Source organism: Gossypium hirsutum, chromosome D10 (genome assembly GCF_007990345.1).
Source record: "Gossypium hirsutum isolate 1008001.06 chromosome D10, Gossypium_hirsutum_v2.1, whole genome shotgun sequence".
Taxonomy (NCBI): domain Eukaryota; kingdom Viridiplantae; phylum Streptophyta; class Magnoliopsida; order Malvales; family Malvaceae; genus Gossypium; species Gossypium hirsutum.
In genome coordinates, this window is record NC_053446.1 from 63,304,425 (window position 1) to 63,544,971 (window position 240,547).

General features: G+C 31.3%; 21 protein-coding genes, 4 long non-coding RNA genes, 5 other non-coding genes and 4 pseudogenes across 41 annotated transcripts; 20 read left to right on the forward strand and 14 right to left on the reverse strand.

The window, feature by feature from the left end:
- Nucleotides 1-8,695: 8,695 nt before the first annotated feature.
- Nucleotides 8,696-9,526, forward strand: LOC107938177 (21 kDa seed protein-like; annotated as a pseudogene).
- Nucleotides 9,527-11,736: 2,210 nt separating this feature from the next.
- Nucleotides 11,737-12,676, forward strand: LOC107936458 (21 kDa seed protein). The gene has a single exon (XM_016869183.2). It carries the CDS (start codon nt 11,798-11,800, stop codon nt 12,470-12,472), a length of 675 nt encoding a protein of 224 aa, XP_016724672.2. The 5' UTR covers nt 11,737-11,797; the 3' UTR covers nt 12,473-12,676.
- Nucleotides 12,677-22,836: 10,160 nt separating this feature from the next.
- Nucleotides 22,837-23,777, forward strand: LOC107938175 (21 kDa seed protein). The gene has a single exon (XM_016871261.2). The coding sequence runs from the start codon at nt 22,902-22,904 to the stop codon at nt 23,574-23,576; it is 675 nt and encodes a 224-aa protein (XP_016726750.2). The 5' UTR covers nt 22,837-22,901; the 3' UTR covers nt 23,577-23,777.
- Nucleotides 23,778-25,163: 1,386 nt separating this feature from the next.
- LOC107938173 (21 kDa seed protein) lies at nt 25,164-26,094 on the forward strand. Its single transcript, XM_016871258.2, has one exon. It carries the CDS (start codon nt 25,246-25,248, stop codon nt 25,918-25,920), a length of 675 nt encoding a protein of 224 aa, XP_016726747.1. The 5' UTR covers nt 25,164-25,245; the 3' UTR covers nt 25,921-26,094.
- A 5,065-nt stretch (nt 26,095-31,159) lies between these two features.
- On the forward strand, nt 31,160-35,083 carry LOC107938199 (anaphase-promoting complex subunit 8). Its single transcript, XM_016871283.2, has 4 exons — nt 31,160-31,398; nt 31,738-32,044; nt 33,297-34,547; nt 34,639-35,083. Exons 1-4 carry the CDS (start codon nt 31,313-31,315, stop codon nt 34,726-34,728), a joined length of 1,734 nt encoding a protein of 577 aa, XP_016726772.1. The 5' UTR covers nt 31,160-31,312; the 3' UTR covers nt 34,729-35,083.
- A 4,425-nt stretch (nt 35,084-39,508) lies between these two features.
- On the forward strand, nt 39,509-41,149 carry LOC107938184 (uncharacterized). Its single transcript, XR_001694844.2, has 2 exons — nt 39,509-40,044; nt 40,327-41,149. It is a non-coding gene; the product is annotated as an uncharacterized lncRNA (long non-coding RNA).
- Nucleotides 40,651-41,529, reverse strand: LOC107938181 (uncharacterized). Its single transcript, XM_016871265.2, has 2 exons — nt 41,284-41,529; nt 40,651-40,964 (listed from the first exon to the last, which is right to left on the reverse strand). Exons 1-2 carry the CDS (start codon nt 41,435-41,437, stop codon nt 40,684-40,686), a joined length of 435 nt encoding a protein of 144 aa, XP_016726754.1. The 5' UTR covers nt 41,438-41,529; the 3' UTR covers nt 40,651-40,683.
- Nucleotides 41,530-50,634: 9,105 nt separating this feature from the next.
- On the reverse strand, nt 50,635-52,676 carry LOC107938187 (WAT1-related protein At5g13670). Its single transcript, XM_016871270.2, has 7 exons — nt 52,262-52,676; nt 52,105-52,167; nt 51,913-52,029; nt 51,592-51,838; nt 51,357-51,518; nt 51,130-51,278; nt 50,635-51,036 (listed from the first exon to the last, which is right to left on the reverse strand). The coding sequence occupies exons 1-7, from the start codon at nt 52,453-52,455 to the stop codon at nt 50,793-50,795; spliced, it is 1,176 nt and encodes a 391-aa protein (XP_016726759.2). The 5' UTR covers nt 52,456-52,676; the 3' UTR covers nt 50,635-50,792.
- Nucleotides 52,677-58,206: 5,530 nt separating this feature from the next.
- Nucleotides 58,207-64,442, reverse strand: LOC107938195 (2-oxoglutarate dehydrogenase, mitochondrial-like; annotated as a pseudogene).
- Nucleotides 64,443-65,540: 1,098 nt separating this feature from the next.
- LOC107938202 (ras-related protein RABE1c) lies at nt 65,541-69,146 on the reverse strand. 2 transcript variants are annotated; one of them, XM_016871288.2, is made up of 9 exons: nt 69,008-69,146; nt 68,781-68,858; nt 67,600-67,672; nt 67,045-67,145; nt 66,870-66,935; nt 66,549-66,646; nt 66,264-66,326; nt 66,089-66,181; nt 65,541-65,943 (listed from the first exon to the last, which is right to left on the reverse strand). In XM_016871288.2, exons 1-9 carry the CDS (start codon nt 69,033-69,035, stop codon nt 65,860-65,862), a joined length of 684 nt encoding a protein of 227 aa, XP_016726777.1. In that variant the 5' UTR covers nt 69,036-69,146; the 3' UTR covers nt 65,541-65,859. The 2 variants fall into 2 exon arrangements, with proteins under 2 accessions (XP_016726777.1, XP_016726778.1); XM_016871289.2 differs by having other exon boundaries at nt 68,781-68,916; nt 69,008-69,021.
- A 2,721-nt stretch (nt 69,147-71,867) lies between these two features.
- On the reverse strand, nt 71,868-73,889 carry LOC107938191 (uncharacterized). The gene has a single exon (XM_016871276.1). It carries the CDS (start codon nt 73,887-73,889, stop codon nt 71,868-71,870), a length of 2,022 nt encoding a protein of 673 aa, XP_016726765.1.
- A 3,496-nt stretch (nt 73,890-77,385) lies between these two features.
- On the reverse strand, nt 77,386-78,210 carry LOC121222564 (uncharacterized). The gene is made up of 2 exons (XR_005919867.1): nt 78,068-78,210; nt 77,386-77,789 (listed from the first exon to the last, which is right to left on the reverse strand). It is a non-coding gene; the product is annotated as an uncharacterized lncRNA (long non-coding RNA).
- Nucleotides 78,211-90,497: 12,287 nt separating this feature from the next.
- Nucleotides 90,498-96,164, forward strand: LOC121222115 (uncharacterized). The gene is made up of 6 exons (XM_041102027.1): nt 90,498-90,582; nt 91,734-91,791; nt 92,665-92,783; nt 93,094-93,182; nt 95,725-95,913; nt 96,036-96,164. The coding sequence occupies exons 1-6, from the start codon at nt 90,498-90,500 to the stop codon at nt 96,162-96,164; spliced, it is 669 nt and encodes a 222-aa protein (XP_040957961.1).
- Nucleotides 96,165-96,988: 824 nt separating this feature from the next.
- Nucleotides 96,989-98,200, forward strand: LOC121222565 (uncharacterized). Its single transcript, XR_005919868.1, has 3 exons — nt 96,989-97,113; nt 97,389-97,448; nt 97,966-98,200. It is a non-coding gene; the product is annotated as an uncharacterized lncRNA (long non-coding RNA).
- A 1,356-nt stretch (nt 98,201-99,556) lies between these two features.
- On the forward strand, nt 99,557-102,131 carry LOC107938194 (zinc finger protein GIS2-like; annotated as a pseudogene).
- A 5,924-nt stretch (nt 102,132-108,055) lies between these two features.
- LOC107938198 (uncharacterized) lies at nt 108,056-127,888 on the forward strand. 6 transcript variants are annotated; one of them, XM_041103573.1, is made up of 19 exons: nt 108,056-108,466; nt 109,776-109,855; nt 110,427-110,477; nt 110,964-111,488; nt 111,675-111,932; nt 112,739-112,804; nt 113,218-113,397; nt 113,987-114,038; nt 114,158-114,442; nt 114,558-114,668; nt 115,993-116,184; nt 116,616-116,891; nt 117,218-117,841; nt 118,678-119,183; nt 119,281-119,341; nt 119,497-119,565; nt 120,100-120,541; nt 120,624-120,724; nt 127,386-127,888. In XM_041103573.1, exons 1-17 carry the CDS (start codon nt 108,221-108,223, stop codon nt 120,172-120,174), a joined length of 3,657 nt encoding a protein of 1,218 aa, XP_040959507.1. In that variant the 5' UTR covers nt 108,056-108,220; the 3' UTR covers nt 120,175-120,541; nt 120,624-120,724; nt 127,386-127,888. The 6 variants fall into 6 exon arrangements, with proteins under 6 accessions (XP_040959507.1, XP_040959508.1, XP_040959510.1 ...); XM_041103574.1 differs by having other exon boundaries at nt 120,633-120,724; XM_041103576.1 differs by lacking the exon at nt 127,386-127,888 and having other exon boundaries at nt 111,675-111,723; nt 111,832-111,932; nt 120,624-120,939.
- A 1,566-nt stretch (nt 127,889-129,454) lies between these two features.
- Nucleotides 129,455-135,798, forward strand: LOC107938197 (elongator complex protein 1). Of its 2 annotated transcripts, XM_041103578.1 has the most exons (7): nt 129,467-129,767; nt 130,305-130,638; nt 130,823-133,892; nt 134,025-134,123; nt 134,215-134,533; nt 135,503-135,529; nt 135,567-135,798. In XM_041103578.1, exons 1-5 carry the CDS (start codon nt 129,609-129,611, stop codon nt 134,528-134,530), a joined length of 3,978 nt encoding a protein of 1,325 aa, XP_040959512.1. In that variant the 5' UTR covers nt 129,467-129,608; the 3' UTR covers nt 134,531-134,533; nt 135,503-135,529; nt 135,567-135,798. The 2 variants fall into 2 exon arrangements, with proteins under 2 accessions (XP_016726769.2, XP_040959512.1); XM_016871280.2 differs by having other exon boundaries at nt 129,455-129,767; nt 135,503-135,798.
- A 489-nt stretch (nt 135,799-136,287) lies between these two features.
- Nucleotides 136,288-136,359, reverse strand: TRNAC-GCA (transfer RNA cysteine (anticodon GCA)). The gene has a single exon. It is a non-coding gene; the product is annotated as a tRNA-Cys (tRNA).
- An 870-nt stretch (nt 136,360-137,229) lies between these two features.
- Nucleotides 137,230-142,217, forward strand: LOC107938201 (methionine--tRNA ligase, chloroplastic/mitochondrial). The gene is made up of 12 exons (XM_016871287.2): nt 137,230-137,732; nt 138,521-138,664; nt 138,762-138,911; nt 138,986-139,153; nt 139,240-139,364; nt 139,519-139,612; nt 139,728-139,826; nt 140,454-140,634; nt 140,713-140,828; nt 141,281-141,436; nt 141,613-141,741; nt 141,825-142,217. Exons 1-12 carry the CDS (start codon nt 137,436-137,438, stop codon nt 141,996-141,998), a joined length of 1,833 nt encoding a protein of 610 aa, XP_016726776.1. The 5' UTR covers nt 137,230-137,435; the 3' UTR covers nt 141,999-142,217.
- Nucleotides 142,218-142,842: 625 nt separating this feature from the next.
- LOC107938200 (UDP-glucuronic acid decarboxylase 6) lies at nt 142,843-145,484 on the reverse strand. 3 transcript variants are annotated; one of them, XM_016871286.2, is made up of 12 exons: nt 145,300-145,484; nt 144,886-144,979; nt 144,669-144,755; nt 144,495-144,582; nt 144,313-144,404; nt 144,159-144,223; nt 143,997-144,085; nt 143,824-143,901; nt 143,640-143,733; nt 143,497-143,563; nt 143,303-143,407; nt 142,843-143,218 (listed from the first exon to the last, which is right to left on the reverse strand). In XM_016871286.2, exons 2-12 carry the CDS (start codon nt 144,964-144,966, stop codon nt 143,033-143,035), a joined length of 1,032 nt encoding a protein of 343 aa, XP_016726775.2. In that variant the 5' UTR covers nt 144,967-144,979; nt 145,300-145,484; the 3' UTR covers nt 142,843-143,032. The 3 variants fall into 3 exon arrangements, with proteins under 3 accessions (XP_016726775.2, XP_040959513.1, XP_016726773.2); XM_041103579.1 differs by lacking the exon at nt 145,300-145,484 and adding an exon at nt 145,137-145,194; XM_016871284.2 differs by lacking the exon at nt 145,300-145,484 and having other exon boundaries at nt 144,886-145,041.
- Nucleotides 145,485-149,931: 4,447 nt separating this feature from the next.
- Nucleotides 149,932-150,003, forward strand: TRNAH-GUG (transfer RNA histidin (anticodon GUG)). Its single transcript has one exon. It is a non-coding gene; the product is annotated as a tRNA-His (tRNA).
- Nucleotides 150,004-150,268: 265 nt separating this feature from the next.
- Nucleotides 150,269-150,340, forward strand: TRNAH-GUG (transfer RNA histidin (anticodon GUG)). Its single transcript has one exon. It is a non-coding gene; the product is annotated as a tRNA-His (tRNA).
- A 103-nt stretch (nt 150,341-150,443) lies between these two features.
- On the forward strand, nt 150,444-153,007 carry LOC107938186 (dolichyl-diphosphooligosaccharide--protein glycosyltransferase subunit 4A). Its single transcript, XM_016871269.2, has 2 exons — nt 150,444-150,599; nt 152,745-153,007. The coding sequence occupies exon 2, from the start codon at nt 152,745-152,747 to the stop codon at nt 152,856-152,858; it is 114 nt and encodes a 37-aa protein (XP_016726758.1). The 5' UTR covers nt 150,444-150,599; the 3' UTR covers nt 152,859-153,007.
- Nucleotides 151,000-151,072, forward strand: TRNAR-CCG (transfer RNA arginine (anticodon CCG)). The gene has a single exon. It is a non-coding gene; the product is annotated as a tRNA-Arg (tRNA).
- Nucleotides 153,008-155,191: 2,184 nt separating the features above from the next.
- Nucleotides 155,192-156,397, reverse strand: LOC107938179 (CASP-like protein 4C1). Its single transcript, XM_016871263.2, has 3 exons — nt 155,947-156,397; nt 155,637-155,772; nt 155,192-155,547 (listed from the first exon to the last, which is right to left on the reverse strand). The coding sequence occupies exons 1-3, from the start codon at nt 156,174-156,176 to the stop codon at nt 155,326-155,328; spliced, it is 588 nt and encodes a 195-aa protein (XP_016726752.1). The 5' UTR covers nt 156,177-156,397; the 3' UTR covers nt 155,192-155,325.
- A 5,072-nt stretch (nt 156,398-161,469) lies between these two features.
- TRNAP-AGG (transfer RNA proline (anticodon AGG)) lies at nt 161,470-161,541 on the reverse strand. Its single transcript has one exon. It is a non-coding gene; the product is annotated as a tRNA-Pro (tRNA).
- Nucleotides 161,542-164,448: 2,907 nt separating this feature from the next.
- LOC121222566 (uncharacterized) lies at nt 164,449-165,577 on the forward strand. The gene is made up of 3 exons (XM_041103580.1): nt 164,449-164,713; nt 164,797-164,855; nt 165,167-165,577. Exons 1-3 carry the CDS (start codon nt 164,536-164,538, stop codon nt 165,254-165,256), a joined length of 327 nt encoding a protein of 108 aa, XP_040959514.1. The 5' UTR covers nt 164,449-164,535; the 3' UTR covers nt 165,257-165,577.
- Nucleotides 165,578-168,084: 2,507 nt separating this feature from the next.
- LOC107938193 (8-hydroxygeraniol oxidoreductase-like) lies at nt 168,085-176,759 on the reverse strand (annotated as a pseudogene).
- A 13,977-nt stretch (nt 176,760-190,736) lies between these two features.
- LOC107938185 (heat shock cognate 70 kDa protein 2) lies at nt 190,737-193,425 on the forward strand. Its single transcript, XM_016871268.2, has 2 exons — nt 190,737-191,046; nt 191,499-193,425. The coding sequence occupies exons 1-2, from the start codon at nt 190,833-190,835 to the stop codon at nt 193,241-193,243; spliced, it is 1,959 nt and encodes a 652-aa protein (XP_016726757.2). The 5' UTR covers nt 190,737-190,832; the 3' UTR covers nt 193,244-193,425.
- Nucleotides 193,426-194,615: 1,190 nt separating this feature from the next.
- Nucleotides 194,616-195,140, forward strand: LOC107938196 (RING-H2 finger protein ATL52). Its single transcript, XM_016871279.2, has one exon. It carries the CDS (start codon nt 194,616-194,618, stop codon nt 195,138-195,140), a length of 525 nt encoding a protein of 174 aa, XP_016726768.2.
- Nucleotides 195,141-203,692: 8,552 nt separating this feature from the next.
- LOC107938180 (uncharacterized) lies at nt 203,693-205,015 on the forward strand. Its single transcript, XM_016871264.2, has one exon. The coding sequence runs from the start codon at nt 203,962-203,964 to the stop codon at nt 204,739-204,741; it is 780 nt and encodes a 259-aa protein (XP_016726753.1). The 5' UTR covers nt 203,693-203,961; the 3' UTR covers nt 204,742-205,015.
- A 2,151-nt stretch (nt 205,016-207,166) lies between these two features.
- Nucleotides 207,167-210,511, reverse strand: LOC107938172 (geranylgeranyl transferase type-1 subunit beta). 2 transcript variants are annotated; one of them, XM_016871257.2, is made up of 11 exons: nt 210,191-210,511; nt 209,714-209,789; nt 209,540-209,598; nt 209,315-209,454; nt 208,969-209,024; nt 208,799-208,875; nt 208,647-208,692; nt 208,175-208,299; nt 207,881-207,948; nt 207,717-207,804; nt 207,167-207,431 (listed from the first exon to the last, which is right to left on the reverse strand). In XM_016871257.2, the coding sequence occupies exons 1-11, from the start codon at nt 210,431-210,433 to the stop codon at nt 207,279-207,281; spliced, it is 1,131 nt and encodes a 376-aa protein (XP_016726746.1). In that variant the 5' UTR covers nt 210,434-210,511; the 3' UTR covers nt 207,167-207,278. The 2 variants fall into 2 exon arrangements, with proteins under 2 accessions (XP_016726746.1, XP_040959515.1); XM_041103581.1 differs by having other exon boundaries at nt 207,717-207,793; nt 210,191-210,500.
- Nucleotides 210,512-213,768: 3,257 nt separating this feature from the next.
- Nucleotides 213,769-215,213, reverse strand: LOC107938190 (uncharacterized). 2 transcript variants are annotated; one of them, XR_001694845.2, is made up of 3 exons: nt 214,638-215,213; nt 214,386-214,539; nt 213,769-214,088 (listed from the first exon to the last, which is right to left on the reverse strand). It is a non-coding gene; the product is annotated as an uncharacterized lncRNA (long non-coding RNA). The 2 variants fall into 2 exon arrangements; XR_005919869.1 differs by having other exon boundaries at nt 213,769-214,250; nt 214,638-215,159.
- An 8,238-nt stretch (nt 215,214-223,451) lies between these two features.
- LOC121222567 (NAC domain-containing protein 83) lies at nt 223,452-224,500 on the reverse strand. Its single transcript, XM_041103582.1, has 2 exons — nt 223,730-224,500; nt 223,452-223,588 (listed from the first exon to the last, which is right to left on the reverse strand). Exons 1-2 carry the CDS (start codon nt 224,459-224,461, stop codon nt 223,505-223,507), a joined length of 816 nt encoding a protein of 271 aa, XP_040959516.1. The 5' UTR covers nt 224,462-224,500; the 3' UTR covers nt 223,452-223,504.
- Between the last annotated feature and the right edge of the window lie 16,047 nt (nt 224,501-240,547).

Genomic DNA, 240,547 nt, shown 5'->3' on the forward strand with positions numbered 1-240,547 from the left:
TGTAAAACACTTGTAATCTTCATCTTGTTATAGTGAAATTTCTTTTCGCCTCTGCCCGTGGACGTAGGCATTAAAGCCGAACCACGTAAATCCTTGTGTTCACTTTATTTTTCGTTCCGGTCAATTTACTTGTAGTCATATCGGAGTTCTCGAAACGATCCTTTCCGCAACAAATTGGTATCAGAGCGTAGTTGAAGGAGTGATAATATTTTCTGAATTGCCCTGTGACTGCAGCTTTGTCTGATCTTTCACATCAGGAAGAAAATATTATCATTCATTCAAAGGTTCCAAATTATGGCTACAAGTGTTTCATCGACTAAGTATGATGTCGAGAAATTTACCGGGAAAAAATAGTTTCAGTTTATGGCGCATCAAGATGCGGGCAGTGCTGGTTCAACAAGGATTGCTAAAGCATTGTCTGGTAAAGATAAATTACCAAGCACGCTTTCGGAAGAGCAAAAGGATGACATGCTAGAAAGAGCACATAGTGCTATTCTGCTATGTCTAGGAGATGAAGTGCTACGAGAAGTAGCGGATGAGAAAACCGCGTCCGGTTTGTGGCTCCGGTTAGAGAGCAAGTACATGACGAAGTCATTGACGAACCGGCTCTACCTCAAGCAAAGACTCTATGCCCTGAAGATGGAGGAAGGTACACCTGTTTCCCAGCACCTGGATAAATTCAATTCCATTATCATGGATTTGAATAATATCGATAACAAAATCGATGATGAGGACCAAGCAATAATTGTTTTGTGTTCTTTGCCTCCCTCGTATGAGAATTTTGTTGATACAATGATGTACGGTCGTGATGACCTGACTCTAGAGGAGGTGAAAAATGCCTTAAGTTCCAGTGAGTTGAGGAAGAAAATCACTGGTAAGGTGGTCGAAAACAATGAAGGCGAAGGCTTGGTTGCTCGAGGAAGATCCAAGGCAAAGGGTGGAAGTTCAAGTAAAGCCATCCTAGATCGCAGTCCAAGAAGAGAATACAATGCTACTACTGTAAGAAGTACGGGCACATGAAGGTAGATTGTCCGAAAAGGAAGGAGAAATCAGAATCACAGGAGCAACAAAATGATCGTGCGAATGTAGCTGATGCAGATTCTTCAAGTGATGCCGAGATCGTTCTTGCAGTATCCGACTCTTACGCTGGTGGGAGATGGATTCTTGATACGGGAGCTACATTTCATATAAGTACTTCGAAAGATGCATTCTCAACATACGAGAAGCATTCTGGTTCAGTACTAATGGGAAATGACCACGCATGTCAAGTCATGGGGATTGGCACAGTTCGTATAAAGATGTTTGACGGTATTGTTAGAACTCTAACTGATGTTCGGCACATTCCAGAAATGAAGAAAAATTTGATCTCTTTGAGTACGTTGGACAAGAAAGGCTTTCGGTACTCTGCTGAAGGTGGAGTTCTCAAGGTATTCTCGGGTGCTTTGACTGTGATACGTGGTAATTTGGAGCGGGGCCTTTACTTCCTCGATGGTTCCTCGGTTACAGGTGTTGCGGGAGTGTCATCATCAGATGATCTAGATTCTGACACCACGAAGTTATGGCATATGCGGCTCGGGCATATGAGCGAGAGAGGCTTATCGGTGCTAAGCAAACGAGGATTATTGTCTGGGCAGTGTACAGGAAAGTTGAATTTCTGTGAGCACTGCGTCTTCGGTAAGCAGACTCGGGTAAAGTTCAGCACTGGGATTCACAAGACAAAAGGCACAGTGGATTACTTCCATTCTGACCTTTGGGGGCCTTCTCCGACAATTTCTAAAGGTGGTTACAGATATCTGCTTACCTTTATCGATGATTACTCGAGAAAGGTTTGGGTGTATTTTCTGAAGAGCAAGTATGAGGTTCTCATCAACTTCAAGCAATTTAAAGCTTTGATCGAAAATCAAACAGGAAAGAAGATCAAGCGATTCCGGACGGATAATGGCTTGGAGTTTTGCTCAGGTGAATTCAATGAGTTCTGCAAAAATGAAGGAATAGTGAGACACCGCACTGTTCGTCGAACACCACAACAAAATGGAGTTGCAGAACGCATGAATAGAACTCTCTTGGAGCGAGCTCGTTGCATGCGATCAAATGCTGGGCTCGGTGAAGAATTTTGGGCTGAAGCTGTTAATACTGCTTGTTATTTGGTTAACAGATCTCCGTCAACAGCTATTGAGCTGAAGACTCCTGAGGAAGTATGGTCTGGTTCTCCTGCTGATTACTCTGGTTTAAGAGTGTTTGGCTGCCCTGCGTATGCTCATGTAAATGAGGGAAAACTCAAACCGAGGGCGAAGAAATGCATATTTCTTGGATACGGCCAAGGGGTGAAAGGATACAGGTTGTGGTGTCCTGATCCGGTTTCGTCCAAGTTCATCATCAGCAGAGATGTGACTTTTGATGAGTCATCCATGCTTCGATCCACCACAAATTCCCGGGAAAAGGAGGAGTCAGATAGAATGGGAGATCACGGTGTTGAGAAGCAGGTGGAGTGTCAGGTGGACGCTCCAATTCCTACGGAAGGTACTTCAGTCCAGGATGATCAAGTTGAGGTGCAAGATTCCGATGAAGATGAGTCACCTCAAGAAAAACCATATAGCATTGCCACTGGAAGAACGAAGAGACAAATCAAACCAAATCCGCGTTACGCTAATCTGGTGTCTTTCGCGCTCAGTGTGGCGGAGTCCATTGGTATAGAACCTTCCAGTTATAATGAGGCTGTCACGTGTGATGAGTCGGCACAGTGGGCAATTGCTATGAGTGAGGAGATAGAATCTCTTCACAAGAACCATACTTGGGAGTTGGTTAAGCCGCCAAGTAACCAGAAGATAGTTGGTTGCAAATGGGTCTTCAAGAAAAAGGAAGGCATCCTAGGGGTTGAAGCAACTAGATTCAAGGCACGATTGGTTGCTAAAGGCTTCACTCAGAAAGAGGGGATTGACTACAATGAAGTTTTCTCCCCAGTCGTAAAGCATTCTTCCATTCGTGTATTACTTGCCATGGTGGCCAAGTCTGATCTAGAACTTGAGCAGCTTGACGTAAAAACGGCGTTCTTGCATGGTGAGCTCGAGGAAACAATCTACATGCGTCAACCAGAGGGTTTTACAGTTCCTGGTAAAGAAGACCATGTCTGTCTATTAAAGAAGTCTTTATATGGATTGAAACAATCCCCAAGGCAGTGGTACAAGCGGTTTGATAGCTTCATGATTCAGCATGGTTACACAAGATGTGACTATGATGCTTGTGTCTATCATCGGAAGCTCTCAGATGGTTCGCACATTTATTTGTTGCTGTATGTTGATGACATGTTAATTGCTTCCAAAAACATGTCGGAAATCAACAAGTTAAAGTCGCAGTTGAGTGGTGAGTTCGAGATGAAGGATCTGGGTGCTGCCAAGAAAATTTTGGGCATGGATATTCACAGAGATCGCAAGGCGGGCAAGCTTCGTGTGTCGCAGAAGAACTACATTGAAAAGGTTCTTCAACGCTTCGGCATGGATAAAGCGAAAACTGTGAGTACTCCGTTGGCACCACATTTCAAACTCTCTGCAGAGTTGTCACCACAATCTGATGAAGAAAAGCAGCAAATGTCTCACATTCCATACTCGAGTGCAGTTGGAAGCGTGATGTATGCAATGGTTTGCACTCGTCCAGACATTTCACATGCAGTTAGTGTGGTCAGCAGATACATGAGTTGTCCTGGCAAGGAACACTGGCAGGCCGTGAAATGGATTCTCAGGTACTTGAGAGGTTCTGCAGATTTATGCTTGGTATATGATCAGAGTGACTGCACTAGCAGTGTCACGGGCTATGTGGACTCTGATTATGCTGGAGATCTGGACAAAAGAAGATCTCTGACGGGTTATGTTTTCACTTATTCTGGAGGAGCCATTAGTTGGAAAGCTGTGTTACAGTCTACCGTAGCCTTATCTACGACTGAGGCGGAATATATGGCGTTAGCAGAAGCAGTGAAAGAAGCATTGTGGATGAAAGGTCTAGTAAGCAGTTTGGGTTTACAACAGGATTTCACTGTTGTATTTTGCGATAGCCAGAGTGCCATACATCTGACTAAAAATCAGATGTTTCATGAACGGACCAAACACATTGATGTCAGATATCATTTTGTTCGGGAACATGTTACGCAAGGTGACATTGTTATCAGCAAGGTTGCTACCGAGAAGAATCCTGCAGATATGTTAACTAAGGTGATCCCTGCATATAAGTTCAAGCATTGCTTGGACTTGATAGGTATTCGGGATTGATTAGCGCCAGAGAGGCGTTTGGAAGAGGTGATCCAGTTCGAGGAATTCACTATGATGTTCAGCTTGGTAAATTTCAAGCCAAGGTGGAGATTTGTTAAGAAATGGCTTAAAATTGGTAGTGGATTGTTGTTGTTGGTAGTGGGTTGTTGGTGGTAGTGGATTAGTGGATGGTTGTTGGTGTCCATTTTCAACCACAAATCTTTGCCAAAGTTTTGGACAATTATGTCCTTGAACTCTCTTATAAATAGAGAGGTTCATTAGCCATATTAATCATCCCAAACCAAGAGAGAGCAAAGCTTGTTCTTTGAAAGCTAGGATTTTAGCTTTCGGGTTTTCTATAGGGGTTGAGAGTTGTGAGGTTCTCGGGTTGTGTCTTGAGTGTAAAACACTTGTAATCTTCATCTTGTTATAGTGAAATTTCTTTTCGCCTCTGCCCGTGGACGTAGGCATTAAAGCCGAACCACGTAAATCCTTGTGTTCACTTTATTTTTCGTTCCGGTCAATTTACTTGTAGTCATATCGGAGTTCTCGAAACGATCCTTTCCGCAACACTTACAAGGTTTGTCTCTCAGAGTCCTCCTCTTTGTACTCTTTTCAGCTTAATGAATAAACTGTTTACTTATTTACTTCTTTTGTTGCCATTGATTCTAGTAGCATTCGACTCATTAACTTGGATACATTACCTTGTAATTAACCAAAAAGTTATGTGTATATATATAAAGAGTGTGTGAGAGAAAAAATAGAATACCAAGTACCAAGTGAAAAATGTTAATACTAGGATTATTCAAAGCGATTTCAATGAACAGAAATGGAATAGTCGTCGGGTGGTTAGGGCATTTTATCTTTAGAGATAAAGAAGGTTAGTTCATGTTCGGAGTTTGTGGCTACTCCTTCAATAATATCGTTTTTAAAGTTTAAACTTGTATCACATTTTAAACACGTAATGTATCTTACCATTACATCCAACAATATTAACCATTTACTCTATTGTATTGTATTGTATTCTATTATTAATTAATGATTATGATATGTATTAAGTTTAAGATGAATTTTCTCAGTAATATATATCAATGGAATCAAATATTTGTATTTAAAGTTTTAACTCCACATTAACTTTTTCTTTATTTTGTCCGTTTGCTGGCGATGATTAGGAGATTAATGGTTGGTATTTGTGGTTAGTAGCTTATAACTCAATAGTGAACTCGAGGGTTGATAGTAGCCCGACTCCACTTAAATAAAAAATTTTACATTTAAATCTCTTTATAATTTATAAAATTTTAAATTAATAATAAAAAAATTATATTTTAACTCCCTAAAATTAATAAAAATGATAAAAATGTAGAAGTAAATTTATACAATTAATGATAATAATGATAAGAAGTTGTTTCCTGTCACATGGAAATTTATGGCATCGTCCATTTGGTTTTATATTTGTCCATTTGCTTGGTTAAGAGTTGAAAGACAAACTATAATTAAGTATACAAAACCAAACGAATTTCAAGGGTTTTCTCTTCAATTATTGTCGAATTTAGCTAATTATTAGTAATTTTTATTATTTAATTATAAAAATTATAAAATAGTGACTTAATTATAAGAATTATAAAATAGTGACTTAATTATAAAAATATATATAAAATAGCCATCTAATTATTTAATTTTTTTTCTTTTTTATCATCACCGGATTAATGGTGGTAATTTTTATAATTGACATAATAGTAACTTTAACCATTAATAATTATATATTATGTCAATTTAGTCTTGATTCTAAAAAATTTAACCTTTGACATTTACACATATATAATTTGACATTTTTATAATTTTATTTTTTTACTAAAAATAAATCATGAAAATAATAAAATATGCATAAAAATAAAAATACAGCTACCGAGTATATGTCTTAATGTAGATTTATAACAATTATCTTTTCATAAAGATATTTTATTATAAAATATATAATAAGCACTTCCCTGTAACAAATAAAATTGTAGTAAACAAATGAAATTATTATAAAGAAGAATTTTCTATTTTCATAATAATAATAATAATAAAAGAAAAGAAAAAAGTGGTTCTATTAATTCACCTCACATTTGAAATGTGTTATATGTAATAATATTAATGTCTTTATCAATTTTGGTGGTTCATCCTTTCCCATCTCTATAAACACTACACCAGAACAGGTTTTTAGCGGCGTTTTTTAGGCCTTTAGCGACGCTTTTTAACGCCACTAAATCTATTTCCGGCACTTACAAAAAAAAGCCGCTAAAGATCATGTTCTTTAGCGGCGCTTAGGAAAAAAACGCCGCAAAAGATCATGTTCTTTAGCGGCGCTTAGAAAAAAACGCCGTAAAAAATCATGTTCTTTAGCGGCGCTTAGAAAAAAACGCCGCTAAAGATCATGTTCTTTAACGGCGCTTAAGAAAACGCCGCTAAAGATCGTGTTCTTTAGAGGCGCTTTGGAAGAAAACACCTCTAAAAGTAATGTTCTATAGCGGCGCTTGTTCAAAAACGCCGCTAAAAGTAGTGTTCTTTAGCGGCGCTTGTTTCACAAACGCCACTGTTTTGGTATGACTTTTAGCGGCGCTTTTTTAAAAAATGTCACTAATTTTGGGATTTTTTTAAAATAAAATTTTCTGTTTTTTTCAGCCCTCCTGCAACAACAAATCAAAAGCAACCAGATCTAAACTAACCAAAAACAATAAATTTATATAATATTTCAAATTAAATGAATAAAATAATATTAATTGATATAAATAAAAGTGAATTTCAGACTTTTCTTTACAAAAACGTTAAAAGTATTTATGCAACATACACTATGACGGCGGAAGTTGCGACTGCTGAAACATCTTCATCATAATCTGAAGCTGCTGTTGAAGTTCGTCGTACTTTTTGCTCTACTTTGCTTCTCTCGATGCCGCATCTTTTTGAAGCCGTAGCTGTAGTTCTTCACATTTCTTTTGAACCTCTGCTTCTATCGCTGCTTCTCTCGCTACGGCATCTGCTTCCCTCACTGCTGCCTCTGATTTAAGTTGTTGCTGAAGTTCTTCATATTTCCTTTGAACCTCAAATGTGGTCGCTTGCATCTGAGTCATCTAGTCTTTTAACCTCTGAACTTCAGCTTGAGACTGACTCCCCGAAGCCATGTATTGGTGCGAGCTGGATCCAAAATATTGGGTTGGGCTGATAAAAGATCCTTGAAATCGAACCCGACCATACTTTTCAGGACCCAAAACTTTAGTAATAATCCGGTTATCAATGTCTTCAAGATGAACAGAACTATCACTAGAAGCAATCGTTTCGTACTTTGTCTTTTTTTCCTTCAGTTTTTCCTAATAAATAAATCACATAGTTAGGAACGCAATATATAGTAAAAAAAACAAATGCAATATAACAATAGTCGCATTACAAGCAATGAATTAAACCATTAGAAAATAAACACTATAAATAACTAAAACAAGTGAAATCGTATTAAGTAAACGTACCATAATTTCACCAGCTTCAGGAGTCATAGCAGATCCATCTTTCTTCTTATGTGTAATTTCAAAAAGTTGAAGGCGTCCAACTTTTTGATCGGACGACCGTTCCTACAACACTCTTTTTTAAGTTTTTATTGGGGGATATTTGCTTGATGTAAGTGAGATATTTTGGAGAGAGTGATTTGTAATAATTTAGGTTCAATATTGAAGTTGCAAATAACTATAAGGTAATGGTAATTTAGACTTTAGTCAATAGTTAATCAAGACGAATTGTAAATAAAAATTATTTTTTAAGCGAAACTCTACAGAATAAAACTAGTGAACTCAAACTACTGAACTCAAACTACGCTAACAAATATTACATATTATCTTTCCTTACTTTACTTGTTGCTTTACCTTATTTTAAAATTGTTTTGTCATAAATGTATTATGTTTGAACCTTTCCGATCGAAATAAAAAAAAATGAGATTGAAATTGTGATAAAGCTAAAAAAAGGTTACAACAAATATGATTAATATTATTTTTATATATACTTAATAAAAGTTAAAAAGGGAATTACATTTATTGAATATTATTTTATTTAATAAAATATAATTACTATATTTTATATAAAATTTAAATATTTTATTGTTTGTTAGTTAAATTTTTTTTTTATTTTCTTTATGAATAAAATTAATTTTCCTAAAATTTGAGATAAAAAATGTTATATAGAAAATTAAATTAGTAAAAAAAATCAATTCTAAAATAAACTTAACTATTATAATAAAATAGTTTTATATAAAAAAAAGAAATTATAGAAAAGACTTATTGAATATATTTCCTATTTTCGACATTCATAAAAAAAAAGTGGTCCTATTAATTTACCTCACATTTGAAATGTGTTATATGTAATAATATTAATATCTTTATCAATTTTGGAGGTTCATCCTTTCCCATCTCTATAAATTTGCATGCAGAACTAAAGCAACACATATCAACACAATCTGTATAACCATGAAAACCACAACAGCTTCGGTGTTTCTTCTTTTCATCATCTTCTCAATCACACCATTGTCCTTTTCGTTTGGTGTGGCCAACACTTCAAACGCTCCTGTGCTCGACAGTGATGGCAACGAGCTCCGCACAGGCACCCCATACTTCGTTGTGTCGTCGATATGGGGTGCTGGTGGTGGGGGGCTTCCCTAGGCATGCCTAGAGGAAAGCCATGCCCGGAAGTCGTTGCTCAAAGAGGATCTGGTGACGATGGTATTCCGGTGATATTTTCTAATTCGGACTCCAACGATGGCGTTGTTCGCCTATCCTCTGACATAAACATAGAGTTCATTCCCCTCAGACCCAGATTTTGCCAAACAACAACGGTGTGGAAGGTCGATGATTACGACCACTCAGCCGGAAAATGGTGGGTGATAACCGATGGGGTTAAAGGGAACCCAGGTGCCAACACTTTGACCAGTTGGTTTAGAATAGAGAAGGCGAGTCATCTTGATTACACATTTAAGTACTGCCCCGCAGTATGTGGAACATGCCCGGCTTTATGCAACAAAATTGCGAGAGACTTAGATGGAGAAATGATGCGTTTGGCTCTCTCCACTGACCATGGATGGCCATTTTTCTTTAAGAAACTTCAAACATCAGCCATGCAGATTGAACAAGTTGTTCATAATTAGATTGAAAGCAATCATTATGCATGAACTAGTAGTTACTATACAATATTAGCTTCAAGTAAATAATGCTGAGAGAACTGATTGTTAAGATTGCCTTGTTTGAAGCAGAAGCATGCATATATATATGCTTGCCTACAAGGTTTGTCTCTCAGAATCCTCTTTGTACTCTTTTCAGCTTAATATATAAACTGTCTACTTATTTACTTCTTTTATTAATGTCATTGATTCTAGTAGTATTAGACTCATTAACTTGGATACATTGTCTTGTAATTAACCCAAAAATTATATATATATCAAAAAAAAAAAAAGAGAGTGAGAGAGGAAAATAGACTACCAAGTAACAAGCGAAAAATGGTAATACTAGGGTTATTTAGAGTGGTTTCAATGCACAACCGGGGTTATTTAGAGTGGTTTCAATGCACAACCGGAATGAATTGTTACCTTATCTTTAGAGTCAAAGAAGGGTTCGTGACTAGTCTTTCAACAATACTATTTTCAAGGTTCAAACCTGCATTATCCTTTAAATACGTAATGTATTTTATCATTACGCTCAATATTATTAGTGATTTACTTTATTCTATTCTTAATTAATAATTATGATATATATAAAGTTTAAGATGGATTTTCTTATTTATGTATATCAATTAAATCAAATATTTGTATTTAAAGTTTTAACCCAACATTAACTTTTTTTTTTTAAATTTCTTCGTTTGTTGGTGGTGATTAGGAGATTGATGGCCGGTCTTTGTGATTGGTAGCTTTTAACACAATGGCGAAGCTAAGGAGGCTTTAAATGTTTAAATGAATATTTTTTTCAATTGAAATTTCTTTATAATTTATAAAATTTTAAATTAATAATGATAAAATTACATTTTAATTTTTTAAAAATGATAAAAACGTGGAAGCACATTTGTACGATTAATAATAATGATAATATTTTTCCTACCACATGGAAGTTTATGGAAACACCATTGGGTTTTATATTTATGTTTTATTCGACACTCTTATAAGTTTTACTGGGGAGATTTGTTTGATTGTAAGTGAGGTATTTTGCGGAGAGTGATTTATAATAATTTAAAATTAATATTGGGGTTACAAATAACTATGAGAGTAAAGTAGTTTAGACTTTAGCTAATAATTGATCAAGATGGATTGTAGAATAAAATCATTTTCGAAGCAAAATTTTATAAAATTAGTAAATCTGAATTATTCTATAATATTGATATTATCTTTCTTCACTTTAGTCCTTGCTTCACCTTATCTCAAAATTATTCTATAATAATCTATTTTGTCTCAACCTTTTCAACAGAATTTAAAATGAAACTATTTCTATGAAGTGCAAACCAAAAACTTTTTCACATACCAATAAATGGCAAGCAACCATACCGTGGTTCCAATGTCCCAACAATCATCTAAACATTTTTTTTTCTTTTTTAAATAATATGTAATAATTTATATACCATAAATGAATATTAATTAAAATAATATAAACAAAATACGACTCTTTAATATAATATGGATCCAAATTGTTTCATATTTGAAATCCAGTTTTTGATAATTTCACATTTCATATTTTATCTTAGAACAAAAAGAAAATTTGAACTTAATATTTGGACTATTGATCAATGGTGTTTATTATATTTCAAGACTATCAGATTAATCTGTCGATACTACTTATATGGTATGGTTTAAATGGGTGTGTGTGGATATAGAAATTTGAAATTCTATTGTATCAAAGAAATTTTTTTTAAAAATAAAATAAAAAGGAATTTGAAATTTAAAATTTGAGATCAAAATAAAAAAAATGAGACTTGTTATAAACCATAAGGCTCAAAAAAGGTTACAACAAATATGGTTAATATTATTTTTATATATACTTAATAAAAGTTTAAAATATCGAATTTGTAATATTATTTTTATTTAATAAAATATAATTAATATATTTTATATAAAATTTAAATATTTTATTGAAATATTATGTTAGGTAAATTTTATTAATTTTATTTTCTTTATAAATAAAATTAATTTTATTAAAATTTGAGATAAGATAATTAAATTAATAAAAGGTATACTTCATATTTTATAGTTATTATAAATAAAAAATTATTATAAAAATTAAAAAAAAAAGAATTCTACAACATAATGAAATATTTTTATTAAAAAAACAGAAATGATTGATGGAATATATTTCCAATTTTCGACGTTCATTAAAAAAAAAAGAGTGGTCCTAATAATTGATTTATTGGGGAAAAAAAAGTGGTCCTACTAATTTACCTCACATTTGAAATGTGTTATATGTAATAATATTAATATCTTTATCAATTTTGGAGGTTCATCCTTTCCCATCTCTATAAATTCGCATCGAGAAATAAAGCAATACATCAACGCAATCTGTATAACCATGAAAACCACAACAGCTTTAGTGTTTCTTCTTTTCATCATCTTCTCAGTCACACCATCATCTTTTTTGTTTGGTGTAGCCAACGCTACAAACGAACCTGTACTCGACATTGATGGCAACGAGGTTCAAACAGGCACCCCATATTACGTTGTGTCGTCCATATGGGGTGCTGGTGGTGGGGGGCTTGCCCTAGGCAGGCCTAGCGGAAACCCATGCCCGGAAGTCGTTGCTCAAAGACGATCCGGTGACGATGGTATTCCGGTGATATTTTCTAATTCGGACTCCAACGATGGCGTTGTTCGCCTATCCTCTGACATAAACATAGAGTTCATTCCCCTCAGACCCAAACTTTGCCGAACAACAACGGTGTGGAAGGTCGATGATTACGACCATTCAGCCGGAAAATGGTGGGTGATAACGGATGGGGTTAAAGGGAACCCAGGTGCCAACACTTTGACCAGTTGGTTTAGGATAGAGAAGGCGGGTGATCTTGATTACACATTTAAGTACTGCCCCGCAGTATGTGGAACATGCCCAGCTTTATGCAACAAAATTACGAGAGACTCAGATGGAGAAATGGTACGTTTGGCTCTCTCCACTGGCAATGGATGGCCATTTTACTTTAAGAAAGTTGGAAAATCAGCCATGGAGATTCAACAAGTTGCTCGTAATTAGATTGAAAGCAATCATTATGCATGAACTAGTAGGTACTACATAATATTAGCTTCAAGTAAATAATGCTGAGAGAACTTATTGTTAAGATTGCCTTGTTTGAAGCGGCAGCATGTATATATATATGCTTGCTTACAAGGTTAATTTGTCTCTCAGAGTCCTCTTTGTACTCTTTTCAGCTTAATGAATAAACTGTTTACTTATTTACTTCTTTTGTTGCCATTGATTCTAGTAGCATTCGACTCATTAACTTGGATACATTACCTTGTAATTAACCAAAAAGTTATGTATATATATATATCAAAACAAAACAAAAAAGAGAGTGAGAGAGGAAAATAGACTACCAAGTACCAAGTGAAAAATGGTAATACTAAATTTCCAGATATATGGCATTGTTTGTGTGTGACAAACACCAAGTATAAATAGGTGGAAGTATGACTACTTATCAAGAGTGGTATGGTTCAAAAACTACCCCTATCGAATTATTTCATCCTACTCATTCGTTATCGATAGGAAGAAGGATACTTCCAACAAGAAATATTTTGAAGGGTTAGTGTTGAGTTAGCTAAAAATCAAAGTTTATCAGAAGCTCGATCTAAAATTCGCCAAAAGGAGGATTATTCAAAGCGATTTCAATAGACAACGGGAATGGAATAGTATTTGAGTGGTTAGGGCACCTTATCTTTTGAGATAAAGAAGGGTTGGTCCATGTTTGCAGTTCGTGACTAATCCTTACAACAATGTCGTTTTCAAGGATTGAACATGTGTCATCCTTTGAACATGTAATGTGTCTTACAATTACACCTAACATTGTTGGTGATTTACTTTATTATATTCTTAATTAATAATTATGATATATAGTATGTTTAAGATGCATTTTCTTATTCATGTATATCAATTGAATCAAATATTTGTATTTAAAATTTTAACTCGACATATCGAAGGTCTGCTACTCTAGCACGTCTTTGGTCTGCTGCTCTAGCATGTTTTGGTTTTTTTAGGGTTTTTTTGGCTTATTTCTCTTTGTTCTAGCGATGACAGTTCTTGGGATAGAGTATTTCTTTTCAATCTGGTTGATTTTGATTCGTGGCAATGGAGGATGAATTGGCAGAGTTAACATTGGAAGATGAGGAATAGGAGATTTTGCAAGTACAGAAGGAAACTGATTCTGTGACAGTGGTTTAAGATCTTTGTCTGGTTGGATACTTTCTCACAACGAGTGTAATCCACTTTATGACAATGAGAAGCGCGATGGCGAATCTATGGCATCCTCTTAGAGGAGTTCAGATCTCTAATTTGGGGGATAAGAAATTATTTCAAATTTTTCATAAAATGGATATTGATAGGGTACTAAATGGGGATCCATGGACTTTCAATAATCATCTTTTGGTGATTCATTTTTTGGAGGATGGTGAGGATCCGATGAAGGTACCGCTAATCTATACGACTTTTAAGGTGCAAGTGCATGATTTACCCCCAGGGTTTTTTACTGAATCTATAGCAAAGAAGTTAGGCAATTTTAAGGGTAAGTTTTTTGGATCAATGGAAAAAGCTTGGGTAAGGGCCTCAGGAATTTCTTACATATACGGGTTTAGATGGATGTTAGATGCTCTTTGAAGCGAAAAAAGAAGATTATGTTTTCACTTGGCAAGTGTTCCTATGTCAACTTGATATACGAATGACTAACTCTATTCTATTTTGTCTATGGTTGTTTGGTAGACAATGACTCTTTCTGTCAAGTTAGAATGGCTAAAGGCTTAGAAGTTGTAGAGATGGGATGGTATCTGTCTCTAAAAGCCCAGTCTAGGAGAGCTACTACGATGAACAGTGTATGGCTGCGGGAGGAAGGTAAAGGTGAGATAAAGGGAAATACCATAGGACATTTTGATTTAGGGTAGGGATTGTGGAAGGATGGAAGGAAAGAATCTAGGATGCCCATAGATCTGTGTTGGGGTTAAATTTGGAGGGTGGTTTGAAGTTAGTGTCGGGTATGCAAGGGAACTCTTCAACGATACAAGATCATTCGAATATGGATCACGACTCAGAGGAATGCGCTATAGAAGGTAAAGATAGGAAAAAAAAGACCCAAAAAGGATAATGGAAATCATAGTGTTTCGATTGTGACAGATTCACTTGTGATTAGAGATGAGAGATTGTTGGGACGAACTCACAATTTTATCGGCAGCTGCCAAGGGGCAAGATGATCAGTCACAATAAAAATAATTAGTTGGAACATCCGTTGATTGGGGTGTCCACAGGCTATAAGAAGGCTTTGACATATGTTGAAGGTGTATAATCCCCAAGTGGTCTTCTTTATGGAGACAAAAATTAGTAATGTGCAAATAGAGAATGTGCATAGAAGGTGTGGATTTTTAAATGGTATTGATGTTTCGGCCGATGGTTCAAGAGGAGGTCATTTTCTAGCTTGGAAGGAAAATGTTAAAACGAATCTAATGAGTTATTCTAGTAGTCATGTAGATGTTGTATTTTAGAAGATTGATAATGGAGGTTTGCTGGCTTTTATGGGACATCAAATGCGTGTAGCAGAGACGATTCATGGAATTTGTTAAGAAATCTAGGACGCTCTCAAGCGTTCCCTTGGCTAGTGTGTGACAATTTTAATGAAATTATATACTCTTTTGAAAAGGTTGGGGTGCCAAGAGAGGAGAAGAGAATAGAGGTCTTTCGAGGAGTCTTATAGGAATGTTAGTTAATGGACATTGGATACTTTAGGGCTAGGTTTACCTGGGAAAGGGGAAACTTACCGAAAACGAATATGAGAGAGCGACTGGATAGAGGAGTGGCGAATGCCGAATGGATGAACATGTTTTCTAGTGCAGTGGTTTAGCATTTACCACATTCTTTTCCAGATCATTGTCCCCTTTTTAATCATACGGAGCAGGAGAGTAATAGGTTGAGGCAGAAAAGGTTTCAGTCCGAGGCATGGTGGGTGATGTAAGAATCTTTTGAGGAGGAGGTTAAACAAATATGTCAATCTACTTCGGGTGATATGTTGGCTAAGCTAGAAGGTGTGAGGAAGGGCTTAGTGAGATGGGCGGGTTTTGTTAGAAATAAAAGAGAGGGCCTTAAAAGGAATTTGACTAGAAAATTGGAGGAGATGATGGGAAAGGATAGAGATGATGAGAATATTGTTGAACTATCTTAAAATTCTCTTGTCATAACTTGAAGTTTGTGTCATTTAATATAAGAATACAATTAATGCGTGCAATAATGTTGGCAGGTATAATTATTGTTGTATCAAACAAAACAATCTCATGTATGACTTCAAATATAAAACAAAATAATAATTAATTCGAATAAAGGTAAACCCTAAGATACCAATCACTCCATTAATATTTCATTTTTGAACAAATATATTAAGTTGTAAATGATATCTTGGTGTAGTAATTAAACACCGACAATAAGCGTCACATGTTTATTACAACAGTTGCAAATGTAATTTTGTTAAATATTAGCCTCCATTTAGGCCAGTCAATATTAACATAACTTAAGTTACATACACACAACCCCAAAATTATAAAAGTCCTATTGTTAAATTGATTTGGTTCCTTTGACATAGGAAAGCCGAATTGCATAAACAATCAATGTATCCCCTATTTTATTCATGTTTATCACAATGTTTGAAGGAGTGCTCACTCTTTTAGGGTGTGTTTACCATTGAGGTTGAAAAGTATCATTAAACCCAAACAATTATTTCAAACCAAACATTAATTTTAAACTAGGATTTTAGGCCAACCCAAAACTTCTAGCTTTTACTTTTTGGAAAGGTGCTTTTCAATTAAAAACCTTTTTATTCCTCGTTAAACCTTCTACTTTATAACATAATGTCTAAAATGGAAATTTTATTTTTCTAAAAACACTTATAGACAACAATAATAATTACTATCAATTTTTTCAAAATCACTTTTCTACGGCACTGTTAAACTTAAATGATAATCTAGCCTTTTAACCACTCTTTTCTAACAGAGAGCTTATCTCTTAGCAATAGTTTGGGCAAACAAAAATAATGTATATATGAAAACGAATATTGAATTTGAATGTACAATCAATTTTCTGAATAATTAATTAAAAAGAATGTTTGAATTCAAAAATTTTAAAAATTTTGATAAAAAATGTGGAAGCGCAGACTTGTGTGATGAATAGTAATGATAATAATGATAGAAGCTGTTTCCTGGCACGAGGAACTTATGGAATTCGTCCATTTGGTTCTATATTAGCCCTGTTGCTTCCGTGTTTAAGAGTAAAACGACAAAATATTAAGTAGAAAACACCAAACGAATTGAACTATTTTCTTAAGATGGTGTCGGTAATGTATCTGTGGATACCCATTTGAATTTTTAAAAAACTGAAAAAATTAATTTATTTTTTAGATTGAATCAGCAGCAGGAAAATAAGAAAAAATACAACTTTGAGTTTGAGTTTGGAACTCTGAGATTTCGCTCGGTGATCTGAACGGTGAGGTGGTATGTTTAAATACGGAGAATAATATATATTCGACTAGCAACAATCTGATGGAGTGAAATAGGAACTGAAAAAAGGGTAATTTAAAGTTTTGGTCATTGTTTTAAAAGATTACCTTCAGTCATTATATTTTTCAGTTTTGGAATTCCAGTACTACTTAAATTGTAATTATTAAATCTATTTACTATAATGATATAAAATTTTTATGAATATTATGTGAAAATAAATAAACACTATTATTTTTTTTAAAGCACTTATTCATGGCACAAGGAACTTATGATGAATAGTAATGATAATAATGATAGAAGTTGTTTTTCTGGCACAAGGAACTTATGATGAATAGTAATGATAATAATGATAGAAGTTGTTTTCCTGGCACAAGCAACTTATGGGATTCGTCCATTTGGTTCTATATTTCTCCGCTTGCTTGAGCGTTTAAGAGTTAAAGGACAAATTATTAAGTAGAAAACACCAAACGAATTGGAAGGCTTTTGTCTTCTTCAATTGGTATGACCTATATTTCTTATTAAACTTCGTATTTTACATTCAATATCATCATCACAATCATTTTAATTTATTTTCATGAATAAGCTTTTATGTCTCATTTTAATTGAATCATTAAAAATTATTAATTGAATTTTTTTTAAATGGTACCGTTAATGTGTCAAGTGATATCAATTTAAATTTTTAAAAAAAGTTGTTTGAATTAATTTGATTTCGTTCGGTAATCCAAACAGTGAGATAGTGTGTTTAACTACGGGGAATAACATATATCCAACTGGTGACAATCTGGTGGAGCGAAACAGATATCGAAGAAAGAGTAGTTTAATGAATTTGGAGTCAACTTCTGGGAAATCTGAATTATAGAAGTGAACGAAGAGGAAATCTCTTCTTTGGTGCCGTAATCGACATAAACGGCCATTATGAATAACAACATCGATAATTATTGAGTACAATGATTAAAATTTTTAGTTAAAAAAAAAGGAATGGAAAGGAAAACAAAAAGAAAAACGTGGAAAGAAAGAAAGAAGAAGAAGAATTAATTAATAAATAAAAAGAGAATTGTGGGGGCGATGCTTTTGAACAAATCTTGATTTAAACTATATAAAGAAAATATGCGTCATATATATAATTAATTATGCACTTATACTTAATAAATTATATATTTAATGTCATATTTTCATATTCTCGGGAAGTGGTAATATACAAGTACTTGATTTGATTTATTTCTTGATTGTTTCGTGAATTTTATGTTTGTAACAATAGGGATAGAATTTCTTCAATTCCAATCGACTGGGCGTATTGTATCAATTTTTTTGAGTAATATACCTAGAAATACCCGTTAATTCTTTATAAACGCCGTTTCGAACACAACTAGTACACCCCAAAATAACAGTTACTCAAACATCTTTACTATTGACCATGAACCTCCTTTGAGTTTTTAATTCACCCAACTTTTCTATTTTCCAATCAAAAGCGAAGAAGAAAGGAATAAAAAAAAAAAAGAAAGAAATCAAAGTTGCTAACTCAAAACCAAATCCTGAAAATTTTGGTTGCAATCAATATAGCAAGTCAATATAAATTTATAGTAATAGCAAATAATAAGAATAAGTAATACAATGATTTCTAACTCTATTTAGAATCAAATTAGAGTATGGTATTTTCTTTAATCAATTAATTGAATTCAAAAAATTCAATTAAAATAAATTAAATTGTATAAATTTTATAATTTTAAATTATTATTTTTGTATTAATTTAAAAACAAAATAAATATTATATACAATAATTTAGTTGCAGCATGTCAGCTTGAAGTCTAAGACCTTATAACATATAAATTTAATAGATAATTAATAACTAAAAAATTAAATAGCAAAAGCATAATTGCGCCACTTCTCACCATTTTAATGTATGCAACTTATTATATATTTATATATATTATCATTTCATTTTAAATAATTTATTTTTTATATTAATTTTTATAAATTTAGGGATAAATCTTAAAATTATACATAAACTTTAATTTGGTGCAATATTTATACACATGATACTCTAATTGTGGTTCAAATACATACTTGAAACTTTAATTTTGATTTAATCATACACATTTAAATAAATAAATACATCAATTTATTTTTATATTGGGTAAATATAATTATTTATGTATGCAATATATAACATAAAATGATGTTATATCAATAATTGTGTTAATAATTTACAAGAATTGGATCAAATCAAAATTTCATGTATAAAATTGCACAAAATCAAAGTTCATGTATACAATTACACATTAAACCATAATTCATGTATAGTTTTAGTATTTATCCCATAATTTATTAAATAAACTTTTTACCTATATCATATATAGAGTTGTCTGTGAACCGAGCCAAGGAATGCCCGCTCGAAAAAATGAGAGGGTTTAAGAAAAAAAATACCCAAAAAAGGGGGCTTGGATAAAAAGACAAGGCCCGTTTAGAAAATGAACCGGGCCTTTGCTAAGGTTTTTTTTGTCCAAGCTCAATCCGACCCAAATTTTCAATAAAAAACCCTACTGTTTTTACCGCTATTTTCCCATATTTTGGTGTTGTTTTCTCACTTTTTGCCACTGGTTTACTATCATTTCACTATTATGTTACTACTATTTTTTGTTAATGTTTGGATATTGTATAACACTTGTTTTATTGTTAATTTTGTCATTATTTTAGAGGCATTTGTTTGTTATGTTGTACTTATCTTAGTTTTTATTTAAGTATAAAAAAATTTTAAAATTTATTTTTAATTTATTGGAAACATGTAATTTAATATTTGTAGTATATTTGGTGTATTATAATAAATATTTATTATTAAAATATTAATATTGAATATTTTCAATAATATGTGAAGAATATTATTTAAAATTATTTTTTAAAATTTATTATTAAATTAAAATTGAAATATTAAATAATTTATTAAAACAATTAATTATATTAATAATTAATTATATGACTAAATATAAACAATTAAATATGTATGTTTAATAATATTGAAAAATGTAATATTTTATATTAATATTTTAAATATTTTTAAAAATAAAAATAAAAGTTATTTTAATATAATAATATTAAGCTTGATTTAAATTAATTTTTATATAAAAATAAAATTACCTATAGATGAGCTCATTTTTAGAAAATGACTTACACTTTTCAAAAGGATAAGTCATTTTATAGGAAAAAGAGCTTATTTTACGTTGACCTGTAAGTCATTTTCCGTTGACCAAACTGTTTTCTGTAAAACAAACATAGGAAAATGCAGAAAATAGTTTCCGTAAAACTTTTTACATGTAAACAAACGGATCCTTAATTCAAGCTTATTCCAACATAACCCACTTCACTATTAGCATGACTCTCCCTTATACTAAGTTTAACCATTAACCCTTCTCATGATTTCTAACAAAAATTTTCAAGTTCTCGTTAATGGCAACTTGTATTAACTTCAACAATAAGAAATTCTAACTATGGGGTTGGTTGTATCAAGTTTCATAGTTTAAAAATCTATAAAAAAAATTATTGAGAAAATAATTTGTTTACCTTTGATGGCCTTGATGGAGAACAACTTGGTTTCTTCTTCTACTTAGTTTAAAGAATGCATGAAGAAGAAGAAGATTTCCCCTCTCCCACTGTTTTAAATATATATATAAATAACCTATTAATCAAGGTAATTAAGTCACTAATTAACCTTAATTAGCTATGATCTAATGGCCATAAACTTATCATGAGAAAATTAGTGGAAATGTGTGGCATTGATAATGGTTTGCCAATAATCAAACTTTGGGCATGGTAATATTGCAATCAGGTTTTTGGTTTAATTACACTTTTAAGTACTTGCTAAATTCTGTAATCAATTCCCACTAGGTGGGTCACTTGAACAATTGGGTCCATGTACTATAGTTACAACTTATCCAATTTAATCAATTAATGATTTAACTTTATAATTTCATTACAACACACAAACTCCTCCGGTAAATTCTCGAGCTTAGTATAAACACCAATTAGATATTAGAACTCATAACATATTTAGAGAATTTTGTGTTTACGTTTTGAGGGTTCTTTGATTTCGGGTTTTTGAGGTTTAGTTTTATCTCCATCTTTTGTACTCTTCGTTCTTTTGCCATTATAGTAAAATTATTTTTACCCGTGGTTTTTTATCCTCTTTGGAGGGGTTTTTCCACGTTAAATTTGTGTGTTCAATTTCTCAATTTATTCCGCTATTTTTGTTACTTGTTGCTTAATCGGGACGATCCCTAACATCAATTAAATCAAATATTTGTATTTAAAGTTTTAACCCAACGTTAACTTTTTTTTTATTTCTTCGTTTGTTGGTGGTGATTAGGAGATTGATGGCCGGTCTTTGTGGTTGGTAGCTTTTAACACAATGGCAAAGCCAAGGAGGCTTTAAATGTTTAAATGGAATTTTTTTCATTTAAGCTTATTTATAATTTATAAAATTTTAAATTAATAATGATAAAATTACATTTTAATCTTTTAAAATTAATAAAAATGTGGAAGCACATTTGTACGATTAATAATAATGATAAGATTTTTCCCACCACATGGAAATTTATGGAAACGCCATTGGGTTTTGTATTTATGTTTTATTTGACACTCTTTTAAGTTTTATTGGGGAGATTTGCTTGATTGTAAGTAAGCTATTTTGGAGAGAATGATTTGTAACAATTTAGATTCAATATTCGGGTTGCAAATAAATATGGAGTAAAGTAATTTAGGCTTTAGCTAATAGTTAATAAGGTAAATTGTAGAATAAAATCATATTCTAAATAAAACTTTATAAAATAAAATTAATGAATCCGAACTTCATTAACAAATATTTTAGGCATTGCTTCACCTTATCTCAAAATTGTTCTGTAATAATCTATTTTGTCTCGACCTTTTCAACAGAATTTAAAATGAAACTATTTCTGATAAGTGCAGACCAAAAACTCTTTCACGTACAAATAAATGGCAAGCGACCATACTGTGGGCCCAATGTCCCAACAATCATCTAAACTTTTTTTTTTAATAATATGTAATAATTTATATACCATAAATGAATATTAATTAAAATAATATAAACAAAATACGACTCTTTAATATAATATGGATCCAAATTGTTTCATATTTGAAATCCAGTTTTTCATAATTTCACATTTCATATTTTATCTTAGAACAAAAAAAAAATTGAACTTAATATTTGGCCTATTAATCAATGGTGGTTATTATATTTTAAGACTATCGAATTAATCTATCGACACTACTTGTATGGTATAATTTAAATGGGTGTGTGTGGGTATATAAATTTGAAATTCTATTGTATCAAAGAAAAATTTAGAAAAAAAAGAATTTGAAATTTAAAATAAAAAATGAGATTTGTGATAAACCATAAAGCTCAAAAAAAGTTACAACAAATATGGTTAATATTATTTATATATATACTTAATAAAAGTAAAAATATCGAAATTCCAATATTATTTTTATTTAATAAAATATAATTAATATATTTTATATAAAATTTAAATATTTTATTGAAATATTATGTTAGGTAAATTTATAAATAAAATTAATTTTACTAAAATTTGAGATAAGAGAATTAAATTAATAAAAGGCATATTTCATATTTTATAGTTATTATAAATAAAAAATCAATTCTACAACATAATGAAATATTTTTATTAAAAAAACCAGAAATGATTGATGGAATATATTTCCAATTTTCGACGTTCATAAAAAAAAAAAGAGAGTGGTCCTAATAATTTATTTATTGGAAAAAAAAAGTGGTCCTATTAATTTACCTCACATTTGAAATGTGTTATATGTAATAATAATAATATCTATATAAATTTTGGACGTTGATCCTTTCCCATCTCTATAAATTCGCATGGAGAACTAAAGCAACACATATCAACACAATTTATATAACCATGAAAACCACAACAGCTTCGGTGTTTCTTCTTTTCGTCATCTTCTCAGTCACACTATCATCCATTTTGTTTGGTGTAGCCAACGCTACAAACGACCCTGTGCTCGACATTGATGGCAACGAGGTTCAAACTGGCACCCCATACTACGTTGTGTCGTCGATATGGGGTGCTGGTGGTGGGGGGCTTGCCCTAGGTAGGCCTAGCGGAAACAAATGCCCGGAAGTCGTTACTCAAAGACGATCCGGTGACAATGGTATTCCGGTGATATTTTCTAATTCGGACTCCAACGATGGAGTTGTTCGCCAATCCTCTGACATAAACATAGAGTTCATTCCCCTCAGACCCAAACTTTGCCGAACAACAACGGTGTGGAAGGTCGATGATTACGACCATTCAGCCGGAAAATGGTGGGTGATAACCGATGGAGTTAAAGGGAACCCGGGTGCCAACACTTTGACCAGTTGGTTTAGAATAGAGAAGGTGTTTGATTTGAATTACAAATTTAAGTACTGCCCCACAGTATGTGGAACATGCCCAGCTTTATGCAACGAAATTGGGAAAGACTCAGATGGAGAAATGGTACGTTTTGCTCTCTCCACTGGCCCTGGATGGTCATTTTACTTTAAGAAAGTTGAAAAATCAGCCATGGAGATTGAACAAGTTGTTCATATTTAGAGTGAAAGCAATCATTCTGCATGAACTAGTAGTTATTATATAATATTAGCTTCAAGTAAATAATGCTGAGAGAACTGATTGTTAAGATTGCCTTGTTTGAAGCAGCAGCATGTATATATATGCTTGCTTACAAGGTTTGTCTCTCAGAGTCCTTCTCTTTGTACTCTTTTCAGCTTAATGAATAAACTCTTTACTTATTTACTTCTTTTGTTGCCATTGATTCTAGTATTAGACTCATTAACTTAGATACAATGACTTGGAATTAACCAAAAAGTTGTATATATATATATATAAAAAGAGTGTGAGGGAGGAAAATAGAATACCAAGTACCAAGTGGAAAATGTTAATACTAGGATTCAAAGGGATTTCACTGGACAACAGGAATGGAATAGTGGTTGGGTGGTTATGGCATTTTATCTTTAGAGATAAAAAAAGGTTGGTTCATGTTCGGAGCTTGTGGCTACTCCTTCAACAATGTTATTTTTAAAGTTTAAACTTGCGTCACCTTTTAAACACGTAATATATCTTACCATTACACTCAATAATATTAACTATTTACTCAATTGTATTCTATCCTATTATTAATTGATGATTGTTATATATATTAAGTTTAAGATGAATTTTCTTATTAATATATATCAATGGAATCAAATATTTGTATTTAAAGTTTTAACTCTACATTAACTTTTTTTTGTTCGTTTGCTGGCGGTGATTAGGAGACTAATGGTTGGTCTTTGTGGTTAGTAGCTTTTAACTCAATAGCAAACTCGAGGGTTGATAGGGGCAGACTTCACTTAAATGGAAATTTTTTTATTTAAATCTTTTTATAATTTTTAAATTTTTAAATAAATAATAAAATTACAATTTAACTCTCAAAATGGATAAAAATGTACAAGCAAATTTGAACAATTAATGATAATAATGACAAGAAGTTGTTTCCTGCCACATGGAAATTTATGGAATCGTCCATTTGGTTTTATTTGTCCATTTGCTTGAATGGTTAAGAGGAGAAAAACAAATTATAATTAAGTATACAAAACCAAACGAATTTCAAGGGTTTTCTCTTCAATTATTGTCGACTTTAGCTAATTATTAGTAATTTTTTTATTATTTAATTATAAAAAATTATAAAATAGTGACTTAACTGTAAAAAATATATATATAAAATAGTCATCTAATTATTTACTTTTTTTTATCATCACCTGATTAATGGTGGTAATTTTTATGCTTGACATAATAGTAACTTTAATCATTAATAATTATACATTATGTTAATTTAGTCTTGATTTTAAAAAATTTAACCCTCAATATTTACACATTGTGTAATTTAATATTTTTATTGTTTTGTTTTTCGTTGCTAAAAATAAATTATAAAAATGATAAAATATGCATAAAAATAATAATGCAGGCACCGATTATGTGTTATTATAGATTTATAACAATTATCTTTTTATAAAAATATTTTATTATAAATATATAATAAGCACTTCTCTGTAACAAACGGAATTATTATCAAGAAGGTTTAATGTATTTTTCAATTTTCTATTTTCATAATAATAATAATAAAAGAAAAGAAAAAAGTGGTTCAATTAATTTATCCTTTCCCATCTCTATAAATTGACATGGAGATCTAAAGCAACACATACCAACACAATTGATCTGTATAACCATGAAAACCACAAAAGCTTCAGTGTTTCTTCTTTTCATCATCTTCTCAGTCACACCATCATCCTTTTTGTTTGGTGTGGCCAACGCTACAAATGAACCTGTGCTCGACACTGATGGCAACGAAGTCCAAACAGGCACCGAATACTACGTTGTGTCGGCGATATGGGGTGCTGGTGGTGGTGGGCTTGCCCTAGGCAGGCCAAGCGGAAACCCATGCCCGGAAGTCGTTGCTCAAAGACGATCTGGTGACGACGGTATACCGGTGATATTTTCTAGTTCGGACTCCGACGATGGAGTTGTTCGCCTATCCTCTGACATAAACATAGAGTTTGTTCCGCTCAGACCCAGACTTTGCCGAACAACAACGGTGTGGAAGGTCGATGATTACGACCATTCAGCCGGAAAATGGTGGGTGATAACCGATGGGGTTAAAGGGAACCCGGGTGCCGACACTTTGACCAGTTGGTTTAGAATAGAGAAGGGGGGTGTTCTTGGTTACAAATTTAAGTACTGCCCCGCAGTATGTGGAACATGCCCAGCTTTATGCAACGAAATTGGGAGAGACTCAGATGGAGATATGGTACGTTTGGCTCTCTCCACTGACAATGGATGGCCATTTATCTTTAAGAAAAAAGAAAGTTCACTTCGGGGGATTCAACAAGTTATTAGGACTTGATTGAAAGCAATCATTATGCATGACTATGGAATATGAGTTTCAAGTGTAAAAATTTCTGAGAGAGCTTAAACTTGTTTGAAGCAGCAGCATGTATATGCTTACTTACAGGGTTTGTCTCTCAGAGTTCTGCTTTGTACTCTTTTCAGCTTAATGAATAAACTCTTTACTTATTTACTTCTTTTGTTGCCATTGATTCTAGTATTAGACTCATTAGCTTGGATACATTGCCTTGTAATTAACAACAAAATTAGCCATAAAAAGAGGTAAGTGAAAATTTGTAATACTAGATCTCGAACATTGTTAGGAACATACTTGTGTGCATAGATAAGTAACATTATGCTCTTAAGAGGAGATACTGTTCTTACAAATGTCGAACATTTTTTTACTAAAAACTTATGGGATTTCAGAAGAATAAATGCATGTCTGCATGATTACAGGTGTCACCAAGTAAATGAAACAATCAAACGGTGGCTGCATGAAAATTGCAGAAAACCACTAAAACCACAAAAGAAAACCAAACAAACAATCGAAAGAAACCCATCGTTTTCTAAGGAAACCTCCGACAGAACCAGGAAAAATAAACAAATAGTAAACCAACAAGACATTTCAAAACTGAAAAACCAGCGGCCCCATCTCCCTGCCATCCTTCAACAGCATCACTACTGCCATCGTCTTGATCCCATAGATCATCAGCCCTCATAAATTACGATGGATCTTGTAGATACAAACCGTCGGAGTCCTTGATACTCATTTTTCCGACCCATTTCATCTTCATTTCAGAGTTCTTCTATCTTTTATACCCTCTGCTTCCACCCTTAGAGGCGCCTCCTCAATCCAAAACCTCGGCATTTATAGAAACATAGCATTATAAAATTAAAACGCGACATTTATAGAAACATACCATTAAAAAATTAAAAAATATATATTTTTTAAAAATACACAATTTCTAGAATTATGTATAATTTTTAGGATAATATGGTTTCAGCCCATTTCAACACAAGTCCTTCTAGATTGGTAAAAATATTCATGTCATAATTTTAAACACAATTGATGTATTAAATAACAATCCAAAATAATTAAGTATTGTCGAAAATTTTTTTAAAATCTAACTTTTTATTTTTTTGAAAACGAAAATGGGAGTCGCCACCAATTCTTTTTTATTAGGTATGATCGGATTACCTCTTAATTTGATCGTTTTAATAAAAGGCTTGATTTACTAAAACAATAATTTTTTGTCTGCAAAATCCAAAAAATGGGTTCAGGAGTCAGTTACATACGAAGAAGGATTAGCACCCTTGTTACGCCCAAAATTAGTACCTAATTGATTACTCGATGTCTTAGTGTCGAAAATTGAAGATTTGAAGAGAATTTAAAAGGCAATCCCTTTGTATTAAGATATTTTAATAGAAAAGTCTTTATTCCAAATTAATCGAGAAGAAGGATCATGCCCTGTGAGTTAGGACACAACACTTTTAGTTTTCGAAAACCAGAATAATCGTCGTTTTAATCTTTACTTAAATTTTGTTTTTTTTTTGTTATTTTAAATAGGATATTCGATTATTTCAGTTCTAGGAAAAGGTCATACTCTGTAAGTTATGAGCACGACTTCTTCGAATCCCAAAAATAATGAACATTACCTTGATTTTGAATATTTTATACGTTATATAAAATAGAGATAACCCCTTTTTTTTTTAAAACGATATATATATTTATAACAAAAACAAATGAAGATATTGTGATATAACACATGAAATGATGATAGTAAAATAAAACGAAATAGCCCTGTAGATAAAAATGGAAGGACGATATTGGGGTGATGAACAAGAAAATAAAATAAAATAAAATAAATATGTTGATAAATGATGATAGTAATGCAACTACAATAACAATGAGAATACAAATTTTATAATAATAATATCAATTTTGATAATAATGGTACTAATCATAGCATAGTCATTATTATATTAATAATATAAGTAAGTAAAATAATGATAATAACAAGAATAAAATAGAATAACATGTATAAATAAATGATATAGTAGATTAATAAAATAAAATGGCTATATGGGTAGGATATTAGAATGATAAAATATAAATAAATAAAGGTATAAATTAATAGGAATAACATAATCATAATAATAAAATAGATAAGATAACTTAAAACAAAAATAAACGGAAGATGCATGATTAAAAAGACATGACATGAAAATGCCAAAAATAATAAAAGGAATAATAAAATAACACAAAAAAATTAAAAAAAATGAGATAATAATGACAATATAACAAAATGTACAAATATAAACAATATAAATTTTAAAATAAAAAGCAAGGCAATAATAATAATAATAATAATAATTAATGGAAGGCCAAAATTGCAATAATAAATGGATAAATCAATAAGTAAATAATAAAAAATAAAAAAATTCCATGAAAAGGCTGAAATTAAATAAATAAAGGATTTAATTAAAATTTAAATAAAATTAGGGGTATAAACTGTAAATGATAAAAAAGACTAATAAGGATTAAAACGTAACGAGCTAAAAAGGATAGGGACCGAATAGGAAAATATCCCCTGTTCTTAAACTCACCGTTTCTCAGAAGGACCAAAATGAAACAAAACCAAAATTACGTGGTAAAAATTAAAAAGAAGAAAAGAAATAGGACTAGATTGCAATGCCAATAAAAATCGGAAGGACCGAAAGCATAAATAGACCCCTCAAGTTAAGAAACGCGTGGATCCTACGCAGTTCGGGTCGGGTCGTCGGGCTCCACTTCAAAACGACGTCGTTTTGGGGCGTTTGGAGCCACTTCAATTTGCTTAGTCTATATAAGTTTAAAAAAAATTCATTTCAACCTGTTCTGAAAAAAAATTCCTTTCTTTCTTTTTTCCTCTCAACTGTTCTTAGGGCCGGCCAAGGGAGCCACCATGCTCTACCGACAGCCACCGATCGCTGGCGACGGGCTCCACCATACCCGGTGGCCGAAATAAATTTATGATGAAATTTGCATAAAATAAGCAATAAATAATTAAATTAATTGAAAATTAATATTTTATTAAATTAAGGTTAATTTATGCATCTTTGATAATTTATAATAAAAATCATTAATTTTTTTTAAAGTTTGAAACTGATAAGTAGATAAGCAATTATCACTTAATAACATTATATTACCTTTTAAAGAATAGATTTAATATATCATTTGGTCCTGAATTTGCTAGCTTTTTCAAAGTGGTACTTGTGTCATTTTTTCATTCAATTTGATATTTGTATTTGACAAAGTTATATATTTTGGTACCTAAAGGTAACAGTCCTAACTTTTTAATACTTAATTCGAGGTTTTAGGGTTGATTTGGTTATAGTTAATTTCTAATATTATTAAGTTTGAATTTTTATGATTTTGTTAATAGAATAATTTTAAACTTAGTTGCGAATTGCGTTTAATTTATCAAATATATTTTGGTACCCAAAGGTAACAGTACTAACTTTTTTAATATTTAATTCGGGTTTTAAGGGGTTGATTTGATGAAAATTAGTTGCTAATATTATTAGCTAATTATGAATTTTCATCAAATTAACTCTAAAACCCGAACTAAATACTAAAAAGTTAACAATGTTACCTTCAGGTACCAAAATGTATAATTTTGTCAAATACAGATACCATATTGGAGCAAAAATTAACACAAGTACCACATAAGGGAAAAAAAGTGTCAAACTCAAATATCAAATTATGTATTAAGCCTAAAGAATATATGTTTAAATTTTGATTTTGTTTAAAATAATGCAAAATGAATAAAAAATAAATGTAAAATAAAAAATTCATAAATTAAAATTTATATTTATTAAATAGCTTAATTATATTTTGTAGTTAATTTTAATTAATACACTAAATAGATATACAACTTAAATTCAATACTTAATTTTCTAATATTTTATTTTTTAATTTATCAAACAACGCCTTACTTTTATAACTTAATTTTTATATTCCATTTTAACCCCAATTATTAATAAATTATTTTTTTTATATGAACTACCATCATTATCTAGTTCAATCTCATTTTTGTAATGACATTAAAAAATCAGTTAACACATAGCGTTAATCACAATATGTCTGATCAATCAGAATGTGCCATGTCACATTCAAATTTATTAAAATTATTTTTTAAAAATTAAAATTCAAAAATAAAAAATCTTAAGAAGTAAATATTTTTAAAAATATCTTTCCCTTCTTGATATTGTAATGGTAATAATAAAAAAGGATTATACAAGGTTTCCTTCCTGTCCCCTCGAAAATACAATGATCTCGGAGGTAATGCCATTAAAAACTCTATAAGACCCGTGAGATCCATCTTTCATCAAGTCCCATTTTTCTTATGACTACTTGGAGGTAACCTTGTTAATTGTTACAACACTTTGAGTGGCACAATCAGTGTTACCAATGTTTTTAAAATTTGATCAACGGTTTAATTGGTCAAATCACTAGTTCATCGGTTCATCTAGTTCGGTTAAAATTAATAAAAATTTAAAAAAAATTAAAATTTAAAAAAATCGACCAAATCAATACAATCGATTTTTAACCAGTTCAACCGGTTCAATGCCATTCTTCGGATTAGTACCCTAATCGGTTCTCAATTTGACTGGCCAATCCCGTTCGGTTCAAACATCATTAATTACAAACTTAACAACACTTCAAATTTAGGGTAAATTAACCATTCGTCATTAAATTAGGGGTAAGTTTTTGTTTCTATCACTTAACTAAGAAAATTTACAATTTGGTTATTGAACTATTTAAAAGTTTTTATTTAAGTCACTGAGTTGTTAAGTTTTTAAAAAAATTCCGCCAATGAGCTCTAAAAGGTGATTCAATGATTGGTATGGTAGATCAATACCCATCAACGAGTAAAAGAATATACCTTAGATCCAAGTCGATCTAATGGTCAGTGTCGATAATTGGAGAAAAAAACTGTTTGAATTTTGACTTGTAGATTTGTAATGTCTAAAGTTGTTTCATGAAAAAAATTAAACTGTAGAAGAGAAAGGTAAAGATAACTTACCCATAGTTTAGTAACAAATGGTGGAATTTCCCTACCATTTAAGAAGAAAGACCCATGAGATCCCCCGAGCAGCGCCATTGTTACAAAACAAAGAGTTTTATCTTTCGGCCCAATAATAACAGCGAGCTTCTCGTTTTGGGCTGTCAAAGCCCAATTGGAATAAATAATGGTTCTTTTTTTTCGAAATGCTGGGCGCGGATGGATCAAATCAGGCAAATTAAAAAACTACGATTTCTACTCTGAAATTTGTTTGGAGTGAGTGAGAGATGTTGAAGGCAGGGTGGCAGCTTCATCATTGTTATTAGCATTTCAATTCAGTCCCCAAATCTGTTTTTCCAAAAAATGAGTTCTAAAGAAAGTTGCAGAATCGAGCTCCGCACTGCTATTCGCCAACTCAGCGACCGTTGCCTTTACTCTGCTTCCAAATGGTAACCCTTCATAAAACCCTAAACCCACGCTACTCTCTCTTTGCTTTTTGATGAAGAAGAATAAGAAAGATTGAATTTTTTACTCTTTTACAATGAACCCATTTCTCTGAATCTCTTAGCATTTTAGGTCTTAGAAGATCTGTAGAACACTTTGGAAATGGTGCTTTATTTGGCTTCTTGAAGTAGAGCTGAACTTTTTTCTTTGGGAGTCCAATGCCTTAATCTGGGTTGCTAATTTTGGCTTTGCTTTTCCTTTCAATGTGCTTTTTTAATGATAAAGTTATGTTTTTTTATGCTGTCTTCTGGGAGCAATAAATCATTGGTTGGTTTGATTTACAGGGCAGCAGAACAGCTTGTCGGAATCGAGCAAGACCCAGCTAAGTTCACGCCTTCAAACACGAGATTTCAGCGTGGAAGCTCGAGTATACGCAGAAGGTTCCGCACCAATGAGATTACTTCCACACCTCCCACTGGTGTTGCCTATGTGTCCACTCCAGTGATGGAGGAAGATGAAGCCATACATGGCGACTTTTACCTTCTTGCCAAGTCATACTTTGATTGCCGAGAATATAGGAGAGCCGCTCATGTGCTTCGGGATCAAACTGGAAAGAAATCCGTGTTCTTGCGATGTTATGCTCTTTATCTGGTTTGTTCACTTCTCATTTCGCAGTCTTATAGTATTTTAAATGACTTGCTGTTCTTATGCTCCCTGGTTTTGATTGTGTAAAATTGAGTCTGATGATGTCACAGCTAGTTCAAATGTCAATTATTGTGTTCGGTATGCTTTAGTTGATCGCCTTTCTCTAGAGTAATAAGATTTGACAAACACCAGATTTAGTGAATGAATGCTTTGTTTGTACCTCTATAACCTATTATAACAGTGGAAGCTTGCTTGTGGAGGAGAATAAGTTGTGGTGATTAATTTTTCTTCATCGATGAAGAAGCTTATCCTTGCTTCAAAGTATGAAAATTGAGGTTTTGCAAGTATTTTATTTGGACAATTATGTTACCCTTTTTCCTTCTTTTTTTGGGCTTAATGGGGAAACATTGAGATTAGGTTGAGGAAGGAAATAACATTCGTCTTGTGTAAATATAGGTTCTCCTGGCCCCAATAAATTAAACTTATGCCATAATACCCTTTCATAATCTTTCTGTTGTCATTATCGGTTCATTCTTATTCCTTGATCAAAATGTTAGAAGTACATGCATGGATGAACAACTTAGGTGCTTCCTTTCTTACTTGATTAACGTATTAAAAATACAGTTTTGATACATCATAAGTAACCTATACCAAAATATTGCCATGTGGTTGGTAGAGTTGCTGCTGAAATTGAAAAATACCAAGCAAACTGATCAGAACCCAACCGAACTTAGTACTTGTAATGTCGTAATTACTTCTTTGAAGTTGATCTTAAGTTGGCATGTGGAGTTATTGTTGCTAGAAGGATGAAAATGGAAAGGGACCATGAGAAAGATTTTAGAAAACAACATTTAGGCTTGTTATTGTAATCTATGGAAATTTTTTTCGGGAAGAAAAAGGAAAAAAGTGTAAAGCCGGTATGAAATACAAAGGCTAAGACTGTATGTGCGTTTGTGGCTGAGGAATATTACAATAGGGATTTAGTTTTATCTCTTTGATTTTCTTACTTTTATCTTTTATTTTGATGTTTAAGTTTGTTGCCTGACAACTTCCCCTGGGATTCAAGACTAATCCAATGGGAGGAATCTTCTATCATCGATGCATAATCTAATATCGAAATATTTGTATCATATATCGTTAGCACTTAGCATTGAATAAAGTATACATTACTTATAGGCCTTCTATTTCTGATGCCAATGCTATGTGATTTCTTCAAACTATCTTATGTTTCTGTGCTTTACTATTTGTATCATCGAAGGCTGGAGAAAAACGGAAAGAAGAAGAAATGATAGAACTTGAAGGGCCCTTAGGTAAGAGTGACGCTGTTAACCGTGAATTGGTTTCTCTAGAGAGGGAGTTAGCAACTCTTTGCAAGAATAACACGATAGATCCTTTTGGGTTGTACTTGTACGGTCTTGTGCTTAAAGAGAAAGGTAATGAAAATCTTGCCCGCAAAGTTCTCGTGGAATCCGTGAATAGTTACCCTTGGAATTGGAGTGCCTGGTCGGAGTTACAATCATTATGCACTACAGTTGACATCTTGAACGGACTCAATCTCAGCAACCATTGGATGAAGGAGTTCTTTCTTGCTAGTATTTACCAAGAACTCAGGATGCATAATGAATCGTTGTCAAAATATGAAAATCTACAGGGTATGTTTACTTTTAGTAATTACATACAGGCTCAAATTGCGAAAGCCAGGTATAGTCTAAGGGAATTTGAACAAGTTGAAGTGATATTTGAAGACCTTTTAAGGAATGACCCGTATCGAGTAGAGGACATGGATACATATTCTAATGTGCTTTACACAAAGGAATGTTTTTCCGCCTTGAGTTATCTTGCTCATAGGGTCATTATGACTGATAAATACCGTCCTGAGTCTTGTTGCATTATTGGAAATTACTACAGTTTAAAGGGGCAGCATGAGAAGTCAGTCGTGTATTTTAGGAGGGCGCTCAAATTGAACAAAAACTATTTATCTGCTTGGACTTTAATGGGCCATGAGTATGTCGAGATGAAAAACACTCCTGCTGCAGTTGATGCCTATAGACGAGCTGTGGACATAAACCCTCGGGATTATCGAGCCTGGTATGGCTTAGGACAAGCATATGAGATGATGGGCATGCCCCATTATGCATTGCATTATTTTCGGAAATCTGTTTTCTTTCAGCCTATTGATTCTCGGTTATGGATTGCTATGGCTCAATGCTATGAATCTGAGCAGCTGCACATGCTCGAGGAAGCCATCAAATGTTACAAACGTGCCGCGAATTGTAATGACACAGAAGCAATCGCCCTGCATCGTCTAGCAATGTTACATAGAGAACTCGATCAACCTGAGGAGGCTGCATTCTATTATAAGAAGGATTTAGAAAGAATGGAAGCTGAAGAGAGAGAAGGACCTAATCTTGTCGAAGCGCTGATGTTTCTTGCTACGCACTGCAAAACACAGAAGAAATTTGAAGAAGCAGAAGTGTATTGTACCCGTCTTCTAGATTATACCGGCCCGGTGTGTTTCACCTTTATTTTTTCTGTTTCAAAATCATTTAGCCTTTTTTAACCAGTTTTACTTATTTTGTTCATCTCTATTGTGATTGTAGGAGAGGGAAACCGCCAAGAGTTTACTCCGAGGTATGAGAATAGCACAATCTGGTTTTCCTTCCATGGATGTCGAGCATTTTCATCCCTGATTTTTCTTGTTCATAACCAAAAACACCAGTGAAATCTTTGGGATATGCCATTTCTAGTTGGCTAGTTCTTGGTTAGTAGCACTCTAGATGGCCTGGTTTTACATGTTTGTATTACTTGGAAAAGAATCATTGTATACTTTTCTATTGTTGTGTTGTAACATAACAACTCAAAACATCAGAAAAAAAAAAGTGGAGCTAGAAGATGGTGATTTAAAAAAAAAAACAAATTTAATCAGGCCTGATAAAAATTCACCTCATTTGGTTTTATGAACTAGTAAATGTCAACTGTAGAGAAAGGCAGCCAGTGGCCATGAACATGATGCATCATTCATCATCTAATTTACATTTATTTTTATCTTTGCATTTTGATCTGTCATTCTAGAGCAGATTGGTTTTATGTTCCATTTCAATGTATCATTTTGAATTTATTGATATTTTTGAAATAAAAATTAATATACATATATAAAAATATGTACAAATATCAAATGAATTATATTTGTTATAGTTTTCTCACACATCATGATATATTATAATATAATGTCTAGAAAATATAATTAAATTATTTTTATACAAGTTTTTTATTTTGATTTTTAAAATTTTATAATTGTATTTATAATTTATTTTTTACATCATGGATTGATAACTAGAATAAAACCTAAAGAGCTCATGCATCATTTATATAATGTGAAATTTGAACTTAAGGTTTTAAAATTTTTGACCAGCAAAGCACTAATAGTAATGCTCTAACAGCATAGCGACTTGAACTTAAACTATACTTGAGACGGTGAATACTTTAATCATCAGATTAACACATGAGTTAAATATTATAGTGAAGGAAATGAGATATGGGTAAAAATTAATATGAAAATTTATCCTTAATAGTAACAACTATCTTATTCAAAGTTAAAACATCTTAATCATCCAGCCATTAAAAAAAATTGTTTTTCAATAAATATAGATATGATAGAAATAAATGTCAAGCTTTTTGTATCTCCTCTGCAGAGAAGATCAATTTACAGCAAAGATATTATAAAAATCAGTTTTGTTTATCCTACTTTTCTAACCGATGCATACATAGCCAAGGCAGAGCTGTGGCTATTGCTAAAATCAGACATATTGCGAATATGGTCACCAGCAATAATATTAGCACTTGGTGGAACCTGGCGTCTTTTCCTTTTCCAATATCCTTCTCCTCTGCCTTAGTCTTCGGAAAACACTTCCCACCCTATACCCAATCATTTTGAGAAGCGAATATTTAAGAGCAAACTTTGGAAGGAAGAAGAAATGAACCATTTAATAGTCCTGCATCATATTAGACAAGAAATAGAGTTCATGCATATGCACAGATGTGTCCAAGTCTAAATTTGCTCAAGCTAATACTCCATTTTGCATCTACCTGGGTGATATGTACAACTGTTGGATTAGTAATGGATTATGCTTGGACATTCTCAACCTCTTCAATGTGTTAAAATTTGACAATACAAATTTGTGACATTATATCAAATAAATCAAATAAACTTGAATCTGCAGAGCTTTTCGTGCTTTCTACATTCTAAAATAATATAAAAATATTATATTAATTGTTATGAATATTTTATTATTCAGTGAATGTCTAGTAAAATCAAGATAAATTTGATTTACTCTAGGACTCTAATAGTCATTAGAAGTAAAGTTTTATTTCATTTAAACTTCTTATATCTACAAATATAGATTTTAGAGACACTCTATAAATATCTCTATTGATCAATAAAATACGTATTCTCTTTTACTATCCTGTTTCTTATTTACTTCGAATACTCAATTTGAAATAACAGATAAACATATTCTTTTATACGATAGAAACACCCCATAAGCACACTACATAATATTCAAATCCTAAAGGAAAGGCAGTCAGAGAACCAAGAATTATGCAGACTTTGTAATATGGTAAATAAAGCAAGGTAAAGGCAGTAGGTTTGACATTCAAATCTCACACTTGTAAGTCAAAAAGAGATGACCCTAATCTAAAAGTTAGAAGACTAATCATGAACAGAAAAGAAAGAACGATCCACCCACTATTGGCCTGGTTAAATATGAATTGAAGAACAAACCCAATAATAGAAAGCTGAAGAAAAGCTCAGGTTTGCATGAAAGACGGCAAGGGCGGCCACTAGTTTTGCAATTTTATGTATGGTTATGGAGAAAGGGATAGTGGGGTGGGGGATTTCTATTTTATTTAATATTAATATAAAACTTATTTTTTTTTATATATTTCCTTGAATTTTTTAGAATTAGAATCAAATTAATATCATTTGTAAATTTTGAGAGTTAATTTTTTAGAATTATGACTAAATTGATATAATATACAAAAGTTGAATGCTAAATTTGTTATTATACTGGTATTTTAACTGCCACGTCAGCTTGCTGCTTGTGATTTTAACGGGAGTGACTAAAATGACCGAACTATGGAACGTGAATGCCTAAATTATAAACTTTTCATTTTTAGTACCTAAAATTAAATATTTATTTGTAAATTTATCCATAACATTTGATTAGTAGAACCGTTAAATTGATCCCACAAAATTGAATAGAAATGATAACCCTTTAAAAAATATTGTAGGTTTAGTTTGCTGATATCCACCGCCAACTTGTTAATTACTGAAATTTTATTTAAATTTTCATATTTTTAAACATTGATTTTGATTTCTTTCTCACCATTATATTTCTTAAAAATAACTTTCTCGAACCTCTTCTACTATTCTGTATAAAAAAATTTAATACTAAGTGAACCTCTCTAATAAAAAAAAAATATTCAGATAAAGTACAAAATCCAAATACTAGGAAGAAGCTTAGTACGTAGGAAAACAGGCAAGAGAAATGCAAGAAAAATTATCTAACAATTAAAAAAGTGCAGTAGTGAAGAAAGAAGCGTGGGACGATATGGTGTAAAAAATTTGAAAAGTCTTAATTTAATTTTAATTTAAAACTGTCACGTGTTACAAAATAATTGATAAAGAAAATTTTTAAATGATTGATTAGGCAGTGATCAATTTAGATAATGAACTATAGTTTAAGTAACATTTGTGACTAAAAAAAAATTTAAATACCAACTCGAGAAAAATGTATAATTTAGTAAAGGAACTCCTCTAAAATATAGTTTAACATTTGTGATTAATTTTTTTAAATAAAATAATAAGTAAAATAATTAAATAAAAATGAAATAAAATTTATACTTGTATATTTAAAAATGTAATTGAATTATTATATGGAATATATTAATAGACAATTTTTATGTCACCAAAATTTATACAATATATTAATATGAGTTGCCTAAACTAACAGCTTTGTGCATAAAATCATTTACGGCTCATGTTTTATTGGTAGCGTTTAATACACAATGCAAGTCTAAATTTTAAATATAATAATTCTTTAGTAATTTAAAATTTGAAATTATTTTATATCTAATTTAAATATAAAATTATTATTTATTAATGTAAAGGTCTCTCTTATTTTAATCAATAGTCGGGGATTTGATCCTCATCCTGAGCATGAAACAAATTTAAAATTCGTGATCAGTGTCGAAACCGTTTTTTTTTAAACAAAAATTTTAGTTGTCGACTTTAAAAACAAAACTGGAGTCGCCACCAATATGTTATTAAGGTGTGATCGGCCCACCTCAAAAATAATTTTGGTCTGCGAAATTTGAGAAAACAAGTTTGGGAGTCAGTTACGCACGAGGAAGGATTAGCACCCTCGTAACGCCCAAAATTGATACCAAAATGATTTTTTTAATGCCTTGGTGTCGAAAATTTGAAAAGATTTTAAAAGGAAACTTTTTATTTCATGAATGAATCAAAATAATAAGACATTCTTATTTCAAAAAAATAAAACACCACACCCAGTGAGTTAGGGCACAATGTTTTTAAATCTTCAAAATACCCGAATATTGCCTTTTGTTTTTGAAAATTCTTATTTCGAGAAGTCAAAATATCAGAACCAGTAAGTTAGGACCCAACATTTTGAATCCCCGAGAATAAGCTTCATTTGAAATTTGTAAATTTATTGCAAAACAAATACTTGGCTTTCTAAATTCATCGAAAAATAATCGCGATCCAGTAAGTTAAGGACACGATCTTTCACGAGAATCATGAATGCCAAATATTTTGGAATTTATAAAATAGGATGATTTTAATGCTTTAATGAAAACATATATTTTCTTTAAAAGCAAGATAAAATGTTAATATACAACATGATACACATATTTTAATTTAAATTATAAATGTGCATGTATTTACAAAATAAAATGTATAAGTTTATATATACATAGGTAAATCATGAAAATTTGTATACATATATATTCAAATACATATATACATGTATAATATGTATAAAATAAGGGAATATAGAACAATAAAAAAAATGTTTGCGATAAGTTAAGAATATAAAATATATATATTATAGAGGACGAATGTATTTTTTTTTTTAAAATATGGGAAATGTATGTATTTATAAAAATGAAAAAAGTATATTAAGAAATGATGAAGACGTATATATATGTATATAGAAATTAAGACATAAAATGAAAAAAAATATAAAATGCACGCAGGTATACATATACTACATAAAATGCATTATATGTATATATTATAAAAAAACTATGCGAGTAAAAAAACATGCATTATGTATTATATAAAAAAAATAATAATAATAATGATGTATGAAGATAGAAATAATGATAATAACAGTAATAGTAAATAATATAATAATAAATAATGGTATAAAAAAGAAGAAGAAAAAATATAGCTAAAAAGGGACTAAAGTGAACTTAAAAACAAAAAAAATAGGGTAAATTCGAAAATAAATAAAAAAAGGACGAGTTTGAACACGCGAACAGCCATGGGGGACTAAAATGGAAATTAATCCTACCCTCCAAAACGCTGTGTAGCGAGGGACCAAGATGAAACAGAAATAAAATTCGCAGCTAATTTAAAAAAAAACAAAAGGGGCTCGATTGAAGCACGTCGCAAAATGGAGGGGCTAAATGCGAAATTTTACCCCTCAGGCCAGGACGCGCGCATCCTCACCTCCGGGTCGGGTCACCGCGCGAGTCAAGGCCATCAAACGGCGCCGTTTTATCCTTCTTATTTAAACTAAATTTTAACAAATAAAACATTTATAACTAAAACAAACAAAAAAAACCCTTAATTCTTTTTCTTTTTCTCTGTTAGAGTTTCAAAACCCCAACCCCAGAAGCCGCCGCCAGTCCCTCGATCACCGCCGCGAGTTTCAGCGAGAACGACGCCTCACTCCGGCTCCGATTCGGGTAGATCGACGCAGGTGAGCACCCCTTTTCCTTTTGCTTTCGTTTAGTTTTAAAATAAAGAACAAAAATAAAAAAATAAGAAAAATCCCCGAAAATACCTTCAAAAATTCTTTTTCCTTTTGATTTAGTATTTTTTCCAATACAATCTTTGTTTCTCCTCTCACTTTTTTTACACTCCCCCCTTTTACAAAATATATGGCTTTATATATATAGCCCGAAAAAGAAACAAAATAAATCAAGTATAATATGTTTTTACTATTTTTTCTCTTTCGGATTCTTCGAATCCGTGTTTGCAGGTTCGTTGCGGAGAGCACGGCGCGCGTGGGGAGTCGGTCTCCGAGACGTGCTACGCTTGAGATTGCTGGAGGCGAGGACTCGCTGCGCGTGGGAGCGACGCTGCGGCGCCAAGCTTGCTGCACTAGGTTTTTTGTTTTTTTTCTACTGAAAATGTTATGGGCTGCTTGTTGGGCTTGTAAAAATTGGGCCTTAAATGGGTTTAGGCCTGTTATTACAAAAAAAACAGACTACCTACTTTGTTTTGTGTGGGCCCGGGCCAATTGGGCTTATTACAATCAGTATCACCCTTTACGAAAAATTAATTACTGAACTCGCCAGATACCTTGAAAAATAAAAATAAAAATAATCTCATAAATTCAGTCAATATAAGGTTTGTAACAGGTCAATTTTGACCTGGGTCTAAATACCCAAAACAAATGAAGATAGAGTCCAAATACATTGCCCAACAGACCTAAACCCACTACCCTAGGGCCCGATAAGCCCAAAAAGCTTAAAATTTTCAGAAATCCTAGGGTTCCCTCCCTTTTGCGCCGCAGCTGCCCCATGTGCGCCCTCAGCGCGCACCACGCCCGATGACGATGCCTCCACCCATGTTGCACCAAAATGGCAAAGTCTGCTGCTAATTGACTCCATAGACCTGCAAGCAGCATGAAAAAGAAATAGGAGCAGCATCAAAAGAGCAAAAGCAGTAAAAAAAAAGCTTTGGTGTTTCGGCTTTATAAGCTAGCAACCAAACGATGTAAAAGGGGGAATAAAAAAACCAATTGAAAAATACAAAAAAAATATTGATGAATCAATAAAAAATCAAAAATTTGAAGAAAATGTGTTCTTCTTTCCTCTTTTTCATTCGGTCTTTTGATTTATTTATTTCTTTTTCGTGTTTTTTAAGCATATATATATATATAAGATTATATATAAAATAAAGAAAAAAAGGAAAAGACGAGGAGAAACCTTACCTGCACTGTCGCCGGACCTAAATCGAAAAAAGGGGAGGTTGAGGACCTTCCTCTTCGATTTTAGGGATGGAAAACCCATATATTCGGGTTTATATCGAAACACGGGCAAAGGGGGTTTCCTCGCACCGAGTCGGTCTTTGGCCGCGGTGGCCATACGGCGAATCGCCGTTGAGGTTGCTGCTGGGGCTCGGAGGGCCGAAAGTGGGTGTCCCTTTTTTTATTTTTTGAAGCTGTTAAAGCGAAGCTAGGTTTTTTTTTAGTTTTTTAAAGACTTTCAAAACGGCGTCGTTTGAGGTAAGGCCTTCAGGTGTCAAAACGACACCGTTTAATGGCCTATACCCGCTCAATGAGCCAACCCAGGGAAGGATCCACGCGTTTTGTGCCATTGGGAAATTTGCGCATTCGGTCCCTCTTATTTTGTAGTGTTTTCAAATCAGATTTTATTTATTTTGAATATCAGCTTACATTTTTGTTTTTTTATTTCACTTAGATCCTGAACAATGCGCGGCGTTTTGGGGATGAGGAAATATTTCCAATCTGCTCCCATGTAATTCGCATATTGCACTTTAACCCCTCGTCTTGTTTATAATCCTATTCTTGTTAATTTAGATTCGATTGTGATTTAATCCTTTTTTAACATTTTTAATTAATTTATTAACTATTTTATTATTATTATTATTTTAGTGGTACATTCAGTCATGTTTTCATTATCTTATTATATATTATCATTTTGAATTTTACTTATATTATTATTATAATTTTGTAATGTGTTATACTTACTTATTTTTTATATACCTTATAATTTATATATACACACATACATTTTATAATATATATATACATAGACATGTACATATTTTTATAACTTATTTATATATATATGTATATATGCATGCTTATATTTCTTTATATATTTTATATTTTATACACACTTATGTATCTACATACATATGTTACTTTCATATATATATATACCTATATATATTCTTTATATTTTAAAATATACCCCCTTTTATATATATAGTTTTTATATTTTATGACTCGTAGATATATATACATTTTTCGTATATTTTACAGTTCATATATATATCCATACATATATTTTTTATACTTCATAATTTTAATACACATATACATATATTTTTATATTTTTATAATTTTGTTCATCTCTTTTATTTATTTATTTATTTGTGTTCTATTATTACTTTAAAAGAATATTTTAATTTTATTTGCTTATACTTGTTATTTTGCATGTTATTAATTTGCCCCTTTTTATTCATTTTTATTATTGTTGCTTGTATTATTTTTATACTATCGCATTCAATATTGCTTTGTACGCATATTAACCTAGTGTTTCATTTCTACTATTTCAAGTTAGATTAATTTATCTCGACGCATAAGTTTCGACTTTCAAATAAGCAAAATTTCATGTTTAGATTCGAGAGGATTGAGCCCTAACGTATTGGGTTCTAATTTTCTTCGTTGAATCTAAATAATCGAGAATGCTCTTTAATAAAAAAAACATAAAAAAACTCATTATCGGGAATTCAATACGTTGTGTCCTAACGCATTGGATATGACACATTGTTTTCTCGAGATGAGGATTTTTCTAAAAATAATAAAGGTAATATTCCATATTTGAGAAATTCGAGTGATTGTGCCCTAACTTACTGGGTTTCGATTTTTCTCCTTTAACCCAAATAATCGAATATCCTTTTGAAATTAAAATGTATGAGTTTTGAAAATTAAAAGATAATCTTGTTCTCGAGGGTTTAAAATGTTGTGTCCTAACGTACTAGATGTGACATTTTATTACTCTGAGACAAGAAGGTCTTTAGCATCCACCTCGATTTATCCAAGCATCGTTTATAAATTTAACATTAATAAAAAGGGAGGATCGCATTTTTTTAGATTCTTTATGGATTTTCGACTTTCGACTTTAAGACATTAATTAATCAACCAGGTACCAATTTTGGGTGTTACGAGTGTACTAATCCTTCCTCATACGTAACCGACTCCCGAACCCATTTTTTGGATTTTGTAGACCAAAAATTATCGCTTTTAATAAATTTAAACATTTATTAAAATGATTAAATGAGGTGATCCGATCACACCTAAATAAAAAAGATTGGTGGCGACTCCCACTTTTGTTTTCATTTTTCAAAACCCAAGTCGACCCTGTTTTCACAAAAAATGGTGTCAACAAGGTTTTCATCCAATATAGATATAATGGAATTTGATATGATTTTGCTTTATTATAATACGACTAATTAATGAAAAATTGAGACTACTTCGAGATTAAGAGCATTTCCCTTATTTTGTAATTTTTTATTCTTAATTTAAATTAATAATATTTTTTTTGTTGGTACAAATTAATAATACATTATTGATCGAAGGAAAAACAATAAGAAATAATTATTTATCTTATAAAATCAGAAAGGATTAGTAATTCCAACAAATTTTTAATAAATAAATTCGTTATAATCTATATCCGACCAATGTAATTTAACAATTAATTTAATGTTTTGTTTGAAAATTTAGATTTAGATTTAGATTTTAATTATAATATAAATGATAAAAATGAAATGCATATATTTATTTGGAAATCAAAGTTGTTTTGTTATTATTATAAATTTAGGGTAGGAGAAAAAAGAAAAACGAAATGGAGAAGAAGAGTTGGAAAAAAATTGATTTAAATTGTTTAAAAAGAAAAAGTATAAGGATCGAAGTGTAATTTGATTTAAAATTTTCGTAACATGACACATCAGTTTATTGTTACATTGTTAATAGCAATTAATGACATAGTGATCAAAATATAACAAATCGATAATGTTAGTGATTATATTATAACTTTTTAAAGTTCTATAACAACCCAAAAATTGGTGGTGCCAGAAACGGTGGTTTCGGAATTGTATTTTCGATGATAGAGTCAATAAATATTATTTATTAATATTTATGAGGTTATTATATATGAAGTTTGGTCTAATAATTTTGGTTATTTGAGAAGTTAGATAAGGTACAACTGTATCGGTTATAAAATCAATAATTTTAGAAATTGAGATATCGGGACCTCATTTTCATAAATCGGACTCATAAATATTAAAAGTGAATTGAATTTCAATCGGGTAATTTATCGAAATAATATTTAATTAAGGTATAGAGACTATATATCGTAAAAGTTTCGTGTGATTTGTTAAGGAATCCTTAATTGCACTTTTGTGAAGCACTTATTAGGCATATATTATAGTGGACGGTAACATGTGTTAATTGTTATAAAGTTATAATAATTAATTAATGAAATAAAACATAAATTATAATATAATAAAGACAGTGGAAACATAAAAAAATTTCATTCATCCATTTCTTCTTGAACAAATCGAAACCAAAAAGGGGGGAAAGAAACTTCAACGCACGGCCATGGTTGTAAGTTTGAAGCTTCAATTTGACTTGGATTCATCAAAAAAGAAATAAAAATAAAAAAATTTACAGTTTGTATTTTTATAACTTGAGCCTTTTCAATTGCTGCATTCATGAACTATGCTACATAGTAATAATATAAGGTAAACTGGAAATGATAGGACAAGCTAGATTGAACCGATTCGAATTAGTTGTTTGTGATAAGAATTAAATTGAATAGATTTAAAAATATGATATATTGTTATAATTGTGCAGTTGAGTTAAATTAGTGATGAATTATGCTGTCACATGTGTGATCTAATGATTAGTCGATGAAATTATATTGTAAATCTGAGGAATTGAGTATAAATGAAATTGAAACAAGGGTGGATAGTTGATATTAGTTTATAAGCTCGGAATTATGGATTTGGTATTGTACGATTTAATCAATTCAATTGAGATAGGGAAAAATGTATATGCTGCAACTATGATAACTCCACAAGTAGAATTTAGTACATGACACATGTTGTTTTAATTTTTTTAATATTCCTTTTAAAAAATTAGTCCCTAAAATGGCAAATTTTATTTATAATCTCTTTAAAAATTATGGAATACTATGGTTTTTTTTTCTCAATCATCAATATTCATTAATAGAAGCAATCAAACAAAGTTCACAAATCAGGGCTTAGCCATCCCCACATACAAAAGAACGAATTACGATCAGCCCTTGAGTTGGCGAGAGCATCAGCCCAACAATTCAGGCTTTTCGGAGCATACACGAATTTAATTTTAGAAATCAAACAAATGAATTGATCAATATTCTTGAAAGTTTCAGCCAACTTCCATGGTCTAAGGGCCGAGTTAGAGCACCATGGCATAGCCAAAGCAGAATCCGACTCCACAATCATTTTTTTTTTTGTGCCCAACAAACTAGTCTTTACGAATGTTTCTAGAGCAATACAAGTAGCCATTAATTCTGCCTCAATTGGTTCAGAACTTGCAACAGGACCAGAAAAAAAATTGTTAATACGATACAATGATAAATTTATATTTTGATCTCCTTACATAAATCGATACCTTTTTATATTATTTTTCTTATCTTGGTACATAAACTTCTTTAGTCATAAGTAATACATAAATTACTATTTTTTTCTCACGTTGGTATCTCTGTTCATCAAATCGGTAAGTTTAATGATTTTAAAAGAAAATTAGAACATTGTTTGTATTGCCAAACATTATAAAAGAAGAAGAAAGGAAAACATAAAATAATAATAATAATAAAGAGCGAGAAATAATGTAAAAGAACAAAGGAAAAATAAAAGAATTAGTTTTTTTTTAAAGTTTATATGATGTAGTCGTAAACTATTATTGACTAAATTTTTTTATGGATAAAACATTGTAGTGTAAAATGGGTAAAAAAAAAATTTTGGCATCACTTACGACAACAAAAATTTAAAATTAGTGATTTGATTAATGGATATACCAAATTTTAAAAAAAAATTATCCCAATACCATTTATGACAAAAATATAATTGAAGTATCACATTTAACCTTCTAAATATATAATTTTAAGTTAAATTACAATTAATTATTTAAATTATTTTATTTTATATTTTCTTTATAATTCTCGAATCAACGTCTAAACCAATCAATTTAAATATATTATTTTAAAACTAAATTAATTAATACAAAAGTTTTTCTCTAAGATGGATTACCTAAAAAATTATTTAAATGTCTTTTATAATTTATCTTTTAAAAAATTGAAATAAATAGAAACACATTTTTGTAAAAAAATTTTATATCTTTCCTTTTTCTCTTTTCTTTATTTCCTCTTTCCTTCTTGGCCATCCAGCAAACCCTCCTATATAACAAAAGGGGGAAAAAAAGGCAGGCGTTGGCAGCTGAGGTAAGCACATCTCCATTGCTTTGCTACAATACAACTGTTTCTTACTTTTATATAATGTTGAAATTAGATTCCAATAATATCTGTTTTTTTCGACACAATATTTAGAATTATTCATAGTTCTTCCTCAACTCATAAATAGGAAAATAATACGCTTTAACGCGCTCGAACTCACATCCTCCTACATTAACAACAATACACACATACCAATCGAACTAATACTCGATCAACAAGTTTAAAACGTTTTTTAAAACTAAAATTCCTTTTTCTTTCATATCATCTTTATGCATACATTTTTAAATTTTTTATTCGAAAGTAACTTTTTTTTTCATATCTTTATGCATACATTTTTAATTTTTTTTATTTGAAAGCAACATTTCTTTGCTATTCTTTTATATCATCTTTATGTATACATTTAAAAGGAAAACGATATGCTGATAATTCCTACTCACAAACAATTGCCAGTTGTTGATTTTTTTTTTAATATCTTTAATTAAACTTACGATTTTTTAGGGTCTAGGATTTTAGTGTTTTGTATTTAGAGTTTTAGAATTTTATAAAAATATTAAATTAACTTTTAAATATGTTAAATTTAAAATAATAATACTAATATTATTATAATCCAAGGGCTTAGGATTGTCTGCCATTGAAGGGACTGTGAGAAAATTTCACATGAACAGTAAACTACACTTTGTGTCTTCCACCACCATTGCTACCAGCTCATGGAGGCTTCATTGGAGGGTTATATAGTCTTTGAGGGAGGCACAAAGGATTATTAGTTTTTCCTTTTACTAATATAATGAGTTTGATGGTTTTGGAAATCATCAAAATTATTTTTTTTATTTTTAAAAATAGATAACAGTAGATAAGAAAGTAAGGTCGATTTCATGGAGATTGAGATTGAATTAGATTGATCAATGTTTCAATATCTTGCAACCAAAATTTGTGGTAAGTAGAATCGTGCCCATAACTTGTGCAAACATGTGAAAATAAAGAAAAGATATTTAAAGTATAACGAAAATAAATAAATAGAATCAAAACACGATGAAACAAAATTTAAATGATAATTCGAAATAAGGAGAATAAACTAAATTAATAAAACCTTTAGCCTCAAACCACCAATCCTTCTTTAATGGTAAATTAATTGCTCGAACAACATCATAATTAACTCTTATCAAATAAATAACTTTAGGAGCAACTCCTATAATTTAATTCTTTGACAACCTTGTGAACGATAAGAACTCAACTCTCATTAACGATCTCAATTGCGCAGATCAATTTAATTAGACTGTTTGATCTCATGGCTTTACTCAGTTGAATCACACTAATTTATTCTTCAATAAAATAAGAAGGCAATTACGGATCGAATTATTTTTACCAATCGTTTATTATCCCAAACATTGAACAAGGGATCATTCTCAAAACAATCCCGAGAACGATATTACGTGATAATCTTATCTATTTAGAAATTGGAAAAAAATGAACAACAAAGTGAAAAGAGGACAAAATGTGATTTTTTTAACATTAATCTCATTATAAGTTCCTATCATATCTGCTCTTTTTGATAGGATGCCTAGAACTATCCGTAGCCCCTCTCTAACTTTTAAATAGGATGATGTGTTTCAATACACTCAAACCTACAGTCTCTTACACTGACAACAATATCGATACCAAAGAAAGAAAAATAATAATAAATACTCACAATTCAAACATCGAATTTCTATCCAACCTAATAAGATTAGAATTTAATCGCTTCTAATAATGGAGAATTAAAATAATAATAAACAGAAGCCTTTTATTGGAATTGAAAGTAAGGAAACAGAAATAAAGGTAGTCCAAAATCAAAAGCAAAGTCAAAAAAGAGAAGAAGAAAAAAGAAAACGAAAAAAAAAGGTAAAATGAAAAGCCAATTCCCCCTTCTTACGACTACTTTTTTTTAAAGGGAAAGTGTTATTTTACAACTATAATTCCACTTAAATAATTAGCAAATAAAAAAACAAAATAAAGATAAAAAAAAAAAAAAGAAATCTAATGTTTGATACAATCTCATCCCACAAGACATTCACTTTAACTTGTCTTATTCCAAAAAGAGTCCAAGCCATGCAAATACAAATCAATCTTTATGCGGCCACTTTTTATCTTTCAGGTTGTGCGACACAATATCTTGCTTTCAGAGTCCCAATTGCCCTGTAATTCAAAACTGATGCATGTAGTCCCTACACCAATACACATTTGCTTAGTGACAAACAATTCTAAATTAAGTAAAATTAGCATGGGTATTTGATCAATCGAGCTTTGGGTTTTTTTATTTGATCTGGGCACAAATGGAGGAATGGGTAGTTAAACCCTTTGTAGTGTTTGGTGAATGGAGGTTTACAAGAGCTTGTTGAGCTAAAACTTCCAAAACAAAAAATGCTAGGATGATTGGGAATGAGACATGCGGAATGACATATCTGATCATATTTGCTTAAAAATTACTCCCTTTGCCACATGTATCTATTTCTTGAATATGTATGTACTCTTAATTTATTTTCAATTTACTTTGTAAAAAATGATTTCTTATGCAATTTTATATTAATTGAAATATGCTACTTGACAAATTTATTCAGAGTGACATAATTATCACTAAGAATATAGTTTACAATTATATTAATACACTATTAATATTTATCAATTTTCACAAGGTTAATATTTGCGAATAAGGAACTTAAGAAATTTGTTTATTTAAATTTTCAAATATATTCACTAATTAATTCCCATAATGGATGTTTTAATTCCTTGGTATTAGTGTTTTATTTCAATAATTTCACCCAATAAAGACTAAAGTATGATAAACAAATAAATACATAACAATAAAATGTGTCATGCCCTTAATTGTTATTTTACACATATTAACTTTCAGCTACCGGTTAAGTTTTACCAAATACTTTTAAATAAAATAGTTAATAATAGAATCAATTGGTCAAATCAATTAATAGAATCAGTTGATCAAACCAGTCACTGCAATAAGCAATCAACTATCAACTATCAGCCAATTATCAAACAGAACTATGATATGCACACAGGTTTATAGTTGATATGACCAAAAATTTAACCTAAAATTTTATATCAATGTGTGAAAGTTGATACATTTTAAGTTAGGGTCAATTCTCATGCCTTTGATATGCCTATAACAAACTTTATCAACAGGAAACATAAAAACATAATTTTCATTATTTAATTTTGCCTGACGATGAATTGCACCTACGGAACAAATCATAAAATTATTATGATTGGAAATTATAAAAAGGTGATACGATTTGTTTCATTATATTTAAATTGTTCTTGATGAAAAGAAAGCATAAGAAATGAGGTATTGGTGGAAATTAAAATTTAAGTTTAAAATTTATTATTTATTTTAGTTATAAAGAAGAAAACTTTTGCTCCTTTTTCATGGTCAGAGTGGACACCTTTCATGAGAAAGAGAATCAATTATTGAAATCAAAATCAAAATTTAGCATTTAGTAATAATAAATCGGTCATGTGTTATTAACATTACAAAATATCCCAAACAAACTCACTTATGTTAACTACATTTGTATGGCCATATTTGCTCTGTAATATTATCATTATATATTCATTTTGGATCATGTGTAAATAAATTAATTTTATCGGTATCAACTGCATAAATTTATTAATCGATTATACTCTTTGATAAATATGTCGTTTTATGTGATGTGTTATGATATTTGTGTTGGTTTGCAAATAGACAATTTAGTTCTTAAATATTTATTGAACTTCAATTTAAAAATAAATTTAATATTTTTAATACTTTGCTTAAATCATAAAATCGAAATCTGATTTTTGAGACATCATATATCATTGAAGTAAAAGAGATGTTTATTTTCAACTGTTGTGCATGTATCTGTCTCTGTTATATCATTGAATCCCTTTATTATTTTCTTGATCATTTAGCACGGGAAGATACAGTGCTGGGATTATTTATTAATTGAAACCTGGAATATTCAATCCAAGTCTTAAGCTACAATCATTAGATTAGATTAGATTAGATGTTTATCTAAAATCTCTGCAATCGATTTTCATTTCATATTTAATTCAATTTTCATGTAGCAGAGGTTGATTTCTGATGTTCTTAAATTAAAAGCTGAAAAACTTCCTATCTATTCCTAACAGCTACTTCGATTAGATTTTAGGGTCTCATCCCTGATCATCATTCTATAGTGATAAACTTAGGATCTGGATTCTTTATATTCCCTTTAATTGTAGCCGTTTGCTGGCTGGATCGCGCCACCGGAATCAACTCAGGATCTGGATTCTCAATATGACCATTAATTATAACCATCTGTTGATCAGCTCGCACCACCATGATGTCCGGTGTCGATTGAGGTTGGTCCTTGCTCTTACCCCATAAGACTAGATACAGGCCAATTACAATAACAATGCTTCCTAGTACTCTGCAAAACAACAATACCATAGTTCCAAAAACCTTCAAAATTGCAAAGATTTTAATTGGATTTATAAATTTTAGAAGAGAGATTGATTCAAACCTTCCTAGATACATGTCTTCAGCCAAGAAAAAGGAGCCCAAAATTGCAACAATAACCATACTTAATGGATTAAAAGCACTCACAAAAACCGGTCCTCTTCTCTTCATTACTGACCCCATTGCATATAATGCGAAGGCAGTCACCAACCCCTGCACATACGTCAACTGTTACTCCCTGAAAACCCGTGTTCAGCGAATATGTACTCGAAAGTCGAAAGAATTTCTTACGCCATAGAGAGAAGCTATCAATTTGGAGTCGAAGCCAATGTGCCAGACTGAAGGGTTGCGCCATTCGACCGCAAATGCGAGAATGGTGCCTTCAAAGGTGCCCATGATGCATATAAGAGCAGTAAGGGAAAGCTTAGCTGGGTATGATTTTAGGATCCTTGCCTGTTAAAAGGGCCATTTAGCTTTTGATTATTGATTAATGTGAATACGAGAATAAATTTTAATGAGTTCTTACTTGTGAAATGACGAAACAAGCCCAACAGCAACAACCTGCAAGGAGCAAAAGAGCACCCATCACCATATCTTGTTTGTGAGCTCCACTTGCACCATGTTGACCCAAGTAGTGGTTCCTCCCTTTTGTCCATGGCAATTCTAGGATAGGGCCCTTGATGAGAGTCATTATCATCGCTCCTCCCACCGCCACCCCAGTCCCGGCTACCTTTGCTTGGCTACGAACTTTCCCGATCTCCACTCTCTCGAGCCTTACAAAATCATCGTCACGACAGTTCGTACAAGAAATAAAAAGAATCAAAACCAAGTAAGAGTAGGAAATTACTTGACGATGCAAGCCAACGCAAAAGTTAAGGCAGGTAGAATGTTGCACATGGCAGTTGTAAACGTTGCCGTCGTATACTTCATCCCGGTGTAAAAGAAGTTATGATCAAGCACCGGCCTATTAACAAGTATTCATCAAATGATTATTTGATTATAATGAAAACATTTAAAAAGGTGATGGATTCTACATTACTCGAGTAAGCTGATCAGCATTATCTTGATAAAGATATTGAATGTCATCTTCGGCCTCGTTTTCCTGCAAAAGAACCAAGCCATGATTCATAAAAACCGGCGACAAAAAGACCCGGGACTGCAAAATAACAAGCATAACAGAGGAAGGAAAGGGAGACCTTTCTAAAACAATGGCGAACGGCGTAATGATAACAGCGGCAACAGCCAACCGATAAGCTACCAATACATGTGGACTCATCCCTTGATTTAAAGCATATTTCGCGATAATCGACATCACGGCATAACTAGACTGCATTAAAATCATAGCCAAAAATGGTTTCCCATGGTTGAAAAGTTGAGTCCAGGACTCCATTGATTGTGTGTGTCTCTGTTTTGATATTTCTTTTCATTAAAGCTTTGCTGTTGTTGAACATATAAAACTAATGAAAAAATGGAACAGTCATGTGCGTTAGTGTAAATTACGTGGAGAGCATTCTTTACTTTTTTGCAGGTATATGAATCTATCAATCAACTCGACAAATGCCACTTTCTTTGTGACAAAAATGGATAACGTGAACTGTAAAAACATCCTTCAATATAGTACAAAAACAGTTTCATGCAACATCACCAACTTAAAACTTGCTAAAAGTGTCGGGTAATCATACTTTTGTCATGAATAAGAAATATTGCTTGGTGCTAGTTTGTTTATGTTGTTCCGAATTTTCATTTTCTAAAAAAACGTTTTGCTTGATACATATTTCGATTTTAATTTGAGCATAAACATGTAGACATGTATCATATCCAATTACGGATTTTGGTATTAAATTTAAAATTTTCGAAAAAATTGAGTTCAAAGTTTTTGGAAAGGTTGAAAATATATTTTTAAAATATTTATGAACTAATTAAATTAATATTCCAATTCCATCCATTTCATTTTTAACTTAAGACAGTGAGCCTTTTAATGCAACATATTTTGGGTTTCTAGTTATGGAAGCATGACTGCACTGCAAACAAATCACCTTGCAGTCATTTGCATCATTAAGTGTGTACGACAAATAAAAAAATTGTTGGTATTAATATTGTCATAAGTGTAAAAATATATGAATTAAAGTATATTTATTATCTTATTTAAAAGTTGGTCAAACACGGATTATAAATCGATCATTAAACCAACATTTCAATTGAATTTGACGTTTGTAAGTATTGTATCTAAAAGTGTATATTAAATTAAAATTAAATAATAAAAAATATAAAATACAAAATTTTCTTGTATTCTTTCCTCTCATAACCCTACGACACCAATAACAGAACCACCAAAAACAAAGACGATTGCCATGCTTCAAGGGCAACATATCCACAACACCCTCATGTATTCTCCTTTAATATATGTTATAGATTTTTTGCTTAGTAGAAACAACAAATCTAATCTTCTTTCTTTTTTGTTCTGTGTAGTTTGATGTTGTTGGTTTGTAGGTACTCCAATTGTTTGAATATAACTATAAGATCTGTGAATCTCTATCAAATATATCTATAATTATGTTACTAAATCAATAATATAAAAACAAGAATCAAATTTTGGTTTGTGAGCTTTTTCTCCAAGATGTAATTTTTTTCCTGGTGAATATAAACAAAACATAGAGTCTAAAATGACTTCAACTAATCCCCCTCGGAGAGGTTGTTCAAACAGAACTAAAATGTCCTCATTACTACGATGCACTTTTGCAAGAAGATTTACAACTTTATTTTCTTCTCTGGGAGCATGTTGGGTTCGTCATTGTGTCGTCCCATCCAGCAACTGATGTATTCATCTGACCAATACTGAATTCGAATCTCTTGCTTTGTTGTCTTGAATAATCTGAACTGCTTAAAAATAGATGTAATTTTGATTCAATAGATTGAAGCTTAAAAATACAAATAATGAAAAGTAATAATAAGTATATAAAAACCAATTAAGTATTGATTTAATGGTAAGATTTCTTCTAAATTTATTTCGGATAGTTAGCTAATTAATGACCAAAATTTGTGTAAGTAAATATAAGTATGCAACTAAGAAATGAACCGTGGAATTTGAATTTTAGGAAGCACATACAAGTAAATTTTTTATATGGGTTTGATAAGATATTCACTTAATTCAAAATTTTCAATAAAAAGTGTTAAATTGAATAATTAGGTAGATTAAGTCTCTTTACTTTTATTAAAAATTGAAATACTTATGGATTGAGTCTTATCTCGATTGGCATGGTTATTGTTGTTAATGCAGGAGAATGTGACTTCAAATGTATTGAAGCTCATTATTCTTCTATTTATGTGGATGGGGAGGGGATATGTGTAGTATTATATTTAATGAAATTAAATTTATGAAATAAGTAATTTTTAATAACAAAACAAATAATTTTATAATATAAATTCAGCACTTATATAATTTTGTACTAAAAATTCTATACTTAATTTTTCAATTTATCGAACAAAACCTTAAATCCCTTTAGGATAGAAAGTGGTGGTAAAAATACCATGGAGGCCACTGTACTAGAAGTCAGATTGCATGTTATCCCTTCTGCTCAAAAAATAGATAATTTTTTCTATACATTATATCAAAGAGCAAACTGGTCTTTCTATTAAAAAATCATTTCATTTCTACTATTAAAATCTTATATTTGTACATCAACATGAGGTATATGTGGCACGCTATATGTCGCTACCTAATTATTCCGTCAATCAAACAGTTTTTAATAATACAAATTGAAGAAAATTTTAACAGAAATAATCAATTTACTCTTTGATCTAACGCAGAGACACTAATCTACCCATTTTTCAAATAAAAAAAAGTAAAATACAATTTAACTTCTGAAACAGGAACCATCATAATACTTTTATGGAAAGTTATTAATTTTATAGACATAAAAATAAAAAACTTATGGCACACTTTTTTTCCTTTTTGAAAGAAACACTTTTTTCTTCCACTTTAGAGAAAAGGAAATCACAAATGAAAAAATTAGGGGTATTCAACCTTCATGATTGTCGTGGTGACATATCTATGTTTTCTCAATACTATGTTATAACAAATTATTGATTTCCACGTCTCCTTCCTGGACATTATGTTTTTTCATTTAATATCTTTTGGAAAAATAAAATTAAAATAGGAAAGGGTTAAGGGTTAAGGGTTAAAAAAAGCTTTTAATAAAAAATAAAATTTAATTATTGAGCCTAAAGAAAGTACACCATATTAAATCTTTTATGATAAAATAATAATAATTAGGCCCTTTCAGCAATTAGTTAAATTGCTAACGAAAATCGTTAGTTGACTGATTTAATCATTAATGGTGTTGATGTAATTGACGGTAACCATCAAGAGATGAAACATGGCATGCCACATCAATAATTTTTCTTAACTTTTTTTAAATGATAAAAAATAAAAATAATTAATAAAAATTACATCTGAATTGAATCTGGACCTAGACAACCAATTGTTCAGATTCATTTTAAATTATAAAACAAACAGAAAGGTTAAATGTAAGGTAAGGAGAGATAACACACAACGTTTGTTAATGCAGTTTAGACACAACAGTCTTACATCTGCAGAACCTCGCTCAGTGAATGATTTTATTCTACAATTGTCCGGATCACCTATTGGTTTAAGCCCACTCTACCCTTACACAAAGAAGTAATTATAGCCTACGTCTACCCTTACGCAAAGGAGAGATAACACGTAATGTTTGTTAATGCAATTCAGACACAATAGTCCTACATCTGCGAAGCCTCGCTCAATGACACTGATCCCAATTATCACAAATCGTTCACCCAAATACATCACAATACAAACAATAAACTCTTTAAGGAATACCTAAAAAAAGTGTCACAAAATAACCACAAGAAAATATAGCAAAGTTGTTGACAAAGATACTCCAAAACTGCTCTCTAAGTAATGCCACAAGAAGCCTATTTATAGGCTAATACAAGAGTCCATCCAAAAAAGTTTTGATAAGCTTTAAATTCCTATTTAAAAGTTGAAATTATCTTAAGTATTTATCAAATAAAAGTTTTCATAAATCAGTCTTCCAATTGCTCCAAAGCACTCTTAAAAGATAAAGTTAAAATAAACATTATTTTCACTTTAAAACTTCTCAATATGACCAGTTAAAGAGCTGAGGAGTTTTAGCCGAAAATCAACTGTTGTTTTGTCAAACATGTCACTCCTTAGTAGGCCAAAAAACCATCAAACATGTATAGGATGAAACAACTCATGACCCAAGTAGAAAATTTGTTCTCGTTCTAACAAAACATGAAACAAGCAAGTCAAAACCTCCCAACAAAAGCTATTTAAAATTATATTTTTAATTTTTAATTTTTTTTCATATTTGATTTTGTTATGTCAATACTTTTTTTTAATTTTTGTCATATCTTAAATTTTTAGAATTTTTAAATAATTATTTTCATGTCAATATTATATTTTTTTTATAATATTGTGTGTTATCTCCTAGTGACTACTATCAGCCATGTCAATACTATTAACAATCAAATTGATCAACTAACGATTTCCATTAACAAAAGGATCTATCTAATTGATTTTCTTATCATTAAGAACTCAATAGTGTGCATTTTTTTAAGGGCACAATTGAATTTTTAATTTTGTTTTACTAGGAAATAGTAAATAGAAGTATTTCAAACTATTAAGAGTTTTAATGAAATAATAAAAATAGTAAAAGTTTCAATAAATTTTGCCAACAATTTCTTGACCCAGTGATAAGAGTATTATGTTATAGACATGAGCATTATGTTGTTTCATAAGTGCTTGAATTTGATCTCAAGTAACCTCATTCCTAATTATATAAAAAAAAATCAAGGTTACCCAAAATCCGAGTAACAGTCATGCAAATAAAATAAAGTTGTTATTCCAAATTAATTCTTAAAATGGTATTCAATTTTATTGAAAGTATATCTTAAAATCACTTTTGAATTAATTAAATTACAAATTTCGTGTGATTCATTTTTAACTTAAAAGAGTTAGTCTTTTTCTGCATCAAATGTTCGGTTTCTAGTTATGAAAATATAAAAGGTTCTTCTCGTAAATAGAGGAAATGTTACAAACAAGTAGACGAAATAAATTGAAAGCAGATAGAGAGGAAGATAAGAGAAGATCCGATAACATTATGGGCATGTAATGGTTGGTAATGTGAAGAAAGACAAATTTCATTAAAGATAAACCTAAGAAAAGAAACACATCGAGAGAATTTTAAAGAGGGAACTTTGAGAGTTCAAAATGCTCAAAAAGTACCTTCAGAAAGACTTTTATTTATAGTTTCTGAAGAATGAGAGTTATAAAGCTAACATTTAATAGGAGTAATGAATGATATTTTTCAATTACAAAGACATGAATTTTTTTATTAATAAAGGTTTTAGTTAGAAACGGTGAATAGAGAATTTTTATTCATTATGTTTCCAAAAGAAGGGAGAAGCACTCAATGTTAAATGAAAATGTTAAAAGAAAACTTCTCTATTACCTCTATATCTGATCCACCAAGTCAAGCTCTCCGGAACATCTCAAGAATAAAGATAACTCAAGAACTCTGTCATATTCCGGAGTTACTTCCACTTCTTCTTCTTTGGTGAAGTAGTACCATGTAAAATATTTTTCGCAGAACATCTCTTGAATTGCAAGACAATGATTATTCCTGAACATAGGTTATTTTGATTTGTTTCAATCATGAGTTGTTCTCAACATAGAGGTTGTTCTGAACAAGAATTGTTCTATGGTAATGTTTTTTCTTGGAAGAGCTTGTTCTAAATAATGGTTTTCAAAAACACACAATTGTTCTAAATAGAAGTTATTCCAAACAACGGTCATTTTAAACTTAATTATTCTTGAAACATCATTATTCTAAACAAGAGATTTTCTAAACTTTAACTGTTCTCAACAAGAGTTATTCTCAAATAATACCTACAATGGATAACAGTTATTGAAGCCCTATTCTAAATAAAATTGTTTCAAACGTAACTATTCTTAAACAACGATTTCTCTAAACAACAACTATTTTAAAGAATAATTATTCTTTTAAAAGAACAACATTTCTCTTTGTTTCCAACTTAATGACACAATTTCTTAAAACAATAACGAAAATTAAATATCTATAGGAAACATGAGAGAAAATTTATTCACTATTGACAAATCGACCTGTCAACCACCTTGCAGTCATTTATTGTAAAACATAAACAAAAAAATTACATTTCAGACTCCTTGACACAAATTAACATAAATCAATAAATGTCAATACAACTATTGGATCTCAAATCAAATAATTTGAAAGGAAAAAAAAAATTCAAAACTTATGGGAAAACAAGAGAAGCAAAAGTTACCATATCTAGGATTGTTGAATTCTCACCTGAAATGAGGAATTAATTGTTATAATAATTAGATATTAACAGGCTTTGAATGAGCTGCTTTAGTAAGGATACTTGATTGGTTCAGATTGCATTGCATGGTTTATAATATCAGCCTGTTCATTTTGATGAATCTGCAATAAACCGGTGGCGGTGGCGGCAGATGGTAGTCTTCCGACGTATTTGATGTCTTCTGGGGATCCCCTATCTAAGTTCCTCATGGCAGTCCAAAGGCGAGGAGCAACGTGGGTATATGCACCCATGTTCATTGGCTCTTCTTGGCACCACACAATCTCAGCATCTGTTACAACAATGTTAACAGTTTCAAATTACTGAGAAATAACATTTTTCTACCTTACCCGGATTTCAAAGTCAGTAATAAATATAGGTTTGATAAGGGTATGTTAGATTTTTCTATTTCTTTTTTATATTATGAGTCTTTATAGTATCATGTCCTTATATCGGACCAGTCAATTTTGATTAGAACACGAAAATTTGATTTGATTAATCTAAACCCAAATTAATCTAAACTAATTTGATTGTAAAGAAAGTCAACAATTCAAACTCTTTCAAGTCTAACCCAAAATTGATGTAGACCTAAAACGATCAAAACTTTAAAAAAAAATCTAACTCAAAATAATCAAAATTGAAATAATCTGAACAAATAACTCAAAATAACTCGAGCTTAAAGTAATTAGAACTTAAAATAATCTAGACCCATAATGACCAAACTTGAAATACTCAAATAACCCAAATTACCAAAACCTGAAATGGATCAAATTGGAAACAATTAAAATTTGAAATGACTCGAACCGAAAAAAAAATAGTGGTTTTTTACCGGTAAAGCTACATTATTCGAATTCCGGAGTGAGTACTCAATTACCTATATGTGTCTAATAAGGGTATTTTGATTTTTCTTTTATGTATTTTTATTGTGCTTAGAAGATAATATTCTTATACTAGACCAATCAATTTTGATTCAAATATGAAAATTCGACTCCATCAACTTAAATCCAAGACAATTCAGTCATATTTTATCAAAAGTCAACAATTCGAATCAATCCAATTCAAACTTAAAAATAAAAAAATAATACTCAAACTTAAAATGATCAAAACTTAAATTGACTAGAACACGTAATGATCCAAACTCATAATGGTCTAACTTGAAACACTCGAACCTTAAACCTAAATAATCAAACCTTAAACCTTAAACCTAAATTGAAATCAATCATGCCTTAAACAACTAGAATCAGAAACTAACACAAATCAATTTTACCCAAAAATTTTAAAATTCAAATTGTGTCTATCCATGTTAACCCCTCCGACCCAATTGACAAGTCTTCCTTACATCCATACTCAAATATATGTCACACATTTATGTTAAATACATTATTTCAATCTTTTCTACTAATTAGACGATCATACATTCTCATATCTCATATCTATGTATCCAACTCAAAAATCAGACACCAACACTTAAAAGAATAAAGTGCCGAAGCAACACACCCATAAAAGGACTGATTGTCACATAAATTCACAGTACATACTTGGATAGCGCTTAAGCTCTCGTTGGATGAGATCAAAGGGGAAGGGACAAAGCTGTTCCACTCGACAAATCGCAATATCATCGGCCTTAAGCCTTTGACGCTCCTCATCAAGCTCATAATATATCTGAAAAAAAAAAACATACAAACATGAATAATAAACGACTTCTCAAATTCTTAATTAGATACAAGTTAATATGAAGAGTTAAAAACTGTTGTTACCTTTCCAGAACAAAGAACCAGTCGCCTAACACCTTTCTCGAGATCCGAATGGTTGCTTTGGTCCTTTATAAGACGTTTAAATCTGGTTCCTTGTTTGTCAAATCCTTCATGGCCTTGAACGTCATCGAATTCCGATAAGTTTGATTTGCAGTTCTTGTAACGGAGCAAGTTCTTAGGTGCCATTACAATCAATGGCTTACGGAATTCCCTGTGCATCTGGAAATGAAAAAAACTCTATTTATTATTATACTATGATGCTTGGATGCAGAGTAAAAATGCAATTTTTACTATTGCTCAGATATATATATATATATACTGAAATACTACTGTCTGATACATATTTGAGCAAGAATATGGGATATCATCTTGAGAAACATGGAGAAAATTGAATATGCTAATGTCAAACATATACTTGTATGCAAGGTTGACAATCGGATTTGAATATATCTAATCAAATTATGGTTTTGATTTCTATAGTACACTCAACTAGACTTTAATTTGATATACTTATTAATATTACACTTTATTCAAAATAATTAACACCATTAAAAAATTTCATTGCCGATTCATGTGGATTTTCTTTTAATTCGAAATTTGAAATTTCTTATATCATTTAAAAGTTCAAATGAATTTTTTAAAGGTATTGTTTGATTTATCTTAATAACATTAATAATAGACGGATGATTAAATTATATCAAATTAAAATATATAAATATATTTGGTTAAAAATATAGGACTAAGTTCAATATAGTACAAGGATTAAAATTAAAATTTGACCTTTAAGAAGAGTAAAGAAGAATGATCTAACTCACCTGTCGCCTTATAACATGGAAGTAATTTGCAGGAGTTGTAGTATTCACAACCTGCCAGTTGCATTTCTGTATTTGTTTTCGATGCGTTGCATCCATTTCTGGAATTTCGTAAGGATTCTCATCGCTCATCTGCCATTATCCATATCAAACATATATCCGTATTATTATATATATATTCAACATTACTCGAATCTGAATAACATAGATCCTTGAATCCAAACCTGTAAGAACCGTTCGAGCCTTGCGCTCGAATGTTCAGGGCCTTGGCCGTCATATCCATGAGGAAGCAGTACTACAAGCCCCGTTTGACGAAGCCACTTAGACTCTCCACTGCTTAGGAACTGATCAAATATAACTTGTGCACCATTAGAGAAATCACCAAATTGAGCCTCCCATAGAACAATGGCGTCTGGATTTTCCATTGAGTATCCCAGTTCAAACCCGAGAACACCGAATTCCGAAAGCGAGCTGCCAACAATAATATATATTCCTCCATTAAAGCACCATATATGATGAATAAACCGGGTTCTCGCGATTTGACCATTGCCCCTATTTGCCCTTAAATCAAAGGACCTTGGCTCGAGCCAAGCCTATACATGGGAGAGACGTCTTAGAACCCGGTCGATACATCATACATATAGGACATCTAAATAGCTATTATAGTCCATCTATGTCAGTTTGAATTTTCGTTTTTCTTGAAATATTCTCATCTAACACGTCCTTAAATATAAATAAGGAGATATGACCCTTCAAATAACATACCCATGTGAAATACGTACCAATGTCAACACACCTAAATTCGAGTTTATGGACAAAAATAGTACTAAAGGTTAACAAAATTTTTGTACCTGTTACTCACTGTAAACATCTCATCATTTTGGTTCTCCATGATATGGTCTAAAGGGCAATAAATTTTGCCTGTTTCTTGATCATGAACTATTGCATGCCGATGACTAAATGTGCCTCTTTCAACATCTTGGCCACTCAATCTAACGTGCTTACCTTCCACCAACAACGTCCCGAAAGCCAGTGCCTCCCCATCGCCCAATCAAGGCCCTCCCAGTTTCAATCATCTTCGCACGATCTTCGTACACCTTCTTCACTGCTCGATGCGGCTTGAAATCTTCGGGCAGAATTGTAATTGCTCTCCCAACCATCTTTAGCACATCCGGACACACCCTGTCGAAAACAAAGGGAAGTTAAAAATTGTAAGAGAACTTGTGACGGAGATTCTGACGGAATTTCAAAATTTTAGGACGGGTACTGTCACTAAATTAGTGACAGTAGTGTTAAAAGAAAAACTGTCACTAGCTCCGTCACTAAATTTTAACCATGACGGGTTCTCCGTCACTGCTCAAACCCCAGGGTTTGAAAAACAACTACATCAATAACATATGTGCCGAACCCGGTGTTTCGGATTCGGGAAAGCTGTTCGGGCGATTTGAATCCTCTCCAATTAGTTGAAAGCCAGTCCCTTCTTTGTTGAACATAATCTTTACTACTCATAAACTCTTCATTGAGAATGGAATCAACTTTTTTATGCATCCTATCAATGTCTTCTTCAGTCACCTCTCCTGATTCCAAAAGCTTAGTTTTATAGATTTCAAGCGCTGAGGGATGCTTTTGGATGACCTTATACATGTTCGGTTGGGTGAAGAACGGTTCATCGATTTCGTTATGTCCGAACCTCCGATAACACACGATATCGACAACTACATCCGAATGAAAAGTCTGGCGCCATTGTGCTGCAAGCTCGCATACGTGAACGACTGCCTCTATGTCGTCACCGTTAACATGAAAAATGGGAGCATTTAAGGCCTTGGCAACGTCAGTACAATACTGCGAAGATCGTCCAGCCCTCGGATCGGTCGTAAACGCCACTTGATTGTTCACTACAACGTGTATAGTTCCGCCGGTAGTGTAGTTTGGTAGTGCACTAAGGTGTAGAGTTTCATACACTACTCCTTGTCCAGCAAAGCTTCCATCGCCATGAATCAATACTGCCATGTTCTTAGTCCGATCCAAATCGTCCGAAAAGTATTGCTTCGCTCGAGTCTTTCCAATAACAACTGGGTCTACGGCTTCTAAATGACTCGGATTTGCAACCAAAGACAAATGAATCCTCTTCCCACCCCTAGTGGGACGATCATAAGAAGTTCCTAAATGGTACTTAACATCACCGGTGCCTGTATATAGCCCGCTTTCATCTTCGAACTTTGAGTTCTTATCGAACTCACTGAATATCTGTCGTAAAGGTTTCCGAAAAACATTACCTAAAACATTTAATCGGCCTCTATGAGACATTCCAACACATATACACTCGACCCCTAAATCCGCAGTTCGATCGAACATCTCCTTCATACCGGGAATCAATGTCTCCCCACCTTCGAGCCCGAATCTCTTAGCAGTTTTCATTTTTGTTGCCAAGAAACTCTCAAATTGTGTACTCCACATAAGTCTATCAAGAATTAGAACTCGGCGTTCCTTATTGTAATGCATAGGCGTCGGAGTTTCAATCTTTTCTCTTAACCAGTTACATTTCTCCCGTTCCTCGATGTGCATAAACTCGTACCCGATGCTCCCACAATAGGATTGCTCGAGACGGGTCAATATCGACCTTAGAGTCTGAACTGGTCGGTTTTCGGATAAAAATCCGGACATACTCCATACACCTATGAAGAATTCACGGTCGAGATCGCTTTCGGTAAAACCGTAGAATGCAGGGTCTAATTCATCAGGGACTTCCCTTTCTTCCAAGCCAAGGGGGTCTAATTTTGATTTCAAGTGACCATTAACTTGGTAGCCCCTTACAAGCAACATCAAGCGCATGCTCTCTTGTATTGTTTGGCCCGAAACTCCTGCCGGTCCCGATGCTTGTCCGACGAAATTCCTGAAGAAATTATCCCAGGATTCATCGACACTGTTCGGATCAGCTTCCCAAGCTCTCTGAAGCTCTTCCAAGTACACACTACTCGTCCCGTCAAGAAAGTTATCAGCTAGCCTCGAAAGCGGCACAGATCGCGGAACAGGTGACATTTTCTGCTTCGGATTGAAGACGGTGGAACGAAAACATCGACTCCGTAGATGAAAGATTTGGCTTCTTATTGCATATGATCCACTATGGGAAAGGGTTCTTTTGATTGCTAACTTTCCAATATATGAACTTGCTCTAAACCAAGCCATTGCTTTTGCCACAAGCAACCCCAAAAAGAATTGCAAAAAATAAATCTATCAGCAAAATCACTGAAGGAAATCAAGAAAAAAAAAGTGATATTAATGGTGAAGTAATAATTTAGAACACTGAAATCACTGACATTTTCAATAATTCAGAAAAAAAAAAAGAACCCAGTAATTAACTGAGTAACATTGAATGAGTTAATTTCTTTTTTCTAAGTATGAAAAATAAAAATAAATTGAAAATTATAGTTCAAAGGATTAAGGAGATAAGTATGGGGTTGATAGTTAAGTGGTGAATTTTCCTCTATAAATGGAGACGGTTAGGGTCAAATGGTCACTTCTAAACTTAATTACCTTCTTTGATTTTTTTTCCTTATTTTTTAACAATCAAATAATTGAATTTTAATTTTATAAACGAGATTAAAATATTAATATTTTTAATGAGAATATTACATTCATGGTCACTCAACTATTAATAACCGGACACTTTGATCATTCAATTATGAAAAAGTATAATTTGATCAATTCAACTATTTATAAGTCACGTTAATGTAAGTTGTCAAATCACTATTCCTCAAATATATTTGAGAAAACTACACAGTTAGCCACTCAAGTATTATTTATTAGTAAGTTTTCGATTTGTTTATCCAGCTATAAAAAATTATAAACTAATCACTAACGGCATGGCATATTAACTCAAAAGCTTAATATATAATTTAATTTAATTCTTGAACTATAGCATGTGATGCATAATTATAATTATATTAAGTTTTTATTATCGATAATAAATTTACAAAAGTTATTTGTTGATCTAATGTAATTGATAGTTGATTCTGATTAAACATTAAAAGTATATTTATTTTCATTAATAGTTGAAGAGATCTGTTATTGAAGGGACTCATTAGGGTATGATGTTGTGAACAAAATCAATGAACAACAAGAATAGATGATGAAGACTAGGGCATGGCAGAGTAGCAGTTTTAGAAGAGTGCCATGTCAAGACACACTAAAAGCTAACGGCTTGCACGAAAACTGCAAAGTGCTAGAATGGTAAAGAGCTACTCATGGGAGAAAATATGCTAAGTTATAGATACATAGGTACCACTTTTCACTACATAAGAGCTTCTTGCATTTCCTCTACTGTAATTGAACTATAGAACTTCTTAATTCCAATACATAAAAAGCAAATTACAATTCATATGAATGGAGCAAATTCAATTATTGAAAGATTTGCACCTTACATCCAACCTCACAACATATATATGACATGGACTAATGACTTCTGAAGACATTTCGAAGCATCACAACATGAAGCACACACATATATGTAACATGAATTAAGAACTTCCAGATTTTTTTATTGTTTTTTTCTTTTCAAGAGGAAAAAAAAACTTGAATTTAGATTATCTTACATAAAGCAAATACTTTTTTTTTCAAAGCTATAAAGACAAATACTGAAATACATAACAAAGGGTCATTTGAGTTCAAGAAGAATAAAGCCTAAGCCTGGTAGTTGGAGAAAAAGAATTAACAGGAAAGTAAATACATGAATTCACCATAATGTCGTCACAATTCGATTTTACATTTGAGGGACTGCCAAAAGCCAAAGCTTCCACCAAGAATCTGGTATACTTTTGTTAATTCCTTTTAACCTCCGCAGCAACCCGACTTTTGAGCAGCTTGATCAACACTTGCTGCAGCGTCTTGTTGATTAATTTTTAGTGCCGTGGGCTGTAACCGAAAAACAAAGACAAGGAATCCATCATTTTGAACAAGCAGCAGTTGCAAGGGTTTATAGCATTCCCATTTGTGTTGCCATCGACGTGGTTACTAATGGTGAATCAAGAAAATTAAAAGTTTTTAGAAGAGAGAATACCTCGGCCTTATTATCAGATTCGGTGAGCCTTTGTTTAATATCCCGGGCTATTGAGAAGAAAACCTCCTCAACATTCAAATTCGTCTTTGCACTCTGCAAATACATTATTTATCTTTTAGCCTAAAATAATTATCTGCAATACAAATATCTGCACAGCAGCTAACATTCGACTTACAGTTTCAAAGAACTTGATACCGTACTCGTCAGCAAGAGCTTGACCCTTGGATGTAGGCACAGCCTGGAAAAGAGATCATTTCGAATTATTACTAGAGAAATGTCTGGCTCGTGTGAATGTGTAAAGGATATATAGATTCAGCCACAACTCGTTTTTTCATAGCACTTTATTATTACAAGAAGCTAGGTCAGTACCCAAAGTCAACAAAAAAGATCACACACTCTAAACCCATGAACATCAACAAGAAAAGCAATTTCTATAAATAATCAGAAGGGAAATTCTAACCCTTTTGCTCTCATCCATGTCAGCCTTGTTCCCAACCAGTACCTTGTTGACATTGTCGGAAGCATGTTGTTCAATGTTGCGAATCCAATTCCTAATATCTGTACATGAACAGAAGCAGGTTTTATAAGACTCGAAAGAGACATAGGAACCCTTGAAAGAAATTCCATTCCAACCGAGGGAGATCCTAAGCCATCCATTGCAACAAAAGCACTGATAAAGGATGATCGACAACTAATTTCACCGCTTAAACCAATGAAAGACACAAGGCATAGAAAAGATGGAAAACCTCACAATTAGAAAAAAAAAAAATTGAGAAATTACTGTTGAAAGATGACTCATCAGTAACATCATAAACCAGCAAAATCCCCATGGCTCCACGATAGTAAGCTGGAAGAGCATGAATCCATCAGCAAAGTCAAGCATCAAGCTTAAATATACTTTTTGTACTAGAATGAAAAAGAAAACAGAAATGCAACCTGCATGGACTTAAAGATACCTGTCGTAATAGTTCGGAATCGCTCTTGACCAGCTGTGTCCCAGATTTGTAGTTTGATCCTCTTACCATCAAGCTCAATGGTTCTTATCTTAAAATCAATGCTGTCAAGGAAAATAAAATAATTGAAAAGAGAAATATATATATATATTCAAAAAAGTTTTGAACCAAACTTCTATAACTTAGTATCAAATGGGTAGATGCCTCGACCATAAATAAGGCAGAGAAACGAGTGAAACAGCAGAAGTGCCATAATAGTTCAAAAAGCACCCTTTGGAAGAGTATATACTAGTATTCACATTGAATAACAATTACCAAGGGATTGCTTAAAACAGATAAATAAACAAACTGAGATTATGGTACTGTAAACTCCACTCTATCCCTATACTGTTGCAGTTCTATTGGAATGAAACCAAGCAAAGCAAAACATCTTGAATTCTCCCCTGTTAATAAGCCCTTCAATGCTATATGGTTAAAGTGCTCCTCTCTGCATTCACGCTTCTCAAATCGTGAAATAATTTTAGCATATAATTTTCAAGAGTTGCCAGGGAGACAAACCCAATGGTCGTTATGAAACTAGTGGTAAAGGAGCCATCAGAAAATCGTAGAAGAAGACAACTCTTTCCCACACCTGCATAAACATAAGAAAGTCACAGTCAGGAAAATACCGAAGCTTGAAGACAAACAACATAGCATATTATTTGCCTACCATGCTGGAATTGACAAATGATGCATGAAAACGAAATCCAGAGGAAACTCTAAGAATTCATCTTTAAACTAAAATAAAATTTTGTTTTTGACGAAATTCATATTAAAAAGTAGCTTTTAATGCATGAACAGAAATGATCAATTTCATCATTGTAAGGTGTAAGGTGCAGATTCGAACAAGAAAGCCTACTATCTACCACATTGTGTGTTTACATTTTAGCATATACCATTTCGCCTAGGTGTTCAGTTAACTACCCAGAGACACAAATGAGCACAGCTCACAGACACCTCGCGTTCAACAATGCAGCCCATTTACAACTACGCCAATTTCATATGTTAAAGCACAAGTTCAGAACAAATAACCATAAGCAAGTCTCAGCATCAAGATTCTATATCACAGACACTATGATTAAGAAAATCAATGAAGCCTGCCCCTGACTTTTACCATACCAAAACTCATGAATCAGGTATATCAATCCAAGCTAGCTAATTCCCATTTCTGCGAAGAGCAGAAGACTTGCCAACTAAACATTTACTATAGAATCCTAAAACAGCCCATATGATCAAACACTATTTACACATAACGTGGGCCATGGCTAGTGAGAAACATAAATTAATTACTCAAAAAAAATCCACTACCCACAGATCAGAAGGCAAAAATAAAAAATAAAAAGGACCCTACTAAACCAGAATTTGATAGTTTTCTATGTTACAATCAAACAAAGCCTCCTCCACGTTATTCCAATCCAAACTCACCATATCTAATGTATAGTGAAAATGTAGCCTAAATCAAAATTAGAATAAAACCCAGTTCTTAGAAACCAAAGAAAAGCTCAAAAACAAAAATCAAAGCAATCTGATCTCAAACCAGGAAACGTATAGTATCTAGTCTATTTAACTATAAAAATTCTAAATACCCATCGAAAACTAACAACAGATTTCAAAAATTTCTGAGTACCCATGTTTTATTTTCCAGTTATAACAATAAAAATCATTACTTCAACCAAAAAAAAAAGGAAAAAAAAACTTACCACTATCACCAATTAAAAGAAGCTTAATGAGGTAATCATAATCAGCACGAGCTCTAGCTGGTGGTGCAGCCATTGATCCTCAAAAATCACGCACAAAAAACACAATTCAAAAATATATAATAATATATCCTCTTATCTGCGTTAAAAAATATATATCAATTTCAAAACGAAATAAAAGACAATTGTGAAATCAGATCAAGAAAAGGAAAGGAAGCTAGAGAAAGAACCTGAGACGCTGAAGATAGCAAAGCACATGCGAGAGAGAAAGAGAGAGTCCAATGAATATGGGGAATTTCCTTTTCATGTTTCTTCACACTTTTTTTTTTTTTTGATACTATTGTCACTTAGTCACGGTTCGGTTCCTCCAATGTAATTGGTTGGAACAGCTGGTTTATATAGGTTTGGCCTCATTGGATTTCAACATTCAAATATTAGATTAGGCCCGAAAATAGTCCCAAACAAAAAATTAAAGGTTCATTTTTTTAAATTTATAATATAATTATTATAATATTTTTATACATTATGTAATTAATAATATATAAAATTATTAAATTTATAGTAATATAATACTATATATATAAGGTAAACATTAAATATTTGTTAAGACCTGGGTAGATATAAATATTTCCAAAAGAAATTTAAAAATAATATGACGGGTCTAAAATGAGTTTGGGTTAATCATTTACAAATATAGATGGGTTTGGGTAAAATTTTATATTTATATTTAGACTAGATCAAACTTTTACAAGCATAAAGTGTACTATTATCATACTAAGTCCGATCTAAATCCAAACCAACCTCATCCATTAACATCTCTAACAATTAGCGAATCAAATAATTTTCTTAATATCAAATTGATCAATATTTAATGTACTGTGATGAAATATTTTAATTCCACAAATAAGGCCACATATTTTGTTTTATTTATAAATTTTTATTTTTTACTATACCATTAATAGTATTTGGTTTATAGAATTTTATGGTAATATAAAACAGTAACCTGATATTATCAATAATGTTAAGATTTCGGAATATAGTGAATAATTTCAATGCCACATTTTCCTTAAATAAAGCTTCTAAAATTTTGGATAATTTTATCCTTTGCTTTTATTATATTAATTAATTTCATCTTTTCTATGCAAATAAAAACTACTATTTTTATTTTCCCAAAATTCATCTTAATTCTATTCAAAATTTATTAATATTTTATCAAAGTACATTACAAGCTTTAATATAAACAGGGGCGAGGCGAGAAAATTTTTTTAAGGGGTCAAAAATAAATTTTAATTTTTAATAGTCTATATCTTTTTAATTTTTAAAAGATTAAATTAAATTTTTATAATTTAAGAGGGTCAAAGTGTAATTTTACTTTTACTAATTTAAAATTTTAAAATTTTTTAAATGGCCAAATTAACAATTTTCTATTTTAGTGGGGGCTTGGGACCCTAACAGCCCCTAGATTCGGCTCTGAACATAGATATGTGTATATATATATAAGATAATATTTTTTAAAATTTTGATTTCACTTCCATTTTCATAAATAAAAGTTGCCAAATTGACTAAAACTAAGACATATAAAATGGTTATTATAATTAGGTTAAATTGTTAAATAAAAAAATTCAATTGTTGTTAAGTGGAATTTAATGTAATAAAAATGAATTTAATAATTTATGATCATTTATGAAATTTGAGATTAAAAATATTAAAAGATTTAAATTAGTTAAAAATAAAATAAATTATATAATAAGAACAATTTAATAAAATATGTTTATAGGTAATTTTTTCTTTCACACTATTGATAATGTACTAAATAAGTTTTTATATCAAATATATTAAAATGTTTTTTTAATAGAATAGTTTTAAATTTTAAACTAGACAAACAATATTTTCAAGGAAAAAAAATTGAAGAATGGATACAAATGTACAGTAAAGAAAAATAATTCATTAATTCAATTTTATAAAATTGAGAAAAATATTTTCTAATTTTTCAAAAAAAAAAGAAATTAGTTCCTATAATCCCTATATGTTTGTGTATTAAAGGGCCATAAATGGGCTTGAAACTTCCTATGGGCCTTTAAATACTTTAAATTTTGTTCATGTTTTCTTCTTCCTCTTTTTTAAATTTTTTGTAATTTGTTAGTAACTTTTATATAATTTTCTTTTCTAATAATTTTATATAATTTTTATTATTTTTAAAATTTTAATATGTTTTCTATAAGTTTCCTATATTTTTTATAATTCCTAAAAAAATTATAATATTTTAATAATTTTTATTAACACTAATTTTGAAATTCTGTCTAGAATTGTTATAATTTATCTAGACTTTAAAAAACAATTTAATAGTTTTTAAAAAAATTATAACTTTTAAATAACTTTTTTTTAAATCCACATCAAACACCTTATCAATAGTTACGTGGTCACTTAATAACTCATAAAAGATTTTAACATAAAACTATATTCTAAGAGTTTAATTAGATGTAAGACATAATTCAAGAAATTAATTGAGTGTTATTATTTATTAAGAATTTAATTAATTTTTAATAATCTCACTATTGCTTTTCATTTAAGCCAACTTTTTTTTTGTTAAAACAAATGCTTGAATTAAACACTTAATTAAAACTTTTTTTAAAAAGAACTATATGAAAATAAGCAATAACATACCAAATGCTTGCATTTGGATTTGGAAAATGGATTTTTTTATTTTATTTTTATTTTAATTCTAAGATAAAATAATGGAATGTTAATAAAAATTAGAAGAAGAAAAAAATGTTGCGCACAGAAAAAGAAAATTTCACCACCAAAACAATGATAACTTGGAAAATGGAGATTCAGGAATCACCATAGCATTAAATTGCACTCATTAATTAGTGATAACATTTATAAATCATATAATTGAGATTACATTAAAGCTGTACAAAGTAAATTTTATTATGCAAACATTTTGTACATTATTAAATTATGACTTAAAACAAGGAAATCATATGTACTTACAAAGAAGACGATGAAAAAAACCTAAACAACTGACAACTTTTTGCTGTGATCATCAGCAACCTCTGCATCAATTGACTGTCAAAGCAACAGTATTCATTATGCCGATCTGATGTATTGGAAGGTTGTGCTGCATTCCCAGTGGATAATGTATTTGCATTCTGCATCCAAACACTCAAGAGCCAAATCCATGCAACGATGACCACATTTGTGACATTCAGGATAATCATAAACCTTCTCCACAATCATGAGAGTGTGTGGATGATCACTTTCTTTGATTTTGATCCCACGCTTGAGAAATTGAGAACCTCTCAAAACACAAGAAAGGTGTGCTGAGTTATCACAAATTGGACAATGGTAAAACCAAGTATTGGGGCTTCTTTCTTTTTCACAGACATCACAATAATGATATTGTGAATAATCATTATCTTCATGGTAGGTGAGGATCAAACAATGTCTGTCTGATTTGTGCCAAGTTGTTTGTGGTAGTGAGGTGAGACATCCATAATGCACATTAAAATCGCAAGCCTTGCATCTGTATACTTTATAACCACCAATACTGCCACCACAAGCATTACAGTACCCCCCAAGATAAGTGATGTAAAGGAGAAGAAGGTGTTCGTGTCCTCCGCTCATGTAAGAGAAAGCAATTTCAGCACATCGAACACATAAATGGTCTTTGCACAAATAAACCTCGCATTTGTAGGCAAAACCACTACTTAGGACACCACAATGTGAGCATATAAAAATGCAAGTTGGAGTAAGGACAAAGGGATCTTGGTGAAAAGCAAACAGAATTTGCTTCTTCCTAGGTAACTCAGCACAAGATTTGTGGAGAAAGAAATCACATTCTAAACAACAATAAAAGGAAGTCAAGATGAGTTGACTACAGCCATCACAATACCTTCGTTCCTTCACTTCATCACTTAATACTAAATTATGTTGATGGCTAAAATGTTCTATCTCCATATTTATCATTTTTTCTCCAACTTTGATCATATTACGAACAAAAAAGCTTGGATTCATAGTACCCACTTCCAACATTGCATTAAGCAGCTTATCAAAATCATCTTTTGATATTTTGTAATAACATCGAGCATCCTCTAGTGCACAATTCACATGGATAATGAACTTGCACGTAGAGCAATTGTAACTCCCACAAGCCATGTTCACCTCCTCGTGACAAAGTGGACAATCATGTGTTGTACACTCATTGTCTACCACAAAGTATTTATGAGAAATAGGATGGTCGTGCCATAGGCTTTTGATGAAGCGTGGCAATGAAATGCATTTCTTATGGACCATTAAGCTACATGTTGAGCAATTATAAGAAACATAGTTTCCTAAAGTGCCACATACATCACAATTGAATGACCATTCTCTTAAACACCTAGTGAATGGATGTTCATGAGTACTTGGATCCTCAATAATGGGTGGTGGTGACACACATTCAATGTGAAGGACAAACTTGCAAATCGAACAACAATAAACCAATCCTCTATGTAATTGGATTTCAAAGCATATTTTGCAAGGGAGATGATCACTGTTAAATTGTAAGAAAAGAGAATGGTGACGATGGGAAAGGTGACTAATTTTAAGAGGTAAATCAGAACATTTTTTATGCAAGTAAAATCCAGAATCAGGAGAGATGTAATCAGAACCTAATAAGGACTTTTGACATGCAAAACATAGAACTCTTTTGAGTTCTTGAGAATGACATTCAGAAGAGATGGGTTTGTCTTGAAGAACAAGCTCTCTAGAGTCTTTCACAAGAAAATTGTATGATAGAAAAGCACATTTGATGTGAAAGTCTAAATTACAAGAACAATGATAAACAAACTTCTCACATCTGTTATTGCAGAAATTACAAATAGTGTTACCTTCAACATATGGAGAGCTTGTCATAAGCTTAAGGTTATGTTGGCGATGAAAGGGGTGGTTCATCTCAACAGGTGCCTCAGCACAGTTCTTGTCAAGATGAAACCCACAGTCCACGCAACTAAACCTTGGACCTGACACCAACTCCCCACACGCACAACAATAAACCTCCTCACTTTCATGGCTTCTCCCATCATTGAAAACCAGAGGATGAACATGGCTAAAATGTGGAAGAACTTCCATCTCTCTCTCCTTTCTTTCTATGTAAGTTTGTAGGTGTGATAGTTGTTGATGATTTTGCAAAACCAGAAGCCCATATATATACTTCAAAATTTTCTTAATCCTTAGATTTAAACTATAAATTATTTTTGAAAGAAACTTCTAACCCATGTTTCTTTTTTTTCAGATTACTATAAAGAAAATTTACTTATTTTGGTTTTTTTTTTGGAATAATTTTACATTTAAGAAAAGAATTTTACTTTACTCAATCTTCAAGTTTGTGTTTGTACTAAATAGTTTAAATAAACTATCAGTAACCTGATATGTATCCTTTTTATAGGAATAAACTCTTCTTTATATGTCTAAATAGGTATAACTTGTCCAAAACTCTAATATGATTCTGTTTACGCCTATTTTGTGGTTGTTAAAAGTAAAGTAACAAGAAAAAAAAATGAAAAACAAAATAGAAGTGAATTTTTTTTATAAAACAATTTGTATTGTTTTTATCTTTTGTGAGTAAAGTAAAAATCTCGTCTCATTATTCAACTCCCTTGTTTGATTGGTCTTAGACTTGACAAAATAAGTAATTCGACCCTAAAAGTTCATCCATGTCGATCCGAATCTGTAACAATTCGAGTTTGAGAAAGTTTGAACTCGTAATAGATTCAAGTCCGAAAAAATTTGAGCCTGATAGGACCCGAACCTGTAGTAAGCCCAAGCCCAATACAAATATGGTCCGAGCCCGAAATAAATTTGACTCAAAGCCCGAAAAAGCTAGACTTTATAACTGAACAACCATAATAGATATTAACAATTAATATAATTTTATGATATTATTTAAAATATAAATAAATGATAATTCTTATTATTTTGAAAATGTATTCATAAGCATTATATTTTTATATTAAAATTTTATTGATAGAAAAAGTAATTAATAGTAACTTTTTATGTTAAATTATAAAATAAAATAAATTTTAAAATGTTAATTTAATATATAACATTTTTAATACTATAATTATATGTGTAATATAATTATATAAAATTAATAATTATTAAACCTATAAATTTAAATTTTAATGATAACATAATAACATATTATATAACTATTATCGAAACCAAAATTGATTAGACCTTAAGCCAATTTACTAAATTAGCATATTATTAATACATAAAATAACAACAGATTATAATGTACTACTATAACTAAAACTATTAATACATATATAACTATTATTATATTATAGATTATAATAATAAATATAATATTGCATGATATTATAATGTTTAATCATTGATGCATATATATAAACTATTAACATATTATATGATATGATATAACGTTATATAATATAATAAGAGGGTTAACTTTTAAATGTATGAAAAGTATAGTGACTTAGATCGTATTTTAACTAGTATAATAATAAACAATAATATATAATGTACTACTATTATTATAATATAGATTATAATAAAAGATATAGTATTACATGATATTATAACGTTTAATCATTTATGCGTATATATATAAACTATTAATATATGATATGATATAATATTATATAATATAGTAGGAGGGATAACTTTCAAATTTAAAAAAGTAGAAGGACTTAGAGTATATTTTAACCAGTATAATAAATAATAATTATTTAAGAGTGATGTTTAAATCCTCAAATTGTCTTCCTTTCCAGGTAATCTTTTTTTTTTCTTTTATCCCTTTCTTGCTGTTTTATTTTTGAAAGGTTTAAATTCTTTTCTTTTTCTTTTTTCTAAGTTGGAATATAAGAATATGGTATTGAATAAATTAAAGGAGAGATTTTCATTAAGTAGTGATTGGAAATTAAGATTTTAAAATTTAAATTTAAATTTTAAAAATGGTGCAAATTGAGTAGTATATTATTTAGAAATATAATATTTATGATAATTTTTTGATTCCATGGATATACTAGTGTCACGGACTTAGGATTTTTGCCTCACAATCCGTGCGGCCTTAGGCAGTTTCTTGCTTCAAAAATGCCTAAGTCAGCCTAACTCCCACGATTTGAGGATTCAATAGAATTCCCCTTTGAAAACCAACACAAACGAAAGCAAGTCAAAGATCAAACAAAGGCGAACGAAGAACGAAATAAGAACAAGCCACGAAATATCAAGAACACAAGAGAGAATAATGTTTGAGTGAATACTCTCAAGAACTCTTATTATTCCTCAAAACTCAAGTGATTTACATTGAGGGGAGAGGCCTCTATTTATAGTAGAGCCTCCCCAAATCCAACGGTACAGATCAAGTACATGAATAGTATCTACAAATCAAATCTCTAAGATTTACAAAATCATATCTCCTAAGATTACATATCAAATCTACGATTGTATATCTTCGAAGATTATGTTTCCATATGTGACGAGCTTGTAGATGGGCCTTCAATCTCTTCAAGCAATGGGTCAGTCCGATCGGGCCAAATGACCTCCTTCCCACTTGATGGATCACACGAATGTGTCATGGTTGCGGGCTCCCATGCGCAACCCATGATACTTGAGACCTGTTGAATAATGAATTTGAAATCATTAAAATATGTTTGAATTTCATAAATCCATGTGTTTATACGCTATTGATATATATTAAATTGAATCTCAATTATTTTGTCCATAATATATGGATTTTTTTACCGTTTATATAATAAATGAAATCTAAATCCAAATTTTCAACTAGAGCATGTCTTTTTCATCTCAAATTACATTCTATGAAATTCAAAATTTAGAACTTAAAAAATTAAAAGTAAAACAGGGCCTATAATTATGATATATTAGAAAGAAAAAAATGGATAAAAGACTAGATTAAAATGCACTAAGATATAAATATTCTCAATTATAATAGATATATTAAAAAATTATGACAAGATGACCGGTAGATACTAATGGGGCAAAGGTCCTAATCCTTTTTCTATTGAGGGGCATTTATAGAAGTCCACTTATTTTATAGTATGATGTGGCAGGTCGTTATAGTGGATATATTGATACAGCGTAGTCAAGTACGGATATAATGGGCCTAAGTAGTACAAAATTGTTGTTATTCTTTAGTAGAGTCCAATCGTTGTTAAAACATGTCCACACTTAAAAATGCGTTTGTACCTAAAAGACAAGTGCCTAATAAGATAACTTGTTAGAGTGAATGGCCTTGTTGTGAATGTGGGTGGACAAGGCCCACTTAAGGAGTAGGAGGCCTGAGTTCTTTGCTAGAGCAAGGGAAGGGTTAGGTGGAGAGAGAGCGGGAGACTTGGCTTGGGAAGATGTAAACTAAAAAAATTAAAGAAAAAAAAATATAAGGATACCAAGTTAAGAAAAAATCATAAAAAATTGTGAGTATCAGGAGAAAGTTTCAAATGTGAATGAATATTTAAGCTTAAATAATTAACATTTTTTAAAAAATAAGAATTACATTTATAAATACATATTTAAGAAATTATAAAGTATATAACTAAATAAAACAAATCTAAAGTAACTGCGAATTTTGATATTTGAATTATAATATTTAAATATGAAAATTTTATTATTGGAAAAAAAATGAAAAATGATTGTAACATTTTAATTTTGTCAATCTGGATATATAAACCTATTCATGGGTCAAGTTATCTGCTCAGGTCTGAAAGTTTGTTTGACATTTGAGAGGTTTTAGGTAAAAATATTAGGCTTGTGTAAAAAGCCCAAATTGTCCGGCCCACTCAAAACAGGCCCAATTAACAACCCAAAATCCTAATTACCCTAGCCCTATACAGACCCTAGCCCAAAATCCAAAACAAGCCTTCAGAAACCCTAGTAGCAGTAGGCTTAGCGCCGCAGCCGCCTCGACCCAACGACGCAACGTTCTGCACGTTGGCTCTCCCTCGCGCACCTCCGCAAACGTTGCACACGCCGTACACGTCTCCTACGAATCTGCAACAGATCACAAACAGTAGATAGCAAAAAATATAGCAAGAATCAAGGGATTTATTTTGTTTTATTATTTCTCTAAGATTCGGCTATAAAACCGAATGATGATAGTGGAAAAATGGAAAGAAAAGATTGAAAGAACAGATTCGAAAATTTTTGGAATAAAAAATGTCTTTTTTATTTTTTCTTCGGTTCATCATTCTTAGTGATTCGTTTTTTTATTTTTTTCCTTTTTAATTTTATTTTTGCTTAAGCTATAAAGAAAAGAGGAGAAAACTTACCTTTTTTTCGTCGGAGTTGTCGGATCGTCGACATCTCCGTCGCAATCGGAGGCCAGGCCGAGATCGGGGTTTGGAGCGGTGGCGGCGGCTAAAAGTTGGAACCCTAGCAGAGAAAGCTGGGGTTCATTAGTTTTTGTTTTGAAGAAAATGGCAAAAAATGAATGTTTTAGGAAAAGATGTTGGTTTTATACAGGCATAAAACGACGTCGTTTAGGGCCTGTTTCAGTTGCCCAAAAACGGTGCCGTTTTAAGTGCGACCCGCGCGACCCGACCCGTTTTCTCAAGATCCGCGTGTTTTACTTTTAAAGGGGAATTTGCGCAATTGGTCTCTCTTTTTGCAACGCGCTTCAATTAAACTTATTTTGCTTCTTTTTAAATTGAGCCGCATAGTTTATTTCGGTTTCAATTTGGCCCGTGTCAATGCACAGCGTTTTGGAAGGCGGATTATTGCTAAACAGGCCCTCCATGTCATTCGCTTGTTGCATCTTCGTCCCCATTTTTTTATATGCTTATATTATTTTATAATATATATATATTTTCTTTATACTTTCGGTTTTAATATAAATTTTCTTTTTATAAATATTTACATTTCGTACAAAACCTATATTTTGTGTCTTTCATTTTCGAAAACGTTTTTTAAAATACATACACCTACGCATTTTTTTCATATAAGATATAGGTGCATATTTTTTAATATATGTATATATTTTTAAGCCTTTATAAATACATGCATATATTTATACATATACGTTTTTCCTTATTTTCATTTTATTTTCTTAACTTTCATATACTTTATATTATATATTTACTTATACATTTTCTATTTTGTAAATATATACACATATACATACTTTTTCTATTTTTATTTTATTTTCACGATTTTCAAAGAGATATACATGCATTTTTTATTAGTTTTTTTATTGGTATATTTCATTCCTTCTTTTTTGTTTGCAAATTTACCTGTATATTATACTTTTATATATATTGGCAAATGTTTATTTATATATGCTTGAAATTAGAATATTGGTTTCATGTTATACATTAACCCTTTTTTAGCATATCTTTTCAAAAAAATGTATATTTTGGTTTTGTCAAAGTGTTAAAATCATCACATTTTATAAATTTTCAAAATATTTGGGTATTCATAATTCTCGAGAAAGATCGTATCCTAACTTATTGGATTGCGATTATTTTTCGATGAATTTAGAAAACCAAGTATTCATTTTGCATTAAATTCACAAATTTTAAATAAAAGCTTATTCTTGGGAGTTCAAAAATGTTGGGTCCTAACTTACTGGTCCTGATATTTTGACTTCTCGAAATAAGAATTTTCAAAAGCAAAAGGCAATATTCGGGTATTTTGAAGATTTAAAAACATTGTGCCCTAACTCACTGGGTGTGGTGTTTTATTTCTTTGAAATAAGAATGTCTTATTATTTTGACTCATTCATGAAATAAAAAGTTTCCTTTTAAAATCTTTTCAAATTTTCGACACCAAGACATTAAAAAAAATCAATTTGGTACCAATTTTGGGCGTTACGAGGGTGCTAATCCTTCCTCGTGCGTAACTGACTCCCGAACCTGTTTTCTCAAATTTCGCAGACCAAAATTATTTTTAAGGTGGGCCGATCACACCTTAATAAAGGATCGGTGGCGACTCCAGTTTTGTTTTTAAAGTCGACAACTAAAATTTTTGTTTTCAAAAAAATGGCTTCGACAGCTTGAAAAATGAGTTTAGGTAAAAAAATTAAGTCCGTTTAAAATATGAGTTAGGTTCGTACTTGAACATTCAAGGCTCGAATCCTGCCCGACCATTTTAATTTTATAATGCTTTATATTATATTATTTTTATTTATTTATAACACATTTAAAAAACAAATCTATACTAAATATATAATACTATTCTAATGTAAACATTAAAATAATAATAAGATAGCTATAAAAAAATTTCAATAAATAAAATATATATAAAATTATTAAATATTAAATTAAAATAATATAAATTATTTTAAAAAAAATTAAAAACAATATAGACGAGTTTAAAATAGATTTGGGTTAATCTTTTGTAAATAGGGACAGATTTGGGCAAAATTTTAGATTCTTATTTCGGCCTGAATAGAACTTAAACAAATATAAAAATATTAATATTATACTTAGATCCGACTCATGAGCAACTAACCGAATATCTTATGAGATGAGAATGGTTTATATGATATTTTCTTTGCTGTTCTTTCATGCCTTTCGGATGCCTATAACTATAATTATATTTTTAAAATTTGTCAATAAAAAAATTTACTTAATTTTTCCCTTTTCATGAAATACACATGCAGAAAAAATCACTAAATTATTATGACTGGAAATTATAAAAAAGTTGTATGATTTATTTTATTATACTTAAATTATTTTGCAATTCTTATTTTTTCCCCTTAGAAATGAGGTATTGGTGGAAATTAACTTTCAAAATGTTTCTAATCCTTCTTTATTAACCTCTACTTCAATTCCTGCTATAAGTTCATACCTATACTATTAATCTATAAATTAGTTTTTATTTTCACTCTCTCAATGTAATAATTTATATAATAGATATTATAAAGATAAGATATATATAATATAAACAAAATTAATTTATAAGTGCCTAAACTTTTTATTTTCAGTGGTGATTCTTATTGTTGTACAATTATCGTAAAAAGAATCCAACCCGGGGTCTAACCTAGAATCTGACCCGAACTCTATTGGGGAACTCCATTTTGAAGGGTTTGTCCTTATTCTTCTCTGTAATGGTGCGGTGAGCGTGAAATGAACCCGTGAAGAAGATTAAGGAACTCATGGACTTTAAAAGGACTAGAAATCACTTTCAGAAAAGGGAGAAAGCAACGACGGAATAATCAAACAGCAACAACAAAATCTACGGAATCTTTGTTGAAATTCTTCCAAGGCTCGTGATTTGCACCATAAATATCGCACGCCATCATCACACCAGAGCTATGGAATCATGGTCGGTGATTGGTTTAAGGCAACTTCTTTGGTGGGAAGAAATCGAAACCCCAAATATTATATACCCACTTAGGGTATTTTTTATATCAATGCATGCAATGGTTAGGTGTGTTCTCTTCTTCTTGTTTCTTGCTTCTTTTTCAAATAAACTTCCATTATTAACAAACTTGGAAGCTAAAATCATTCTCTGTAACGATTAAAACTAAAATTAATATACAAAAGGAACTACTTAAAGAATTTGATAATAGATGGATAATTTCACTTGTTTCATTTCTTTTTTAAATATTTGAATTTTATTCTTCAAAAAGATTGCTTCAAGAACCTGGATATCATTGAAGGAAATGAAATTGAAAAAGAAAGAAAATGCCAGTTGACAACACAAAATTGTTGGTAATGCAAAATTGTTGAAGATTTAGTGGGGGTTGTTGAAGATTTTGTGGATATGTGGTTATGAGTTTTCTACAAAATTTCCAATGTCTTTTTACTGTATCGCTTTTATGTCACTAGCATAAATAAAGGACTAGTTTCCTCATTTTTACACACTGAACAAAGAAAAGAACAACTCTCTTTGAAAACATTCATCTCCTTCACTTTCTGTGTGTTTCTTTATAAACTAGTTGTTTTTTGTTCCTTAATCACTTTAGAGAAAATTTTGTCTAGGAGTTTGGGTTTTAAGCGGGATCGACTGTGACCCCTCCAAATTTTTTTGGAAATTGTTCCTACTGTGATTTCCCGAGAAGAGCAGTACCAATTAAGTTCCATATTCCATATTCAGGTGTACAAATATTGAAGGGCTGTGTTAACCTTGAGGGACAACGTTCACTACACAATTACACCGGTCAGAGCGAATTCGTTTCTAAGGCCGTAGATTTACCACGGCACAATAATTTCTGATTTCATATTTAATCATTTATTATTTTTCCAGCCAATGCTAACACATTTATTTTACGGTAGATTATATTTCCAACAAAAACAACAACTTACCTAATCTCAGAAGAAAAAAAAAAGACATGGCAATGATCTTAAGAGCGGTGTAATTCAGTTAAAGGTACGTCTGCTCTTCTATTGCTTCTAATCATATGCGTACCATTTTTTTCATTTATTTCTTTTTGTTTAATTTTTCCCATCTATGATATTTGAGTTTTATTCCGTGGAATTAGTTTGTAATGATTAAATTTGTTGAATTAGTGTGTAATGGATGAATAAATTGTAGCTATAAAGAGGAATGATACATACATGAGGGTTGACTGAGCTTCCAAATGGCATAAGACAATTGGTGTCAAATGGGTGTACAAGACAAAATTGAAGGAGAATGGAGAAATTGACAAGTATAAAGCGCACTTGGTAGCCAAAAGTTATAAGCAGGAGTTTAGGGTAGATTATAAAGAAGTCTTTATTCCTTTTGCAAGGCATGATACAATCAGATTGGTGATTTCGCTTGCAGCCCAGTACTCTTGGGCTATCTTCCAGTTAGATGTGAAGTCGGCGTTTTTACATGGTGAGATCCAATAACAGGTATTTATTGAACAACTTACTGGTTTTGTTAAACATCGGAGTGAAAATAAGGTTTGTAAACTAAGAAAAACTTTATATGAGTTGAAACTAAGCTTATATGAGTTGAAACAAGCCCCGCGTGCTTGGTATAGTCAAATTGAAGCTTATTTCTTGAAAGTTGGTTTTACAAAGTGTCTTTATAAGTCTACTCTTTTTATTAAAATTGGTGATGAACGGAAAATGCTTATTGTGAGTTTATATGTTGATGATCTTATATTCACTGGAAACTTTAGTTTCATGTTTAATGAATTCAATAAGTCTATGATGGTTAAAATTGAAATGTCAGATCTTGGTATTATGCATTATTTTTTAGGCATAGAAGTAGTGCAATCAGCTAATGGAATATGTATTTCTCAAAAGAAATATGTTCAAGATATTTTGAGCAGGTTTGATATGAAGGATTGCAATCCAATAAACACCCCCATTGAATTTGGTTTGAAGTTGAGAAAAGAAGGAAAATAAAAAAGTGCACAACACTCTTTATAAACAGATTGTTGACAGCTTAATGTACTTGACTGGTACAAGACCTGACATAATGTATTCTATGAATTTGATCAGTAGGTTTATGGAGAATCCTACAGAGATGCTTCTATTGGCTATCAAGAGAATCCTTCGTTACTTGTAAGGAACCAAGGATTTTGGGTTATTTTACAAAAAAAAGGAGAATGACTTTGCAGGAGATCTAGATGATAAAAAAAGCACTTCTATATGTTTTCAGGATGGGAATCAGAGCTGTTTCATGTGTTGCTGCAATAGCCTGTGCTTGTCAAGCTATTTGGCTAAGGAAAATCTTGAGGAGTTGAAGTTCAAGAGAATGGGAGCTACAATAATTTCTTGTGACAAACAACTTAACTATCAGACAATAAGAAATTTCAATATTACATGGTATAAACAAGCATATTGATGTGAAGTACTATTTTTTGAGATATCTCAAAAATGATGAGGTAATTGATCTCAAGTACTGCAAGAGTGAAGATCAATTGGCTGACACATTCACCAAACCTCTCAAATTGTTTCCCTTCCAAAATTTGAGGTTAATGTAAGTTTGCACTTTAGAGAATCCTATTTGAAGAATGGCACTAGTAAATTGAAGGAGGGATTGTTAATAAAATCTAATTGTTATCCTTGTTTCTAGGCAAGTAGTTGTTGCACATCAAGGATTTAGTGGTTAAAAATAATAGGTTTACTTGGTTTAGATTTTTCGAATCTTATTGTGAGTCTTATTTTATTAGTGCCTAATTTCTTGATTTTTCTTTTATGTAATTGCCTATATAAATAGGCTCTTGAGATTATGAATAATTGAACTGAACATCTTATTTTCCCTTCCATTTTTTATTTTCATCTATTATTTTCATCTTGCTATTATCTCTCTCGGTAAGCTAACAATATTGTGGACTTTCATCAAGAGTTGTGGCTGTTTTTAAAACCTTGAAATTGGCCGAAGCATTTTCAGTAGACACATCGGCCTTATCATTGTTCTTAACCAAGTGTTGGACTCGAATTTTTTTTTAACATTAACCTTCCCTAGATTTGGCAGACGGGCCTTAATAGCTTTATTAATCATAAGTTACCAATAGCTTTAGACTTATTCCTAGCCTTGCTCCCTTCACCTCGACAGGATCAGCAATTGGCGGTAAATCAATAATACTAGTGTGATTCTCTTAAACCCTGATCTGATCAGATCAGATTGTCATTACATGTCCCTCTTTTAAATCAAAATCTTCATCACCAAAGAAATCATCCATTGGGTAACGTTCAAAGGTTCCTCGACTCTCCCCCAACGTCCGGTAGATCCTCTTCCCTCCTTCGAACCTTCTTAGTGGTCCTACCAACGTGACTATCAGTCATAGGCCGAGCTTGCTCTGACATGAGTAAAAAAACAATAGGGCCATCTCTTTTATCATGAATGTTATCATAAGTTTTGGCATAGTTAGAACAGCAAATCATTGAGAGAAAGTTCAAAGAAAACACTAATTATTTCCTTTTTTTCCCCCTTTAACTTTTATCTTAAATATGTGCTGATGTTTGAATTATTGTTTAAAAAAAAGTTTAGATCGACAAACCCACTAAAGCCATGAAAAAACCTGAGGTAGATTCCACAAAGATCAAATCTCCAGTTGAAATTATTTAAAAGAATAAAACCCCAACAAACAAATAAAGTGAAATGAAAAAGGCAAACATCAGCAAAAGTTCTTCTATACATTTTTATTTTATTTTTTAAAAAAGAAAAGAAAAGAAGGGTATATTTGCTTTTAAAGTATATGCTGGGAAAGATCCCTTCACCACCATCTTTTTCTCCATTAAAAAGCAAGCAACTGATCTCCTATCAAACCCCTCTCTGTGGGAAACCTTCTCTTCCCTTCCTTAACCTTTCTTTCTGCTATTTCTATGGAGTTTGCTGCCGATTTTCCTATAGCAATGGTGATGCTACCAAGGAAGCTGATGCAGACTGCAGTGAAGTAATATTATATTAATCTTCTTCCCGAGTTTATAGAGATGATAGTGGGTCGGATATCTTCAATTTCTTTTTGTAACGTTCGATTCTGTAGCGATGAAAACGAATCGAATAGCTACGAATATCCAAATCGACACTATTTGTTATCATCTCTATCCAAGTATGTTAAGTGTTCTATGTATACCATTAGGGCAACCTTGAACCTTTGGCAACTTTAATTTTATGTAGTTTGTACTTTTATTTTTATATGTTGTTGTTTTTCACTTTATGTTTTATTTATGATTTAAGTTTTTAAGTCCTTTCTTATGTAGTTTCTTTGGTGTGTACATTGGTTTGTTTTCCATTTGGCTTTTGGACTAAATTGCATAGAAATGGAATTAAGATACAAGATAATGCTATCATGTTTAACGTTACTTCAACTTTTCAATCTTTTAGGAAACGATTGTTTGAAATAAGGACGTCATGTCATTTATATCAAATTTTCAATAATTTAACATCACATTTATCTTTTCATCCTGAATTTCAGTATTTTCATCTTGAAAAATATCAAATCCAAATAAAAATTTTAAAATTCAGGATGAATTTACTGATGTGACATTAAACTATTGGAAAGGGATAATATCCATGTTTCATACATTCCTTTCTCTTCATATAAGTATTAGTCCCTCACCTCCATGTTCAACGTATTTGGACATATTTATAAAATAATATTATTTTTAAAATATATAAAGGGGTTAATTAGTAAAAGTACGATGGAATTCTCTATACTAGGAATTAAATTGTATTTTGTCTTCTCTATTCAAGAAATGGACAAATTAGCCCATGTACATCAAGAAATGAGCAAATTGGTCCTATTAAAAATTTCTTCTATTTCCACCGTTAAGTGATTAAGGGGCTAGCAGAGCAAGTAGGCAACGACACTTGACGTGCCACATGTACCTCATGCTAATGTGGTATTTTGTCACGCCAACAAATATGTTACAAAATAAATAACTTTTTTTAATAATTATTTGAAAAATCACACTATGATCCAAGTTGATTTTATAGTCGGCATTGGGGAAGAAAAAAATCGTCCAGATTTTGATTCATAGATTCGTAACATTCAAAGCCATTTCATGAAGAAAAAAAACTAAATCATAAAAGAGGAGGGGAAGTAGATGTCGATGGTGAGAATGGAGAAAGCTATATGGAAATGATTTTAATAGTCCGGTGAATTAAATAAAAATTTTCAAATAATTTAGCGACCATTTTATAGCTTTTTGAAGTTAAGTGACAAAAACATAAACTTATGTTAGGGATCGACCCGATTAAGCAACAAGTAACACAAATAGTGGAATAAATTGAGAAATTAAACACACAAATTTAACGTGAAAAAACCCCTCCAAAGAGGATAAAAAACCACAGGCAAAGATAATTTTACTATAATGGCAAAAGAACGAAGATTACAAAAGATGGAGATAAAACTAAACCCCAAACCCCGAAAACAAAGAACCCTAAAAAATTAAACACAAAATTCTCTAAATGTGTTATGAGTTCTAATCTCTAAATGGGTTTTTTTACTAAGGTTTTTATAGGCTAAATTCATATGTCAAATAATAGTAAAATAATCTAAATTAATCAGTGTTTGACTGAAACAAATAAACAGAGTTTAACTAAAAAATTATTTCTCAAATTTGACTGAAAATAGGAGTCATACTTAACAACTTACTAATAGTTTAATGATCTCGAGTGTAGTTTATCTTAAAAACTTTAATAAAATAATTAGAGAAGAAAATTAATTCATATTTTATAAATTTAATAAAAAAATTAATGATAAACGTAAAATCCACTTGGAGGCAAAGAAGAACAATATTTAAGTTTAATAAAAATAAAAATATTTAATATCTTTCCTTTAAAATATATTTAATATTTTAATTTAATACAAATATTTTTTTAGAAGTAGTTTAATATAAGAGTAAATTATATCGATAGTCATTTAACTATAAAAAAAATTTCATTTTAAACACTCAAAATAAAAATTTACAATTTAAACACTCACATTACATTTAATCATTTTATTGTTACAATTTTGATATTTATAAGTTCAATAAAAATAAAAATAATTAATGATGAACGTAAAATCCACTTGGAAGGCAAAGAAGTTAACATTTTAGCTGAAGAAATTAATATTTAATATTTTTTTGGTAATAATGAAGAAAATAAAGTAAACACAAATTACAAGAGCTAGCTCGCAACTCATGGCTTCCCCTATGTGCCGACTTGACCATATTGTCACTCTCCTGATTGTTTTCTCTAGAAATATGTGAAATACTTCAATGGTCAAACTCTAAAGAATATTCTTAATCAAAGCTGAATTAGATCCTCTTGTAGGTCTCTTCTAAATAATCTTAGCCGCCTCAAGACTATCGGTCTGGATTAACACATGATCATAGCCGCGATCAATTAGAATGCCTAAATCATGGGTAAACTACATCATTAATCACTAAACTACGGGTAAGTTTTAGCTTTGGTCACTTAATTAAGAAAGTTACGATTTGGTCACACTATTCAAAAGTTTTCATTTAAGTCACCGATTTTAAATGGACGAAGTTTTGAACGAAAGGACCAATTTGCTATTTAATCTAACGTACAAGGGTTAATTTGTTCATTCTTTAGTAGAGGGGGCAAAATACAGTCTGACTTCTAGTACAAGGGCCTCCATGTACTTTTCCCAATTAATATGCTATTTGGTATCTTAATTTGACTTCAATGTTCAAATTGGTACTTAAGTTTGACTTCAATTTTCAATTTAGTGCCTAAACCAAATAACATCACGTGACTCAATGAATAATTGACATGTCTACTCTAATAAATAAAAATAATTTAATTTATTACTAAAATATTAATAATTAAAATTGAATCGAGTGAAATTGAAAATCTTCTTTCATAAATTCGATTCGGTTCCAACTGACTTACTCGACCATTGAACAATTACATTACAAAATATGGATTTTACTCTCTTTTTTTACATGCAGTCCTTAAAATTAGAATAATTTAGATTTAAGTTAATTAACTATTTTAACCCGAAGTTAGATTTTTGATAAATTAATAAAGCCATGTATCTAGGCCCGCAGATCAAATATACGTTTACAATCTAAAATTTTTCTAATTTTTGAAGGACTGCATGTAAAAATAAAAATGCTAGGGAGGTTAGTTAAGGGGATATTAAGAAAATTTAGGTAGTGTTTTGAACTTAAATCAATTAATTGATATATAAAAAATAGTGAAATTTAAATTTTAGCATGCACAATTTTTATTTTATAATATTTTACTATGATTTAATATATAGTAAATTGTATCAATTCATGAGGTAGGTGAACGAAATATTTTACATTAAAAAATATATATTTATAAAAATATATCAACAAATGATTATTAATAAATGTTAAAGGTTTTTTATATAAATTTATTTATCTTGTGTTTGATTTTCAAATAATATTTTTAAATTATTTTATTTGAAAATTATATAAAATTATGAAAAGATGAAAAATACCTTATAATAATATTAATTATCCTTTAATGCAAAAGTATTTTAATAAGACTTAATTGGTATGGACATTGTTGCCAATACAGGAGGATTAGGTTCGAGCGCGTTGAAACGTATTATTCTCCTATTTATGAGTTGAGAGGAGTTATGAGTAGTTTTAGATATTTTGCCAAAAACCTATAACGAAATTATTTATTTTAATAATTTTATAATTAAATTAACTTATGGCACCATCTTATTCCACGTGCTGCAAAATATAAGTAAAAAAGGAAGCTTGGTAGTTGAATTTAGAGTCTTATTTGGTCAAAATGTTTTATATTATTTCAATAAGAGAAAATGGAGACATTTTGACTTCTACCATAGGGTAGATATTCAAGAGGCAAATATATAAATTATAAAATGTGGAATATTTAAGTCAATTGTAAATTTTAAATTTATTTGCATCAATATGGTTACACATGTAAATTTTAAATCTATTTGCATCAATGTACTGCAAAATGTAAACGAAAAGACAAAGAGAAACTTACTCATTGCTTAGTTGACTTTCAAGTCTTACTTGGTCAAATGTTTTATGCTATATTTTATTTATATAAAATTATTAAAATACTTTAGGCCTTTTAAGGTAATCTCTTTCACCAAACCCCTTTGCATTTTGGTTTATTAATTAGTTTTAGCATTTTTCAAACCATTAACAGACAACTTAAATTATGGGGAAGTTTTCGTTTTAGTCATTTAATTAAAAAAGTTATAATTTAATCGCTGAACTACTCAAATATATTCATTTCAAGTCATCGAGCTATTAAAACTAATGTTATATGGTTTTCTTTATTAACACTGCATACACCAATCGAAAGCTCCATTTTCCTTTTATTCTACAGTTCAGTTTTTTTATGAAATAATTTTGGATGTCATGAATCTGCAAATCAAAATTCAAACAGTTTTTTTTCCCGATCTCTAAGACTGACTGTTAGATCGATTTGGACCTAAGATATGTTCTTCTACTCCGTCAATGGGTAATGATCCACCATGCCAATCGTCGAAATGTCACTTTGAGCTCGATAGCGGAACTTCTAGAAAAATTTAACAACCTAGTGACTTAAATAAAAATTTTTGAATAATTCAGTGACCAAATTGTATTTTTTTTTCAATTTAGTATCCAAAACAAAAACTTACTTATAGATTAGTAATTATTGGTATGGTTTACCCATAAAACTGTGAAAGTTCAAGAGATAAAAAAATTAAATGAGAGTTAAAATGATTTTAGTAAAATTGTATCATCAAAAAAGTCATTAGAGAATTTTGAGCAAAATGAACTCAGAGGTTATATATTGCCATCTCTACAACTGAGTTTATACTGAGTTGATTCATCACCAAGTTTAAGTTTTGACAATTTCTTTTTTCAATAATTAATCCATTCCCATTAATGAAACGAAGTCAAAGTTTTATTTGAAAGTGACATTAAACTGATCATCAATCTTGCCAGCAATGAAGAGCCACCCTTTATGCTTATATATTCCCATCCTTTGATGACTCACCTTGGAGACGTTTCATATTTATTTTCATGCAATAAAAAAACTATGATCTCACTGTTTACAAATCTTACTCTATAGCTTGAATTTACATCCCCTCTTCATCTGCTTCATTTCGTCGTTTGCCGGTGCCGGCTCCGATCTGAGGTGAGCTTATGATTTTTTTTTCGGCATTCTTTTTTGAAGTTTATTATTATGATTTTCTTACGTTTTTCGAAATCTTTGAATTCGGGGCGCGACAGTTTACGGCTCAGATTGTATGTTAATGTATAGTGTTTTGCGAATTTATCAAAAATTTCCCAAATTGTTGTCTCATTTTGAGATTACAGCTTCTGATCTTTGAGCATGGAAGGTGTTTGATATAATTTCTACATGAAGAAAAACCCGAACCAGTTATTGATCATGAGAAACGCTCTTCTTTCGAGTTTGCCACTGCCCTCACAGTTCTACAACATTGGTATATATGTGTGTGTATATATATATATATTTCTAAATCCACGAGATTAATCTAAAAAATAGAGAAAGAAGCTCTGGATTCGAATCGTGGATATCATTCCGTAACTATTCAGTTTTAGGATGTTTCTCTCGCGTTTAGAGTTGGAGGTATTGTCTCTTAGATCAGTGGCGACTCCGGGTTTTGATTTAATCTTTTAAAAATTATAAAAATATAGATTATTAAAATAGTAAATTTACATTTTTACTATTATAAAAAAATATACAATTTAATTTCGGTCTTCCAAAAAGAATCTTCGGACTTTGCCTGAGTTCACTAAATTATTAGTATATTTATGTTTTGGTCACTTAATTTTAAAAAGTTATAAAATGGTCATTGAACTAACCATGGGAGTTAAGTGAGATGACAAGGGTCTCTCCTACCTTAACCAATGGTCAAAGGTTCAATCTTCACCCTGGATATGGAGCAACTTTAAAATTCATGACCAACATCTATCCCCTTCATGAATCTATAGAATTTGAATGATTAGTTATTGGGCTCGCTCTGGTATATACCTTGAGAAATAAAAAAAAAAGATCATTAAACAATTTAAAAGTTTTTATATAAATCACTGGACTGTTAAATTTTTTAACAAAAAAAGTCCAACTAGCGAGCTCCAAGCGATTATTTGATGATCAATACGGTGGATAAGTATTCATCGGTGAGTAAAAGAGTATACCTTATATCCAAGTCAATGTAACAATCAGTGTTGGAGATTAGAGAAGAAATTTTCTTGGATTTCGATTCGTAAATTCATGACACTCGAAATTGATTCATAAAAAAAAAAATTTGAACTGTATAAGAAAAGAGGAATGAGAGCTTTCGATTGGTTAAATAAAAACTTCCAAATAATTCAATAATCATTTTATAACTTTTGATATTGAGTGACCAAAATATAAATTTACTAATAATTTAATGACTTTAGGTATAATTTACTCTTATATACCTAAGAAAGACAATATATAGGGTGATGCCGGAAAAATGTCTTAGAATCTTATGAAAAAATGATTGCATAAAGTGACAAGGTTAAACCTCGGAATCACAATAGGTTTTCTTTTGACTTGATAAAATATATGATATGGTTTTGTACTTATTTTTGCTGTCTCTCTTTACAGGAAACATTGAAGCTCAGATGTCATATTTGGATGTCCTTATGCGGATGGAAACTATAGGGTATATATTCTACCTTAACAAAAATATAGTTTTATGCAATAATTAATTAAGAATACAAAGTTTTTATATCACATAAATTTATATTAACTAATTGATGTGAGTAAATTTGAAAGAAAATGTCGTTTTTAAAAAATATTTGGGATTTAGGTTTTTCGTTATTTAGGGAAATAGATCGATTTTGGAGCGTTTTCTTCTTACGTGTCTAAAAACGTGTTTTCTTTAATAACTTGATATACCAGCTCCTTTGTACTTTTTTTTATTTTGTTTTAATTTTTTTTAAAAATAAAAATGTGAGTAAAAGAGGAATCGATCTTAGGACTCAAGGATAAAATCACTAATATTTAACCATCTAATCAAAGAAGTTGAAATATTAACAAATGTGAGTAGAGGAGGAATCAAACTCAGGACTTAAGGGCAAAACCATTAATATTTAATCATCTAATCAAAGAAGTTGATGAATTGAGTTATTGAAGAAAACGCGTTTTGTAAAATGCATTTTCAGACACGTCAGAAGAAAACTCTTCCTACAAGACGCGTTTTCTGTTTTTCCCTCCAAAATCGATCTATTTCTCTCGCTATCTTTCAATATTAGCATATATTGCTAATTTACCCAATTGATGCCTCAAAATAATATATGTATATATATAGCAAGTATAATAATAAAATGGAATCTTTTGCATAAGTAAGGCTAATCCCTTCCATGGATTGGAGAAACAAGAAAATTAAATCAGAAACTCATAAATTAACTTAAATTAAAAAAAAATTATGTGATGGATATAAATATTTAATTTTTCTCGGATTGCTACATTGTTTGTAAAAGAAAATCCAAATTAATTGGCTGCAATATGTTCCTTTTTACACCTTTTTTAGCAGAAATGTTGAGGTGGATGATGCCTTTTCTTCGGAATCTAAAACATTCAACAATGGCGACCAGCTAGGATATGGGGCCTTTGCTGCTCCTTATCAGTCCCACTTTAACTCTGATTTACGAGGTTTGGTTAATACCTCCATCACATTTTTGCTTAGAGGGTTGGTTTTCAGGGCCTGGCTTGTGCTTAAACCTTTCAACCATTTGACCAATTTTACTTTTAGAAAATATATAAATGAATTTATATTAATATGTATATATTTTATCATTAAATTTAAATAAAAATATTTTTTTATTTTTTAAATTTAAAATTAAATTAGACTCATAAATACCTCGTAAAATCTTCTTTCATACCATTTCTATATTCATACATGAATTTTTACCTGCAAAAGTAATATCATAAAATGGTAAAAATACCCTTTGTTTGGTGTTAGATCATCAATTTGGTAGCTTCAACTTTGGCACCTATTTTCAGCCTTCTATGTCACTCAACAACAAGCTAGCAATTCCACACTTTGAATCGGTATGTAAACTCTAATCCTACTTCTTCTTCTTTTTTATATATTTAAAAAGTCATACAGCAATACTATAACTTATATATATGCATATACATATATATTACAAGATCTTAAGGTTCCGGTTGTCTAATTTTATAACACATGGTATACCCATTTTGTTGATATGTGACAATTCTTCATACAACCAATCTTTAATCCCAATTCAATTAGAAAACACTCTCATAGTTCACACTTACCTTCTAAATTAATGTCTTCACTATTCTCATAAGCTCCTTAGAGTTTCTTCCTTTGAAAAGATTTATGAGAAAGACAAAGAAAAGTAATAATTTTTCTATTTAGAGGTAAATCTGATTCCTCTTCAAAAATGAAAAATTTTCAATTTAGTCTTCTCATAAATAGAGAAATTATAAATTAATATATAGTAAAATAGAACTTTGGCCCTCTCAAAATGAAAAATTTTCAATTCAAACCTCTTATAAATAAAGAAATTAGAAATTAATATATGATAAAATTACACTTTAGCCCCTTAAAAATGAAAAAAATTATGTTTAATATCTTTAAAAAATAATAAAATTATAAATTAATACATAATAAAATTATATTTTGATTTATGAAAAAATTATAATTAAATTTTGACCTTTGTTAAAAAAATTTATGAATTAGTCTCTATTTCTATTAGCTCGAGAATAACTTAGAAGTAACATTTATTTTTTCTCTAAGAACTTTTTTAATTTACAAATAAATTGGTAAAATAAAAATGTACATACTTAAGCTTTGATAACATACGCAATAGATTTTTTTTTAATTTACAAATAAATTAATTAGATAAAGAAATACATACTTTTAGATATAATTAAGAAATTAAAAAGTTAATTTTAATCTCATATCGACTAAAGAATATTCTCATAGCTTACTTCACTATTTTTATTAAAAAACTAATTTTAGTCCCTACTTTTATTAAAAAATTCATTTTAGTCCCGCGTTGGCTAGAGAACACTCCCATACTCACACTTACCGTATAAATAATTGCCAATTTTTTCACTTTCATTAAAGAGTTAGTTTTTATCTCACATCAACTAGATAACCCTCTCATAGCTTACTTTGAAATTTTTTTCACTATTTTTATTAAAAAGTTAATTTTAATCTCACATTTACTAGAAAATACTCTCATATCTCACTTCAGGCTTGTTTAGTAGTGCTTAAAAAAAACACTTTTGGAAGAAAAGTTATGTTAAACAAGCTTCATTCATTATTTTCAATTAGAAATTAATTTTAAATCTCACATTGACTAAAGAATACTCTCATAGCTCACTTTTTCATTATTTTCATAAAATTTAATTTTAATCTCTTAAAAAGTTAATTTTTAATCCCACACTGGCTAGAATACACTCTCATACCCACACTTACCCTATAAATAAGTGTCAATTTCTTCCATATTTTTATTAAAAAATTAATTTTAATTCCACATTGACTTGAGAACACTCCATATATATCTCACATTTACCATATAAATAAGTGAAAATCTTTTCACTATTTTCATTAAAAAGTTTATTTTAATCCCACATTGACTAGAGAATACTCTCATACCTTACTTCTTCACTATTTTCATGAAAAAGTTAATTTTAATCACATATCGACTAGATAATAATAGCTCACGTTTTATTTTAATCCCATATTCACTAAAGAATACTTCAATAGGTTATTTCTTTACTATTTAATCCCGCATCGATTAGGTAATACTTTAATAGCTTACATTTTATTTTAATCCCACATTCACTAAAGAATACTCTAATAGCTTACTTCTTTACTATTTTTATTAAAAAATAATTTTAATCTCTTAAAAAGTTAATTTTTGTCGCACATCGGCTAGAAGACACTCTCATGCTCATATTTATCCTATAAATAAGTGTTAATTTCTTCCCTAATTTTATTTAAAAAGTTAATTTTAATCCAACATTGACTACTTACCCTATAAATAAGTGTCAATTACTTACCCTAAGTGTTAATTTTTTCACTATTTTCATAGTTTTTTTCGAGTATCTTCTTTTATGGAAATTCGAGGGAGAGCTTAAAGTTTAAAGTTATTTAAATATTATTAATATGAATGGTGGTGCTTCTAATACAACACTAACACTAAAATTTTACAAATAAATGATGATGATTTCAATATAGTGCACTTACTCGCCAAAAGTCAACAAATGGTAATTATGTGCAAATATTTTATATCTAAAAAATATGAATTAATTAAATGTATTTTTTAATTTAAATACAATAAATATGGCATCTATATAAAAGTATTAATTTACACTATTATTAATTAAAGACGCATTGATTGTTTTATAATTATTATCAATATTGTCATATGTATGTATTAAATTATTAATTAAATGATTTATTATTAAATTCAAAATATGGTAGATTTTCATAACTCTTAATATTATAACGGATAAAAAAACTAGTTTGAATATTTTCAATGTAAGATAAAGGTATGTTTTTAATCTTTGAAAACGGGTTGATTTCTTCTTCTTCTTCTGTTTTTCCTCTCAGGACATTCAAAACTTGCAAAATGGACGAAAACGTCCTTCAATTGAGTTTCACCAAGAGCAAACGCCATTAAATCCAACTATTGCTTTGGATGAGTGGAATAAGAACAAGAGGAAAAAGGTGTCTTCCTTTCAACAACAGCAACCTGCTCAACAAAACATTGAAACAGTACCAGGAATCAGTGATTCCAGGGTATGGAATTTGCAATATATGATGAAAACTAATGAGAAATTGAGAATGCATATATCTTTTGATATAATTTCAGTGAATAAAAAAAACCAAGTTTCAAGTTTTTCCTTTATGTTCCATTGTAGTTGAATATGCCAGTGAGGAGAAGCCAAAAGCTAAGTGACAAAATCACAGCTCTTCAAAAGTTAGTTTCCCCCTATGGAAAGGTTAGTGTTCTGTTTACATTACTTTATTTTTATATTTTTAGATATTAGTGTCCTGTCTGAAATATTCGTGTACGACATTCATGTCTTTACGCATATTCGAACATGAGTATAAAAATATAATCTTCAGAATCTTTTAAAAACATATCTAGGAGCAATCCGGGATTTTTTTTAGGAGATTAGAATTAAATTAAAAAATTTTTAGATGTCAAAATATAATTTTATCATTTATTAATTTATCATTTCATTATTTTTAAAGGACTAAAATGATATTTTTCCAATTTTAGGACAAAAATACAAATTTGCCATATATTAATTTATAATTAGATTATTTATGGAGGATTGAAATGTTAATTTTCCATCTTTGGAGTGTCAATGCTAATTTACCATCTATTTAGGCGTATACATATATCTAACACTTACATTCGAGTCCAAATAATATAAACTATAACATAATCATATTCAATGTAAATGAAGGGTGAATGGGTACTTGTATTATAAAGACTTGATCAAATTAGTTCATCTACTATTAAATAGATCAATTTAGTATTTATACTATTGAAAATAATCAAATAAGGCCAAACTGGAATAAATTTAATATTTATTGTTTAACAAAATTAATATTTTTAAAGCTCTGTTTGAAATTGAACTGCAATTGAAAAAATAATTTTTAAGATATTATTGTACTGTAAATGTTAACTCTATTACAATTTGAAGTTATTTGATTCTTTTTAACTTTTTAATAATATAAGGACTAAATTAATCCAGTTAATAATAGAAAAATTAATTTCATCCATAAAAACCAAGTCACCAACATTAAATTAAGCAAACATCTTTATTTCTTTAATTAATTGCCTATTTTTACATTAAAATTATTTGTCTTTTTGTCTTTTGGCAAATATAGAAGCAAGTTTGGTTGAATTTATTATTGCAGACTGATATAGCTTCAGTCCTTGAAGAGGCTTCTCTATATATCAAACTTCTACATCAACATATTCAGGTTTATATTAAATTCCTCAATAAATCATATTTCAAAAACCAAATTAAATGCTTGGCTTTTTACTAGGGTGAGTTTGGATGGGCGGTGCATTTACCTGCGGTTAGTGTAAAAACTGCGGTAGCGGTGAGATTAGATACTGTAGCGACACTGTAGCGTGAGACAAAAAGTAAGCTAAACGCACCGCACCGCATCCAGTCGCCCATCCAAACCCATCACTAGTTTCCTTAGCTTTAAATAATTTCTCTAAATTTATTTTTTATCCATTTTCACCCCAGAATTTGTTTCAAATGCTGAGGAGATCATACAACAGTCCTGGAGCTATTCACCCCCCACAGGTAAATCATTCTCCAATGTACTCAAATCGAAATATCAAAAGTTGTTTAGGAATCAGACTGAATCATGACTCGAGTTTTTTTTTCTTTTTTTTACCAAGATATATAAATCAAAATTGATGATCAGACCTGATTTTATTGTTTTATAAACATTGATTCAAGTCAGGTTAAGTCGGGTTAAATGAAAAAACATACTGTCTATTCTCAACCTTAAAATAAAGTTAGGTTGAGTTGATAATTCAATCTTAAAACAAGCCTAGATTTAAAGGCGGTAACAGAGGGCAAATAGGGACTTCAACTTTTTAGGCCCTCGAAACTTATAAAATTATAGGTAATAGAGTGGTAAGATTCGTGTTCTTATCTCTCAAAATTTATAATTTAGTTTCAATCCTAATATAAATTTTCTAATTTTGTTGAAGTCTAGATTGATATATATATTTCAGTATCAACTTTATTAATTTATTTATTGTTTTAGAATTCCTTATAATTTGAAAAATAGAACACTTATTATTGTGAACAGGAAACTGAAAAGAAGCAAGATTTAAGAGGTAGAGGACTTTGCTTGGTTCCAATTTCCTTTGCCCAAAAAGTTACAAAGGAAGAGAAGACTATTGATACTAATTCTATATCAAGAACAAATAATCATCCATAGAAAAGTTTTAATACCCATATTATGTATTTAAGGTATCCATTTTTAAGAGTTTATATGAGAAATTATAATTGAAGTTTTAAATTTTCATTGAGAAATATATATATATTAGTTTCATTTTTTTCAGGGTTTGAATGGGATGGGAGAACTACTAAAAACAATTAAGTAACCAAAATCTAAGGGTTTTTTTTATTAAATTGATCCAAATAAATTAAATAATTATGGAAATGACTCAAAAGTAAAATCACGTACGAAAATGACCTGAAATCTACAGTGCCTACCAGTGTCACTAGACACACCGTGATTACATGTATATTTTGAAATATAGATACGGGTGTTGTCGGACACAGTGATGACACTCAAAAAAATTATTATTTTTTAAAAATTTGATGATTTTGAGGGGGCGGTGTCGCCGATGTATCTGGCGACACCAACGAGCACTATAAATTTTAGGTTAGTCTTGTACATGATTTTGCTCTTGAGTTATTTTCGTAATTATTTATTTTGTTTGGATTAGTTTCGAAAAAAAAAGCCAGAATTTAAAGATGAATGATAAATACAAATACTTCCTACTAGTCTAGTTATATCGTATAAGTAAATGTATCATTTTTTTATTATCATTGATATATTTTGATATTTGATTTTGAATTGATTGATATTTTTTAAAAAATATTTAATATATTTTTCTAAAAATATATAATATATGGATATGTAAAATATTTACAAATATTAAATAAATATAAAATACTAATTAAAAAACTTACAAATACAATATGTGATTCAATAAATTCAAAATACACTAAAACAAAAAAAAAAAATTACCCCTTATTTTAAATAATAAAATTATTTCATAAATTAATTTGATATTAATTAATTAATATATTTTTCTCAAAATATTCATGAAATCAAGTTATCTCAAATCCAATTAAATAATACACTTTTTAGCCTTATTCAAATTTGTAGATTATGTATAGGATTTACATATTATTCTGATCACTATACACATTGGCGGATATAAAAGGAAGCACGGAGCCATTGTCTCCTAATTTTTTTTTATAGAAATTTACATATCACCCCCTTTAAAATGAATTTTATTACGTTAAACCTCCTAAAAATTTAAATTCTGCTTTCTTCAACCTAAAAAAATATATATAATCGACGACATTAATATAAATTTACTCCTTAAGTTATATTTCTAAATCTACTACTGATTATAAAAAAATACTAAACAAAACGAGCTGGTACGAATGATACAAATTGATTACTATGTGACTCTAATAAGTAATATTTTAATTTATTTTTATATCATAAATTAAATAAAAATAAAACCATCCAAGTCCCATTTTCGATTTCGCAACATCTGAACATAATAACAGTGAGAGGAAGCAATGCTGAAAACGACGCCGTATTGTCGATTCCATCTAACTAAAAAAAACACGTGCTCATTCCACCTTGAACAAACAAAAATCCCAGTTTTAAGATTTCTCTCCATTGAAACCACAGCACATCAACAAAATCCCAAATCTGAATCACTTCAATTTCACAGGTGAGTTTAAACTCCTCGTGCATATATATACACGTATATATACGCGTACTACGTACGTATGTAAACTGTAAAGTCTTTCAATACTGTATGTTCTTCTTTTATGATCTGAAATTCGTTAAATTTTGTTTGTTTTTCTTGTAGAATTGATGGTTTGCTTTTAGATTTTTATTAAAGAATGAGTTTCAACAGAAGCAGGAGCCTGTTACGTGGGAAGATTTTTCGAAGCATTGATCGTGTTCCTTACCGTGATTCACCGTACTCCAGGGACCGTAGGAATAATCGGTAAAACTTTTTTTTTATATTATTTTGATATTTAACGTTATTAAGAATCTTTGTGTATGATGATGTTTCATTCTTATTTACTTTTTGTTCTCGAAGTTCAATGTTTAAAGAATTAAGATTTAAATAATCATTTTTTTTTCGTTTTGATCATAAAATAGATGGTTGATGTTATTTTGGTATGGAATAATTATTTGAATTTTGAAGTGTCCTGTTATAATTTTCATTATTGTGAAATTGATAGAAATTTAAGTGAAATTTGTTTCTGACTGTACTGAAGTAATTTTGTGTGTGTGTGTGTTTTGGAATTCTTGGAAATGAAATGAAAAACGTTTCATGTTTTAACTTCTTTTGCTGGAAAAATTATGCTTGAGATCAATGCATTTATTAGGTTTAGACAAAGTTCTGAGACAATGTGAAAAGAAGGTTAAGGAATAGAGACATGGAATGCAAGGATCAAGGGTATTGCACTAGTCGAACTACCGTTTCAATATGCTCTCTGGAACTGTTTCTGGTTGACTTTTAGGGAACTAGTTCGAAGTTTTTAGGTTGTCATACCGTATATTGTTATGGATCTCTCCATTTTGCTGCTGGAGGTAACAACAGCACGGTCTCCAAGTTCAATACTTCTATGCTACTAGAACACTGTGGTCGTTAGAAAGCAAACACATCTCGGACCGATATACGAGAATGATGTTTTATGATGTAGTTCATAGTTGAACACTTGAACTGCGAATTTGCTTGCTTCATTTAGTTATTCACGAGCTCTTGATTTCTAGGCCATGTTCACCTGTCAGTTTCACTTGCCATGCCTTACTTAGGTTATAATCGTGTAGGAGTTGAGGTGGTTTGCTTGAATTTTTTAGGTACGCCAGTGTTCCCTATTTCTAGTTTTGTTCATGTGTTAAAGGGTGCCATTAGGGCCATACGGGTGGATACAAATATTAAGAATATGTCATTTCGGAAAAGGGACTGGTTCATGGAACCTGCCGGAGGAGACTAGTCTGGTTATACATCATAAAGCTTGAGGTCATAAAATATCTTCAACCCCAGCATCCTTTATTTTTGCTGCGGTAGAATTTGTGGTTCCAACTTTTGAGGCTTCGGTTTAGTGCTACGGTAGATTTGAGGCTTGGGCTTATACTAGCTGCTTTTCACATTGTTCACCTTTGCTCCTTTTTGAGAATATGCTTTTCTTTGTTTCTGTCATTTCGATTTAATTTTAGGAAACCATGTTTTTGTTTCTCAGGCAAGATTATTTGTGCAACAAATGTAAGCGACCTGGACATTTTGCAAGGGAATGTCCGAATGTGACCGTGTGCAACAACTGTGGGCTTCCCAGGTGAGCTGAATTCTTCCTCGTTTAAATTTTGTAGAACCTTTCACTTAAGCCAAAAGAAAAAAGGTATAACCTTCCATTTCATATTTGTTCGTTCTCAGACCATGAAATTCGTTAATGATCTGTTTTCTTCTCTTCGTTTCTTTGTAGTCACTTTGCTTAGTGCAACTTAACCACTATGTGTTGGAACTGTAAGGAGCCAGGGCATCTTGCTGGACAATGCCCCAATGAGCCTGTTTGTAATATGTGTGGTAAGATGGGTCACTTAGCTCGAGATTGTCTAAATCCCAGACTTCCGGCTCATGATGCAAGACTCTGCAACAACTGCTACAAGGCAGGTCACTTTGCCGCCGACTGTACGAATGAGAAGGCTTGCAATAACTGTCATAAAACCGGTCACCTTGCTCGTGACTGCCATAACGAGCCAGTTTGCGATATCTGCAATATATCAGGTCATGTAGCCAGACAATGTGCCAAGTCGAAACTGTTATCAGACATAGGAGGCCACTTCCGGAACATTTTTTGACGCAACTGTGGCCAGCCAGGCCATATTAATCAGGACTGCGTTTCTATCGTCATATGCAATAACTGTGGTTGAAGGGGTCACCTTCATTACGAGTGCCCTTCAGCAAGGATGTATGACCGCAGTGGCGTACGTAGGTATTAACTACTTAACTAACTAACTTTTATAGGATTCCTTCAGCATCCCTTTGTTTGAGTCATCTTTATAATTTGATTTTGAATTGATTTATTCTTGAAGTGATACTCCATTGTTGTTCTGTAATTAAGGCCGCAGTCTCCTCTGCCTTGAAAATTGTCTTATTTTTCTTCAGTGGTGAATATTGGCATTAAATTTTGGAGGGAATACCTAAAATTTAGTAAATTTGAGGGATTTAATGAGAATTTTCAAAAATTTTGGTAGGCCTAATTAGAACTTTAACAAATTTTGGAGGCTTAATGAGAGTTTTAAAAAATTTTGAAATGCTTCATGCGATTTTTCAAAGATTCGAGAGCTTAATAAAAATTTTCAAAACAATTTACAGGTTTAATAAAAATTTTCCAATATTTTGTGGGCTAAGTTCATATTTATTGGAGAAAAGTTGGTTAACATTCAGGTATAAATCTTCGATATGATTTATGTCTAATATAAATGTCTACAAACTCACTCCAAATATAAGAAAATTTTATTTAAAAAATGAACATTTCGAATCATACATATCATATACATGAAAAAACTTCAAAACGATTAGACTATCTTATACTTATGTATAGAGACGAAGTTAGAAGATTTTTTTGAGGGTTTGAATCAAATTATATATTTTTTATGATAGTAAAAACGTAATTTCACCATTTTAATAGATTGTATTTATAATTTTTAAAAGATTAAATTAAAATTTTATCATTTTAAGGGGACAATGTAATTTTACTATTATTAATTTAAAATTTTATTAATTATAAAAGACTTAAATAGAAAGTTTTCTATTTTAGGGGAGCCGGGGCTCCTGCCAGCCCCTCTGGCTTTGGCCTTACTTATGCATATGTTTAAATATTTACTGAATACATCGGTCGAATTTAGATAATTCAAAGAAATTAAAGAATGTGGAATTTTATACTACTACTAAAATTTTTATCATAGGTATATACGTATAGAAATCACATATTCAAAACACAAATGCTTGTTTAAAAATAATATACAATTAATATATACAGCTGATAGGAATAATAAAGTGTACACAATAAAATTAAAATATATAAAAGTACTAAAATGAAGCTTTAAAAATATTTAAACGAAGCTTTAGTTGAGTGACAATTAAATGGTTTATTAATGCAATTCGCGTGGGTTCGATTCTCATTATATATTTTTATTGGTTTTTTTTTACCATGAACAGTTTAAAATATCTTCAAATAACATTACTTATTTTAATTAGGAAAGATATTCTCATAATTTTTTAATTAATTTAATATGTGATTAACTCATAATACCGACTTAATTAGGAATTTGATTGATAGTATAAATATATAAAAGGGACTTCCTTCGTTGACATTTGCCTTGCTTTTTTTTTTTTTACATTCTTGACAATAATGGATAATTTTTAATTTTGATCCTCTACAATTTTTAATTTTGATCCTCTACTTTTATATATATCACTACATCCTTTTATGTATATCACTATTCGAAAGTTTTTACTTAAGTCATTAAACTATTCAAAAGTTCTTAATTTAGTCATTGGACCGCAATGTTATGTTTTTTTTAATAATTTAGAATGTAGATGTATATTTAAAAAATATATATAAATACATCAGATTAAGAATATTAAATACACTCTAATTGTATATAATGACATTGTCATTTTTCTATACCACATCAAAATGTTGTCATGTTGGTGAAAAGTAAATTCAATATCAACAAAATAATTATAAAAATTTCGGCATTGAATTGACTTGTGACACAAACTTAATCAATGATATTATCAATATTAAAAATTCTATCACATGTGTATGTGTACACGTGTAAAAATCGCGTATTTAAAATACAGATATGCATTAAAAATAACATACAATAAATAAGTAAGTAAACGCATTATTTGAAACTAATAGTAACAACACATATACAATATGTATGGGTGAAAATTTTTGTGTAGTAATGTCAAAATGTACAAAAAATAAAAGAGGAAGTATTAGTTGTAGCGGTAAAATTTAGGGGAGAGTGATCGGATGAATCAGTTGGTTCGATTGGTTATTTTTTTTAACCAACTTTAACATGATAAAACCAACTTGACCGATTTTAGTTGAGAAAATCAATCAAATTGAATCGATTTTAGTTGAGAAAACCAACTTGCCCGATTTTAGTTGAGAAAATCAATCAAACTGAATCGATTTTGATTCGATCGATTTTTTCGGTTAACCGACCTTGGGCTATTGGGTTAGGTTTATAGGTTATATATTATAAAATAAAAATGCATTTTAAATAATTTAAAAATAATATAAAATAAATAAACTTTTTCACTCGTTGCAATTCTGAGATTCAAAAACTAATGACCAATCGAATTAACCGATTAAATCAATCGAATTAACTGATTGAATCAATGTCAAAACCAACAAATCTGTCTCACCCAACTAAGGGCCAGTTCATCATTGCTTAAAAAAATACTTCTACTCCAAAAACACTTTTGGAATAAAAGTTGTGCAAAACAAGCTGCTTTTAGCTGAAATTTTTAGCTTTTCAGAAGTGCAAAAGTAGAAGCTACAAATTTTAGCTTCTCCTCTCCCAAAAGTACTTTTGGTGCATAATTATTTTTTCACCCCTTCAATAACATAGTACTTTTTTTTGTGCTTAATTACAAATGTGTTAAAATTATTAATTAAAAATAAAAAATATTTTTTAAAATACTAATTACAAATATTTAAAATTTATATTTCATATATTAAAATATTAACAACAAGTTATAATAAATTTTTTATATTTTTACTAAAATATAATAATATTAACTAATTTAAATATTATTTAAATGCATATTTATTACTTGATAATAACATGTCTAAAATGGACATTTTATTTTTAAAAAATATTTTTTAACAGTAATACTAAACACTCAAATTTTACTTTTCCACAGTATTTTTCAAAAACACTTTTACACAGTACTTTTCAAAAGCATTGTTAAACTAGCCCTAAATCGAAATCGAAAAAGTTGGAATGGATCCATTTTAAAGATTTTTTTCGCTTTTCTCCAGTAAAGCTTAGGTTTTATCCCATGTTGATAGCATGATTCCAAAACTTATTATTTGCAATTTTTTATTACTTTTATTTCAAGTATAAATAAATTTAAAATATTTAGTAAAAAATAAATATATAACGTTAATATATTTTTAAAATAACTTTTTAATCTTTTAATTGTTGTTAACATTATTGGAAAAATGTTTTTTTAGTAAAAAATTAATGGAAAAAGTTAAAAGAGAAGACAACAAGAGATGATGTATTTCGGTTTTTATTAGAAAAAGAGAAAAAGATAAGTATAAATATTATTATTTTATGTGTATTTTTTTATTAAATAAATCTCCACTTAATTGTTATTATTTGGAAAAAAAAGTTTTTTTTTTCTAAAAAAGTAAAAACAAAAGTCTAGGCTGAATTTTGGATAATGTCTTTCTTCTAATTAGATTTGAAATTCAGTACCATTATTTTTAATTTTTAATTTCGAAATTTTATTTTTTACTTTTTTATTTTAATTATTTGTTTCATCAAATTATGTGATATTTTTAAAATAAGAAAATTTATTCTTATTGTCAATATTACACATATTCCCACCTCAGCAAATAAAATAAGTGTAAAGTTTGGTATTGATAAGTTTTCAATTTTGAATACGAGATTGTAAAATTTTTTAGTATCATTTTCAAATAATAGAGTGAAAGTCGATATTTTTTAAAAATTTTACCAAAATAAAATAAAATATTTTAATTTTTATTATTTTTTAATGATACTATTAATTGTTTTCTATGTATAATTACGTTAGAGTAATTATTAATATAAATTTATTAACAACTATACTATATTATTTAAATATTTTACTGAGTTAGTGTCACCTTCAATTGAGTTTTCAACTCTGAAATTATAAAAATGTCAGTTTTGTAATTAAAATAAGTTATACTATTTTAGAGTATTTTAATTTTTTTTCATTTTAACAAAAACAAATTAAAATATTCACATGGTGATATTTGAACTCACGTAAATTGGATTAGTCAGCCAAAGCTTCATTTCAATGTATATTCTATACATTATTTATTATATGCTATTTTAAACACATGTCTGTGTTTTAAATCCGTGGTTTCTACATGCATACACATGTGATTGAATTTTTAGTATTAATAATGTTGTTAATTGTTCTGGCAAAAAAAAAAACAATGTTGTTAATTAAGTTGTTGTCACGAGTTAACTCGGTACTAATTCAAAATCGATGACAAACTCGTGATAAATAATTGTAGTGCATTTAATATTGTTTGTCTGATGTATTTATGTTTTTTAATTTTGTTTTATATCTAATTTTTATTTTAATATTATACATATTTCATGCGTTTCAAATCATACACTTCATTGTTTATTGTATGTTATTTTTATATCGTTATTTAAAATCTATGATTTTCACATGTATATATGTATAATAAAATTTCTAATATATTTGTTAAACCTTCTTAGATAAGATGGGTTTTTCCAAAATCCAATCAGTTTGACCCGACTAATTAAAGAACTAGACGCAATTTAAAATTTTTTTTTTTCGAATCGAATCGAAATATATGGGACGGAATTTTTGTTTCCATTCCCAGTCATACATACCCTAAACTTTATTGGAAAAAGGGATTTAAAAAGGAAGAAAAAAAGACAATATGACATGATACAGTAATTATTTTGGTTTTTATTATAAAAAGGGAAAATTATTTACGGTTTAGACGTCAGACAATAAATATATGTATAAGTATTATCTTTTATTTATTTTTCCTTTTTTATAATTAAATAAAATTTAAAATTAAATTTTATTAGTTGGAATAAAAAATATTCCTACTAAAAAAGTAGAAACAAAACAGAAATTCTTTTTTAACTTTAATGCCATAAAAGAGGGGAAAAAATATTGCTTTTAGTTGGACCCAGTCTAGGTTGAATTTTGGATAAAGATTTTTCCATTTAGAATTGACTTAGCTTTATTGGAGGGTATATTTATGAAATCAGTTCCTATATTTTTAAATATTTCAAACTCAGTCCTTTACTTTTAATTATAGAAACTTTAAGTCTCTTTACATTTTTGATTTAATAATTGAAGTTTAGTTGATAAACTTTCATCTTAACATTTTCAAAATAAAAAAAATTTGGGGTCAAATAAACACGTAATGTGAAGTTGAATTTTTTTCGATTTTCAATCTAGGATTATAAAGTTCTTCGATATTATTCTAAAGATTTTGATTTGGCCTTATAATCATTTCTTTTGTCGAGTTTTTTTCTCTATCTTTTTTAGATGGTAATGTTGTATATTTATATGATATGATTATTGTTTATTGATGTGATATTCTAAGTAGGTTTCATATATGCCAACACTTACTCTACTTTAGACTTAACATGTTTTTATACGATGTGGGTTCGCCTATGTAGTGACGTACGAACCCACATCACACGGTCCTGTTGTAACAACGCTTAGCATCATGTGAGTTCGATACGTGAGCCCAATGGTCGATAATAATAAGTATCATAACATATTTATTTTAAAAATAACTTAAAATCTAATTTAATGGAAGTTATTCGATAATGATATTAAATAGACTTCAATTATTAATTAAAAATATAATGATTAATATTAAAAAGAAGAATATAATGACTAAATTACTAAAATTAAAAGCAGAAATATTAAATTACAAATATACAAGAATAAAATCATAATTAAACTTTATTAAAATTATTAACTTAATTGATAATAAAGATATGTAATAATTTACGATTAATTTAATTTTGACCAATAAATTTTTCTCGAGTAAGACCTCGATTTCAAATATTATAAACGGAGAAAATAAACATTAAATAAACTTACATCTAATTTAAAATTTGACCTAACTCAATATCGAAATAAATAATTAGTGGAATATAATTATCGAACCAAAAGTGATATAAAAAACAAAATTAATAATTAAATAAATTCCTAAAATTAAACCAAACAATAATGTAAAAAGAAAAAAGGTAAATAATAAAAGAAATCAAAAATAGCGGTTGCCAGCTCATAATAATACACCTCGCAATCGCATAGAATTACGCTTATACTTACAGCTAAGACTCTAAAGTTCCTCCGCGAACCTTAACAAATTTTCCTCATTTTTCTCTGTTCAAATGTAGAAATTTAATCCATTCTATAATAAAAAAATTTAATATTTAAAAAAAAAGTTTGGAGTTGAATTGAGAAATAGTTGTAGGTAGATTCGGAAATCCGATGACAACGATTTTCAGTCCCGGTCGGGGCCCCGGAAGTTCGAGGCTTCAGTTAGGAACAGCTAGTGGAGTGTCCAGGCTTAGATCTTCGTCGCTTAAGAAGCCGGAGCCGTTGCGCAGGTCGGTGGCGGATTGTCTTTCTTCTTCGTCGTCTTCTTCTTTTTCGCCGGCGGCGGGGGCTGGAGGTCTTAGTTCGTATCACCATGGAAGTCAGTTGGTTTTAAATGAAGCTTCGAGGACACTTCGGGTTCGTTATTCTTTGTTAGGATTTTAATTTTTTTTTGTTTATGTTATTAGATCTTGAAAATAATATTATTGTGTATTTTTATTTTGTGATTTAATGAATGTTTTTCGGATGTCTATAAATATCGACAAAGAAAGGAAAAAAAAATAGATTTTCTCTTTAGAATTCATTTAGGTGGCAAGGATTTAAAAGTTGATTTATTGGCAGAAGATAGTGAATTATGGTAAAAAAAAGAGGATGTAAATTACTGAACTATTGTAAGATTTACTTTGTAGTTCCACATCATTGTTGCGTTATGAAAGTTTATAAATTGGTGAAAGCCAAGAGTGAAAATGGACATCCAATTTGAATAAAAATGAGTATGATTAAATATTAAGTTTTCATTTTGTTATCTGCAAAAGTTAGATTTTAATTTTTTTAGTTCTTTAAAACTTATCTTTTGCTTCGGGCAAGCAAAAACTTAGTAAAAGCTCGACGAAATGCAGCTTAAGTGAATTGCTTGCTAATGTTGCGTTGTTGGAGTTTTTTTTTTTTTTTTTTAATAATGAAGTGTCTAAGCATTTTTCCTCGTTTTAACCGTGGTTTTATTGTTTCCGTGTACCCTAGTAAGATTTCTAGATTTTGCTGTCTTGTATTAGTTAAAATGTTTTATGGTTTCAAGGTAGGTTTAAATATTAACAACCCTAGCATGCTGACATTAACTACTTATTCAGCTTGAATTTATTATATTGAGAGAGAAACCTTTCTTGACATTGTTTGGCTGGGCAATATCTTTACTTACAGATTACTTAATTAATGAGTAATCTCTTATATTTATGTATTCTCAAATCTAATCGCAAGCAGTTTTTCTCAGTCACTTACTACCCATGGATATATAGGAAAGGGAATTCTAAATCTCATAATTCAAACATTGGTGAACTTTTCCTTTCTGTTGTCTTTTTTCCCCTGGGGTCCAAGTGTAATGGTGAAAGTGCTTTGTTTTTTCCAACTTGAATCAGCATTGATATTGATAAAGCCTAGACTTTTGGTGTAGCAAATCTTAGTTCCGCATATAACTTTACTTCTTGCAGGCATTGTAAATGATGAGAATTTAAAGTTCATTTGATTTACTATGTTAGTATGATATCTTCCTTTTGCTTCACCTGTGGAATTTGTTTTTGAATTTTATAATATTATGATTCACATACTCTATATTTTTTTTTCCTAGAGATTGTGTTTATACATATATATATTAGTATCAGATCTTTTTGTCTCACCTGTGGAATTAGTATTTGAACCTTACAATACCCGAACTTACATTTAACAATGACAGGACTATCTGGCAGCACCCTCAACAACTGACCAGTCTTACATTGTTATTTTAGAGCATACAATTGCAGAGAGAGAACGCAGGTAATTTATTTGCATAGTGTACTTATATAACCGACCATAATGTATTTTAGATAGAGATGGGTTTATGAACTTGTTTGGGTGCTAAATGGATTGGAGTTACAGATTTTAAGTGATTGTGAGGTAATGCCTATTTCTGATAAATGATAGTGTGATGTTAAATTTGTTGCACCAGTTGTTGATGTTTTGAAAGCTTAGAATGCTTCATCCATACGAGACAGTGTATTGACACCATATTTATGCAATGGAATAGTCTTGTGTAACTTATTCTAGAAACACCCATAATTTGTGTTTTGATGTCTGGAAATTTCATAGAGACGACAGTAGAAGTATATTAAATTATTAAACACTTGAATGGAATATTATATTGCAAAGAAAAAAGTAATGCATGGTTTTTATAAATAATAATTGTTGTCAGGTGTATAATTATTTTACAGTTAATTACCGATTTGCCTATTGTTGCATGTCATGCACTGAATACCTTTTCTTAACTCCTTTTTAATCTAGCCATTACTCTTAGCACAGTACTTTAACTAATTTCCTTTTCTGCTGTTATGTATATAATTTGTGCCAGCCCAGCTGTAGTGGGAAGGTGTGTGGCACTCCTGAAGCGATATCTCTTAAGGTATGCTGTTCTTGGTGTGAACTTGTATTTTCTCTTATTTTCTTTTTATGTAGAATAGGGAAGTGTTCTAATATTTTTGGTATAATTAAGGTATCCATCATGTCCATTTTACGGTTCACGAAAATTAATCTTTTTGGGGTTTGTGGCTGCCCCTCCCAACAATGTCATCTCTAGGGTTCGAACTTGAGTTCTTTCCTTGAGAATGCAATGTGTCTTATCACTGCACCTAACACTTGTTGGTAGGGAAGTGTTAGAATGTTTGTTAGTTTCAGAATGCAATAATTGAACCAGAATTGACATATATCAAGTGTTCATAAAATTATGTTCCCATTATAGTCTATTTGTAAATATGGAACTTGCTCTGATTGCTATCCAGTTTAGGACTGACTAGGAAATTTATCAAGACCAAAGGTTCCAAGATTTATAGGGTCTATTTTATATTGTTGTTTTATTTTAGGATTTCATTTTTTGTTCTATTTGGTGCAGGTATAAGCCCAGTGAGGAGACGTTGCTGCAGATAGATCGGTTTTGTGTCAGCTTAATTGCTGAATGTGACATAAGTCCAAATCAAAGGTTGTCACCTTGGTCTCGGTCTTTAAATCAACAATCAGGTTCATCAGCAATATCAACATCATCTGCAAGTGCTTCTCCTTTGTTGCCTGTATCTAGTTTTGCTTCTGTAGCCCTTGTAAAGTCATTGAATTATGTGAGATCCTTAGTGGCTCAACATATTCCAAAGCGTTCATTCCAGCCGGCAGGTTTTGCTGGGGCAACCTTGGCATCGAGGCAGTCATTTCCTTCGTTGACATCTTTGTTGAGTAGATCTTTCAATTCCCAGCGATACCCTGTGAATGTTGGAGAGTCTTCAGAGAAGAAAGATGCTACAGCTTTATCTGTTTCAAACTTGTCAAACATTGAGGACGCTGATCGAATAGAGAATCCAGAATATATTGCACATGATGTTTTGAAATGGCGCTGGCTTAGGGATCATCAGTCACCCTTTACTGAATGGTAATTGATTTTGCTATTTGCATATGCTTATTAAGTGTTCAAATAGTTCATATTGGCTTTATTACTTCTTCCCTTATAGGTATTCTAAGTCTGTGGTATGTTCTGGCTATTAATACTGTTCTTCCATGTGTTCCATTGCTTCTAAAACAAATTTAACATTTGAAATGTTCTATATTCAACAAACAGTGACCACTCTGCGTATGTGCAAGACATGAGTGCACATAATTTCTTAGAGGTAGGAGCAGCTGCTTTACTTGTTGGAGACATGGAAGCAAAAATGAATGGCCAACCCTGGAAATATTTTGGCACTGCTGATATGCCTTATCTTGATCAACTTTTACAGCCTTCACCAGTCACAACAATTGCCAATTCTGCTTCTGCTCGCTCCCATTTGAGAGCAATTACAGCATTGAAACGCAGTAAAGGAGGACCTCATCAAATTTGGTATGTTCTTCACTTACTCTCAGATTATTGCTTTGATGACTTTATGTTTAATATCACTTGCCATTATATTATTTGCACGGTTCCTAAGGATCTGTTGTGCTGTGATAGACTTATATGGTTGTGCTGTCAGACTGATCTTTGCAATTTGATGGATGGGAAAGGTCATAGACTGTTAGCTTTTAAGGCAATAATTTCAAGCTTCTTTCCCAGTTAGATGTTTGGAGTCTTGTGGCTTGAGGTTCTGTTTTCTACAAACCTTTTTCCGTACCTAATTGTATTATGACCGCTTTTATGGAGTTTGCAAATTTGATTAAGTTGGAGGGCCTGGGACATTGAAACAGTAGATGAACTCTGCATGTTTTGGTTTGTTGGTGCCATATTACATACAACCAATCTGATGTTTACTGTATTCTGGATTCAAAAGAATTTAACCAATTGTGTTAGAAAGATATGTGTGTGTGTGTAACTTTTGTTTCATTCTAAAATTCTTTGTTGCTTTCATTTGGTTATGAATTATTTGTTTTGACTTGTTGGTGTTATACCATGTATGACAAATCTGATGTTAGCCATAATCTGGATTTCAGTGGATTTAGCCAATCCCTTTAGAAAGATATATATTTCAGTTTAAGAGAAAATTAGCATGATTATCGGGATGCTCTGAAACTTAAGTTTCTTTAAATGGTAGTATAAGTAGCAAGGTAGAGCTGTTTGAGTTTAAGAGAAGATTAACTATGCAAAGTTTTAAACGTAAATTTTGAATAAAGTTGTATGGTTACAGTTTGGGTTATTGGGTATAATTTGTGTAGGGATGATTCTCCTGCAAGCACATTCCGCCCACGTGCCCGACCACTTTTCCAATATCGCCATTACAGGTGTGCAATTTGACATCCTTTAATTGATGGTATATTCCTTTTGTGATTTGTTAGCTAATGAATTTTGCTTCTATTGCAAGTTTACTAGGTTTTGGAATTAAAAGGGAGCTTCTCTTTTTCTTTTTTTTTTCCCTATTAGCAAATACTCCATGTTTAACTTGAGGACATTTATGTTATTGAGTTGAACATGAAGCATTTGCTAATATCCGTATATGTTAATTGTATAATTGTTCCTTGGGATCATGATCTGTGCCTGGGTCTATCCCACATAGTTACAGATAGCTTCTTGTTCTGGAGTGCATAATTATTGTATTTATTTTCAAGTGCTATTTCTTTCACAACATTGATAGATCTCAATGTGGTTGAGTTTGTGTTTTCTTTTTTCTCTAATAAAATATTTTTGCGTGCATCAGTGAACAACAACCTTTGCGTTTGAACCCTGCTGAGGTATGCGAGGTCATTGCAGCCGTCTGCTCTGAGACATCTTTAACAAATGCTAATACCATGACGGTATCTTCTAGATTAAGTAATAACAGTGCAAAGCCATCAATGGATGTGGCTGTGAGCGTCCTTATTAAGCTGGTTATTGACATGTATGTCTCTGTTTTCTTCTTTTCTTTGACCTCTTTTGTCCTATATTGCATACGATACATTTAACCTTTCTTTCTCTCCCTCTCTGTCCCCAACAAGCTTTCTTTGGTCATTATAATAATATAATAACAGTATCGATTACTTTATACGTATTAGCCTAAGATGCATAAGTTATTCTCGAATCATCCTTATGTAAAGGGTGATAAGCTTTCTGCTTTTTTATCCGGCAATACTAAGTACATGGTGTTGCAATGCATTTGGAATAGTTTCCTAATTCATTGCTATTTAAAAGTAATTTATCTGAGAAAATGCATATCCATTTGAAGTATCTGAAGTTGACATCCCGTTGATCATTTTGTGGGCACACTTTGAAATGCCGCTTGCTTAATTCAGGTTGAAATCTGACCCATTGCAAGAGTCAGTTATTCATAAATAGTAGCAGGGGTTTGATTCTGAATTTCCAACATACTTGTTTGTGCACAGAATCATGTGATTGATTTTGTTTCATTTTTCTTCACTTGTTTTCTTCTTTTAATTTTCACATCTAATGATGATTACTGGTATGGTGTTGCTGAAAATTCTGTTTTGTAGGTATGTCTTGGATTCTGGAACTGCTGCTCCTCTCACTCTATCTATGCTTGAGGTTTTTGTTTATTGTATTTTCAGTTTCTTATTCAAGTTTATGAAATCATCTTTTAATCAGTTTCTTATTCAAGTTTATGAAATCATCTTTTAACTCTTACCTTTTTTTTTTCCTTATAGGAGATGCTTAGTTCTCCAAGAACAGCGTGTAGGGTGCGTGCTTTTGATTTAATTCTAAACCTTGCAGTCCATGCTCACTTGTTAGAGCCACTGATAATTGATGATAATTCTGCAATTGAGGAAGAGTATTCTCAAGAATTACTTTTAAATAGTGAAGATCAGCTTACCACGCAAGGGAGAAGGAAACTAGCTTCTTCCAAGAAGTTGGGAAGCACCTCATCTATTGATAAATTTGAGTCTTGGATTTTAAACATTTTATATGATATACTTCTTCTTCTTGTTCAGGTACTGGCCGTCTTTTAACCGAAGCTTCTGTACTTTGGCTGCCTTGATTTTAGGATGTTCCATCCATGCTTGTCTCTACTTCCATTTTACTTTTCCTTGCTATTGCTTGTTGTAGATTGACGAGATGGAAGAAGCTGTCTGGGCTTCTGCCCTAAGCTGTTTACTATATTTTGTGTGCGATAGAGGCAACATTTGGAGAAATCGATTAAAAGGACTTGACATCAGGGTGAGTTGGTTTTGTCTGCCTATCTACCAGTTCCTGGAGCTTTCCCAAAATTACCATGTTGTATTCTTACCTTGATTTAACCCATGAGGGCTTCGTGTGTGTCTGTGTGGAGGAAATTACGTCTAGGAGGTGATTTGGAAGTTTCGTTTCTTGTGTGTGCACGTCTTCAATTTTTGGAAGTACTTGTCGTGTAAAATTGGCAGCATCCATTTTAAATATCTAAATGAAAAAAAAAAAAAATCCCAGTGAACTTATCAGTCTCCAAGTGGTAACATAGCACTTTTGCATCTACCATGTTAAACTTCTGAGTCGCACTTTAGCAGTGTGAAATACCTCTCAATAAAGTTCAACCTCTGCTTTGCAAGAATTTCTACAACCAATCTATACAAAATGTTATCTTAGCATTACTCTCCCTCTGAATAATCCTGGTGCCACTTTATGTTGGGTCATACATGGAGCAACTTTTTCTTTACTATACTCTGAGGAATTGCAAAGCTGAAAGTTGGTTGGATTTGCCAGATATGTGATTCAGTTCTAACCATATAGGTTCTGAGAATATTGGGTGGTATTTGGTATGGCTCGATGAAAAGACGGTCCGTTTCTTGTTGGAAAATTTCATATGTTGCAGGAGTTTATTGACCCTAATTTTTACTTTTATTTTACATTATGCACCCTTTGCATTATATGTTGGTAGAATTTGTTTGGTGTGCGATTCAATTCTAGTCTTAAGGTTCTGTCAATGTTGGGATTGGTGTTTTATTTCAACAATTTTAGGTTAAAAAAAAAAACTGAACTTTACTACTCTTCCCAGGTAAGTACATATATTTTTATTGTATCCAAGCATGCCCGTAATCCTTAATCGGTACTGATTTTTTTCCAAGATTTTCAATTTTCAGCCACATCACCATACCGCCTCAACTTCCATGTGGAGGGAAAAAATCCAACTGGCATTGACTGTCATAAAAGTCAACTTTTTGTTTGTGATAAGTGTTTATTCAGACACAAAATTGAAGGTTTTGGACTTATTTGGGTCAATAAAAGTATAAGGCTTACCTAGCAAGTGTAAAAACTCTGGTTTTATCTTGTATTTTAAGCATAACTCTAATTTTTGCATGTCTTTTGTGTTATGGACACTCCACTGTTTTTCTCTATCAAAACCATACCATGCAATCTTGTCAGTCAAAGCTGACCTAAATTTTGGTTGGATTTCCTTTGAGGAAATTTTAAGACTCAGGGTTCTTTGCTTAATGGTATTGGAACTTAGTATTATTATGGCAATAAATCTCGGTCTCATTTATGGTCTCTTCACTTGTGTTGTCTTCAGGTTGTCAAGTCAATTTTGGTGATTAGCCGGATAAATTCCTGGGCTGAAGTTGTGCATTGCAAGCTTGTTTGTATCCTAACAAACATGTTATATCAAGTACCTGATGAATCTACTAAGGCCGTCATGAGTACAGCTAATTTTCTTGTTGACCAGCTTGACCTGATTGGAGGAATTGATTTTATCTTCATTGAGGTATGCTAATTAGTTTGATCTGGGCATCTATAGAAATAAGATTGATTTTATCTTCTTGTTGACCAACTTGACCTGCTACTCTTGGTCTTCATGTAAAAATTTTAGCAATAATTAAAGGATTAATTTAGCTGAATGAAAAAACCTTGGGACCCTATCCAATATTTAATAACACAACAGAAGCAGTGGATTCCAATTGCTTAACAAATTTTTGGAAATGTGTGACAAGTAATGAGGTTTGTTCTAGTAATGGCTTGCAATGTTCATATTTATGAAGTTGTTGGACCTAAGAGGGATTAATGGGTATCTGATGACTCACACTACGTGTTTTAAACACCTCATAAAAATGGATTAATTGAGATATATGCAAAATTTCTTAAATATAGAGAAACCTTTTAACTTGTATGTTTTTTCTTTTCAATTATCAAGTGCAGTATTCATTGTCAACCTCAAGGGACGAAAGAAAGCATCTTTATGTGGTGCTTTTCGACTATGTTTTGCATCAAATAAATGAAACATGCATATCAACCGGAGCTTCTGAATATAATGATGATGAGATTCAGCCAATTGCTGCACTGCTTACTTTGGCTGATGCACCGGAAGCCTTTTATATCTCTGTTAAGCTAGGGGTGGAAGGCATTGGGGAGCTTTTGAGAAGATCACTGTCAACTACATTGGATAGATACCCTAACAGCGAGCGGTTACATACGGTAATTTTTTGTGAATGTTTTTGCAGTTTTGCATGTATGTTTTTAATATTTGGCGGGTGGGGATGATAAACAATCAGGCTATTGATTTGATGTATTGTGTGTGGTCGGTTATATGATTCCACTTGTTTGATTCATTTCATATATGCAAGTAGAGCTTTGAGATTAAAAATGAATCAGAGGAGGGTTTAGCCGTATCATGTTAAATTGTGCCTCTGGCTCACCTCATCTCGACTAATATATCACGGGAGTTTGCTGAAGTGATAACGAAATGTGTGAATTGCAAGCATATATCTGCTTTTCTGATTATTATTTGTTTTCCTTTGCAGCTTTTGGAAAATATTACGGAGAAATTAGATAGAATAATTAGTTCATTTACTCATTTGGACACAGAGTTCTTTCAGCTGAAACAGATAACAAAATCCAACAAGTTGAAGGGCAATGTTGAGGGTTCATCTACACGAAATAGTGTTGCAATGAAAGCAAAGCTGGCTTGGTCTATTTTACATTCTCTTCTTCATTCGGATAGAATCCTTTACCGCCAAAATGGATTTATCTGGTTAGGAGATCTGCTTATTGCTGAAATAAGTGACTCGAGGAATGGGAGTATTTGGTCTAATGTCAGGAGCTTGCAGAATAAAATTGCTTATGCTGGTGTTCATGATTCCTCTGATCCTTCTGATATTCCGTTGTCTATCTGGCTGATGTGTGGTCTTCTGAAGTCGAAGAACAATTCTATTAGGTGGGGCTTCCTAGTTGTTCTAGAGAGGCTTCTCATGCGATGCAAGTTTTTGTTAGATGAGAGTGAAATGCAACAGCCAAGCAACAGTGATGTTAGCCCTGGCAATAGGGATACTCGACTGGAGAAAGCAATTACAGTGATAGACATCATGAGCAGTGCTTTGTCCTTGGTGGCTCAAATAAACGAAACAGACCGTATAAATATTTTAAAGGTATTTTGCTTGGAAAGCTTCCAAACCATCATGCAAAATGTCAGTGATATTTGAAATAATCTTTTCTAGTTTATCTTGGACCAAAGATCCTGTTCATTAGCTGGCCTTATGATTAATATCTCTCTCTGTTTTCAGTTCCTGAGAAAGAATTCTTTGAGGACTGAGGATGATCTTGTTTAAGCCTTTTTCCTTTTCTTTTAATCTAAAATAGTTTGTGCACTTTAGATAGTTGCTAATTTTCAAGTTTGTAGTTCTTTAAATTACACCTAAGTGAACTTAGTTAATATTTTATGATTCAGATTATTGGTACTTAAAAATCATTCTAATTTAATAGAAGAGATCAGAAGACAAGAACAAAGCTTGGAGAGTTTACCTTTTCATTTGTTAACTAGAGGTCTCACATTAGCGATGCTGCATCATGTCTTAGGTAGAAGGCTATATGCAAAAAGGTTGCTTTCTCTGTGAACTTTTTGGTGCGTTACGTGTGAAGCTCGGGCACTTTTTTGATATCTGTATTTTTTTTTCTATGGCATCTTGGTATGGATATTTTTCAGACCTGCTTAGATACTGTGAGGTTCCTCTGTCAGCCATCTTGCTTGATACATGTCTTATATACACATGTATATTGTGGTTACGCTTGATGTTTGTTCCTTTGAGATTATCTACTCGTTCCCAAACAATAGGACACGGACAGCATAAAATAAATTGTATACATCTGAGATTTTGAGGATTTAATCATTAACTTTTGCATTTTGCATATGAAAGAGTTGTGCACCATTTCCTCACTCGTGCTTTATAAATCTTTAAGAGTCACTGTTTCTCTCTTTGTTGAACAGATGTGTGATATTCTATTCTCTCAATTGTGCTTGAAAGTTCCCAATTCAAATTTGATGCCATTTGGAGAAGGAATACAGCGGCCTAAAGTTTTCACTCGCACAGAAGAAATTAGAAAAACTAGTAATATAAATTTTGTATCTCAACAAGAAAGCTGTCCCTGGGATCAGATAATGGAGGAAACTGATAGCAAATCAGGCTACAGTGTTAGTAGTCATTTTGTATGCGAGACAGCTTCTATGGCTGCGCTGCTACTCCGAGGACAAGCCATTGCGCCAATGCAATTAGTTGCACGTGTTCCAGCTGCTCTTTTCTATTGGCCTTTGATTCAACTTGCGGGTGCAGCAACTGACAACATTGCACTAGGTGTTGCTGTTGGAAGCAAAGGAAGAGGGAACCTTCCTGGTGCTACTTCTGATATTCGGGCTACCCTTCTTTTGCTTCTAGTTGGTAAATGTACTGCCGATCCTACAGCTTTTCAGGAAGTTGGTGGAGAAGAATTTTTCAGGTGATCTCAATTTCTTTGCTTGTGAAGAATGAATTTGACAGAAGCTTACCTTCAGGTGAGTGGAAACATGAAGTTTCTTTTTTATCCTTCGTTTCAGGGAACTTTTGGATGATACTGATTCTAGGGTGGCATATTACTCTTCGGCTTTTCTATTGAAGGTTAGAAAACTCTATCTTGCATTTTCCTTTATCTCTCTCCTCTCCCACTTCCCTTCTATTTTTCTTTTTTCTGTTCCCCTTTTATTTCCCTCCGTAGCCCTTCCCCTTGTGGTTATGCTTTGCCACTAAGCCATTCTAGCATGGGAACTTTGCAGAGAATGATGACTGAAAAACCAGAAAAGTACCAACACATGCTGCAAAAGCTTATCTATAAAGCTCAACAGGTAAGTGATCCCTCTATGTTCAATATGAAGTCGCTTTATTGTAATTATGAAGCAGTACATAAGAACAGCTGATGAAAATATTGGCATGAATATGGAAGTTGTTTTTAGTTTGGAACTCCAGATAACAGCATTTCCACAAAAGAAAACTTCAACCCATTATCCTTATATAATTGATTATACATCTCAAAGTTTAAAAACAATATTTCTGCTCAGTACTGTTCTACTTTAATCAATGTCCTTGACTGTGTCAGCCAATCACTGTACCAGTCATCTATTGGATTGTTTTTGCTATACGTTATTCCTTTTAGTTAAAATGATTTGACTGTAACATATGGATGGCCTATTTGCTTCTGGTGAAACATCTTATCTTTGTGTCCATTTCTTGAAGTGCTGATAGAGAAGTTTAAAATTTTATAGTATTCATTGTATTTGTTTTCTGCATTGAATTTACACGTTTTCTCAATTGTAATTTAGTACTGCTACTTTTAAATTCTTTGTTGCTGAAATCTTTGTTTTTGTGCACCTAATCTGCAGAGTAACAATGAAAAATTGCTTGAGAATCCATATCTTCAGATGCGCGGGATATTCCAACTATCAAATGAACTTTGAACTTAGTTGCATTTGACGATTCTTCTCTGCAGAGTTTAAATATACATCCAGCTGGAGGCACTGTAGTGTTCATTAACAGGACTTTCCTTGTGAATTTTTAACCCTAGCAATATTTGGCCCGACTCTCTGAGTCTGTTCTTGATGTATGCTTGACTAAGTGAGCCTGCACAAGATAGTTTGGAATCCTAAAGTAGTTCTAAGATGCAAAGTTACTGAATTTAGGCGAAGACTTTGCGATTCCAAGCCTGACTCCCTTTCTTAGGGAAAAAATGATTAGAATTGTGAGCTTTGAGACTCTGGATGATGGTGTAAATTCTTAGAATGCTGCTATATATGCTCCCAGATCTGCTGTAAAAATGGAGTGAAGGTGAGACTTCTAATATCTGCTTCCCTTGTTTCCATCTACTTGTTCAGACATTAATAAATGGACTTGACACCTAAAATTTCAGGAATGCCAGGAGAAAGAGTGGAGCGATTGGAGCTGTCAATTCATCTGCCTTACAGTTGTGTTACTGGATTGTGTATATCAAAGGGTTGAACATATCTTCAGGTATCCCTATCTTTCTTTTATCATATTAAGTTACCGGTTCATGCATATTCATTCATTTATGTTCAAATTCAATTGCTCCTTTCTGCCATCATGCTGTTCTTGTTAAAAGCTAAGCTACACAGACTTTGTTTTAACGCCAATGTAAAATTGTATTTTGGTCCCTCCGAAAATTGTAAAGTTTAAGCTAATATAATGGTCAAATTGAATTTTTGCCCCCTCCCCCTCAAATTTATAATTCAATTCTGCCCCACCCCCCCCCCCCCAAAAAAAAATTATTAAAATGCAATATTGGTTAAACCTAAAATTGGGGGCCAGCCTTTTTTGGTCACATAAGAGCCAAATCATTCAAAATGGTCATATAAGGGTCAAACCTTTATGACAGTGCTCAAATGAAGGCTAAACTTATCAAAATGGTCAAATAAGGGTCAAACATCATGTTTCAAAATATGTTTTTATTTATTTTTCTTTCTTTTCAAGTAATATCTAATTCTGTTATATGTGTTCTATTCTAAACATGTTAACATTCACTTAATTTCTACTACAAACTAGGCTAAAATGCATGAAAAGTCCTTATTTGACCAACCCTTAAAAGATTGAGTCCTAATTTGAGTATTTAGCTTATAAAATTTTTGGCTTCTCCCCTGGTGGCTATAAGGTATTCTTAGTACAAAACTCTGGTAAGGAAAAAACTCGAACACACGATCGGAACTCGAAAAGAAAAAGAAGAAATAGGACAGGCTCCAAGGCGTGTATCAAGCCACTATCTTTAAGGTTATATTCGCCTCCACTTATCTTCAGTGTGCAAACGAGTTCCAAGCAAATTAACCTCGAGGATACAATGAAGTCAATGACTATTTGCGTTTTGCACTGACGAGAATAGTCCACTATGCACTGAGTAATGTATAACAAAAACTCAATTTCTACAAAGGATTTCTGCAGTAATACTTTATAGAATAATCTAATAATATTAGAAAATGAAGGAAGAGAAGAAATAATATTAGAATTTGTTGATCTGATTTCCAAATGAAATCCCATTCCTATTTATAGGAATTTTCTTGTCTCTTCATAGAGACATCTTTCAATAAGTGTCTTTATGAATAAATAAATAATAATAATTATTCATTTAATTTTGTAACTATTCAAATAATATTTTTTGAATAGTTATAATTCTTTTTTAAAAAATCAAATGATATAACTTTTGACCAATGACTAAAAGTTTTATCTTTCGATTAATTACACCCATTCATTTATAGTTATTGGGATACTATAAATATTTGAAAATATTCCAACAATCTCCCCCCATTTTCAAAATATTTAGATTTTGATATTCTTGGAAATCAATTTGCATAAATAAAGGTGTCTTACGATTGAACCTTCACTTAGTGAAAACATGTTAAAGTTAATCGAAATTGTATGGTAGACTAAGCTTTGAACCAACTATTCCATTTGATTAACTGAACACATCTCATACAATGATTTCAACATCAGTCAATGTATAGTATCTAGGGACACTATTATAGCCATGTGTCTATGTCCTCTTTTCATGAGTGCTGTCAGAGCCAAGCCCTTAAGCTCCTAAAAGCGGCCACACTTCCACTCACATAGGTAGATCCCATCAAAAGTGTTCCCGTAATTATAACACTCTAACATATTTATGTTATGGGTCCATTAAGAGTACATTACTCATCCTTCCCTTATCATTACGGGTACCTAGCACTTTAATCTTAGGATGGATTTATTTATAGTGCTAACAGTCACATACTAATGATGTACTTTGTCTCATTGAACTCAAGACTTGACGTTATACCAAGCGTTGAGTCGAGTTTCCATCATGGGTGACTCTAATTAATAGGCTTGAGTCCCATCCCTTTTGAGGTCCTTTTTACTGCATCTCTAGCAAGACTTTTTGTCAAAGGATCTGCCAAATTTTCACTTGACCTCACATAATTAATAGTGATCACTCCATCAGAGATTAATTGTCGGACATAACTATGTCTTAATCCAATGTGTCTAGACTTTCCATTATATACTTGGCTATATGCCTTTGCTAGAGTAGCCTCACTATCACAACGGATAGAAATAGGTGAAATTGGCTTAAGCCATAAAGGTACATCATAAAGCAAATTTCTTAACCATTCTGCTTCTTTAGATGCAGCGGCTAATGCAATAAATTCTGCTGCCATGATGGAATCAGTAATACATGTTTGTTTCTTGGAACCCCAAGAAATGACTCCTCCACCAAGAATGAAGATCCACCCACTAGTAGATGCATGATCTTCCAAACTTGTAATCCAACTAGCATCCGAATACCCTTCTAAAACTGGAGGATATCCATTATAACACAATCCATAGTTAATAGTTTTCTTTAAGTACCTAAGTACTCTATTTAAAGCTTGCCAATGCAAACTACTTGGATTACTTGTGTATCTACTCAATTTTCCAATAGCATATGCAATATCTGGTCTTGTACAAGTCATTATGTACATAAGACAACCAATTAGACTTGCATATTTCAATTGATCAATTTTCCTACCAGCATTAGATACTAATTTTAATTGAGGATCCATGGGTGTAGATGGTGGTATACAGTTGAAAAGATCAAACTTTTTAAGCACATTTTCAATGTAATGTGATTGTGATAAAGCTATAGTGCTTTCATCTCGGGTTATTTTAATCCCAAGAATAACATCTGCTACACCCATATCCTTCATAGCAAAGTTGTTTGACAAGAATTTCTTTGTGTTTTCTATTTGTTCCAAATCCGTGCAAAAAATGAGCATGTCATCTACATATAAGCAAATTATAACACCCTTTCCATTATCAAATTTACTATATATGCACTTATCGGATTCATTTATTTTATAGCCATTAGCTAAAACAACCTTGTCAAACTTTTGGTGCCATTGTTTTGGTGCTTGTTTAAGCCCATATAAAGATTTAACAAGCTTACATACCTTATGCTCTTGTCCTGGAACAACAAATCCTTCCGGTTGCTCCATGTACACTTCCTCTTCCAATTCACCATTTAAAAATGCAGTTTTAACATCCATTTGGTGAACAACCAAATTATATATAGAGGTAAGTGATATTAATAGTCTAATTGTAGCAATTCTTGCTATTGGAGCATAGGTATCAAAGTAATCAATACCTTGTCTTTGTGTAAAACCTTTTGCTACCAACCTTGTTTTAAATTTATCAATGGTTCCATCGACCTTCATTTTCTTTTTGAAGATCCATTTACAACCTATTGGTTTGGAACCTGATGGAAGATCAACTAAGATCCAAGTTTGATTTCCCATTATTGAATCCATTTCATCATTTATTGCTTCTTTCCAAAAAGCAGAGTCTTGAGATTTCACTGCTTCTTCAAATGTAATAGGATCAGATTCGGTATTATAACAATAAGGTATCTTATTGCATATACTTTCACCTTTTCCTTCTACAAGAAACATAATGAAATCTGGTCCAAAATCTTTGAACTTTTTAATCCTCTTACTTCTTCTTAATTCTTGACAAGATTCATCATTATTATCAATTTGTTTCAATGGAATCTCATTCTCATTTGAAGAATGAATCAATTGTTGTGGTTGTAATTGTCTTGATATAGAATTAAATCTATTTTCATCAAAAATAGCATCTCTTGATTCAATAACCGTATTAATTGAAATTGAATCATTTGGTTCAATTACTATGAACCTATATGCCTTGCTATTATGTGCATAACCTATAAATATGCATTCAATTCCTCTTTCACCTAACTTTTTACGTTTAGGTGTTGGAACTTTTACAATAGCTCTACAACCCCAAACCTTTAAATAATTAAGGTTTGGTTTCCTTTTCTTCCATTGTTCATAGGGGGTTATTTTAGTTTCCTTATTAGGAACTCTATTCAATATATGACAAGCTGTTAGAACAGCTTCTCCCCAAAAACCCTGTCCAAGACCTGAATATGATAATATTGAATTTACCATTTCAATCAAGACTCTATTTTTCCTTTCAGCTACACCATTTTGTTGTGGTGTGTAAGGGGCTGAAACTTGATGGACAATTCCAGTGAGTTCAAAATAACTTGGATTATAGTATTCTCCACCTCTATCCGATCTTAAGCACTTGATAAATGATTCACACTGAAGTTCAACTTCAGATTTATAAACTTTAAATTTATCAAGCGCTTCATCTTTTGAATGCAATAAATATACATAACAATATCTAGAACAATCATCAATAAAAGTAACAAAATATTTCTTTCCACCTAATGTAGGAGTATTATGCAAGTCACATAAATCACTATGTATCAAATCAAGCAATTTTGTTTTCCTTTTAACCTTAGGGAAAGGATTTCTTGTAATTTTAATCAACATACAGGTATTGCATTTTTCAATATTATTATTAAAAACAGGAATTAAATCTAATTTATACATGTCATTCAATTTTCTATAATTCAAATGACCTAATCTATAATGCCACAAACAAAATGATTCAACCATATAAGCAGAAATAGTATTTTTATTCTTATTAATAATATTAAGTTTGAACATGCTTTCATACATATACCCTTTTCCTACAAAAATTCCTCCCTTAGACAAAATAAACTTATCTGCCTCAAAAACAAGTTTGAAACCAAACTTATTCAACAGACTTCCAGACACTAAATTTTTCCTAACTTCTGGTACATAATATACATCATTTAAGGTTAAAACCTTTCTAGAAGTGAATTGTAGTTCAACAGACCCTTTGCCTTTAATTGTTGCGGTGGAAGAATTTCCCATGTACAAGACATTGTCATTTTCACATTGTGTGAACTTTGTGAACATGCTTTTGTCTTTGCACACATGTTTGGTTGCTCCGGTATCAATCCACCATGTATTATCATCTTGTGCCATATTAATTTCAGATATCATTGCAACGAACTTTTCGTTATTATCAGCCTTAAAAGATGATTTCTTCTTTAAAAATCGACATTCATTCTTGAAATGTCCCGGCTTTCCACAATGATAGCATGAGCCTTTTTGTTTCTTTTTGAACTTAGGTGCTCTATCAGCCTGATTGAACTTTCTTTTGAATGGTTTAGTAGTCTGTACTTCCTCCGTAACATGTACTTTGGCATTTTCAGAATTTAGGTTCTGATCTTGTTTTCGATACTCTTCTTCAATACGAAGATGATTTGCCAAAGCCTCAAGAGATATTTCCTCTTTCTTATGTTTTAGACTTCTTTTAAAGTCTTTCCAAGATGGAGGAAGTTTGTCTATTATGGAGGATACCACAATCATTTCATCCATTTTCATATCATATTGCTTAAATTGATTCAGCATCTTTTCAATATCACGAAATTGTTCCATAACAGAACGACCATCAACCATTTGATAATTATTGAAACGACTGACAAGAAATTTCTTACTTGTAACATCTTCGGTCATGTATCTTGCCTCCAATTTGTCCCATAATTCTTTAGCGGTGACGTCGTTTTGGTAGGTGTCGAACAAACCATCAGATAAACCATTCAATATGTGGCCCATGCACATGTAATCAGCATTGTCCCATTTTTGTCTTTCTCGGGTTGCAGCAACAGATTCATTTTCATTCTCTTCAGGTCTTGGAGTATCCAAAACATAAGCAATCTTCAAAGTTGATAACAAAAAGTGCATCTTTTTCTGCCATCGTCGAAAATTGCCACCATCAAAACGATCAAGTTTAACAAAGTTGTAAGCCAACTCCCTTAGTATTCCACTTTCATGTGTTGTGGTAGTCATCATGAAATATAACCTTAAAATTGTTAGTACGAAACTCCGGTAAGGAAAAAACTCGAACACACGATCGGAACTCAAAAAGAAAAAGAAGAAATAGGACAGGCTCCAAGGCGTGTATCAAGCCACTATCTTTAAGGTTATATTCGCCCCCACTTATCTTCAGTGTGCAAATGAGTTCCAAGCAAATTAACCTCGAGGATACAATGAAGCCAATGACTATTTGCGTTTTGCACTGACAAGAATAGTCCACTATGCACTGAGTAATGTATAACAAAAACTCAATTTCTACAAAGGATTTCTGCAGCAATACTTTATAGAATAATCTAATAATATTAGAAAATGAAGGAAGAGAAGAAATAATATTAGAATTTGTTGATCTGATTTCCAAATGAAATCCCATTCCTATTTATAGGAATTTTCATGTCTCTTCATAGAGACATCTTTCAATAGGTGTCTTTATGAATAAATAAATAATAATTATTCATTTAATTTTGTAACTATTCAAATAATATTTTTTGAATAGTTATAATTCTTTTTTAAAAAATCAAATGATATAACTTTTGACCAATGACCAAAAGTTTTATCTTTTGATTAATTACACCCATTCATTTATAGTTATTGAGATACTATAAATATTTGAAAATATTCCAACAGGTATGGCTCTCTTTAAGTTATAGAAAAGACTTTAAAAATTAGAGAATATCCATGGTCTGTTCATACCTATATTTGACACTCACCTTTGAATCCGGTAATATAGGCTGAAAGATGTGCACATCGATTATCATGTTTGAAGATCCTTTTTGAAGTTATTCATCTTAACGAAACTTAAAGATAGTTGTTTTACAATTCAAAGAATGTTCCATCATCATTACTCATTTCACTGCTTGCGCTGATATTTCTTCATTTTGGAACAGATATTCTTTATGCTTTACACAATACAGAAGCATTTCTGGGCAGCTAAACGAGACGTTTTTTCTTTGTACAGAATTAGATTTTCCCTTGGCCTTACTTTTTTTTTTTTTTTTGCATTTTGGGGTTAATATCTGCTACATTTTAAAGGCCATCCTTGGTAATAAAAAAAAGAACCATTCAAGCTTTAACTCATAGCTGTTCGTTTCCACGATGGTGATACGAACTACAAAATAGGACCTCCTTAACATGCTCCGATTCCGGTAACAGGGAGTTATCTCACCTTGGATGTCTTTGTTTTTAATGGACATCTCCAAAGTGTGTTGCATGACATGACATTGTAAATATCTGAATTTGGCTTTTACATTTTTTTGACTTTGCCTTATTCTATTCTTGTAAAAATGTTTTGCTGATAATTTTTGCATTATATTGCAAGTTTTGATTGTTTGATTTTTGAAGGAAAAAAAAGAAAAGAAAAGAAAAGGCTTTGCACCTGAGATTTATGCTATTATCATGTCTTTTTATTTTATTTCCCCCCTTTTTTGTGCAATAAGGAAATAAATTTGTTGGTTTCTCAGAATAATTTTTTTGTAAGGCTTTTTTCTTTCTCAAATCTTTCTTTCTTATATTTCACTTTACAAAAATGGTTCAATGATATGTTTGTATTCTCATTAATCATTCAACTTTATCTTAATAAATCTATCTGATAGGGATATGAAATATATTTTCAAGATGTCAGTTTTTTTTTTCATTAAGAAATTGAAAATATGTGTTAAGCATTGACTTTGATTATCATAGTATGTATCTAATGCAATATTTCTATTCAAGGAAAGTGAGGATAATCCCATCTCTTTGGGCCTCATCAACATTAAAAAAAATATCTATACAACTTTCTATTATCAAAATATTTTCAAATTAGGAATTATTATGATAAGGTTTTTTTTTAAAATACTTATTAATTTATACCAAATGAAGCACATATCTAATGTCAAAATTGATGGACAAAATATTAAAACAAAAACTTTATTTTGTGAATTTAATTGGAAGGGACCAACTTAAAATTTAGTCCATGTTTCCAGATATTTTGTGCAATTAGCTGTTATTAATAATTATATTTTTTGGAGTTCAAATAAAAGTGTGTTTTATTAGTTAAACAATAATTAAATCAAACCAAAACTATCGGACTGTTATTAAGATTACTTATTTCAAATTAGATTACGACACCTTGGTTTTGTGCGTGGAAAGAAATCATTAGTAAGTACTTTTGTTTAGTTTAAAGGTTGGTTTATTTATTTATTTATTTATTATTATTTTTTAAACAATTATATTGTAAGTTTTGTTTTCTTGACACGGTATTTATAACTATATATAATCTCTCTTCAACTTATAAATAAGAGAATAATACGCTTCAACATATAGGAATTCACGCCCCTTTGTATTGACAATAGTTTTTATGCCAATCGAACTAAAATTTAATAGAATTTTTATTTGATTTTTTTAGAATTGATGTAATTTGACTTTCAATGACTTTATAAATACTTAGATAATGACACATTTATGATATGAGTAAAATAAAAGTATACAAAAGTAATTTTATTAAAAATTTAAAAATTAAATAAATTGTTGGTTGAAATGATAAAAATAAAGTATACTATTCTAATAATATAATTTATCTTGTAAAAAGCATGATTTTCAAGTTTTAAGTATATAGTATGGATAAAATAAATATTTAGATTCCAGGAATTTAATCATTTCAATTTAAAAAGGATTTAATATGAAATGCTCGATCTATAGTATTTGTGCCTTTTTTTTAATTTGGTACCTAAGGAATTGTTTCTTCAATTAATTTACCTCAAAATTTCACGTGTCAATTGCAGATTAGTCCATTAATTCCATGTCATTTTTCATAACGGCTTGGGGTAAATTGGTTTAGGAATGGTTTTACAGATACTAAATTGAGAAAACAAAAACTATGAGTACCAAATTGAAAAACGAGGAATAGTTAAAGTACCAAATTACATATTAACCCATTAAAAAATGGGGAAAATAAGTCTAAACCAAAAACCCTCCATTTAGGTTTGGTTATAGTATAGCCTACACTACAGTGCAAGCTATCTCCTTCTTCATCGTCACCTCAAACCCAAAAACCCCTTTTAATTCCCATATTAATTGGCTTCAATTTTTCGCTAGGGTTTTGCAGACTTTGAAATTTCAAGTAAAAAAGAACAATGAAAAATCTGAAGCTTTATTCCGAGATTACATCGAATCTTCAGTTACAATCAGAAGGCGAAGTATTACTGTTCTCTGCTTACGACATTGAAAGAAATCGCTTCTTCTTTGCTTCTTCGTATAATCTTATTTACACACTCCATCTTTCTTCTCTCCAAGTATGCCCCCCCTTTTTTCTCTCTCCTTTTCCCTTTTTTGTGTGTGTGTGTTTGGTTACTTAATGTCATATCAATAAATCATGGGTACTTTTTAGTTTTGTAATTTAGAAATATGGTTAACTGAATCAAAATTTTATGACTTAACTCTTTTATCTAGAAAGATTATGCTTTTAGTTATTATTATTACATGTTAATTATATATGATGTGTATATATATATTTAGTTTGTTTAGCTTTTAGTCGCATTTACTTGAGGAAGCAAAAAAAGCAAGTAGGCAAAGGAAATAACCAAGTTTTATAAAGTGAAATGGGAATTTGTTAGGGTTCTAACCTAGCAAGGGTGTTATAATTTGGAATCTTTTTTAATTATTTTTAGCTGAGAGAAAGTTTGCTAAAATGTTTAGGAAGGTGATTCTAAGTATTAACTTTTGATTAAATGAAGTACTTAATTATGCAGCTTTTATGTTTTGTTCGTATTTTTAATGGGGTCTTTTTGTAGCATGTGTGCCCACTGACATGAGTCAATAAAATCTTTCAGAATGAGCGAGCATGGACGAAAGGTCCTTTACAAGCAGAAATTGATCCATTGGATTTGGAGCCTGAGGATGCCATTACCTCCTTTGATTATCTAATGGAGAAAGAAGCACTGATAGTGGGCACTTCTAATGGGCTGTTACTGCTGCATAACGTGGATGGAAAGGAAATGGAAGTTGTTGGTCGAGTTGAAGGTGGAGTCAAGTGCATTTCGCCTAGTCCTGATGGAGACTTGCTAGGTGTAACTACTGGTTTAGGGCAACTACTGGTGATGACTCATGATTGGGATTTGTTGTACGAGACTGCTTTGGAGGACCAACCTGATGGAGTTGACGTACGTAAGGACTTCTCTCCATTGTTCTCTGATTTCTTTTGACCTTTTACTTTTAATTTCATTCAATTTCTGTGTCTTGTTCTCTTTATGCTTTTGCCGGATAGCGAAAATATAGATATTTTTTCATCATAAGTCTTGCTTCTTTTGTCTATTATATTGGCTTTTTATTGATTAGAAACTGGTTTCAGGTGAACCAAAATTTCCATCTGGAGAAATGTTTGGCAGCCCCATCACATGGAGAGGTGATGGGAAGTACTTTGCCACTCTAAGCGAGGTGTTGAATTCTTCGAGTAAGAGGCTTAAGGTCTGGGAACGGGATGGTGGAGCTGTACATGCTTCCTCTGAACCAAAGGAATTAATGGGGTCTATTCTGGACTGGATGCCTAGTGGAGCGAAGATTGCTGCCGTTTGTGACAGGAAGGCACAGAACGAAGGTCCATCAATAGTTTTCTTTGAAAGAAATGGGTTAGAAAGAAGCTCGTTTCTCATTGGTGAACCAATTGACGCAACTGTAGAACTTCTGAAGTGGAATTGCAGTTCTGATCTTCTTGCAGCTGTTGTTAGATGTGGAAATTATGATTCTGTGAAGATCTGGTTTTTCAGCAACAATCATTGGTATCTAAAGTATGAAATCAAATACTCGAGGAAAGATGGTGTTAGATTCATGTGGGATCCAACAAAGTCACAGCAATTAATTTGTTGGTCTCTTGATGGACAAGTCACAGTTTACAAGTTCTTTTGGGTTACAGCCATCACGGATGAATCAAACGCTTTAGTTATTGATGGCTCTAAGATACTTGTGACCCCTCTTCCTGTGTTCTTAATGCCACCTCCTATGTATTTATTCAGCCTTAATTTTCCAAGTGCTGTTCGGGAAGTGGCTTTTTATTCCATGAATGGTAAGAACCGCTTGGCTGCATTGTTATCAAATGGTTGTCTGTGTGTTGCAGAGCTTCCAACACCTGACACTTGGGAATCTCTAGAAGGCAAAGAATTTAGTGTGGAACCATGTGCATCTGCAACCCCATTGGGATCCTTTGTACATCTTATATGGCTGGATCCACATGTGCTTCTTGCTGTTTCTCATCATGGATTCAATCACAGCAATTGTTATTTCCAACCCTCTTCAAACGAGGATAGGCTTCTTGGTTTCTATTTGCAGGAGATCGAGCTCTCTTGTTCTGAAGATAATGTCCCAGGTCTACTGACATGCTCTGGTTGGCATGCAAAAGTTTCATATCGAAATTTGTTGGAAGGACTTGTAATCGGTGTTGCTTCCAATCCTGCTAAAAGAAGCTCAGCTTTTGTTCAGTTTGATGGTGGAGAAGTTTTTGAGTATACATCTAAGTTGGGAATTAACAAACTCGATTTTAAACACGATGAGTTAAGGTTTTCTTCATCTTGCTCCTGGATGAATGTGGTTCTAGTTGGTGTCACTGAACCATCAAAGCTTTTGCTTTTTGGTCTTGATGATATGGGTAGGCTGCACGTCGGTAGGAAAATATTATGCAGCAATTGCAGCAGTTTCTCATTTTACTCTAATTTAGCTGACAATGTAATCACACATTTGATCCTTGCAACAAAACAAGATTTGCTCTTTATTGTTGACATCGGTGATATATTGCATGGAGAACTTGAATTAACATATGAAAACTTTATCCATGTTGGTAACAAACGAAGGGAAGAGGAGAATAATAACTTCATAAATATTTGGGAAAGAGGGGCCAAAGTTGTTGGTGTTTTGCATGGAGATGAAGCTGCTGTTATATTGCAAACAAATCGTGGAAATCTGGAGTGCATCTATCCAAGAAAATTGGTGCTAGCCTCAATTGTCAATGCTTTGAACCAAAGACGCTTTAGGGATGCACTTCTTATGGTTAGGCGGCACAGGATTGATTTTAATGTGATTGTTGATTATTGTGGGTTGCAAGTGTTTATTCAATTAGCTTCCGAGTTTGTCAAGCAGGTCAAAAATTTGAGTTACATAACTGACTTTGTTTGTGCTATTAAACATGAAAATGTGACGGAGAAACTTTACAAAAAGTTTCTCTCTCCACCTAGCTGCAAGGAGCAAAAGGATCTGTTAACTAATGATTTCAAGGGTTCTGATGCTAGTTTAGATGCAAATAACAAGGTCTCATTGGTGCTTCTGGCCATAAGAAGGGCTCTTGATGAACAAGTACCCGAAAGTCCTGCAAGGGAGCTCTGTATTTTGACCACTCTGGCTCGTAGTGATCCCCCTGCTCTTGAAGAGGCTTTGGAGAGGGTAAAAGTAATCCGGGAGATGGAGTTATCAGGTTCTGACGACCCAAGACAAGTAAATTGCCCTTCTGCTGAAGAAGCTCTAAAACATCTACTGTGGTTATCAGATCCAGAGGCTGTCTTTGAAGCTGCTTTAGGTCTTTATGATTTGAACCTTGCAGCTATTGTGGCTCTGAACTCTCAGCGGGACCCTAAGGAATTTCTTCCCTTTCTCCAGGAATTGGAACGTATGCCTGATCTCTTGATGCGCTATAATATTGACCTTAGGCTGCATAGGTTTGAGAAGGCTCTCAAACACATTGTATCCGCCGGTGACAGCCATTTCTTTGATTGCATGAACCTTATGAAGAAAAACCCTCAACTTTTTCCTCTAGGACTTCAGCTGATAACTGATAATACAAAAAGAGGGCAAGTACTTGAGGCTTGGGGAGATCATCTTAGCGATGAAAAATGCTTTGAAGATGCTGCTGCCACTTACTTGTGTTGCACCAATTTGCAAAAGGCTTTGAAGGCATATCGTGAATGTGGTAATTGGAGTGGCATGCTGACAGTAGCCGGGCTTATGAAGCTAGAAAAGAATGAGGTATTGCAACTGGCTCATGAGCTTTCTGAAGAACTCCAAGCCCTTGGTAAACCTGGAGAAGCTGCCAAGATTGCTTTGGAGTACTGTGGGGATATTAATGGTGGGATTAATTTGCTCATCAGTGCAAGGGACTGGGAAGAGGCTTTGAGGGTTGCTTTTTTGCATAGCAGAGAGGATTTAGTCTCGGTAGTGAAAAATGCAGCGCTTGAATGTGCGAGCAGCCTAATAGATGAATATAAAGAAGGGCTTGAAAAAGTGGGGAAATATTTGGCTCGCTATTTAGCTGTTCGACAAAGAAGGTTGCTGCTTGCAGCAAAGCTGCAATCAGAGGAAAGGTCGATAAATGATCTTGATGATGATACTGCTTCAGAAGCTAGTAGTACATTCAGTGGAATGAGTGTCTACACAAAAGGGTATGTGTTTTGCATATTTCGTGTTTAAGTATAAATGTGCATCAACTGCCTATTATGCTTGCTGTTCTTTCCATTTTTCTTAATGTGTCTCAGTTCATGTCTGAATATGCTGTTTCCTTTTTGCATGAACAGCACAAGAAAAAGCTCTGCTGCTTCAACTGCCTCAACCACAGCTAGCAGGGCAAGAGATACCAGACGTCAGCGAAGTAGAGGAAAAATTCGTCCTGGAAGGTATGTTGTAATTCAATATCAGGATCTCCCTTCTCCCTTCTCCCTTGCTATATCTTATGTATTTTGCTGAGACCATTTATTTACATAACAGCCCGGGTGAGGAGATGGCTCTTGTGGAACATTTGAAAGGCATGTCCCTAACGGCTAGAGCAAAGCAGGAACTGAAGTCCTTGCTGGTTTCTCTTGTAATGCTTGGTGAGGAAGAAACTGCACGGAAATTGCAACATGTGGGAGAGAACTTTCAACTTCCTCACATGGCAGCAGTCAGACTAGCTGATGATACATTGTCTGATGATACCATAAATGAGCATGGACATACTTTGGAGCGTTATCTCCAGAAAGTAAAGACTGAACTTAAGGATTCAGATGCTTTTTCATGGCGCTGTCGAGTATTCGTTTCTCATTGACAGGTGAGCTTATTTCTCACCAATGGTCCCCTATGGTTCAAACTTCTTGTTTGTTGAACTATAACTTATATTATTCGATTTTTCCATGGATTACTTTCTGCACGGGTAACTAGGGGTGTTCATTCGGTTAACCGACCCGAAATTACTATAACCGAATTAACCGACCTTCCAAAAATTTTAACCGTTAACCGAACCGATTTTTTTTTAAAAAAATTTAACCGAACCGAAATTTTTTCGGTTAATAAGGTTGGTTAACCGAATTAACCGAAAATTATGTATTTTTTATTTTTGGTTAAAAATTACCCGAATTACCCGAATTACCCGAATTACCCGAATTAACCGAATTACCGAAAAATACCCGAATTTTTTTTATTTTTTATTTTTAAAATTTAAAAAATTTATAAATTATTAAAGTAAATTGGGTTTTAGACTTTAGTAAATTGGGTTGTCTTTTAGTTTTAGTTTTATTGGATTGTGTAATTGGGTAAACTTTAGTTTTAGTTTTATTGGGTTGGGTAATTGAGTTTGGGTTGGGCTGGATAATTTTATTTATTAATTTTTTCGGTTAACCGAAAATTTTCGGTTAACTGACCGGTTTCGAACCGAATTAACCGTTAACCGAAAAATCATAAAAAAATTAACCGACCCCCGACCGAAAAAATTCGGTTAACCGACCGATTAACCGAATTCGGTCTGTTAACCGAATTTTTTCGGTTTTACCCGAATTATGCACACCCCTACGGGTAACTTCTTCATAATCAATGCATGTTTTAACTTTACGATATTTGATGGAACCTTTGGGTTTTGCACCTGGCTTACCACGTTCTACATCAATGCATTGCCATGATTTTTCTTGTTCTTCGAAGAATATAGCTTTGGCATCCATGTAATGAGTTACAGCTGTTGCCTAACCTCTTCGATTTCAATGTCCTCGAAACTTATCGTCGAATATTCGCCAATGTTTATCTACAGGCATAAAGGAACTGTATACACCACAGCTGCTACGCATTTTGAGATTGGGAAGTTCAGGAGATAGTGCAGGCATTGGATTATTTATTCTATGGAAGAAGCCTTTCAAAATCACCACTCCCAATTTCTTTGACATTGATCACTTCATTGGGATTTTGTATTTGTACCAGTAGCTTGCTTGATTATGTTTTTGTCTTGAGTTCTGCTAATAGATGGCTAATTAGGGTTTCGTACTTTCAGTTTTTTTTTTTTACTCTAGTTGGAATCAAATTGTCTACTATAACACGGTTTGTCTTTGATGACGCATGTCTTTGTGATATTTGGATAAAGGGTGAAAATGGGTATATAATAAAAAGATAAGGAAGGTATATAGTAAAAAAACCGTCAAAAAAAGAAAAGAAAAAATATTAAAGTTATACTGTTTAATTTGATATATGAATTTTAATTTTGTTTAATTATACACATGATATTTTTATTGTGGTTTAAATATATATAAATGAAATTTAATTTTGATTTAATTATACACATTTGAAGAAATAAATATATTATATTATTTTTATATTGAATAAATATAATTATTTGTGTATATAATATATAAACTTAAAACTATATATATTATAATACTTGAGAAATGGATTTAATCAAAGTTGAAAAGAAAATGAAGAAATATCAAAATAAAACGAAAAATAAATGTGCTAAAGATGAACCTTAGAAAGTACTTCCACATAACCCTAAAGTGAACGTGTAGAACTATCGATTGAAAAGTGGGAAAAAATTAAAACAAAAAGAGGGCCCAACCGGGTTCGAACCGGTGACCTCTTGATCTGCAGTCAAATGCTCTACCACTGAGCTATGGACCCACTTGCTATCTGCCTACTTGTTTATTTTATAAATTGACAACATCAATACAAACAGAATTCAAAATCTTCCTGCATGCAGACAGGGTCATCATTTTCATAAGAAAAAAGGTCCACGCATTTAGTTAGTTTGTGTATTTAAATGTAGTTTGAGAAAGCCATTTACGACATCATTGGCACTATTAAAATAATCCTCCAACCTATTTTACACATTTCAAAATTTTGATTAAATCCGAAAATTTATTCAACCGGTTGAACTGAAAATTGAAGATGTAGCTTCTTATAGCATTAGATCAGCATCTTACTTCGATCCAACAAAAATGAAAATGGCGACCTCCTTCATTCATGTCAAATATCGTACTAAACATCCTTAAACTATGAACTTCATTTTAAATTAGTCTTTAAATTTTAAAACGTTCTAATTATGTCCATAAGCTATCAATATTATATCAATCAATCATTTTTTATTATTAAAAATATTAATTTAACCGTTAAATAACGTGTCAAATATTACATGACATAATCTAAAATAAAAATTTTAAATAAAAGTAAAATGTCGCCACTTAATTTTTAAAAAGTTAAAATTAAAACTAAAATAAAATCGAAAAAAAAAGAAGTGAGAGTGAACGATAAGATTTTTACAACATCATTACAATATTTAATTTTCTTTAAAATTTTTCATTTTAAACTATACCACATAAGATTTGAAATATCATTTAATATTTAAATTGGTGAGTTTAGAAACCAAATTAAATTTAAGCTTATAGTTTAAGGATGTATGATGCAATTAACCCATATTTTAATTCCACAAATGATGCTTTGAAGAACCCTAATTTTTATCCAACCCATTAAGCCCAATAAAAAACTTAAATTAGCCCATCCCATTGAATTTTCTTTCTTTTATGTGTTTTCTTCTTCCCCTTATCCTCTTTCTTCCCCAAAACCTCTCCAGCCGAATAAAAAAGTTTCGATTTTTTTTTTGTTTGAAAAATAATGCAGCTCAAATCAGTTTATGGTTTAATTTATACATAAAATATAATATAATAATTTTATAGTTTCTTTACAGTTGAAGAAGAAACATGGCAGTAGCAAGGATGAACATGAACTGTTCGATACAAAGCAGCCTTTCTTGTGTATTAAAACCATCCTATTTTTTCAATTTCAAGACTACCCAATTCAAAAATCGTCTCTATTTCCCTCAAAATTACTTGATTTCTTCAAAAAGATCATTGCTTTGTACTTGTTCAGGCAACTTCCAAGCTGGTGAAAAGGCTGAACCTTTTGTTATTACAACTCCTCTTTATTATGTCAATGCCCCTCCTCATATGGGTAGTGCTTACAGTACTATTGCGGCTGATGCCATTGCCAGGTTTCAGGTATTTGTTTAAATGGTGCCTTAGTTTCAATGGGTCTTGGTTTTTTGGTACTTCTATGAATTCCTTTTTATGAAAAGTATAGTTTTTAGCTTTAGGAATACATATTTTGCTCATAGGTTGGTGTTTCTTTGTGAATATATTTAGTTCTAGTTTAGAATTTTGATAATGTAATTGGTACTTATGCTTAGTAGTTTTACATGAAGAATGGCTAAACTAGTTTGATTATTGTTTTTGTTAAGCAAAGAGTGGATTTTTGGACTTTAGATATCAAAGAAAAGAGTATTTTTTACAGTGGCGGATCTTGGTAACTAAGTTGGGGGGATAGTAAAATTTGCAAAAAGTTTAGGAGTTTAATAGAATTTTTTTTGAAAAGAATTTGGGGTCTAATTAAAATTTTTAAATTTTTGCGAGATTGATGATAATGTTCAAAAATTTCAAGAGAGCTTAATTAAAATTTAAAAAAAAAATTAAAAGGTGTAATGAGAATTTTCAAAAATGTGAGGGGGCCTAATTAAAATTTTCTAGAAACTTCAAGGGGGAAATGAAATTTTCCAAAAATTTTGGGGGGCCAAAGCCTTCCTAGGCCACCATAAGGATCCACCTCTGATTTTTTAGTAAAATTTAATGGTTAAAGATGTATAGTTGTTGAGAATCGATGTGGCTACATTACAATCGATATTGTCTTGTTCATAGTTTTTGATTTGCAATCCATAATTTTGCTTCATTCTTACCACTTCTTGTTGAGCTGCAAAGATCCCTTTCGATTTTTTTTTCATTATATGTGGCAGAGGCTTTTGGGAAAGAGAGTCATATTAATAACCGGGACAGATGAGCACGGGGAGAAGATAGCTACAGCAGCATCTGCTTGTGGCTCCAGTCCAAGAGAGCATTGTGATGTTATATCACAAGCTTATAAAATGCTGTGGAAAGATGTAATTCTTTTATGTTTCCAATTTAGGAGGTTACGTTTTAGCTGAGTAATTGAGGTGTTGGATGCCGATATGACCATCGGTATTTTCTTGATTGCAGTTAGATATAGCTTATGACAAATTCATTCGTACAACTGATCCGAAACATGAAGCAATCGTTGAGGAATTTTATTTTAGAGTTCTTGCTAAAGATGACATTTACCGAGCCGACTATGAGGGACTGTACTGTGTCAATTGCGAGGAGTATAAGGTTATACACTGGATTTCTATATATGTATAGCAACTAAGGTGTTCCTCGAAAATAATTGGTGTAACATTGTGCAGGATGAGAAAGAGCTGCTCAAAAATAATTGTTGTCCTACGCACCTAAAGCCATGTGTTCCTCGCAAAGAGGATAATTATTTCTTTGCATTGTCGAAATACCAAAAACCATTAGAAGAAATTTTAGAACAAAATCCAGATTTTGTTCAGCCTTCTTACCGTTTGAATGAGGTGAAACAAAGTGGAGTTCTTTTTCTTTTCGTGATAAGTTGATGTTCATTATTTAGACAATTCATCTTAGTGATGAACTTTTCCAGGTCCAAGGTTGGATAAAAAATGGCTTAAGAGATTTTTCGATTTCCCGAGCAGCTGTGGAATGGGGTATTCCGGTTCCCAATGACAATAAGCAAACTATATACGTTTGGTTTGATGCACTTCTCGGGTATGGTTCTTTTCTCATAGAAAAGGAAATTATAGTAGGCTTTTTACATCTTTCTTTGAATGCCACCTGGACTTTTTCGTGTCTCAACATGTTCTTGTTTTCTCATTGTGGAAACTTTTGCTGAATATGGATTTTAAAAACTTGTTTTAAACAGCTATATCTCGGCTCTGTTGGAGGATAAGGAGCAAATAAGTTTACAAAGTGCTGTTTCTTCAGGTTGGCCTGCCTCATTGCACTTGATTGGAAAGGTATGAAACTAATCCACACGGCAAAGTATCCATATGCACCAAAATGCTACTCAAGTGAATGAGTTATGTTCCCCTTTTTGAATTGTGCCGAGTTTGGCATTTTCTTTTTGTGTAGGATATTTTACGTTTTCATGCTGTTTACTGGCCGGCTATGCTAATGTCTGCTGGATTGAGTCTCCCGAAGATGGTGTTTGGCCATGGTTTCTTGACGAAGGTACTTTAACACTATGAAGCATAGTCAATTGTTTTCCGTTTGAAACTGGTGCATGATATTTGACTAGTAGAACTTCAAATGAGAGTTTCAAGTAATAGAACGTCGGTATAAATATTTAGACAAGTTACTAGCAAATCTCTCCTCACTAACTAAGGTTCATATTGTGCTTAGACTTGCCTGCATTAGGCCTCGTTTTAGAATTCTACCTTTGTTACTTTACTTTGCATTATATTTTGCTTAAAAATGACTATAAACCATTAAGATTTCATGATAACGCTATCTTTTTGCTGCTAAATTTCGGAATTTTAGGATGAAATCTGAGTTTAGAAGTGCATGAACCGTCAGGGTTTACCAGTTTTGTAATCTGTTTTGAGTTATGAGCACTATGGTAGTTGAAATAGAAGAAACGAATTAACAGAGTGATGAAAAGAAAGAATTTAAACCTCAAATGCTTTTGTACGTGGATTTGAAAGGAAGAAATTGAGGGTCCAAGTGCCATAATCCGTCCAAGGAGGATGTTAACTGATTGAGTATTGCATTTCCGTAGTTTCTTTTAACATGTATATTTTTCTCTCATATTCGTAATTTTATTTTATGCAGCAATGCTTTTTATTTTGAAAATTATAGGATGGCATGAAGATGGGGAAGTCATTAGGGAATACAATCGAACCAAATGAATTGGTTCATAAATTTGGAGCTGATGCAGTCCGGTACTTCTTCCTAAGGGAGGTAGAATTTGGAAGTGATGGAGATTATTCTGAGGAGCGTTTTGTTAATATTGTCAATGCACATCTTGCCAACACAATAGGTATGTTTCGGTTACTATTAGTAGTTCTTAAGCCAATGCTACTTTGTTATTCCGTTCTTTATATTTGTTATCCCGCAGGAAATCTTCTCAACCGTACTCTTGGACTTCTTAAGAAGAACTGCCAGTCGACTTTAGTGGTTGATTCAACCATCGCAGCTGAAGGAAAGGATTTTAAGGATACCGTTGAGGAGCTGGTAAGGTTATTACAAATCTAATACCATATCTTGAACAATAGGTAGTAGTTGCCTATGTTACTCTAATTTTTTTAAGAGGAACCAATTTGCTCAATATCGATATTGAGAGGGACTAGAAAGGTATTTTTACCAAAAAAAAAGTGCATACCTATGTCGGACATTTACCCATATCCAACACCCGAATCCTAGCAACAGCAAATGTTTAACAGAATTTTGCCCTGAGATACAATTCCGGGAACTTTTTGGTAATGGTGATGGAAAGTAATGTGCTCTAAGATCAACACCTGCTAAGTTTCTTGATTTTGCTGATCTGCCAAGTATCAGTTGTCCATTTTCCCCACCCCTCATGATTTGTTGATTTGGTCGTTTTTTCTTCTTTTTCCCTTTCCCTCCTGCACGACAGTAAATTAGGTCAATTGCTGATGCCTTTCTGTTTTTTATGCTTTATACAGGTCGAAAAAGCTCGTATCAATTATGAAAATCTGTCCCTATCATCTGCTTGTGAAGCCGTGCTAGAGATCGGCAATGCTGGAAACTTGTACATGGATAAGCATCAACCATGGTCTCTTTTTAAGCAAGGCGGTGCTGCTTCCGAAGCTGCAGCAAAGGTGCTTCCACCTTCTTTATGCTTCTTTACATATATTTTGCACCATGTTGCGCCGACTTTCCATTTTTTTGAAGCACTGACACTCCCACCCAAATCCGAGTAACGATTTTGCATGACCTGGCACACCATCTATTCAATGGCCACTATCCTGATTTATCTTTTCCAATATTGGGACAGGATCTTGTGGTCATACTCGAAGCAATGAGGATTATAGCGATCGCTCTATCACCGGTCGCACCTAGCTTATGTAGGCAAATATATGCACAGCTTGGCTACTCCGAGGACCAGTTCGATAACATAAACTGGGTACAGACACTCCCCCCTTTTCTCTTGGTACATATGCATAAATTTATCGTCTTATTAACCGCACCGAATGTGTATAACCGCAGAGCGAAACAAAGTGGGGTGGACTAAAAGGTGGTCAAGTGATGGCACAACCTAAGCCAGTGTTTGCAAGAATTGAACAAATAAAGGAAAATGAAAATGGGGCTGAAGCAGCACCTCAAAAGGTTGTGAAAAAGAAAGAGAAAAAGCAAAAAGTTCAAGGGGTGATAGAAGCCTAGGGTTCTAATTTTTGAAAGTATGTTGATATGAATATTTGCTCGACATGGTATATATTTGGAGGGGTATTTTAGGACTATGCTGTTATGTATGTGTTAGACATGGGTGTTTCATACGGATACTTCAAGAAAAAGAAAAATAAAGAGTCTATGTGAAATAATGACCATTTAAAATTTAATTGTTTATGGTTGAAAAAACCGAACCCGAAGTTTAATTGTTTAGACCTTTGGTTCTCGGTTTAATCGAGTGATATACCCGACTTCTAAATCTTTATCATTGAGTTTAAAAAGTGATTTTTAAGTTAAATCAATATTTTAAAATAAAAGAAATGGCAAACTCTCAATTTAACTTCTGGTTTTTCAAAGTTATTTTATGTAATAAATTATAATTTTGTTTATTAATATTAACTATAAAAAATAAATATAATTTATATATTTAAATTAATTTTCACAAATAATTTATATTAATCATTTAAAAAAATTTGTTATATTTTATATATCACAATATTAATAATGAGTTACAAAAAAATGATACTCTACATTTAAGTAATTATAATTTAAGTTAAGTTTATATATTTTATATATCACAATATTAATTAATTAATAAATTATATATTTAATGTATCATAATATTAGTGCATTTAAATATAATTTAAATACATATTTTTTTTATTTTACAATATTATATTTAAAATAAATATTCAATCTTCTTCAACTTTAATAATAAATCATTCTTAAATATTCAAGAGTCATTTAACTCGGAAAAACTTCTTACTTTTAATCTCCAACTCAAACTCGAGTAAGATTCGAGTTTTTACTCAAATTTATTAATATTTTCAATGAATTATGAAAGGCAAAAATTGTGTTCCATTTAACTCAAATATCGTTCAAAAAACATTAAAAACAAAATCCAAAATAACTCCATTGCTGCCATTATTATGCATTGAAGATAAACATATTGGAATTTGATTATAGAAAGGAAAAGAAGCAATAGTACTTTATATTTGTAACTTCTGTTGCTGTAAAATAACTTTCAATCAGTTCTTCTTTGGGACCCCGAGCCTCTGACGGAAATCCTCCTCCATAAGCGGAAGCCCGTCACGCAACTTCACCTTTGGCTCCCATCCGAGCACCTCTTTTGCTTTGGTTATGTCCGGCTTCCTTTGTCGGGGATCATCGGGAGTGTTTTCCACCAACGATATCTTCACCTCAGGATCGATAAGCTGCAAAAAAACCACATTACCAAGAACTCAATTGATTGTTTTCCGGGATACATCGGTTATACGAAAAATGTACGGAAAACTAACCTCCTTCACGGATTCTGCAAGCTCGAGCATGGTGAATTCACCTGGATTCCCGATATTGATTGGTCCGGTGTTCTCTCCTTCCATAAGTCGGATTAAGCCGTCAACCTTTGATTAATTAAAACAAAAAATATGAGTATCAAGTGACATTCATACGTAAAATAGTTCGATTTTGAACACGAATTTGAACAGCGTACCATGTCGGAAACATAACAGAAACTCCTTGTCTGTGTTCCAGGTAATTGAACAGTCAAAGGCTCATTGCTGCAAAATTTAACAGTAAGGTAGGTATAAGCACGGGGCATCATCTTAGATATCTCCATAACATCGTATTACTTACCGGAGTGCTTGAGCTATGAAATTGCTAACAACACGACCATCATCAATGTTCATGCGTGGTCCATAAGTGTTGAAGATCCGAGCAATTCGAATCTCTGTTATTATGAAAAATGAGTGTAAGAATCTTCATACGGGAAAATGAAAGATATGAAAAACAAGCGGCGAGCAAATGCTGCATTGTTTACCTATGCCATGCTGCCTATGGTAATCGAACATCAAAGTTTCAGCCACTCGTTTTCCCTCATCGTAGCAGCTTCGAACTCCTGCAGCATATGTGTAACAAGATCGTTAGGATACTTGGACTCGGGTGAGATGATTGAAAGAGCAAAAAACTCTTTCTCGATATCGAAAAACATACCGATAGGGTTAACATTTCCCCAATAGCTCTCGGTCTGGGGATGTTCCAAGGGATCTCCATAAACCTCTGAAGTTGAGGTAAGTAAAATCCTGTTTTTCGGACAATCAAACCATGAGAATCTTATAAAAATCTATACAAAATCGATAAGTAACGGTCTCAAACCTTGCTCCGACACGCTTTGCCAGACCCAACATGTTCAATGTACCGATCACATTCGTCTTTATTGTCTGTTTATTGTCATTAAAGAACACAGTTCTCAGACATAAGAATCCTCACATGACCGATGTCTCATCTAGAAGACAGAACACAAACATACCTTAACAGGATTGTATTTGTAAAAGATTGGCGAAGCCGGGCAAGCAAGATGGTAGATCTGATCAACCTCAATGAGCAACGGCTCGGTGACATCTGATTTGAACACAAACTAAATTTAGAACATGAACATATATACAAACACAAACATACAACATTCTCAGCCTATGTCCCAATGAACAATACCGTGACGAATAAGCTCGAATCTCGGATGTCCAATCCATTTCTTGAGATTGTCCTTTGTGCCGGTAAAGTAGTTGTCGACGACAATAACCTTAAACAACACAAAAAAATACATAAGAAATTTCAAAAATGTGATCACAAACTCAATAAACAATAAAATTTTTCAATTGAATTCACCTCATTCTTTTCATTCTCCATCAATTTATCCACTAAATGGGAGCCAATGAATCCAGCTCCACCAGTAACAAGAATTCTCATGTTGGACTGCACATAATAAAAAACATGTTATGTCGGATACGAATATATGCTCGATTTTTTTTCATGTTTTTTCATTTATTTGGATAATCATACCCTAAATATTAACATGAAATCTTAAATTTTGAATCAATTTTACCTGAAAAAACTTGGAAAATCTCAAAGGAGAAGGACTTGGAGGCTTCTTAGAAGTTGAGTTGTCAGTTCCATTTGCCGACATTCTTTTTCAGATCCTACAAGGAAAACAAAGCCAAACAACACTCAAAATTTTCCTATTGCTCAAACGAAGAGATTATGGACTAATATATACAAAAATATGACCTAAAAAAGAATTATTTAAATACTAAAAAAAAGCAAAATTAAAAAAAAATTTATTGACCAAACTAGTACCAACTAGAGAGAGGAAGTAATAATGAAAACTTAACAAACAATCAAAAGCTTCACATTAACAACTCTATAACCCACACCAAACCTTAAATAAATAGATATGTTTTTTTTTTGTCTCAGATCTAAATCTGCATCCAATGGCCTAAAATTACCATAAAAATTATACCTTTGGAAAGAGAAAGTGAAGATAAAATCTGGGCTTTGCTTAGTTTAATGAAATTTATGAAGAAGTTTGAGAATACTAGGTAAGGTAGTAGAATTTAGAACAAGCTTATATACAGTTGAAGTGATGTTTGAAGTGATTTGCAGTTAAAAGGAGATAAATCCGTGAAGTCGGGTGGTGATGACGTGGTTATGAGTTTAAATTTGGGGAAAATTTTTTAATTACAGTTGTCTTGCCTATTATGGAATGCCACGTGGGTTTTGTTCACCGATTAGCGTGTTCGGTGGGGTGACTCTTCTGGGACACTGTTGTTTGATGCCACTGTAGAATACACTTGTCTTTGGTATTTTTTTTTCATACGTGTTATTTTAATTTTTTATATAATTTAATATTTTTCTAAAAGACGAATAATTATATAATTTGAAAATTTGTGATAATATTATTTATGTTTATCCAAATGGTATGAGACGAAAATAAAAAGGTTAAAACGGATATTTATTTTACTGCTAGATATATTTCTTCCGGTGCATAAAATTTAAAATATTCCGTAAAAATACAAAATAAAACCAAAATAAAAAATTTGTATATATTATTACTTTGAAATTAAAAAAATAAAAAGGTTTAATGCTACTTTCAATCCCTATATTTTTCAAACATTTAAAATTTGTCCCTCTATATTTAATTTCAAAAATTAATCGCTTTTACTATTTTGATTTAATAACTGAAATTCAATTAATTGCACTATAACAAAAATTCCTTTTAAATTATATAATGTGACATTTTTTAAATAAAAGAATGATCATGTGATCAATTACACGGGTGAAAAATTGAATAAGCAAATAAAAGTATAAAATGTAAGGTTGTAAATAGAGACGTTCGTAGATGGAGTGGTCACTTGCTTTGGACTAGGTTTGAGTTTATATTTTTCAACCTCAGCCTAATTCGACCCATTTGATTATTTAAAAATAATAAAAAAATATATAAAAAATTATGTTAAAATTTATATATTTTTATAATTAAATATTACATATTCGTTTAATTTAACCATTACAATTCAATTTATAAAATATAGAAATTCTAGGATTATATACAAAAAATAATAATATTGGTAAAAGAAATAAACAACTACGTTAATGGTGAATGGTGATATTTTACTGAGCGACATACGCGTCAGACTAGGATTGGTTGGAATCATATTTTAATGGTGATCCGCAAATAGATAAATGTCCAAAATTTTAGTGTCGGCTTATCCACCACGTCGGATACAGCTAACGTCCGGTTTAAAGGGAAATTGGAGAAGTACAGCTGAAGTGCGTGATTGTCTATAGTGCAGCATTATCCTTCCGCGTCAGATCTAAAACATTCAACTTTGACCTGTTTTCCAAAGCCGTGACAGATTAAACTCTCCCTTGAACTGAAACTCCGAGTATATATTTCTTATATTTCCAAAATAATATTTATTATATATTGGTTACGTAAGATTTTTATTTGTATTATCGTCAGAGTCCGTCTTGTAGTAGTAACTTGATATTTTTTTTTTTAAAAAAGTGTTTAATTGATACAGTATAGTTACACATTAAAGAAAAGTATTTATAGAAGTTTTATAGTTAATTATTCGTGTAATTCTTTTAATTTTCAGTTTATCATAAAATTTAAACATAATAATTTGGATGTCCTAGGAATCAACAAGGAGGAGATAAAGAGGAGAAGGTAGTATAGACTGGGAGCTCGCTTTATATGTGACATGTGAAGAGTTGAAGTAATAAGTTGAGAGAGAATGAGAAGAGAGGGAGAACGGAGGAAAAGAGAAGGTTAGAGACTTAGGGTGTCTTTGGTTGGGTGAAAAAAATGGAGGGATGGAAGAAAAGAGTGGAAAAGTGGAAAGAAAATAAATCTTAATTGTGCTTGGTTAGAAAGAAAAGTGAGAGGAAAGAAAATAGAAGGGATAACTTTTTTTCATTCTAACGTATAAAAATTATTTCTTCCAAATTGAAATAATGAGTGAAGAGAAAATCAAAGAGATATGTATGTTAGTTCAGAATTATGCATTTTTCAAATGTATTATTTTCTTTCTATTTTTCATCTCTCCTACCAAGTCTGCCTATAGAAGGAAAAGTTATATTTTCCATCATTCTAGGTTTTCAGCTCTTCAAATTTTCATCCTTTCAATTTCCTTTCTACTATACCAAGCAAAGCCTTAAAATATGTTTGGTTGGGTGGAAAAGTGGAGGGATGGGAGGATGGAGTGGAAAAATGAAAGGAAAATATTTGAGTGTGCTCGGTTCTGAAGAAAAGTGAGACGAAAGAAAATAGGATGGATACCCATTTTCCATCTTAATGCATAAAAATCAATCTGTCCAAATTGCAAAGATGAAAGGAGATAAAATGATAGAGATGTGAATGTTAGTTCAAAATTATGCATTTTTTAAATATTTTATCTTTTTTCCTTCTATTTTTTAACTCTACCAAGTAATTGATGGAAATAAATTCTATTTTCCCATCTCTCCTGCCAAGCACACATTTGGAAAGAAAATTTATGTTTTCCATTACTCTAGTTTTCTACCCCTTCAATTTTCCATCTCTACAATTTTCTTTCCACTCTACCAACCAAAACCTTAGAGTTTTCTGAAGAGGAAGAAGGAGTTGATCCTTAGTTCCTCATGTGTTGGTGTATATGCAAGGGCGGAGCTGGAAAAATTGGATTGTGGGGTCAATTTTTAAAAGAATTAAAATACTTACAAAAATCATATAAACTAATGCAATTTTTTTCTTCTTATTCTTTCTTTACTTCACTAGTTGACTTTCTTTTAAAATATTTTTCCGTTCTCGTGAAACATTTAGAACAAATATATCTAAGCCTTAAATATATAAGGTTTTTATGAAGCCAACATGCCACTGCTAATTTTGTTTCACAAAAATAAACATCACTTAACTGTTTTTTGGTGTCATCAGAATGCATTATATCAATTCTAAAACACGAGATTCACAATAATCACACTAGCAACAACAATTTCTAAATAAAAAGGTTAAATTTCTAATTAATCCTAATTTTTTTGAGGCTTTGGATTAATTAGTCCTAATATATTCAAGGATTTGTATTAATCAACCTCTAAAAATTATTACCCAAATTAAGAATCTCATACAAAATCATTTAATAAATAAAAAATAAATATTGTATAAAAATCTTAATCTACCATAAGAAAAATCATAATCTTAATTTTCTTGAAATTAATCAATAAAGCATGAAAATAAAAAGAAGAGTTGTTGTTTTATTTTTATATAAAATATTTTTAAAAAAAATTTTGGTGAGTCCTTTTCAAATTTCTGTGGGATCAATTCTTTTTGTAAGGCTATTTTTGAATATTTCTAAATTAATACATCAATTATATAAGGCTATTTTTGAATTTAATTTTATAAATTTTTCTAAATTTATAAGTGTCATGTCATCGATAATATGGATGGTAGGTTATTTGTGTGGTCAAACTACGTGTCATGTCTATTACATGTTAGTTGTTGTCATGAATGATACTATATAATCACATTCTCTTTACTAAAGTTGTACGAGGTTGTTATGCTTTGGTGGCCCCTTAGTGGTCTTTGAAAGCTAAAAATGAGTGGCCTCTCAATTGGCTTAAGCGAAAATTTTCAAAGAATAATAGGTTGGTTAAGATGAAAATTTTCTAAAAAAAAGTTTATGTAATTCTTAAAGATATTATTAAAAATCTAAAAAAATCAAAACAATTTTATTATAATATTTGATAAAATTCCAATCCACAAAGAGACAAAGGAATAAAGCATCTCATGGTCCTAAACATATTCTAGATAAAGAAATGTATTAAACTATAACGTTAGAATATATACCTTCTCATTTAAATAACAATAACAAAACTATTAGCAACAACTAATTTAAGTATCACCACATGAAAATTGTGTATGAATTGATTAATTGAATTAGTTAATTTAAGTTATTTATGATTAGAATTTAATGATTTTTCTCTTATCACTAGGATGAAATATATATTGAGTATCGGTCGATTTCTTCAAAATAAGTTTTTAAAGTATTGTTCGTTAGATAATTAATCGGATTCCCAATAATTGAAGGGCGTAATTAAGGTGGCTGGTAGGTGCCTCGATCTTCCCCTAAAATGGAAAAATATTTTATTTAAGCCCTTTAGAATTTTTAAAATTTAAAATTATTAAAGGTAAAATTGCACTTTGGCCCCCTAAAATGATAACTTTTTTATTTAATCCTTGAAAAATTATAAAGATATAGTTTATTAAAAGGGTGAAATTGTATTTTTGCTATTCTAAAAATTATAATTCAATTTCACGCTCCCATAAAAAAAATTCCTAGTTTCTCCCCTAATTGAAGGTATTATCCCTTGGGGAGGGTTTTGTTTCTTATGCTTTGCCGAGAGCCAATGTACCATGAGCGACTACCCCGAGAGCCTGGCTCACTAAGTTGGGAGCGCCTCAACTATATGTGGGTGTACGGTCACCTACCAAAAGGTAACATGAGTGTCTCATTTACACTCCTACCATTAAATCAGTTGATTAAGTAAATTATCATATTCTCACCTTGAATCTAAGTTATAATTAGTTGAAATAAATATATATTGAAACTCTTAACATATTGTGGCTGTAGTTTAGTGGTAAGAATTCCACGTTGTGGCCGTGGAGACCTGGGCTCGAATCCCAGCAGCCACACGAAGAAAATTGTTTTTACCTTCATTGTCGCAACCTCTATTTTTAGGCTCTGTTCCTTTGGGCCTACTTATTGTTGAAAAAAGAACCCAAAACGCATTTCGTTTTGTTTCCTAAACCGTTGCTACTAAGTACGAACTACACAAATTCTAAAAAACCGTCGACTTGAAAAAAAACGTATTCTTGTTTTCCACTTTTCAATTTTTTCGTCATTTTTCCCCCTTGAGATCTAGTGATTACTTGAATCTTTGGCTACAACGAACATCAAGTGGCTGTAGTTTAGTGGTAAGAATTCCACGTTGTGGCCGTGGAGACCTGGGCTCGAATCCCAGCAGCCACAGTAAGAAAATATTTTTCCTTCATTTCCGCAACTTCTGTTTTTAGGCTCCGTTCCTTTGGGCCTACTTGTTGTTTAAAAAAGAACCCAAAACGCAAGTCGTTTTGTTTCCTAAAACCGTTGCTACGAACTACACAAATTCTGAAAAACCATTGACTTCGAAAAACGTTTTTTTGTTTTCCGCTTTTCCGCTTTTCGTCATTTTTCCTCCTTGAGATCTACTCATTGCTTCAACGCTTTGGCCTCTCATCGATCCACAAAGGTACGTTGTTCCTCATTCAGTTCTTTCCCTTTATTGCCTCTGTTTTTCAGTTTTGATCACCGTTGCAAAATATCACGAGTTTAAAGTAGATCGCCGATCTCTTTTAGATCCACTGTATCTATGAGCAGATTATACGGGGTGTATATTGCATTTCATTTCTCTTTTTTTTTTGTTTCTTTTTTTCAATTGAACATTTTAGCAGATCGCCGATTTCTTTTAGATTCACTCTGCCTATAAACAGATTAGATATGCGTGCGTGTAAATATATATTTGCATTTCTTCCTGTTTTTGTGTGTGTTTATTCATTTGAAACATTTTAGGTTTCTGCCTTTGATTGGTAGTTGGTGAGTCATGGCGATTCGCGAATATAAGTAAATTTAAGGTAACTTCTAGTAAAAGCGATCGCATAGCGGAGTGGATATCGCGTTAGACTCCGGATCTAAAGGTCGTGGGTTCGAATCCCACTGCGATCGCCATAGTGTCAAATCTTTTTCTTTTCCGATTTGAACTTAGTGGAAATTTATATATTTTAGGTTTTTTAGACAATTTTTTTTGTTTTAAAAATAAAAATTTGGAACTATGAGGAAGAAATTTGATGAGAAACGCGTGTTAAAGGTCAACGATAAGCCCATTTATGACTTTTTAAAATTTGGGGGCAGTTTGTTAGTGTGTTCATATGCCGACAAATTTTCAGGTTTTAATGCGTCTACGGTGGAATATGGATTTGAATTTTATGAAACTTTGGTTGAGAATCTTAGGTTTCATTTGATTTGTACTTTTGCTTTTAGCTATTTGTCCTTTGTTTTTGATTTTTTTACGTATCACTTTTATTGAATAAAAAAATGAAAGGTAAAAGTACCAACCAAGCTATGATTGCAATATTATCAGTTAGCGAACTGCATTAATCAGATTATTTACTTCATCTTAATGTAAGTATTAATACCCGCAAAGATACGGATTCAAGTTCTGTCATCTCTTCCCCTGAAAAAAAATAACCGATTTTTTCTTCAACACTTTGTTTTTTTTGTTCGAATATACTTTCTTTTGTACTTAAAACTTACATTTGTATGATGGTTATTGGATTGTCAAAATTCTGTACAATATTCCACAAACATGTCAATTCATGTCGGATATGTAAATTGGATCTCTAATTCATGTAACATGGCAATGAGTAGCCTTTGTTAATGTCAGGTTTGAAGAGTAGAAAGCTTAAATTTGTTTGAATTAGATTCTTTTATAGGGACATATGCAAATGCCCTCTCGTTTTACTGATAACTGCTTATAGCAATATGTTAAGTTGTGTAACTAGTTTTCGATGCTCGGGTTAGATAATATTTATAGATCTGGATGAAATGAGAATGAATGGTATCCCTCTTAGTTTACTGATAAGCTGCTAATAGTAATGTGTAAAACCGTGTGTAAATGGTTCTCAAAGCATGAGCCAGTTAATATGAATAGAATTGGATGAAATGAAGTAATTTTAGACCTGAATAAACGAATGACGTCCCTCTTAGTTTACTGATAAACTGCTAATAGTAATGTGTAAAACTGTGTAAATAGTTCTCAAAGCATGAACTAGTTAATATGAATAGAATTGGATGAAATGAAGTAACTTTAGACCCGAATAAATGAATGACATCCCTCTTAGTTTACTGATAATTTCTGATAGTATGTGTTAAGCAATGTGTAAATAGTTCTCGAGCCATGAGTTAATTAATATGAACAGAGTTGGATGAAATGAAGTAATTTTTAGTGTTGAAATGACTGGTACTTAGGCCCTTATTTTAGTCTGAAGTTGTATGGAACAATCTTCCGCATATGGTTTACTTAATGTAGCTGTTAAGACTGTTAAACTTGTCATACTCCCAGATGCTATTGAAGCTTTATTATGATTATAGTCGACAAAGTTTATCAACTTTAGTCTGCTGATTGCTTCTGTAAAGATTCGAGCTGATGACCAACAATATTATGCATTTGTTGTCCTGTATGTAATGGGCTGAAATTGATGGGACCAAGTGTCTGGAAACTATTTCATAGTTATTGAAGCTTCATATTAGCGATTTTATTTCCAATATTTGTTAAAACCATAGCACAATTAGTTTGTGATGAGCTATTGATTTTTGGGGATTTTACATGTTCATGCAGATGATTGATGATCAGCAGCTGGGGTTTCTTGCCAATTTTCTAGGGATTTTTATATTTGGACTGGTAATTGCTTACCATTACGTGATGGCCGATCCCAAATATGAGGGAAACTGAAACCATTAGACAGTTAAATTGTATACATGTTAGATAAGAACTTAAATTATGTTCGTAAACATGTTAGTTTTCTTTGCATAATTGAACCGCTTTGTTTTGGTCGATCTTCTTTTACATACTAAAGATTGATCTATGATCGATTTTCGTTAGATTTGAAGGATATTAACTTTGTCTTTCAATGCATTTAGTGATGCTTTTGTCAAGATGGCGATTATACATGCACGGATTCGCATGATATTTGCCTTGCAAGTATTCCTATCGGTGACATCTCTATCCAACATGTTAAGCCAAGTCCTAGTGATGGCACGTTGCTATTTGATGTTCAACATCTTTTCACTATAGTTATAGAGTTTTGACCCTCCACATCCTTCAAATAACATGTCCGTATATTCGACTCACACCTCAAGTCACATGATAACATCATATCACTTGTGTTTCCATTCATTTCCTTTTATAGGAAAAACGAAGACTCCTTCCTTTATAGTCCTTAGAATACTTGTAGCTTGTGATGTTGAAATGCTGATTTTTAGTTCATGATTACCATTCACATGCACCCACATGAGACGTTCCTTGCAAGCCTTGCTATTACACTGATGGATAGAGATATGATAATAAGACATTGCATTTTTAAAAAGAGAATTCAAATTTGTATTTATGCACCATGGATAGAGAGAATATTTTAAATGTACACACTGGTATAAAAATATCCAGAGTCTGAGTTGAAAAGCGTAAGTGGTAGTAGCATCATTTCTGATGTATAACACTGCTTTTTCATTCGTTCCTCCCACTGGGAGAAAAAAGAGAAAAGGCATCCCTTTGCCTTGTCAATATCTTATTGTTCTTCAGATGTGAAATGTCTGATTAAATAGTACATGATGAAGCATGATTTTATTCTGTTTGTCCATTATGTTTTGGAGTGTTCTGGTGTTTCTAAAACTTGACATCACTTTGTTAAAGGAAAAAAACCTCTGGGTGCCCACATAATTTGTATCAGCTTTTTCCTTCGTCAAACCCGTCAATCTACATTTATGATTTGCGTTGCATTAGCACAAGTTATCCTATTTTTGTGTGGTTAGGCTCCCCACTACCGTGGAGTGGGGCCCCCTTTACTTTTTTTCCTTTCATGATTATGCAACTACTGCAAGTATTCCTAGTGCTTTATTCTTTTAATTATCCATATACCATGGATTTCCTTGTTTTTTTTTTTTGATTTAGGATAAGCATAAACAACTTCAGTGGAGAAATTAGCTATCACTAATTGATACTTATATAAGTGTGTGCTTAACTCAACTAAATAAAAAAATAAAAGTAAAAGCAATACGTTAAATTAAAAAATAAATTTATCCTTTTCAGTTTAAATCTTCATCTATTTCTATGGAATTGATGTGGTTGACTGATGAATTTTGAGATAACATTTTGAGGGGTTTAGTAGAATTTTTAAAAATTAGTGGTCTAATTAAATTTTTAATTTTTTTGTGAGATTAATAAGAATTTTTAAATATTTTAAGTGAGTTTAATTAAAAAAAATTAAAAAAAACAAAAAAGTATAATAAGAATTTTCAAAAATTTGAGAGGGTCTAATTAAATTTTTTTTAAAACTTCAAGGGGAAAATGAAAATTTCTAAAAATCATAATTTCCTAGAATTTAAGGAGGCCTAGGACCTTAAAATGGTCTAATCTTGCCAATAAAATAAGTAGACAGTTACATATGACCTGCCATATATACTCCACGTCGACATACATGAATTAAATATTTTTTTAATAAAAAATTGATTTTTTAAATTTAATGTATAATAATTAATTTTTTATTTTAAATAAAAAACAAAACACATTTTAATTTTTATTATAAAATACCAAATAGTCTTTAGGTATTGACAAGAAAAATCACATTGTGTACTATTATTAGTCTTGTAGGAGTAAATGGCGCACACCATGAAAATAAAAGGAGCCCTAAATAATATGGTGGAGTTGTCCTAGGTGTTGAGCTGTCATTGGATCGATGAAAGTCTAATCCGCAGATTATTTTTATAGTTAACATTTCAATTATAAATTCAATCCTAACATTGATTCATTACAATTCTTTTTTTTTTTTTATAATTCTAAATATAATTATTTAATTATGTTTATTATAATTATATTTATAACTTTCTTAAATATATATATAAATGAAATTTACTAAAGAGCGGTCTTAAACACGCATTTAGATTAATTACCATTTATTTTTAGTAATATCTTTTTGTTATATAAATCACGTTTAATAAGCTGAAAAATACAATAATAAATAAAATAAATCATACAAATTTCCACGTCATCACTGTAAAAATAAGCACAAATGACAAATCAATTATCAGTTCATCACATAAATTAAAAAAAAAATTACAGTGTACGATACACAGTAAGAAAAACGAAAAACGCATTAAATTTTTTCTTCACATCCAAAAATATTTCTCTCTCTCTCTCTTTAAACCTAAAGATGGAAACGAGAACCGTTGATAATGAAACAGACGACCCGAAAACCCGACAGCAGAGACGACAACCCGATAAACAAAAACCCGGCGAAACCTAAAGCCACGGAGATATCCGATTGCACGCAAAACGAGTTCGAGTCCGTACACGTGGGCGTACCTCTTAGCGTTTTCGCGAACGCCGTTCCCGCGGAGTCCGCCGACAACAATAAATATGCAAATACCTAATCCAATATTTAAAAAATAATTTAAGCAAACCAAAAAGTTAACTCAAATTTAGGATTTTAATTTCGATTTTTTTTATAGCAGGAACCTGATCGTGGCCGAAGTCGAACCAAACTTGGAGGATTTCAGGGAAGAGAGTGGAGCCAGTGGAGATCTCCCAAACGGAAACGCCCATTTCGAACAGTGAATATAGAGCAACGATTGCGTTCGCGGCGAAAACGAATCTGCGGTGAGATTTCGCGTTTTGAATTTTAAATTTCTTTAAAGCTTTATTTTTTTGAATTCGAATTGTGGAGGAAAAGAAAAAGGAAATTAAATGCTTTCTTATAAGCCTTTTAAGTTTTAATATTAAATTCGGTATAAAACAAGTAAAAGAAAAAGGTTAAGAAAAAACTAACCTGAAAGCGTCATAATCGAACCAATGAGGGGAACCGGAGCCGCGAGAGTTAGTGACCATGAAAACGGAGGAAGCGAGGGAGAAAGTGAAAGCGGTGACTCGGAAGACGAGAATCAGTGAGTTGAAGCGTTTGAGTTTACGGAGCGTGACGGTGTTGTGGAAGTGTGGAGTAGGGATTCGATTATGAGGGGAAGGGCTCTCGCCGTTGCGGAAACCCTGCGGCGACCGCATGATGATGATGAGTGTAGTGATTTAGTAATGGGAGGAAGGAAAAGGACAAGGAAAGGGAAGAAGAGAGAGTCATGGGAGAAAGGGGGAAGGAATTGGGAGAAGAAGAAGGGAAGGGGAGTCACGAGGGAGGGAGGTGGGAGTCATGGGATAAGGGAGGAAATGAGAGGGAAAGTGTTAGAAGGAAAAGTAAAGAAAAAAAAGAGGGAAAAAAGTTTAAGAATAAAAAAGAAAAGAGGGTTTTTTTATTAAATTAAAAAAAAGTTTTCACTTCTTAATATTTAATTTTGTTCTAAAAATTAATGTTATAAAATAATACTAAATCATCTAAAAAAGAATAATTATACTATTAATAAAATTTCCGAATGAAAAGAAATTAAAAATTAACTTGTTTAGCCCTTATTTTGTAGAATCACATCAATTTTCAGGATTTGTGACTGATTCTCTCTAGAATGTTATTCGAACCTATGTTCTTCCTTTGGGGTGTAATGTACCTTACCATTGTACCAAATCACTTGTTAGCGAAGTATTTATTTCTTTAAATTTATATGATTAAATCAAAATTATAGTTTCATGCATACATTTAAACCGCAATTAAAATTTCACGTATATAATTGCACCAAATTAAAGTTTACATTAAATCAAAGTTTATATATAATTTTAAAATTTATCCCTATATTATTTAATTTTAATTATTAAAAACTTCACTTGATTGGTAAATTATGTATGCAATAGTCAAATTAAATTTAATGTTTTTAATGATTAATCCTGGTGATAATAGTTAATCTGAGTTGTGATTTCCAAAAAAAAGAAAAAACACTTGATTGATGTTTCTTAATAGTAAATAAAATTTATAAATATCCCATTAAATACTTTATTTTTAGTTTATTATTAACATTAAATATAAATGAATTTATTTAATTGAAATGAAAAAAAGAGTTAAAATTACATTTAGTTTTTTTAAAATTTTATTACCTTTAAGTTATTTTAAAAATATATTTATAATTTGAAAATAAAATAAACTTTAGATGTTAATACACTCATTAATTTTAATAGAACTATATGTTTTTAAAATAAATAAGCAACAATATAAGAGATAAATAACTAAAGTTTAGGCTTAGGACCAAAGTTAAGGACTAAAGTGATAAAATAAATAAAAATTAGAGTCTAAATTTATCATTATGTCATAATTATTAGGGTGTTAAATTAAATGACTGCAATCTCTTAAAACACAAAATAAATATATCACCTAAATACTAATACATATTCATTCAAAGTAGTTTTTTTTTTAATTTTTCAAGTAAAAATTTGAATTCGAGTTTTATGAACAAAGTTTTACTCTTAATTAAGAGTCCAATTTAGTTTATTTTTTATGTAATTAAAATTTAATATAATAATTGAATAACAAAAACTCTCAAAAAATAAATAAATTACACTAAAGGTCACTAAACTATTAGTAAGTTTACGTTTTGATCACTCAACTTTAAAAAGTTATAAAATGGTTACAAATTACTCGAAAGTTTTCATTTAAGTCACCTGCTATTAAAATCACTATTGGCCTTCTTTGCTTGCACCACTTGCATTGATGAAATGTCTCATTCCCGTTCTCTTCTACAATTCAATTTTTTTTCATCAACCAGATTTGAATGTCATGAATTTGTGAACCAAAATTCAGACAGCTTTCTTCTCCAATATTTGACATTGATCGTTAGATTGACTTACATCTAATGTATGTTCTTCTACTCATCAACAAGTACTGATGCACCGTACCAACCGTTGAATCGTCGCTTGAAACTCATCAGTCAGATTTAAAAAAAAAAAAGTTTACAATCCAATGACTTAAATGAAAATTTTTAAATAGTTTAATAATTGTTTATAACTCTTAAAAGTTGAGTGACCAAAACATAAATTTATTAATAGTTTAGTGACATCCATTGTAATTTAGGTGAAAACTTTTTGGAAGAAAAGCGACAAGAGAATTAGGGGACAATCACTGTTACGGCAGCCCAACAGGAATAGTGGATTTATGTAATAACGTTGAAGTAGATTTTATTTTAGTTTGACTGTCGTCTATAACATTTTTAGCTTGCTCTTTTTTTCTCTTCACGCACGCCGTCCTGTGTGAAAAGCCAACTTGTTGCCAGTCATGTACTGCCCTTTTGGGTTCTGAGTTCCCATTCATTGGCTTCTGTGTCGCACGCGCTCTAATGGTGAAAAGGGAACAGTTGCTTCATCTTAATTTTGCCTCGTGTGCGTCTCTGATTGGTCAATAATTATTTTGACTTTCAAAAAGATGTGTTTGACATCTATAATTCATTTTCAAACGCGTATTTACATTAAATTTGTCGACGGAGTGGGTTTAGTTTGGATTTTGTTCCATTTGAATGGGTGAAGTTGTGCATCATGTAGGGTTTATTTTCATTCGAGTTCGAGACTCGAGTTTAAATAATTTCAAGTTATTTGTTTGGTAATTTCGGAGTTAAGTAATATTAGGTTTGAAAGATTGAGTCTGAGTCATTTTTTATTTTGATTGAATTTGAAATTTTTTATGATTAAATTGAATTGAGCTAAATTTAGATTTGAGTTAATGTCATCAAAATTTTGAATTTGTATTAAAATTAGTATGTTTAATGTAGGCCAAAAACATACTTATACCCAACATTCGTATTCGAGTTCAAATAATGTAATATTATAAAATAAATTTTCAAGAAAAACATTCGAAACCAATTTGATCTACCCAAAACTAAACGAAGGAAAAGTTAACCTAAAATTAGAGAAAGCAACATGGATTTTCAACTAGGGGTGTAATTGAGTCAAGTTAATCTCGAATGCTGTCAAGTTTGAGCTCAAGTTTAAGTTGAAATTCGGAGCTCAATATTCAACTCAAACTCGAACGAACATCTATATGTAAGCTTGAACTTGTCTCGAGATATAATTGAACTACTCAAGTTTAAACTTAATCATTTCAGACAAGAGAAAAAAATCATAGTATCGTATGTAAATTTATAATAATAAATATTTAAAAACACCATACACATGTTTACATTGTAGGGCTAAATTCAAATGTAAATGATGGACGACATGAGTGTCGAACACTCATAGTTGTACCGATCTTTGCAGACTCTTCCGTCAGGATAACTTTAAGTACATAAACTCCGAGTTTTCAAGCAAACACACAAAGGAAAATTAATTCAGAATATAATTTCTGCTCATTGTAGCATTGAAGAGCCCCTTCACTATAATTACACATTGTTATTTCATTACTTTCCGTGGAAGCCTCAACAAAATATAAAACTCGAACTTAAATTAGTTAATGGTTTTCGATTTGAAGGTCTCAAGTTCGAATCTTCTATTTTCCATCGTTGTCATTAAGATCAAAATCAATAATCTTGACTCGTATTTAAGGCATAACTACATATAAGTATAAGATTATAACATTTTAATAAACTTTCAAATTTATAAAAAAAAAACTTAAAAATTTAGAACATAATGTTATTAGAGTTGTTCATGGGCTGGGTTGGACCAAGTAAAAAAATTAGGCCCGACTCAAGAATGGGCCCAAAATTTTGTTCAAACCCGACTCAGATAAAAATGCTAAAATCTGAGCCCGGGTTGACCCACCCGTATTAATTTTTTTATATTATTTTTTATATAAAAATAAAATTAAAAAATATAATACATCAAATACACTAAAAACATTAAAATAAATATTTCCCAATAAAAAACTTAAATAACACTAATATAAGTGCAACTTAGCAAGTAAATACCTCTACAATAGTAGCAAAATTAATAATAAAACAAGAGTTATACAATATCTAAACAATAGTAAAACGATGAAAAAACAGTGACAAAATAGTAAAAAAATAGCAGTAGTTTTTCTTTTTTGCAAATCCGACTTGGCCAAAACAAGTTTACCTGAGGCCCGGCGGGTATTACTTTTTTATCCAAACCTATTTTTCGGACTTATGTCTTTACCTAAACACGAAGGCCGGGTTGAGCCAAGTCTAATTGTTACCTATATATTCCTGTATCTTACGCAATCCAAATAAATATGAGAATATATTTCATTCACTTTGAAATGAAAACAAAATGAAAAAAGAGATTTATTTACACTAATGTAAAATTAAAATAATTCTGCATACTTTTATAATTTTTTTTTATGATTAATATTTTAATAATTCGATTATTAAATTTATTAATATAATTATAATTGTAAAATATCAAATTCATCTAAGATTAAAATAATTAAAACATAATTCTAAAAAAAAAACCAAAACATATATAAAAAAAAGTTTTAACACATCAACCTCCAAATAAGATTGAACCACAAATAATAAAATAAAACCCAAAACCCACATTCGATTATAACATAAAACAATTAAAACATATATATATATATATAATTCAACACATTAATTATTAAAAAAACCTCAAAAAAAGAAAAAGAAAAAGAAAAAGAAAAAGAAAAACATAAGCAAAATAAATTTACATATTAGGAAGTATCTAGGGATCCAATAATTGTAGTACTCCATTCTAAAACTTTGCTTTCATCAACCAAACAATAATAAACCCAAATACTAAACATGGAAACTTAAAAAGTTAAAACAAATTAACAATAAAATTCTCAAAATTTCAGGGCTTAATTCATAATCATCTTAGTATCTAAATTCTTTATTACAAAAGAAGACACCTAAAAATAATTAAATACGACATAATTTAGAGACATTAAATCTATTTCAATCTTATCATATGGAGAAAAATTGAAATTAAATATATCATATACATTTGGTTATGGATTAGTCTAATCAATTAAGGGAAGAAATCAAAAGTATGATGCAACCAAATCTATAGTACAAATATTCTCTTGTCTCCTCCAATAGTTAAGGGTTAAAGAAAGCCTTAATTTTGTATATCAATATGTTGGTTGCCATTCAATGTGCAACTTTGCTAAGATTCTCTTCTACACAATGCAGATTTGTTTTGAGTGAAGGGTCTCCCTTTTTAACATCTCTTTTGCCCCTTCACATGGGAACTCAAGCCTTATAATGATTAAATTTGAAGTTGGAATTTTAATATGGCTAAATTTTTTTATTAATTTTTTTAAAAAAATTGGGATAAAATTTATTTAGACTTAGCTTTTTTTTTTTAATTTAGTTTTAAGATTGAAAGCTTTATGACAATATGTTAAAAACAATGGGCTTTATATTATTTTATCCATTAAAAAAAAGAAAGATATGAAGCTGACCTGCTGTGGGCCTTTGTTGAGGAAAAAAAGGCCACATAAAGAAAGAAAAAAGGGGCATTCCGAGAATTGAACTCGGGACCTCTCGCACCCTAAGCGAGAATCATACCACTAGACCAAATGCCCTATTGTAGCCCGTTTTCACTTTCGTTTATTTTTGCTTATTTTCGTTAAAAAGTTTTAAGGATAAATATAATACCAAAGAATATTTCGGGTTACCCGAGTATTGTAAAGTAGATTGTATTACCAAGAATAGAAAATTGTATGTTTAAAATTTGAAGGCGATATTATTAAAAGGAGTATTACGTATTTTAAATATGGACCGTAAAATGGATATGAAATTTATTAAATAAATATAATATTTTGGGCTAATTTGGGTTTTAGAAATTTTAAGTTGTTCTGTTTAGGGTCAATTTTGGCTTCAAATTATTTCGGATTCGAGCTGTTTTGGATTTAAGTCAGTTTCGTTAAAAGTACCGTGGAGGCTTTTATACTAGGAGGTATATTGTATTTTGCTCTCTTTACTCAAAAAGGGGGTAAATTAGCACTTATACATCAGATCAAAAGCAAATTGGTCCTATTTGTTAAAGATTTTATTTATTTCCATAGTTAAAAACTAGCGTGGTTGACAAAATAACCATGCCACGTGCACCTCATTTTGGCGCATTGAGACTAATTTTTAACAGTAGGAATGAATGAAATTTTTAACAAAAACACCAATTTACTCTTTGATCTAATGCGCATAAACTAATTTACTCATTTTTTGAGTAAATAAAGTAAAATACAATCTATTTCTTAATATAAAAACTTTTATAATATCTTTAAAACCGGCCTTGAATTCATATTTATTTAAATTTAAATTAAAACGTATTTAAATTATTAATATTTTATATTTGGATTAAATCAAGTAAAACAAAAACTTTCACTCAATATGAGTAACTTATGAAGATCCAAGAAAAAGGTTAAAGACAAAGGCACAAGCCTAACAGGAAGGGCCAAAATAAAAAAAGAAAAAAAAAGAATGAAATAAAAGCCAATCTACTTTAAATTGGGGATCCCCCTATAGCTATAAATTAGATTTGCTAGCAATTTACCTACTGGAACTTACTAAATTCCAGACAGACACAAGAATAAAAAAATATTTTTGCATAGAAATAGGAGTAAAAATGTTATCATTACACAACATTCAGACTGAAGTGGTTTTCCACTGTTTATCTCCACTTTTCGTTTTTATGGCTATCAATGATAATAGGAAAAGGCTTTTACTATTTAACACTGCTACTTCTCGAGATTGCTGCTGAACATTCTCTTCAATGGCGTTGAATTGATTTTAGGTTGAATGTTTAATATGATGTAAAAAGTTGGAGTACTTGTTCAGTGATATAAATTTGTGTTTGGGTTTATACGTGATGTGGCGTTATTTCATATCGATTAAATATTTAATTGATTGTGAATTTTGTATTATGATTTCGTTGAGAGAAGACTATAAATTACCTTATGTTGACTCCTTTCAATTTGGTTAATATTGTCTCCAATGAAGAGGTCGAGAGCTTGAGGCATAAAGAGAGGATGATGGTGAGTTATAGTGATAACATGTAGTTTGCTATAGGGGCGTACATTGGGGAGGGGGTAGGGGTGGAGGCGGCGGCCTTGGGCCCCTCCAATTTTGGGTAAAATTGTCTTGTAGCCCTTCAAAATTTTAAAAATTACACGTTAGTATAATAGTAAATTTGTACTTTATCTCCCCCAAAAACTTATGATTCATCTTTGACTCATTAAAATAATTTTCCAGCTTCACCCAATTGTGGACTTGTCACCATTGTCTCTTCAGTCACTTTGTGATTGGTTGACAACATCAACCCCTTAAAAGATCTACCAACTCCCAACAAACAATATTTCGTAGAATTCTCCTAACAAAATTAATCTCCTTTCAATAAAATTACAATTTTAATTTAGTAAATTTCACAACTTAAAACTCTAATATAATTAAGTGTGGGTTTTGGATGGCTGGCGCTGTGCGTTTAGCTTACATTTTGTCTTATGTTACAGTATCGGTATAGTATCTAATCTCACCGTCACCGTTATTTTTACACTAACCGTAGATAAACGCACTACCCATCCTGCAGACTCCCCTAAGCATTTAATCTAAAACTAAATAATTGGAGATGAAAGCATGCTAGAAATTTGGTCACGGATTGTATAATGTTGATCAAGCATGCAAACACATGTTTGATCTTATTTTTCACACAGTAAACAAGTTTTGGGTATTACAATTTCCACGTTGCAAAAAGAAACAAAAAAGCAATAATTTTTGGACATTTCTTTTATATGATTACAAAAATCAACAACTAACTTTCCCATGTACCAAAAAAACCCAGCTGTTTTGATCAAACTTTAGGCAAGAAAGACAGAGAAGGGAGTAATTCATGTTACTGGATTCATATACAATATATATCTTATATTGATTTCATATATTTATGTACATAGATATGTCGGAACATAAGTCTTTATTTATTAAATTTGATTAGAACTCGAAAATCTATTCTTGTCAGTTCAAACTTAAATCTAACCTAATTTAGGTTGCTTTTTTTATTCTCGCTCAGTTCACATTTCAGTAGGATTTGTAAGATTTTTAGTACAATCGTATCATATTGTAGTGTTAACATTGATGAGAAATTTCCACCGCATCATAACATGGATGAGCGGTACATTTACTTGCGGTTAGTGTAAAAACAACGATGGCGGTGAGATTAGATACTATAGCGATACGATAGCGCACCGCACCACCTATCCAAACTCACCTTTAATCTCACTGCTACCATAACACTCCAGTAATTAATTAATTTGTTACCACTATTTTCATTCTCTTAATAACCTAACTCAAATCAAATAGATTCTATCTAAATCACCGAGAATCATAAACAACTAAAACTCAACCGATAATTGTTTTTGAAAAATTGAGGAGGGTGGATAAATAGCACACAATCATATGGTTCCCCTCCATCAACTCAAGTCAACGTGAAACAGCAAGAAAACCCACACATAATCCTAGTATGTGACAAAAAGCATTGGATTCCCAGACACATTTAACAATCCTGACCATGTTTTTCAAACCAAGTCATGATTAAGTATCCCAATTTGTTCTCCATAAATACCCCCAAGAACCAGCCCCCAAGTTGGAGCCAATTTTACAATATGAAGATCAAAGTTCAAGTCATGTTAGCCTATCTCCTCATTGTATTTCTACTTCTTCCATCCTCACAATCTCATTATTCCTCAATACCCATGCAAATTACAGGCAAGTTGTTCTTTTCTTTTTCCGCTTAAAATCTCTGTTTGGACAATCTTCTAATTAACATTGTAATCTACATTAATTTACAGTTAACCATGATATGAAGACAAGACCTCCCAAACCAAACAGGTTCTTGTTAGCTGCTTGGGTAAGCTTCTCTTTATCCCTACATCTATCTATCTATCCATATATACACACACCAACTCATTTGGGTCCAGTGCTAAGGTGCTTGATGCTCCTTATGTAATGACTTGGGGTTATAAGCCTTGCGGATTGGAAAACTGCATTGATTTAACTCCGAATTTAATCAAGCTCCAATATAATTATCGGATACTGGAAAATCTCTTAGACCAATAATATTTGCGTGTGTGGGGATATAAGGTGGTTTAGAGCTTTGTTTGATTATGATGAAACGGCTGACATGGGATTATTGTTTGAATTTTGTTGTGAAAAATGAAGGAACATGGAACAAATGTGAAGGGTAACATGAAAAAGGTTCCATCAGCTCCAAATCCAAAAGGAAACCTGCATCCACCATCCAAGCCATGAATATATATATATATATATGAAGTGGATTCAACTGTGTTATTGTTTCTCTCTGCTAAAACCTAGTGCACGCATATACTATTAGTTAGGGAAATTTGTGTGAAATCTTGTTTTCTTCTTCAATTGATGCATCCAATATGGGGTTTTAAATATGCTTTATTAATTTTTTGTCAGAGAGCTTCCTCAGGTCTTTGTAGTTTTAATACGTGACAATGTTTGTTTGGATTGAGTTGTAAAGAGTTTAATGTTGTTTTAAGTTAATTTTCGAATTTGAATGCTGTGATTGGAAAAAATAATATTAGAAAATTTTGTTTTTCATTTAAAGATTTATGTCGATTCAATTCTAAATTCAATCAAAATTCGATATAATTATTAAACATAATTAAAATTTCAGACTCAATGTATATATAAAAATGCAACATCTCATTAATAAAAATGAGTAAGAATAATCTTATTTAGCATTAAAGAGGTGTTATATTGTACTTAACTGCTAACATATAAAAAAGTTGAATCTATATATCACATATAATTAAATTTTTATACTGTAATTTGTCACATAATATTTTATATTATATGACATAATAATCACAAAAAAGTTAAAGCGGGAGTTGTCTTTTCAATTGTTATTTGAGTTTCAATAATTAAGAAATTATTGAAAATCGAAAATGAACAAAATAAATTGGTTATGCACATAGAACTAGGGGCGAGCAAAATTCGATTCGGTTCAAAAAATTCGATAAAATTTTCAAATTTTGAATTAAATAGTTCGAATTATTTGAGTTAATCAAGTTACTTGGATCAACTCGAATAAAAAAATTAAGTTTTTCGGTTTAACTTGAATATGAATTACACAATTCGAGTTATCCGAAAATCCGAATAAGAAAAGGTATAAAACTATGCCATTTTAATAAATGTTTCATTTTCTAAAGTTAAAAGTCAAAACTAGAGGTGCTCATGGGCTGGGCGGACCGCCTGAAATATGAGAGGGTTCGGGTAAAAATATAGGCCTGAAATATGAGTTTGGGCAAAAAAATGAGTCCCGTTTAGAAAACGGGCTGGGCCTGGGGCACCACTTTTTTGGCCCGAACCCGGCTCGGCTAGGCCCAAATATAATAAATATATTTTTTTTATTTTTTTTATTTTAAAATATTTTTAAAATACTTTTTTTATTTTTTATTTTTAAAATAAATTTTTGGTGTTTATTAAAAAAATAGGCTGGGCCGCGCTCGGGCTTAGGAATTTTTTCCTGGGCCGGGCATGGACAAAATTTTAGGCTCATATTTTGGGCTGGGCCAGGCCCGAGCCTAGGATGCGGGCCAAATTTTTTTGGGCCCGGCCCGACCCATGAGCACCTCTAGTTAAAACCATTAAGTTAAAAGGCAAAACTACATTGTTTTGATAAATGTTTACTCATTAAGTTAAAAGGCAAAACCATTATATTGTTTATGTAGTTAAATAATTTTATACTTCGTTTACTAGTTAAATAATCAGTTCATGTAAACGCAACATTGAGTATAAATAATAGGATTCGTTAACTCGACTTGACTTGACTCGAAATTTTTTGACTCGATTCGAAAAAAATTCAAAGCGAGTTTGGTTGCTAAAATAGGATTCGTCAACTCGACTAACTCGAAATTTTTTGACTCGATTCTACTCGACTCGATCAAATACTCACACCTAGCTAGAACCCAATCTTATTTTTACTAGACCTTGTAAGCGAATAATTTATTATGATGATAAATTTAGTTTTCAGCGTTTACTTTGTTAAATTATTCCTTATTCACTTTTTTGAGTTAAGTTTGACCATTAATATTTCAAAACAAGTCAAATAGCTTTCCTTTAATGGAAATAATTAATGATTAAAACATTAACTTTTTAATAATATTGGCATGACAACCCGCATGACAGTCTATATATTCTTCATGCTAACGTTACTTTTCTTATATGCCACATCAATAAATAATTTAAAATTTATATAAATATTCAAAAAAATAAAAAAAATTCAAAATTCAAAAACGAATTATAAAAAATTCAAAAACTAACATGAAGAACACGTAGATTGCCATGCAGGTTGCAATGTTAAAAAAAATTAACGTTTTAGTTAATATTTCTGTTAAAAAATAAATTGACACTTTTTTAAGGTTGTTGGTCAAATTCGACTCTTTTAAAAATGTTTGGGGTCAAAATTTAAATAAAAAGGGATCAAATTGCCAAAAGATATAAACATTAAGGGACATTTGTTACTATGCCTTTAATTTATTATTCATTTAATTAATTTTTAGAAAAAAAAGGGTGAATAAATATGAGTAATTTCAGCACATATAATTTCCATTTTTCATTTTGGAATTAAGGTTTCTTTATTAAAAAAAAGTTACATGTAGAAATACTATTTTCTAAAGATTTTAGCCCATACAAATAATTGGTAAAAAGACTTTTTGGTATTTCTCAATTTTGATATTGAGTAAATTAGTTCCTCTAAAAAAATTGGAGCAAGTTAATCCCTATCAATTTCGAAAATAAACAACTAAGGACAATTAATCACAACATTTTCGTCAATTTTACATAAATTTAACATGTAATATTTTTTTGTAAATTTTGAAGCTAAATTTGTTGAACTTTTTAGAATCAAGATCAAATTAACAAAACATATAAATATCAATGGCTAAATTTGTTATTATACCAATCAGAATTATGCACAATTGGCAAAACATATTAACACCGTGATTAATGGTCCTTAATTGCTCACTTTTAAAATTGATAGGGATTTAATTGCTCCAATTTTTTGAGAGAGACTAATTTGCTCAATTTTAAAATTAAGAAAAACTGAAGACGTAAACAACTTTATTAAATGATTGAACCCAAGGTTTTATGGCACAACACAAATACTCTTACCACGAGGCCAAGGAGTTATTAGCAAGTAAACAAAGAAAAAGAAAGAAAGAGCAATTTAAACATGGCATTGCTTTATTTATGTGGTAAACATGAGTAAGAGGGATCAAATGTGATCAAAATCTTGACGCAATCTGGTTGCTTCAACAACTCAGAGACTTTGTTTCCGTCTTCCAGCTTAATCTCATGGCTCTTAAGTTCATCAAGCTGGATTTCCTGTGCAGAACAAAAACAAAAAAGTTTAAAACATTTAAGGAATCCATCCTTCACAACATCAACCAGTAGCCAATAAACTGATATGATGGACACAACACAACTCACCCTGTTTTTACATTTTTCAAATATAATTGGGAGGTCGGTTTTGGGTTTGAGCCCTCCAAAAATTGACCCCTTCAATGTTCTTCCAAATAAAAGCTCTAAGATGTTTATGTTGACATTTGCCTCTTCTGCTGCTCCTATTTGTATGATTTTTCCTGTTCCCTAACCATCATATCATAATCCCCGATGTTAGTGTGTTTTTATTCATGGTTGAAAAATAATATAATGTATGATAGTGATGTACCAGTTTTGTGGATTGAATGGCTTGATTGATGAGGAGTGGAACCCCTGTGCATTCTAAGCTATAATCAACGCCCATTCCACCTGTTAAATCCTTCACTAATTCCGCAATAGGTTTATCAGATTGCTCGGGATTTATGAAATCCGTCATTCCAAATGCTTGCCCCTTTGCTTCTTTCATTCTTTCATTGGGTTCTTGTCTATGCCAATTACTTTAATAGCACCTCGACTTTTGGCTCCCTTGATGGCCTGCACATCAAATCCATGCATAAGATTATACCTTCTATTAGGAGCAAGAATGCATTATATTATTTCTATTCAAAAAATTAAGTAAATTAGTACATTTACGTTTTATCAAATGGTAAATCGATCTTTATATTAAAAAGTTCATCCATTTTTATTGTTAAAACTGGTTCTTATATATCATCATGATGTGGACGTGACACGTTATGTGTCACTGTTTGGTTATTTCGTCAGTCATGCTAATTTTTATTAGTGTGAATGAAATTTTTAACAGAAAAAGCTAATTTGTTATTTGATTTAATGTACATGGACTGATTTACTAATTTTTCAATAAAAGAGACAAAATGTAATCTGACTCCTAGAATAGAGACTTGCATGATACTTTTACCTCGATGTATCAAATATTAACCCGAATTAACTAAAATAAAAAAGAAAAGGGTAGGAGGTACCCCCAAGCCAACAGGTCCAAGGCCAAAAACAGCAACAGATGAGGCATTTTGAAGCATGGGTTCCTTCCAAGCAGCCCCATATCCGGTTGAAAACCCACATGAAAGGAAGGTAGCATTGGGAAGTGGAGTTTTTGGGTCAATCTTGAGAAGGAAGTTGAGGTTGATAACCATGTATTGGCACCATGTTGAGCATGACAATGCATGGTAGGCAGTTTGACCTCCGATGGTCATCCTTGAACTGCCATCCAGCATTAACCCATTGTACCTGGTTGGGTATTTTAAGCATAAATTGGTCTTTTCAGACATACAATTCTCACACGTTCTACACTCTGCTACATACGTCGGAATCACAAGGTCCCCTTCTCTCAGTCCTGTCACTCCCTCTCCAATGCTCTCCACCACCCTGCAACAATTGTTTTTTTAATCAACATCATGGCATGCATCACATCATTTGGTGGACACTTTCATAAACCATTACAAAAACGAAAATAAATAGTAATAATAAAGGATAAACTGCATTTAACTTATATTTTTGGTCTAATTTCAAAAAGTTACAAAATGATTATTAAGTTATTCAAAAATTTTCATATGAGGCCATACAACGTTAATTTAGACAACTCAGTGACTTATATGAAGACTTTAGATATTTTAGTGACCATTTTTAACTTTCTGAAGTTGAATCACTAAAACGTAAATTTAATAAGAGTTCTGTGATTTTTAAGTGCAATTTACCCAAAAATAAATATGTATAGTATGTATGTAGAAAAACTTACCCCACACCTTCATGACCGATTACTCGAGGAAAAACAGGCTGAAAGGATTGGGAATAAATATTAATTAATACCATGGGCATATCTACCAAGCTAAACAATAAGATTTAGAAGTACTAACAATTGGGAACCCATTGGCAAGCAATAAATCAGTGTGACAAACACTGGCATATAGCATTTTAACTCGAACTTCATATAATTTTGGTGGTTCTACTTGTATCTCTTCAACCTTCAATGGCTCCCCTTTTCCCCAACTTACAATGCCTGCCACATCAATATATATATTTCAAACTAATTAATCAAAATTCCGACCAATTTTTGTGTGCTTTTGAAAACCCAACACACATGTACACACATGATGTAGGATAGATATTTGTTGATAAGGGTATCAACAAGGGAAAAGGCAGGGAAACGGATGTGGTGATGTAAAGGAAGGTCGATTTGTTGGGAAGAAACCGAACAACCGAAACAAAGCGAAAGCACAACCGGTGTTCTTTCTCTCCTTATAACTCCTGTCAAAAATTATGGCAAGCACAATAGCACAAGATATGTTCTCTAGCAACCTTAATCAACCACAAATCAACTAATGCAACCACAACAAAAATAAATAGAGACACCGATATTTTTACGTGGAAAACCCCTTTAAATCAAGGGTAAAAACCACGGGACTTTAGAGTCCGATAAAGAGCTCTACTATCATCAAATGTTCGACTACAAGATCACAATATCAAGCCTACAACAAGCATTCAACTCCGACAAGGCTAACAATATGTAATTTTTAGCAAAAGAGAGAAAAATGAGAGAACATCACCAAAAACGTAGCTTCTGAAAAACGGGTATTTCCGACGCTACAAGACTCGGATGAAAAATCCGACCGTACAAAGTCAAGAACACCTTATCGCCTAGCTGCTGTCCAAAAATCAGCTCAATCGAACCACGGATGAACCTTCGATCGAAGAGTTGATCACTGCTGCACCAAACTTGAAAAACTGAAATTTTCTTCTCTCTTTCTCTCTGTTTTAATTTGAGATTTTTTTTGTTTTAGCTCTACTAAAATTTCTGCCCACTCCCACGTTAAAAGCCCCCCAAAAATGGCTTTTGACAAAACCAAAAAGAGGGCAAAACATTGTGGCAGAAAATATGGGTTTCCCACATAGTGGGACCCATACCCAACAAATCTCCCCCTCCAACTATGTGGGGAATGCCTCCATGCCGGAGGTCAAACAACATGCTTCAAACTTTCCTCTTGGTAAGGCCTTCGTCAACTTATCAGCACCATTATCATTAGTGTGTATCTTCTCAACCTCTAACAGCTTAGCTTCAAGAACATCTCGTATCCAATGGTACCTCACATCAATATGCTTAGATCTAGCATGAAAAGTTGAGTTCTTACCAAGATGAATAGCACTCTGGCTATCACAATACAGGACATACTTCTCCTGAGTAAAACCAAGCTCATGCACAAACTTCTTCATCCAAAGCATCTCCTTACACGCTTCGGTTGCTGCAATGAACTCTGATTCGGTGGTGGACAATGCAACACACTTTTGCAGTCTCGATTGCCATGCCACAGCTCCCCCTGCATGAGTGATTAAGTAACCTGAAGTAGATCTCCTCGAGTCAATGTCTCCGGCCATGTCTGAATCTGTATACCCAACAAGAACAGGTTTCTCATTGCCGAAACAAAGTTTCATGTTGGAAGTGCCACGAAGATATCTCATAATCCACTTCACTGCATTCCAATGCTCTCTGCCTGGATTAGAAAGAAACCGACTAACTGTACCAACGGCATAAGCCAAGTCTGGTCTCGTGCAAACCATTGCATACATCAAACTACCCACGGCTGAAGAGTAAGGAATTTTCTGCATCTCTTCCTTCTCCTTTTCTGTGGAAGGACTATGCTTAACACTCAATCTAAAGTGCATAGCAAATGGAGTATTCACCGCTTTAGCTTTGTCCATACTAAACCTTTGAAGTACTTTCTCAATGTACCTCTCTTGTGATAACCATAATTTCTTGGCCTTTCTATCACGTGTCAGTCTTATGCCAAGAATTTGCTTTGCTGGCCCCAAATCCTTCATTGCAAAGGATTTACTCAACTCTTGTTTCAACTTCTCAATTCTAGAAGCATTCTGACCAACAATAAGCATATCATCAACATAGAGCAAAAGAATAATAAAATCATCACCAGAGAATCTCTTAACAAACACGCAATGATCAGAAGTAGTCTTATTGTAGCCTTGCTCCCCCATAACAGACTCAAACTTCTTGTACCATTGCCTTGGAGCTTGCTTCAAACCATACAAGCTCTTCTTCAATCTGCCCACATAGTCTTCTTTCCCTTGTGCAACAAAACCCTCTGGCTGCTCCATGTAAAGCTCTTCTTCCAAGTCACCATGAAGAAAAGCAGTTTTCACATCCATTTGTTCAACCTCTAGGTCATAACAAGCTGCCAAACTCAGTATAGTTCTGATAGAGGACATCTTCACAACCGGAGAAAATATTTCTTCAAAATCAACCCCCTTTTTCTGAGTATAACCCTTGACGACCAATCTAGCTTTGTATCGTGGAGATGAAGACTTCTCTTCTTGCTTCAACCTGTAAACCCACCGATTCTTCAAAGCTCTTTTGCCCTTAGGCAGTTTCACCAATTCAAAAGTATGGTTCTCATGCAAGGATTGAAGTTCATCTTTCATCGCTTCAACCCACTGATCTTTGCATTCACTCTCCATAGCCTCTTCATAACATTCAGGTTCTCCCCCGTCAGTCAAAAGAACATATTCATCAGGAGAATACCTGACAGAAGATCGTCGATCTCTGGAAGACCTTCAAAGTGGAACTGCTGGTGGAGCTATAGGTGCTTGTTGTTGATCATTCACAACATCATCCATGGGAGTATCAAAGTCACCTATAGTTTGATGGTCACCACTAACATCACTATGCACATCATCCTGGATAGGATCTAGTGAAGAGTCTAGGGGAACCGGATTCACATCGATCAAGTCACCACTACCTTGTGAATCCACTTTCTCCGTCTTATCAATGTCATCAATGGTCTGATCCTCAATGAAGACAACATCTCTGCTTCTCACGAGTTTCTTCTGAACTGGATCATAGAGTCTATAACCAAACTCACCATCTAGACCATAACCAATAAAAATGTATTGTCGAGCCTTGGCATCCAACTTGGATCTTTCAACCTTTGGAACATGAACAAATGCTTTACAACCGAACACACGTAGGTGATCATATGACACGTCTTTACCAAACCAAACTCTATCTGGCATATCACCTTTCAAAGGAACACTAGGAGACAGATTTATCACATGTGTCACTGTATTCAAAGCTTCAGCCCAAAACGATCTTGGTAACTTTGCATCTGACAACAAATATCTGACTCTCTCAATTAATGTTCGGTTCATTCTTTCAGCTAACCCATTTAACTGTGGAGTCTTTGGTGGTGTTCTCTGATGTCTGATTCCCTGTCGCAGACAATACTCATGAAACGACCCTGTGTACTCGCCACCATTATCAGTACGAATGCACTTCAACTTCTTCCCAGTTTCCCTTTCAACTGATGCTTGAAACTGTTTAAACACCTCAAAGACTTGATTTTTAGACTTCAAAGTGTAAACCCATAGCTTTCTTGAACAATCATCAATGAAAGTCACAAAGTAAAGTGCACCACCGTGTGATCTTACTTTTATCGGACCACAAACATCTGAATGGACCAACTCTAGCAACTCTGATTTCCTATGAGGAGGATGGCTTCTAAATGAAACTCTTTTTTGCTTTCCTGCTAGACAATGAGCACAATTCTTCAGTGTAGCATTCTTTAAACCCGAAAGTTGATTCTTCTTCGCTAAACAGCTAAGCCCCTTCTCACTAATGTGACTGAGTCGTTTATGCCACAACTCAGTTGAGTTGTCATTCAGTGTCACATTCACCGTCTCTCGAGAAGTCAAAGCTTGCATCAAGTACAAATTTGAGCTCTTCTTTCCTCGAGCCACAACCAAGGAGCCTTTAGTCAGCTTCCACTGCCCTTCACTGAAGGTGTTACAGAATCCCTCATCATCAAGTTTTCCTGCAGAAATCAAATTCAAACGGACATCCGGTGCATGTCTGACATCCTTGAGAGTTAACTTTGTTCCATTGTTACTTACCAAGCTAACATCTCCCATACCAATAACCGAAACCAAACCATCATTACCCATCTTCAATACCCCAAAATCACCAGGAGTATAAGATGTGAAGAATTCCTTCCTCGACGTGACATGAAGTGATGCACCAGTATCAATCACCCAACTAGTCTCATCGCATGCTAGGTTGACCAAATTCTCATTACAAATAACTAACAGATCTTCACGAGTAACAGTAGCAACACGCTCGAATTTTTCATCGTCATTCCGATCGTGTTTATCACCACCACCTTTGTTCTCTTTCTTCCACTTGAAGCAATATTTCTTGATATGACCTTTCTTACCACAATGATGACACTCAAGATTCTTGTATCTCGATCTTGACTTGCTTCGGCTTTTATCTCTACCCTTTCCATCTTTGTCTCTGTTTCTCCCCCTGTTCTCGATAACCAACACCTCGGACTGTGATGTAGAGCCCTGAGATCTTCTTCTAACCTCTTCATTCAACACACCACTCTTAGCCAAATCCAAAGTAATAATACCCTGTGGGGCAGAATTAATGAGTGAGACTCGAAAGGTCTCCCAAGAGTCTGGTAGAGTAGCAAGCAACCGAAGTCCTAAAATCTCGTCATCAAATTTGACACCCATACCAAGCAACTGATTCATCACACTCTGAAATTCACTAACATGGTCAGCTATAGACATTCCTTCTTTATATTTCAGCGCCATCATTTTCTTTAGCAAAAATAACTTGTTATTGCCCGACCTCGAAGCATACAAGCTTTCAAGCTTCTCCCACAATGTTCGAGCATGTGTCTCTTGATCATTGTGGTTGTAAACATTTTCTTCAACAAATTACCGAATAAAGCCACACACTTGTTGATGCTCAAATTCCCATTCTTCATCATTTTTCGAATCGGGTTTTTGAGTAGTAAAGACCGGAAGATGCAAAGCCTTCACAAACAACAAGTCCTTCATTTTATTCCGCCAAAGTTGATAATTTGTGCCATTCAACATAATCATCTTGCTCGTATTAATTTCCATAATTATCTGACACAATAACCAAGCTCTGACACCAGTTTGTTGGGAAGAAACTGAACAACCGAAACAAAGCGAAAGCACAACCGGTGTTCTTTCTCTCCTTATAACTCCTGTCAAAAATTATGGCAAGCACAATAGCACAAGATATGTTCTCTAGCAACCTTAATCAACCACAAATCAACTAATGCAACCACAACAAAAATAAATAGAGACACCGATATTTTTACGTGGAAAACCCCTTTAAATCAAGGGTAAAAACCACGGGACTTTAGAGTCCGATAAAGAGCTCTACTATCATCAAATGTTCGACTACAAGATCACAATATCAAGCCTACAACAAGCATTCAACTCAGACAAGGCTAACAATATGTAATTTTTAGCAAAAGAGAGAAAAATGAGAGAACATCACCAAAAATGTAGCTGCTAAAAAATGGGTATTTCCGACGCTACAAGACTCGGATGAAAAATCCGACCGTACAAAGTCAAGAACACCTTATCGCCTAGCTGCTGTCCAAAAATCAGCTCAATCGAACCACGGATGAACCTTCGATCGAAGAGTTGATCACTGTTGCACCAAACTTGAAAAACTGAAATTTTCTTCTCTTTCTCTCTGTTTTAATTTGAGATTTTTTTTGTTTTAGCTCTACTAAAATTTCTGCCCACTCCCACGTTAAAAGCTCCCCAAAAATGGCTTTTGACAAAACCAAAAAGAGGGCAAAACATTGTGGCAGAAAATATGGGTTTCCCACATAGTGGGACCCATACCCAACACGATTCACCCTAACAAAGCGGAGAACTGGAGGAGGTATGCAAAATAAGAAGGTTGAGGCCAATAAGGTGGTTATGGATGCTTAAGGGTCGATATCTTCTTCAACGTGCTGAAGAGTATATATAGTGAAGGTTTCGTGTTTGGAGATGTTGCCATCATTGCGGAGTGCATGGGGGGATGTACGTGATGGGACTCATTCTGTCATTTTTTCTTGAGCAATAGTACAGGGTTGTTATGTTTAGGTAGGGTTCAATAGCCTAAAAAACATGTTCGCAGTAGATGAGCAAGTGCATTGAGGAACGAGTAGCCTACTCACGGAGATGGGTAACAAGACCTTTTTAAAGAGAGTGATTAGTTTATTTACAGGGATAAAAGACATGAATCTTTTTAGGGAGATCAAGAGGTTAGATGGAAGCATGTTTTTCGATACATTAATCATCTGGTGACTAGCCGAGCGCAGAGAACGAAAGATTACTTGTGATTGCTTTTCAAGTGGCTTGCTACGTTGCCAAAGTGTCCAAGATGGAAGGGATATATATATTCAATTCCATATACGTATGTATGTTTTATAATTTTATTTGCAAATACAAGAGGAAGTAATAGAGAGTTACCTTTGCATGTTATGACATGGGAATTTGTTGAGGACATGGTGGGAAGCAAAGACTATGGACTAAAGCAGCTTAACAATGGAGATTAAGTATACCGTATATACAATATATATCTATCTATGTATCTACTATATATAAAAGTACTAACTCTAAAAATTGCAAATCATGATCCTTGATAATTTTCAAAATTAACAATTTAGACGGTAACTTCAAAATTCTTTTCCAATTTTCAATTATGAAACACTAACTATTACATAAATAAATTTTAAATTCAACTTTTAATTAAAATTAATATAAGATTTCGTTTCACATTTTTTTATTATTATCAACTTTAAGATTATATATTAATTTCAAATAACTTAAAATTTTAATACAAAAAGGTGAAACCAAGTATTGTATTAAATATTTTAAAAGGATTTAAATTAAAATTAATTAATCTTTAACCACGCCTTTTTTTTTGTTTTAATTCTATTTCACGTTTCGCATTTTTTTTTTGAAATTTTAATTAAAATTAACTTCACATTGTTTTCTATTTCTATTTAGCGTTTCACAGCTTTTTTTTCCAAGATTAAATTAAAATAAATATAATCATTAGCCTCACATTTTTCGTGTTTTTCAATATTGAAATATTATAAATTATTTGAAATTAATATATAGTCTTCACTTCTTCTTTTTTTCTTTTATTAGTTAAAACTAATATAACATTTTTGTCCTGTTTTATACGAAAGAGATAGGTGGGTTGACAGAAGTTTAAAATACATAAATGAATTTCTTGTTTATTTTGATATTCAAACCGTAACAAAATTCTATACAAAAAACGTAAAGGAGGCATAAAGGATTGGTAAATTTATCCAATTATTGGCAAAAAAAAATTTAGGGTTTAAGGATTAGAGTGTATGTGTAATTTATTTTCTAAAAACCAATGTTTTTGTTAGTAGTGGACCTTACAAATAAGTTTTAGTTAGTTTTATTAAAATTAAAAAAAAATTAAAGATTTAATGAAAATTTTTAGAAGTTTTAAGAGTTTAATAAGAATTTCTAAAATTATGCACAATTGACAAAACACATTAACGTCGTGATTAATTGTCCTTAATTATTCACTTTTAAAATTGACAGAGATTAAATTACTCTAATTTTTTAAGAGAGACTAATTTGCTCGATTTTTTGGAAATTTCATATTTTTTTTTCTATTTCCGTTTAGCATTTCACAGCTTTTTTCATTTCCAAGATTAAATTAAAATTAATATAATCATTAACCTCAAAATTTTCGTGTTTTCCAATTTTGAAATATTAAATTATTTCAATTTAATATATAATCTTCACTTTTTTTGCTTTTATTAATTAAAACTAATATAACATTTTTTTTCGAATAACATAATTCTATACAAAAACATAAAGGAGGCATAAAGGATTGGTAAATCCGCAAAAAAAAAAAAATAGATTAATCTTGAAATCTCTGTTTAAGATTTAATGTTTAAGGCTTAGAGTATATGCACAATTTTCTTTTTTCAAAATCAATGTTTTTGTTAGTGGTGGATCCTGCAACTAAGTTTTAGGTGGTTTAATGAAAATTTTTTGAACTTTTGGGAGTTTAATAATAATTTCCAAAATTTTTGAAGACCTAATTAAAAATTTTAAAAATTATGAAGGGATTAATAATAATTTCTCAAAATTTTAAGGTATCTATATTGTTGTGTTATCATTTAGATTATATTTATATACGGTTTTCTTTGTAAAAATATTATATAAGAATGATTTATCATAATTATAGTTATGATTAATTTAATGGTTTATGTATGTATATGGTCTATTCTTTGTTATCATTATTTATTGTTAAGTGTTTTAGTTTGTGAATAAATTATGAATAAACATTACAAATATATATTATAAAACATTATAATTTATTATAATAAGACTTTTTTCATTTTATTAATATTTTATTTTAAATCAATTAAGTTAATACATAATTTTAAATTTTAATAAGATAGTATTTTTGGATAATATATATTAATTTATTTTTCTCAACTTCTATTTATTATTAATTTTAAATGAAATATATGTTTCATTTTTATAATTTTATAATTTTAAATTTTGAAAAAGATATTGATTTTCATTCATTCATTTTATTCTAAATTGTTTTAAATTTTAATTACTTATACGTCTTTTTTGAAAAACTCATTTATATAATTTTAATTACCATTAAATAAATACTTTTTAATAGATAATTTTTAGTAATATAAATATATATTTAATGAAAATTTTTAATAATTTACTTTTTTACACTTTGCATATTTTTACAACACAGAGAAAAAAAAAACACTTTTCTATGACATATAATTTTAGCATTTTAATTTAGTTTCTTTTAACTTTCAAGTATATATATTTTAAGCTAATATGAAACTTAATATAATTTTTAAAAGTTTAAATAAATAAAATATTAAATATTTTTAATTATATTAAATTAAAATTCTTTTAAAATATTTCAAAATCATACCTCTTTCTTATATTTTGATTAAATAAAAAATTTATTTCTATTTTCTTTTTCTTATTATTAAGTTATATTTTAAATATTTTGTTATACTTAAATTAAGATTTAATAATATTCATAATGTCTTTTTTATATTAAAATTTAATAATAAATTATAATATAATATTTTTATTTTTATTTAAAATATTTTAATTAACTAAAATTTGTGCATACATATTGAATAAATAAAATTAAACCATGCATGGTAAGTCTCTAGCCATTTTGTTAAACTTTAGAGAAAAGCTTGAAAACATTTATTCAATCGACCATTATTTACAAGTCTCTAGCCATTTTTCTTTAATTTTTATAGATTTTTTTTTACCATGGGAGCTTTGACAAGTTGCCATTGTTGGCAAGTAAGTCTCTAGCCATTTTTCATTTATTCTTCAATTGGTGAGATTTTGTTAAGTTTTCATTGTTGACAATTGGATGAATTATGTGTGAAATTGATAAAAATTAAGCTTAGATTATGAAAATGACTAAATTGTAAAGCTTAATTATTACCTTTGTATATTAGGGGCCAAATTGAATGAAATACAAATTTATTATGAAATTTTGGTATGAATAGAAAGTATAAGGTGTAACTCCCCGCTTAATTTGTTCAGTTTCTGTAAATGCCTGATATAAGTGTGAACCTGTTTTAGTGGTTCAGTGTTCTAAGTGTGTGTACGAGGTCTTGGGTTTAAGTCTCATATTTGCAAATTTTGTTATTTGTCTAATCTTAGCATTATCCTTGGTAGACTGGGTTATATTCTGTCTTTGGTAAACTCATATTAGAATGAGCCTATTGGTTCGAGTAGTAAAGAGTTAGGGTGTTGGAGGTATTGTGTTCAAATCCCTACATGAGCGAGGTTGTTAATTTTTGCTTTGTTGACTGATAGAGTTTCGGTATAGCTAAAATTTTGAGGTTCTTGTGAGTTAGTGGGTTAGTGGAAGAAAAATAGGGGATGTGTTATCAAATATGTTGTATTTTTATTTTTTAGAATTTTTCTCTCTCTTCCAGAAAAGAAATTCTGACGTTCTTTTCTTCTCCTTTTAGGTTTTCTGCCAATTTTATTTGTTCTCTTCCTTTCTGATTCTGTCACATTCTCTTTTGCGCAATTCGTCGGTCTCGATATTTCAGTGTTCTTTTTGAGTTTCTAGTAAGTGTGGTAAGTGTGGTTATTATTTTAGGTTAGAGAATTGTTGATTAATGGGGTTCGTTTTGTGTTTAGGAGAAGATTAAGGGGCTAGGGGTTTCCAATCGGTGCTTTAGTTGTGCGAAATCACCGTTGTTCATTCGAAGGTAAGGGTTTTTTTGGATTAAAGGATTGTTTATTTCGAGGTAGTTTAGTTTGGTATCCATTTAAGCGACTAATTCTGTGATTTATTGGTCAATTTTAGGTGCGGTGTTCTCGAGAGTGTTTTCACATCAAAACTGAACCAGGTGTGTTCCCAAAATACAAAAAATTGAGCTTCGATGAAAGCCAAAAAACCATACTGTTGATGCTACACGGACGTGTGGCTGGCTGTGTGGTTGGCCATGTGTAAGACATGACTGTGTGGTTGACGAGGGCATGGCCGTGCACAAGACACTGCTATGTGGTGGTGTGAGAGTGGCCGTGTGGGCCACACGGGCTAGGCCAAGTTGAGCGTGTGGGCCCATATAATTTTAAAATTTTCCCTAGGGTCGCACGAGTCGTTCGAATCGATTGTGGGCCTACCGTAGGGTCAGTAAGGGTTAACTAAACCCTAGATTATGTGATTTGATATTTTGATAGTTTGCTCTGAGTAGTACACTGTTATACATGTCTGATTATTCTGCTATATATATGATATCTGTATGCGAGCTTGTTAAGCATGATATTTCTGTATCTGTAATTATGTTTGGGTGGGAATTGTATATGTGGAGGAAGTATTCTATATGGCGACCTTAGCCTATATCTGGCAGCTTGGCTGCATATTATCTGATATGTTTTTTAATGACACAATATGGTGTGTAGAGGTTGGTGGGTGTTTTAAACACCACATGGTCTGATGGGATGGTTAGAGTTGGTGTGTATAGGATGGGTGTAGGATTCTGTATATCTGATTCTGTTATCTGTATCTGTAAAGGACATAGATCCGAATCTGAATCTGATTGTCTATGTGATTTCTGTATGAATAGCATGTCTATTTCTGTTGGGTTACACACTGAGTTTACGAAAACTTACTTCTATCTGTCTATTTTGTTTAGGTAATCCACGACTTAGATGGATCGGTGTGATGGAGCCTCATGGTGACCACGAGTTCGTAAACTGTTTAAGATTGTGGTTTTTATTTTAATTTAAGGTTTATTTCTGGGAGTTTTGTAATAATTGGACTCTCCGAATTGTTTGGTTAAATTTTGGGATTTTCGTTTTAACATTTTATTTGCGACAGATATTTAAAAACATAGTTTTTACTAAAATAAAGGTTTTCCAAAAATATGAATGGGATTTCCAAAAATAATGTTTTCTATGACTTCCGCTATAAATTACGTTTTGGAAAATTAATTAATTAAATAAGGCTTTCAATAATAGATATAAATGAATATAAGTTATAAAACTGGAACGATTTATTGTAACGACTCAATTGTCAAAACCCTTCTTTATGACATCTCTGAATTTGGCCATAACGTCTAGGTCGGGTCTAAAGTGTTACATAAGATCCCTAATGAATAAATGTGAAATCAAATTTTAATCCAAAGCTTTAAATTGAAAGTTATGTTTGTCCCCGATTTAAGAACTAAATTGAATAAATTGAAAAATATGCATGAACTATTATTTGGTTGTGAATTGATAGAATTATATGTTTTGTGACTCTATGTAGCTAACGTTGACATGAAACTGTCGAGAGGGAAGAGAAAAGTGAAAGTTATCGAAAAGTGACTTCAGAATCCCAGTTTGTAGTTTTATGATTTAGGATAGATTTAATTTCTTGCATATACATGTTAATTGCGTGATTGATCATTGAGGTAAGTATATGGTGATAGTATATATTGTCTTGATTGAGTTTGATGTGGGATATTGAAATAAAAGACAAATGAAAAATGACATGAAATACTTAAATTATGTTATGTGATATGGTAAATGGATAGAAAAATGTTGTATGCCATATAATACATGTGTGTTAACGATGGATTGAAATATGATTTTGAATTTGAATGTGAATATATATATGATTTGGATTGAATCTCCAATATATTCAAAACATCTAATAATATAAGGAGACTCATAATTAATATATATTCTCAACTTTCTTTGAGGAGTCAATCATCTTTGTATGTTTTGGTGGATCAATTGGAATACATGCGCACATACAAAAGTTCAAAGATGGGAAATATGTAGTTCTTGACTAAAAATCAATTGAAACGGGGAGTATTTATAATTGATTGGCTTGATGTGTTCAACATGTAAATCAATATAATCTCATGTTGAAATAGGAAGTTTAGTTCTCATAAATAATGATTTAGACATTAATCAAAGACATTCAATAAATAATTTCTCTAAACCATTATGCACACAAATAACAAACTTTTACAAAAGTTTTTCAAACTCAATCAATAAAAGACTGAGATATAAACTCATTAGTTTTAGCAAGATGAATTTTCTTAATTGCACGATATGAAATTAATTATTTAAACAAGCAATCTTGAAAATAACAGGTTGCAAGTTGATATATGTCATTATTTTGTAGATGTATCTACCAAAATCATGTAATATCAAAACCATCCACATGGTGGATGAATGGACCCATATTCATTTAAGAAATGCAAGACATTAAATCTCAATTTTAGCCAGTGAGTTTCTAATAAGCAATTTTCATTGAGAACAAACAACAAATGAGAATTCTTTAAATTAGAGAATCTTTTGGTTCTTTAATGAATGCCCATATGAATTCTTAATTAATTTTCGCATTATATACCATCCAGGATGGTCTAACTGGTCACGCCAAGTAGTAAATGTATTTGTATCAATAAACTTTTGGTTTACTTCAACATGCATTTCAATTTTACTAATAATGCCAATATAATTTTACTATTATTCCTTTTACTTTGTATCCACATATAAGTTCTATTGTGACATTTACTACCGGAAATGTCTAGATCAATGTGAAGTTTATAATGTCACTGAGTTAACAAAATAACTATAATTTCCAAACAATTATATACAATATTAGCTTCAGGGAATATGCCAAAATCTATAAATATCCCCAAAAAAAATATTTATTGCAGACATTCACTTCAAGGAATGTGCAAAAAGTAATTCAAATGATAATGTACGCATATATCATATTTCTTACCAATAAGATTATAAATATATCATTTGCTTCTAAGGAATGATAAATTAATATAAATCATTGAAAATTATGTACTAAGAATAAACATTTGGCAATATTTTGAATCATTCATCTTCTTCTTATCTATTTGCCAATAATGACAATAGGTAATTATTATGTATTACTATATTCACTTCAGGGAATGGAACAAAACCAATGGAGCGAATAACTCATTATTTTGTTTAGCCATAAGAAGATATGAGAATAATTCAAAATACTTTTAAAGCCCTTTTAATAAGAGTTTTGCATAATCAATTAACTACCAAGAATAACTGACTAGGTCATGTACAGAAATAAGCCTATATTAAATATATCAATAAAAGTCAAATCTCAAACATAAAAATATGACATAATAAAAAACTAGTAATTTTTTCTCTCATGACCATCATCACAAACATGCATAAAATTGAATTCAAAATCCAACCACTCATGCTCATAGAACTTTTCATTTACAATTGCTCATGTCATTTCTCTAAATAATTAACACATTGAATAATATAAAACGTATGAACTACTACATTTAACAATTCTTTGAACTAAATCAAATCTGAATGACCATAAAATTCATTGGTTTATTAACACAAATTGCATACTATAACAACATAAATAAATAAGTTAATATTCATTTTCATCAACAAATGATATGCTTAAAATAATATGTAACTCATTTAATCAAAACTTAAAAAGAAGACAATATCAAATATTTAAACCATATATCAAGTTGATTTAATATTTAAAGATGTACTTTTTTTTGCATTGAGTCTTGACGATTTTATAAAGAAGCAAGCAAATTAAACTCCAGTAGTAGACTTTGAATCCAATCAAAATATATTAATCACAAACTTTGAGAGTGAATATTATTTTCCAGGTGTACAACAGATACATAACCAATGACTTTTCATATATAAGTTTTCTCTCTTGCAAGTTCTCATTAGTAATATTTTTCCACATAATCTTAATTGAGAACTTATTTTGAATATTGTAGAGTTATACTCACAGTGCTAAAAAAATTTACAACTTCAGGTGCACCCAACCATAATGAGCTTTAGATAGAATTACCATATTCTATTGCTCATAAGTAGATCTTTCACATTTAAATATTTTACTTTCAAGCCCTTAATGGGGATGATGACAAAAGAAAATCACAAAAATAGTAACAGTCAATTCAATTTAATAACAAGAGTAATTAATAACTCAATCCTCCCCTTTCATCATTTCAAAATAGATATTTATAGCAATAGTAATTCATATGAAATATAATCTTTTCTTTATTCACAATCTCAATATGACATCCATTATAATGAATATATTTTAAAACTAATGCATTAACCATAATAAATTTTGTGCTTCTTAGATATTAATATATTAGCTCTTGTGGAGCTTTCAACTAATTTTGTACTATCAAATATTTGAATAATATTTGTTTGTTTCAGTACCAAATAAGATAAATATTTTCTATGTAATGATAGAATTCATTGCTACATTCTTATATCCTTCCTCAAAGAATACTAACATAAATAAAATATTTGGGCATACGCCACATATGTGGCTAATAATTTTTCATATCACATTGATAACATAGGTTATATTTACCTTTTGAAGAGTTATCTTGAGAACTCTCATTGTTCTCTTATTTATTTTTATGTTCCCACTTTTAGAGATCCATGATTATATATTTTATTTTCTTTATATTTGCATTCATTTCGGGGAATGCAATAAATTTGGTAGGACAAACTTCTAAACGCCTTCATTGATTCTTTATTTCATAATCATCATCGCAAAATATGTGTGGATTTCAAATCAAAATCTATTTATCATGATTAGTCTCCAGTTATAATAAACACGATATAATAAATCAAAGTAAAATATACCTGAGATTCGCTAACATCATTGTAATCACCCTGGCTACTATCACGAGCAGCATTACAAGCAGTAAAACAACTTTGTTTTCCTAATAACATTTATAATCTAATAGTAGAAATATATTTAATAAAAAAAAATCAAAATTTTCGTGTATGATGCTTGAAAGTTATCTTATACACATTGTACCAAATTTCAATAACACATATATATTATAAAATCTTACTAATCAAATATTTATAAATTCAATTTAAAAGATATAATACAATAATTTCAAGCATATTTAATAACAATAATTTAATCATAAAAAAATTTAATCATCTAAATATCATGCATACTATAATTTAATAAAAGAATCTTAGTTTAAAAGAAACTTTAAAGTAATAATACTTTTTTCATAAAATAATTTTACCAAAAATCGATCAATAAAGGAAAAAATATACTACGTAAGGATTATATAAATTTATTTGCATAAAAGGGCATAGAGATTTATGTGTACCTAATGATTGCCCGTAGTGTGCAGGCCTCAATTGAAATAGCAACAACTTTAAGAGGCAATCAACAATAGTAAATTTTAGGATATTTTTGTGACTTATAGAGAAAAACAATTAAAAGAGAATTGTGTTGATAACGTGTTATAAAATAAAATATGGAGAATAAAGAACAAAGAGAATGGAAGAGCAAAAGAAAGGGCATATTTTATTGATCAATTCAAATATTTACAAAACTTCGCCAAAATCTCTATTTATAGGCATAAGAACTATAAATGAAGTAGAGATCTGCTTCTAATGACTATTAGAATTTAAAGTACATCAAAATTTATCTTGATCTTGATGGACATTCAGTTAATAAGATATTCATAACGAAATGTATATTATAAAATTTATTTAAACCTTAATTATTTATTTTAAATTAAATTATGATTAAATTTAGATGTGTAATATGATAGAAAAAAGATATTCTCGTTCATTCAAAAGTTTTCTGAACTCATGCTTATATATATATATATATATATTATAGATAATGATAAATGAAATTTAAATAATTTAAAATAATAATATATAAATTATAAATTATAAAATAATATAATTTTTATATATCTTTTAAATAGTAAATATAAATAAAGTATTTTAATAATTTTCACTTCTAAATGCAAAAGCCAAAAACTAAAAATACTTAATTTGGGTTTGGGTGGAAAAATACTATTTGACTGCACATTTGATTGCAAAAGCCAAGAATTTTTCATTGCTTTTGTGGTGGAAAAACACTTTTAACCCCAAAGTGTTTTTCCATTGAAATGGAGAACGCACCCTAAAAATAACAATAAGGTATGTGTTTTTATTTAAATACAATTATACCAATAATGGCACTAAATTAAAATGTGTATACAATAAAATTATACATAAATTTATGAAAACATATTTATATTAAAATAATGGTTAGAAATATTATATTATATTTATACTAAAATAAAATAACATAAAATGAGAATTACAACTCTTATTAGAACTCCAATTGGTAAATTGAACCGTTATCTCCAATTGAAAAATTAGGGTCCAATTGAAGTGTGGTCGAGTGAGAGCCAAAATTTGGCTTAAAAGTCAAATCCAACATCGAGTCGATCAATATCCATAGAGCCAATTTTTGCTCCAAAATTTTCATGGAATCATATATGCACATGTAAATGTACATTTTAATTTATTTATAATTTTATTATATAAACATGCACCTAAAGTCGCATCATCTGAATCAATTTTATTTGAGCACTTATATGCCGGTCCATTTTTACATGCATACACAATTTCTTTTATATTATATTTCAACCTCATACATATTATAAAAAAAATTAATATATACAAAAGTATCTGACGATATTATCACTTTTTATTTTTTTCATGACTATTTTATGGTTGAAAAAAGAAATAAATTTCAACCACATACATATATACAAAAATATCTAAATTTAGTAATTTATATTTATTTGATACTTAAAACTTTTTGTTGGGACTTAAATGGTATCTAAATTTGAAAACTATAAATCTATTTGGTACTTTTTTTAGATACTTGACTAACAACGTTAAAATACGTTGACGTGGCATTGACAACTAATAGCATGATGACACGTAGTAGTCTCACATTTTAACACGTGACAAAGAACTCTTGTTGGATAGATTTCTTCAATGTATTCATATGTTATCCCTTTTAAGTTTCAAAGCCAGTTCAACCCTTGAGACTACAAGAGCTTGCCCACATCCTAAATACCTTCACTTCATCATCATCACCGATGGTTTTGAACTAAAAATTAACTAAAAATGGTTCGCCACTTCATTATGCCTTTTATGCCCCTCCCTCTTATAGCTGATGAAGTTCCAACATTGGTGTAACATTGCATGAATTACAGCTGTAAAAAATATCACTAGAATCTCAGCCCCTTGAATTGCACCCATGCAGTCTAAGTGGATGAAATTGAAAAACAAAACCATTAACTTTTTTTTTATTAGATTAGCTTGAGTCTATATATGTTCAAGTCTACAATCCCATGACTAGTGGCACAAAGATAACGATGGTGGCCTTTGCTCTAGAGATATTCATGGCTTTGTTAGGTTAGGTCAGATCGTGCCTAAGCATGATGATAATATATTTTATGAGTCTAATATTTTGTTTAAATTCACCTCTATTTATAAATGATTAATTCAAATCTATTTTCGTCCCACCCATATTATTTAAAAAGAAAAAATAAAATACATATTTATATTATTTTAGTTTAAAATTTAATACTCTAATATATTTTTTATTTATTGAAATTTTATATAAAATTATCTTAAAATTTTTAGTGATGCGCATAAGAATATTTTAAAAAATAATTACTTGGTACACGTGTAATGTTTTTATTCTGTGATTAAGATTTTGACTCATGCCTTATTTTTTTTTATAATTTTTTAAACATAATTTAATGATATACAGAAAAATCACAATATAGAGTTAAAATAATTATCGAAAAATAAAAGATAAATATATATTATGTAAATATATAAAAAAATGAATATAATATATTACCATTTTTCTATTCTGAAGACTTAATGTAAGGTTAAGATTAAAACCATATTTTTACGTATCTTCCTTTTTTTCTTTTCATGGTTTTACGTTTATTTCGTGTGTTTAAACTAGATATACTCGTGGACAGATCATTAGATGGTAGTTTTTTTTAATATAAATACTTTTTAATGTATTATTAATGTGTTAGAAAATTTTTATTTTAACATTTTCAGTACATTTAGTGTGTTATATATATATAGATATTAAAATATTAATAAATAAAAACTAGTCTAAAAATTTAAATATGGACGGGACAAGTCAAGTCCGGGTTTACTTTTCTTAAATTAGGCGGGGTTTGGACAAAAAAGTAAGCCTATTTTTTCAGGCCAGGCCCAAATTTAAAAAATTGGTCTAAATACCTTGAATGGGCTTGGCCTGGCCCATAAGCACCTTTAGTCGATAAGTATTGATCCATCATACTAATTATCTATTCGTTGGCTCGAGCTAACTAGTTAAACTTAAAAAAAAAATTTAATAGCCTAGTGACTTTAGTAAAAACTTTCGAATAGTTCAATGACCATTTTGTAACTTTTTGAAGTTAAGTGATCAAAACATAAACTTACGAATAGTTTCTTGACTTTGGGCGTAGTTTACCCATTATTAATTTATATATTTGTAAATATTTTTTTAATTTTTAATAAGAGGCTGTCATGTGTCATCATGTGGTTAGCTATCATTGCCACATCAATACAAACTAACTGTTTTGTGCGAAGGTATCAAAGTGTGTGACGAAATACAAGTTCAAATGCCAACTAGGTAAAAAAAAAGTTTAGGTACCAACTGCGTATTTTTAGACAAGTTTAGAGGGCAAACTACATATTAATCTTAAAAATACAATTATTAAAATTTAGAATATTACTTTTTAAAACCGAAGATCCAAGTTATCCAATGTTATACACACATAAATATTTAAATTTGATCCTCGTGTTTTAAATACACTTCTCATTATACCTGAACAAAATTTAAACATCCAAGTTAAGGATTAAGTTAACAAAATAACTTGATTAACATGATATTGATATTTAAAGATCCAATTAAAACGTTTTAGAGACTTTTAAGACTAATATAAAATCTGAACCATAATTTGGAGACATATGATGAAATTAACCTATTTGATAAAATAAAAAAGAAGTCATAAAAATAAAATAATTAATAAAAATAATAAAGGTAAATTACATAATTAGTCATTCAATTTTTATAAATTTTCAATTTGGTAACTAAAAATAAAAAAACATTACATATATAACACCATTGTTAGATAGTTTTTCATTTTAGTCACTTGCTAGGCTAACGTACAATATTACTATACATTCATTTTAATCACCCAACTTTAGTAAATTTTCATAATTTTAATTTTTCCGAAAAAGGGAAAACTTGGGTTTTTATAAGGAATTAAGTTTCTCTCAGTTCTGGAGATGAAACTATAACTCAATTCCTTATAAAAATCCAAATAACTCTTTGTAAAGACTCAAGTGTCTCTTTGTGAAAACACAAGTGTTTTTCCTATAAAAACTCGAGTAATTCTATAAAAAAACCATGTTTTCCCCTTTTATGGAAAAAAATTAAAATTAATTCTAAAAAGAATGTTTTTTTGAGAAAAATGGTTTTTCTAGTCAAAATCCATGTTTTTTTTCCTTTTTTGCTAAAAAAAATTAAAATTAATTCTAAACAAAGAGAAAAAAAATGAAATTAAAAAGATAAAATGATAATTCCTTGTAAAAACTCTAATTTTTCTTATAAAAATTCAATAATTCCCCGTCAAAACTCATGTTTTTCTTTTATTGAAAAAATTAAAATTACTCATTAAAAAGATAAAATGAATAATTAAAATGAAAATATGCTAAAGTTGAATGATTAAAATAAGTGTACAATAACAATTTCGTTAATCAAATAGTCGTGGAGCAATCAAAACAAGAAATTATCTAATGATGAGTGACTAGAAAAACTATCTACTGGCAGTACCATATTTTAAAATGTTTTATTTTTAGTGATCAAAATGAAAACTTACTAAAATTAGATGACTAATTATGCAATTTACATAAAAAAATAGAAAAGGAAAATTCGAGAACTAACCTGAAGCGAGAGATATCAGGTTCGAAACGGTAGAGTGAAATCTAACGGCTATAAATTCGGTGATTCGAACTTTCTAGAACTCTTAGACCAAATCAGACAATCATGTTTATAAATTCTCTCTTCTCTTTCTAACTCTCCCCCTCCATTCAAAAAATCGAAAAAAATTCGTTAATTCCTGGACCGTCTGATTTCTTTGATTGTTCAAAGTAATCAATATCAATGGCTGCAAAAGGAGAAGGACCCGCTATCGGAATTGATCTAGGCACGACCTACTCCTGTGTCGGAGTATGGCAACATGACCGAGTCGAAATCATCGCCAATGACCAAGGCAACAGAACGACGCCGTCTTACGTCGCTTTCACCGATTCCGAGCGTTTAATCGGCGACGCTGCTAAAAATCAAGTCGCCATGAACCCTATCAACACCGTCTTTGGTAATTGCCTAGTTTCTGATTCTAAAATCAATTAATTTTAATTGGTCAAATTTAATAAAAGATCCTAATACTTTACATTTTTTACAAATTTGATTAATCTGTTATAATTAAGTATTGATTAGCATAGGTTTTCAGTTTCAAATCTTATGATTAAATTTTTAAATTTTATTATGATTATTATTTAAAAAAGATAAAAATATCCTTGTAAAAATATAATTTAATTTGTTTATAAAAAGTATTTTAATGATTTTATAATTGAATTGGTTTTAAGAAAAAAGATTAGATTAACTTATTAGACAAAATTGCTTTTTGGACTGATTTATGGAAGGATTGAAGAGTAAATTTGTTAAAATCGTATGGAGAAGGGACCTTTTTTGGAATTTGACCATTTTATACAATGATATAAATTTGTTGACTCAAACGTCTGACAATTGTTACTGATGATTAAACAGATGCTAAGAGGCTAATTGGGCGAAGATTCACTGATTCATCGGTTCAAAGCGATATAAAGCTTTGGCCGTACAAGGTGATTGCCGGCTCCGGCGATAAACCGATGATCATCGTTAGTTACAAAGGCGAAGACAAGCAATTCTCCGCCGAGGAAATCTCTTCCATGGTGTTAACCAAAATGCGTGAAATCGCCGAAGCTTACCTCGGTTCCACAATCAAGAACGCTGTCGTCACCGTCCCTGCTTATTTCAACGATTCCCAAAGGCAAGCCACCAAGGATTCCGGTGTAATCGCCGGTCTCAATGTCATGCGTATCATCAACGAACCAACCGCCGCCGCCATTGCTTACGGTCTCGACAAGAAAGCAACCAGCGTCGGCGAAAAAAACGTACTGATCTTCGATTTAGGTGGCGGCACCTTCGATGTTTCGTTGCTTACGATCGAAGAAGGGATTTTCGAAGTCAAAGCCACTGCCGGCGATACTCATTTAGGCGGCGAGGATTTTGATAATCGAATGGTGAATCATTTCGTTCAAGAATTTGAAAGGAAGAACAAGAAGGACATTAGTGGAAACCCTAGAGCTTTGAGAAGATTGAGAACTGCTTGTGAAAGAGCTAAAAGGACACTTTCGTCTACAGCTCAAACCACCATTGAAATCGATTCCTTGTTCGAAGGAATCGATTTTTATTCGACGATAACTCGAGCTCGATTCGAAGAACTCAACATGGATTTATTCAGAAAATGTATGGAACCTGTTGAGAAATGTTTGAGAGATGCTAAAATGGATAAAAGTACTGTCCATGATGTTGTTCTTGTTGGTGGTTCAACTAGGATCCCTAAAGTACAATCCTTGTTACAAGATTTCTTCAATGGGAAAGAGCTTTGTAAAAGTATTAACCCCGATGAGGCCGTCGCATATGGCGCAGCGGTTCAAGCCGCGATTTTAAGCGGCGAAGGGAACGAGAAGGTTCAAGACTTATTACTCCTCGATGTCACACCGTTGTCGCTCGGTTTGGAAACCGCGGGCGGGGTTATGACCGTTTTGATCCCACGAAACACGACGATCCCGACAAAGAAAGAACAAGTTTTTTCGACGTATTCGGATAATCAACCGGGCGTGTTGATTCAAGTTTACGAAGGTGAGCGAGCAAGGACTCGAGATAACAACTTGTTAGGCAAATTCGAACTATCGGGTATTCCGCCTGCACCGAGGGGAGTCCCGCAAATCACCGTGTGTTTCGATATCGACGCGAATGGCATCTTAAACGTATCGGCCGAAGACAAAACGACCGGACAAAAGAACAAGATCACGATCACGAACGATAAAGGTCGATTATCGAAGGAAGAGATCGAAAAAATGGTGCAAGAGGCCGAAAAATATAAATCCGAAGACGAAGAACATAAGAAGAAAGTTGAGGCGAAAAATGCATTAGAGAATTATGCTTATAACATGAGGAACACTATTAAAGATGAAAAGATTGGTTCAAAGCTTTCACCTGATGATAAAAAGAAAATTGAGGACGCCATTGATGCTGGTATTAATTGGCTTGATGCTAATCAATCGGCTGAAGCTGATGAATTTGAAGATAAAATGAAAGAGATTGAGAGTCTTTGTAATCCCATTATTGCTAAGATGTACCAAGGCGGAGCTGGACCGGATATGGCTCATGCTGGTGGCATGGCTGATGATGTTCCGCCGTCTCGTGGCGGCGGCGGTGCTGGTCCCAAAATTGAAGAAGTTGATTAAGCTTTTTGGTTAATTTAGTTTTTTCTTTTTCAGAAATTTTCTTATTTTGGATCTTATGCTTTTCTTAATTTTCTTTTTGATAAATGCAATTTCCAATTTTTGTGTCTTGCTTGGAAAAATTGCAGTATTAAGTTGTTAGTTATATTAAATTTCTTAAGAATAAAATGGTATGCTTTATTTTATTTTTTTTCAAAATTTACCAAATAGTGATGCTTTAACATTACTTTTTAAAAGTAGTGTCTATCGATTTCACCATAATGGGTTGCTCAAAAATAATAACCTATTTTTTAATCAATTGTCGAGATTAAAGATGATGAGATAATATCTGATTTTTTAATCAATTTTTTACCATATAAATTATTTTTAAATTTAAAATTTAATCTTGTTATTTATAATTTAGTATAGTTTGAAATTTTCTCTTAGAAACTCAATAAAAGAATTCATGAATTAAAAATAAAATAATATAAAGTTCATATGTTATCGAAAAAAATAATATTAAAATTAAAAATAATGGTGTTTATTAATTAGTCGATTAGAAGTGTTCATGAATCGGGTTTGAACTAATCTTAAATATGATATTAATATTCTTTTTATTAGCTCAAATTCTGCCTAGCTCGAAGGACTTAAAATTTTACCTAAGCCCACAAATATTTGTGAATGATCAACCTAAGTCAATTTTAGGCCCGTCCATATTATTTTTGAAAATTTTAAAAGTATTTATATCATTTTTAATAATTTAATAATTTTTATTTATTAAAATGTTATTTATAAACATCTTATCATTTTTTATATATTTTCATTATAGTATTATATATTACTATAGATTTAGTTTTTTGTATAAAATTAGAAAAGGAGCTGGTTCGGATTGGACTCGAACCTAAATTGTTCAAGCCTTAGCTTGACCAATATTTTAAACAGACTTAATTTTTTTTGTTCAAGCTCATTTTTCGAGCCTAATATTATTTTTCAAGCCTTCCTAAATTTTGGGCAAGCCTTTAAGCTTGGATATGTATCTTGCCCATTAACATGTCTACAACTAATGAAACTATAAAAGTGACTAAATCTATGTCAAATTAAAATCTATAGACTTAATCATAAATTTGAGCATAGTAGAGGGACCAAAATCAAATTTGACATTTTTCTCCTAAATTTTAAGTCTCTAAATTATTGGGCTTGGGGTTTAGCATGTGGCCGCATGGGCCTCAAATAAGTTTTCATATAAAGTCAAAATTGATTAATAATGTACCTTTCACTAATCTTTATAATATACTTCGTAGTACAATGTTAATCTTTGCAATCATCGACCAAAGCAATGCCTACCTCAAATAAATTCTTTCTATTCAAATCTCTACCACATTTTTCCACTTCTTCCATGGGAGACGGCGATGCTTTCAATCTCCAAAACACCAGATTATCCGTCATTCTAGTCGGTTTTGGATCGGCGGCTTTAGTCATAACAATCTACCATTGCATCGCCATGGGATGGTGCCACCACTTCCGTAATAATCGAGGCCAAACATCGCAACCACAACACGATCATCATCATCTTCGCCATCAACAACAGCAACGTGTGTACGGACATGAAATGATGGAGATTATGAGCTTTGAGAATTCGACAGCCGAACTCATCCCTGCCCATAAGTACCAAAAGGGCATGGGTTTGGTCGACGAAGATGGGATGTGCTCGGTGTGTTTGTCACAATTCGAAGAAGGCGAAGAGCTGAGGACGTTACCGGAATGTTTGCATTCTTACCATGCACCATGTATAGATATGTGGCTTTATTCGCATTCGAGTTGTCCTATGTGCCGTACCGATGCCACGCCGTTGCCACAAATATCTCACCTTCGGTCGGATTCGGGTTTTGTGCGTTTGGATATAGACAGGTATGTTGCTTAATATTGTACAATCCCGGATATTGTGATCACTTAAAAACGTTGATTGTGTTTATCTAACCATTGCAACACCCAATGTGCAAATAATGTATGATATTCATTATGGTACAGTTTTACCCAAATTATGATTTTGATTTTTTTTTATGTTGAAGTTTAGAATTTTTTTCTCGTAATATAATTTGATCATTTTATTTTTGTAATGTTATTAGGTAGTTCAAAATTACCAGGATGGTACCAAGAGCAGATAAAGACTTTAAAACCCCCAAAATGGTAAAATTATAATTTGATCGTTCTAGAAATTGCTTAGTTTTCTTTTTATCAACAAATATAAAGTTGTAAGCTAATACAACAAAAAAGTTACATTTTGGACCTCAAAAATTTTAAATTTTAAATCTAACGTCCCCAATATAAATTTTGTGACTTCACTCTTGTATTCTGGTTAAAATCTTGAAGTGATTTTTTTTTTAAATAACATTCCTTCTAACTTATTATGCTAACAGATTTTTTTTATTAGATGGGTGTTTTTAATAAAAAAAATGCACGTTAGCATTTTTAACAAGCATAGTTAATAAAATTTTATGTTAATATTCTTAATCAAAATAGTTAATATTATTAATTATTTAGACTAACTAATGATATTTAAAAGTAGAATAACTAAATTATATGATTTTTTATGCAAAAAATTATGCCAAATTATAGGGATTAAATCCCTAATTTGATTGTAACAGAGTGACTAAATCAGAATTTTACCAAGGGAATTGTGTAAAGGGACGAATCTTTACAAAATTAAACATCAAATTAAGCATAAGATGGGAAGAAAACATGGGAAGAGGAGTAAATTGACAAAAATGGAGGTAAAAAGATTTCTAAGAAAAACAAGAAAAAAAGAAGAAGATTATTTGAATATAGTTAGGAAAACATCTTATTATCGGTTGAAATTAGTGTTAAAAATCAATCGATTTTCACGAATTCTTGATCGATCATTTAAAAGATTGATATTGGTTTTTATGATGTTTTGTGATAGTTGAATTTGGCAATATAGTTGTATTTATTGTGAATGTAATTTTTTTTATACTAATTCGATATATCATCAAAATTATTGATTTTTTTAAAAAGTTTCTTGTGAAAATAGATATTTGATTTCATAAATTAAATATTCTAGACTTTGACACTAAGCAATCTCTCTACTTTGACTTACAAGATACAAAGTTTTGAAAGCCATATAAAAAAACTATAAAGAAAAATTTAACCAAAATGTCAAGCAACAACCCGATTAAAAGTCACTAAAGAAATATTCAAAGCTTGGGGTTTAGAATTAAAGACTTGTGTCACCACATCACGCTAACAAACACTCTCACCATTTCACTCTGGGACTATCGCGAAATTGTATTTCTCCTCGAGAGAGTACATGTGAGGTGTCTTTAAAATTTAGGGGGGATGCTACTTATTCTAAAAAAGAGTGAAAAGAAGGACAAATAACTGTGAAGAAGAAATTGAGGGAAGATAAAAGAAAGCCTTGGAACAAGTCAATGAACCTCTCAATGAGACGAAGATGGAAACGTCATCTCAATGGTAAACTTAGTACTCGTATCACTAGATTCACCCTTGGAGCCATCGCACCACTAAATAATCATTTGCAATATATAATAATAATAATACTTAGGGAGAAGGGAAACAAATGAAGAGGAAGCGAGGGGGCGGTGGTTAGCCATCAACCACCCAATGACCAACCACCCTCAAGGCCGATTTGGAAAAGCTAGAGAGTTTAGGTTGGGAGAGGGTTTTTTGATATCCCTAATTTAAAATATCAGAATATTGTTTTTTCAATATATATCTAACAATTGATTTTTACATTAAATAAATAATTAAATATTTTAATTTACTTTTTTTTAACATTAATTTCATTATAGATTATTATCATATCTGTTCTTTTTGATATAATATCTAGAACTACACATAGTTTCTCTCCAACCCTTAATTAGGAGGATAATGTGCTTCAACGTACTTGAATCCACGTTTTTCTATACTGGCAACAATGTCGATGCTAACCAAATTAAGACTCAATCAACCCATTTTAAATTTACTTAAAACTTAGCAGAATTGATATAAGTGAATTGAACATGAAATATGATGATTAAATTAATATATATAAATCATATAAAATATTATAGGCTTTTTTACCCAAATAATATAAAAATGATTAATTACGAAAAAGGGATGAAAAATAGATTAATTACGAAAATATGCATTTGCTACAATGTTCTGACGATGCCGCCTGGCATATTACCGACACTAGACTGAAATGTGTTGACCTAAAATATTCAAGGACATGATCTGTAAATTTCTTGCTTTGATTGCCAGCTGAAAAAAATGCTTTAAGGGTGTTGCGTAGTGTGGCGGCACCAAACTTTAAATAGGGCAAATTGCTTCATAAACTCCTATTATTTATTATTTTCTTTTATTTCCTTTTAACACAAAAATAGAAAGGCCTTTTACAATTAGTCCAAAAAGTTTTTTCTACCAAAAAATATTTTTGTAAAAAATCTGATTCCAACTAAAAATAAATTTTGTTTATTTTTTGAAAAATATTTTTTTGTTCACATTATATTTGGAAACTATAAATTTAACTAATAATTATTTTGTTGGAATAACTTTTTTATAAAAATACCTTTTAGTAGAAAGAATTTTATGGACTAATTGATAAGAGGCCTCTCTATTTTTGTTGTTAAAGGGAAATAAAAGAAAACAATAAACAAGGGAGTTTATGAAGCAATTTACCTTATTTAAAATTTGGTGCTACCTTTAAGCTGCCAATCAAAATGGAAAATTTACTAATTAGATCCCTGAATATTTTAGATAATCATTTTTTTAATCTGGTGCCGCCAATATATTAGACGACACCATTAGAACACTATAACAAATATCTATTTTCGTAATTAATCTGTTTTTCATACCATTTTCATAATTAATTATTATTTTTATATTATTTAAAATAAAAAAAACCAAGATTATACAAGTGTGTAAATCTAACTTAGTTTTACACGGTTTTGGCTTTCATAAATTTGTATCCATTATTATTTAATATATGTTTAATTGTCATTTAAAAGTTCACTTTAACATTTAATGGCTGTATCATACACATTTAAATGATAATGATAAATGTTTTGGATATTAATAGACGAAAAAGTAATGAACCGGATTCTAACTCGTTTTACACTAATATAAGTAAATTCTTCTTTATATATATGTGGTATGATAAATTTAGTCTTTAACGTTTACTCTTTTTGTTACTTTTGACCCCAATTTTTTTTTTATCATTTCAGCCCTCAACTTTGAAAAATAGTCAAATCACTGTTTTTTAGTCGGAAAAGTTGACTAGCCCAATAAAACTTTACCAACACTAATGTGACAACACACGTGATAATTCACATATACTTCATAAAAATTTAAAAATAATAAAATATTTTTAAAAATTAACCTTTTCCCTATATAGTTAAATCCAAAATAAATAAATAAAAATAGGAGGTTGTTTCATAATCCTAAAAAATGAAAGCCTAGAAATAAAACATGTTTGATTCATAAAATTTAATAATGACAAGAGCTGTTTCACTTAAATTCTTTGGTGGAATGAATATGATGCTACCTTTTAGCTAATCTTTGTCCTTAATCCTTAATTAGGGGAAAAATCTTAGCAAAAGATCAATTTCTTTTTCTTTTAATCTTTTTTATTACTTTATATAAATAATGTTCTTTCTGATTATATTTATTCTTTTTGACACAATGTCTAGAACTACTTTCAACAAATTTGAACCCACATCTTCCTGTAATGACAATAATGTTAAAGCCAATCGAACTAAGACTTAATAATATAAGGCATAAAATATTCAAATACAAAAGAAAAAAAAATTAAATCAATTTTTTTTATCAATACATATAAATATTAAATTGCCAGTTAAACAAATTTTTTTATATATTTTATGTTTTCTTGGATTTCAGAATCATCCCATGTGAAATTTGCGAAAAACCAAGAAGGAAGACAGAAATTCCCATATCAACTTACTACCCCCCTTTTTTTTAAAAGGAAAATTAAAAATAAATTGTTTGTGTATGGGAAAAGTGATTTTTCACTTGCCTTCTTTTGAAACTTGTGCTTTTAAAATGTAGGCTACACACACTCACATACTTGTTCCATGCTTTTTTTTTTCTTCAATTTTGATAATTGAATTTATGTATTTTTTTTTGTAAGTTTAGAATTTGAATTTTAACAATATATATAATAATAATAATAATAATTGTATTAGGGTTTTATTATATAGTCTGACCCAAAGGGGTGAAATTGAATTGTAAAATTACAAGAGGTTAAAAAAATAAATTTTATCATGTATTTATTTATGGTTTTATTATTTTTCAAGGGATTAAATTATTATTTTTTATTTGGAGGCAAAAACACAATTTTCTCATATATTAATTTATAATTTCATCAATTATTAGAAGTCACAGGAGCATATATCTGAAAACTTTTAAGTTTTGGGATACTTTTTTGAGTTTCTTAGTTATATTTAAAGCGGGTCTCATTTTTTTAAATTAAATTTTAAATACGCTTTTTTGTTATTAATAATAATATTTTAAATAATAAACAATTTTAAACATCATGCATTAAATTATAATTAAAATCTAAAACTAAAATCTTAACAGAAATCACAAAATAATATAATTACATGCAACAATCATATATATATATATCATTATTATATAAAAGAAGGTCGAGGAGTATATATTAAAACGTTGAGTTTTGAGATAGTTGTTTTAAGTTCCAAAATATTTATTTAATTATTAACCTATAATTATGGGACCTATTATTAACTTAAATTAATTACATTATTTAACATTTTAATTTAATTATCATATTATATGCCTCATTATTAATCACATCATATAATAATTTAATTTACATTACGAAAAAAAACTTGATATCTTTTAAATAAGATTTTAGATGCAAGTCGTGGAAAAAAAACATTAAAATTATCGAACATTGAAAACTAAAATAACATTATTTTACAAAATAAATTATATTATTTTGAGAATTTTTAATTTTTATATGAAAAAAATGGGTTTTTTACCCAAATAGTATAGAAAAAAATACTGAAATAGGATGTTAAAAAAAAATTTACCAAAATAGGTTACTTTTTAATTGAAGCCTATTAGATAGGCGCCAATGAATAAAATAATAATAATTTTTTTTTGAATAAAATATAATTTTATACTTTCCCGGGTCAGTATATAACCCGTATAATACATAGTATTGGCGCCTATTTGGGAGGCGCCAATGGTGGTGCCTATCTGGGAGGCGCCAATGCTCTGATTTTTTCGGGTTTAGGGTTATGTTATAAATTTAGGATTATGTTATAAATTTTTGTGTTTGTAATTATTTAAAATTCAATTTATTAGTAATAAATTACAAAATTACTAATAAGTTATACTAATAAATTTATAACATAATCCTAAATTACTAACAAATTAATTATAAAATAATTACAATATTCATACAAAAAATTACAATATTACAATATATCCCGACATTACAATATTCATACAAAATTACAATATTACAATGTTCATACAAATTATTTAAAATTTAGGATTATGTTATAAATTTAGGATTATGTTATAAATTTTTGTGTTTGTAATTATTTAAAATTTAATTTATTAGTAATAAATTACAAAATTACTAATAAGTTACTAATAAATTTATAACATAATCCTAAATTACTAACAAATTAATTATAAAATAATTTCAATATTCATACAAAAAATTACAATATTACAATATATCCCGACATTACAATATTCACACAAAATTACAATATTACAATATTCATATAAAATTGCAATATTTTTTGTTATTAATTATTAATTATAGATTATCTATATTTAGCATGAATATTGTAATTTTTTGTATGAATATTGTAATATTATAATTTTGTATGAATATTGCAATTTTTTTGTATGAATATTGTAATATTATAATTTTGTATGAATATTGTAATGTCGGGATATATTGTAATATTGTAATTTTTTGTATGAATATTGTAATTATTTTATAATTAATTTGTTAGTAATTTAGGATTATGTTATAAATTTATTAGTAACTTATTAGTAATTTTGTAATTTATTACTAAAAAATTAAATGTTAAATAATTACAAACACAAAAATTTATAACATAAATTTCATTGGCGCCTCTCTATAAGGCACCTTCATTGGCGCCTACCTGATAGGCGCCACCCGACCCGACCTGACTCGTTGACCGTATTTTGACCCGTATTTTTTTAAAAAAATTATTAAAAAAATATAAAAAAATATTTTATTCAAAAAAAATTATTATTATTTTATTCATTGGCGCCTATTAATAGGCTCCAATGAAAAAAGTAACCTATTTTGGTAAATTTTTTTTCTGACATCCTATTTCAGTATTTTTTTTCTATACTATTTGGGTAAAAAACCCGAAAAAAATATACATACATAATAGTATATCAAAGTTTTTATAAATATAATTGTTACATAATTGAAGGGGAAATAATGAAATTGAATTCCAGGTAACTAGGGAATGTATGAACCTATAATAAATTCAATCCACTTCGTTTTTACGAAATAACCCTTGTAAAATAAATAAATGCAATCCTAAACAATAAGTTCGGAAAGGGGTAGAAAAGTAAAAAGGAAGAAATGAAAGGCCAATGAGAGGTTACTGTCCCTTTTATTGTGAAGCCATGTGAGGATCCCTCGAAGCCAGCGACCTCTCAACCATATAATTACAAATCAATTTTGCTCCTCTCTCTTCTTTTATCTTTTCCCTTGTGGCCCATTTTTTTTATGTTTTTTAATTTTATATATTTTTAATATTGAATTTTCCAATATTTTATGAAGTGGGTCGAATTTTCCAAGCGCTTCAGCGCACTCGAACTACGTCTTCTTGCACTGACAGTAATATTAATGCTATTTGAGTTAAAACTTAATCGATAAGTTTATATTAAATTTATCCATATTTATAATTGGATAATCTAAATTTGATTAGGTCAATTAATATATATTTTTTATAATTTTGTTAGAAAAATATTTTCTTTTATTTAATTTTTAGTAATTTTTATTAATATTTTAGACATGAAAATTTTAAAATGTTTTTAATGTATGCGTTAGAACATTATATACTTAATCTCTATCTAATATAAATTAATAATATGTTCCATAAAAGAAATTAAATAATAATACGTAAAAGTTAAAGTAATTTATATTATAAAGTTAATGAGTCGTCATACTATGGCTATATAGAAAAAAAAATCATTTTCAACTTTACTTGAATATAGTAATAATTTTGAGGGCCACCTCGTTATTAGAGGTGTTTATGAGCCAGGCCGTGTCGGGACTCAAAATTTTTTTAAAAAAAATTTAAGCTTAGACTCGATTTTAGACCAAACCGACTTACCAAAAAAATTCATTTCACTATTCAAAAAAATAGATTATTAAGAATTACATTTTTAATTGATATTTTATATACGTTTATAAATTAAATAATAATTGTTTTAAAAATTTATTATTTAAATTGAATTTGGGTCAGACCGAGTTGGTCTGAGGTGTAAAAATCTTTGTTCAAGCTCAACCCTAGTTGGGTTGGACTTATTAAGCTGGGAAGACTACCCGACCTTTGGACAGGTCTACTCGATGCTCATGAGTATCAAGTTTTGGTTAAATCACCATAAAATTCGTGCCTATATATTAGAAGAAAAGTATTGTAGTATAGTACGTAGAACCTCAATATCCATAGATGTTAGGTTCTAAGTAGTGAATTTTAGCCAGGTATTTATTTGTGTATTGATCCAAGTAAATCGACACCAATAAATATCAAGTCACTAGAAAATCCTCTATTATTACTACCTTCAAAGCTACATGTAGGATACTATTCAACTTAAATGAGAATGCCTATTTATTGGATTTAGGGTTAGGCCTTCGTTAATAACATGATCTCGATATTTATGGATGACAAATTTTTATTTCCCTATTCAGATAATGATTTAACGATTGCAATTCACACTTTAAAATTTTTAAAAATACCTCGATACTCTATTCAAATATTATTTTAGATTTAAATTCTAAAAAAATTTACATAAATCCCAATGAGAGGAGAATAATTAAAGTTCAACACCCATAAATATAAAGATAACATTAAAAATGTATTAAAAAAGATAATAACACTTATTTTGATAAAAAGAATCACAATATTGAAATAAAAACCATTAAAATTATAATATATTTTTCGGATAACTTTTTAGAGAAAATATTGTAGTTATCTACAAAAGTACGTACGTGGTTCAGAGGTTCATGTGGTTTTTGTTTTTTGTTTTTTTTTTCCTACTTTATTTTTTTAATAAAAATACTGTTTTTCTTTTAAAAAAAGTTTTTTTTTCATAATCATCTTAATGATTAAAATAGTGTGATTTTCAGTGAAAAGAGATAACCTTTTAGATTAAATTAATTAATTATTTTATTTTTAACAAAAGGGTTTTAGAATTTAGAGCAAACACTATTATTTTTGCAGGTAAAAAAGCTGAAGGCTATGTTTCTATTCTAATGCTTTTGATGCCAAAAAAAGGAAAAGTTAGAAAATTGAAAGCTTTGATATCATTTAACTCACTTTGTGGGCAGTGATGTTTCATCTTTCTGGTCAAAGTTCATATCTTTAACTTCTTATTGCATTCTGGGTTTTTTATTTTCTTCATTTGTTGGATTAATGAATGGGTGTTCTTTTTGGTTTGATTTTGTGATGTGAAAAATGAAATCTTTGAGCAGTGTAGGGCTTGGTTTAAGCATAGTATTTTGTTGCCTTTTTTTAGCTTTGATTATTGAGTTATATTACTTGTTATGGTGGAAGAAGAGATTAACAAGCACAAGGGATATTGAAAATGATTACAACAATCCAGCAAGTGAGCTCTTTTATATGTTTTGTTGGAAGAAGACAGCTTTGAATCCTCAAGAAATCAGATTCCAAGATCAACAACAAGACCAAGATTTGTTCTTCAAGCCCTTTGATGATGGTGTTGACGATGATGATGCTGAACATGATGAGGATGGTGATGATGATGTGATAGGTCCAAGAAGGTTATTATTCACAATCATTGAAGAAACAAAAGAAGATTTAGAATCAGAAGAAGGTAAATCCAAGAAAGGGAGGAGTTTAAGTGATGTATTGTTGAATGTTGAAACACCATATTTAACCCCACTTGCTTCACCACCATTTTTAACACCTCCACTCACACCATTAGAAGCTTCATGTTATAGTCGCCATGGATTCAACAACCCTTTGTTTGAATCAACTTCGTTTGCAGATTTAAATAGTTTAATGATGCCACCATCGTCATCACCTCCCCCAAAGTTCAAGTTCTTACAAGAAGCTGAAGAGAAACTTCGTAGGAAGATGACATTCGTGGGACAAGTTCATAACAATGGAGGTAGTGATAGTCATCTTTCTCCTACATTGAAGCATCTTAAAGATGAAGAAGATGGGTCATTTATCACTATCATTGTTGATAAGAACAAAGAAAACAGGGTTTGAAAAATCAGAATCAAAGGTAACTTTTCCTCTTCGTTCTTCTTCTTCTTCCTCTTCTTCACCAGCAATGGCAATTTCCATTTAAATTAACAATATTTTTAGAGTTTTTTTTTTTGTGACCAACCAAAATTTAAAACTAAAAATTCCCATTTTTTTTAGTTGGAGGGGGATTAGTGGGGTTTTTTGTTTTTATTTCAATCTCCATTGTCTCCTTAGCTGTTTGGTACTTTGTATTCATTTCTATGAATGAATTCATTTTACCGATGTTCTTTATTCAGATTTGCGTTCTAAATTTCTTTGGATGTTTATTATTGTTAGTATTAGTTTTTTTTTTAACAAAATTTGTATTTAAAATTGTCAATGTGGAGTAATTTAGGGAATTGATTTAATCTGAAAACGTGTAGGAGTAAATTACATTTTACTCTTATTACAAAAAAAAATATGAACGTTGTATCAAAAAGTAAATTGATAATTTTATTTTCATTGTGATTAACGAAACAATCAAATAATTACAAGTCAATTACAAGTTACGTATCACGTGTACTTTATTCTTATGTACAATGATTAATTTTTAAATGTAAAAATAGATAAATTTTTTAATAAAAAAACAATTTATTTTTAATTTAACGTATAAAAACTAAAGAGGAAAAAAATACAATCTTACTCTCCATGGCGTTTTTAGAAACATTTATTGTTAATCTTGACATGGATGATTATTTGATAATTGTTTACTCCATTTAGAAAAATTTAGAAAAATGGGTACATAGTGTGATAATGACCATCTGATAAAAAAATTTGAAAAATGAAAATGGAAGTGGTATATAGATTGAATAAAAAATAGACCAGAAATTAAACTGATATTAGTTTTGATCTATTGGTTTAGTCCCTTCAATCGGGTTAATTAAAATATAAATTAATTTTATATATTATGTAAATATTAAATATAATAAATAATTAACACATATTTGGTTCAATGCATATTTTTTAATATATAAAAAAAGTCAAGAATAAAAAATTTCATAATTTTCAAATTTATAAAAAAAAATCTTTTTTGAAGTTAATGAATTCTATTTTGGATTGAATTGGAGATACCATCAATTCCCAATTGAACTGACTAGTTTCCATTGGGTCAAAATTGGATTTTGATAAACGTGCGATATAAACATATACCTTATAAAATATAATTAATTTTATTTTTACATTTTGAAAAACCAGATCATAATCCACACCAATATCATGTATCGACTGGAGCTGACACTAGATCTGAATTACCCTAAGTAAAAAGAAATACAAATATCATAAGGTTGGGCTGTTTCCAAAACGACAAAGCAATGAAATTGCCCGTGAATGTACCATGTAAGTGGGCAACAGTGACAATAAAGCAAACCCACCTTCAAATATCATTACCAATTTGGCATCCCACCTTCTTTTTTACCCCAATTCCTCCTCACAATCATCAATTCATGCTCTTTTTTCTTCTTTTTCCATCAAACGTCTTCAATATGTTATTAATGACCAATACAATCTGATACGATCCATACATTTCATCTTAAAACCAATACATACATAAAAGTATCATGATATTAGGTGTCAAATTACATTTTGCCCCTCTATCCAAAAAATATCAAAGAGCAAATTGATATTTTTTTCATTAAAAATTTCATCAATTTCTACTGTTAAAAACTAATGTGACTGACAAAATAACCAAACAATTACGCGTCACAAGGACTAATTTTTAATGGTAGAAATTAATGAAATTTTTAATAGAACCGGTTTACTCTCTCATTGAAGAGGATAACGTGTGATTTACCTATTTTTTGAATAAAGGAAACAACATACAATCTAACAACTAGTAAAAAGGCCTCTTTTACCCCCAATACATACCAATAGAAACCGTGTGGTGAGTTTATAAAAAAAAAAAAAAAACCGTGTGGTGAGTATGTCTTTTCACCACATCAAGGGTTCCATGTGGCGAGAATGACTTCTCACAGCACTAAAGCCTTTGTCATTGTCTTTTTATGGTAAGAAGGTTGGAAAATTGGACAGATCAAAGATGATCAGTGCAGTGATGCAACACCTTTGATCTATCTAGAAAAGATAATGAAATTGCACTAATAACTAATGTGAAATATGAATGAAAGCAATAACACCAACAGGTTCAACCTAAGAGATTACGGCCGTGGATGAGAGATGCATATGTGACAATGCGGGATATTATGAAGGATGAGCAATGTGATCAAATATCGAACTAATTAGGGATGACTTATTATACAAAGTTACAATTTTAATATGTGGATTTCGCCATCCTCTGAGCTTTACTTATTGAATGTAGTAAAAATAACTACCGAGTTCAAGTTTGCTTAACCGCATATAGCTTCACTCCATGGATACAAACCAATAGGTTTTAGAATCGAAAAACAAGAAAAGATGAACACAAACTACCAAGTCCAATATGTAAACACGGTGTGCACTATCAAAGGTGCAATGGAATTCAAGGTACATGAACTGCAAACACAATGAAGTGAAAAAAAAAAAAGGTGCTAAATTATACCTATGGCAGTAAGATCAGTCATCCCAAGTTCAGCACAGAGTGGATTCAAGCCAGGCTCTTCCAAAAGGCTGAATGCAGTATATCCGTAGTAGGCATGATATATATCAGGTAGGTCCCTGGGATACTTGCTGAAACCTCCGAACTGATACGAATAAGATTAGCAAAACGAATATAATTGACAGTCTGATCGATAAAAATCTCGAGAGACAGAAGGGTTATAATATCAATAACAATTCAGATTGCCTTAAATCTCAAGCAAGCAGTTTCTTTCCTTCTATGGATCATGAGGCTATTCCATTACTTAAAATTTAAATGCAAATGGCATGTTTTGACAAACGAGTAAACAACCCATGAAACGATATTTAGATGAGGGATCTTTTGAATACATGCTAAATTTTGATCAAGTGTTAAGATGTAGTATCAGCACCTCAGACTGACAAGTCAGCAAAAATCTGTGTAGAGCAATCTTGTCAATGAATTTGTAGCCCCCTAAGATCCTCAAGACTGCCCCAATCCTTCACAAGAATATCATTTCATCAAAATAAAGGTAGTTTATACCATGACATAAATAAATGTTTTCCTTATGCTTACCAAAATGCATAGCATGTATCACTAGATTTATTGGCTCTGCCTTGAAATCCACCATCAATGGCCTGCCTCTGTTGAGAGAAGAAAGGAAAAGAGAGAGGATGAGTTCATTCTTGGGGCAAAAAGAAGGCAGTACGTTACTTAACACGCAATTCAAAAATCAAGTTTTGCTATGCTATTAGCACTTTTAAGCTCTTAAAACGGCCTTTTCGGGGTCCATTGTCAACTTCTATATATTAAGCTAAAAACTAAATCTTCCCGGCATGGTAAATGATATACTAAATGATAGAAGTAAACCTGCATACACCAATCCAGCAATAACGGCACATTTATGATGGAAGATGTTACAGTTTTTGACAGAAGATCATCTTCAATGTACCCCATTAACCGAAGAGATGCCACAGCACAATATGTACCACCTCCTGCATCAAAAAGATTTTGTTGTTGGTATTATCATTGAACCGAACAGAATCACGAACTAAAGAAATATGGACCGGATCTGTTTCATAAAGAAACTTTTCCTAGTAAAATATAAATCCACCAGCAAATAATATTCAGCAATATGATAATTTGATAAAAGTAGTTTGAGGAGAAAAATTAACTGGCATCAGTTAAGTATGAAAACTCATGCTCAGCAGACTTTGTTTAAAAATCAATGACAACTATGAGCAACAAGAAAGTAGCAACAAAACAGTGATCACACCTGCTCTAGATACACAAAGTTGACAGAACATAAACCAGTAATTAGATGAGATATTATTTAACTCACCATGTGATTCTAAACCAGGCATCAAGCCAAAACCACCATCATAAGACTGAAAGAACAAAATCATGTCTACTTCAGTATATAAGGCATAACATATGCAGGACATAAAGATAAAATTAAAGCTTTGATAATTGAGCAGTTCAATGCAGGCACACCTGGCATTTTAAAATGTATTCCTTGGCTTTCTCCCTATCCATGCCACTCCAATCCTCCAGCATAAAACAGATAGCAGCTGATACATCAATTAGCTAAACCGAGATTTCATTATGGAGAATTTGAAATGATATATATCAAATTGTAACTGGGTAATGCTTTCAGTTCTTACCAGCACAATATACAAATCGAAGATCTGTCTCGGCACCAACATCCACTGGCATAAAACTGCAAGATTTAAAAAAAAAAATCAGTTTCATGCATAGATGTACAAGATCTATCACATGAAAATTCAAAAGGAAGAAGAAACAACAAATTGGTTTAAATGACATGTTTTCCTTTCCCTTTCTTTTCTTTGGTCATGCACAATAAAATTGTCAAGATATACTGATTGTCCTTGTAAACAATATGCATAGATGGGCTTTAACAAAAATAATCAATTAATAGAAATCACTACAAAGCATCAAAAGCAGATTTTTTTCTGTCATAGGATTTGAGAACAATACGTTGAAGCATACCTTCCATCAGGCTGTTGAAGATTCCTCAATGATATCAATATTGATTCTTTGTCTATGGTCAAGAGATTAAAGCCAACTGTCTTTAGTATGGCTAGAGCGCAATACGTGCTTGCCAAGTGACCAGCATTACGAGCTGAAACCTGCGTGCAGAAATCAGAATAAAAGATTAAACTAAACAATCAAGAAAATAATAACAAAACGGTAATACAGTGATTTTTCTCAAACCCCGTTTTCATCTGGAGGGAACTGTGAAGTTCTAGAACCATGAAATCCATAAAATTGACCTACACGAAAATCAGATTTCCTTTTAGGAAATATCTTCCTTCTATATATCAAAAGCACAATGGAGCATCAAAACAGAACAAAAATAAAACAACATTTTTAAGCAAATGGCCAAACCAATTTTCAATTCGGCTCGACTTCTCGGATGAGCTTGAAATGATAAAACCCAATCGGCAACTCTGTCCTTATCAACCTAAAACATACGCAAACCAGAATCAACAAATACTTCAAAAAGTTCCGTTTTTTTCAAGTACGTCTAATTAAGCGGTTCCATTTATAATCAAATTGTCTTAAGAATGAGGATTCTTTTACTTACTAATTCACTAGAAAAGATGATTAACATAAGAAAATTAATATAAAAAATTCTAAAACTATTAGTACTTTTGTTGAATGTATAAATGAAGCTAATTCGCTATTGCAATCAATCAAAATTTTCATAAACTAAAAATTAAAATTTTACTAAGTAAAATGAATGATTACTTTGTAATGAACTCAAATTTAGCTATTTTAACTTCAAATCAGAATTCCTACTAAATCCTTAACCTAAAATTTCTAAAAAAACAAATTCTAAATACAGAACAATTAAAAGCTTACGCGATCTAAGGCTCGGAGGAGATGAAGGCCAGAGATAGTGAAAAATGCAAGAGTGAGGCGATTGATCTCCTGCGATTGATAGTGATGGGGCATCAAATTGTACATCATCTCCAAGAACGCCACGTGGCGATCTCTGTCGAAGTACTGAAGCGGCGGCGATATCGATGACGGCGATGGCGTTCCTTCTTCGTCTTCTTCTTCTCCGATGTCGAAATCCAATGGGTTCCACTCTCTCGTCGCCATTCTCTTTCCGCTTTTGCGATTTTCTTTTTGGAAAAAAGTCTGATTTTTTTTTTAAGTCTTACTTAATAAGAGTACTTTGACTCTTTAATTGAAGATAAATTTTTGTGTCTTTAACCTTTTTTTTTTTTCCGAGTAACTCAATTTTGGGTAGCTGACAAAATAGTTAGATTAGTTTTCTTTCAATCACTCAATTTTAAAAAATCGGTAAAATATTTTTTTTCCATTTTTCGTCACAGACGTAACGGCAAAATGACATGGCAGATAATGGCATAAAAACCTTTTAGCTGGCCGGTTACCACTAATTTAACAGTCCTATCGGCACCAATTCAGGGTTTAAAAAGAGAAAAAGAAGAAGAAGAGGAGGAGTAGAAAAATAGAGATGCCTCTAGTGAGGGTTATGGTCTCTCATTGCTACCACTGAAACTGCAGACAAATTATGTCATCTGCACAAATACACATAACCCCTGAAACCCATTCCACCATTTTTTTCAAATATAAAAACTTATGTTTGATGAAATTTTCTTACATGCTTTGCAACTCTTGATACATTATCTTCCCCAACAAAAACTTTACATTTGTGTAATATATATTATTACTTATAAATAACCATATACCATGTTATATATTATTATTGTATATAGAAAAATATTCAAAAAAATAAAAATGAAAAAGAAAGAATCTACATACATATGTATGTATATCATCATTTCTATTTGACTACTCCTGCTCTTTAATTCTCTTCAAAACTCCATCAATGGCGATATCAAATGCATCCTTTACATTGTTTAAACCCTTTTCGGGTTTTGCATAAACTAATTTGGGAATGTATTGAACCACTTTCTCCCTCATTTGGTTTATTTCCTGTTTGCAGTAACTTTGAAGAACAATTTTAATGGAGGAGGTACTGTTTTTGACTAAGTCACGGTGGATGAAAATAGAGAAAGATTTGGGGTCATTGGGTAGGAACCATTGGTATCGAAGGTAAGTTGTTTGATTCCAGAAAAATATTGGGATCGAGCTGACAATCATACAGTCGAAGACAGACTGGCCGGTGAAGATGTCGCCTCTGGGTTGGAGACAAAAATCGGAATCTAAAAATATCTGGAGGATGATGGAGGTGCCTTTGGAACAACGACTGCCGGTGCAATCCATAGCTTTACATGAACCCGAAGCGTTGTTGCAATGGTTAAGGAGTAAGCCTATATAATCGTTCTTGATGGCGGCGTCGGGAGCTCTAGCGAAGCAAAAGAGGGTTTTTACGGTAGCGGTTACGGACAAAGTTTTGCCATTGGACGATATCAGAATTGGATCTTAGATGGAATCCGATTGGGTTTCCACAATAGCAAATTGGAATCACTCCAGGCATCTCCAATTTTTCTCTTCTCCTTTTTCTTCTTCTCTTCTCTGTTATTAAGGGTTTGCAATTTCTTCTTAAATTGGGTAGATTTCCACTGTAGACATCCAACGTGGCAAGTTAACTGGCCACATCAGTTGTGCCGTTAAAACACTAACGGGAACTGTTAATCGGTGACTATTTTGTCATTTTTTATAACGTTAGTGACTGAAATGAAACTTAAGTGACTGTTTTGTTAGCTATCTCAAAGTTGAGTGACTGTTGGTGTAATTTACCTTTTTTTTCCATTAAAAAAATATTTTTATTTGGCTAAGAGAATAATTTTAATTTTTTTATTTAGGTGGAAATATATTTTTAATACTTCTCATAGATTTGAAAAAAATTGATAATATGATGATTTAAAACAAAAATAGTTCCTTATTGAAAAAAAAACCTCTAAATGTTATATTATATATGGCAATTTGATATTTGAAAAAAAATTCTTCTCGAATTTTTATTAATTGGTTTAGTAATTTAAATGAAAATTATATACGAAAATGACTTAAAATTCATAGTGTTTATCGGTGCCACTTGACACACCAACGACACTGCCCCCCAACGATAAGACAATCAGTGGCGTATCTAGGGGACTGGTAAGGGTCCGACCCCCTTAAAATGAAAAATTGTCTATTTAGGCCATTTAAAAATTTTAAAATTTTAAATTAGTAAAGGTAAACTTACACTTTGGCTCCTCCTAAAACTGATAAAAATTTAATTTAATTATTTAAAAATTATAAAAATATAGACTATTAAAAATTAAAATTTAATTTCGTTCCCCCTAAAAATACTTTTTGGCTTCGCCTCTTGAAACAATGATTGACTTTTTCTAAAAAAGATTTTTTTTTGGGTGCTGTCATTGTGTCAAGCGGCACTAGAATATATTTTGCGTAATATTCATGAAAAATACAGGTATTTACATGGAGAAAAATAGAAAAAATATATATTTTAATGGATGTCGCAAAAATATATTTTTTAATGGATGTCGTTGGTTCTATTAGGCGGCACTGGAAAATTTTCAAAAACAAAAAATTTTTGTTGTCAGGTGACACCAGTTAAAATATATATTTTTTTAAAATTATTTTTTTAATGCCGCCAGTATGTTAGGCGACACCGTTAAAATTTTAAAAAAAGATATATTTAGGTGGTGGTGTTGTGCTAGTTGGCACAGTGATATTTAAAAAAAAAAGTTGTAGAAAGTGTAGTTCCAAGCTTTGGTCATTACTTTAAAAGATTTGGAACGGACTACTGAGAAATATGAACCGTAGAAGACAATGAGAAGGATGACATCTCTTTTTTGGTCTTGAAATCGACACGAAAGGTTATCACAAACAACAACATCGATGGCTATTGAGTATGACTATTAGAATTTTTAACAGAGAAGAAGGAAAAGATCAAAACTTCATAAGAGTTCAAAACTTTAATACGGGTTAAATCAGAAATTTTTTAGCCCAAATTAAAAATAGCCTAAATATTAATGTGATTTTACTTTTACTTTTATTAATTTAAAATTTTAAAAATTTTAAAAAATCTATATGAAAATAGAGATATATATATGTGGTTAACTAGATTGAAAACACATACGACAAGATCTAAGTAGAATAGATCCTAAATTTATTTATAAATTTATTCACTAATGATACTTATAGTGTGACATGTCTTAATCCTGAGTAAATTATGAATTATGTATGTGTGATTCGTATACTTTGATATAAGTAAAAATTTTTATTTTAAATAAATAAAAAATTGAAAGCTAATAAATTAAATATATAACTTTTGTAGTATGCAGTATCATTCGGTAACAGGTGAATGGCTAAAGAAAACTCTACAACATGTTGAACATTTTTTACAAGTAACAAAACATTCACTCAAGTGCAAAGCCTTTAATTGTTGGTAAATTATATCAACAATCATTCAACTTTAGAATAGCTAACAAAACATTTACTTAAGTTTCAATTCAATCACACAATTTTCGAAATATAACAAAATAGTTACCACTAACCATTTTCTGTTACATGAGTTACTATTTTCCGTTATATACTTAATGGAAATGCCATTTTCAATCCCTCCCTCTTCCCACAATCCCTCCCCTACTTTGATTTTCTCTCCCTCTCCCCATCTTCCCCACCACCACTGCTATTAGAAGCCAAACTACATTGTCCTTCATTCTCTTCCATGGCTATCCATTCTTGCCTTTGCACTTCTAACCATTTCCATCTTCGTTGTAACTTGGTTCATCTTCTTCACTCATGCTTCCATCATTTCCTAGATTCATATGCAAAGAACAAAGTGTAAAATGAGAAGAACCAGTGTATACCATGTCAACAAGAAAGGCTGGTCAAGCTTGTTAATGAGATTCAAGATAATGTTGTTATTAGTCACTACATCAAGTTTTGGTCCAAGGAACTGCCCATTGATAATGATAACCTTCACAATAACAAAAAATCAAAACTTTTTTTTTCTTAGAAACCCAAAAACATATATATATAAAAAAACACATTACTTTCAAAAACCCAAAACACAATTCCAAAATTGGACAGTTTAGAGATTAGAGTAACCTACCGGGGAACTCCAAGAATAGAACGGGTACCATAAGTAAGAGTCCAGGCGAAATATAAGTAAGGGTATTCAACATTCATCAAAGAAATGCCCAAAATAGACAAAACACCAAAAACAAAATGAAGAATGAAGGGTTTCTCCATTTCCCTTTTATACCCTGAAAGCCAACCAATTAAAAAATTTTAAAAACAAAAACCTGGCAGAAATGGATTTATCAGAAGACTATCACCATTATCGGCTGAAATAGAAGCTCACCTGCTAGTTTGAAACTCATTGGAAAGTGAACTATTTTAAGAACAAAACAGGGGAAAAATATGTATAGACTAGATCTTGGTGGAAGTAGAGTTGCCTTTTTAAAGCAAGTTGGAAGCTTGCATTTAAACTAATAATCGGCGCAACGCGATTTCGCATTATGATAATTGCTTCCAGCTTATGTTTATTTTCACTGCTTTAGAAAGGCCAAAAATGAAAAAGAATGAATCATGTAATAGATGAGAAGGAAAATAAAAATGGAAATCTGGGTTAGGTTGAAGTAAAATGTACTCTAACCAATCTGATGTAAACTCATAAGCCACAAATGTCACTGCACCAATCTGATGTAAGGAACAGAGTAGTAACAGCGTCGACGGTGGTGATGATGGTGGGGATGATGGAGAAGAAGGAATAGGGGGAAGAGGGGGAGAGGGCAGGGTGGGGAGGTCTGAAAAAAAAATAAAGGGCCTTATGATAGGGGGAGGGATGGCAGGAAGAGGGAGAGGGATAGGAGAGGGATGGAAAATGATATTTCCATTAAGTCTAACAGAAAATGGTAGCTCTGTTACAGACCTAACCGAAAATGATTAGTAGTGGGGACTCTTTTATTATTTTTCAAAAGTTAAGTGACTAAATTAATAAAACTTGAGTGATTGTTTTGTCAGTTACAGTGACTATTGGTATAATTTACCAATTCTTGAATTGCAAATTTTGGAAGGTGAGTATGATAAGTATGCTGCATTTGATGCTGTTCCATTGTCAAGTTTGTTCTACTTAATTAAGAGCCTTTTACTTTGCTATATCATTAAAAGGAAAAGAAAAACAAGATACTGATGTGCAAAACGGAAATTTTTTATTATAAATTAATTCTTAAAATATGTACTTTGGAAATTTATTATTTTGAAGGGGTCCTACAAGACTTATGAATGCTGAGCTCCTTATACTTAATATGTTGGTTGTGATGACTGATGAGGACTCATTTCTAACTATATGATATTTTTGTGTATGTAGGATTTGAAATGTGGCAAATTGATCCTTAACGAGTATGATTCTTGTTGAGTAATTTTTTGTTATGTCTTAATGACGTTTTAAAACTTGAGTTTGAAAAGATTCGTGTATTTAGATTTATTATGAAAATCGAAACCCAATAAGTTAGGGTACGACCTTCTCGAATCTAAACACGAGATTTTGCTTATTCAAAAATCATAATCTATACATCGAATAAAATTAATCTAACATGAAATAGTAGAAATGAAACTCGATATTAATACGCGTAACAAGATAATAAATTCGATAATGTGAGCATAAATAATACGAGCTATAGCAACAAAATAAAATAAATAAAAGGACAAATCAATAGCATACAAAATAACAAGTATATGAGCAAATAAAATTAGAACATTCTTTTAAAATAATAATGAAAACGTAAAAAAGTTAATAAATAAAATAAATAAAATAATAAAAATGTAACAAAGATATATGTATGTACATATATAAAAATTATAAGATATGTATATATATATTCAAGTATGCATATATATTTATGAAAGTTAAAAATATGTACATAGATATGTATAGACATGTATATAAGTTAAAAAAAATAAGTATATATATATACATATATATATGTATGTGAATTAAACTATATGGGTATATATACATATGTATATGTACGTAAAAATGTGAAGCATAAAAAATATATATTTATAACAAATAAAAAAATGTACGTATATATACATCAAAGTTTGAAACTAAAATAAACAATAATAATAAGTAAATAATAATATTATTATTAACAAAATAATGAATTAATCTAAAATTTAAAAATCATAAAAAAACATATAAGTAAATAAATAAAAATATATGGGAAAACCAAAATATCTTTAAACTTGTTACATAAATATAAATAGAAATATATAAATAATATCAATAATAATAGTAATAATAATATTATTAATTAATTAAAAAAATAGCAAGTTTAAAGGACTAAATCGAACTAAAAGACGGAAATTTGGGTCAGATTCGAAATAAATAAAAAAGGAGTGATTGATTTGAATGCGCGAATAACATAGAGGGGCTGGAAGGGAAATTTTCCCTTCTCCTCTAATACGGCGTCGTTCAAATAGGACTAAATTGATATCAGAAATAAATTAAAGGGACAAATTTAAAAATATGAAAAACTAATTGAGAAAACATTAAAAAGCGAAGTGGCTAGAAGTAGAATTTGCCCCTCCGTGAAAGCACGCGGATCCTGGAGCAGTCAGGTCGGGTTCAGGTCGGATAACATCAAAACGACGCCGTTTTGGTGCCTAAAGCTCAGGCCCAAAACGACGTCGTTTAAGGAGCCTATTTAAGTTAAAAAATCTGAAAAAAAAATCATTTTAACCAGCTTTAAAAAAAAAAACATCCTTCCCCTTTTTTCTCTCAAGGCCCTCTACCTCCGGCGTGGATTTCGGTCGATGATCGCCGTGGCCGCCGTCGCGCCGGCCACCGTGTATTCAAAAAGGTATTTTTTTAATTTCGTTTTTGTTTTTTGTTGCTATATACTGGTATATATATAGATATTTTGTAATGACCCAAATTTAAGATTATCGGAACAGTGGTTTCGGGACCACAAATCCGATGAGAAAAATTTTATTTTTCTTATATTTTTATGGTCTATGATTTCACAAAATGATTTCTAGAAAATTTCGTTCGAAAATTTCGACGTTTGGGCACTCAATTTAGTCAAAAGGACTAAATTGTAAAAAGTGCAAAAGTTGAGTTCTACATGTTAGAGGTGTCAAATTGTTATGAAATTTTAAATAAGAGGTTCTTATATAGTAATTAAACCATAAAATTTCCATGGACAAAAATAGGCATGCATAGATAGAAATAATTGAAGTTTTTAATGAAGGGTATTTTAGTAAAAGATTAATAAAAAGAATAAAAAGGGAAAAAGATGACAAAAATCATCATCTTCTTCATTAGGACGAAATCAGCAAGGGGGAAGCCATAGTTAGGGTTTTCAAGCTTCCAAGCTCCATAGTAAGTGATCCCAAGCCCCATTTTTAATGTTCTTTACGTTTTTGAGATCCCGATAGCTTAATTTAGCTTATTCTAGCAATAATTTAACCTGGGGTTTATATTTGGAAAAATACCCATAGGTGAAAAGTGTTTATTTTGATGTTTTATGATAGAATATGAAGCTAAAAATTATGTTAAACAACTTTTGCTAGCCGATTTTAAGCGAAAACGAGTAAGTTGACATAATCGGTAAAACTACCTAATGTTCATAAGTACATGTTAGAGTGAGAATTTGATGTTGCCATAGAAGAGAAAAATGTTCAGCATGTCATAAAACATAAGAATATGAGATGAAGTTTAATTTCCGGGCCTTGGGGCAAAAATGTAATTATGCAAAAGTTTAGGGGCAAAATCATAATTTTTAAAAAGTTAGAGTCGAGGGCTGTTTTGATGAATGTGAGTATTAAATAAGTTAAATTTTCTATTTTAGATCAAGAAACGAAACTCGAGGTTAGACAAAGGGAAGAATAAAGTTGAAGACTAAGTTCATGAATTTGGCTATAGTTGGTACCGAGGTAAGTTTACGGTAAATAAATGCAATATTTCAATAATTTTTATTAATGCTGCTATTTTCCAGCAACTATGAATTTATTTCATGAATTTATTTGATGATGGTCCAAGCATGAAATGATAGAGAATTAAAGTTAAATAGTCCCGTTGATACATAAAGATGGTACTGGATACGAATGTCATGACATTTGGGTAAAGAGGTCCCATGTAAGACCATGTCTGGGACATGGCGTTGGCACCGAGACGAGAGGTCCCATGTAAGACCATGTTTGGGACATGGCGTTGGCACCGAGATAAGATGTCCCCTATAAGACCATGTCTGGGACATGGCATGGGCACCGACATGAGAACATCCCATGTAAGACCATGTCTGGGACATAGCTTTGGCATGTTATTACCAAAAGAGACCCGAGTATCCTTATTATTCCAATGTAGCTCAACGGGCTTGTAAATGAATCATGTTCATGAAAGTTCAGTTTAAAGCATAAATGGCAAGCTCAGGTAAGTTATAAGGGTTAAGAATTTATTATGTTATCAATTGATACTCAACATTTCAGCAAGGGAAGAGTAAGTTATAATCACAAGTTAACTAAGTAAACAAGCAAGAGGATGAGAATGAGATGAATTAAAGAGTAACTTAGAGACCTTGACATTTGAGTATAATCATTTGTGTTAAATATTGTTATTTATTTGCTAGTAAACTTACTAAATTTTATGCTTACTTCTTTTATTTCTCTTTCTCTTATAGTATTGCAAGGCTACTTCAAGGATCCTAAAGAAGTCGGAGATCGTCCACACTATCAACCACAACTGCTCGGTATTTTATGATGAAACACGTTTGAGTTATGGCATGTATAGGGATTTAGTTATTTGTATGTTTGTAGTTATGATTTTGCTAAAGAATGGTGTGTAAGTATTTGATGATGTATGGTCATTAAAATGGTTAAGTATGAAAGTGTTTGTTGTTATGAAAGTCTAGGTGATAAATTATGCATGGAAATCAAGAAAGGGGTAAAATTTTGCAAAGAAACAGAATTCAGGCTGCACTATGACGTTAATTCGAAAAATCACCTAGGATAGTATATAATGAGTTAGAAGGTGAATAATATATATATTGAAAGCTTATTGAGTCTATTTTCATGGAAAAATAACGGTGTAGCAAAAAGAATTTTATATTTTAAGATATGTGAATTTTAGTGAGACAAGGTCAGAACTGTTTTTGGAGTCTCCTGTTCTGAGTTTAGAGAATCACTAAAAATGGTAAAAAAATAGTTATGAGTTGTATTTTATATGTATGGAATCCTTATTGAGTCTATTTTCTGTATAAATAAGCGGTAGCATTATATGAAAATCCCAGAATGAGAAATTTTATTTTTAGTGACAAGAGGTCAGGGTAGTCGATTGGTGAAACAGGGGAGACTTTAACTAATAAAATGTACTAATTGGCTAAGCCAAAAATTCTAAAAATTTTATGGTAGGAATATATATGAATCTAGTTTCAGGAAAAATTTACGGATTCAAAATTTCGAGTACCATAGCTTGAGTTATAATTAATTTAGTAACTTCTGCGTGATTGGACAGATTGCTGTAAATAGTAAAATTAATTTTCAAAACAAGTTTTTATGCTTCGAATTAGTAAGATAAGATAAGTATTGCCTCGTACTCGACTCTGGCAACGGTCTCGGGTAAGGGGTGTTACATATTTTTTAAAAGAAACAAAGTAAAAAAAAAATCTAAATAAAAACACTAAAAAGAGGGTTTTTAAAAAACCTTACTTTCGGGATTTTCTTTTCTGATCTCTTACTTTCTTTTGCTTGAATCTCTTCTTTTATTTCTCCAAAAAAAAAAAAGAAAAGGGATCCCCCTCTTACAATGTTCGAATGACCTTATATATAGAGCCATTTTACAATTTTTTTATTATTTGCTTGCTGTCGTTTCTCTCTGATTTTGCAGGTGCAAGTGGGTGGAGTTGGTGCGGCGCTACAGACGACCGTGGTGACAGGCGGTCAGGGGTAGGTGCGGCAGTGGCGGCTGAAGGCAGTAGGCTAGGGTTTTAGTTTTCTGAAACCCTAGTTTGACTATTGGAAATTTGGGTTGGGTCTGATTTGTTAGTGGGCTTATTGGGCCAAGGTGGGTTTGGTATTTGGGCTTGTAATGGGTATTTGGGTATTGGATAGGTTTGAGTTTGTTGGTCCCCGAGTAAATTTGGGCTGTATATGGTGGATTCGACATCTATCAACCTTTAATCTAATAAAAATGAGTAAATTAATTAAAAGTCTAATATGTCATCTATCAAGTGTAATTGAGAGGATTTCTTTTCTCCAGTATCGAAGTGGGTGACTCCAAGAAAATAGAGATATATATATGTGACTAACTAGATTGAAAACATATAGGATAAGATTTAAGTAGAATAGATCGTAAATTTATTTATGAATTTATTCACTAATGACACTTATAGTGTGACATGTCTTAATCTTGAGTGAATTATGAATTTTGTATGTGTGATTCATATACTTTAATACAAATGAAAATTTTTATTTTAAATAAATAAAATATTTAAAGCTAATAGATTAAATATATAACTTATGTAGTATGTAGTATCATTCGATAACATGTGAATGGCTAAAGAAAACTCTACAACATGTTGAACATTATAATTAGTTAAATACGTCCAGCATATTCAAAACTAAAAAGGTATAAATTATAACATGTGAACGGCTAAAGGAAACTCCACCACTAGCATTTGATGCAGCATATACTCAGTACTATATTCAACTTTCAAAAATTTTAGTTCTGCCATTTAAGTCTCTGCAGCAGCACCTGGCATGTAATACATACTAATAGTATATCAAAAGCAACTCCATTGGTGAGGTCAGTTCACCGGCCAGATTTTTTACAGGTCAGGTGTTGGTCTAAAGCCTTTAATTGTTGAAGGGTAAATTATATCAACTGTCACTTATTTTTAGGCTAGTTAACAAAGCATTCATTCAAATTTTAATTCAGGCACTTAATTTTTGAAATATATCAAAACAATTACAACTAACCATTTTAGATGTAATGAAGCTACCATTTTCCGTTACAGACTTAATAAAAATGTCATTTTCTATCCCTCTCCCTCTTTCCACAATCCCTCCCCTACTTTGATTTTCTCTCCCTCTCCCCTTCTTCCGCACCGCCAGTGCTATTAGAAGCCTAACCACATTGTCCTTCCATTTCATTCTCTTCCATGGCCATCCATTCTTGCCTTTGCACTTCTCACCATTTCCATCTTCGTTGTAACTTGGTTCATCTTCTTCACTCATGCTTCCATCATTTCCTAGATTCATATGCAAAGAACAAAGTGTAAAATGAGAAGAACCAATGTATACCATGTCAACAAGAAAGGCTGGTCAAGCTTGTTAATGGGATTCAAGATAATGTTGCTATTTGTCACTACATCAAGTTTTGGTCCCCATTGATAAGGATAACCTTCACAATAACAAAAAATCGAAACTTATTTTTTCTTAGAAACCCAAAAACATACATATAAAAAAGCACATTACTTTCAAAAACCCAAAACACAATTTCAAAATTTGACAGTTTAGAGAGTAGAGTAACCTACCGGGGAACTCCAAGAATAGAACGGGTACTATAAGTACCAGTCCAGGTGAAATACAAGTAAGGGTATTCAACATTCACCAAAGACATGCCCAAAATAGACAAAACACCAAAACGAAAATCAGGAATGAAGGATTTCTCCATTTCCCTTTTATACCCTGAAAGCCAACCAATGAAAAAATTTTAAAAACAAAAACCTGGCAGAAATGGGTTTATCAGAAGACTATCACCATTATCGGCTGAAATAGAAACTCCTTGGAAAGTGAACTATTTTAAGAACAAAACAGGGGAAAAATATGTATAGACTAGATGTTGGTGGAAGTAGAGTGGCCTTTTTAAAGCAATTTGGAAGCTTATGATAATTTCTTCCAGCTTATGTTTATTTTCACTGCTTTAAAAAGGCCAAAAATGAAAAAGAATGAATCATGTAATAGACGAGAAGGAAAATAAAAATGGAAATCTGGGTTAGGTTGAAATAAAAATGTACTCTAACTAATCTGATGTAAACTCATAAGCCACAAACGTCACTGCACCAATCTGATGTAAGGAACAGAGTAATAACAGCGTCGACGGTGGGGATGATGGTGAAGAAGGAATGGGGGGAAGAGGGGGAGAGGGCAAGGTGGGGAGGTCTGAAAAAAATAAAGGGCCTTATGATAGGGGGAGGGATGGTGGGGAAGAGGGAGAGGGATGGAAAATGACATTTCCATTGTTGAATTGTAAATTTTGGAAGGTGAGTATGATAAGTATGCTGCATTTGATGCTGTTCCATTGACAAGTTTGTTCTACTTAATTAAGAGCCTTTCACTTTGCTATATCATTAAAAGGAAAAGAAAAAGAAGATACTGATGTGCAAAACGGATAATTTTTATTATAAATTAATTCTTAAAATATGTACAATATTGAAAATTTATTATTTTGAAGGGTTCCTACAAGACTTATGAATGTTGAGCTCCTTATATTTAATATGTTGGTTGTGATCACTGATGAGGACTCTATTCTAACTATATCATATTTTTGTGTAAGTAGGATCTGAAATGTGGTAAATTGATCCTTAACAAGTAAGATTTTTGTTGAATAATTTTTCATTCTGTCTTAATGAGGAAACAATCATGTATTTATATATATGTTACTACCATTCATGGAATTGACTCCAATGTTCATAGAACTAACATTCTTAGCAGACTTTGAGTACATTAAACACGTGTACTGTTTTAGACTATTTGCTGGACAATCCTCAGGCTCCTACGAGCCAAGACATGCGAGCTCCCCTTGCAATCTCCTCTTGTCTTGTGCGAGTTGAGTCTACACTCTGCAAGCTTTCTTTGCGAACACACTTTGCGAGCTCCATGCTGTAAGACTTGCATGTATCCAATTGTGATAATTTAAAAATATTGATAATTAAAATTTTCTACTTACAGTAAGTAAAACCAGATAGTTTGGGTTTTTTAAGTTTTAGAAAAAAAATCATGTTTGATAAAAACAAAATATTATTTGCTATAAAATATTTAAATCAATTTTAGTTATAAAATATATTTTAGATTAGTGTATTAATATATTAAGATAAATGAAGGCATGCAAAGAGGAGACACCAAATTTACGTGGAAAACCCTTCTGAATATAGAAGGGAAAAAAAACCACGGGAAAAAAGCCATCACTATAATTCATATGTGGAGTTACATTTGAAGACATTTACATCAACTCCAATCGGAGTTCAAAAAGTTGTCCAGTTCTTGCAATGTGATGAAACTATTGGCGTTGACATCCTCACGAGCTTCTTCCTGAATATGCAAATCAATACCAGTTCTTAGGCTTGAGAATCAAATATATAAGCATGCATGAACAAGCTTTATGAATATATAAGCTAAATCATAAACATGTAAAAATATAAAACGAAAATAGAGCAAGGGTTAGGCAGGTACCAGATGGTGAGAATTATAATCAGGCACTCCAAGATTGCCACCAACACCTGCCGACGTCCAAGGGTTTGGTTGTTGGTTTAAACATGCAGTGAAGGGTGGTGACGGTGAGAAGCCTCCTGCTTCTGGAGCCATATAATCAAATGACTGATTCCCCAGGGGCACGAAAGCAAAATGATTTGTTGAAGTCGACGGCACCTCCATCAACTTACGTTTCTTTTTCTTGTTGATTTCTCCTTCACATTCTTCGTAATCCGGGCTCACAACAGCCGCATCCTTATTCTTAATCTCACAGATAACATAATCACTCAAACCAAGAGCTTCTTGGTCTTTCAAGGAGAACTCATGCATGCTCCATTGACCATTTGATTTCTGGCTTTTCTTGCGGGTGTACTTGAAGTATTTATCATACCCTATGACTTCGCCGCCGTCCGAGTTCTTCACTTCTTTGATATATTGTTGGAGCCAACATCCATCTCCCGCGGTTCTTTCGATTCTTGATTTGCTCTTCTTCTTCAGCTTCGTGATAACCCAGAAAGACTCTTCTGCCGAATCTTGGTTGAAAATATTCCAAGGCTCGCGATTTTCTCCATAAATATCCAACTCCTCCATCACACCAGCAGGTATGGGGTCGCCCTTGATGAATGGTTGAAGGTAATCGCAAAGGATTTCTTCTTTGGTGGGAAGAAATCGAAACCCTACAGGAATCTGAAGCTGCGGGCTAACAGTTGACATGATCGTTAAGGCGGTGGTGATCGACGACGAGAAAGATGAGATCAATTTCAAAAATTTTCTATTTTATAATTTACATATAAATCCTTTTGTATCAAATAGTTTGTTTATATATATTATTTTAAAATAAATAATAATAATTCGTTAATTCAAATTTCATAATATGAAATTTACAATTTTAACTTCATTCAAAATTTTAATTATAAAATTCTTTTACTCAAATTAAATTATAATTTTTGCAATAAAAATAACATTTTACTTTTATTAATTTTAAATTTAAAAAAAAAGTTAGAAAATCCATATGAATTTTTTCGCGCACTCTTAGTGTCGCCGCTGCATGTAGTGTGAATGTAGCTTAATATTCAAAAGAAACTGAAGCAAAAACAAATGGATTAATAAATATAAAATTATATCAGGAAATCAGCTTAATCCTTTTGGTCTTAACATACCTTCTTTGTTGTAGTTAAAGCCACGGACTCGCCGGAAAGTCCCTCGTACCAGTGTCGACACGCCGGAACATGCAAGGACACGGGATTTTGGTGGTTGAAAGTCGTTAAAAACATCAGAATAGTGATAGAAAATCTCTGTTTGAAACCTAAATCTGCACATCATCATTAAGATTTTCTATAATCTAATATGGTGCATGTTCTTAGGAGGTTCAGAGAGGTATAATGAGGGTATTTTGAATATTTCGACACCGTTGACGGCGGCCGGAGTGGTAGCGGAGGGTCTAATGAGGTTCCGAAAGAAAAAGTAATTGCTTGAAGATGTCATCGTTTAACCCGTCGAGTATCTATGAACTTCTTAACAAAAAAATCATTTAAATGACAATTTTGCCCATAGACAGGTGTCATCTTCTCAACCTTTAGATATGAAGGAGTTTCCCACTACTTGCATGGGAATTCCCTCCAATGTTCTTAACACTTGTAATGTGATAATGGAAAAAAGAGAAGAATTTGTTTGTTAACAGTTTCGTGTTTAATTACTAGTAATCGATGTGGGATGTTAATATCATTTGATGTGTTCTTTGTTTTGTTTAGGATTAGCAGCATTTGCATAAGAATCGTTTGCAAGAATATGCTCAGAGATCCAGGGTCGGTCTCCCTGTTTACCATAGCTTCAACGAAGGGTTTGCGCATGCTCCGAGGTTCAAAGCCACCGTTCGAGTTGGTCGAGTCACTTACACTTGTAGGCTGACTTTTCCACACCGGAAAGAAGCTGAGCAAAACGTTGCTCGGGTTCAAAGCCATTAAACAACTACTGATTGTTGATCTAGTAAGCCCTTCTGAATAACCTGTTATTGTTGTGGTAAGTCATTTCATCTCATTAAAAATGGTAAAAACTAGTGTTAGGACATGGTGAAGCTTTGAAATGCTGTAATGATCCATTAACCAAGCCTAGGAATGACACCTAACGCTAATGACCTTGTCCTGCCAACTTACGTTGTAAGCGTCCGAGTGCTGATGCCAATCATCGTACGAAACAAGCGGAATCCGCAGTACTAGGAGCGTGATCGGAAGAAATTGCGAATTGGTCGGCAGTAGGTTTGTGTTTCTCCATTTTGATCGTCTCCTACTAATGCTTAAGTTGAGTGCAAGGGGGCTAAAGCTACAATGTTGAATTGAACTTGACATGCATATATATATTCCATTTGATTGGTTGTAGGTTTTGTCTACCAGGAGGAGAGAAGAAAAGTTTTTGGGAATTCTATAAGATAGGAAGGGAACTTTGATTATAAATATGGGCTGTAGGCATAGATGTTTATAGGTTGGGTCCAATCAAAATTTTAGACATATTTGTTAAGTTAGCTCGGCTAAAAAAATTGACCTAAAATTTTGTCTAAATTCAGCTCGGATAAAATGTTAAAATTCAAGTCCGACATGCCCGTATTAATTTTTATATTAATTTTGTTAAATAATTATTTTAAAATTATAATACATAAAAAATATTAAAATAAATATTTCCCTACAAATTGAAAATAAATTTAAAAATATGTATATTTAAATAACACTAAGATAAGTGCAACTTAACTAGCAAATATCTCTAAAATAGTAACAAAATTAACAATAAAACAAGAGTTATACAATATCCAAACAATAACGATCAAATAGTAACAATATAATAGTCAAATGGTAGCAAAACAGTAAAATACAACAATAAAAAATTGCAACAAAACAGTAAAAAAAATAACAAATTTTTTTGTATATTCGAGCCGGTATTGGGCAAAAAAGCCTTACTCAAGACTAATCTATTTTCTAAACAGACCTTATTTTTTTGTATGAGCCATTTTTCTCGCTTATACTTTTAATCAAATTCTCCTACTTTTTGAGTGGGCCTTCGGATTGAGTGGCCCAACCTATAGACAAGTCTAGTTGTATAACCTTATTCTTCTATTTGGAACTCGTTTGTATCGTGTTGAATATGTTGAAAGTGTGCACTAAAAATGAAGTCACCAACATATGTTACTTTCCACTTCAGAGGTAATTGGTTTTGCATGTGCATGCGCAGCGAGAAGCTAAGAAATTACTTTTAAGGCAGAGATTAATGATAAAATTTAGGGGATAAAATATAAATTTATTATTATACTTAGATATAATTTTATAAATTTTAAAAGGGTAAAATGCCAAAGTTACCATTTTGGGACAAGGCGACTGCGTCAGTACTGTGTCTTTTCCCTATTGTGTGCATTGTGATATATTTGTAGGTGTTTATGTAGCACATTAAGTTTCGTTGTCTAACATACGTACGTAAAATTTGCTTGGCATAGGCAAATCCAAAAACACTACAAAACAGAAGGGGTAAAGTAACATTTAGACCATGATATGATGATGTGATACACTCTCAAAATATTATGTCATCAACTGGATCAAACTTGAAAAAAATGGCTAATCCTGGTCCAAGACACTGACAAACATTAAAACAAGTACTCAAGTATTTATGAAGTACACTAGATTATATGCTTGTGTATTTTGGAGGGAGACCATACTCCTATTAGTTATACAAATTCTGAATTCCAAACGTGTTAGGATTTGAGAAAATCAACATCAAACTGTGTCTTTATCTTAGACGACAGATCAATAGTGTGGAGAAATGCCAAGCACAATTGCACTGCTAATTTCACTATGGAGGCCGAATATGTGACTACTTTCGAGGCAATAAAAGAAGTAATATGGCTTCAGAAGTTCCTTATGGATCTTGAAACCGGTCTTGGTAAGGGAAATCTATCATATTGTATTGTGACAATAATGTTACAATAGCTAAAACCAAGAAACCTGAAACCATAAGAGAACAAAACACAAGATAGAAAGTATGACATCACAAGTGAGGTAGTAGAAGATGAAATACTGGATATAATCAAAGTCACATTAGAAGATAACCTTACGGATTCTTTACCAAAACCGTGGTGGTTATGAGTTTTGAGAAACATGTAAAAGGTATGAGAATACGAAATATGACTCATTTACTTCACTAGAGCAAGTGAGATATTGTCAGTATCTAGTACGCTTAATGTATATGAATTAGTACTTTTCAAACAAATTAGTTTAATAAAAATATTCATCAATTTCATTAATCTCTTTATATATTGCCCTCTACGGTCTTGTGCATGCAAAACAAAATGAAATAAAATATTAACCCATTAATTATCTAATGTTTAACTAATACTAGACGGTACTACGTGAACGAATCGTAATATGAAAAGACAACTTATGTTACTAGATAATTTAAACCCACTCTTGACAATAAACTTAATTGACATATATTACTATTTATTTTAATTAATTTTGAATGATTTTGACATTTTATTGGTAATATTATTTAATGTGAAAAAATTAATTTGAGTTGTGGGCTACAAGGAAGATTTTACATGAGAACTCGAGTGGAGCCCACCAATATTCCTAAATTTTAAGACTATATTAATAATTATTTTAAAGGGAAATTAAAATTCCATATATTTTATTTTAGGGTTTATTAGTCTATATATATAATAATACTAAACGGAGGCGTTTTTGCAACCACCCAAAACCATTTTCCTTTTTTTATTATTTATTTATTTAGTAAATTTTCTTTGTGTTATTTTATATCTTTATCCTTCAAGTACCTAGTTAACTTTGATCTAATTTTAAGTCAATATTTAATTAATGTTTGGATTGTGAAACTTCGAATTCACATTTATTATTTTTCATATTGTTATTGTGGTTAGCTATGGTTTAGGAGATAAATCAATTGTTTTAGCTTCAAATCGAGAAAGGTTTTTTTTGTTGGATAAGGGTTAGCTGTTGGGTTGTTCACGTAATTAATTAAGAAATGTACGAATATATGCATCAAAGTTTGAAACTAAAATAAAAAATAATAATAAGTAAATAATAATATTATTAACAAAATAATGAATTAATCTAAAATTTAAAAATCATAAAAAAACATATAAGTAAATAAATAAAATATATGGGAAAACCAAAATATCTTTAAACTTGTTACATAAATATAAATAGAAATATATAAATAATATCAATAATAATAGTAATAATAATATTATTAATTAATTAAAAAATAACAAGTTTAAAGGACTAAATCGAACTAAAATACGGAAATTTGGGGCGGATTCGAAATAAATAAAAAAGGAGGGATTGATTTGAATGCGCGAATAACATAGAGGGTCTGGAAGGGAAATTTTCGCTTCTCCTCTAAAACGGCGTCCTTCAAATAGGACTAAATTGATATTAGAAATAAACTAAAGGGACAAATTTAAAAATATGAAAAAACTGATTGAGAAAACATTAAAAGCGGAGGGGCTAGAAGTGAAATTTTCCCCTCCGTGAAAGCACGCGGATCCTGGAGCAGGCTGGTCGGGTTCGGGTCGGATAACATCAAACGACGCCGTTTTGGTGCCTGAAGCTCAGGCCCAAAACGACGTCGATTAAGAAGCCTATTTAAGGTAAAAAATCTGAAAAAAAATCATTTTAACCAGCTTTAAAAAAAAACATCCTTCCCTTTTTCTCTCAAGGCCCTCTACCTCCGGCCTGGATTTCGGCCGTGGCTTTAAAAAATTTTTTTTTATTTTGTTTTTGTTTTTTGTTGCTATATACTGATATATATATATTAAAAGAAACAAAGTAAAAAAATCTAAATAAAAACACTAAAAAGAGGGTTTTTAAAAAACCTTGCTTTCAGGATTTTCTTTTCTGATCTCTTACTTTTTTTGCTTGAATCTCTTCTTTTATTCCCTCCCCCCAAAAAAGAAAAGGGATCCCCTCTTACAATGTTTGAATGGCCTTATAGGTAGAGCCATTTTACAATTTTTTTATTATTTGCTTGCTGTCGTTTCTCTCTGATTTTGCAGGTGCAAGTGGGTGGAGTTGATGCGGCGCTACAGGCGACGGTGGTGACAGGCGGTCAGGGGTAGGTGCGGCAGTGGCATGGGCAGTGGTGGCTAAAGGCAGTAGGCTAGGGTTTCAGTTTTCTGAAACCCTAGTTTGACTATTGGAAATTTGGGTTGGGTCTAATTTGTTAGTGGGCTTATTGGGCCGATTACATTGGGCTGTTTGGGTTAGTCTAGGTGGGTTTGGTATTTGGGCTTGTAATGGGTTATTTGGGTATTGGGTAGGTTTGGGTTTGTTGGTCCTCGGGTAAATTTGGGCTGTACATGGTGGATTCGATATCTATCAACCTTTAGTCTGATAAAAATGAGTAAATTAATTAAAAGTCTAATATGTCATCTATCAAGTCTAATTGAGAGGATTCATTTTCTCCAGTATCGGAGTGGGTGACTCCAAGAAAATAGAGATATATATATATATGTGACTAACTACATTGAAAACATATAGGATAAGATCTAAGTAGAATAGATCCTAAATTTATTTATGAATTTATTCACTAATGACGCTTATAGTGTGACATGTCTTAATCTTGAGTGAATTATGAATTTTGTATGTGTGATTCATATACTTTGATATAAATGAAAATTTTTATTTTAAATAAATAAAAAATTTAAAGCTAATAGATTAAATATATAACTTATGTAGTATGTAGTATCATTCGATAACAGGTGAATGGCTAAAGAAAACTCTATAACATGTTGAACATTATAATTACTTAAATACGTCCAGCAGATTCAAAACTAAAAAGGTTTAAAATTAAAGCAAGTAAACGGCTAAAGGAAACTCCACCACTAGCATTTGATGCAGCATATATTCACTATACTCAACTTTCAAAAATTTTAGTTCTGCCATTTAAGGCTCTGCAGCAGCACCTGGCATGTAATACATACTAATAGTATATCAAAAGCAACTCCATTGGTGAGGTCAGTTCACCGGCCAGATTTTTTACAGGTTAGGTGCTGGTGCAAAGCCTTTAATTGTTGAAGGGTAAATTACATCAACTGTCACTTAATTTTAGGCTAGTTAACAAAGCATTCATTCAAGTTTTAATTCAGTCACTTAATTTTTGAAATATATCAAAACAATTACAACTAACTATTTTAGATGTAACGAAGCTACCATTTTCCGTTACAGACTTAATAGAAATGCCATTTTCTATCTCTCTCCATCTTTCCACAATCCCTACCCTACTTTGATTTTCTTTCCCTCTCCCCTTCTTCCCCACCACCAGTGCTATTAGAAGCCTAACCACATTGTCCTTCCATTTCATTCTCTTCCATGGCCATCCATTCTTGCCTTTGCACTTCTCACCATTTCCATCTTCGTTGTAACTTGGTTCATCTTCTTCACTCATGCTTCCATCATTTCCTAGATTCACATGCAAAGAACAAAGTGTAAAATGAGAAGAACCAATGTATACCATGTCAACAAGAAAGGTTGGTCAAGCTTGTTAATGGGATTCAAGATAATGTTGCTATTTGTCACTACATCAAGTTTTGGTCCCCATTGATAAGGATAACCTTCACAATAACAAAAAATCAGAGCTTATTTTTTCTTAGAAACCCAAAAACATACATATAAAAAAGCACATTACTTTCACAATTTCACAATTCCATGAATTTTACATCTTTTTAATTTAGTCCTTAAATCATAATTTTATCAAAATTCCCTTTACAAAAGTTGTTTATCTATCAACAACATTTCATTTACTACCATAAAACATCATAATTAAACTATATTCATCCATGAAAAAACCCTAATACTTTGATAACTTTACAAATTAATCCCTGAGATAGCTAAATTAAGCCTTTACGATCTCGAAAATATAAAAATTATTAAATACGGGACAAGAATACATATATAATTAAACCAAAATATTTTGCTTGAGCTCAACACCCAGAACTAGGGTTTCCATGTCTTTAATTTGGGAAAGATGATAAAATGATGATATTTTAGTTTATTTTATTATTTATCATCTTTTTATCTTCTACTTTCCAATTTAATCCTTTTCTTTATTTAATTTTCCATTGATGACTAATCATACTTATCTACTTACTCCTCTTAATGGTTTATTTTCCATATAAGGACCTTCAATTTTGAATTTCATAACTAATACCTATAGCTGCTATAACTCAACTTTTGCATTTTATGCAATTTGGTCCTTTCCATCTAATTAGACATGTAATCGATAAACTTTTTTTAACAAAATTTTTATATGATATTCCTATCATACGATGGACCATGAAATAATATTAAAATAAATTTTCTTTTGGACTCAGATTTGTAGTCCCGAAACTACTGTTCCGATTTCGTTGAAAACGGGCTGTTACAACTATTACATTCAACCAAATATAAGAATACTATTACAGTTCTATTCCATTACATTTAACCAAACAATTGAATTATTGATTATAGTTTTATTCCATTACAGCCTTATTCTATTACAACCATATTCAATTCCAGTGAACTAAACATGCCGTGAAATTTTCAACAAAAAAAGTGTTAAATAAGTTAAGTAGATAGATAACTATTTATCAGAAAATATTAAGTTGATTTTATTTTATTAAAAAATTGAAATAAATTATTTTTTTAAAAGATGAGATATTCAAACTAACATATTATCTTTTATCCAAAACTATCCAAAATAATAAAAAATATTATATTAACAAGATTAAAATAAAATAATAAATAGTATTTTAAAAATTAATATTTACTTTTACGAAACAACATAGTTTGTCAATATCAGACGAATCTTGATCTAAGATACTGGCAAGCAGTAAAACATATACTCAAGTATTTACAAAGAATACTAAATTATATGTTTATGTATTGCAGAGGAGACCATACTCTTAATGGTTATACAGATTCTGACTTCTAAATGTGTCAGGATTCGAGAAAATCAACATCAGACTGTGTCTTTGTCCTATACGGCGGGTCAATAGTGTGGAGAAATGCCAAGCACAGTTGCACTGCTAATTCTACTATGGAGGCTGAATATGTGACTACTTTCGAGGCAATAAAAGAAGTAATATGGCTTCAGAAGTTCCTTATGGATCTCAAAGTTGTTCTTGGTAAGGAAAAACTATCGTATTGTATTGTGACAATAGTGCTGCAATAGCTAAAACCAAAGAAACCAGAAACCACAAGAGGGCAAAACAAGAGATAGAAAGTATCACATCGTATGGAAGGCAGTAGAAAATGAAATATTGGATGTAGTCAAAGTCACATCAGAGAACAACCTTACGGATTCTTTGCTAAGACTGTGGCGGCTATGAGTTTTGAGAAACATGTAGAGGGCATGAGAATACGAAAAATGACTTATTTACTTCACTAGGGCAAGTGAGATATTGTTAAGATCTAGTACCCTTAATGTAGTATTTTCATCCATATGTATTAGTAATTTTCAAACAAATTGGTTTAATAAAAATATTCATCAATTTCATTAATCTCTTTATATATTGTCCTCTACGGTCTTTTTCATGCAAAACAAAATGAAATAAAATATTGACTCATTAATTATCTAACCTTTAACTAATACTAAATGGTGGATCGTGATACAAAAAAATAACTTATATTACTAGATAATCTAAACACACTCTTGATAATAGGCTTAATTAACATATTTTTATTATTTATTTTAATTAATTTTGAACATGAGCTCTACTGATTTTGTCATTTTATGGGTAATTTTCTATGTAGGTATAATATTTTTTCATGTGAAAAAAATTGAGTTTGGGTTACAAGGAAATTTTACGTGAGAACTAGGGTGGAGCCCACTATTCCTAAAATTTTAAGACTATTTTAATAATGATTTTAAAGGTCAACGAAAAATCCATATATTTTATTTTAGGGTTTATTAGTCTATATATATAATAAAGGGAGGTGTTTTTACAACCACCCACCCAGAACCATTGTCCCCTTTTTCTTATTTAATAATTTTTTTGTGTTATTTTTGAGTTGCGAGACTTCGAATTCACATTTAATGTTTTTTAGATTGGTGTACAGCCCAATTTGCCCGGGCCCACACCAAATAAAATCCAAACCAATTAAACTAACCCACTAGCCCAACTAACCCAATAACCTTCAGCCCAAACCAAGACCCAAGCCCAAATACTAAGGGTCAAACTAGGGTTTCAGCTTTTCTGAAACCCTAGTGCCGCCGCACTCCACTTGCCCTGCCACCGCTGTTCTGCTGGCCGCCGCGCACGTCCCATCGCCGCTCACTTGCTCCCAACCGCTCACCTGCAACACGCAACATTAAGAAGCAAAAATAGAGTAAAAATAAAAAGAAAAAAGCTTGTAAAAGGCTATAAAAAGCCATTCGAATCACTGTAATGGGGGTTCCGCCCCTTCTTTCACGATTTCAAGAAATAAAAGCAAAACCAAATTTGAGCAAAGAGAAAAAAACACAAGCAGTGAACGGAAAAGAAAAGCGAAGGTCTTTTATTTTTTTGTTTTTTCTTTACTTTCGAAACAGTTCATATACCCATTCATATATATATTTACTTTCTTCAAAATATAAATATATACAAAATTTTTTTAAAAAAAATTTTACCTTTTCGATTTTTCTGGCCACCGTGTAGGGTGGCCGGCCGGCGTTCCTCTGGCCGGAAAATGGACTTGGTCCAGAGAGAATATCCCTCCCCCTTTTCTTTTTTTTCTCCTCAATGCCCAAATGATTTTTTTTTCAGAATATTGCCTTTTATACACTTGTGAAACGACATTGTTTTGACCGGCGTTCTTAAGCCCCAAAACGTCGTAGTTTTGACTTGGGGCGGTCCGACCCGAACCGCCTAGGATCCGCGTGTTTTTAGATTTGAGGGGTTATTTGTGCCATCAGTCCTTCCGCTTTTGAGACAGTTTACAATTGGGTCCTATCCCCTTTTATTATTTGTTTTAATTTTGCCCCGGAGTTCCACATCTGTTTCAATTTGGTCTAGAGCCATGTGTCTGGGCTTTGGCAGAATGACACCGTTTAACTGATAGGGGATAATTTCTTAGTTAGTCCTTCCTATTTTTGCGCGAGTCACAATTTAATCCTTTTGTTTGTTTTCAGTTTTGATTTTGCCCCTATGATTTAGTTTATTTTCAGTTTAATCCTTTTTTTCTTTTTAGCTATTTTATTATTAAATTAACTATTTTAATCCTATTACAACTATTATTATATTATTAATATTATTATTATCATTATTTACTCATTTATGTCTTGTTAATTCCTAATTTTGTTATATATATTGATACGAGCCAAGGAGGTGACACTCAAAGGGTTGTCTTTCCTAGTGGTCCAATCACTCGAAGCAAGGCACGACAATTAAATCAAAGATGAATGCTTTTGTCCAAGACTTTGTTGCTACAAATTTAATTCATCATGTTCGTGACATTGACAAATACGAGAATGCAATTCACTGGACCAATCTTGGAATAGTGAAAGCCCATAAATTGGTGGATTAATATTTTATGTATATTATTATTATTATTATTTGCTTAATTCTCATTGGTTGGGACACATCATTTATGAGTTAAGTAATTTTATTGGTTAGGTTATTATTTATTTATTTTCTTAGATAATTTTAAAGAGTTTTATTAGGATTCAATTACTCTTTAAAGAGTTTTTATTACGATTCAATTACTCTTGTAATTTTCCTATAAATAGGCTTGTTTTCTACACATTGGAGACAGAATGAAAAAAGAGATTATTTATTTTCTTCCAAATTTGTGTGAGGCAAATTTTTGAGAGTAGAGTGATTCTTCTCTTGCTATTTAGTTTGGAGTTTGTTACTTTCGATGGTATTTCAGAGTTACAAATATTCAAATTTCTTTCCCGTTCATCGGTGTTTCTAGAGGTTCTTCTTCTAGGGGTTTCGTAGGGAGCCGCTCAATCATTGGCGTTTTTGGTTGCAAGTTAACCAAGGGTTCCATAGGGCAAATCTATCCTTTTATTATTATCATTATTATTTAACTAATTTATTTATTCTCGTTTTTATTTCTAATTTGTGTTTCTCTTGTGTCTAGATCCGGGGTTTCCGCATCAGTTGGTATCAGTTTCAGGCCATTCGGTGTTATTTTCGAAGCTAAAATCAAATCCAAAACGAGTCAAAATACCTAGAACTTTTCATTGGTTTCTTCGATTCTTTTTTTGTGAAGTTTGTGTTTATTCTCCTCTTATTCTTTAAAAAAACAAAAAAAACGCAAAAAAAAAAGTGAGTAAAAAGCGCAAAAAAAAGAAAAAAAAGCAAAAAGCAAAAAAGCCCAAAAAGAAAAGTTGCCTACCTTTCATACGTAGGTTTCTTCTTTTCCTATTATTGTTATTATTTTTATTTTATTTTTCCCAAATTGAATTTTTCCCCTTATTTCTTAACTCAAGTATAATTAAGCTTCAATTTTTGAAAATCTAAGAACCAAACGTTTCCGATTTTTTGTTTTCCTTTAAATTGGGTAGAGTTTTCTTAAGTTTTCTTCTTATTAAAGCTTTTCTTTGACTCTAGAGTTAGGGATCGTTGCAGGTCTACGTTTTTTTTTTTGTTTCTCTTACGTTTTCTAACACTTTGTTTCTTCTTGTGTTAGCAAATATTAAAGGCACGCACAATTCCTTCATCCGTGTAGCCTCCATTACAAATTGCTTCGTCAAGTTTATTGGCCTCTTAAAGCAATTAGGATCTTCATTGTTTCTTTGAGTTTGCACCTCTATTATTTGATCTTGATTAGTAACCCTCTCCAAACATATTTACAAGTTTTGAATCATTCAGAGAGTTATTCTTTTGAGAGCTAACGAGTGAGGTTATTATTTTTTTTCTTGTTCCTGTTTGTGTGATTTTTTCATAGATACCATGCCGATCACTAGATCCCAAACTAGTAAAAATAAAGAGGATGAGCAAAAAAGAGATAACGATCCTTTGGTCGAGTTGTTACAAAAAGAGATGAAAAAGTTGCAAACTCAAGTCGAACATCGCATGACCCAGATGTTACAAGAGCAAAGGGAGTATCTTGATACAAAACTTACAACTCAAGAGAGATACATTGCCGATAATTACAAGAAGTTGAACGAAGCCTTTATAAGCCGATCAAATTCGCGAGATCGAACTTTTAAACGAAGGAGGATCATGTTTTTGATGATGACTTTGAGTCCGAGTATGTACCTAAAGAAAGGGTGGAACGAAACAATGACACCCCCAAACCAAAATTTCCTTCTTTCTCAGGGAAGAATGATCCTGATGCTCACCTTGATTGGGAGGAAAAGATGGAAGCAGTCTTTGCTTGTTACAATTACTCTGATGAGAAAAAGGTACATACGCTGTCGCTGAGTTCATTAATTATGAACTAACATGGTGGAATCAATTATGTAAAAGCAGGATTCTTTATAGAGAGCAACCTGTCACTACTTGGGTTGAAATCAAGCGCATCTTGCGAAAACGGTTTGTTCCACCATACTATTATCCAGAACTCCATCAAAGGCTCCAACATCTTGTTCAAGGAGATAGATCTGCGGATGACTACTACAAAGAGATGGAGACTATTCAGATTAGAGCCAATCTTGTTGAAGAGGCTGAGGTAACTATGGCTAGATTCCTTGCCGGCCTAAAGCCTGAGATTGCAAATCGAGTTGAGTTACAACACTACATGGATGTTGAAGAGATGCTTCAAACCACACTCACCATTGAAAAGCAATTACGAAATAAAGGGACACCGAGGGGTGCTAGTTCAGTTTCTAATCCTGCTTGGAGAGAAAATTGGCAAAAACAAGATGATAAATTGTGGAATGGGAGAGATGCACGGTTCAAGCCAAATGAGCCTAGAACTTACTCCAAAGATAGAGGTATGCCTATTCATTTAAAGGTTCTACTTCTATTAATCAAGCTCCATCTTTTTCTTCTACTTCTCCTAGTGCCATTAAGCAGCCAAAAGATATTACCTGCTTCAAATGCCAAGAAAGGGGTCACTATGCTCGAGAATGCCCTAATAAAAAGTCATTGGTGATTCGAGAAGATGGCGAGGTTGATTTTGAGTCTGATAACGAAGATGAGATGCCTCCTTTGGAAGATGCTGATGATGTGCATACTCATGATGAGTATGAAGAATACTTGGAGTATGGTGAGAAAGCACTTGTTGCTCGAAGGGCTTTAAATGTCCAGTTTAAAGAGGAAGGGAGCGAACAAAGAGATAACATTTTCCACACGAGATGTTTGATTGGTGGACAACCTAGTTCATTGATCATCGATAGTGGAAGTTGCACCAATGTGGTAAGTTCTTCCCTTGTTGAGAAACTTGGCCTACCTTGTGTGAAGCATCCAAGGCCATACCGCTTGCAATGGCTGAATGATAGTAGGAGGTAAAAGTATCTAAACAATGCTTAGTTTCATTTTCCATTGGTAGATACTCTGATAAAGTTTTGTGTGATGTTGTTTCCAATGCAAGCTGGGCACATATTACTTGGACGACCATGGCAGTTTGATCGACGAGTAAATCATGATGGTTTCCTTAACCAATATACCTTTGTGTTCCTTGGAAAGAAGTTTACTTTGGCTCCACTTCCTTCTTAAGAAGTCTACAATGATCAACTCAAACTTGCTAGTGAGATGGGTAAGGGAAGTGAGGTAAAATCATTGAAAAAGGTTGAGAGTAAAGAGGCCCTTAGTGTTAAAAGCCAACTTAAAGGCCCAACATTGGTGAGTGATTGCACACACAAGTCACGAGATGAGAAAGTGAGTTTATTCGCTAGGTTTCGAGATATCAAATTTGCTCCTTGTACAAAACAAACATTTGTAATTATTAGGTTTAGGGAAAACTTTGTTTTGACTAACCCTAATACACATTTGCCTAGTTGTTTTGTTGATATTTTGCAGGATTTTGAGGATGTATTTCCTTCTAAGAGAAAGAATAAACTTGATGCACGAGGAGATGGACCATTCTAAGTACTTGAGAAAATAAATGACAATGCTTATCGCATTGATCTCCTGGTTCAGATTCGAGGACGAATCTTCTTGAAGAGGGGAAGAATGATACGAGCCAAGGAGGTGACACTCAAAGGGTTGTCTTTCCTAGTGGTCCAATCACTCGAAGCAAGGCACGACAATTAAAATCAAAGATGAATGCTTTTGTCCAAGACTTTGTTGCTACAAATTTAATTCATCATGTTCGTGACATTGACAAATACGAGAATGCAATTCATTGGACCAATCTTGGAATAGTGAAAGCCCATAAATTGGTGGATTAATCTTTTATGTATATTATTATTATTTACTTAATTCTCATTTGTTGGGACACATCATTTATGAGTTAAGTAATTTTATTGGCTAGGTTATTATTTATTTATTTTCTTAGATAATTTTAAAGAGTTTTATTAGGATTCAATTACTCTTTAAAAAATTTTTATTACGATTCAATTACTCTTGTAATTTGCCTATAAATAGGCTTGTTTCTACACATTGGAGCAGAATGAAAAAAGGATTATTTATTTTCTTCCAAATTTGTGTGAGGCAAATTTTTGAGAGTAGAGTGATTCTTCTCTTGCTATTTAGTTTGGAGTTTGTTACTTTCGAGGGTATTTCAGAGTTACAAATATTCAAATTTCTTTCCCGTTCATCGGTGTTTCTAGAGGTTCTTCTTCTAGGAGTTTCGTAGGGAGCTGCTCAATCATTGGCGTTTTTGGTTGCAAGTTAACCAAGGGTTCCATAGGGCAAATCTATCCTTTTGTTATTATCATTATTATTTAACTAATTTATTTATTCTCATTTTTATTTATAATTTGTGTTTCTCTTGTGTCTAGATCCGGGGTTTACGCATCATATATATAGGCGCATACATACATTTTTAATATATATCGTACATAATCTTTTTTTAATTTGTATAGATATAAATACTTATATGATGTATATACTTTACACTTCATATATATATATGTACGCATATGCATATATTTTTCAATTTATATTATATATACATCTTTTTCTTTTTATGCTTTATTTTATATATTACACATGAAATGCATATTTTTTTTTTATTTATTAATTCATATAGTTATTTTTTTAATATGTATTACATACATAATTTTGAAACTTTTAATTTGTTTGCTATCTTGTTTTATTTATTTTATTTTTTTTTTTTATTATTTTTATGAATTGCTTTAGTTCTTTTTTTTTTTATTATTTCATGTATATTGATTTTTTATTTGTGTCTTTTTGTTGTTGCTCTATTATTTAGTTACATTATCATATTCTCTTTGTTTAGTACGCTATTCATTGTTTTATTTTTACTATTTTGCGTTATTGTTTTTTTTAATGTATAATTATGACTTTTGAATAAAAAAATTCTGTTTAGATTGAAGAGATCGTACCCTAACTTACTGGGTTTCGATTTTCACAAAAATCTAAATGCACGAATCTTCTCAAACTCAAGTTTTAAATGATCTCGGATTTAAAAGAAATCGCGTCCTAACTTAATGGTCGTGATCTCCTTTTTTAAATACGAGATTGCGAAAATATCTTTTAAATAGCATTTTTTTACGTATCGAGAGCTCGAGACATTGTGTCTTAACTTACTGGATATGGTTCTCTTTCTCGATTAATGTGAAATATGGTTCTTTTCCCAAAAATTTTCATTTTAATACAAGTATTCCAAGTTTTCAGTTTTTCGACATTAAAGACATTAAATCAACTAGGTATCAATTTTGGGGTGTTACGAGAAGTGCTGATAATCTCCTCTACCGTATAACCCGACT

Excerpts from the sequence above, each read along its gene's own strand:
- LOC107936458 (XM_016869183.2), top strand. The coding sequence starts at position 11,798 with ATGAAAACCACAACAGCTTTAGTGTTTCTTCTTTTCATCATCTTCTCA.
- LOC107938175 (XM_016871261.2), top strand. The coding sequence starts at position 22,902 with ATGAAAACCACAACAGCTTCGGTGTTTCTTCTTTTCGTCATCTTCTCA.
- LOC107938173 (XM_016871258.2), top strand. The coding sequence starts at position 25,246 with ATGAAAACCACAAAAGCTTCAGTGTTTCTTCTTTTCATCATCTTCTCA.
- LOC107938199 (XM_016871283.2), top strand. The coding sequence starts at position 31,313 with ATGAGTTCTAAAGAAAGTTGCAGAATCGAGCTCCGCACTGCTATTCGC. Across the intron at positions 31,399-31,737 it reads CTTTACTCTGCTTCCAAATG|GGCAGCAGAACAGCTTGTCG; the intron begins GTAACCCTTCAT and ends TTTGATTTACAG. Across the intron at positions 34,548-34,638 it reads TTCTAGATTATACCGGCCCG|GAGAGGGAAACCGCCAAGAG; the intron begins GTGTGTTTCACC and ends TTGTGATTGTAG.
- LOC107938181 (XM_016871265.2), bottom strand. The coding sequence starts at position 41,437 with ATGGCCACCGCGGCCAAAGACCGACTCGGTGCGAGGAAACCCCCTTTG. Across the intron at positions 40,965-41,283 it reads TAGGTCCGGCGACAGTGCAG|GTCTATGGAGTCAATTAGCA; the intron begins GTAAGGTTTCTC and ends TGCTGCTTGCAG.
- LOC107938187 (XM_016871270.2), bottom strand. The coding sequence starts at position 52,455 with ATGGAGTCCTGGACTCAACTTTTCAACCATGGGAAACCATTTTTGGCT. Across the intron at positions 51,839-51,912 it reads GCGTTGGCTTGCATCGTCAA|GCTCGAGAGAGTGGAGATCG; the intron begins GTAATTTCCTAC and ends TGATTTTGTAAG. Across the intron at positions 51,279-51,356 it reads TGATAGCTTCTCTCTATGGC|GGGTTGGTGACTGCCTTCGC; the intron begins GTAAGAAATTCT and ends ACGTATGTGCAG.
- LOC107938202 (XM_016871288.2), bottom strand. The coding sequence starts at position 69,035 with ATGTGCTTTGCTATCTTCAGCGTCTCAG. Across the intron at positions 66,647-66,869 it reads TGATGAGTCATCTTTCAACA|ATATTAGGAATTGGATTCGC; the intron begins GTAATTTCTCAA and ends GTTCATGTACAG. Across the intron at positions 66,182-66,263 it reads GTATCAAGTTCTTTGAAACT|AGTGCAAAGACGAATTTGAA; the intron begins GTAAGTCGAATG and ends ATGTATTTGCAG.
- LOC107938191 (XM_016871276.1), bottom strand. The coding sequence starts at position 73,889 with ATGGAAGTTCTTCCACATTTTAGCCATGTTCATCCTCTGGTTTTCAAT.
- LOC121222115 (XM_041102027.1), top strand. The coding sequence starts at position 90,498 with ATGAAGAAAAACCCGAACCAGTTATTGATCATGAGAAACGCTCTTCTT. Across the intron at positions 90,583-91,733 it reads CTCACAGTTCTACAACATTG|GAAACATTGAAGCTCAGATG; the intron begins GTATATATGTGT and ends CTCTCTTTACAG. Across the intron at positions 95,914-96,035 it reads CAGGAATCAGTGATTCCAGG|TTGAATATGCCAGTGAGGAG; the intron begins GTATGGAATTTG and ends GTTCCATTGTAG.
- LOC107938198 (XM_041103573.1), top strand. The coding sequence starts at position 108,221 with ATGACAACGATTTTCAGTCCCGGTCGGGGCCCCGGAAGTTCGAGGCTT. Across the intron at positions 114,443-114,557 it reads TACTTCTTCTTCTTGTTCAG|ATTGACGAGATGGAAGAAGC; the intron begins GTACTGGCCGTC and ends TGCTTGTTGTAG. Across the intron at positions 119,184-119,280 it reads GGTGGAGAAGAATTTTTCAG|GGAACTTTTGGATGATACTG; the intron begins GTGATCTCAATT and ends CCTTCGTTTCAG.
- LOC107938197 (XM_016871280.2), top strand. The coding sequence starts at position 129,609 with ATGAAAAATCTGAAGCTTTATTCCGAGATTACATCGAATCTTCAGTTA. Across the intron at positions 129,768-130,304 it reads TCCATCTTTCTTCTCTCCAA|AATGAGCGAGCATGGACGAA; the intron begins GTATGCCCCCCC and ends AAAATCTTTCAG. Across the intron at positions 130,639-130,822 it reads ACCTGATGGAGTTGACGTAC|GTGAACCAAAATTTCCATCT; the intron begins GTAAGGACTTCT and ends AACTGGTTTCAG.
- LOC107938201 (XM_016871287.2), top strand. The coding sequence starts at position 137,436 with ATGGCAGTAGCAAGGATGAACATGAACTGTTCGATACAAAGCAGCCTT. Across the intron at positions 139,365-139,518 it reads TGGTTTGATGCACTTCTCGG|CTATATCTCGGCTCTGTTGG; the intron begins GTATGGTTCTTT and ends TGTTTTAAACAG. Across the intron at positions 139,613-139,727 it reads CATTGCACTTGATTGGAAAG|GATATTTTACGTTTTCATGC; the intron begins GTATGAAACTAA and ends CTTTTTGTGTAG.
- LOC107938200 (XM_016871286.2), bottom strand. The coding sequence starts at position 144,966 with ATGTCGGCAAATGGAACTGACAACTCAACTTCTAAGAAGCCTCCAAGT. Across the intron at positions 144,583-144,668 it reads TGGAGAATGAAAAGAATGAG|GTTATTGTCGTCGACAACTA; the intron begins GTGAATTCAATT and ends GTGTTGTTTAAG. Across the intron at positions 144,224-144,312 it reads ACAAATACAATCCTGTTAAG|ACAATAAAGACGAATGTGAT; the intron begins GTATGTTTGTGT and ends GACAATAAACAG.
- LOC107938186 (XM_016871269.2), top strand. The coding sequence starts at position 152,745 with ATGATTGATGATCAGCAGCTGGGGTTTCTTGCCAATTTTCTAGGGATT.
- LOC107938179 (XM_016871263.2), bottom strand. The coding sequence starts at position 156,176 with ATGCGGTCGCCGCAGGGTTTCCGCAACGGCGAGAGCCCTTCCCCTCAT. Across the intron at positions 155,773-155,946 it reads TTCGATTATGACGCTTTCAG|ATTCGTTTTCGCCGCGAACG; the intron begins GTTAGTTTTTTC and ends ATCTCACCGCAG. Across the intron at positions 155,548-155,636 it reads TCGACTTCGGCCACGATCAG|GTATTTGCATATTTATTGTT; the intron begins GTTCCTGCTATA and ends ATATTGGATTAG.
- LOC121222566 (XM_041103580.1), top strand. The coding sequence starts at position 164,536 with ATGATTAAGTATCCCAATTTGTTCTCCATAAATACCCCCAAGAACCAG. Across the intron at positions 164,714-164,796 it reads AATACCCATGCAAATTACAG|TTAACCATGATATGAAGACA; the intron begins GCAAGTTGTTCT and ends ATTAATTTACAG. Across the intron at positions 164,856-165,166 it reads GGTTCTTGTTAGCTGCTTGG|GAACATGGAACAAATGTGAA; the intron begins GTAAGCTTCTCT and ends TGAAAAATGAAG.
- LOC107938185 (XM_016871268.2), top strand. The coding sequence starts at position 190,833 with ATGGCTGCAAAAGGAGAAGGACCCGCTATCGGAATTGATCTAGGCACG. Across the intron at positions 191,047-191,498 it reads CCCTATCAACACCGTCTTTG|ATGCTAAGAGGCTAATTGGG; the intron begins GTAATTGCCTAG and ends ATGATTAAACAG.
- LOC107938196 (XM_016871279.2), top strand. The coding sequence starts at position 194,616 with ATGGGAGACGGCGATGCTTTCAATCTCCAAAACACCAGATTATCCGTC.
- LOC107938180 (XM_016871264.2), top strand. The coding sequence starts at position 203,962 with ATGAAATCTTTGAGCAGTGTAGGGCTTGGTTTAAGCATAGTATTTTGT.
- LOC107938172 (XM_016871257.2), bottom strand. The coding sequence starts at position 210,433 with ATGGCGACGAGAGAGTGGAACCCATTGGATTTCGACATCGGAGAAGAA. Across the intron at positions 209,455-209,539 it reads TCCCTCCAGATGAAAACGGG|GTTTCAGCTCGTAATGCTGG; the intron begins GTTTGAGAAAAA and ends TTCTGCACGCAG. Across the intron at positions 208,693-208,798 it reads AATACATTTTAAAATGCCAG|TCTTATGATGGTGGTTTTGG; the intron begins GTGTGCCTGCAT and ends TTGTTCTTTCAG.
- LOC121222567 (XM_041103582.1), bottom strand. The coding sequence starts at position 224,461 with ATGTCAACTGTTAGCCCGCAGCTTCAGATTCCTGTAGGGTTTCGATTT. Across the intron at positions 223,589-223,729 it reads ATTATAATTCTCACCATCTG|GAAGAAGCTCGTGAGGATGT; the intron begins GTACCTGCCTAA and ends TTGCATATTCAG.